At 42.8% G+C, this 288,358-nt stretch overlaps 2 protein-coding genes and 1 pseudogene across 3 annotated transcripts in view; 2 read left to right on the top strand and 1 right to left on the bottom strand.

The window, feature by feature from the left end:
* ATP6V1G3 (ATPase H+ transporting V1 subunit G3) overlaps positions 1 to 15,610 on the bottom strand; it is a 16,972-nt gene extending 1,362 nt beyond the window's left edge. Inside the window, exons 1-2 of the mRNA XM_077824724.1 lie at positions 15,529 to 15,610; positions 6,884 to 6,984 (exon numbers count right to left, since the gene is read on the bottom strand). Of these exons, the coding sequence (XP_077680850.1) occupies positions 6,884 to 6,984; positions 15,529 to 15,610 (183 nt within the window). The remainder of the gene's footprint in view (positions 1 to 6,883; positions 6,985 to 15,528) is intronic.
* Positions 15,611 to 47,351: 31,741 nt separating this feature from the next.
* On the top strand, positions 47,352 to 212,533 carry PTPRC (protein tyrosine phosphatase receptor type C). Of its 2 annotated transcripts, XM_077824697.1 has the most exons (33): positions 47,352 to 47,443; positions 47,528 to 47,645; positions 89,248 to 89,346; positions 113,804 to 113,830; positions 118,416 to 118,553; positions 120,787 to 120,912; positions 130,395 to 130,427; positions 131,555 to 131,776; positions 134,372 to 134,482; positions 136,184 to 136,327; positions 144,820 to 144,960; positions 155,374 to 155,529; positions 162,287 to 162,480; positions 172,194 to 172,254; positions 186,526 to 186,634; positions 187,814 to 187,848; positions 189,907 to 190,016; positions 190,849 to 190,939; positions 191,057 to 191,133; positions 191,405 to 191,441; positions 191,892 to 191,989; positions 193,206 to 193,331; positions 196,150 to 196,307; positions 196,735 to 196,870; positions 197,589 to 197,738; positions 198,907 to 198,997; positions 199,325 to 199,458; positions 200,648 to 200,782; positions 201,140 to 201,262; positions 208,945 to 209,123; positions 210,214 to 210,349; positions 211,211 to 211,535; positions 212,095 to 212,533. In XM_077824697.1, exons 2-32 carry the CDS (start codon positions 47,573 to 47,575, stop codon positions 211,490 to 211,492), a joined length of 3,732 nt encoding a protein of 1,243 aa, XP_077680823.1. In that variant the 5' UTR covers positions 47,352 to 47,443; positions 47,528 to 47,572; the 3' UTR covers positions 211,493 to 211,535; positions 212,095 to 212,533. The 2 variants fall into 2 exon arrangements, with proteins under 2 accessions (XP_077680823.1, XP_077680824.1); XM_077824698.1 differs by lacking the exons at positions 47,352 to 47,443; positions 47,528 to 47,645; positions 89,248 to 89,346; ... (1 more) ...; positions 118,416 to 118,553; positions 120,787 to 120,912 and adding an exon at positions 129,236 to 129,287 and having other exon boundaries at positions 211,211 to 212,533.
* On the top strand, positions 58,781 to 58,899 carry LOC144269653 (5S ribosomal RNA; annotated as a pseudogene).
* Positions 212,534 to 288,358: the final 75,825 nt, after the last annotated feature.

Consider the following 288,358-nt stretch of genomic DNA (forward strand, 5'->3'; position numbering starts at 1 on the left):
ATGTTGGCACACCCTCATCATGTATCATTGGAAAATTTATTTTGTGTGTGTTTAGATGAGGTCTGATGTAGAGCTATCAAGGGGTACTGTAAGCCTTAAGGCAAAGTGAAACAATGGTACCCAAAATGATTGTCATTTTTTTGCACAGTTCCACAAATACTGTTTACATTAATTTCAACACCTCAATGTGGTGTTTATTGGTCCAAGCTACCAAATGACAATGTATTAAAAAATATATATTAGTTTTGCATGGCCAAGTTTGTTTTTCTTTTCAGAAATGATGACGCTGTTTAGCATGTGATAAAAAGGGCAAATATCAACATATTGCAACATACTTACATGAAATGTTTTTGCATTGCATATTCTGAATTGTCAGGGTCTCACACGTGATTATAGTTTCCTATATTTTCAATTGAAATTTGCTGACCAGATCAGACTCTTGCTGAAGGTTGGGCACCAGTAGTAGCAGATTATGTGCCAATGGTTTATACTGCATAGTGGGTAGATTTAAATGCATGTGAATTCCTAATATAATGTGCCTCCATTTATAAGCTTTTGTACATACAATGTAGCAAATAGTTTGCCTGGTAGGAGGTTTTAATTTGTAATTGCCTATGCATGTAGTACAAGCCACTGAAATATTCTAGAATCTAGCTTTTAAATTTAATTTTGCACAGATCAGTATTCCTGTTAGAGATGACAATACACAGCTTCATGCTGGGCTTCAATCAAGTGCTCACTAAATGGAAATGGCAATTTTGATAGTACCATAGGTCTAAACTGTATCTAATTTAGCACAAATTTGTATATGTCTACAAAATGAAAAATGGTGGTGGTGGTTGTGATAATGCTCACAATATACCATGGGAATTTTACCTTCACAGGAAAATATATGAAGTTGTGGAGGATACAAGTCCCGTAAAGCTTACGTTAAAGAGAAAAAGATTCCCCACAAACATTGAAAAATGAGTTGTTTGTCAAAAAAATCAAAAGAACGCAAAACTGTCAGAAGCCACCAGAGCTGCACAGAATTCTGTGGTGCTGGCAGCCGAAGCCAGGAGAGATGAATTGTATTGGTGGCGACTGGATGAGTTATCTAGTTTAGGTGATGTGCCACCAATATTCTATCACCGGGGCTGCTTTTGGAAAAACACAAGCAAGTCAAATTTGGCACATGTCAGGGATGTATTGAACCCAGGAAAGAAAACAGACTCTGAATCTGAGCAGAGAGCATCATGTTCACATGCTTTCATAGTCACCAGAGCAAGCACATCCTCCAGTGTTTGATCCTGGTGCATTGTTTACTTGAGAGAAACACACAAGAAAAATAAGAAATGTTGTAAATTAGAAACATTTTAGAGAGCAACCAATGTAAGGGAGACAGCACTTGAAAGAGGAGATGATGACATGTTGCACAGACTATGTGTGGAAGACTTGATTGCTAAGGATGCACTGTATCACTCAACATGCCTTTCTTCGTATTTATGTAAAATAAATCTTAAAGCAAAACCATCTAGTTACACTTATGACACTTATGACACTGCATTTTATCAGCTGATTGAAGAGATAGACAATGATCTTATGTGAAACAAGAAGGCTCTTCTCCTGTCCAAGCTGCTAAAAAGCTATAAAGCTCTACTTCTCTCAGATGTAGAAGCTGCAAGCTATTCCAGTCCCAAATTACAGGCAAGATCAGAAACAACAATGAGGTTTTGCAAATTCATTCCATGCACAACATGGACAAGGCAAGTCTACCATCATTCTCTTCAGTGCAATGACATTAGCTGATGGTATCTAAGCTGCTAGTCATCTGAAGCAGGAACTTAACTCATCCAAATGTTTTATAGATGTTCTTCTGATGAGTGAGCCTGATGAACAGCTTTCAAATGAACAAGTGGTTTTGCATAATGCTACTTCAGTCTGAAATAGCCAAAATGAAAGCCTCCGCATATTATCCAATGCCAGGTGATTGCAGTTTACAGAGCTTAGCTGCTTTTGTACCCTAATTAGTGCAGGAGTTTGTCCTTTGGTTGCTAGATAAAGAGGCATATAACTCAGACAGCAATGAGTGTCATACCTCAGAAGACAGTCAGAGGAGTTGCTTCCCAGTTGTGCAGTGCATAGTATTTAACAGGTCCAAAATTATCACACTATTACACATAAGCTTTGCTACGCAGCTACACCTGAGTTTGGGTCATGCAATTTAATTGACATACAACATCATCAGGGATTCTGCATCAATTATGATGAGCTAAGGTGATTCATGACTAACGCGGCAACAGCCGAAGTAGAAAGACTCCAGTGAGGTGTGCTCATTCCAAACGGAATTGAACCACTTCATGCTGGTAGAAATCTCATTCATGATGGAGATGATAGTATAGACATCAACACAGAGACCACTGATGGAAAGAATACCTTCCATTCCGTGGCTAGTGTGCTATTTCAAGAACAAACTGCAGATAGTCCAGCATCATGAGAAATTCCCTGAACCATGGGAAAGAAAAGTCACTTAGTCTCCCCGAGTAATTAGAGTCTCTGATGCAGTATGCAGCATTTGAAAAACTAGAACACGTCCAGAACTGACTTGCCATGAAAAAGTACTTGAGAAAATAAACTTTGGTATCTTACCAATGAACTCTGTCCAAGATTTCTCCTGGTGTCTTTAAGACTATTACCTCGTGATGTCCTGCCAATACCAAATGATATTGATAGCTTGCAACAAAGTAAAGCACCTACACAGTAGTTGCATATGCACCTATTGTGGATACAAGACAGCTGCCAAGGCCAGAGTCTGTCCTACAGTGCTGAAATGTCAGCCGCTGTAGGACAGCATCATGTCCTTGACACCAAGAATCAGCAGCTGTATGCTGTTGCTCGGCAAGTGAAATGGACTGTCTCAAATGAACTTGGTACCAATATGAACAGCAAAATGATTAGGGGTCTGGAACACATGAGTTATGAGGAGAGGCTGAGAGAACTGGGATTGTTTAGTCTGCAGAAGAGAAGAATGAGGGGGGATTTGATAGCTGCTTTCAACTACCTGAGAGAGAGTTCCAGAGAGGATGGCTCTAGACTATTCTCAGTGGTAGAAGAGGACAGGACAAGGAGTAATGGTCTCAAGTTGCAGTGGGGGAGGTTTAGGTTGGATATTAGGAAAAACTTTTTCACTAGGAGGGTGGTGAAACACTGGAATGCGTTGCCTAGGGAGGTGGTGGAATCTCCTTCCTTAGAAGTTTTTAAGGTCAGGCTTGACAAAGCCCTGGCTGGGATGATTTAATTGGGGATTGGTCCTGCTTTGAGCAGGGGGTTGGACTAGATGACCTCCTGAGGTCCCTTCCAACCCTGATATTCTATGATTCTATGATTTGTACCTTGTGCTGTTTTATAGCATGTATTGGGAAATTCTGGGGAGATGCAGGATTGCTAGAGCTTCTTGTTGATTCTGATGTGTATGCAGCTTGTACTGCAAATCAAATGCTGCAGGTAAGCAATTCAGCTGTGTTCTACGTGGCTTGTGATTTTTTTGCATTTGAGGCCTTGAGTGCTCTTAACAAATTTATTATTACATTTTGTTTTACCCTTTAGATTGCTATTGTGATGATTTGAGGTCACAAAAAAATCCGATTTCATGTCTTGAAATAGTACAGAGAGTCATTAAACTACCAGAAACTAATGCAAATATTTCAAAGTAGTCATTTTAACGTGTTGATAGTGTCATTGTTTGTTCTCATTTCTGTGGTAACAGCTCCATTTGACAGGTCCACAGTATACTTCATCTTAAAGTAGACATAATAAGCTTTCCAAAGATGCATGTTATGTGTGTGTAGAGAGGGTACATGAAGGCGACCAAATCAGTGGTCTCTTGCTGCTCACCTAATATCACCAAATTCATTTTCCTTGTGACTTTAGCCCAATTTTTGCCTTCAAAGATGACAAAGTGAATGAATAAAGATTATCCTTTAGAAGGATTTCCATTGAAATGATATTCATTTTCTAAGTAGCATCGAGTAAACAATTGGTCTATAATATAGAATTAAAACTTTTGCTAGTTTGAGAGAAATAAAAGGAAACAAACAAAATTTTAAATGCTGGGAAGGGATTATCATTATCTGTAATAATTATTTTTCTGAGGATAATAATTAGCATTATATGTATCTTAACTTTGGGCCAAACCCTGAGGGCCTTTACTTGGGAAAGATCTGACTCCTTCCACATAGCGAGCCATCTCCATAGAGAGAACTTTATGCAGATTCAGGGTAGCTAGATGTTGTCTCCAAATCAACCCTATGGAAAATGCTCAAGAGTGTTACTACGCACTTGGGTGGAGCCTCCTCCACACCAGGGACCCTTCCCCCTTAATTCACACCATAGGAAAAACATACAGTATTGTAAGTTAATTAACGATTGAATTTCTGCCTGGATTTTTTCATGTTCTTGTTTTCTGCTACTGATTTCAAACCCTTCATATTATTGAACTTCATTTGATGTTGTATTTAAGTTATGATCTGTTTTGACTTTGAGGATTTTACCGCAGTGTCAGACCAATGACTTCCATAGTGTTGCTCCTAATCTTACATCTGGTATGAATGAGATCAGCATCAGGCCTTGTATCTCCATAGGTAGGTGCCATACCTTAAGGATGTTGTGTAACCCGTTCATTGTAGTTTAAATTAACCAGGTAAATTATGCACTTATTTACACTCCATTTCTTAGGCTTAATTCATTCATGTTTATCGAGCTCTTGGAGATCCTCATGTGGAAGGGCCATAGCGTTATTTCACTATGAGAGAGACTCTCAACATTCAGAAATGGATTTTATACACCCCAAAGTTAGAATCCTGGGGAGAGAGTTGATTTAGTCTGTTATAAAGATAGAGCCGTTTGGCAAATTTTGGATCCAGATCTGTGCTCAAATTTTGCACGCTGCTAAAGTGGATATTAGCAATTATCACTCTTATTCAACACCAATTGTTGTTTATTGTTATTGTGTATTATGGTCTGATACGTTGTGGTTGGGGTGTGAGTCCGCACAGAATTTAGTCCAACATGTCTCTAATGAGCCACAGTCAAGATGCTAAGTACAATGGGGAACTTTAAATGTGGCTGTAATAACTGTGGAATTATAAATGTTTTCATAGGAACACATGAGCCAGCACATGAACTAGTTAGGGACCACTGCTCTGGCACTGCCCTCCTTACTGCCCTCCAGGCTTGGGTTAATAATGTTGTCATTCTTCTGGGACAGACAAATGTCCGACATAAAGGGGTCAGGGAAAGTGAAGGAGGGTTGTAATGATCGTTTACAACATGCTGGCATTGGAAGAGCTGTATGTGCTCTTGTAGTCTTGTGTAAACTGCTTCAATCCACAATCTACAATATTAGCTCAGTGTGGTAATTGTGGGTGTAATGAGAAGATTGTGCTCAAAATAATGCACAGAGAAATTTCTTTCTCCTTTGCTCAAAGTAAGGCACAGAGAAATTTCTGTCTCCTTCGCTGTTTCAGACATCAGACGACAATTTCTCTCTTTCTGGCTTGAATGTAAAGGTGAACACATCTGAAAGATATTTTACCTTTTTTTCAATTGTCAGTAAAAATCTGAAATAGTATGTGCAGGACAAGTCTTCCTGCTTTACTGTGAGATTATCTCTTGGAGCTGACACTCTGGCTGAAGTGACAAGCTGATAAATTTGACTTCCTCTTCTCCTCCCCACCCCATTCAGCTGTTGTAGCTTTACACGGAATCAGACAAAAAGGAAGTCCAGTAAAGCAAAGAGAATAGTTTGTGATACCCCTTCATGAAAACAGCAAAGAAAATTGAAAAATGATGGAATATCTAAAATTTACTAAATTTCAGAAATTCAGGTGAAAAAATGCCAGCCAGATTACTGTTTTACTCTGAAAGATGTAATGGAAAAAAAAATCAGTTTTGAACAGATGTTGCTGTGTGCATAGTTGGAAGCTAAGATTAAATGATCAGAACTAGATAAATAATAGATTTTGCATTTCACGGACAGTTTAAAAAAATTGTTTGGCTTGGACCAAAAATGAATATTTTTCCACTTGTTGGTGAATCAAAAAGTTGAAAGAAAGATCATTTTGGATTTTTATGTATATAAACAAATTAAGGAAATTTTGCAGTGAAAAGTCATTTCAAACCAAAAATTTTCCAAAACAAAAAGTTCACATTTGATCAGAATTCTGTTTTTTGTTTTGGTTTTTTTGCAACCAAATTTTGATGACATAAACACAAACTTGTAAAACGTTGTGGTGTTGTTGAATCTGCATTTTTCACTGAAAAAACGTTTTGCCTGTAAAATTTTGTCCGACACTATAAATAAATAAACGCAATAGCTTTTCATAGGGCCTGACCCAAAGCCTTCTGAAGTCAGTGGAAAGATAACTGTTGACATCGATAAGCTTTGAGTCACTGCAGCTGAACTCTTTGTATATTAGTTAGCAACCAGAATTGTACCTTACTCCAGCTTCTGCTCTGATGTTAACAGAAAATCTGCCTGGCATTAAAAAAGAGAAACTGAAGGTACTTTTCAAAAAATATGTGCATTATATATATTTCCCAAGAGATGGGCCTGAATGATCCCCAGCATCTGAACAGTCCTGAATTTTAGTAAGGTTTGGATCCAAAGCCCCAGATCCAAAAGTCCCTGAAGTTTGTGAAAAGAGCTGAACTTTGAAGTCCAGCCCCATTGCTAATATTTTCAGTGAATAAGTAAATTCATTATGAATTGTTGGACAGCTGATAGTGTACCGTATATAAAGGATCTACAGTAAGGACTTAATACAAAGCTTATTGAATCATGTCCTCCCCTTCTCTATTGACTTCCATGGACATTGTGAAATATGTATGTAAGCTTCTTACTTACATTAGATTGTTTGTGCCTGAATTCCCTCTCCCTCTGTAACCTGTAGTGGTCTATCTCTGCTATGGCTTCTTCTTTGGCTTGCTTCAGTCTCTTTCCCTTTCCTGGACAGAGAGAGGAAACATAGGGTTACTTTGAAATTAGCATTGTGCCTGAAGAGATGGTTGTCTCCACACAGTACTTATTCTACACAGCATAGTATTCCATGTACTGAATCCCCAGTAAAGTACTTGAGAGTTTGATTGCTTGCAGATTACTAGTAAGATTTTCAGGAGTGCCTAAATGATTTAGGGAACACAGGTTCCACTGAAAGCCAATAGAACTTGTGGTCCTAAGTCACGAAAGCGCCCAACCTATGGTATCAGGCCCTTCTTGTCTACAAGTACACAACAATCATAAAAAATGGGTAGGGTTGTCAACAATAGAGCATACGGCATTTTCAACTGATTTTCTTTATCACAACATAAATGACCATTTCTTATCACTGCTTCATGTTCAAATAAAATGCTTATCTTTGCTTAATTGGCAACAGTAGCAATCAGAGAACAGGTTTGAGTTGTCACTGATTGGAAGAGACATTATTCTATAAGATTTGCTGTATTGATTCGCTGCCAGGAACCCTTCAGTCCACACCAACTGGATTCTATTTAATGCTGGCAAATTTCCAAGGCACTTTGAAGATACAGCTCAGCCACTAACAAGCTAAGTTGCAACATTTACATTTTATTGCCCGCCCCACTTTCATCCTAACACTTGTAAAATGCACAGGTGGGTGATTAAGACACAGAGGACATCAAAGCAGCTTTTGTTTTCTAATGTGTGGAAACATGAAAGTGATGGCAAAATCAATATTAATTTATTTATTTATTACAGAAAAATCTTTGTTATCCGGCATGTTAGGAATGGGGGGGGCGGGGGGCAGGGGCAGGAGTGTGCGGTTAGCTAAGAGTTATACTTACCAATGGAATACCAATTTTCAAAGAATTAGAATACAATAAAATGAATCAAGAATAAAATAGTATACAAGGACTCATCATTCCAGTACTGCACTGCAGAGTGGTTGATTTCTTGAAGCACTTACGTTTATACAGGTAAAGTTTTCTATACAGTAGGTTATCTTATGAAACTATATATCACTATGGGAAGCGCATGGCATACACCCAGATCACTAAAAATACACTTAACATTAAAACTATACTGAATATAATTTAATCTTTGATGATTCAGAAGACACTTCAGGATCTTGCAGTGCCTCAGGGTCATCATTATCAACATCAATTATCATTTGTAGATGTAGAAGGTGTAGGAGATTGGGCTGAATCTGTAATGACCCTATGACACAACCTGGAAGCTGCTGTTTTGAATAAATCCCTGACGTCAGCTTGCTTACTTGTCTTCTGCCTCTTTTGCATGAAAGTAGAGTGCAGAACGTACAATTGCATAACCTCCTGGGCAGTATACTAGTCCCAGTTACTAGATGGGAGATATCAGAAATGCCAGTTAATAGCGCTTTCTGGTTGATAAAGTGTCGGATAACCCAGCTTTTACTGTATTATGCTAAGTGACCCTTAGGCTGTAATAAAGACTAAGGCCCTGATTCTGAAATGACTTATGTACATGCTTAACTTTACACACTGTGAACAGTCACACTGATGTCAATGAGTACTCACAGCGTGTAAAATCAGTGCAGTGTTGGATATGATCTATGTAACTCCTGGATCTGACAGGATGCTCTGTGTAGGAGGAGAGAGAAAGAATTAATAGAAACATGTTGCTTATGGAATTGGAACATGAAACAAGTGGTGAATTTGTGATAACTGTTGGAATTTGATATCTATATGTGTATTTGTTTCATAGGATTTTGTCAAAATCCCCCTAATCCCTACAGGATCCTACAAATTCTCCACAAACTGCTGTCTGGGAAACCAGCACTTTTCAGCTGAGGGAACCATAGTTGCTGGAACTAGGGGTGCTGGTGGTGCTGCCATACCCCCTGGCTTGAAGTGGTTTCTATTTATACAAGGTTTACAGTTTGGTTCAATGGTTCTCAGCACCCCTACTATAAAAATTGTTCCAGCACTCCTGGAGGGAGCTATAAATGCTAGATTTAAAACTGATCCACAAGGGGGAAAAAGAAATGGGTTTGTCACTTTTGTGTTTTTTTGTTTTTATATTAGGTCTTGTCATGCCTGGAAGACTCTATGATGACATATAAATGAATGAAATGATGATATCACAAGCAGAGCATGATGACATTTTTCAGATGAAACTTTTTTTTTTTTTGGCCAAAAATTGTAGATTCTGGTCAACCAAAACATTTTGTGAATTTGCATAAAATTTGCTGGATTGTTTTGGTCAAAAAAAAATCCTAAAAATTTAAACATTTCATGCTGATGTTTTCAGAACAAAAGTTTAGATTTTTATTTGAAATTTTACTTCAGCTTTATTTAAAATAGGTAAAAGCCACTCAAATTAAGTATTTTGTTTCAGGCTGAGCAAAAATGATATTTTTTTACTTTTTCAGTTTGCCAGAAATATTTGTTTTGGGTTGACTTGAACCAATTTATTTTCAATTTTTGTTTCAGTCAGTGATCCCAAAAATCATTTGTTCACACACACCCAAGAACCATGAGAGTGAACGTTGGGCATTTAAGAAAGCAAGTCTTAGTCTATTTAAAAGAGCTTCTTTTTTGGTTAACACCTATTCACAACTTTACACTTATTAATGCTTTGGAGAAAAAGGCTCATCACATGCACCCCCCTTCATTTAAAGTGTGAGAGTTAAAAAAAAAAATCCTTTTCTGAAACCCCCAGATAAGTTCTTCAGCAAAAGCGGAGAGCTAAGAGTTGATGTTCCTTATATTTCTAAGATAAAACCAGCCAATCCCACAACCCCTCCCACACTATCCTTAAATATGCCAGGCCTTTATACATTATTAAGCATTTTGATCAGCTTTAATCTGCTCTTGCAGTGAAACTTGCCAAGAGATGTCACATTTTGAATCTATCCTACTAAAATTCCCCTGCATGTAGTCCTCAAATGCCATTTCTCAGAGTCTGCTAGACACTGAAGGCCTGATTCTGATGTCAGTTGCACCAGTGTAAATCAGGAGTAACTCTAGTGAAATCAGTGTTGTAAAACTGAAAAGGAGTACTTGTGGCACCTTAGAGACTAACCAATTTATTTGAGCATAAGCTTTCGTGAGCTACAGCTCAGTTCATCGGATGCATACTGTAGCTCACGAAAGCTTATGCTCAAATAAATTGGTTAGTCTCTAAGGTGCCACAAGTACTCCTTTTCTTTTTGCAAATACAGACTAACACGGCTGTTACTCTGAAACCTGTTGTAAAACTGGTGTAAGTAAGAACACTTTCAGGCCCTAACTATCCACTTTTGGTACATGATTTAGTTCAGACAGCAGCATCAGATTGAGGCAATTGTTCATTTCTTCTGTAGTACATCATGCTACTGTGGATTGGTTTCAGTTGTTTTGTACATATGAAGCCATATCAGATGTAACATACAGTAATGTAACTCTCCTAGGCATAGCTCAAAAATGAATCTGAAGTTTGCCAGAAAAAGTGCTTTTAATGGGTCTGTAACTCAAGAAAATTCTAAGTAAAAATGACTGATTCAGGGGTAAATTATCTGCTCAGTGAGCAGGCCAGTCCCAAGTCACTACCAGCATTTCAGTGAATAGATTTAGAAGCAGTAAATTCCTAAAAGCCTCGTATTGATTTATGGGCTACTTGACTCACTGAATGTGCTTATTGTGGGATTCAAGGAGGGATCAGGTATGATTATATAAAGCCCTTTATACAGAAGGAGTAATACACAGTGTAGAACCTGGTGGATTTACTGAACATCAGCTCATCTTGTGGAATGTTTTTATGTTTACTTAATTAGATTTGTCAGAGTCCACATGTCACTGGAGATCACTAAGAGTTGTAGAGAAGGGCAGAGGATGGACATTTTTTTACCCATTTAAGATTAAAGTATATTCTTTTTCTTCTATTTCTTGAATCAGACTTTGCTACATCAGGTTCTGTTACTGCTCCAAATATCTAGAAGCAGTAAGCATAGATTGAATGACTCATGTAAATACTTGAGATTGGCCTAAGCAACAGAATTTGGAGCTGGGGTTGGGTCTTTATTTTGAAATACAACCCCTCTAAATTTGAAGGTCTTCAGATCTGGGTTTCCAGTTAAAGCTTTATAGCGCTACCCCTTAATAATTAAATGAGGGTGTCAGATTCTCAGCACATGTAAACCCATGGAGCTCCAATTGACTTTGATGGGAGCTGTGCTGATGTACATCATCCACAATCTGGGTTTGGTTCTCGAGAACTAACTAAGCTACCCTTAAGTCTGGGGGAGTTTCAAATTTGGGATTCCAGCTGGGGCCCATCTCTAGTACATTTGTTACCCATTTGATCACGAACAATCCCTCCTGACCCCATATTAAATAAACTAAGACACATTACAAAATTGGATTTCTCTGGTTTTGGTAATTAATCTGATGAAGAAAAAAAACCAGAAATTTTTTTACTGTGTTCTAGTAAGTAAGATATACCATATCTGCTGCCACACACTGGTTGTCACTTAACAGTGGCAGCCATTTAGTTTCTCCATGATACCATTGGTCATGGCACACCAGTGACTTTGTTTTGGAAGAGCTACGGGTGAATTGCTGCTAGTGGACATTGCTGCCTATGTATGTAATAGGGCATAGACTGCTGCACCTGATTACATTAAGTATTAATATATCTAAACCTGCTGTTTTACTAGAGGCACGCCAAAATTAATGAATCAGTTTGTCTAACACTAACCTCTTGTCTGCTACCCTATCTGCACAAGTCTTGCTTTTCAAAGTTAGGCCTGTTGTTCAGGGATACAGATGACTTTATGGGTCAGATTCTCTGCCTGTGTAAATCAGTATAGCTCTGTTCAAGTCAGGGGATCTGGTACTGCATGTTTGGTGATGGCACAAAACCGAAATTCAGCCAAGGATATTGAGAAGTGTCTGCTAGAAATATCTGAAGGCAGGAAGGCCATTCTGATGACAAAGAGAGATTGCTATATTCATTTTGGGAGGGGCAAAAATAATCAATAAATAAATTTGAGATGGTGTGTGTGTGTGTAAATGTATAATTATGCTGACTTCGAGTTTTGACCAAAAACCATGGCCACCAACTTCAGCAACAATAATCAGATCTTCCACCAAGAGAATTTCATTGAAAAGGCACATTTATTGGGGAAGGGGAGCACAGGCAGCAGAACAGCACTGGCTCTGCCTGCTCCCCATCCCCTCTCCCCACCTGTATGGGAAAGGACATAGCAGTTCTGCTGAAGGTGCTTCGCCTTCTGTGATGCTCCGAACCCCTGCAAGGTGGTGCTGGGAGAGTGTGGGGAGGGCTCTCTTACCCCTCTACACTGCCATCATGCTGGCCAGGCTGCAGTTTCACCTTTTGTGATTCGGTAGCCCTTTATTAGTTGTCATCTCCTCTATTCAGCTGGAAAGTATTGTTAAATAGCGCCAGGAATAAAAATGACAGGTTTCAGAGTGACAGCCGTGTTAGTCTGTATTCGCAAAAAGAAAAGGAGTGCTTGTGGCACCTTAGAGACTAACCAATTTATTTGAGCATGAGCTTTTGTGAGCTACAGCTCACTTCATCGGATGAAAGCTTATGCTCAAATAAATTGGTTAGACTCTAAGGTGCCAGGAATAAAAATGTACTCTTGGAGCAGTAGTTCTTTAATAGTAATATACTAGACTTGATTAGTAAAGTATTGGTGAGATTTTAGGACTGCTGCAGGTTTGTAAAGTCATGCATAAAAACTAAATCATGGTAAATCGGTCATTTCTGCAAATGCCACATTTTACTTTAGTCAAAAAAAAAAATGTATGTATCACTTTCCGTTAAACTAAAGCTGCCTTGCTCAAATATGCTTTGGAATTTCAAATACATAATTGAGGATTCTCTGGTAAGTGTCTACATATGGATGACATGATGGTAATTTGCCAAGCACTAAAATGGCATTCTTAAAAAAGATTAGAACATTTTAGTTTCAAGACCACATTAAATTGTCTAAAGAAAAGGAGTACTTGTGGCACCTTAGAGACTAACCAATTTATTTGAGCATAAGCTTTCGTGAGCTACAGCTCACTTCATCGGATGAAGCTGTAGCTCACGAAAGCTTATGCTCAAATAAATTGGTTAGTCTCTAAGGTGCCACAAGTATTCCTTTTCTTTTTGCGAATACAGACTAACACGGCTATTACTCTGAAACCTGTCATTAAATTGTCTTATGTAGGTATTTGGAATACTCATTTTGAGGAGGATATGCCGCACTTTATACAAATTTAATATATGTTAGTGGATCGGTATATGCAGTTTTTATATTACATTATATACCAGATATTAACCAAGAAAAGGCCAGATACATCATTTGTTTTAAAAACATATTTCTATTAGTGTTTCTTTTCTCTCTTGTTTTGTCCAAAAGGAGCCTTGCTGGACTGACATCCCTGCTCTGACAATGCATGTTTATTTTTGAGAGCTGGGTAATTATTAATGAAAATAGGGGAGGCAAGGTGGCAGAATTTTAAAGGGAGATTTGGGTTCAAAGGTTGTTTCTGCAATGTATGAAATGAGTTGGTAGTCTCATTCTAGGCTCCAGAGGACATTTGTTTATCCCCTTTGCAAAATCCACTGGAGAAGTTGCACAACAGCTGTTTTTCAATGTAGGTCATATTTACAGTTAACATAAAAAGGGTTGCATTAGAACAGGTAGGACAAGTTCACTGTTTTGCTTTGCAACTGAGATTTGCTGATTGCCAACCTGTGAGCAGGATCTTCTGATGTTAACTGGTACAAATTGGCTCAAAGTTGGTGTTTTCTGAATTGAAACAGAATATGCTTGACTTGCTTTACAAATTACTATGTGCACAGGTTACCTGTTAAGTGATAATTATAACAGATACATTAGTATTTTTAAATGACTGTTTCAGATATATTTGGTTTTTTTTGTTTACATTCTATTTTATTTATTTCCAATCATGAGTCAAATTCTGCTGTCATTTACATAGGTCTAAATCCAGAGTGATTCTTTTGAAGTTGTTGAAATTATTCTGGATTTAAACTAGTATATCTGGTCTGTGTTAAATTACTGCTGTGAAACACGGACATTCAGACAGTGAATAAAAAACTATAATGCTTTAAATTATGGTTCATAGAAGAATTCTGAAAATACCATCGATAGACCACTGTTATACCAGCAAAAGCCCTAGTGTAGACGCAGCTATATTGGCATAAAAATCCAATTGCTGGTGTACCTTATTTTGTTTGAGGACCTGCTCTAAACTGTGTTGCCAAAAGCATATTTTTGCTGGTAAAAACTGTCTATACTAGGAAGTTTTTGTGGTATTGCTACACTCATAGAGCAACCTTTTCTACTGTAGACTATACCTACACTACTATAGCTATTCCTGTAAGGCAAGGAGAATACAATATGCCTGTTTTAAGCACCAGTCCCACTATAATTATCACAGTAAAAAAAGCATCCCCCTAACGAGAATGACCATACCGGTACACAAACTTTCTGTAAACTAGATCTTAGAAATCCCAAATGGGAATCTTGCTAAGGCCTGACCTTACTTGCACTTAAGTCATTTAGAGTTTTGTCATTTACACTAATAGGCACAGATTGCAATATTTAGCATACAGACAAAAATCTGTCCCAGTTCTTTAGATTGTGAGTGAATCTGGTACTTCAAATTTGTCCTTTTTAGAGAAAGGTCTTACCTTTTGCCCTGTTTCTGATACTAAATAATAAAATAGTTCATGACAGGGACAGGTTCTAGTTGTTTCCTCATCACCAATAATTCTTAAAGAGGAGACAAACATAATTTGCTTAAAAATAATATAGATGAAGCAGGTACTTGATCAATAAATATGTTTTGTAACTTTGACAAAACAATAGCTGGGTTTCTGTATTTCCGGACTCTAACTCTCATCCCCGTGCCTCAGCACTGCCAGAAGCACTTAGCATTCTGATGTCAGTTTCTGGCTCCAAGGGGTTTGGAAGGTGTTTTAAGCTAAAAAGGCTCTGCGAGTATCCCATGTGGTGTGGCAGTGGTTGAGGTGATGACAGTAGGAATGTATGTTCATGCACAGCAGAGTAAGTGCACCTGGCATCTCAGGTCCTGATTAAGTATGGGCACAGTTTAAGTACATGTATATAATTATGCTTATCAATTATCCAGATTTCTGATTTGGAAATATTCCTTTTGGCTGACTAATTTTTTTTTTTAAAGTTCCTCCAAATCAAAAGTAAGCAGCCACAAGCTTTAAGTTATCATAACTAAGGGCCTAACTTTGTATCCCTAACTCTTGCAAAACTCACTTTGACTTCATTTAGGGCTAGATAGTGGCGCTGTCAGGTACAGTACCCTGTCTGCTTCCCATTTGCTCTGGGGGATAGTAATTTGCATCTGAGCTAAACCAGCAGCAAATGGCAATACCTTCCAGGGCGGCTCAGTTGCACTGGCCAGGAAAAAGAACCCAACATTTAAAAATAAATACAGTGGTTTTTATCTAATGAGTATTCAGTGGGAAAATACAATAAACGCAGGCCAGATACTTACTCTTTTTGGCTTCTTCTAGTTTGTCTTTTGCACGTTTTTCTGCCTGTAAAAGTTGCTGGATTCCCTGAGACTGGCTGGTCATGCTGATTTTTGGGTCTGGTGTGCCTTTGTAATAACTGGGAGTGAAGGGGGAATTATATACCATCGTCTATCTCTTCATTGTGTGTTTTGTTGTGGCAACATTCAGTACAAGACCCATCCAATTTGCACCAGTCCAGCCTACTTTGGGCGGATTACTGTTGTGAAAGAACAACAAAGGGTACAATCTGGAAAACGACGCTGACTGGTTTTAGAGATTCTCTCCTTCTCTAGGTCACACAGTACCTACAATGACTTGATTAAAGCACTTTGAAAATAAGGGAATGACACTCCAAACTTACAGTTTTAGGATGCTTATTTTAAAATAAACCCCCTGCTGAAGGAGAATTTAGTTGTTAAACTCTTGTTGGTGGGATCAGGAACAAAAAAAGATTTTGATTTACTGAAGTTTTCTTTTAATAGCAGTTTCCATGGGTACTATGTCAGAATAATAGGGCCAACAAAGTAGACCTGGGCCAGTAAATAGAACTGTGCTCGTGCCTCTCTTTGTGTTTGCGTTCCCTGGAAATTTGAGTTTTACTGTCAGAAAATGAATTTCAAAGTTCCAGGCACAAGAATTGCAGACATTAAAGTTTAAGCAAGCATGTGTAACCCACTGTTCAGTGTATGCCTTGCTGCATCCCCGGTTGTGTCTGATGCATAGAAACTGAGTCTGCTGCAGTTACCACTGCGGCGATTCAGCCCTGTAGCTCGAGCTAGAGGCTTATGCTCATAACTTTGGGGGTCCTGGGTTTGACTCCATTTAACAAGCAAAATGGTAGTCACACCCGTGAGTGCCAGTACTTCATGCATGCTAATCTTCTTAGATCTTGTGCCATTGTTTCTGTTCCCTGTTTCATCAGTCACAAGCAAGTAACACAGCTCAAATTTGGAATATTTACAGTCAAGCACTGTAAAGTATTTGAAAAGATATTTGAATAACCAATCCTTCCGTGCTCCCTCCATTCACCTGTGTAAGGGCTAGGGATCATTCGACATTGTGATTCAGTTGGTTTATTTAGCTGAATTAATGTAGCTGGTTATTTCTGCTGTTAGCTCTTGCTCCAAGGCCCTTTCTTCTCTGGAGCTCCCTAGGGCAGCTGCTCTGTACTGCTTGCATGCTGCAAGGCTGTTTTCTGGCCCTTATGAAAAACTGCTTATTGTTGCTATGAAGCTCTCTTTTCCAAGTGGCTGCATGCTTGAGGGAAAATGGAAAGAGAGAAACCTCTTGTCCTATTTCTCTCTTCCACTGGGCTCCAAATGGCAGGAGCCTGGGGAGAGTGAAAAGGAGGTTGTTTCCTTTTGTCACTGCAATAGTGTAGAGTGGCTCTGCACACTGAATCTTACCCGGGGAAGTACATACTACCCATATTACTTCTCCCTCTCCCAGATACCACATGAGATGACAGCCCATCTCAGCTGTTGAAATCACAAACCTGTTATAGCTGTTCAAGACAACACTCATCAGACTATTTGTAGAAGATATAGCTGCATATTTTTAAAGTTGACTGTATCTTGTTCAGATAAAAAAACAAAGCGATGATCAACTTGACAAAGCGCATACACATTTGAGGTTCATACAGTACGCTGTTCCACTAGTCATGCCCCAAATGTTCTTACTGGACAGAAAAACAGAAGGTAAAAATGAGCAGTGTTAGTCTCTGTGGGTAAATGAAATTTGTTTTTAAAATTTGAAATAATTACTTTTTCAATTAAACAAGATGAGGGAGTGTTGTTAGGTTGCTCTCTTAAATCAAAGGTTAATCCTGGGCAATTTTTTTTGGGTGTACTTGTAAGAAATGTTACAGCGCTGCTACAAGGCTAAATTACCATATTGTGCCCTGGGCTCAAACAAAAATGTCAGTGATTCTCTCCCCCACCCTAGATTTTAAATACATTTCTCAGGGTTTTCTCTTACTTTTCATTGAATTTAAAAGTGATCTAACTGCATTAGCTCTTAGTGATGACTGAAAATTTCACAATAAATAATGTATTTGATAAATTTCATTGTTCCCATTTGAAAATCCATCCACAAACAAATTACAAAATTCTGCCATGTTGTTCATAATTGTTTCCAGATGTCTTCATTTGATGTGCAAATTTCAAATAGTTCAAGAAATTCAAGTTTTGGCTGACCCATAATTACAATTTATAATTTAAACTATAATGCATATAACTTACAATTAATACAGTGTGAATTTCTGAGCTTACAATTGTAATATATTCGCAATTCTTCTGCATAGATCCTCAGTCACATTTTGTAAAGCTCTGTGGGAAGACCAATAATGCCTGGCTTTACACTTCAGTTGAGGGTAAAGCCTACCAAACATGTGATCTCCAGAACTGCCTGCACTGAAAATTCCAAAGATTACCTGATGGTGATGACAAATTCAGATTATTTAGAGTGGGTGCTTCTGTGCACTCTATTTCACTGAAAATTCATTAAAATAAAGCATGTTTTAACAAGAACAACAAAAACTTAATGAGTAGATTCAATGAGAAACTTTTATGTGTAGCAGCCATGGTCACCCATTTCAACTCAGAGAGGGTTCCAGCCTCTGTCCTGTGAATGGAGCTGAGAAAGAGAAGCTGTTGTCAGGATTAAGAGGTTAATTTGTGGTCAGAGGGGGAGTTTACATTTAAAAAGAGACTCCTCTCTCCATGTAGCTGCCTGAGTCCTTTTCATCCATCTCTCTTGGCCTCCAGGACTTACTGCAGGTGTGCTTGGCTCTTCCTAGTGACAACGAAAGTAGCTGGATCCAATTCTAACACTTCCCCACCCTCAGACAGCCATTATGAAGAGTTAATGTGGAGGAATAAAAGATCTTGCAGCGAATGCCCCGCTGCTCATCTTCAGGTTAACCAGCAGCAACAGACACTGACTTAGACATTTCCAGTGTAGACACAGGCTGTACTGCTGATGTGTTCAGCGGTATCTGTCTGCACCCAGGAGGTCAGGGTGTATGTTACACTACAGATGGCTAACGACTATTTTATTTTCAAAAACAATTGGCTTGGCCTATAACTCATACTGAGCTTTTCAAACCTGAAAACGACAACCTTTTAGTACAGCTGCCCTTTAAACTCACTGAGCAGTAAAGGCAGGGCTGTAGCATCCTTTTATAGTGCTCTGGGCAGCTGACCCACTAAATGCCACTGGGCTCAGCGCTCCTGTTCCAGTCCAGGGGCTCCTTGTTTGCACCATTTAAGAGGGTGGGCTGCACATGGGGGGGTGGGGGTATGGGAGACATGGTGAGAAAGAGACCCAGAGCGGCAGAGCAGACTGGTTCAGTCAGGAGGAACAGGAGATGAGAGCTCCCAGAGGGAGAAAGTGGTTCCTGGGAGAGGGCTAAAGGCAAGAGAGCCGCAAGAGAGGTTTGTTGGCTGACATCTCCACGCCAGAGAGCCAGGACCGAAGGCAGCAGTGGCAGCGGCAGGAGATACGTTTTGGCAATAAACCAGCAAGGCAGAGCCCAGGGCCAGAGAGGGCTGATGGAAGGGTGAGCAGTGGAGCAGCTTATTTGCTGAGGTCTCCTTACCGAGAAGTGGGTCACAGAGGAATCATGAGAGGGCCCAGAACAGTGAGGGATGCTCCCCTGGCAAGGATGCTTTCAGCAGAGAGGCCGTGAGAGTTCCTGCTGGGACGAGCGGGGTTGTACCCCAGCAGGAAAGGCTGAGGTGGTTGTCCAGCAGTGAACACAGGACGACTGACAGAGCCCAGCTATGGTGAGTACAAAGCTGGGTTTTAAAGACTACACGTGCTGGGGGTGGGGGATAGGGACTGTGCTTTCAGGCTTTTGTCCTATGTTTTTGTTAACCAACTGTGATGGAGTGGAGGAGAAACTCATATAGAGCACATGCATCTTAAAAAAAAATCACCTTTTTATACACTGTGAAAAAGCTTATTTTTAAAAAAAACCCAGCTACCATGACTACCAAGTGGCACACTTTGTTCAGGCTCTGCTTCAAAGCACCAGCCTTGATACAATGATGAAGCGCTAAAATCAGCGGCGTGTCAAAGAGGACAGCTGGGATGAATTTGTGTGTGTGCGTGTGCACTTTTTGTTATGTTGTTTAAAAAGGTCTAAGCAAGGAAAAGTGCCGTGCACACCTGCATGCCTCGTTATACCACAACGAGGCCACCATGAATATTGTTCTAACAAAAAAAGAGCTACTTCAAATGGGTTAAGATCTATCATATTGAGTAAGGATGCTGCAAATTTCTGCTGCTTCTATCAGCAGTTAATGTCAGGGGGACCTTGTGCATAATTTTAAAACAGGCATTGGCAACCATGATGCTTTTAGCAAAAGCATGAATTTAATTTTCTCTCATAATAAAATGGGTTAACTAATGTTAATAGAGGAAAAGCCTGTGCTATGTCTGCAAGTTAGAGAGTATTAGTTAAAAAATCCTAAGGGTGAAATCCTGCCCCCACTGAAGTCGATGAGAGTTTTTCCATTGACATCAGTGGGGCCAGAATTTTACCCTTAGAGTTTACATGTTCAGAAATGAAGAGTTGAGAAGATAATACAATTTCTTAAATATACCCATGTAAAATTCTTACATATGCATGTGTAATATATTGCAAATTCCAAAAACACTTCTCTAACTGCCCACTAGTCACGTTTCCATAGTTTTTTACCTTCAAAAATTTTCAGGTGTAAATTGTACGTGCAACTAGATTTATGTCTGGAAACTGAGTAGTTTGATGGCTGACTGCATTATTTGCATGTGCATTATTTGCCGTTTGCCTGCACAAATCTGAGCTTTTATGCCTGCAAGAACTGGATCTGAAAAATTATGCTTGCAGGTTTAGCTGGGTTGCCGTCCTATTGAAAATGTGCATTTCAGATCATTTGTAGTGGACAGATTGCAGCAGGTTAGCCTTTTTATATATCTTCTGCATATCTAAAGAAAATTTTACATGACCTATTGATTTCATACAGTCCATGATATAATCGTATATACTGTAATTCTGGCTTTGTGTTATGTGAGCTTATACTGGCAAATAAAGACAATAGGGAGATTTTCAAAGACCTAAAGGATAGTTTGCTACCCAACTCCCAGGAAAAGTCAGTAGGAGTTGGATGCCTAATTCCTATTAGTGCCTTTGAAAATCTACCCTAACATCATCCACATTCCTCAACCGGACAGACAATGAAGAAAGCTCGCATTTTTTTCCATAGTCACAGGGTAAATCAGATTTGTGCAATCCTAGTTATTGAGAGTTTTGCAGTAGTCTTGAAATTTTCATTTTAAATTTTCCTTTGAATTACTTAGCAGCGAAGTATTTGTTTTTTAATGGCTTCCTATTCTTGAAGTTTCCTTTTGACTAATACTTCTTCTTTTCTAGCACAGTCCTTCTCTTCTGTCTTATTTCCTACCCTTTTCCACCTAGAACACCTCTTCTTTTTTCTCACTCCTACCACATCCTGTTTGACTCTGGGATTTTTTTTTCTTTTTTTTTTTTATTTCTTAATAGTCCTACGTTGCAATAAGGAAGGCTGTAACCTCATCACTAAATCTCACACTAACTGAAATTTTACTCAAGGGCAAGAAAACAATCAGAAAACATCCTTTAAACTCTGTAGGCCAACAACTAATTCACAGCCATGCAGTAAATTTACATTCATTTGAAGAAAATGTACATTAGATTTTGTTGGTTTCTACCTGTAAACTTGGGACTAATGTCAACTGCAATAGATTCTTTAGTGACCTTGGAACTGATCGTACAATTATTACACGTAGCCCTAAAGAACTCTTTTACTTTCTAATTGAACTGTTCCTCATCACTTAGGGCCTGATACAATTCCTATTTGAGTTAATAGAAAGACACCTATTGACTTAATCTGGCCCTTATTGCTGGGGTGGATCACATATTAATGGTGAGATTGACTTGTGGAACTTCTCTCCCCTTCTTTCTGTCAAGTGGACCCTTTCTCCCTCCTGTTCACATTCATATGACAGCCCTGTGGCAACTACAACAATTACCAGCATGGAAAATAATGTTCATAAATTATTTAATGTAATTAAGCATTTTTAAAAATTCAGTTGGACATGTGGAAACAAGGAGAAGGGCCAACAGCCTGTGACCCTTCTGTTCTCTACAGACTGACTGGAAGTGCTCTCTGGACAGTGAACCACAGCCTACTGTATGGGAAACTCTGTCGTATTGCGAAACAGTAACCTACACGTTGCGTGTTATGTATCTACAGTTTATGTCTCAGTTAGACCTCTAGAAGGTGGGAAGGGTAGGTGGAGACAGCGGGATCATGACGGACAGTGAAGGTTGGTCTTTACACACCCGTTCCCCATAAACAGCAAAATCCTTCCTTCAGGCGCACCTCCTAAGTGCCTGGCTTTGCTTCATTCCTCTGCCTAGAAAAAAAACTTTCTATTGTAAGGTTCATGCTGAATTGAAGATCACACTAAACTATGCTGACGATAAAACTTGTTTTTTCCATTTTCTGTTGCAAAATCCAAAGTACATGGGGAAATTGCAGTGCACGCTATAAATAGCTCTGCTGAGATCAACAATAGCACGGTAGAGAAAATAATCCAGCTTTGTGTTTGCAGCCCAGTTGAACTCTTACATACTGTTCTGTTCATGTGCTTCTTGCCAGGGGGCTCAAAAGACAGTGAATTAATTTCCCATCCTCTGACAAAAGCTTTGCTTGTGGTTCATGCATTTCATTTACATTTTGCAAATTTTGAGCAGCACCCACTTGTAAGACAACTGAAAATGGACAGTAGGTGATGAGACGTATCACCTTTCCATTCTTCCTAGTGTTCAAAGGAAAAGGGAGTGAAGCAGTGGGAGGAGAGGAGGGCATCCAATGCTGCTGCAGGGACGAAGGGAGGAATCGGCATAGTCTTCACAAAGCAAAAATATGTTGGAAGGCTGAGGGGGAAAAAAACCTGGGATGGGCAGTGATTGGGTTTTCGCTCTTCGGATTTTATTAGCGAGTACATATAAATGTGACCCTCCAGAGTCAGGCATGTGCTCTCATTGTGCAGCAGGATGATAAGGATCTTCCTGTGCAAGCTCCCTAAGAGCTGTTGAAGGCTTCGTTATTTCAGCTGAGCCAGCCTCCACTCTGAAACCTCAGTTAGAGTTTCCTGGGCTGTTAGTCTTTCCCCTTGTTAGCTCCTCAAATGCCATTCGCAGATCAATTGGTGAGCAGAAATGACCCAAAGGAAACTTTTAAGTCCTGAGGTTTAGCTGATGCTTGGTTTCCCAGTTTTTACAGAACTGCATTTTGGAAGATGTCCCCAAAACCAGAAACAGAGAGAATCTCTAGTTTTATAATGGCTGCCCACCTCTACCCTGTGCTAATTCCGTACCACCCAGTGCCCTGTTGGCTTCTCAATAAAACAAAGAAAAGAACTTAAAAACACTTCAGAACAAGTAAGCATGCTAGCTAATTTTAGTCTGTTCATCTCTTTACATCATATCCTCCGTATTTCTGTTCTGTTTCTTTTGGTTCACACGTGAAAGCAAGCACCTCTTTTCAAATTGGACAGTTCCTGTCTTGGGGTGATTACTTAATCCAGCTCATCAGGATTTACTGCAGCAAACACACATTGCACTATGTCCTTCAGGAACATTTAGAGGTTTGTTTTTGCTTCGTTTGTTTAGTTTCACTGATGAAAGTAAGCTACAGAGAACCTGTTTTTTTTTTTTTTTTTATGTTGCCTTTTTATACACCGGGCAAAAAGCCCAAATTCATCATCAGTTTCGCTTTTCTTGAAAATTGCTTCACTTAGCTCCAATTACAGGAAGTCATTGCAGAGCTTAGCTAAACTCTGCACAGCTACAGTACAGCAAACTGAACATGCAGTGACTTCTAGCGTCATGTTTTGAAACATAATATGGTAGGGTCCTTTTTCCCAAAAAAGCTAGGAATGTGAGAAATGCCAAAAAACAGGAAGTCTGTGCTTAATATCACTGCCGTGTTAGACTGGTACAGTGAAGAATTTTACTAATGGCACAAGGCATACGTGTTTACCAGGGACCCGCTGGATGGAGTGCCCTTGTGTTCTTATGCATACTGGCACAAAGCCCTATGATCTGATGCTTGTCTCAAATCTACCTCTGGCAAGTAGTACGTAGGGAACTTGCTAAAACAAGGGCATCGTTTTTCTTGAAGCACTACGTTAGAAGTAGCACTTTCCAGATGAAAAAAATATATCAGCCCCCACCCTGCAGTAGTACAGGAGCTGCAATTAGAAAGGCAGCATTAGCCCATGGTCACTGTACAGAGGTATCTGGGATTGCCACAATCTTCTCCTGTGTTTAGGCTGGAAATAAATGTGCTCCAAATAGTCCTCTTGTGATTCACCTTCAAAGGGTCCTTTCAGTGCATGTCCCACCCACCACATATAAAAAGCAGAAACCCCTCCTTCGACTGGACCCCCTGGAGGGGTTTTGGGTATGGGGATCCACATGGGGTAGGAAACTGAAGCAGGTAGCTCAAGAGAGAAGGGGTGGGTCAGAGATGGAGCCAAGGTGATGTGCATGGCTTCCCCTCTATGCTCGCAATGGAGAATTGCCCTCAATGTTTAATGCAGTCAGAGGTCCCCTTTGCTTTCCCCTCTGTGGTAGGGATCCCCCTTTTGAAAGGGGGTCTTGGGCAGCTGCAGTCAAGGATGTCTGAGACTGAATGGCTCCAACTGAGCTATGCTGTGGGGATCTGGGTCTGAAGTTGTGGAGGTACAGTGACATTGCACAGAGATTTGTGGCCCAGGCCTTGGCTTTTTTCTGCAGGGGCCAACCCCAAAAGATGAAGAGGAAAGTGCTCTGTGAGGGGACCTCATGGGATTTCCTTCTCCCTACATGTAGGCGTACAGTTTGGCTCTGCATGAACGATATAATTTCCATTGGCAATGTTGACTTTTTAATGGAGAACATTCTCATGATCAAATTTTAAGGCCGCAGCAAAGAGGTGGGCAAAACAGCCCTTGAATGTTAAACTGAACTCCATTAACATGGAGCAGTATGAAAAAGGATCTCAGGTTAACATAAACCCAAACCTAAGGTACCTTAAAGGAACTGAGAACAGTGACAAATTAATAGAACCATTCAGGCAGTTATGAAAGACTGCCTAATCAATCTTTGAAATATGATACCAAAAATTATTAGAAGGTTTTGGTGATGTGTGCGTGCAAATGCAGTTAGGTCTGGATAGTTACTATGCAACCAGGAAGCCATTCTCTGCACTGTAGCTCCTGTTTCTGAATAGCATGAATATTTGCATTGCTCTTTTTTGACACAATAGGCGGCAGCAGCAGCAGCATGGATTAAACCCTTTCTCACAGGGCATGGCATATGCTGTAATGGAAGCATTTCCAAAGGAAATTGGTTGCTTTGAAAAAACTCAAAAGATATATTAAAAGAAGAAGTTTTATGTTTATGATAACGTAACCCTTGATAAAAGGCTACACAGTTCTGGCTCTTGAAATCCTCTTGAAATGAAATTAAATCTATTGAAATACTTCCTCTGTACAAGGCTCTACAACCTATCCTGAAGGATGATCCATCACTCTCACAGATCTTGGGAGACAGGCCAGTCCTCACTTACAGACAGCCCTCCAACCTGAAGCAAATACTCACCAGCAACCACACAACAAAAACACTAACCCAGGAACCTATCCTTGCAACAAAGCCCATTGCCAACTGTGTCCACATATCTATTTAGGTGACACCATCATAGAGCCTAATCACATCAGCCACACCATCAGAGGCTCGTTCACCTACACATTTACCAATGTGATATATGCCGTCATGTGCCAGCAATGCCCCTCTGCCATGTACATTGGCCAAACTGGACAGTCTCTACGTAAAAGAATAAATGGACACAAATCAGACATCAAGAATTATAACATTCGAAAACCAGTCGGAGAACACTTCAATCTCTTTGGTCACTCAATTACAGATCTAAAAGTCGCAATTCTTCAACAAAAAAGAACTGTTCAAAAACAGACTCCAACAAAAGACTGCTGAATTGGAATTAATTTGCAAATTGGATACAATTAACTTAGGCTTGAATAAAGACTGGGAGTGGATGGGTCATTACACAAAGTAAAACTATTTTCCCATGTTTATTTTCTCCCCCCTCCCCACGGTTCCTCAGACGTTCTTGTCAACTGCTGGAAATGACCCACCTTGATTATCACTACAAAAGGTTCCCCCCAGCCCCCGCTCTCCTGCTGGTAATAGCTCACCTTACCTGCTCACTCTCGTGATCCGGTGATCTCGTGATCACTCTGATCCGATGAAGTGAGCTGTAGCTCACGAAAGCTCATGCTCTAATAAATTGGTTAGTCTCTAAGGTGCCACAAGTACTCCTTTTCTTTTTGCGAATACAGACTAACACGGCTGTTACTCTGAAACCTCTCGTTACAGTGTGTATGATAATGCCCATTGTTTCATGTTCTCTGTGTATATAAAATCTCCCCACTGTATTTTCCACTGCATGCATCCGATGAAGTGAGTTGTAGCTTACGAAAGCTTATGCTCAAATAAATTTGTTAGTCTCTAAAGTGCCACAAGTCCTCCTTTTCTTTTTGCGGATACAGACTAACACGATTGCTACTCTGAAACTTTTCACAAAGCGATCACTCTGTATGTGACCCATCAGTCCTCCACAAGGGAAACCTGCACAAGATTTTCAAAAGACGAGCCTGGAGCTTAAAGTCATAACTTTGCCAGACACTAAAAATCATGGTCTTAATAAAGACACTGGATTTATGGCTTATTACAACAATCTGCAACCTACTAACCCTCCTTTTTGTCCTATGAGAACAGGAGTGTTAATGGGCCACTTCACCTTGAATAGTCCCTTAGAATATGTGCTAACTACTTATGCTAAATTATCTGTTCAATCTTGTATGTAGCTATGACACTCTGAGTCTTTTCCAGTCCTGAGGAAGAGCTGCATGTAGCTTGAAAGCTTGTCTCTCTCACCAACAGAAGTTGGTCCTATAAAATATATTACCTCACCCACCTTGTCTCTCTAATATACTGTGACCAATACAGCTACAACAACACTGCATGCCAATCCATTGTCCCAGTCCTATTTTTATGAATCCATACGGCACAATTGGAATCCAATCCAAGACTAATGTGGAAGTCTAGATTCCTGGTGAAGTGTCCTTTGTGTGCATAGGTTTCAGAGTGGTAGCCGTGTTAGTCTGTATCAGCAAAAACAACGAGGACTCCTCGTGGCACCTTAGAGACTAACAAATTTATTTGGGCATAAGCTTTCGTGGGTTAAAACCCACTTCATCAGATGCATGGAGTGGAAAATACAGTAGGCAGGTATAAATACGCAGCCCATGAAAAGATGGGAGTTGCCGTACCAAGTAGGGGGTCAGTGCTAATGAGCCAGTTCAATTAAGGTGGAAGTGGCCTATTCTCAACAGTTGACAAGAAGGGGTGAATACCAAGGGAGGAAAAATCATTTTTGTAGTGCTAATGAGGCCAATGCAATCAAAGGGGCCCATTTCAAACAGTTGACAAGAAGGTGTGAGTATCAGTAGAGGGAAATTAGTTCTTGTAGTGACCCATCCACTCCCAGTCTTTATTCAGGCCTAATTTGATGGTGTATTGGCCTCATTAGCACTACAAAAGCTATATTTCATCAAGCTAGCTGGGATGGAAACAGGTTGGTATGCCTTTCCTGTATATAACCTCGATAGCCCCACAAAGTTCCAAGTACACCCATCCTTACATTTTGGGGGGATTCTGGAATCTGCCCACAAGCAGAGAGGGCACTGCCTCCCTTCTGTAGTGATGCCCTGTCACTCATTTCGCTGTAATGTCATCAAAGGACAGCATTTCCTCTGATGCTATCACAGTTCTATTCCATTCTGCTACAGCACATGAAACCCTGGTTCATCAGAGCTGTGATGTTATTGAGGAACTAACAAGAATCTGTGGTGTTGCTCTCCGGAATAACAGCACAGAAAACTGTGTTGGTAGGTATGTGAACGAAAGGGTGGGAGGGGAGCTGGCGGTAATAGATATAGAAGCCTAATACTTACAGTAATTCTGACTTCCTCTAGATGCATTTTGGCTGTTTTGAAGTGCCCCAGACGGTTTCTGAGAGCCTTGTGACCAACAATCAAAAGGCCCACCTGAAACTGACCTTAGACCTGTAGTGCAATAGATATTCTATGCCACTTTCAGACTTACAAATCTTAATAATTTCATGTAGGTTATTTGACGAGGAAGTGAGTTTGCCTTTTCAGTAGACTGACTCTTAAAATAATCAGCAGCTTACAACAGAACCTAGTCTACCTGTGTTCACAATATAACGCTGCCTGTTTTCTGGAGTTACTCTCACAAACCATCTACAAGAGCATGTTGGGAGTGCATCCCACTCCGTTCTTTACCTGTGTAATCTTTGTCTGCTAACAGTGCAGTTGTGCCTGTCTGGCGTAGTTTCATGTTGTAGGGGTGCTGGGCAGTGGGAACTCTGGGAGGCACTGCCCCATGATACCTCCTGGAGCTCCCTACTGCACAGGGGGAGCACACCCACTTCAGCACCCTTAAAAGGGTACTGTGCACAGACAGCCACCTCTGCTGGTCGGTTTGGAAGGGGTGGGGCTACAGCCCTGCCAACTCCCTCTCCTTCATTTTGGCCTTCAAATCGGCCAGCGGCTGTGGGGGCACAAGTCGGGAGCAAGCATTGTAGTCAGGTGAGTGGTGTGACTGCACTTATGGCTGGCCTCTGCCTGGAGGGCATAAAAGGGAGAGTTTCCTGTGCTCCTCCCATCCCACCCCTTTGCACGCCATGCAGAACTGTGGCCACAGTCTCTCGTTCAGATTGCAGATTCAACGTCCACGTAGAAGTATTAAAGCATGTGTTCCCCACTAATATATCAGCTAGAGCAGGGGCAGGCAAACTTTTTGGCCTGAGGGCCGCATTGGGTTTTGGAAATTGTATGGAGAGCCAGTTAGGGGAGGGGGCCATGGCCTGGCCCCCTGATGGCCTCCCCGGACTCCTGCCCCATCCAACCCCCACTGTTCCCTGATGGCCCCTCTGGGACCCCTACCCCATCCACCCCCACTTCTCCCTGTCCCCTGACTGCCCCCCGCTGCCCCATCCACCCCGCCCTCCTTCCTGACTACCCCCGGGACTCCAGCCCCATCCAACCACCCCTTCTCCCTGACTGCCCCTGGAATCCCTGCCCCTCATTGCCCCCCACCGCCCCATCCAACCCCCCCTCCTTCCTGACTGCCCCCCTGGGACCCCTGCCCCCATTCAACCACCCTGTTCCTCGCCCTCTGACCGCCCCGACCCCTATCCACACTCCCACCCCTTGACCACCACTCCGAACTCCCCTGCCCTCTATCCAACCCCCCCCCGCCCCTCGCTCCCTGCCCTTTTACCGCGCTGCCTGGAGCACCTGTGGCTGGTGGCGCTACAGCTGCACTGCCCGGCTGGAGCCAGCCACGCCCTGCGCAGCACCGAGCACCGGGTCAGGCCGGGCTCTGCAGCTGCGCTGCCCCAGGAGCTCGCAGCCCCGCTGCCCAGAGCATTGTGCTGGCTACGAGGGATGGGGAACAGCGGGGGAGGGGCCAGGGGTGAGCCTCTTGGGCCAGGAAATCAGGGGCCAGGCAGGAGGGTCCCGCGGGCTGGATGTGGCCCGCGGGCCATGGTTTGCCCACCTCTGAGCTAGAGGCTAATGGTTTCCCGTTCTATGGTGTGCTCATGATCTTATTAAATCACAGGCCCTGTACAGAAACACTCCAAATACAGTTTGCTTACTGAGCAGAGGGAAGGTTGAAGAAGATAGCATTAGGAGTAACATCTATTGGAAGACCTACATGCCCTAACAGTTCATTTTAATAGACACCTGGTACTTGTAGAGTATATTTAGGGCTTCTGTTTTTAGGTTTTAACCAATAAACACCAATAAAACACCCCTGATTTTTTTAAAAAGAGGTGTTTCTCCAATAAACACTGGAAATGGTTACTTGTATCTAAGGGCTTGTCTACGCAGAACAGTAACGTAGATGACGGAGGTGTGATTTCTAAAGCGCACTAATGTGTTGTGCATTAATTGGTCCTTGTGGACCTTGCTGGTGTGTGGTAACAGTTCCCTCGTGTGCTTTAAGTTCTGTTGTTTGAAACAGTAATCTGCTAACGTACACTAGTGAGCATTACAAAGGGATTACTCACTACAGTATGGAGAAAGAGTCAGCCCACACCCTTCCCCTGCCCCTTGGATTTTTGGACATTGCTAAACATTGCTGAAAAGGAATCCTGAAAAATGAAATTAATAAAACCTGGAAACCAGAAGCCCTAAGTATATTCTTAGTGTTCTTATCCTTAATTCACCCCTGCCATGATGTCTACAAAACATTCCACGATGACTAGGCACTTGAGGTGCTGGATTTTCTCCTTGGTGTGTTGTGGCTGTTTATAAGAAGGACCATGATCTTTTCACTGTAACCTTGTCCTCTCCTCTCCCTCTTGTTTGTTTATTGTGTCCAACTGTTGTCTTATGCTAAGACTGTAAATGGTGGGATGATAACTTTTTTGTTATCTGTGTATGGTGTGTAGCTCAGTGGGGCCCTGCCTGTGGCCTCTAGATGCTACCAAAAGACAAATATAATAATAGCAATACTGTAAGTGTGTGAACTTTGGAAACTAGTGCTGAATACACAGTACTTTAATTCCCAGATCAAAATATCATTAAGTTGCAGTTAAGGTTGTAAATATGTATCAGTAACTTTTGAGAAAGTCCAGTGCCGTTGTTCCAGAGCAGGTGCTCCCAGGACCAGGCAGCACGTAGGGTCTGTAAAGGGACAGGGAGAGGCCCAGGGAGAGGAAATCCCTGAAGGAAGCAAGGAAACAGGGTCCCAGTGAGTCAGAACAGACTGGTTCATTCAGGAAGGGCAGGTGAGAGCTGCCAGGGGACTGCAGAAGATCCCAGAAGGAAGCAGAAAGTGTTTCTTGGGAGAACGCTGAAGGAAGGACAGCAGCAAGATGATTTTGCTGGCTGATGTCCCCAAGTCAGAGAGCCGGGCTGTAGGGCTGGAGAGGGCTGAAGGCAGCAGCAGGAGCAGAAGGAATTGCCTGCTGAATCTAAGCGGGAAAGCTGGAGCCAAGGGCTGGAGAAGGCTGAAGGCGGGGAAGCAGAGGAGCAGTTTATCCATCGACATTTCTAGAGATGGAGAGCTGGATGCAGAAGAATTGTGAGAGGGTTGGGGGAGTGAGGAATGCTCCCAGCAGAAATGTTGTTGGGTTGCCACTGGGAAGAGTGGGGTTGTACTCCAGCTGGCAGGGCCTGGGTGGCTGTCCTGATATAATGACAGGAGAAGACTGTGCTGGAGAGCTGGGGTATTGGGAAGGGGTGCCGGGGCTGTGCTGGAGAGCTGGGGTATTTTTGAACTATGCTGGGGAATTCTGGACTATGGTTGTAGGACTCTTGTAATCATTTATGTGCATGGAGCTTTCTTTTGTAATAAATGAATCCCACAAGGGCTATTTGCACTAAGAATGACTGTTTGAATAATTTGTGGGGACCCTAAAGGAGAAAGTGAGGCATACATACTTGTGCTATGGCCTGCTGGAAGAGGGCATTCTGGAGTGGGCTGTTCTTGTTACATGTTGCTTTTTAAAAATATCTGAAAGGATGGAAGTGTAGAGTTAAGGTACCCCACACAATTGTAATGCCACATACAATTCTTTGCATATTTTGTGCTAAGTTTTCACTTACTGTTCTATATGAAAATCCCCTAGCTCTGGTTACTAGCTATAAACTGATTTCAGTAAGTGATTTCAGTAAGTGATTTGTTATCCCCAGAGCTCATCGTCCATGTGTCCACCATAAACAAGGTCATTTCAACTTCCCTTTACTTGAAGGTTCATGCTGTTTATTTGTTAAAAATCATATTAGAGAATCACTCTAAGCTTTTGGAATGGGAATGCCTAATGCCTTGCAAATAGAAAATATTCTTTGGTTTTCTGTGCAGGTGGCCAATTGTCTTAGATAGCTAAATATTTGCCAATAAAGAAACTTGGTATTTGCAGAAGTCAAGGTACTGGGCATAATTTTCAAAAATGGATGATTAACGTTTCGGCTCTTAAACCCTAACTTAGGTGCCTAAATAGGTAGCCTGGTTTTCAGAAGAATGGAGCACTTGGCAGCTTCCATTGACTTCAGTTGAAGCTGCCTTATGCTCAGTAATATTAATAAATTAGGCCACTTAATTTGGTGCCTAGAATAAGGATTTAGAAGCCTAATTTTAGGAGCCAATTTTTGAAAATCTTGAAGATTTCCTGTAGTAAGCTCTTTGGGGCAGGGACTGTCTTTGTGTTCTATGATTGTACAGTGCCTAGCACAGTAGGGTCCTAGTCCATGACTGGCGTTCCTAAGCGTCATGATGGTGCAAATTAATGATAATATTAAGGGTAGGGAACCTAAAGGAAATAAATACTAGACGTAGAGACGTAATCTTATCTAATTTGGTAGGCATAATTGGCATGTGTACTAGAGCAATGACAGATTGCAAAAAAAATTTTACTTAACAAAAAGTGTAAAATATTCCTGCATGTAGATCAAGCTTTTTGAGAAGGAAAATGAACAATACTTGTACTTACAGTAATGGCAAGAGACTTACTAGAGGAAAAACATGGAGAAACTGTAGCTATTATGTGGAAATATAATTCATTTGTTCTGACTTGTTTTTCAGCAAGATATTCTTTATTCAGTCCTGAATGGCAGTTACACATCAGGGAAGAGGCCCCAGCAGAAAAAGCGCAATTGTGCAGCATACTGTAGGGGTGTGTGTGTGCATGTTTCTGGCTGTTGGGCCTGCTGAAACTGTTCTAGGAGTCCCACTGAGTGCTGGAATAATAACTTCAAAAGTTTTTCTTTTTTATTTCCCCCCGCACCCCCCTAAAATGTCCTTGGGCTATGCCCATGGAAAACGAGAAACAGAAAATACTGGATGCAGAAGACAGGAGTATTTGTATATAAACAGCAAAAAATATGTTCTTAGTTGCTTTTATAAAAACAAAAGCTATAGTGATCTCTGTGAATGCTCTAATCAGAAACTGCTGTTCATCTACATCCTTTATCTCTTGCTTCTTTCTTTTTCTGAAGTACTGTTTTAAATGTGTTCAGAATGTCATTATAGAGCATGTGACAGTAAGAGACCACACAGAGCTAACTCAGAGAGCCATCAGCTAATGGTGCCAAAGGATGTGGTGGACTGAGGGAGCTACGATTAAAATCAAAAAGCTTGGGCTTTTTATTCTGGTTAGGTACACTTGAAAAATTGTCCTTTTTTAAAAAAAACAAAAAAACCAAAATCCTAGACTTCTGTGAAAGTCTGCAATAGCTGTGTAAGAAATTCAAAGGAGTCCAAATACAGTATGAAAGGTCTTTATTGTTCATTTGTCTCAAGTTTTGAGTATAATCTCCTTTCTATTTGGAGCTAACTGGTCTGTCTTGTAAACTCCTCTCAATGGGTATATGCTCCCCTATGCAGAGGTCCAGGCCTAGGTGGGACTTTAAGTCTCAGTGCATAGGAGTTGGGAAACCAGGGGAATTCTTCTGCATATGAATATCACCCAATAAACACACACCTGCTGTGTGGCATTTACCTGTAAGTGTGTAAGGTGGAGTTGGGTGGGAAATGGATGACGATACCACTTTAGTGGGAACACTAGGAAACCATTGCACCTCCCACCCATGCATTCACCACCACAGGGGAGTGCATTCACCACTACACACCTTCAGGAGATGCAGTGTTCACGCTCCTGTTCTGTCGGGCACCTCTGCTGACTTGCATGGGGGGGGGGCGCAGGGGCAAAGCTTTTAGTGCACTCTTCCTTGAACATCTGCAAAGGAGCCAGCCACAACCTGCCCATAATGGGCCTTATTCTATAGTCCTCTTGGGAAATGAATCTTTGGCTGAGTAAGGACTGCAGGACTGGGTCCTATGGTTTTAATTTATGTAAGAAGGAATATCACATTTGTTTGAAAAAAGGAGACAAAATTGGGATGTTATGTTCAGTACATCAGAGTTTGGGGTAATACCTCATAAAATGGAAAGACTTGTAAAATGTGTATAACTACTATAACTTCTCAAAAAGCCTTCACATCTCCTGGGTGGGGCCTTACAAAGGAGGAATTCTCTTGAAGAATCCCATGTCTCTTAAATACAGTGGGTTTTTTTTTCTTTTAAAGTATTATTTGTAGATTCCCTGTCACAAATCTCCCTTGTCAGGAATTCTATTGGAAGAGTCTCTTCTTCATGAGGGGATTCCAGTGAAAGGAGGTATGCTATAGAAGAATCGGGCTAAAGTGAATGAAATGAAATCTCATCAAAGAACAGCATGTATGATTAAACAGATGGGACAGGTGGAAAGACTAAATAAGAATTTCAAACAAGTAAGTTTAATACCTCAGGACAATTGTTTTGTGGTTAGTTAATGGTTCATAACATCATAGGAATTGCTATACTAAATCAGACCAACCCCATCCAGTACAGTGTCCTGGTTCTGAGAAACGTGTAAACCCCCTATCCAGGATGACTATGTAATAACACACCTATGTGTAAAGTAGCTAGATCATAACCTGGGGAAATGTACTGATTCCAAAACAGAAAAAATATTTCTTTCTAAGTATTGTGTCACTGGCAATGAACACTAATATCTAAGGCTTTAGTCCTGCACTGAGAACCATTCAGGGAGACCTCTGTTGCCTTCAACTGGTTCTGCGTAGGCATGGGGTCCATCTCCATGGATTTCATGAAGGGCTGGGCCCTAAATTGTTAACAAGTATTGAGCTACCGAAGTTCACTCTACTGATATTTAATGGTATTTTATTTGACATCCTCATACAAAATAATTCATATACCTTTTCCCACCTCAGCCTTGCCCCCTTCCCACTCGCATTCCACCCCCTTCCCCCAAGTCCCCGCCCCTGCCCTGCCTCTTCTCCACCTCCTCCCCTGAGCGCACCGTGTCCCGCGCCTCCCCCTCCCTCCCAGAAAGTCCTAAGCCAGTAGTTCTCAAACTTTTGTACTGGTGACCCCTTTCACATAGCAAGCCCCTGAGTGCGACCCCCCTAATAAATTAAAAATACTTTTTTAATATATTTAACACCATTATAAATGCTGGAGGCAAAGCGCGGCTTGGGGTGGAGGCTGACAGCTTGCGACCTCCCCATGTAATAACTTTGCGATCCCCTGAGGGGTCCCGACTCCCAGTTTGAGAACCCCTGTCCGAAGCGCCGCCAAACAGCTGTTAGGCAGCGGAGGGGGGGCGGGAAGCGCTGGGAGGGAGCGGGAGGAGCGGGGATGCGGCACGCTCGGCGGGAGAAGGAGGTGAGGATGGGGGAGCTTGGCTGCTGATGGGTGTGGAGCACCCACTTATTTTTCCCCGTGGGTGCTTCAGCCCCAGAGAACCCACGGAGCCAGTGCCTATGCCCCTTACTGCCCTGCTAACAAAGTCTACATCAGGATTACTGCAATCAGCTTTACCTAACAGGCTGTGACAGATGCTACAGAATGCAGCAGCCTGCCTCCCAAGCGGAGCTGACCATCATGAACACATCACACCAGTGCTCTGGACATTGCTCTGGCTGCAAATGAATTTTGAGACTATTTCAAGGTCCTTGCCTCTGAATGGAGTAGTTCTTTCTTACCTCAAAGTCTGTTTTCTTTCTCTGTTCCCCACCAGGCTTTCTATACTCACCTGGATCACTAGAGCGCACACAGTATAGGTTTCCTCTTAGGAAAGGTGCACAATTATGCACAAATGTCTGAAGGAAATTGGGCTAAGAAACAGGCATTGCTCCAGTCAACCATACCATAAGGACACCCATGGAAGAAAGAATCAACTACCAGCTCCTATCACTGTGTGACACCAGCTTAAGAGGAGAAGGGTAGAGGGGTCTACATACTAGAGGAAATGTGATATATCTTTCATATTGTGGGGTGCTCAGAAACTATGGTAACAAGTGCTGCAGAAATGCCTATAAATGAACAACTTATAGCACAACTTCTTAAAAGAGGAAAACTAAATTAACCCCTCATTACCTGTTAACTTGTTGCTTAGAGGGGTGGAGAGAGGGAGGAATGTGCAGTTGTGTCCTTTGGTGGATGGAGTGCCAATGATGCAAATGCACTGGGACCAAAACCCACCTCCTCAGTACTGAATGAATGGTTCCAAAGTCTTTCATATGCTCCCTCATGAAGGTTTTTCCCCTTTTAAAATGTTGCTCAACTGCTGTCTAATCAGTTGGGAGCCCTCAACATGCTGGAACAGCAGCCCAGGGCCAGATGGTCAGAGGGAGAGATGTGCTTGTAGCACTTTAACTGTACACAACTCCACACTTCTGCACATAGTTTCAGCCTCACCATTGCCCCAGAGCAGGTTTAGTTGGTACAGAAAACCCGAGGGTTAGTGCTATGCACCCTTCAATACAGTGCAAACCAAGAACTGGTCAGATGCATCTTAACAAGAGCTTCTAGAATCAATCTAGAAGAACCTGAGGCAAGTCACTGAAAAGGTTGTGCTGAGCCCATGTGTTGCACCCTGCTAAGATCAGAACCCATGAGATTTGGGTAGTCATTGGCTATTGCTGTCTTTCCCATTGGCAGTTACCCTTGTCCATCCCTCTGGCAACTTGTGCATTATGACATTCCACAAGGGGATATGGGAAATGCAGCCATTTGCATGCAGAGAGAGATACCAGTTATAATAATTGTAATATGTATTTGCTCCTGATACAGCAGTTTGAGCCACTTGGTTACCAGGTATGAGTCGGTTTGATGGCAACAAGTTTTGTGATTTGTAATTTAAGAAATTAGAGAAACTGGTCCATTAAGTCCTCCATTTCTCAAGACCACTGATTCCTCCATCAAACTACTCCAAAGGCATAGAGACATCTCCAGAGGACATGGGTCAGCTTCTGACTCCCAGGCTATACATCTGTTATCCTGAGAAAAATACAGAACAGCAATGTCATTAATTTCCAACACATGCCTAGCACCAGGAGATCAACAATTGTTTTGGTCCAAACCCCATACCTGTTCTGAGGAATGGGTGGAGGGCTACCTCCCCAAGGGAATGATCTGATGGAAACACTGCAAGTGAAACTGTAGCTCTATTGAAGTCAATGGCAAATCTGCATTGACTTCAACAGGGCCAGTATTTCACCCTGGAAGCACAAACTTAGAGATTCTCACCTGAAATGTGAGAAAAACAACATTGGGAAGGATATAACCAGGGCCTTAGTTTAGTCTTTTGCAAACCTATTACTGCATATTGTGCTAATTAATGTGTAGGAACCAGAAAGTGAAACTTACTTGAAATGGTATGACTAGCGTATTTTCACAGTGCACATTAAAGTAACATTTTGTAATATTCATTGAGTACCACAGGTAAAGAAATTTGGTTTTAAAATTTGTATTTTTAACCTGACAGGGTCTCTTTAAATAAACTGTGTACTCTGAGCCTTGCAAAATATACTGTCTGCCTTGTGTGAGTAGCAGCTAACTGGAAGGATGCGAAACATATCTCTAAATTAAATGAAACAAAATTCTCTTTTTATGTACAGGCTATTGTTGTCTGTAGTTTAAAAAAAGAGTGTTTACGGTATAGTAGTCTAGCAGGATGTATGTTCACTAGATGCATGTTAAATAGGGCTACCTAGCTGTTTTCTTTATATCTGTGATTTATTACCCGTTGATAACCAAACAATAGACATTTTTGAGATGTGGTATAAAAGATTTATAAAACAGGATTTGAACAGTCTGTCACAGAAATAATGTGATGATAGGCAAGATAAAATCTATTTTTGTTCTTTTAATAATTAGCTTCATTTTTAATGCATGTCTAAAACTCTAGAAGAAAGATATTGCTGGTGGCTGTGCTTCAAACAGCTCAGATATTCCATGTGTTTGGATGTTTATCCAAAGCATATTAACAATTTGAACCTCCTGGGGTTTGCAGCACTTGGCTTAGGCATCTTTTTGAAACAGGCCTTCTTGAAACACTTCTATTGCTTCCTGTTTCTATTCAGGCCAGACACACCACAGTCTACCTCGGGAAGCAGCAAAGAACAGCTTCTCTTGTCTTATTTCGGCACTTCTTTTTTCAGTCCCATCCCTTTCTCTTGCACATGCAAACAAAAGTGAACTGAACATTTTTGAACCTCAAAGAAAGTTTGATTTGGGTTCTATTTTACGAAGGTTTGTTATATGCTGCCATTATTATTTGAATATTTGTGTTGAAGTAGCACACCAAATGCAAGTGGTACTGTGCTCATCTATAAGGAAACACAATTCCTGCACCTAAGAGATTATGATTTGAGAAGACAATCTACAAAGGTTTCAGAGTGGTAGCTGTGTTAGTCTGTATCAGCAAAAAGAACGAGGAGTACTTGTGGCACCTTAGAGACTAACACATTTATTAGGGCATAAGCTTTCGTGGGCTAAAACCCACTTCATCAGATGCATGCAGTGGAAAATACAATAGGAAGATATATATATATATATATATATATACACACACACACAGAGAACATGAAAAGATGGGGGTTGACATACCAACTCTAATGAGACTCATTAGTTAAGGTGGGCTATTATCAGCAGGAGAAAAAAAAACTTTTGTAGTGATAATCAGGATGGCCCATTTCAAACAGTTGACAAGAAGGTGCGAGTAACAGTAGGGGGAAAAATTAGCATAGGGAAATAGTTTTACTTTGTGTAATGACCCACCTACTCCCAGTCTTTATTCAAGCCTAATTTAATGGTGTCCAGTTTGCAAATTAATTCCAATTCAGCAGTTTCTCATTGGAGTCTGTTTTTGAAGTTTTTTTGTTGAAGGATTGCGACTTTTAGGTCTGTAATTGAGTGTCCAGGGAGGTTGAAGTGGTCTCTGACTGGTTTTTGATTGTTATAATTCTTGATGTCTGATTTGTGTCCATTTATTCTTTTGTGTAGAGACTGTCCGGTTTGGCCAATGTACATGGCAGAGGGGCATTGCTGGCACATGATGGCATACATCACATTGGTAGATGTGCAGGTGAACGAGCCCCTGATGATGTGGCTGATGTGATTAGGTGCTATGATGGTGTCCCCTGAATAGATATGTGGACAGACTTGGCAACGGGGTTTGTTGTAAGGATAGGTTCCTGGGTTAGTGGTTCTGTTGTGTGGTTGCTGGTGAGTATTTGCTCCAGGTTGGGGGGCTGTCTGTAAGCGAGGACTGGCCTGTCTCCCAAGATCTGTGAGAGTGATGGGTTGTCCTTCAGGATAGGTTGTAGATCATTGATGATGCGCTGGAGAGGTTTTAGTTGGGGGCTGAAGATGGAATTAATTTGCAAACACTTATTGCAAGTTTTCTACCTTGTCAGTGTGGGCATACATTTCTTGCAGGCTCGAGTGGGATTTGAAATATGAGATGTTAGTGTCCTATCGGCCAGTTGAATGAAGAATCCAAGGATGGTATGGAAGAAAGAGCATATATGTACATGTGGGTATGTCTACATTGCAATAAACCACTCACAGCTGTCTGGGTTCAGCTGACTTGGGCTAGTGGGACTCAGACTGTTGGAATATAACATTGTAGTGTAGATGTTCCAGCTCAAGCCCAAGCCCGGGTTCTAGGATCCTGTGAGGCAGTGCGTTCCCAGAGCCTGGGCTCCAGCCTCCGCCCAAATGACTACACAGCAGTTTTATAGACCTGCAGCATGAGCCCCATGAGCCCAAGTCAGCTGACCTGAGTCAGCCACAAGTGTTTTATTGCAGTGTAAACATATCCTATGGGGTGATGTAGGTAATGGAGATGGATGTTCTTTTTATTCCAACAAGTTCATACATCCTTAAAACACATTCCCACTTTTGTGGGAAATAATATTGAAGAATAGATTTGTAGCTTTTTTTTACAGGATCGTATTTGTGAAACAATATTCTCTCCCGCTACTCCTGGCTTATGGAGTTCCAGCCCATGTGGTAAAATCTATTAAAACAAACCCACAGCCACTACCCTTCATTGCTCATTCCTGATTGGTGGAGAGTAATTTGGCTCCACAAAGTCTGGAGATCAAGCTAGGAACTAATTCTGTTACCTGTCTGACTTCACTGTATCTTTGCCTACGACAGGAAAAAACAATTTAATACCAGGCAGTTTACAGGCCTGATTACAGTGAACTGGTGAGACACAGCTTTGATTCATAGACTGGATAGACTCAGTCAACAGGTTGTGTGTGTCTCAAAAGTCAGTTTTTAATGACACATTTGTGATTGAATACAGAATTTCATAAATTATAATATAAAATTATTTGTGATGACTACGGGGGCGGAGCCTCTTGCTAAATAATCATTGCGTAGGGCTTCACCTTGTATAGTATTTTTCACTGACTAGGTAAAGCAGGAAGTGTTGTAAGAGGCTGAAAGAGGATATGCAAATATCACACTCTGATCTCTGGGGAGAGGGGGCATACATTACCTCAGACTTCTGCAAGTTGCAATTGGTTTGCCAGTTAGTTCAGTCTGGGCACGATCTCCTTGAGATAGGAAAGACTGTTTGTTTTTATTCTATTGCAAATGAAATTACTAAATTGTAATTGATTTTTTTAAACAAATAGAAAAGAAATTGACTAAACTCTAGCCAGATTCTCTCTTGGCAGAGACTAGATTTCCAGCATTATGCAAACTTCCTGTGTGTGTGTGTCTTACACGCAGTAAGGAAGTTCACTGCGTTGTACAATTTTAATAGCTCTTTATGGGCTTTATGAGACATTGTTCTGAGCATAGTACTATCTGAACAGTTTGTACATAATAGGTTTTAAGTTTTTTTATCCTTTTATTTTTTGTTGTCTTTTATTTTTCTATTCAGAAATTGTGTATGCTTGTAACAGCCGATGGTATGTGTTTCTTGAGTATTTTCTGACACAGCTAAAATGAAATCAACTAATTTGTGCCAGAGCTCTTTGAGCATTTATTACAGAATAAAAAATGAAACAGAAGCAAGACATAAAACAAAAACATCCATGAAGCAAACCCTTCCATTTCCAAGTGTTTCATTTCCCAGGTTCTGGTCTGTCTTTCTTCTTATACATCTCTTTAAATCACCTTTTAGTTTCTTGGCTCTCTGCCACAATCTACATTTCACACTGGCTTCTACTTTTTAACACTTTGCTCCTTGTACTTATTCTATTTTTAATCTAAAACTTCCGCTCTTTGATTAACAGAACAGAGAACTGTAATTATCCTTCTTTACTAGGAGCAATGGGAGAACCAGTTCAGATTAAGACCTGGTCTAAACTTAAACAATTGATTGACCTAGCTGCATTTCTCAGAGCTGTGAAGAATTTTGTGCCCTGGGCACTGTGTTTGGTTGACCTAACCCATGGTGTAGACACAGCTAGGTCAATTCTTCCATTGACCTAACTACTGCCTCCCAGAGAGGTGGATTAACCACATTGATGGAAAAACCCCTTCCATCAATGCAGGAAGCATCTATACTAGGGCAGCACAGCTACAGCACCATAGGTGTACCGCTATAGTGTAGACATACCCTCAGTAAGAAGTGACTTGAGCCATTACTCAGCACTTGAACCATATCTTTATCATAGTTTGAAGTGATTAGTTGACTCTCTTAACTATTTTTCATTTTTGCTTAGCTTTGCACTTCGCAGTTTGAACTGGGACTAAAGTTGGCTCTGTTCAAATATCACTGGAAAGACCTTTCTGGACACACCACTAATCTCAAGACAGTGCTTATTCTCACAGGATTTCTAACTTTAGTTTTATACTTGAGAAGCTTAGGCAAGGTCTGAATTAGCATCTGATTCAAATGGCTCTAAACCATCTCAATTTTGGCAGCCACTAATTGTAAAGGTCACCTTTTGCCAAGAATGTGCCTCTGTCTTCCCTTTTCTTTTATTTGAGAGGGAATTCCCTCAAATCCATAACTATATTTTCTCTAAATTTCCTTTGAATGTGTTTTAGAATCTCATACTGTTGCTGTCAAGTGACACATCTCCTTGATGTCTGCAACTTGTACCTCCGCTTTTCCCTTGTGGAAGTATTTGATGTCTCACAGCATTTGCATCGTCAAAATACAGCCCTCTTAAATGTTCCATAAACCTGGAAAACATGCAATGTGTAATAAACCTCAGTTATGGGAGGGAGAAATGGCGTGTTGGAAACCTTGGAGGAAGAGGGACAACAATCAAGCTACTACAAAGGTACCAGAGAAAAGCAGACGGTGTTAATAGCTTGTTGAGTCTACATTTAACTATTATTGCTGAGAATCAACTAACTTGAATATGGAGACTGATGAAGCACATCTAACAGGTACAGGAAATAACTGCTCCGCTGCTCGACTGCCTTGTATGTCATAGGCTGTTTCTTCCTCCCTCTTCTCCCCCATCCCCCATTCTTCAACTGCTACATACAAACTATTTTAGGATCATATATATTTAGAGCTGGAAGGGCCATCAAGTGGTCATCTAGTAAATAAACTAAGCCAGTCTGAGACAGCCAAAGAAGTAAATGTTTATGCAAAGTTGTAATTGGTATTACTGGTGAAACAAATAAGGAAGGAAGACACTCTAATCTGTAAATTGAACATGTATCAGTGGTGGCAGAGAAACCAATATTAATTACGTCTGAAACATATTTCATAGTATTTAGCTGATTAGGATTTTGATCATTAGAAGGAGCCTTTAATACTGGAGAAAACTTCAGATACAACAGACTCCATTTACATTTCCTGCCTTTTTTCATAATTTTGCTTCCACTATTTTCCTAACTATCCACTCTGGTTTTGGTTAAGTAAAGACTTCCTTCTTCACAGCCTGTATTTATTTATTTATTTGCGCCTACAGATCCCAGACAGGGATTTGGGCCCCAGTGTGCTAGGTACTGTACGAATACATGTGGACACATGTGCGTGCACACCTAACCACCAAGAAGACAGTCCCTGTATCTAGGAACTCTGAGCGTAAGCCAAGAGCACTATTCTCTGTCCCCTTTGCAGAGGAGTACAAAGTTACACTACACTGCTATGGTTAGTTCAGTAAGTAACAGTCACAGCACAGTAGCTGTCTACCCATCTTCACTCATTTGATCTTCCAATGAGGTAATAAACTAATATTTGACAGCACAGATGGATTAGTTTTAGGGATGATAATAATAATAAATATTTACAATTTTATAGCCTTCCGTCTGACAATGCATCCAGCTCTGGGTAGGTAGCAAGCAGGGGAGGAGACAGACCAAGGTGCTGGAGGTAAACAGTAATTAAATTAATAGATGTATGCAATATTTCCCAAAGTAGTATCAGAGAGGACAGTGAAATGACCAAAAAAAAAAAAAAATGAGGAGGGTGCAATAAAGGGACAGAAAATAAAACTGAGATTCAACCTAAGAATATACAAACTGTTACAGTGAAAGAAGATAGCCTGAAATGCAGATATTGAATGCGAAATACTTGGAAAGCAGTAATGGCATAAAAGGCAGAAGGCATAGTGTACAGTAAACAGGACACAGAGACCTACAATGTGACACAGCTGCAAACATTGCAGGCATTGCAGTTGTAAGCTACATGTACAAAGGAATCACAAAGTGAGATGACAGTCTCTTAATGCACATATTCTGCACTAGGACAGGTATCTTGCCCTTTGGCATGATTCACCTAAAGGATCAAATTTTTACAGTATCACCCACAATCCCTATTGTTTGCCTAAAGCACTGGTACCAAACTCAGTAAACCGATAAATCTTAAAGTACGGAGAAGAATGCTCTGGAAACAAGTGATAAAAGAACATTCAGTGAGCCCAATGAAATACAGGACTGTGTCACATTGAAACCAAGACAAAAATACTTTGGTAAAGATAATCTGTATATCCATTTTCTTTATTGCTTTTGACCATAGGTTGCTGCTCTTTGCTTAGCATTACTCCAGTTCATGACCCTTCTGGCCCACAGTAAATATGGTAGTGCTATGACCTCTATGTGGCAATGATAAGATGGCATCTACTGTGTATATGAGAATAGATGAACAACCAGACTGGGTCAGACCAATGGTCCATCTAGCCCAGTATCCTGTCTTCTGACAGTGGCCAATGCCAAGTGCTTCAGAGGGAATGAACAGAACAGATAATCATCAAGTGATCCAATCTGCGATCGCCCATTTCCAGCTTCTGGTAAACAGAGGCTAGGGACACTTCAGAACATGGTTTTGTAGAGCAGTATGATTTGAGTGTCTGCAAGCATTTGAAGGATGTATATGCTGCAGAGGGATAAGAATTGTTTATAACGATACTATTTGTTGTAACCAAAAAGAATGAAACTGAGCAAAAGAGAATTTTGGCTGAAAATCAGGAAAAATCTACTAGAGTTGAGATGTATTAGATTGTAGAGTAAACCCCCAAATGAAAAACTGGAAACCCAGCCATTTGAGTCTTTTAAAATCATATGGGACCAAGTGTTAGACAGATCATTGTAGAAAACAATCCTTACGTGGCATGGGGATGGCCAGTTTAATAAATCTTTCCTATCTTTAATTTTTACGACTTCATGATTTTACTCTGATTAGAGAGACAAGAGTTGCCTTATGTGTATCTAATCTTCTGTTACAATCTGGTACAAACATGTGCAAAGTCTTTTATTTGTCTTTGTTATGTAAAACTTATTACTGAGCAGCGGTAATTATTCCCCTTTGGCTGGTTCCTTTTTTTTTTCTTTTTTTTTTTGGAAAGTGTTCAATTTGTGTCCTGAATACAGATAATGGAAAAATATTTTATACAAAATTTGGAAAAATTCTAAGCCCTTTTATTCTCCAGATTTAGAAAAGGGATGATTTTTCATTCATTGGAAATTTTGTATGAAAATTTCGAAATAATTTTTGGGTTTTGAAATATTCTGGTTTTTGCTTTTCCATGCTTTTCTCTCTTTTCCTTTTCCTCTCTCTAAAAGGAGGCAAAGAAGGAAAATTAAGACTAAAAACAGAAAGTCTTTAATTGCCCCCCCAGTGTTTCTGTCTAAATTTTTCATTTTCCAAGTTAATTGAAAAAAACCCACCATAAAATGATGAAAAATCCGAATAGAAAAAATGATCACTTATCAAGTAAATAAAATTATTTAAAACATTTTGATCAGCTCTAGTCTTTAATTATATGTAAGGCTATGATTTAGTCATGGGTATTTTTAGTAAAAGTCATGGGCAGGTCACGGGCAATAAACAAAAATTCATGACCCATGACCTTTCCATGACTTTTACTACAAATACCCATGACTAAATCCTGGGGAGCCACTGCTGGGGGTGCAGGGGCCAGCAGCACCAGCTGCCGGGGACTGTCAGAGCACCAGCTGCTGGGGGACCGCTGCCAGGGCCCGTTGGAGCAGCCGCTGCTCAGGGCTGCCGGAGCAGCCGCTGCTCAGGGCTGCCGGAGCAGCAGCTGCTCCAGCCACCTGGGGACCGCTGCCGGGGGTTGCCGACAGCGGCTGCTCCGGCCAGCCCAGGGACTGTCTGAGCAGCGGACAGTGTGGCTGGCCCCAGGGACCGCCTGAGCAGTGGCTGGCTGCAGAGCTGCTCCACCATCGACTGGTGCCAACTGCTTGGGTGGCCCTTGGCTCATCCACACTAGCCAATGCAGAAGTCACAGAGCTTGCGGAAGGTCTCGGAATCTGTGACTTCCACGACTTCCATAACAAACACGGAGCCCTAATTATATGTGATTTAATTCCTCTTTAGTCTAGTTTACTCCTTTGTGGCCATGCCTGAAATGGAATTTTATTAATACATCACGTTCATTTGATATGCTCTTAATACACCAAGTATTCTTAATCTCTGCTTTAGCCAGATAACTCTCTTGATTGAGGAAGCAGAAAAATATAATTATTAACAATACTTTGCACTTCTATAGCACTTTCCAGCTGAAGATCTCAAAGCACTTTACAGCCATTAATTAATTTATTAAACTTCACAACATCCCTGTGGATTAGACAAGTGATAGTAGTCTTATTTCCATTTTGCATATGGGAAAATTGAGGCACAGAGCCCAAGATCTCCCAAGAAGTTTATGGCAGGGCTGGAAATAGAATTAAAATCAACCCCATCCTCCATCATCTTCATTGTTTTCATGTTAATCTCAGAATTCACTTCAAAACTGCCCTCCTGATTTTTTTTTCAAATTCACCACGGATCTAGTACACTTTCCCTTCACCGTGTTCCTTTATCCCTGTCCTGCTCTCTGTCTCTAACCTGCTAATATCCACAATTTCAGACCTTTGTCATCGATGGTGAATTCTCTCTCCCTTTCCTCTGCATCATTGAGTCCTTTGTCTCTTCAAAGCTCATCTTTAGACCTTCCTGTTCTCCTTAACTGATTCACTTTGGAGCATTTTGTGATTTTCCGTACTGGGGATGATGTACGCAAATTTACATGTATTACACTATGTTATGGAAAAAGAAAAGGAGTACTTGTGGCACCTTAGAGACTAACAAATTTATTTGAGCTTTCACTTCACATCCGATGAAGTGAGCTGTAGCTCACGAAAGCTTAATCCAATGAAGTGAGCTGTAGCTCGCGAAAGCTTATGCTCAGATAAATTTGTTAGTCTCTAAGGTGCCACAAGTCCTCCTTTTCTTTTTGCAAATATAGACTAACACGGCTGTTACTCTGAAAACTGTGTTATGGGTTACCTTGGTAACTGCTGGAACAAAAATCTGTCTAAATGACATCAGAGAGTGCACAAACTCCACATCTTCCATTCTTTTACATAAATGAATGAGGCTTTCTTCCCTTTTTTTAGCAATCTTCCGAACTCATGGTGCTGCTGGTAAATGTTGGCTATCTTAATGTTGACCACTAAACTGATGGTAGTTGGTTCAAACCCCCAAATGAAAGAGGCAACCTCAGCGTTTTCCCCCCTTTTAACCTCTCTTCTGCTCTTTACCATCCAACAGGACCGTAGTGAGCTATTGGGTTCCGTTGCAGTGACTGCAATGAGGGAAGACATCTGCAGTCCTTTACCTACTCAGCAGGAGAGACCAAAGTCCTCCAGGATTGTGCTGCCCCCTGGTAAATACTAGAAAGGGACTAAATATTCCATCATAGGGATGTCTCAACTTTTTGTGGAACTGACTATGCCAAAATTCAGATTCAGCACATTGTAGATAGTGGTATGAAAGCCTTAGAGAACTACAGCATGCTGACTTCCTAGGTACAGAACAGCACAAGAAACAGAATATAGGCCATCCATAGCTACTTGGTATTGAGTACTGTCATGTTAGGAATTGCATTTTTGCAGAGAGACTGTTAACAAAAGTACTTTTTAGATCAATGTTCAAATGTTATTCATTTAACCGATAATCACTTCAATAAGAACTAGGTATTTTTATTATGGCTGTATTGTCAATTTAATATGTGGATTCATTATGTCCTCAGAAGGATATTTTTTCTTGCCTGGTATAGCTTGAAAGCTATACCATGAATGACCAGGCACTGGAACAGAGCTAAGTTACAGAAAAGCTAATATTAGAAGTACTAAGGTCTTTACTTACTGTCCCATCTTTTGAAACATGAAATTCTTTTCAACTCTTCTTCAGTTCTTCTGCAGAAATGGTTAAAAATGATCTATTCGGTTGAATTAAGGAAGTTACACATTACTGCAGCAACTTAAGAAAAACCCTCTTGACTTCCTGGAAACTGAAAAGAAAAAAAAGTGGTGTTTTAAAGAAGTAGGTAAGATTGTCTCTGACATCACTTAGTTATATAGTGAGATCGCGAGTGGTTAGTCTTTGGGTGACAGAGGAAACTGCTCCCTGACTGATAAGCAGGCACTGCAATGTATGTGCACAGTTATTCTGCTTTTGATTCAAGTTTTGCCGAGAAATACTTTTATAGAAAGATAACAATTATTTTGCTTTCCAGAGAGAGACACATGCTGTTTCATAAGGATACGCCTGATTTCCAGTTATGACCATGTTTTTGTGGCTTGAACTCTTGGCATTTGGCTTTGCCCTTCTGGACAACAATGTTTTTGTCAAAGGTACGTACCAACTGATATTTCATTTTCTAAATATGGTACCATAAAGTTCTTTCAGCAAAACAGAATGTTGAAGCTCTGCAAAGAGGAGAACTGACAATGTTGTCCAGAAACTATAACATATTGGAGCCGCAGCCATAATGTGGCAAAGGCTCCACTAGAACAGGACGACGTGGCTTAGAATGTGCAAGAGAAAAAATGTTTCCTGTGTAGCCATCCGTGAACGTTGTATAAACTTTTTTAAAGAAAGCTTTGCATTTTATATTTTAATTGTCTTTTATTCAAATCGTTTGGAAAAAATAATTGATTTGGAGCTCTCATAAATATCAGTTCAGTAGAATCCCAGTTCATTGTTTGAGTCAACACTTTATTCCTTCACTGTTTAAAAACATTAAAAATCTCACTGAAGGAATCTTTAAACAATAAAGATCTCTTTGTATTTAAGTCACTCCCTGATGCAGATGGCATACAGTTCCTCAAATTTAGATTTGTATTGTAAAGAGTCTAGAAAGAAATCCAAAAACTGGCTGGAGTGATGGACAATTGTAAAATGTATGTAATTACCATTGACAGTTTTCAAGAAATAAAGTAATTTTGTTGGTACATCAGCTTTGTAGTTAGTGAAAATTAATTAGAGAGACAGAATTTAGAATGGTCTGCAGCTACTTTCCATTATAAGTGAAGTTAGATCAATCTTCACTGGTCGGTCTTGAAAAAGAATCGTACAGTCTAAGGGCCTGATCCTGCAACATTGACAGCTAGGTGTAGTGCTTGCTACTGAGAGTAGTCAATTAAGTCAATGGCAATACTCACAGAAGTAAGTATTATAAATGGCCATCAGCATCTGAAGAATCTGGATCCTATGATGATACAGTTTTCAATTAAAGAAGGCACAATGTTGCAGCATGGTTGCCCCCCACCCTCTACCACCGTTCCGGTTAGATAGTTTATATAATTGAGGATGTTAGCTACGACAGCTGTTTGATAAGCAATGTTCATCCTAAAATTGGGCATTAATTTACTTAATTCCAGATAGTAGCAAATGGCATGGTCTGATTCTCCCCTCATCTACAGCCGTTTTACACAGGTGTATTATTAATAATTTATTACTAATTGATTTAAATGGAGTTACTCCTGATTTACACTGGTGTAACTGATAGAAGAATCAGACCCTTAGTTGCTAACATGTTTTAGCTGGTTTAGAGTCTGGGTATTAGTTCTGTAATCCTTGAGAGCCTACAGAGAGTGGGCACTAAGTAGATCTGGTTAGTAGCTGTTGGATATTATATGGAAACAAGCGAATCTTGCACTATAAAGCAAAAGAAAAGATTTCTCTTTTTTTATCTGCTCTCCCATTTTTCATTTTTATAACTCACGCCTACAGTTGCTGCTCCCTTTTCTTCAGCAACAGCAGGTCAATGCCAGCCTCCGTTGCCATTCCTATTGTGAGTCGATGCAATGGCTAACAGAGGGGGCTGGATGAGGGGCAGAGAGTAGCACTACTTTTCCTCAAAACACAGATTTTATCTTCTTTTTTACTAGACTGGTAGACTGGTCTGGCTTCGGCCAGTTCCTCCCTATCAAGTTGCTAATACATTTGTTATAGGAGCCACAGCAGGCAGAAAAACAGAATAAAGTCAGTAAAAGTTCAAATACTGAAATGGCATTAAGGTATTGGAGAATTATGAGGGAGAAAATATTTGGCTTAAAACTTTGCTCGGTCTCCATTTCTTGGAGGGAATTCTTTCTTCTCACATCTTCCTCTTTGATTTTGGGCAAGTCACTTCACCCCTTTGTGTCTTTGTCTCTCCTTTTGTTAAATGGGGATAAAGCTATTTACCACCTTTGTAACCCATGTTGAAATCTACAGATGAAAAGCGCTGTACAAGAGCTAGTTGTTGTTGCTTGTGATTAGCCATACCATATTGATTTACTGAATCCCCTATATCAAATATCCAACAGTGTAAGCACTGTAGGTCCCTTTGGGACTAAAATCAAAGATGTATCTCAGAGGGAGCACAGAACACCAGGGCTCTCGGATCTGCACTGTCAGCCTGTTGGTTACCAGGTGGAATTTAAGGCGTTGCTTTTCCCTATATAATTTGGCACATGCTTATTTGAGAGATTCCTGTCCCCATGCCTTACTGACACAATTATGATCAGTCATTGTAACCTTCCTTCTCCCCCCACCCCCCATGTGTGAAATAGCTTACATTTGACTTTCAAGACACTTTCAATGCCTATCTATTTTTCTTGTTATAGAGTAGGGAAGAGTTTGATGGGGGTGGATCTTTCTGTTAGGACAGGTGTATTGGTGGATTTGATATTTTTTGTATTGGTTACCATTGGCTGGTAGGGATGGAGTAGGTGCTAGGTCTTATCTCGAGTGGTTTGTTGCCCGGGGTTATACTCGGAGGGTAGGAGAGGGTCTTTATTCTTGCTGCAGAAATAGTTTGCTGGTTATTGTTAGTCAATGGTGAGTTTGTTGCTGGGTTTGTCTTTACATTATGATTTGTGGCCAAGATTCAAATATGCCTAGTAAATTTTTTTTTGGGGGGGGGGGGGGGGCGCTCAATTTGTGGGGCCCAACCTGAAATGTTTTAAAACTGCCTGATTCTCTCAAAGTGCCAAGCACCCACCCTCTCCCAGTCAGACCCCTGTAAGGTGTCTTAGGTTGCGCATCCCAACATTGAGGCATTTAGAATCACTAGTCACATTTAAGAATCTTGACCTAAGTTTTTAAAGAATGTCAAAGATAGCTAGAGCCTGGGAAAGGTGACTTTTTATATATTGTTAGAAATTTCAAGAAATGAAATATATGTGGCCATCTGCAGTGTGTCAGTAATAAATATAGGAGTAATATTATTTGTAGCTGTTCCGTACCCATTTTCTAATGAACATTGAAAACTTCTATATTGATACTGAAGTAAAACATCTCCAAGTTACTGAGTGCACTGTCTTAGGCTCCATTCCTGCAACTCGGTCTGTACAGGGAGACATTTGCATCCATGAAAAATTCCATTTGGGTCACTTTTTCAATGCGGTGTCTGTCGCTCTCAAGTCCACTTGCACAGAACAGCTTGTAATATCAGGGCCTAATGCAGTCTGGCATATGCTATGGGGCTTTATAACGATCAGTGTCATAATATGCTCTTTCTTCTAACTTGGTTTTCTGATAAACGATCAAAATGTAAGTCTTGTATTTCTGGAGTCTATCTGTAGTGTACATTGAAGCATATCCTAATGAAATGCTACAATTGTTCTCAGATTTTTTTAAACACGTGCGGGCTGAACTTCCTCTCGTCCATGGCTTCAGGCCCTCCTTTCTCCCACTGAAGAGCTGGCACAGTGACAGTTTTCACAAGCCTTTTACCCAACGCTGAGCCACTTCCTTTTCACAAGAAACTCCAAGTTCCACTTAATAGTTTGGGTTTGACTTTATGATTATTTTATTTTATTAATTAAAAGGCTTCTGCAGCCTCAGGAAAATCACTGTCTAAACAACTTCCAACCTTAACAGCTAATGAGCTTGGTCTAAATGCCTTTTCTTCTTTGCTTTGCCACAACCTTTGGCAGAGCTCCCCTACGTCTTTGGCCTCCTCATGGCAGTTAGAGTCTGAAGGATTGTGCTGGAGTGCAACTCAGGCTACCCTTTTGGAAAGATCTAGTGGAGCCATGTTGTAGTTATAATTTATAACTGTGGAAAGCTATGGTAATGCTTGGAAGGTGGGGTGGTTAGAAAAAGCAGAATTGCAAAAACAAGAGAAAGATATTAGAGGAGGAAGAGGGGAAGAGAGAGTATTCTGAAATAACCTCTCTTCTGTGACACTTTTCACTTACAACAGCCACCTGTCTCTTGAAGATGTTGGGTATTTCACTATGTTGTTTTCCATATGCATGTAGACAGTAAGTTCTCTGAGGCAGGGACCTCGTTTTTGACAAATCACTCACTTTTCAGTGCTCTGCTCACTTCTGGTATTTCAAAATATGACAATAGATGGGAACCAGAGGCACAAAAAACAAGAGAGGGAGGAGTGGAGGGTAAGAGAGACAGAGAAAGGGAGGGAAGAGTGAAGTGCATGCGATGTGATAGGATTATTGTTGAAGTGTATGTGCTGTTATCTAAGGAATATTGGGAAAGGGATGTTGGTTCAAGGCCAACCAGTTTGCTTTACACTGTGCAAGGCAGACCTGTGATTCCAACCATATAATTCATTTAGATTTCTTCATTAATGCATTTATATTTACAAACTTTAATGCAGCAAACCACATTTAGAATCAGAGGGGCAGCCATGTTAGTCTGTATCCCCCAAAACAAGCATTCCTTATCAAGCATTCTTAAAACTACAAACCTACCTGGGGAAGTGAGGAAACAGACTGACAGAGCGAGATGGGTACCCAGAAGTCACTTACTATAGGAGAGGCCCAACAAGGAAAATAACAGAACACCACTGGCCATCACGTACAGCCCCCAGCTAAAACCTCTCCAGAACATCATCAACTATCTACAGCCTATCCTGGAAAAAGATCCCTCACTCTCACAGACCTTGGGAGGCCGGCTAGTCCTCGCTTACAGACAACCTGAAGCAAATACTCACCAGCAACCACACACCAGACCACAGAAACACTAACCCGGGAACCTATCCCTGTAACAAACTCTATTACCTACTCTGTCCCCATATCTACCCTAGCGACACCATCAGAGGACCCAACCACATCAGCCACACCATTAGGGGCTCATTCACTTGCATATCTACTAATGTGATATATGCCATCATGTGCTAGCAATGCCCCTCTGCCATGTATATTGGCCAAAGTGGACAGTCTCTACGGAAAAGAATAAATGGACACAAATCAGACATCAGGAATGGTAACATACAAAAGCCAGTAGGAGAACACTTCAATCTCCCTGGACATTCCATAACATATTTAAAAGTAGCCATCCTTCAACAAAAAACAACTTCAAAAACAGACTTCAAAGAGAAACTGCAGAGCTACACTTCATTTGCAAACTTAACACCATTAATTAATTTGGGCTTGAATAGGGACTGGGAGTGGCTGGCTCACTACAACAACAATTTTCCCTCTCTTGGCATTGACACCTCCTCATTAATTATTGGGAGTGGACCACATCCACCCTGACTGAATTGGCCTCATCAGCACTGGTTCTCCACTTGTAAGGTAACTCCCTTCTCCTCATGTGCCAGTATATTTATGCCTCTATCTGTAATTTTCATTCCATTCATCTGAAGAAGTAGGGGTTTTTTACCCACGAAAGCTTATGCCCAAATAAATCTGTTAGTCTTTAAGGTGCCACCGGACTCCTCACATTTAGAATGTACTACCAATATTCTCCTACAATCACAGAGCTGCCATGCAGAGATTGATTAGAAGGAAAGTCCTTTTTGGAACATGTCACACTGCAATCATTTCCTTTACCTCTGAATTTTTCTCCAATTATGTTTATATATTTGGGTCCCTAGACTACGTTGGGGCCTTTGGAATACAAAGTATTAAGAACTATACAAATACATAGTGAGACACACAGTCCCTGCCTTGGCAAGACAGACAAAGGGGAAGAGGGAAGGGGAAATGGGAAATGGAGGTGAAGTGACTTTCCAAAAGTATCATAAGAGGTCGAGGTTAGAATTAGGAACAGAACCCTGGTCTCCTGACTCCTTGTCCTGTGCCCTATCTATTAGACCCTGCTGCACCCCTGACATTACTTATGTGTATTGAATAACCTGTAGGTCTTCATACTCAATCACTAACACATTAAGTCACGGAAGGAGTATTTAATAGGTGTTTCTTCTCTTGAGGAGCTGCATGGAGGTACATTCTGTACCATGCTGAGAGTGAGATGCAGGGGAAGACTATAAAGTATTTAACTCCACGGTGTCCTCTCTTGGTATTCGTGGTCTAGTTAGATATTATTATATCTAATTGTCAATTTTCCTGAGTTCTGCCATGACTACCTCTCTTTGCCTAAATGGCTGTTGCCTCTTAAGTCTCCACTCACCCATGCCCAGAGCCTTAGTTACTTTCTCAGTGAAGCTGTTTAATGGGGATTGGATTGCCAGGCTCATCCAGGAAATGGCAGTACAGCCTAGAAATATGTCACCTCAGGTAGCTTATTGCCTTTTCCTTTACTTCAGAATGCCCACTCTCACACATTGCTGTTACACTCATGTCTGATTAACAGTCAAGAGGATGTTTGATTTCAGCTAGTTCATGTAATTTCAGTTGGGAAACCCACTCTGAGCTAGTATGCAGTTTTTGCACAGAATGTTTACTGTTTTTGAAGCTGAAGTCAGGCACTGAATGAGTCTGGAGTCAAATTGATGCAACATAATGGTGTAAAGCCCTGAAATGGTAAAACACTGATATCTTCCTATAAATATCAAGATTAAACAACAAAACAAACCTACAGTGCTTTGTTTTTCTCATTTGAAATGGAGATTGACTGCTGCATTGTGTGTCTACATATATTTCCAGGTTATCTGTGCACTTGCAGGCAGGTCATGTTCACTGGTGTTTCAATGATTGTTAAACCATTTTATCTATTTCAAGGTTTTTTTCTCTTTCTAATAAAAGCAGATTGGGGGCTCCAGGATCCGGGTTTTAAAAACTAACTTTGTGAGCATTTCAGTGTCAGCTTACATTATCCATAATGTTGTATAGCTACAGAATCTATTTCCTTTCTTTTCTTTTCTACTTCTTTTGCAGTACTGTACTCCTAGTTATTCCTTCTGTGTCAACGTATACTCAGCTGGTATGCTTTCTTGGGTTTCTGTTTTGCAAATTCAAAGACTTCTCTTACAACCCTGCTTCTCATTCACAATCTCACCGCTCTATAAAGAGTTGTCAGCTCTAACAGTATATTTCATTGTGCATGGAGGACTTTTTTTGTCACAAAAATGTGGACTCTGTGGAGCAATTTTTGAAATTGCCTTTGAAATAATCTTTTCCTGACATGAGATGAAACAGGACACACACACAAATCAGACTAATAGCGCTACAACATGGGGGGCGGGGAGGGAGAGGTCAAATCAAGGAATATTTCTGTATTACATATAGCAACTAACGGATCATTAAATATATTAGCTATCTCCTAGCACCTGCAAAGCTATATCATCAGGAAAATGTAAGGCAATACACAAGGATAGCAATAATCTCTGTCTCAGAAGGGTTGGTGTATAGGCATATGGTATTAAGACACTTTCAGATAATTAACTAGTTACTGCAAAGGCACTCGCCCCCTTGAAACTGTGAACAGGTTACTTTAAGCAGTAGTGCATTCCTGGACTGCTTCTGGATGGTGGGAGTTAAGAAGGAATGAAGTGGATAAGAGAAAAGGGGGAAGATAAATGATGGAGTATGGCCAAGTGGCTAGAGCACAGAACTGGGTGTCAGGTTCTGTGGATTCTATTCCAGGCTCTGTCACAGACATGTTGTATGCTGTGTAGTTGTAGCCGTGTTGGTTCAGGGCTATTAGAGAGACAAGGTGGGTGAGGTAATATCTCTTATTGGACTAATTTCTATTGGTGAGAGAGACAAGCTTTTGACTCTGAGTACCTCTCCCTGACCTGAAGAAGACTGGTGTGGCTCAAAAACTTCTCTCACCACTAGAAGCTGGTCCAATAAAATATATTACCTCACCCACCTTGTCCCAGAGACATGTTGTACGAACTAGGTTAAGTCATGTAAACGCTCTAAATCTCAGTTTCTCCCTTTCTGAACCGGGGATAATAATACCTACCTCATGGTGATATTTTAAGCCACAATTCATTAAAATTTAAAAAGGTGAAAGTTATTGACAACCCTTAAATTATCACAAAAGAGTTACTCTGAAGAAGCTGTGTGATCTCAGGAAACATTGTCTTATGACACAGAGCTATCCACAAGAAGTGCAGAAAATGTAAAACAAGTGACTGACTGAATATATGGCATAGGATTGATTTCTGCCCTCACACCTGAAGGATAGGGGCCGACAATATGAAGAGGATGTTTTTGCAGTGTAACAACTACCCAGGTAAAAAAAATAATTCTGTGCAGCCACACTCAAATCAGTGGGACTATTCTGAGCGTAAAGAGCTCCTCCACTTGAGTAAAAGTAGTAGAATCAGGCCTCAAATGATTAACCCTCTCTTGTCTCCTGTGAATTTCATATCTCCATTTTAACAAACGTGGAAACTGGGATACAGAGAGGTTAGGTGGAATGACCAAAGTCACACAATGAGTCACAGTCAGAGGCCGGACTGGAACGTTGGTGTCCTGGCTTCCAATCTACTTCATGAATCAGAAAACCATGTCCCTCGAGAAACCATAGATATAAAAGGCCTGATTTTGAAATGTTTTCCATTTTGTTGAAGTAAATGCTACCATAAGAATGTCAAACTGAGAAAGGGAATTTAGATGTTTAAATGGTAGCATTTGTGGGTACAAATTATTGCAGGAATCAACTGGTTGCACAAAAATGGAAACCAAGTCAAGGATCTCTTAGAAGTCAGACCTTCAAAAAAAAAAATGGTCAAAGAAAGTTTTCCCATTCTTACTTCTGAATTTTTCTCCATTGGTCAACAGTTGCTTTGGCTACTGCAGTTCCATTCTGTATCAGTCTCTTTTCTATATACTTCTAGATGATTTAAAAATGAATGTAAGGTAACATGCACAAATACTGGAGAAATCATTTTGTTTTACAGTGTTCTGGAGAGGATACACCAAAGAGATTTTATTCTCAAAATCAGTCCTTGTAAAATATATGTCCAATTAATGTTTTCTTTTTAAAATTATATATAATTTTAATAATTTTGTGTTTGGTACCTTGTTGCTATGATAGAATATCATCATATTTTTTTGGTAATCAATGGAGAGAACTGGAGAATATATACAGTAGAAAAATTGCAATAGTTGTGGCATTTTGATATATGGGATAGGCCTTAAAATAGATAAGCTATTGTAAGGCTTAGTCTTGTTTGCTGGGTTTTTGTTTAATGCTTCTGTGTTCAGTTGTGTTGGCTCGTCAGAATCAAAAGGCATTTCTGTATCCTCTGCACCTGCTTCACATTTCACATAAGAAGCATGGCATGTGGTTTAGGTTTCAGTGAAAGATGTGAAATGGCAATAAAGTTATGTAGCTGCTAGGATGTTCTGGGTTAGTGCTACTCCTCATCTAGTAGTGTGTGTTAGGGCATTTTGATTGCCTGAGGAGTGATTTAAAGGACTTAGAAATAAAACCTGCTAAGAGCCTCCCCAATAGATGCTCTTTCCCCTACAGAATATTCGGGTCTATTATAACTTAAGCCAAGGTGAACTCGGGTGCTGGAGAGGACACAAAGGCAGGCAAAAGAGAGTTCTGAGTTAAGAAGCCCTGGCAGGGATATAAGGTCTAAATATGGTTGTGACAAAGAGGGAAGACTGGCATGTGGAAAGACAAATTTTTCCTGGATACCAGTGAACTCAACATTTTGAGGGAGACAGAGGTAAAACTTTGATGAATTTCAGTGAAATACAGCTGTTGATCTCCTGAATTTGGCATGATATATTGTTAGGAATATTGGACTGTCTGACCACTAGAATAGAATCAATGAAAAGGTAAAGTGTTTTATATAAAGAAAGATAGTGGATTTTTAGGGAGTCACAATATGATATGAAAACCATGCCTGTAGACTCCTTTTGAGTGGAACATAGGACATGAAAACCATTGCAAGGTCACAGTACAGTTCAGGAAATAACTTCAAATCTTTATAGCAAAACCTACAAGAGTTCAGGAGTGCTTTGTTAGATGAACAAAGATCAAGATGCTCTAGCTGCATTTGCCTCCCTGCCATGATTAACATTTGTGATCAAGATCTACCAGGTTTAGTTGTAGTAGAAGACTATCCTGCATACACTACTATTTGGGATTTTAGTACATGTGGCAGTGTTGGGGGATGGGCATATATGGACATGATCCTGTGCCTGGAGGTCAATAGGAGTTTTGTCACTGATTTCAATGGCCGCAGGATTATGTCAAGGGAAGGACTGTCAGCAAACCAAAGCCTCTTAGAATGGCTTTCTACTGAACAGCAATGACAGTTTACCCATCACATTACCTCACACCATTGACAGCCATTCCCCCTCACATTAAATCTCTTGTTTTCTCTCCCCACTCAAAATGTTATTCACCTAAGCCTCACCTCTGCAGTGACGTCAATGGAAAGTCCACAAAGGCAGAAGCACGACACATTCAAACTTACAAGTATTATTTTGTCTCTGTGTTTTTTTCTTTTTTCTTTTTCTTTTTGCAGTAGTTTGTTGAATTTTCTTTAGCATTGTCTTATAATAGGAAAATAATGTCTATGCTGTTGGGTTATATTCACAATAAATAGTTTTTGGGTCCTCAAATGCTATAACTTTGCTTCATCATTTAATTGCCCGTACAAGGTATTTAGGGCCGGCACCCGCAAATGGAGCAGTATGTTCAAAAGAGCTTGGCGATCATTTAGACATCAGAATAAGTCTCCAGATTTTGATGAGTGGGTTTTGAGCTCTTTTGAAAGTCTGGCCTTTGTTTAGATGCTGAAGCGAGAGAGGAAAACTTGGCCCAATAGCGAGTACTGAGCACATGGAAAAGCAGGCCATTAGCTCTTTTGACATTGTAGCTGTTATTGCTGTGTATATTCTGCCGTGAATATTATATTATTGTTCTTTATTACTACAACTGAACCTAATGACTGCAATCGAGATCAGGGGGACTCCATTGTGCTTGGCACTGTACTAACACAGAATGAAGGCAATACTTGCCCCCAAAGAGCTCACAATCTAATTTAAGGCAAAATACAACAGTGGGTTTTTAAAAAAGGAAGGAACAAGGGAACGAGGATGAGGATGAGCAGTAGGAGCATATGTGCACAGCCATATTGTTTTTATAATCCCCTATGCAATTAATTTCTTCTGCTGAGGAACTGACCTGCTGTTATTTTATTCAGAGTACCACCATCTTTGAATAATGAATCATTCTCTGCACCCAAAATAACCTCTCACACATAGGCCCATGAACTATTATTCTCACACTGGTCACTGTGCCCTTGCAGTTTTTATATTGCAGCAGATGATACAGTACAGAACTTGGTAGTGTACATTTTAATATAAAACTCTGCTAAAACCATACTACCTTGAACATGCCTGATCTCATCTGATCTTGGAAGCTAAGCAGGGTTGGGCCTGGTTAGTACTTGGATAGGAGACCTCCTGGGAATACTGGGTGCTGTAGGCTTTTTTGTGGGGGAAGGATAGCTCAGTGGTTTGAGCATTGGCCTGCTAAACCCAGGGTTATGAGTTCAATCCTTAAGGGGGCCATTTAGGGATCTGGGGCAACTATGGGGTCCTGCTTTGGTCCTGAGTAGGGGGTTGGACTAGATGACCTCCTGAGGTCCCTTCCAACCCTGATATTCTATGATTTTATGATTCTATGATATTCTAAAAACAGGCTTTAGACACTCATGTAATTATTTTTATTCTCTCTTATATGAATGAAATATATAAGGACATATGCAAAAGCATTGCACTTGTTTACATTATTTATTTGGCCCCAGTGTTTAACCCATCCCTAACCCCACTGTGGTTTCACACTAGGTAGCAATCATGTAAATAAATTAATTTTAATATAGCTGTGTAGGTTGCTGTGTGTTATATATGTACTTTGTATATAATAAGATATGCCCATGTGTATATGATGCCAGAGAATATGAAAATCTAATATTTTTATGCTCCTGACATGCAATCCATATTACAGCTATTCCATCTGTTTGGAATGCAAGTATGTAATGGCACCCACATACCTAAGGGAAGGGACAATATTCTATTCTATTCAGAATCTTGTCCCACACTCATCACCAGTATCTGAGCACCCATAAAACCAAATATAATCATTATAATAAGTAATTAATTCTCACTCCAGACATGTCATTGCCCTAACAGATTTATCTACACAGAAAAGTATTGTACTATAACTCCCCACCCTTCACCAAAAAGAAAAATACACAAAATATATATATGAAGGGAAATACAGGATTTAACAGCTAGAGTGCAAGGGTTTGACATCACATTTCATGAAGTGCATGTTGCAGATAAAGTGGAGCCAAAGATTGCTTTGGAAATTGTCTTCAGTGAATGAAAGTAAGGTCCAGATCCACACTGCAACATTCAGTATTGGAAGGAGATATTTACTGAACTAAATAATTGGAATTGTGGTGCTTAGCACTTTTGAAAATCAGGTTGTATGCAGCTGTATGTGTGTTTTGGAAATGTTTTACTTTCAAATTGCAGAGGGATTTGAGTGGTTGAGTTTATCTGTAAGATATAAAATGTTCATTGAAAAGGGATTCTGACAAAGTCTTGAAATACTGAAGCAGATACATGGTACACAAAAAGAGCTGGGTGAAATCTTTTCAGCAAATAGTATTGTCACTGAAAAAATGCATTTTGGGGTCGGGGGGGTCTGAAACTATTTTCAAATTTGGGTCAAATTTGTTGAATAGTTTTGGCTGATTTATTTTGAAAGAGGACAAAAATAGATTTGACCATTTCTAAACATTTTGGTTCAACTTTTTGGTTTCAAAATGTTTCATTTTGAACATTTTAAGATGTTTCTTTTAGTTATTTTTGTTCCAGAATGTTGTCCCAGTTTGAATTTTGGCCACTTTTAAAAAAAAATCCACAAGAAAAAGGTGAAAAATGCCCCCCCAAATGACCACATTGAAAAAAAAAAGTCAAAAAATTCATTTTGGGTTGACTCAAAATGTTTTCGTCAGTTCCAAACAAAAAAAATTATTGCGTCCTTGCTTTGGTGAAAAATTTAAACATATAAATTTCAGTTTGATTCAAAGCAAATTTGGGGGAATTTTTTGGTTCGGCCCCAGAATAAAAAATATTTGCTCAGATTTATATAGAAATTCTTTAATGACAATAACCATTTGATCTCTCTGAAAATAATCTGTCACATTAGCTTGTCTTGCAATTGTCCCACAGCTTGACTTCAAGATAATTGGCATATTAGGAAATGGGCAGAGCCACAAAGTCTATTTTAAAGTCATTTAAAATCTTTATTGTAGACTTTAGGAGTCACCATGGTGATTGAAAGGGTGATACATCATCTAATTTACATCTGACACATTTTCACTCTTTTCTTAATGGTATTTTCAAAATGTTCCAAAAAATGTATCGTTATATTTTGATAAATATTTGTTCAGAAAATGGTTTAACTATAGAAGGACTACTTAAATGATTAAAACTATGCCTGTGCTTAAGTGGTTTGCTGAATCAGGGCATGTAGATTAAAGTAATCAAAAGGAAGAACAAAGTACAGCCCTTCTGATGTTTTCCTTTCCGTATGAGATGTTAGTAATGCTACCTGTTTATTACATTATAAAATAATAATCATATATTGAAAAAAGAGCAGGTAACTGTGATTTACTGGGTATAATTGTGTCACAGAGTTCTGATAATGATATAAACCAAAAGAACAAATCTCAGCAGCTTATGCTGTGACTTACTAGAACTTTGAGACTGAACTATAACCCCATAATTCAAAATTTGCCTGTTCTCTATTAAAATGTGAAATAACATAGGTTAGTACATTGATCTGATTCCAGACCTACTATTTTCCTGTTTCTTTTGAGGTGATATTCCCTGATTCAAAGTCATCTTTTGGCCCCTGCTCCTCTTCTATTGAGGCTACACTTCCTTCAGTACCTTATCCTAGCCTGAAGGGACTCTGCTAAACTACCTTAATCTGAAATGTCTGTGTGCTAGCCCGTGGCAGTAACTAACTCTGACAGGGGACAGATGTTTAGTACCCTTTGTGGGGTCTTGCTGTTAGTGGTTGTAATGTAAAGATTTTGTAGTAACTGTACTAACTATAAACCAGCCAGAATAAAATTAGTGTTCCTATGAATTTCTCTCTCTTTTGTGCATGCTTTTAATGATGTTTTGTGAGATATTTTGCTCTCAGAAAACAGAAACATTTCTCATATTTTAAAAATAGATCTAATGCAGTACTGTTATTTTTATTATAAATAAACTACTTTGCTAGGTTTAGACATTGCCAAAGAACATAGATTAGAATTTTGGTGTTTGAGTTTTGAATTGGATTAAGAACAATATAACACCAGTTTGATAGAGCTTTAAAATCAAATGGAAGGCCACTAAGTTTAAAAATTAGAATTTTATGATCAAATAATTCTCCTCACCTGATACATTTTTGATACAAAGCTCTTTGTTTTATAAAACCTTTTGCCCCAGCGCACCACCCTCACTTGAAAAGTATATACTGGGAGGACAATCAAATGTAAAACATTAGACTGGAAAATATTTAATCTGTTCTGGCGTAACAGCTACTAGAAAAAAAGGAAAATAAAGTGTTATGTCAACTATTCAGAATGTATAAAAGCTGTTCAGAAAATGTCTAGCATACTTCATGTTACCGCTTTTAATGGCATAAATGAGTATAAAATAGTTAAAATATATTTCAGTTACTTTGGATCAAGTTCTGATCTCAGCTGCACTGATGTACAATTGCCTTCAGTGGAATTATTCTGGATTTATGTCAGTAAAATTTACACCAGAATTGGGCCTTCTGTTCTTTGGATAGGCTTGCACTTCGGGTGCACTCCTTTAGGATGTTTACTAGGCACATAGGGTAAAATTTTCAAGAGAATCTACAGTGACTTGTGAACTTAAATCCCATTTTCAAAACTGAGATAGGCTATGTCTACACTGTACACGTCACATATAGCTACATGCTGCAGTGAAAAGTGACCTGGGTCCACATTGTGGTATGTAACTACACTTGCCAGTGAAAGGCTCTGGCAGCAGGGAGGCAGCAGGCAAAAGTCTCAGCAGCAGGAAGCTGCCGGAGCCTTTCCCTTCTGCTTCCCCCCGCAGGAGCCTTTCCCCACTGCTGGAGTCTTTCCCTGCAACAGGGAGCTGCCTTTCTCTGTACTGGGAAAAGGTTCCAGCAACTTCCTGAAGTAGCTTTCCCTGCTGCTGGAGTCTTTCCCTGCCGCTAGGACCAATCCCTGCCAGAGGGGATGGCTCCAGCAGTGGAGAGGCAGTGGGCCACCATGTGGATAAAAATAGCAGTGTAGACTGGGAGGCACTGCTTGTGTATGTAGAAAGCCCTGTAGGGTATATACCCAGGTACATAACCATAGGGATCAGGAGTCTCTCTACTCTCCTAAGCTGTGGCTCACTGACTACGCTGCTTTTTATACCCATGTTAGCGGTTATGTAGTGTATGTACTCTACAGGTTGTATGTGCAGTGTATACGTACCTTTAGGCACGAATGTCTGTCACTTTTGAAAATGGGACTAAGGTTCCAAAGTGATATTAGGTGCTTTTGAAATGAACTCTGATTATCATGGATTTCATTATGATAACTACAGTCCTTATGTAGAAATAAATACTTAGGGCTTGTTACTATAAGTCACTGGAACTTTTGCCTAATTCAGGTCTGAGTAAACATTGAGGACTTGATCACCCTTTCCTGAGAATAAACCTCTGAGAGATGTTCCCCTTGTGGAGTTTCTCCAGAATCATTCCACTAAAGATCAAATAGGGGGTTCTGTCCCTAAATCTCATAGACCCCCTTCAGATCTGTGAAGATCTTCCACTAGATCAGGAGGATGGGTCTTTGTTGAGGTTTTGTTCCTCCACAATGACTTTGAATGTGGTACCAATGCCAGGGTTTTCCTTATCAACAAATGCCCCTGGAATCCTTTCCCAGTGGATTTCCCATCGCATTAGGGGTGGGGGATGGTAGGGAAGAGTTAATCTAATCCAGGCAACATTGACGCTTTTGTTAGATGCATCACTGGTGGCCAGACAGGACATTGTATATCCCCTGATTCCATGCTCAGACCTCCCTGCCCCTTCCACCTTTCCACACATTCGTCCTGGGTCCTGTGGAGATCCCTTCATGGAATCCATGGAAAGGGGAGGATCTTGTAAAGATGTGGGACATTTGGCTCAAAGGGTTTTGATAGCTTCAGCACTCAGTTCCTGACAGGATAAGGTTCCAATTCTGAGCACAGGGCTGAGTAAACACAAACACCTCTGTGTTGATGTTGTCATGGAAATAACGGCCTTCATTTTCTCACTGATTACATCTGCTTCATGTCTGAGGCACAAACACTGAAAACCTGGAACAGTTTTACCAAAATAGGTAGCTTCTTTGTTTCTAAATGAGTATGGAAAATTACCTGACCTTTGATGGATGTTTTGATAATGGCAGACATACAGACCTATTATCTGTTTTCAGGAAGTGTAGGCAGAATGGTACCATTCCTGCATTATTAATAGTAGTAATAATAATAAGAAGAATGAACAGGTAATTCTTTTAGACACATCATGGAATCTCTCAATAGAGCAGTTCAGAGGCACCAGATATCTTGTTTCCAGCTACAGAGAATATAGTTCTGTTCTGCATTCATGAATAGCTGTGTTAAAGCCAAATAATCACCTTTTTTTTTATTTAGAAGCAGTGATATAACAAAGAAAATCATATTATTTCTCACTGGTACATTTTATTCATATCTTAATAGTGGTTTCCTCTGTAATGGTTAATAGTGGTTCTTGCTATAAGGCATTTATTCAGGAAAAAAAGCCCTCAATCCTGCAGGCCTTATGCTGGCAAACCTCCCTTTTATCTGAGTGGGAGGTTTGCCTAATACCTGGTCTATACTTAGCAGTTAGGTCTACATAACCACATCAGTCCAGGGTATGAAAAATGTACACCTCTGGCTGATGGAGCTATGCTGATCTGACCCTCAGGGTAGATGCAGCTATGTCAATGGATGAATGATTCTGTCAACATATTTACCATCATTCTGGGAGGTGGTGTTTCTACACTGATGGAAAATCCTTCCCATTGATATAGGCTGCAGCTACGCTTCAGGGATATGCTGGCATAGCTATGGTGAGGTAGCTATGCTGGTATAATCTCCGTAGCATAAACATACCCTAAGAAACGATGATAAGGCTGGTCTCCTAATCTTTTCCTAAAATATTAGAGAGTAGAGTTTATAGTGATTTACAATCTATGTTCCTGACCCCGCAAACATTTGTGCATATGTTTAACTTTAAACACTGACTTCAGTGGGACAATTTAAAGGAGTAAAGCTAAACATGTGCATGGCATTTGTAGATTCAGAACCTAAATATTTGGTAACAGGGTAAAAAAATACAAAACATATTAAAATTACAACTCAAAATATTTACTCTGTTACGTAACTACACATAGTAGTACATTTCAGGGTTACCATAAAGTTAATAGGATTAGCAGCATTCTCTCCAGATCCAAGTCTTACGTGCATAAGCACAAAGTATAGAAAACCTTTGTACAAGTTAGTGGGTTTTATCCTAGATAGATTTCTGCATTCAGGAAATAACCTGATCTCTAGTAGCACTCAGTACATACACTGCGGAGGATATAATCCCAATGGTAACACCATTTTAATCGTCTAGAGAACTAGCATAAGAAATTGAAGCAGTTTCCTCCCAAGAGAAACATGAACATGTTATATTACTATATTAACTTGAAGCATATTCATGTGGTTGGAGGTGACAGCATTTATTTACTGAATTTGGGCTTGCATATTTGTCGTAATAAATCATGTTAAAGACCAGGTTTTCAAAGAAATACAAAAAATAAATAGTTTGGGGGGCCCCTATTCATCATTATCAATTGTTATTTTTGTTACTTCTTGCATAGTGGGCGTAAAAATATTGCTGCTTAATAAATGTAATGTCACTGGACTTTAGGGCACCATAATAGTTATATCTAGCTGTTACAGAGCCCCTTTTCATCCATAGACCTCAAAGTGCTTTACCGAGAGAGTAGGTATCTTTATCCCACTTTTTAAAGATAGAAACAGGTACAGGGAGTCAAAGTGACACACTGGCAGTCACCAGCAGAGGAACAGAACCCAGGTCCCTTGAGTCTGAGTCAAGTACCCTTTTGTTTTGGCTACACTGCCTTTCTTAAAAAAAAAGTAGGAGGTGTGATCTACAGGAAGGAAATATTATTTTATTCTTGGGATTTATAGTTGTTTGAGACAATGTATGACTACTTCATAAATTAAATGGAGACACTGGTCTGCAAGCCCATAAATCCAAGCCAAAAAAAAAAAGTAACAGTGTAAAAAGATAGGGGCATATTGTACCATCAGCCAGTTCATTTGGTGCTTGTTGGTCACAAAGGAGTTCATCCCTTTACAGGGGGCCAACACAAGGCCTATGGGCCATTCAAGCATGACTTAAGTGGCTTTGCAGAAGTCCTGTGCTGTCTCTCTGAATAGGGATACATTTTATCCTAAAAGAAGGGTGGGTTCAAGAGCTTATGTTGTGGACCAGCAAAGACAAGGGTTGTTTTACTGGGGAAAGATGAAAAGGTATTAATATTTCTTGCTGGCTCAGTAAGTACATTTCCTGCTGAGAGAAGTTATTGGCTTCAAAAGAAGTTCTCTGCTTTTTTCCAAGTAAAGGTGGGATGTCAACTGGCTGTCTTGGAATAGTGAGTAAGATCAAAGGTCAAACCTGCTTCAGATGTCCAGGAGCACCAGCAAATGCAAAGAGTACATCATAAACTGGGAAATAGGAACAACACAAATAGTATCAGCCACTTCTATACTGTGACAGATACACCAGCTTTACTTCATTTTGTGGTTTGGAAATAAAGCATCTACTAGAGCATATGAAGAGCAAATGAGAACTAGCTTGAACTGGGCTACAAAGATAGGACCTGAGCATTTGCCCCTTACGGGGTATGTCTACACTGCAATTAAACACCTGTGGCTGGCCCGTGTCAGCTGACTAGCAGTTGTGGGGCTTAATAGCAGTGTAAACATATCCACTGAGGCCAAATTCCTATTAAAGGCAATAGAAATTTTGCATGTGCAAAATGTGAGGAAAGACCTGAAGATCTGTATAGTCTAAAATGTTTTATGAAACTCCATTAAATGTGACTGTCTAGGTAATTTAGTTGTCAGACTTCTGTTGAGTGTTGCTGCTGAAATATAGTCCTGTATCTTAAACGAAACCCATAAAATGACAGGGCGATCTTTGATTTCTAATGACATTGAGCTATCAAACCTAAGTGTGTAAAATAGTATTTCTATTTGATACTGAAGTTTAGCTAGTGTGTGTATGGACCCAGTATTCAGGCTGTCTTTCTACAAGCAATATTATCATTAGGGAAATGACCTGTCATGCAATTTGCTGTAGTGTCATATTTCAGAATAAAAAAATGCTCCAATGCTTTCAGCTTAAAAACAACCCTGCCCCCTCTCTCCCAAAAGACTTTTTCCCATACTGATACAGGAGATTTTACTTTTGTGATGAAGACTGTTGGGAATGAATGAAAGTAGGATGATTATTTGAAGTATTGCATCTTGATTTCCTGGTACATAAATTCTGTCGAGAAGTTTCATAGAGCAGTTGTTAAGGCTGATGCCAAATATGACTGGAAACAAATTATAGCTCGGTTTTGCTGAACACTGATATTCACTATGCTGCACACACATCTGGCAATTGTTGATGTAAAATCTGGAAAAAAGTTAGTTTGACCTCTTTAAATGTTTCTTTGCCAAAAATGATCAGATTCTGTATTCACTGCTAGCACCTCAGTGATTCTAATTTACAATCTTACTCATACTTTTTGATACTGTTTCTGGTGCATTATTTTGACCAGAAAAGCTGGGAACTACCATCTTAGCTGAAATTTATTTGAGCATAAGCTTTCACATCCGATGAAGTGAGCTGCAGCTCATAAAAGCTTATGCTCAACTAAATTTGTTAGTCTCTAAGGTGCCACAAGTACTCCTTTTCTTTTTGCGGATACAGACTAACACGGCTACTACTCTGAAACCCATTTTAGCCGATACTTTCCTGCAGATGAAGCTCTGGGGGGAGGAAAACTCACTGAAGTTCTCCTTGCAAAGTTTCCTCTGATTTTTTTTCCCCACTGGGATAGGAGTTTCCCACTCTCCACAGAAGAAGCAGGGAGTCCCAAAACTCTACAGATCCCCCAAATCCTGTGGATCTCGGGGATGTCTTAGAGGTACTTTTGTCCTGGGAGAACATGGCCCTTCTTCCTACTGTATTGACCAGCCATGCCACAAATTTACCATGGTCAAATCCAACTCCTACCACAGGGATCATGTCCTGAATGCATAGTATCAGCAGGCTTCAATATGAGTGAAATTGGGCTAAAGTATTTTAAAATCATTTTAATTCCAGAGAAGAATGTGGCCCTTAATGGTTATTTTATTTAAGGTCAGCTCAACAATGCAACCTTATTGAAACCAACAATTTCAGAATTAAATTGTCATAGTCTTTCTTATGAAAACAATATACACAAGCAACTTATACTTAAATAATATTCTGTGATGTTCTTAACTTTGCAAAATAGACTGGATAAAGTGTCCACTTCTGTAGTTTATTTTAAATTAATATGATCATTTTCATAAGTAAGAACCTTTTAAAGAAAGTAAATAAGGAAGTATTTACTCCTTCTTATAACACAAGAACTAGGGGTCATCAAATGAAATTAATAGGCAGCATATTTAAAACAAACAAAAGGAAGTATTTCTTCACACAACACAAAGTCAACCCGTGGAACTCTTTGGCAGAGGATGTTGTGAAGGCAAGACTATAACAGGGTTCAAAAAAGAACTAGATACATTCATGGAGGATCGGTCCATCAATGACTATTAGCCAGGATGGGCAGGGATGGTGTCCCTAGCCTCTGTTTGCCAGAAGCTAAGAATGGGCAACAGGGTACGGATCACTTGGTGATAATGTGTTCTGTTCATTCCCTCTGAAGCTTCTGGCATTGGCCACTGTCAGAAGACAGGATACTGGGCTAGATGAACCTTTGGTCTGTCCGAGTATGGCAGTTCTTATGTTCTTAAAAAGAAACTCTGTAGGATAATAATGCAAATGATTAAGAGGAGTGATAAAGTTTCTTGTTAAATCATGACATTCTGTCTACCTAAATATATGTACTGTACTTAGAAGCAATCTCAAGTGATAGCTACCATTATTCATAATTAGAGTTGCTTGTAAAAGTGCCAGAATGTTTGTTTTTCCCCATAATATTCTAGAACTGTTTGGTAGTTGGAAATGAAACTACATCAAAATGCCTATGTGTAAATGCCCTAATTTCCTGATTACTATACTTTGGTGCTGAGATTTTCAGTCATGTAAGGGATTTGGATGCTCAGTTCTCATTACTCTTAAGCAGCTTTGAAAATTTCACGCTAGATGTGTTGCATTGGAAAAAAAGCTACAACATGCTATACTGTGTCTTCACTTCTATTCTTGAACAGCAGTTCAATGGCCTTTTATACTCATCTGGAGTTCTCCATCCAGTTCCTATTGGAGGGTGTCCATATCACACACCTCCTCCACATGTTTGCAATATGTGGCAGTGTTATCTAAGAGGCCAAGAACTGAATGGGCATAAAGCCTGAATGAACCTGGAGGTGGCTTCTACAGGACAAGATTGAAGAACAATGGCAGGACTATGTGGGGAAACTGGTACTTCCACTGCTTGTACTGTACCACTAAATTTATGATAATTTTGTGCAAATATTCTTCATTCACTAAACTTTCTCTCTTTATTTAAAGTTAATTTAATGTACTTGAGAGATTAAATCACAAAAATATAAATTATTGTGCAATAAAATGCCTTACATACTAGATTGGAATCTTCTATGAGGCTTCTATCAACTCAAAAGCCAATTAAATATAGCTCTATAGCCATGAAAACATGTTAAAAAGGGAAGATGAGTCACTGGCTAGTCACGCTCTCTGGGGTTTTACTTTTGCAAAATTCTACATTTCAAACCGTGTAGGCTGAAGTGTTAATATTTTTGTACATTGCTGCAATTCACTTTACCTCAGTGAGGAAGTTTACTCACTTGTGGGTTTACTAGCAGCCCTGGCCATGGGAACCGGTAGGGTGCTTGCTATAGAGTGCAAGCGAAGTGCTAGCTGCTTGCTGAACTACGACCGAACACTCTGCAAAACGGAGATAAAATTAAGGCACCCACATCCGGTGACTCTAAATTGTTCTAGCATGCTGTCCCTTATCCGTAAATAAAAATGAAATCCATTAGTTCCAGCCACTGCTAAAGTACTCAAATATTAAAAAGTAATTATTGATTTCTTACATACGATGTACAGTTGAACCCGTACCTTGACCCAGATCCTCATTTGGTGAAAATTAAAATATCTTCATTATGTCAGTGGAGCTCTGCAAATTTGTGTCAGGTTGTCATCTGCCCTTATTAGTTTTGTTTTTGAACATTAACCTTCCTCTCATGTTCTGTTTTTAAAGTATCTATATTAATTATTGTTTGTTATTATTTGTTATTAGTTACTGTGTCTATTCTTATGAATGCTTATAAAGAAGCAAAATGTACAACTCCTAAATTGTTAAAGAACAACTGTGGGAGATAAATATTCTCTCTTTGAAATATACAAAAATTGCAGTTTTAGTTACATTGTGAGCAGTGGAGCAGCACTTCCCTTTCACTGTGGTTGGCAAGAACAAGTTTGCAAATGTGGTATGCTCTGAAGAGAGAGAATGCAGAGTGTGGGCAGTACTTTAGGAATCCATTTTTTCTTAGGAATTCTAACCGAGCATTTGTTTGTGATGGGTAGGGGTCTAGCAGAGCTGAAGGTCTGTAATTCTTCTCAGTAAACTGCAATTGAACTTAAATCTGGATCAAGAGGATATTTCTGAAATTCCTCTAGAGCTCAGGGGTGATTTTCTTCTTCAGGCTGCTTCTGTTTAGGCATCTTCTGTAAGGGAACCAAATTATTTTGACATCTTTTTTCCATTTGGACTCAAACAATAAAAATGTCCTAACTGAACTGATAGCTGGTTGGGGATTAAAATGAGCTGGGACCACATCACTTGTGTCATATGCTGTTGCATGTTGGAAATGTAAACTTCTGCCTTTATAACAAGCTGAACCAAAATCCTTGATCTGATCACCTCTGAATAATGAGGTTTCTGAAAATAGGATCTCAATCCAACTTCTGTAGCATTAGCATTTTTAATTAGATGGGGGCAGAAACAACCCATTTGGGAGATCCCAAATGGTCCAAGCATCCCAGACTGAGCAAACTGAGCTAATAGTTCTAAACAACTGTCATGCCCCTTACTACTCCTGCATAGAAAAGGGTCAGTGTTTGACTCTGCAGGACAGAGTCTCTGCCTTTTTCTACTGTAAGTGGCACAAAGAGAGTGGACATTGGACATATCCCTGTAGCAGGGGATTTCCCTGTGGGGAGTCACCAGTGAGCTCCTAGACAATCCTTCTGGCTGGTTGCTTTCGAGTAGAAAGTGATGGGGGTAGAAGGAGATGGAAAAGAGGCATGACCAGAATGTGCTATTCTCACCTGGCAGGACCGTTACCAGCTGGTGCAAATTAGAGCAACCCACTACTCTGCTCAAAACTGCTCCAGGGTAAGGGGCCCGGCAGAAATCCGGGAGCTGCAATCAGCTGAGAAAAAATCCAGAAAGTAACCTCTTAATACGTCCTTTGCAATATCATCCTAATGCTGTATAGAAATCTAGTATGAAATGTTCTAGGACTAAAAACTATCCAGACATAATTTTTTCAGTCTCTTATAAATCAGAAAAATAGAAATGCTGTCAATCTAAGTAGTAAAAGAAGTAGAAGCTATGAAGGTAAAGTACAGATGATTGAATATTATGTAGTGAATACATTGTTTGACAAATTTTGTCGTTAATTATGAAATGCATTTAACAGACAATTTAAATTTTTTTTTCAAGTACTCAGCCTCCTCTTAAGCAGGTTCTGGATTACACAGGTTTTATATATGACATCATAGCCCTGGTTACTGTCACCAAACCACAAAGATGGAGTGTGACTTCATGGCCAACCAATAGCCATACACCACTGCAACACATATGGCCCACAGGCAGAAACTGCACCAGAGAAAGGGAAGTGCTCCTATTGTTAGGCCTGTAGGATCTGTACTAAGGTTGACTTAGACGGAAGTTGCACTTTATTTATGTAACAGGCTAACTGTAATGATAGCCACAGTCTACATACAGAGACCGAGTGCAGCAACTAAATATAATGTACCTGTAGCATATAAAATAGATCCCATCATGACCAATCTTTCCAACAACACACATCTCCACTACTTCTGTTATAGGACAGCCTTTATGAGCTAACTATCACTAATAGAAAAATTAGCAGGCTTAGGCTGCTTAACGATTGCATCAGTGGTTGCCTCAGTAATGGAGTCTATAGTGTCTGCTACAATGCATTAATTCTGCAGCAGACACCACAGCAAGGCAGGACCTCATGTATTTTCCCAGACGTGTGGGAAGAAAGACAATATGCAAGGGATGTGATTTAGTTAGGCCTCAACTCTATTAACTTAATTCACCCGGAACCACCCAGCAATAACTGGTACAATGTAGCTCATGATTCCCTCCTTAATTGTTTCCACTTCTTGGAGGGCTACTTTCAGTCTTCACGCCTCCACAGCTAGTACCCAATCCATTGTTGGTACCCCAGAATTCTCCTCTTGTCTGAGCGTTAACGGGATGAGGCAAGGGGTTGTCTCCTCACTGTTACTATACGTTAGGCGCCCCAAAGCCATTCCCCAGATTCATTAGGAGATGCCTTCCCTAAGGCCACTTCCCATTCTGGTTTATCAGAAAACTGGACCCTATGGAACAAGTACTTGCACCTGCCACAGGTAGACACCAGCAATTAGCTTGGCTACCTCCCACTTATTTCCAGACAGGTTCCTAGATAGTTAACAGTTCCCTCCCTAACATCAGCCACAAATATATCCACTCCCTGGCTCATTGTCCCTGAATGACTCAGGTACCAGATACGATATTTTTGGTGGTCTATAGCCAATCTTCCCCATTCCTGATGATTCGTATGTCTTCTGGCCTTGTCAGCCTGTGAAGGCCTGGGGGCTCCCTGCCCTCCTTTTGTTGCAGAATTCCAGAGCACCCTAGGAAAAGGTCCTGGATCTTTCCTAACTCGCTGTGCCCTCATGACTAAGTCAGTTCCCTTATACGCTGCTTAAATATTGTACTGCATTTGTAATGGAGTCTGTAGTCTCTGTTACAATGCATTGATTCTGCAACAGGCACAAGGAGGGTCTCGTGTATACTGTGACTATGGAATTTCCCCCGGAATCCACCCTTTGAAGCAGAACCATGCTCTAGAATCTTGGGTTTCACTTTTTAAAAAGTGTTTCTAGCTCTTCTGGTTGTGTAGAAGACTTTGAAAACTTGACCTGAGTGTAAATGTGGTCAATCTGAGGCTACAGACATCCTGAAACAATAGCTTTCAGAGGTAGGAACTTTCTGATCCAGTATAAAATGTTGTTATCTTTGAAAACTACAGATGGCTTTTTAAATTTCAACATTTTAGCAGAAATGTTCAGTTGCTAATGTGCTTGTCCCATAATCCCATACTGCCTCCAGGGCTCTGCCTTCTACATGTTGCCTCTAAATGGGCATGCTATACAATTTGGCTTCCTCCGTTTTTAATTTCAATGAAGTTGCTTCAGAATTTCCAGTCTGCCACACCAAGGGGCTACAGACTCCAGGACCGTGACACAGAGTTCAGGTCTAGCTTGCTGCAGATTACACAGGATGTTGATCAGAGTCAACTTGATTCCAATTTTGGTCCCCCCACTACAGAAGGGATGTGGACAAATTGGAGAGACTCTAGCGGAGGGCAACAAAAATGATCAGGTGACTGGAACACATGACTTATGAGGAGAGGCTGAGGGAACTGGGATAGTTTAGTTTGCAGAAGAGAAGAGTGAGGGGGGATTTGATAGCAGCCTTCAACTGCCTGAAGGGGAGTTCCAAAGAGGATGGAGCTCGGCTGTTCTCAGTGGTGACAGATGACAGAACAAGGAGAAATGGTCTCAAGTTGCAGTGGAGGAGGTCTAGGTTGGATATTGGAAAAAACCATTTTACCAGGAGGGTGGTGAAGCACTGGAATGAGTTACCTAGGGAGGTGGTGGAATCTCCATCCTTCGAGGTTTTTAAGGCCTGCCTTGACAAAGCCCTTGCCAGGATGATTTAGTTGGGGTTGGTCCTGCTTTGAGCAGAGGGTTGGACTAGATGACCTCCTGAGGTCTCTTCCAACCCTAATCTTCTATGATTCTTCTATGATTCTACGTTCATGTCATCTAAGCTTGCCTGCAATTCTCACAATTGCTACCCGTTCCAAGCTCATCAGCTGAAGATCAGAGGTGGATACAGAGTGGCTTCACTATTAGTTGGATTTGTTGCTTTTTGGATCGTAATATTATCTTCTAAAACTCTTTGATGATGCATGTTTGGCAATTTTTTTTATCCAGCAGGTATCTGAATCATTAAAATCCCCCATGAGTATAGGATCATGCACGTTAGTACACTGTGAGAGCTGGTCTGTTGGTTGGTGGAGTTTTTTGTTTTTATTATTTGTATTGTATCTTTCTGGGCACCACAATTCTTGTTGCTTTGTTTCCTCTTATTTTTCTCCATCCAACCTTTCCCTAAGAATTCCTTTATTACACTCATCAGTAGCTATAGCTTCCTATTGTCGTAAGCACTTTGACATGCTGAACAGAGCCAGCCTTCCACCTCTTCCTTCCTTTCTACTTCTTCTACATTTATGCATCTATATATTCAGTTACGAGAGTCATTAAAAGTTCTGTTATGCCAAGTCTATCATTTAATATCACTGCCCATTCTTCCTGCTTGTTTCCCATGCTCCCTGCATTTATGTATAGGCATTTTAATATTTTACTTAACCTTCTTATCTTGCTTCAGAACAACTCAATTTTTCTTAATGTATATGCTAGAAGTACATGCCAGATCATAATAGCTGAGACCTTGTCTACATCTAGTTGGGAAGCAGCTATACCAGTATAAAGGAAATAAATTATATTGATATAAACACCTTTATACTGATATAACTGTGCCCGCATTAGGGTTGTACCAGTGTAATAATCACACCCTAACCAAAAAACTTATACTCCCACAAAATTGGTGTGTAGAACCCTTTCTCTGTGAAAGGACCCTTTTCATCCTTTTCTTTTCAAGTCCATCTGACATTGGAAGGTCCACTGTGAGTGCAGAAACAGCAAAACATTTTTTAAAAATGAGGGGGTCAGGGGAGGAATTAACTTATTCAATATACTGAAAAACAGGGTTGGGTTGACTTTTGGACAAAGATTCAGGCAGATTCTTATTTTTCACCTACATTTTAACAAAACTCTCGGCCTCAACTATGGATGTTACATTTCTACTGGCAAGTGCTTCTTCATGGGAGTTGTCCCTTCAAAGGGAATGGGATGATGGATGTAAGCGCTCGACAATGTGGAGATGGTTGTTTTGTAATAAAGCCCTTAGGTTATAAAGCCCGTGCAATGGCTACCCTTGCAGTAACATCCCAGAATGTCTTTACGGTGAAGTGAGGACTCAGGGGGAGGGTTCCAGTTCTCTGAATGAAGTGTACTGCTGAGGTTAGAAATGACACTGCTGAACTTGCTGGGGTCTTGTGCTAGGAGGGCAGTTAGTTTACTCTAGGTATTGAGTATCACTGTGTGTATGGAAAAATGGGAACTGAGTAGAGTCTAGAAAAATACGGTGAGTGGGGGATTAGAAAAAAAGGTTAAATCTGATTCGGTTTAAAATAAGATAATCAAGTATCCCTAACAAGATGAATTAACAGAATCAAAAATCCATTCGGGGTGTTTCTGTCAAATACTTCACATTGGGCCTGATCCAAGGCCCACTGAAGTCAATGCAAAGACTCCCGCTGATATCTGTGGGCTCTGAATCAGGCCCTTACATCTTGTCATGTATAAATCTTATCTTAATTTTGCACAACAAAAGATTGAAAAGTGAATTTTGATCTTGAGGATAGTTCTACCAAGAGCGAAATGCCTTCATAACTCTGTCCCTATAAACCAGCAGAAAGAAAACAACCAGTTTTCACATCTGATTCATTTTGTGGTAGCATTCATTTAGGAGTAGCGAGTAAAGTAAAAGCTGGTGGAACTCCCTGGACACTTTTCTTTGGTGTTTCATTTACCTTATCTTTTTTCAATTATTTTTCTATTATAAAAATTGGTCCCCTTTTATCTGACTCTAGACAACTTGTGATGCGGCATTTTTATACCTAATTTGCTGCACCATAAATCGTATGTTGATACTGTATGGAGCTGAGCTTAATCTGTATAAAGACCAGGTTCTGCCATCGCGTGCTGGAAGTAAGGGTGCTGGGGGTGGGACAGCACCCTCTGGCTTGAAGTGGTTTCCATTATATACGGGGTTTATAGTTTTGGTCGATGGCTTTCAGCACCCCACTATAAAAATTGGTTCAATACCACTGTTTGCCATCCTTACTCATGATCAGTAGTCCCAAACTTAAGATCCTTCCACCTTTGCTCACATGAAAAAGTATCATACTCTGTGACTTATCCCATTTTCTTCAACAGCACTACTTGTGGAGTAAGGTACTACCAGATACTACTAAGATGGCTCAGCATGACGAGAGAGCAAATTCTGGGCCAGAGGGTACTACCCACTGTAAGAGCGGCAGAACCAGATGCATAAGCAGCTGCAGTCTTTTGTGTTTCTCTCTGTACTTATATGGCCCCTATTATCTGAGCACCTCACAATCTTTAATGTATTTATCCTCATAGCACCCCTTTGAGGAAGGGTAGTACTATTATAACCATTTAGAAGATGGGGAAATGGAGGCACAGAGCAACTAAGTGACTTGCCCAAGTTCCCACAAAGTCAATGGTGAAGCAGAGAATTGAAACCAGGTCTCATGAGACCGTGGGGCGCACCCTGCCTCTGGATCTTCCTTCCTCTTTGTACATGAGTGAGAGGAGAATTTCAAATGAACGTAAGACCAGAGAATATACAAGAAGATTTTTGGGTTTTTTTAATAGTTGACAAGCCTTTCTTTTGCAAGAATAGTTGTACGTCTGCATTAGTTTATCTAATGAGCTACGGCTGGTAGGACACCAGAAAAAATATCTTTTGTAAAATATTCAAACACCCCCAAACATTAGTAAGGCTAATTGAATAATTTACTCATCAAATAATTTTTTGCATTATTTAACCACTCCTAAAGCTCACTGAATAATATTTGTCAAACAAATTATTTGATGAATAGCCACAAAAATTAATCCATGTTTAATTAATCCATGTTTAATTAATCCATGTTTAATTAATCCATGATTAATTGTATTCAGCCAATTTTATAATGGACCAGCCTACCAAATGGCATATGCAAGCATCAGGCATGAAGTTGAAATGATGTTAAGATTTTTCTGCCCAGCTGGATGGATTTCTTTTAAAGCTCCCTACCTTTTAGGAAACAGATACTGGATCTCTCAGCCAGTGCTGGTTTGCTCTTTTCTTACTGTTGGGAGGAATCTGGGTCATGGAAGATGAATGAGACTAGCAATGCAGTTTAGAGCACAGGTTTTTAGCGATGTGAGGGCTGGGACTCAGATTCGGAAAGCACAACAACTGCTGAAGGCTCCGTGAAGCTCGGAGCAAGAAGTTGTAGAATCACAAGTGACAGTTCACTGGAAAATAAAGTTCTTTTGGAGGGTTTGATGGAATTGTATCTTTATTCTGGTTCAGATACTTCCGTTGTTGTTAAGGATTCTTCAAAGCCCTCTGAGGGCTACAGCAGGCAGAGTAGCAGTATAATAAAAACAATACTGCACATTACAGATGTAGAGCAATGGCATACAGATTACTCCATTCTGAAACAAGATTGCTATATTTGGCCCCATTTTTTCAGCCCCAAGCTTGAAATGCACAGCCCTAGAGGAATTATACAGATCCACCTTATCATCTAAGTGGTCAGGTACAGTTTGATTCTTGCCTGATTCAGATAAAATTCAAGTTATCTTCTCTAAGGCCCTGATATTGTTCCCATTAAAGTCAATGGTAAAACTCCCATTGACTTCAGTGGGGCAGAATCAGGCCCTAATTTGAGGATTTCTCCATCAGTAGTAAAGTTAGAGTGACCAGATGTTCCCATATTAGGGACTTTGTCTTATATAGGCAACTATGCCCCCGCCCCCATCTTCAACCCCCAAAAAGAGTCCCAGTTTTTCACACTTGTCTGGTCACCCTACGTGAAGTATCATTGCAACTCTCAAATTATTACTCCAACTGAGGTACCTAGCATTTTCATCTCTATTAAGTGAGTCTCTTGTCTAAATATGTGGAGATATTTTGTGCTGATTTACACCATCCAGCCCCATTCACTTCAAAAGACCCCATGGAGTCAAATTTTGCACTGAAATCCTGTCCAATCTATTGAAGTCAATAAGGTGTAAGTCAGAAGCTGCAATTTTACAGTAGATACATTTAGGGCCAGATCCTTAGCTGGTTTAAATCAGTACACTGTAGTCCTTTGAAGTCAATGGAGCTTCGCTGAAATACTCCAGATCAGGATCTGGTCCATAGCAATAATCTCTATTGATTGAAAGCAGTTTTAAACCTCCACCTATAGTACACAGCACACACACATACGTTTACTTACACAATTTAATAAAAAGCACGTTGTGATGCACTGTGATTTTAGAAAAGACTCAGATTAAATTGTACTGTACTGCTGTAACTTTACCCATTATTTATTGGAAGATTTACAGCATCTATCTTTGTATCATTGCCTACTAATTTGCTCGTTAAATGTACTTAACAGTTTGTATAGATGTCTGGAGGAAGTGCTGCAATGTGGAAAGTTTAATATTTCAGACAAATACTAGGTTTATTTACACTCTCTCTATTATGGCTTCATTTAAAAAGCACACAAAAAATATACAGGCAACAACAAAAAGAATCCAGTACCCAGAAATTTTAGTATGAGCACTTTTAAGGATAACTGCAAGGAAGTTTATATCTTCATACAAAACAAAACAAAAAACATTCCCAAACAAATAGAAGAGGAAAGTAATTTATCCCTTAGGCTGTATCGTGCTGGTAGGGAAAGGATGAACTTGTGGTTAAGGTATTGGACTGGGACTCGGTAGATCTACATTCTGTGTCTACCACAGACTTCTTGTGTAGCCTTGGGCAAGTCATTTTCAAGCTTGTCTCTCTGTGCCTCAATTTCACAGCTATAAAATTGGGACAATACTTCCTTTCTCCAACCCTTTGTCCATCTTGTCTATTGAGACTGTAAGCTTTTTATGTTTGTACAGCACCTAGCACAAAGGGTCTTTCATCTCAGTTGGGGTTTTTAAGCACTACTGTAATAAAAACTAAGTAAACTTTGAAAAGAACACCATCTTCTTAAAAGTCACACTTGCATTTGAAACTTTTTACCTACTCTTGTTACAAATAGCACCTAATATTACAGTGAATGTGAGAGATTAGAGAAAACATTATTTTCTCTCCCTTTTTTCCTGCATGTTCTCTTTGTGCATTTTACTACACATGGGGCCTGATTTTAAGAAGAGATGAGTCTTCCCAACTTCAGCTGAAGTCAATGAGGGTTGTGGGTGTGAGCACATCTGAAAATCAGATCCTTTATCTTGTCTGTATCTCTCTCTCTACCTGACCTAATAGCACCAGTTTGTGAGTTTCCCCTTTTGTTTATTTGGGTCTTTCACATAGCAACAGGGGAGAATTTTTAAAAAAATAGGGTAATGTGAGTGTATTGATTCAATAATTGGAAGAGTAACTCAGGAGAAGTGTAATTCCTGAAATTGCTTTTAATTCATTTTTAAAATTGACTGGATTTTTAAGGGCCAGTTCCTGAAATCCTTACATTAACTTCAAGGATATATCCTAAAGGTAAAGGATGCTCTTTGAGTTCAGTAGGCTTTGGATCAGGTCCCAAGTAGCTAAAGTATTGTAACTGCTTTCACTATTAAATTGTTCATGGCTCAGCAGTAGACCTGGTTGAAAAAAACAATTTTGTGAAACATTTCAAAGGTGTTTCTGTTTTGCAGGAAAATAGACCCATTTTCTGTCTTTGGGAAAATTTCCTGCAATATTCGGTACACAAAAAAAGTTGATGACTGAAAACATTTTTGATAAAAAATTAAAAATATCACAGAAAAGTTTGGGGAAAGTGTTACATGTTTATGTTTATAATTTTTCCAAAAAGTTAAAAATAAAATAATTGGAAAATGGCCTTTTTTTAAAAAAGAAAAAGAAACATTTTGTGCAAAAAATGTACACCAGTTGTACCCAGCATTACTGGAATGTGGTTTCCAGGCAGAAATAGTTTCCCCCAATATTTTCCAGGTCACAGGCTGCACTAGAATTGTAATGGAACTCCGTGGAATATAGTTAGAAAAGAAATCTGAGACCCAAACACCCCACAATTCCTATGGGATGTTCTGACATGATGAGCACCACTTCTGACTCTAATTCCGATCCATTACAAGGCAGTGTTCGTTGCAGCCTCCCATCCCTTCCAACCTTCTTCAGGGCTGTGCTCTCTCCTTCACCTGTTCAATCCCCACCCCAATGGTGCTGGGAGAAGCAGCAGTGAAAATATTGTGCAGGAGGGTGGCCTAGTAATTATTTCCCCCCATTTTCTCCATTGGTCACAAGCAATAGGCATTTAGCAGTTTCAATCCAGTGTCTCTGGTGGTTCTGTCCACAAAACCATCATCTTGGTACAAATGCTAGTCTGCTCATAGTTGATTCTGGAAAGGAAGATCAAAAATATAGCAGTGCCAGAAGATTCATTGCTAAAGCTGGGTGGTGAGACTTGCAAAACAAATGTTTAACATTGTATCTACTTAAGTATAGCTCTCAGCTTCTCACTTTCATGAATACTGGAAATATTCAAAAGGAAAAAGCAAACAAAGATGTAGTCTTTCTTTTGACTCAACACAGAATTGCCAAGTAAACATCACAGTGTCAATAAATACCACTGTAATTGTTTCATACGGCAGCCTATACATATATGGTCTTGCAAGCTAAGTATTTTCATTCTTTTTTATTACATTCCTCACATACAGAGGATCTTTGACTGTGGACAAAACCCAGCATTTTGCAGTTGTAATAAATATGAAGCCAGAATTAGATCTGCTCTCCTCTTGCAGGCATATTTCATGTGTTCACAAATACTCCCTGAAAGGCACACTTCATTGTATTTCCAAAGATTACCAGTATCTTCATGTTGGAAACCCTGCTTTCTATCATATAAGTGGGCCTGTACAACTAAAAATAATTAGAAATGCAAATTTGGTGAAAAGAAGTTAATCAGGAAACTGCATGACTGCTCTAGAGAAGATGTGGTTTAGCACCAAGATAGGGCTGATTACTTGAGCATGCGGGTGCTATAGTAACCCAGTTTCACCATTTGGATGAGCTTAAGCTCTAAACCACAGTACACTGCACCCTCTTCCTTTTTAGTAGGGTTCTGAAGAAGAAAAAGAGAAGTAAACAGAATGAGAGAAACCACAGAGCAGCAAAGGCGTTGTTAGCTGTAGTTATACAAGCAGTCTATTATACTTGCTCTAAGCCTGTGAAGATGATGGCTGACATTAAGTTTAATGTGTAATACAATGGACAGACTTGTTTTTCCTGTATATCTGATAATAGGTGGGATTCTTAAGTAATTATGATTCTAGCAAAGCTTTGTTTTTAGTTTAGAATAATTATGTGTGTGGCAAAACTTAAATTTGGATTGCTGCATTTATTTTTTGTATTTTTTTAAGGGTTTGGGGGAAGATTCACAGGAGAGCTGATTGGGAATTTTCCAGTCGAATGGTTTTCTGTCAGAAAATGTAGTTTCTTCAAAATTGAAGTTTTCTCTTGAAAAATGTTGATTCTTGCCAGAAAATGTTGATTTTCCTTCTGGAAAATCTAAGTGAAATATTTCATTTTTGGTTGGCTCAAACAAATCAACCAAATCAGAACATTCATATTTTGAACTGACTTGAAAGGTTTCAATTTGGATCTATTCAACAGAACTTTAGTTTAACATTTCCTTTGTGTGATATTGCCAGATGAGACATGTAATTTGCGTCCTCATTATCTCCCACGGCCAGGCTCCCTGGAGGACTACATCTCCCATAGTGCAGTGTGGGTCCAAGCTGTGCAGTGCCTCATGTGAGTCATATGACATTGGGTGCATTAGGGGAGATGTAGTCCAGCTAAGTTGTGCTCAGACTGGAAGATCATACCTTTGGTTCACAGAGGTGAATGCCAGCATCAGGCTCCTGATATACAGCTCCCATAAGGTAATGCACCACTATGGGTAAATGCAGTTTAATATTGAACTGATTTTGGACAGTTAATAAACCAACATGAAACATGTCAATTTTGGAATGTCAAAATATTTTGCTTCAATCGAAAATGTCAAAATGAAACATTTTTCAGAATTTCCTTTCCAGGATTTTAAAAATTTCTGCTTTTTGTCCCAATTTGGGATGAAAACAAATACTGAAATGTCAGAATGTATGTCAGCTCTAATTCTCAGCTGGTGTAAACTGGCGTTGTTCCATTGACTTGAATGGATCTATACTGATTTCCATCAGCAATTGGCAACAGGTCTGGGCACAGAATGGCTTGGAACAAAATGGAAAATATTTCTCAAAACAGTTCATGTTAAAGAATAAAATCTGAACCCGCAAACGCTTTTTCACGCAAGTAATTTTACATACGTAATTAGTTTTATTGAGTTTGATGGGGTTTTTCACCATATAAAGTTACTCACATTTAACTGTTTACAGGATCAAGGCCAGTGTTTATACAGGCTTATTTGTAAAGTAGCACCAATCTCTTAACTTCCTTCACAAAGAAACCGTAAAGTCTCAGGGCCTCATTCTCACTTACACTAAGGCTCTTTACACCAGGCTGGCATTGTAAAGGGGCCTTAAAGTGGGTGTAAATTACATCTCATTCCACTTGACTTTTAAAAATAATTCAAAAGACGCTTGCTAGAAGCAGTTTCTAAGCCTTCTTGCCTTACTCACCCTCTCCCTCCCACCAGTTGTTCCTCTCTGAGTAGCAATTTGCTGTTGATGTGCAGCTGAGCTGACTAATGTCCAGATCTATTCTGTTTTCTAGAAGACCCACACAAAGAGCTTCACTCACTCTTTCAAGTAGGTCACATCCTGCTGCTGCCTCTGTGGATGTGGAAGGCTCTGACCCTGAAGAACTAATGCAGCCTATCTTCTGCACCCCGAACTCACTCCACAGCTCTTCTCAGTGGGGGCTCCTGGGTTACAATGTATTGGAGATTTGAGGGGTGCTTGGGAAGGGCAGAGGTGGGGATTTTCAACTATGCAGAATCACTGACCATTTTCCCCTGTGGAGGGGGAAGTCACACCATCGGCCAGTGCTACTGCAGCCTTTAGACTGAGGGGCTCCAAAGCCTGTAGGGAAGGATAACTTCCCCTTCCCTCTCCCCACACCCAAGAATCAGGGGCATAGCCCAATTACTTTGGCTTCACGACTCAAGGAACTGAATTAAAGCAATTAAAAGCCAAATATGCCATTGGTGTTAGGGGGCCCAACTTCACTGGCTCCTTGTGCTTGTGTGCAGCAGGGAATGCAAAGTTGTTGCAATTCAGCGTCAGTATGTACCGAGGGGATAATCCTGGGTGCCAGTAACCTTGAGCACTAGGCACAGTCCTTTGTATAGAGCCATAGTAAATCTCAATCCACTTGTGTGCCTGTAAAGTAAGAAAGGGGGTAGAGAATGCATATGTTTTATGAGACATGGACTTAAGTGCTCAGAGTAATCTGATCGCTAAGCGGCACTGGTTTCAGTTTTTGATGCAGAATTGCATCTCTGTCCTGCTTGTTAGATTTCTCTTGCACATACACATAATACACCACACTTGTGTTGGGCAAGATTAATCCCTAAACATGTTACTCTGAATCTTTTCAAGCTTTTTTGTCTGAAGTGTCCTCAAATGATGTGTTACAGCTATCAAATTAGTCTGACGCAAAGAATTTTTACCTTGGGTTTTCTGAATGGGCAGCAGGGGCAGGATTATAAGTGGGTTCTTTGAGTGACCATTGCACAGTATAGCAGGGCCATAGTTGTGGTTGCAAGAAAAAAGCTGCTGTTGCTGTTTCTGAATGCAGCCTAGTGTATCCTAAAGTTCCAGGGATTTCAAACCCTTGACTTTTTTTAGCCTAGTTTCTTCACAGCAGTGCTTGAATTTGCTCATCTTTCTTTTAACATTTAAATGGTCTCTTTAAAATATAGTAGTCCTGCTTTTCCCTCTCTGGGCCTGGGTGTCTAACAACTTCCAAAGGAAAGGATTGTCAGCTCAGGTGTTCTGGGTTTATAACTTTGGGAGTCTGCCTTCCCCATCTAAAGCCTTTTCCAAGGAGCAGATGTGTCCACCAACTAGTGGCCAGACGTTGGGGTGAACTAACGCAATGAGCAAAGTCTTCCATCCATTGGCTGGACTTGCTGTGAATGTGCTTTCTGAAAATTACCTGAATAAGGATATAATCTGGACCTTCATGGTTAATAGGCTGCCAGTGTATCAGGTGAGCCAAGGCAGGAAGGTCTATACATGTCTTAGTTAGAGGAAACTCTTCGCATACCTTACATTTTTCTCCCCTTCCAGGAGCTATATGTATGAGTCAATAACTTCCACATCGTCTCAAACATTATTTAAGGTTTGATTAAGTCTGAGATTTCAGTAAAGGTTTGGGATGCTCCCTATTTCATCCAGACTGGGTTGCCTATCCCTTAATGTCTCAGTGATTGTCAGACTTTCTTACAACATACTGTACCTTTTGTATTCAGAACAACTTACATGTAGAGCTTTGGAGATATCCTTGAGTTTCATTCCATCTACGAATTTTAGAAACATGCTCACTGATTGATATGACCGGGGCAGAAAGTTGTGACTTCGAGTCATTTTGCTAATACACTCTCTGAAATATTTTGAATTGTAGTGGGCCACATTGGGAAAAGTAAATTCATGGTAACAATACATGTATTGGTATTGGAGTAATGTGGTTTTTTGAAGATCAAGTGCCCTGTGATCTCCATTTTCATCTTTTTAAAAGGAGCTATTCTATTTGTCTGGTGTCTCACAACAGGATTATAATAGAAGATCCTTCTGCACAACGTTTGAGAGCTTTTTAGGGTTATGGTGCCACCTACTGAGTTAGTACTAACTGCATCTTATTCTGCTACTATAATAAATTACATTAAAAAAAATGAGGCATACAGAATGTTTGTCATAAAATTGCCACAAAAATCTGTTCAGAGAACAATACAAGAAAATGAAAGATAGCAGTTACCATCATCTGTAGTAAAGCTGTTTAATAATAATACTTAGCAGTAGTCATCATCAAAGAGATTTACAAACAATTAATGAATCCTTCAAACATCCCTGCATGGTAGTTAAGTTAGTACCATTTATTCCTCATTTTTCAGAGGCATAGAAAGGTTAAGGGATCTGCCCAAGTCACAAAAGAAGCCAGTGTCACAGCGAGGATTAGAACTCAGTCATTTTTGCTTCCATCTTGTGCTCAGACCAACAGATCATACTTCTCTTGAAGCACTACACCTTAGAGTGTCTGACCTTATCTTCATCATATTTACACTAGCGATGGATGAATAGAGAGAAGCAGCATTGTGAGCACTTCAGTACCTTCTAAATAAAATTTCACTTTGACCTGGTCTGCAATTCCTTATTTAGTTTCTGCAAACATGCATTCAAATGAAGTTTTACCTTTACTATGAAAGTTCAAAGAATGTGAATTTTGGGCTCAAGCCAAGACCAAATTAATGCATTGAAACAAAATTGGATTTGGGAGTAGTTTATGAAGTGTAAGTAATCTGGTTGAAAGCAAAAAAATACTATGAAACTTAGGTGACCAAATGACAGAGCTCAAATATTTAATTTAAAACATTTAAAGGCATATTCTAAGTGAAGGGTTCATGGCCAATCTGCAGGCCCAAATTTGCTGTCTTATCTCATAAGATTTCCAATTTTGTTTATGTATTTGCATGTGTACAAATGTTAATAAGGTAGGTGCCTATCCATACTCAGTAGGTATGCATGCTCAAGAGATTTGGATAGTTCAGATGAGCATACATACTTTTGGATACGTGTCTGTACCCAATCTCTGAGCTTGGTGAGGTTCAACCGTTACTGCCTTGATAGCAGTGAGAAGTGTAGGTGGTTTTGGAGTATCTATGGTGGTGCTGTATGGTGGATAACAGGAATGAACCCACTAGAAAACCCTACTCATACATGTTAGTACTAGGATGGCTGTTTCAGCATTATCTTTGTACCAGTTTTATTTTAGTTCTAGCTAATACATCTGCTCTAATACACTGAGTTATTGGCTTTTCACAAATGTTAGTAAAAAGAGACCTTGGGAGAAATCCTGGCCCCAGTGAAGTTGATGGGAGTTTTTATCATTGACTTGGCTGGAGTCAGGATTTCAACTCTGGTTTCTTTCTATCTCATTTCTTTAATGTAAGTGAGCCTTTTCAAAGTTCCATCAGGCTTTTGGTTACTCAGCAACTGAGCAATTTCCTGGGGTGCCGTATTTAAACTTGGTGGCTACATTTTGGGTTTTTTTTTAAACTGCCCAGATGGATTGTGGAACTTGTAGCTTCTTCTGAGCAGCTGAACTATTATGATGTTGTTTGTCAGGTCGATGAGGAGAAATCCTTTCGAGTCCCTGAAGGTCTGCCGATGGTGAGCTTCAGTGCTGGAGACTAGAGACCACTTTTGACCCTGGCATGTCAGCAGGTCGAAAGCATGTTATCCTTATGTTATCCCTTATGTTATCCTTGTCTTCTGTTTAAGTTGTGATGGTTGAGCTTCAAGCTTTGTTTTAAAGGGTTGAAGGAGTCTGTATTCAAAGAGGTACAGACACCATAGTTATGAAGCATCACCTGGAGAAGGTAAAGTAAAGAAGAGATAATAAGCAGTGCGGTGCTAGTGGAGAAACACAGAATGCAGCCAGCAAATTAACAGAGTGGTGATGTAATGAAGAAGTACTAGCTGAGAAAGGGAAAGAGCTGCCAGCAGAGAAATATTGAATATGTGGAGTCTTGCTGTTTGCCAAAAGTATGGCATCCTATAATAGAATCGGAGATGCTACAAGGCATCAGGGCTCTTTTAGGATGTGTCTCAGGACTTCTGTTGAGAGTGGGAGCTTCTTGAGTATCTCTTGGGACAGAACAATAATGAGTGAGAGGTGCAGTAATGAATACAATTCAGTGAGCCTGTGTGTGTAAGGGGAGATAATAAAGCCTTCAGATGTGAAGGACTGAGCCTTAAGTGACATTTTGGTTATTACTGTTCTTCTCCAAAGTGTGCTCGTGCTGCTGTTACCTGACTTGCTCAGACAGCCAGGGTCATTTATTTCTGTCTCCCTCCCTCATAATACTAATTTTACTGAATTCAAGGCTCTTAGGACATTTAAAGGCCTAAGGGCACCTATAGTCATCTGTATAAGGCACTGTATCCATTGATGAAACCTGTCCTACAATACTGGTTCCAGTTTTGGTGTCTGTGTTTTAAAAAGGATGTTGAAAAATTTGGAAAGGTGTATAAAAGAGACACATGAAAGATTTGAGGACTGGAAAAAAATGCCTTCCAGTGAGAGACTTAAAGAACTCAATCAGTTTCTCTTGTCAAAAAGAAGATTGGGAGGAGACTTGAGTACAGTGTAGAGATATCTTCACAGGGAGAAATTACTGGGTACTAAATGGCTCTTTAATCTAGCAGAGAAAGACATAAGACCCAATGGCTGGAAGCTGAAGCCAGACAAATTCAAATTAGAAAGCAAGCACAATTTCTTAACAGTGATGTGACTAGTCATTGGAACAAACTACCAAGGGAAGTGGTGGAGTCTCCATCTCTTGAGATCTTCAGAGCAAGACTGAATACCTTCTTGGAAGATATATATGTGAATTTAGGCATGTAAATTTAGGCATGTAAATATGGAACTTGACTTTCAGAGCTGCTGACGGACCACAGCTCCAGCGAAATCGGAAAACATTATGGGTGCTCAAGAGGTCATTTAGTCCAGCCCCCTGCACTGAGGCAGGTTCCCCCTCAGTCTTCTTTCCTCAAGATAAAACATGGCCAGGTTTTTAACCTTTCCTTATAGATCAGGTTTTCTAAACTTTTAACATTTTTTGTAGCTCTCTTCTGGACTCTCTCCAGTTTTCCACACCTTTTCTAGAGTGTGGCGCCACAAACTGGACATAGTGCTCCAATTGAGGACTCACCAGTGCTGAGTAGAGTGGGACAATTACCTCCTGTGTCTTACATGTTACACTCCTGTTAATACTCCCTAGAATATTAGTTATTTTTCCTGCATCACATTGTTGATTCATGTACAATTTGTTATCCACTATAGTCCCTAGAGCCTTCTCAGCAGTACTACTGCCTAGCCATTGTCTAGCTGTGTATTTGATTTTTCCTAAGTGTAGTACTTTGCACTTGTCTTTATTAAATCTCATCTTGTTGAATTCAGACCAATTCTCTAATTTTTCAAGGTCATTTCAAATTCTAATTCTGTCCTTCAAAGTACTTGCAACTCCCTCCAGCTTAGTGTCATCCACACATTTTATAAGCATACTCTCCATTCCGTTATCCAAGTCATTAATGAAAATGTTGAATAGTACTGAACACAGGAGAGACCCCTAGGGAACCCCATTAGATATGTCCCCCAGTTTGACAGTGAACCATTGATATTTACTCTTTGAGTACAGTCTTTCAACGAGTTGTGCGCCCATTTTAGAGTAATTTCACCTAGATCTCATTTCCCTAGTTTGCTTATGAGAATGTCATGGGACAGTGTCAAAAGCCTTACTAAAATCAAGATATATCCCCTCTACAGCTTCTACCCATGCACTAGTCCAGTAACCCTGTAAAAGCAGGAAATTAGGTTGGTTAGGCATAATTTGTTCTTGACAAACCCATGTTGTCTATTACCTATAATGCTATTATCTCTAGGTGCTCACAAATTGATTGTTCCAGTATCTTTCCAGGTATCAAAATTAGGCTGACTAGTCTATAATTCCCCAGGTCTTCTCTCCACACCCACTTTTTAAACATAGGTACTATGTTTGCCCTTCTCCAGTGTTCTGGGATGTCACCCATCCTCATGAATTCTCAAAGATAATCACTACCAATTTCAAGATTGCTTCAGCTGGTTCCTGAGGTACCCGAGGGAGAATTTCATCGGACCCTTGCTGAGTTGAATACATCTAACTTATCTCAATATTCTTTATCCTGTTCTTTCCCTATTTTGGTTTGCTTGCCATTTCTCTTGTTGTAAATATTAATTGTGTTAAGTATTTGGTCACAATTTGCCTTTTGTAGTGAAGACTGAAGCAAAATAGGCATTAAACACCTCCGCCTTCTTGTTGCGTATATATAATATGAGAGAGCATCGTGAAGTTATCCCACTGTAATCAATGCTGTAATAAGAAATATGGTCCTAGCTGGAAAACTAATGGCAGCTGACATTTTTTTTCTATTTAAATTGTACTTTTCTACTATGTACACTATTCAATTAATAATATTTTCCCCATCATGCAACAGGAAAAGGAAGAACAGAAACTGTAAATTCTCCAATGCCCACAAGCACATCACCTCTACCTGCACTCTCCACTTCACACTTACCTGCAGGCAACAATGAAGGTAAAAGTGAAACACAGAGCACAGTTTTGTTTTCAGATTGTTTTCTCTGAACTAACATCCAGCTCCACCACACAGATGTTACAACAATCCTTTACAGTTGTTCGCTTACCTCAAATGAATAGTACGTTAAATAATTAAATTAGGAAAATATTTCAAAATATTTGTATTTGTATATCCTTGGTATATTTAGAATCTGATTCTCATTTACATTAAGACCTCTTGATGCTGCCTGAGCAAAATACAAAGAGGCTTTAGGTAAATGAGAATCAGACTCTTAAAGCTTAAAACATAAGAACATAAGAATGGCCATACTGGGTCAGACCAAAGGTCCATCTAGCCCAATATCCTGTCTTCCGACAGTGGCCAATGGCAGGTGCTCCAGAAGGAACGAACAGAACAGGTAATCATCAAGTGATCCATCCTCAGTCACCCATTCCCAGCTTCTGGCAAACAGAGGCTAGGGACACTTCAGAGGATGGTTTTTCATCCCTGCCCATCCTGGCTAATAGCCAGTTTAATGTAATTTCTTTCTTAGAAACACAGGGCCACATTCTCAAATGCAGGCACCGATTACTAATTGTATCCACAGAATTTGTGCGTGCACGACAGGTAAGTGCATGCATAAGTATCCACTTTGCATGCATAAGAGCATGAGCATGTGCAGGTGCATGTGCAATTTAGGCAGCCATATTGTAAAATCTGACCCATAGTCCTGATGCTTCTAAAGCTACATTTCCTAACAGTGAACTGGGAATATTTAATTGTTGGCTGTTTACCAAAAATACCAATATGGGGGTGTGATATGGTGAAGGGAACCCACAGAGGTGCTGGAAGGGATTGGGCTCAGCATCATATATTTGAACTATATCTGAGGCCCACAGCTGAGGGAAGCCTTCTTTATATATATTGTGACAAAGTTCCTCCTCTACCTTGGTGGGTCTTGCGCTTATTGGCAGATTTGCTCACCTTGGAGCTTCACGGCAGACCTCAGTTTGGCCGTTTTGGTGAACCCACAGTCCAGGTTAACTCCTCCTGTGTCTGACCAGGAGTTGGGAGGTTTGGGGGGAACCCGGGCCCGCCTCTACTCCAGGTTCCAGCCCAGGGCCCTGTGGAATGCAGCTGTCTAGAGTGCCTCCTGGAACAGCTGTGCGACAGCTACAACTCCCTGGGCTACTTCCCCATGGCCTCCTCCCAACACCTTCTTTATCCTCACCGTAGGACCTTCCTCCTAGTGTCTGATAATGCTTGTACACCTCAGTCCTCCAACAGTACGCATTCTCACTCTCAGCCTCTTGCTCCCAGCTCCTCACATGCGCACCACAAACTGAAATGAGCTCCTTTTTAAACCCAGGTGCCCTGATTAGCCTGCCTTAATTGATTCCAGCAACTTCTTGATTGGGTGCAGGTGTTCTAATCAGCCTGTCTGTCTTAATTATCTCCAGAAGGTTCCTGATTGTTCTGGAACCTTCCCTGTTGGGAAACGGAACGTCTTTTGCTTGCTCCTCAGCTATCTGCTTTCTGTTCTTTCCTAAAGCCCCCTGGCCCGGATTCTTCTTACTTTTTGCACCTGCCTTAGTCCCCCCCCGACCGGGCCAGACGCTTTTTTTGTTTTCTTTTCATTTTTTGCGGTTTTTTTCCGTCTACGTCCTTTGCCAGCACCCGCCCCCCCACGCCTGCTTTCGGGCGCAGCTATTTGCCTCAGCTGAGCCCCCGGAGGAGGGGGGGGAAGATTGCCGATTTTGCTGTCCGGAGGGGGGAGTGGAAACCCCCAGACCCAGCCGTTTTGCCAGCAGCTCGGACTTTACAACATTTTTAACATGCCGGAAGCCTTGGAACACAGCCAACACAGCCGGAGAAGAAGATTTCAGCAGACAGAAGAAATAATATAAATCATCGTGAGGGGGCCGTAAGACTGAGTAATTTTCTGAATTATACTCTCGTGGGGGGGAGTTTGACTGTGATTACTTGCGTTTGTGGCGGCACAGGGGGTGTGGCGTGGAGACCCCCACCCCCGATCCATCGGTGCCCCTACCCCCCCCTCGTTTTTACAACTGTCACGGCCCCCCCGCCGTCTGTCCCTGCTGGCAATCTGCCATCTCCCTTCGGATCCAGCTGTTCGCTTTGAACTTTGCCTTCCGGACCGCATATAACAGCCGACCAACCGAGACTCCTTGGACAAACGTGTGTGGGTCTGCACCCCCCCCCCGGATTGCTTATCCCACAATTTGCCCCTCTTATCGGACCCCGATTTTGTTTTTTCCCCCCCTCCCCCAGTTTAATTCCCTCAGCATTCCCCCCCTCCCTGCCCGCAGCCTAATGGAAGGAGGGGCTACTTCGTTTCTCCCCTCCCCCCTCCTCCTTCCGGTGTCTCCCTGTCTCTCCCTGCTCACAATGGCGGGGAACGAGAGGGGCGAGACTGCTTCAATAAAATTAGTTGTCCCTTCCCCACCACCACCCCTGCCCGACCCCCAAGGTCCCCCCCCTACCACTATTGTTAAGATACTTGCCACCCCCCCTGCTGGGTCACCGGTAGCAGGAGGCACCAGGGTGATTGCTGCTGCTGCTGCACCCACCGCCCACCCAGATTCTAGGAAACTCCCCCCGGTTCGCCGGAAGGGCCAGGGCGGGTGGAAAGGAAAGGGCCCCACTAAAACCACTGAGCCCTCCATGGCAGGGGCTGCCCCCACCGCTGCGGCCTCGTCATCAACTGTGGCGCCCCTCCCTGCGTTTCCCTCCACCAGCTCTGCGATTGTCCCTCCCCCGGCCCCCAGGACGTATGCCCGGGCGGCAGCAGACTCCCCCCTGCCTGCCGCCTCGTTATCTCGCCCCCCCCCCCCGCCTCCGCCACCATCACCAGCGGCCGAGGCCCTTTCCCCGCCTTGACCAGGAAGCACGGCATCCGTTGCCTCCTGGTGCCCGCCTCGCCCCACGTGGAGACATACGTGCAGGCGTTGGCGAAGGTGGTAGGACCCACGGCTATTGTGGCGGCCTCCAAGATGTATGGGAAGGTCATTTTCTTCTTAGCCTCGGAGGATGCCGCCCAGGAGGCGGTAGAGAGGGGCCTGACGGTGTGGGGGGTGTTTGTCCCCCTAGAACCGTTAGAAGACCTGGGCGTTCGCCTCGTCCTTACCTCCGTTCCTCCCTTCTTACCCAATGCTGCCCTGTTACCCGCTCTTTCCACCCTGGGGAAACTTGTCTCTGTCATCAGCCCTCTCCCGTTGGGCTGCAAGGACCCCACCCTCCGTCACATTTTTTCGTTCCGCCGGCAAGTGCAGCTTCTACCACTGGCAGGGGCGCGTGACGAAGAGGCGCTTGAGGGGTCCTTTCTAGTCCCCTACCAGGGAGTCCGCTATCGGGTCTTTTATTCTACCGGAGAGGCCCGGTGTTACCTCTGCCGTTCAGCGGGGCATGTCCGCAGAGACTGCCCTTTGGCCCGGGGGGGAGGGGCACCCGAAACCCCTGGGACCCGGCAGGACATCGGCCCCGTCGCTGCCGACGCCCCTGGCTGCCCAGCACCTGAGACCAACCCTCCTCCTACTCGACCCATCGCTGCTCCCGTCCAGGCCCAAGAGATACCTTCCCTACAACGCCCAGGCGAGCAAGGGAGTTCCACCCTTGCTAGTATCAATTCAACAGAGCCTATGGAGGAGGGTGTGGCAAGGATATCATCGGGTATAGGAGAGGGCCCTCCCCAAGGAGAACCCCCCGCCCCTCATGTTGCCTCACCGCTACCTCCCCGAACCCCTAAACCATCGCCTCCGCCCCCCGACACGACCCCTGCTAACCAGCCCCCAGATGACGCTATGGAGGGCTGGACCTTAGTCCAGGGGAAGCGAGGCAAGCGGAAGGCTCGAGCTCCGCTGCATCCACCCGACGCGGAAGCCCCCCGGAAGACCAGGAAAGGAGGCACTGCTATCGAGCCTCCCGCCATGGCCACGAGTGAGATCCATCCGCTGGTGTCAGGAGGGGAAGACGGACTGGCATTGGAGGGCAGAATCCCCCCTCCACAGGAGACCCTCCCCTCCGAGACTTCTGAGGACGCCCCTTCTGCCTGGACACTACCCGAACCCCCCGCGGACCCCGAGGCGACCGTTGAGGCGGGCCCTAGAGGAGAGGCCCCCGGGGTGGCAGGAGTTGGCCTCTCCCCCGTGTACGCGGAGATTGAGGCCCTAGATTTGACCCCGGTCACCCAGGGAGGGGATGATTTGCTGCCGGCTGGCCTCGAGCTGGGCAGCCTTACCCCAGCCTCCCTCTCCCCATGCTCCCTCCCCCTAATTGCCTTCTCGGGTGAGCACCCTGCAGAGGGTGGTCCACCACCTGATGCCATGGCCGCTAAGACCACCATGGAGCCAGCACCTAGCATTATTGGGAGCCCCCTCCCTTACCCCTTAACCCTTGACTCTGCTCAGGAGGCACTTTCCTTTAGCTGCTTGCCTCCTGCACCCCAGAGCCTTATCCCTGCCCCTGCCCCCACCCCTGCCCAAGTTCCCTCCTCCTGCAATGTTAATGCCGCCCCTGGGGTTATTTCCTTTCCGCCTTTCGCAGATTCCCCCCAGGGAGCAGTCTTTGCACTTTCTAGCCGCGACCCATTAGGAGTGGCAATTTTTCCCCTGCCATCCCCCTCCACCCCAAGGCGCGGAATGAATTTAATAACCCCAGCCTGTCAGACGCCCCGTCGGTGGTCCGCACCCTGTCTACCTGCCTTAGCGGACCACGAGGCTGTATTAAGAGGCCCATCAGGGAACACCTCAGGAATTGTAACCCCACCCCCCCATGAGCTGCGGCATGCGCTACGGAAGTTCCTAGAGCACACCCGTGGCGCCCGCGATAGGGCACAGCTGGCTCTTCAGCTATGGGGGGACTTTGATCAAATCCTCCAGGCCACAAAGGCCCTTATAAAGGAGGGCAGGGGGCAAGGAAGGCGCGGTGCTGCGGCCTAAGAGCAAGCCCGCAGCTTCCGACGCGATTTACTCACCCACGGGATGGGTCACGGGTTGCTGTGCAACCCGCCAGGGGCCCTGAACACCCCCACCAATACGAGGCCCCCACCCCCCCAGCCCTCCGCATGACGCCTCTTATTATTGCGACCCTGAATACCAGGGGCTGTAGGATGGCTCTCCGCAGGTCCCAGGTGCTCTCTTACCTTCGGGAAGGGAGGTACTCTGTAGTTTTCCTGCAGGAGACCCATACGGACCCGGCCACCGAGGACAGGTGGCGGCTGGAGTGGGGGGACGGGGTATACTTTAGCCACTTCGCGACCTGGCAAGCTGGAGTGGCGACCCTGTTCTCCCCCAACCTACGGCCTGAGGTGCTAGGGGTCAACGAGGCCATGCCGGGCCACCTGTTGCACCTTCGAGTCCGTATGGAAGGGCTCGTGGTTAATCTTGTTAACATCTATGCCCCGCAAATCTGCTCCAGGCGGCCACAATTTTATCAACAGGTGTCCGCCTTTCTCGGCACCCTGGATTCGCACGAGTGCCTGGTCCTGGGAGGGGACTTTAACACCACCCTCGAGGAACGGGACCGCTCAGGGGCCGAACCGAGTCCGGCCGCTGTGAATATTCTCCAAGGGATAGTTGACCATCACTCCCTAGTGGACGTCTGGCGTGACCATCACCCAGATGACACCTCCACGTTCACCTTTGTCCGGGTGGAGGCCCATCGGTCACACCACTCTCGGTTGGACTGTATTTACTTCTCCCGTTTCCATCTTTCACAGGCCCACTCCTCCGCCATTCAGCCGGCCCCATTCTCCAATCATCATTTAGTCACCGTAACGGTCTCCCTCCGTGCAGAGAGACCGGGGCCGGCCTATTGGCACTTTAATAACAGCCTGTTGGAGGACGAGAGCTTTGTGATGTCCTTCCGGGAGTTTTGGCTGGCCTGGCAAGAGCAGTGGCGTGCCTTTCCCTCGGTGCGGCGATGGTGGGATCTCGGGAAGGTGCGCGCCAAGCTCTTCTGCCGTGACTACACCCGGGGTACCAGCCGACGGCGAAATGCGGCGATAGAGCAGTTGGAACGGGAGGTCTTAGAGATGGAGAGGCGCCGGGCCGCCGATCCCGAGGACCCGTCCCTCTGCGGAGCGTGCCGGGAGAAGCGGGAGGAGCTCTGGGCCCTTGAGGACCACCGGGCCCGAGGTGCCTTCGTTCGGTCCCTCATCCGCCTCCTTCGGGAGATGGACCGCGGCTCCCGCTTCTTCTATGCCCTGGAGAAAAGGAGGGGGGCCAAGAAACACGTCACCTGCCTTCCTGCGGAAGACGGCACCCCACTCACGGATCCGGAGGAGATGTGTGGGAGGGCCCGTGACTTCTACACAAGCCTTTTCTCCCCGGACCCGACCGATCCTGACGCTTGCGAGGTGCTCTGGGAGGAACTCCCCACGGTCAGTGTGGGCGACCGAGACCGACTAGAGCTGCCTCTCACCCTGGCCGAGTTCTCGGAAGCCCTCCGTCGCATGCCCACCAATAAATCTCCGGCCATGGACGGGCTGACCGTGGAGTTTTACCGCGCGTTCTGGGACATTCTGGGCCCAGACCTAGTCACCGTCTGGGCTGAGTCCTTGCAGAGCGGGGTCCTCCCTCTGTCGTGCAGGCGAGCGGTGCTCGCTTTGCTGCCGAAGAAGGGGGACCTCCGCGATCTACGAAACTGGCGTCCTGTCTCACTCCTTAGCACGGATTACAAAATCGTAGTGAAAGCAATTTCGCTGCGGCTAGGGTCCGTGATGGCGGACGTGATCCACCCAGACCAGACCTATACTGTCCCGGGTCGCAGCATTTTCGACAACCTCTTTCTAGTCCGAGACCTTTTGGAACTCGGGCGGAGAGATGGTCTATCGTTCGCTCTCCTGTCTCTTGATCAGGAGAAGGCGTTCGATAGAGTAGACCATGGGTACCTCCTGAGCACTCTGCAGGCGTTTGGATTTGGACCTCAGTTTGTGAGTTTTCTCCGGGTGCTGTATGCCTCCGCGGAGTGTTTGGTTAGGCTCAACTGGACCCTGACTGAACCGGTCAGCTTCGGGTGAGGAGTGCGGCAGGGGTGCCCCCTCTCGGGCCAGTTGTACGCTCTGGCGATCGAGCCTTTCCTCTGTCTCCTCCGCAGGAGGATGACAGGGTTGGTGCTGCGGGAGCCGGAGCTGCGGCTGGTCCTGTCGGCGTACGCCAATGACGTACTCCTCGTGGTCCAGGACCCGGGCGACTTGGCGCGAGTGGAGGCATGCCAAGCCATCTATTCGGCGGCCTCCTCCACCCGAGTCAACTGGGTCAAGAGCTCTGGCTTGACGGTGGGGGACTGGCGGCAGGTAAGCTCCCTCCCATCCGCACTTCAGACCATCCGGTGGAGTGCGGGTCCACTGCTCTATTTCGGCGTTTACCTTTCCGCCACGCATCCTTCCCCGCCGGAGAACTGGCAAAATTTAGAGGGCGGGGTGATAGAGCGGATCCGGAGATGGACGAGGCTACTCCGATGTCTCTCCCTCTGAGGGAGAGCACTGGTGCTTAACCAACTAGTCCTGTCCACGCTCTGGTACCGGCTCAACACCCTGGCCCTGGCCCCGGGTTTCCTGACCCACCTCCGGAGATTAATTCTAGAGTTCTTCTGGTCAGGAATGCACTGGGCCCCTGTTGGAGTTCTTCATCTACCCCTGAAGGAAGGAGGGCAGGGCCTGAAGTGTCTGTACACTCAGGTCCGCGTTTTCCGCCTCCAGGCCCTGCAGAGGCTCTTTTATAGTGCAAGTAGTTCGGCATGGAGCATACTGGCGCACGCCTTCCTGCGCCGTTTCCAAGGGCTTCGATACGACCGGCAGCTCTTTTATCTTTCTCCGAGGGGTTTTCCGCGAGACCTCTCCGGGCTTCCGGTCTTCTACCAGGACCTCCTCCGGACCTGGAAACTGTTTCTAACAACCAGGTCTGTGGCGGCCACCGTGGGAGCAGGTCTCCTCACGGAGCCTCTGCTACACAACCCCCAGCTCTGTGTGCAGGTGGTGGAGTCCCGCTCGGTGCACCAGAGGTTGGTCCTGGCGGAAGTCACGAGGGTCGGAGACCTCCTGGACTACGACCGGAGAGACTGGCTGGATCCTCTGACGCTCGCTCGGCGCATGGGGCTCTCCAGCCTCCGTACCCCCTGGCGCGTACTTCAGGAGGTGAAGGCCGCCTTGACCCCCGCTGCTCGGGCTTATGTTAGCCGAGCCTTGTGCGAGGGCGCACCCCGCCCATCCCTTACCCCAGGCCCGCCGGACCTTTCCATCGGGCCCCTACCCCGTAGATCCCAGCAAACCCCTCACCCTTTCACTGCAAGCCGGCTGCACGAACTGCAGCCGGTTAGCTTTCAAATTGCACCACGGAAATACTTATATACACTTACACTTCACACCCTTCACGCCCACACCCTGGTGTCCCGCCCCGATACAAAGTGGCGGGATCTCCTGCCACCTTTGGAGGGTGAGCAACCTCGGTGGGCCAGCCTGTATTCCACCTTGGTCCCAAGGCCCGTTGGGGACATCAGTTGGCGGCTCCTTCACGGAGCTGTGAGCACGGGCGTGTTTCTGACACGGTTTACCCCAATTCCGGATACTTGTCCTTTTTGTAATGTGAGGGAAACCCTGGCGCACGTGTATTTAGAGTGTGCCAGATTGCAGCCCCTTTTCCGGCTCCTCACAAATATTCTATTACGCTTCTGGCTTCATTTCTCCCCTCACCTTTTTATCTATACACTTCCCATCCGTGGCCCCACAAAGTCGCGGGATCTTCTGGTCAGCCTCCTCCTAGCTTTGGCTAAAACAGCCATTTATAAAACCAGAGAGAGGAGGTTGGCCCATGAAACGTCCTGCGATTGTGGGGCCGTTTTCCGATCCTCAGTACATTCACGTATCTGGGCGGAGTTCCTCTGGGCGGCGTCCACCGACTCCCTTGACGCCTTCGAGGAGCGGTGGGCGCTGTCTGGGGTTCTCTGCTCGGTGACCCCGTCCAGTTCCCTCCGTCTGACCCTTTGAGGGGAAGAGCGAGAGACGCCAGCCCCAGCCGTTGCCGCTGTGGATACCATCATTTCTGTCATCTAGGAGGGGTCCTATAATACATGGGTGTCTACCCCCCCCACCCCTAAACCGCCCACCCCGCAGCCGTGCCCATCTTACCGGGCATTCTCAGGAGAGGGAGGATCGGTGACACTGGGCGCGGCACTGGGTAACTCGAGGGGGTGGAAGACCACGAGTGTCGAGGAAGCCCCCCCGCTCTAGGCCACCAGGTAACTCAGGAGGGTGGAAGACCACGAGAGTCGAGGAAGCCCCCCCGCTCTGGGCCCAGGCTAGCCTGAACACTTCTCCCTCCTGAAAGCTGCTGTGTTATACCTTCTGATTGCGTTGTTTTGTTTTCTTTGGTAATTCTGTAAGCGTTACCAATAAACTTTCTTTCTGTTTCAAAAAAAAAAAAAAAAAAAAACAACCAAACACCTTCCCTGTTGGGAAACGGGACATCCCTCGCTTGCACCCCAGCTATCTGCTTTCTATTCTTTCCTAAAGCCCCCTGGCCTGGATTTTTCTTACTTTTTGAGCCTGCCTTAGTTCTCCCCCCCGACCAGGCCAGACGCTTTTTTGTTTCGTTTTGTCCGTTGAGTGCTGGTCAGCTGCCAATTTGCCGCCAGCACCCCCCCACCACACCTGCTCCCGGGCGCAGCTATTTGCCTCAGCTGAAACCCCCGGAGGAGGCGGGGAAGATTGACGGTTTTGCTATCCGGAGGGGGGAGTGGAAGCCCCCAGACCCAGCCATTTTGTTGTTAGCTCGGAATTCCTGTCTTATCTTTACAACATTCTCAGCCTGCCGAAAGCCTTGGCACACAGCCAACACAGTTGGAGAAGAAGATTTCAGAAGACAGGAGACATAACCCAGGGAAGCTACAAATCATCGGGAAGGGGGCCATAAGACTGAGTAATTTTTTGAATTATACTCGTGGGGGGGAGTTTTGACTGTGGTTTAATTGCGTTTGCGGCGGCACAGGGGGTGTGGCACGGAGCTGCCCCCCGATCCATCGGTGCCCACCCCCCCCACCATTACTACAACTGTCACGGCCCCCCCGCCATCCATCCCTGCTGGCAATCTGCCATCTACCTTCGGATCCAGCTGTTTGCTTTGAACTTTGCCTTCTGGACCGGACATAACAGCCGACCAAACGAGACTCTTTGGACAAACGTGCGTGGTCCACACCCCCCCACCCCCGGACTGCTTATCCCACAGCTTGCCCCTATCACCGGACCCCGATTTTTGTTATTCCCCCCTCCCAGTCCAACCCATTTGGTACCACCACCCCCCCCGCCTGCAGCCCAGCAGGGAGGAGCGGTTAATCTGCTTCCCCCTCCCCCCTCCTCCTTCCGGTTTCTCCCCGTCTCTCCATGCTCACAATGGCGGGGAATGAGAGGGGCGAGGCCCCTTTACCAATATCAGTTGTTCCTCACCCACCTCCCCGCCACCCAACCTCTGACCCCCCCCACCACCACCACTGTCAAAATACCTGCCACTGCCCCCGCTGGGGCACCGGCAGCAGGAGGCACCGAGGCGATTACTGCCACTGCTACATCCACTGCCCCCCCAGATTCTAGGAACCCCCCCCCCAGCTGGCCGAAAAGGCCAGGTCGGGAAGAAAGGAAAGGGCCCTGCTAAAACCACCAGGCCCTCCATGGCCCTCCCCCACCACTGTGGCCCCGTCATCGACTGCAGCGTCCCCCCCTGCTGGTCCCTCCACCAGCTCTGCGAACGTCCCTCCCCCGGCCCCCAGGACATATGCCCGGGCGATGGCAGGCTCCCCCCTGCCTGCCGCCTCATCATCTCTCCCACCCACTGCCCCTGCTACCATCACCAGCGACCAGGGCCCCTTCCCCACCTTGACCAGGAGGCACAGTGTCCGTTGCCTCCTGGTGCCCGCCTCGCCCCACGTGGAGACATACGTGCAGGCATTGGCGAAGGTGGTAGGATCCACGGCTATTGTGGCGGCCTCCAAAATGTATGGGAAGGTCTTTTTTTTCTTAGCTTCAGAGGCTGCTGCCCAGGAGGTGGTGGAGAGGGGCCTGGTGGTGGGGGGGGTGTTTGTCCCCCTAGAGCCGCTAGAAGACCTGGGCGTTCGCCTCGTCCTCACCTCCGTTCCTCCCTTTTTACCCAATGTTGCCCTGTTACCCGCTCTCTCCACCCTGGGGAAACTTGTCTCTGTCATCAGCCCTCTTCCGTTGGGCTGCAAGGACCCCACCCTCCGTCACGCCCTTTCATTCCGCCGGCAAGTGCAGCTTCTACCGCCGGCGGGGGCGCGTGACGGAGAGGCGCTCGAGGGGTCCTTCCTAGTCCCCTACCAGGGAGCCCGCTATCAGGTCTTTTACTCCACCGGAGAGGCCCGGTGCTACCTCTGCCGCTCAGCAGGGCATGTCCACAGAGACTGCCCTTTGGCCTTGGGGGTAGGGGCACCCAAGACCCCCGAGACCCGGCAGGACATCGGCTCCGTCGCTGCCGACGCCCTTGGCTGCCCAGCACCTGAAACCAACCCTCCTCCTACCCGACCCATCACTGCTCCCATCCGGGCCCAAGAGATACCTTCTCTACAATGCCCGGGCGAGCAAGAGAGTCCCACCCTTGCTATTACCAATCTGGTAAAGCCTATGGAGGAGGGTGTGGCAAAGATATTACCGGGTATAGGAGAGGGCCCGCCCCAAGGAGAACCCCCCGTCCCTCATGCTGCCTCACCGCTACCCCCCCCGAACCCCTGAATCATCGCCTCCGCCCCCCGACACGACCCCTGATAACCAACCCCCAGATGACGCTATGGTGGGCTGGACCCTAGTCCAGGGGAAGCGAGGCAAGCGGAAGGCTCGAGCTCCGCTGCATCCATCCGACGCAGAAGCCCCCCGGAAGACCAGGATGGGAGGCACTGATACTGAGCCTTCCACTACGGCCACGAGTGAGATCCATCCGCTGGTGTCGGGAGGGGAAGACAGACTGGCATTGGAGGGCAGAATCCCCCCTCCACGGGAGACCCTCCCCTCCGAGACCCCTGAGGATGCTCCTTCTGCCCGGATACCACCCGAACCCCCCGCGAACCCCGAGGCGACTGTTGAGGCGAGCCCTAGAGGAGAGGCCCCCGGGGTAGCAGGAGTTTGCCTCTCCTCCGTGTATGCGGAGATTGAGGCCCTAGACTTGACCCCGGTCACGCAGGGAGAAGATGATCTACTGCCGGTTGGCCTCGATCTGGGTAGCCTCACCCCAGCCCTCCTTTCCCCATGCTCCCTCCCGCTAATTGCCTTCCCGGGCGGGCGCACCGCAGAAGGTGGTCCACCACCTGATGCCGTGGCTGCCAAGACCACCACGGAGCCAGCGCCTAGCGTCACTGGGAGCCCCCTCCACTCCTCCTTAACCCTCGAATCTGTTCGGGAGGCACCACCTCTCAGCTGCTTGCCTCCCAAAGCCCAGAGCCTCGCCTCTGCCCACGCCCCCATCCCTCTCCCTGCCCAATCCACCTCCTCCTGCAATGCTATTGCTGCCCCTGGGGTTATTTCTTTCCCTTTTTTTGCGGATCTTCCCCAAGGAGCAGCCTTTGCATTTTCCTGCCGCGACCCATTAGGAGCTGCAATTTTTCCTCTGCCATCCCCTTCTACCCCAAGGCTTGAGACGGACCTAATAACTTTAGCCTGTCAGATCCCCGTCGGTGGTCCGCACCCTGCCTGCCCGCCTCAGCGGACCACGAGGCTGCACCAAGAGCCCCACCAGGGAATAACCGGGAAATCGCAACACTCCCCCCCCCTCATGAGCTGCGAAAAGCATTTCGGGAGTTTTTAGAAGACATCCGTGGCTCCCGCAACAGGGTACAGCTAGCTCTCCAGCTATGGGGGGACTTTGATCAAATCCTCCAGGCCACAAGGGCCCTTATAAAGGAGGGTAGAGGGAAAAGAAGACACGGTGCTGCGGTCTGTAGGCGGGCCCATGGCTTCCGTGATGATTTACTCACTTACGGGATGGGTGACGGATTGTTGCGCGACCCGCCAGGGGCCGCGAACACCCCCGCCAACAAGGAACCCCCACCCCCCCAGCCCTCCACATGACACCTCTCATTATCGCAACTTTGAACACCCGGGGCTGTAGGATGGCTCTCTGCAGGTCCCAGGTGCTCTCTTACCTTCGGGAAGGGGGGTACTCTGTGGTTTTCCTGCAGGAGACCCATACGGATCCGACCACCGAGGACAGCTGGAGGCTGGAGTGGGGGGACGAGGTCTACTTTAGCCACTTCACGATTCGGCAAGCTGGAGTGGCGACCCTGTTCTCCCCCAACCTACAGCCCGAGGTGCTAGGGGTCACTGAGGCCGTGCCGGGCCACCTGCTGCATCTCCGAGTCCGAATGGAGGGGCTCGTGGTCAACCTCGTTAACATCTATGCCCCGACAACAAGCCCGAAGTGGCTGCAATTCTATCAGCGGCTGTCCGACTTCCTTGGCACCCTAGATTCTCACGCGTGCCTAGTCCTGGGAGGGGACTTTAACACCACCGTCACGGAGCAGGACCGCTCAGGGGCCGAGCTGAGCCCGGCCGCCGCGAACATTCTCCTAGAAATAGTCGAACATCACTCCCTAGTGGACGTCTGGCATGACTACCACCCAGATGACACTTCTACGTTCACCTTTGTCTGGGTGGAGGCCCATCGGTCACACCACTCTCGGTTGGACCGTATTTATTTATCCCGTTTCCATCTTTCACGAGCCCACTCCTCCGCCATTCGGCCGGCCCCATTCTCTGACCATCATTTAGTCACCATAACGGTCTCCCTCCATGCAGAGAGACCGGGGCCGGCCTATTGGCACTTTAACAACAGCCTGTTGGAGGACGAGAGCTTAGTGACGTCCTTCCGGGAGTTCTGGCTGGCCTGGCGAGAGCAGTGGCATGCCTTTCCCTCGGTGCGGCGATGGTGGGATCTCGGGAAGGTGCGCGCCAAGCTCTTCTGCAGTGACTACACCCGGGGCACTAGCCGACGGAGAAATGCAGCGATAAAGCAGTTGGAACGGGAGGTCTTAGAGATGGAGAGGCATCTGGCCGCCAACCCCGAGGACCTGTCCCTCTGTGGAGCATGCCGGGAGAAGTGGGAGGAGCTCCGGGCCCTCAAGGACCACCGCCCCGAGGTGCCTTCGTTCGGTCCCGCATCCGCCTCCTTCGGGAGATGGACCGCGGCTCCCGCTTCTTCTGTGCCCTGGAGAAAACGAGGGGGGTCAAGAAACACGTCACCTGCCTTCTTGCAGAAGACGGCACCCCCCTCACGGATCCGGAGGAGATGTGTGGGAGGGCCCGTGACTTCTACACAAGCCTTTTCTCCCCGGATCCGACCGATCCTGGTGCTTGCAGGGTGCTCTGGGAGGAACTCCCCACGCTCAGCGTGGGCGACCAAGACTGACTAGAGCTGCCTCTCACCCTGGCCGAGTTCTCGGAAGCCCTCCGTCGCATGCCCACCAATAAATCTCCGGGCATGGACGGGCTGACCGTGGAGTTTTACCGCGCGTTCTGGGACATCCTTGGCCCAGACCTAGTCACCGTCTGGGCTGAGTCCTTGCAGAGCGGGGTCCTCCCTCTGTCGTGCAGGTGAGCGGTGCTCGCCTTGCTGCCGAAGAAGGGGGACCTCCGCGATTTACGAAACTGGCGTCCCGTCTCACTCCTTAGCATGGATTACAAAATCGTAGCGAAAGCAATCTCGCTGCAGCTAGGGTCCGCGATGGCGGACGTGATCCACCCAGACCAGACCTATACTGTCCCGGGTCGCAGCATTTTTGACAACCTCTTTCTAGTCCGAGACCTTTTGGAACTCGGGCGGAGAGACGGTCTGTCGTTCACCCTCCTGTCTCTTGATCAGGAGAAGGCGTTCGATAGAGTAGACCATGGGTACCTCCTGAGCACTGTGCAGGCGTTTGGATTCGGACCTCAGTTTGTGAGTTTTCTCCGGGTGCTGTATGCCTCCGCGGAGTGTTTGGTTAGGCTCAACTGGATCCTGACTGAACCGGTCAGCTTTGGGCGAGGAGTGCGGCAGGGGTGCCCCGTCTCGGGCCAGTTGTACGCTCTGGCGATCGAGCCTTTCCTCTGTCTCCTCCGCAGGAGGAAGACAGGGTTGGTGCTGCAGGAGCCGGAGCTGCGGCTGGTCCTGTTGGCATACGCCGATGACGTACTCCTCGTGGTCCAGGACCCGGGCGACTTGGTGCGAGTGGAGGCATGCCAGGCCATCTATTCGGCAGCCTCCTCCGCCCGAGTCAACTGGGTCAAGAGCTCTGGCTTGGCGGTGGGGGATTGGCAGCAGGTAAGCTCCCTCCCACCTGCGCTTCAGACCATCCGGTGGAGTGCGGGTCCACTGCTCTATCTCGGCGTTTACCTTTCTGCCACGCACCCTTCTCCGCCGGAGAACTGGCAAAATTTAGAAGGCGGGGTGATAGAGCGGATCCGGAAATGGACGAGGCTACTCCGATGTCTCTCCCTCCGAGGGAGAGCACTGGTGCTTAACCAACTAGTCCTGTCCACACTCTGGTACCGGCTCAACACCCTGGTCCCGGCCCCTGGTTTCCTGACCCACCTCCAGAGATTGATTCTAGAGTTCTTTTGGTCAGGAATGCACTGGGCCCCTGTTGGAGTTCTTCATTTACCCCTGAAGGAAGGAGGGCAGGGCCTGAAGTATCTGTACACTCAGGTCTGCCTTTTCCGCCTCCAGGCCCTGCAGAGGCTCTTTTATGTGCGAGTAGTTCGGCGTGGAGCATACTGGTGCACACCTTCCTGTGCCACTTCCAAGGGCTCCGATACGACCGGCAGCTCTTTTATCTTTGTCCGAGAGGTTTTCCGCGAGACCTCTCCGGGCTTCCGGTCTTCTACCAGGACCTCCTCCGGACCTGGAAACTGTTTCTAACTACCAGGTCTGTGGCGGCCACCGTGGGAGCAGATTTCCTCACGGAGCCCCTGCTACACAATCCCCAACTCCGTGTGCAGGTGGCGGAGTCCCGCTCGGTGCGCCAGAGGTTGGTCCTGGCGGAAGTCACGAGGGTCGGAGACCTCCTGGACTATGACCAGAGAGACTGGCTGGATCCCCTGACGCTCGCTCGGCGCATGGGGCTCTGCAGCCCTCGTACCTCCCGGCGCGTACTTCAGGAGGTGAAGGCCGCCTTGACCCCCGCTGCTTGGGCTTATGTCAACCGAGCCTTGCGCGAGGGCGCACCCCGCCCATCCTCTACCCCAGGCCCGCTGGACCTTTCAGTTGGGCCCCTACCCTGTAGATCCCAACAAACCCCTCACCCTTTCACTGCAAGCCGGCTGCACGAACTGCAGCCAGTCAGCTTCCAAATCGCGCCACGGAAACATCTATACACACTCACGCTTCACACCCTTCACGCCCACGCCCTGATGTCCCGCCCCAATACAAAGTGGCGGGACCTCCTGCCACCTTTGAAGGGTGAGCAACCTCGATGGGCCAGCCTGTATTCCACCATGGTCCCAAGGCCCGTCGGGGACATCAGTTGGCGGCTCATTCACGGAGCTGTGAGCATGCGCATGTTTTTGACGCGGTTCACCCCCATCCCGGATACTTGCCCTTTTTGTAATGTGAGGGAAACCCTGGCGCACGTATATTTAGAGTGTGCCAGGCTGCAGCCCCTTTTCCGGCTCCTCACGAATATTTTATTGCGCTTCTGGCTTCATTTCTCCCCTCACCTTTTTATCTATACACTTCCCATCCGTGGCCCCACAAAATCGCGGGATCTCCTAGTTTACCTCCTCCTAGCCCTAGCTAAAACAGCCATCTATAAAACCAGAGAGGGGAGGCTGGCCAATGAAATGTCCTGCGACTGTAGGGCCTTTTTCCGATCCTCAGTACATTCACGTATCCGGGCGAAGTTCCTCTGGACGGCGTCCACCGACTCCCTTGACGCCTTCGAGGAGCGGTGGGCGCTGTCCAAGGTTCTCTGCTCGGTGACCCCGTCCGGTTGCCTCCATCTGACCCTTTGATTGAGGGGAAGAGCGAGAGACCCCAGCCCCAGCCGTTGCCGCTGTGGATACCATCATTACTGTCACCTAGGAGGGGTCCTATCACGCGTGGGTGTACATCACCCCACCCCCAAACTGCCCATCCCGCAGCCGTGCCCATCTTGTCGGGCACTCTCAGGAGACGAATAATTGGTGACACTGGGTGTGGCACTAGGTAACTCGAGGGGGTGGAAGACCATGAGTGCCGAGGAAGCCCCCCCGCTCTAGACCACCAGGTAACTCAGGAGGGTGGAAGACCACGAGTGTCAAGGAAGCCCCCCCGCTCTGGGCCCAGGCTAGCCTGAACACTTCTCCCTCCTGAAGGCTGTTGTGTCATACCTTGCGTTTGCTTTTGTTTTGTTGCATAGTTTTGATTTATCCCTTTTGGTGATTCTTTGTAAGTGTTACACAAATAAAACTCTTTTCTGCTTCAAAAAAAAAAAAATTACTCTCCTGTAGCCCTCTGGCCTGGAGGGAGAAGGAGGGAGAGAGCTGCTGCTCCCGCTGCTGGGACTGCTGCTGCTAGGCCCTGGGCTCTCCCTGCTGCTGTTGCTGCTCCCCTGGCTGGGCCAGATACCACCCCCTCCTTCTCTGCTGCTACCTGGTTGCTGGCCAGCTGCTGGACCCCCCCACCCTTGGGTGCTGCTACTGCTCCAACTGCAGCCCCTTGAGGGGGGGCCTGCTAGCCCGCTCCCCAGAAGGGAGGAGTGAGGGACCCCAGCCGTTGCTGTTGTGGACACCACCACCACCTGAGAGGGGTCCTTTCTGCCTGCCTGGACCACCACCTAGAGTTCCTGGAGCTGCTGCTGCGGAGTCTGGTGCCTGGAGCTGCTGAAGCCCTGAGGAGGAGAAGAAGAGGACCATCTACCAGTGGGGGAGCACCTAGAAACTCTACAGACCACCGTGGAGGGGGCCTTAAGACTGAGTAACTTTTGAACTGTGCTCTTGTGCTGGGGGTCTTGACTGTGTTTGCAAGGACACAGGGGGTGTGGCGTGGAGCTGCCCCCCGATCCATCTGTGTGTCCCCCAACCCCCACCACTACCACCACCGCTGCCCCCTCCACTCCCCCCACTGGCTGTTTACCATCTGCCTCAGCTCCTGCCTCTGGACTTAGTTGCTTGCTTGGCTTGCCACGCCCTGATTCCACCATTTGGGCCAGAAGCAGCAGCCAGCCCAAATTGACTTTGTGCAAGTGCACGTGGGTGCACGTGCCCCCCCCCAGACTGCCCACCTCACGGCTTTGCCTCTTGTTACCTGCCCCATTTGCCCTTTGCAGCTTTTGCCCCCCCTTTTGCCCCAGCCCCCCCCTTACTAGCTTCAGTTTGTTTGCCTGCCTCACCCATTTCCCTCTACAGCCTTTGATTGTTTGCCCCACTCCAGCCTCTGAAGCTAGCCCCTTGGTTTCCCTGCCCTAACTCCAGCCCGCTTAGCCCCTTGCTCCGTGCGCCCATGCCCCCTCCCATGCGCTTGTGCGACTCCCCATTTTAGTTTCAACCCTCTTCACTGCACCCCCAATGCTGTTGTATCCCCCCCCAGTGCAGCTAGAGGAGCTGGAATTCCACCCCATGTTGGCGACTGACCCCCTAACCCCTGTTTTGTCCCCCTGTCCAGCTCACCCCCTTTGGCGCCCTCCTCCCCTGCCTGCAGCCTAGCGGGGAGGAGTGGTCGACCTGCTTCCCCTTTCCCCTCCTCCTTCTGGTGTCTCTCCTTCCCTCCCTGCTCACGATGGCGGAGGACGAGACAGGTGGGGCCCCTCCATCAGCCCCAGCTACCCCTCCACCGCCTGCCCCTCCATCACCCCCCCAAGCCTCTACCTCCATGCGCTGCGAGAGGAGTTGCGGGAGTTTTTAGAAGACGTCCATGGCTCCCGCAACAAGGTACAGCTTGCTTTCTAGTGATGGGGGGACTTTCATCAAATCCTCCGGGCTGCGAGGGCCCTCACTGGGGAGGGTAAAAGGACCAGGAAGCAGGCCGCCGCAGCCTACCAGCGGGTCCGCCTCTTCCGTGACTCCTTACTCACCTACAGGGTAGGTCACGGACTGTTGCGAGGCCCGTTGGGAGCCGTGAACATCCCTGCCGGCGAGGATCCCCCCCAGCCCTCCTCATGGCACCTCTTACCATCGCAACATTGAACACCCGGGGCTGTAGAATGGGTCTCTGCAGGTCCCAGGTGCTCTACTTCCTTTGGGAGGGAGGGTACTCTGTGGTTTTCCTGCAGGAGACCCATACGGATCCGACTGCCGAAGACAGCTGGCGGCTGGATTGCGGGGACAGGGTCTACTTTAGCCATCTCACAGTTCATTCGGCTGGAGTGGCGACCCTGTTCTCCCCCGACCTGCGGCCCGAGGTGCTGGGGTGGCTGAGGCTGTGCCGGGCCACCTGCTGCACTTCTGGGTCCGTATGGAGGGGCTCGTGGTCAATCTCGTTAATGTCTATGCCCCGACATCGAGCCCGGAGCAGCTGCAATTCTATCAGCAGGCGTCCGCTTTCCTCGGCACCTTGGATCCTTATGAGTGCCTGGTCCTGGGTGGGGACTTCAACAATGCCCTTGAGGAGTGGAACCGCTCGGGGACCGAGCAGTGCCTGGCCGCAGCGGACGTTCTCTGGGAGATAGTCGAACACCACTCCCTGGTGGACTTCTGGCGCAACCACCACCCGGATGACATTTCCACATTCACCTTTGTCCGGGTGGAGGCCCATCGGTCGCACCACTCCTGGTTGGACCGCATTTATTTATCACATTTCCACCTTTCACGAGCCCACTCCTCCAGCATCTGGGGGGTCCATTTTCTGACCATCATTTAGCCACTGTGACGGCCTCCCTCTGCGCGGAGAGGCCGGGGCCGGCCTCTTGGCATTTCAACAACAGCTTGTTGGAGGATGTGGGCTTCATGACGTCCTGCTAGGAGTTCTGGATGGCCTGGAGAGGGCAGCGGCATGCCTTTCCCTCGGTGCGGCGGTGGTGGGACCTGGGGAAGTGTGCGCCCAGCTCTTCTAACGTGACTACACCCGGGGCGCCAGCCGACGAAGGGATGCAGCGATAGAGCAGTTGGAACGGGAGGTCTTAGAGCTGGAGAGGCATCTGGTCGCCAGCCCCTAGGATCCGCCCCTCTGCAGAGCGTGCCAGGAGAAGCGAGAGGAGCTTCGGGCCCTCGAGGACCATCAGGGCCGGGGTGTCTTTGTTCGATCCTACATCCGTCTCCTTCGGGAAATGGATCATGGCTCCCACTTCTTCTACGCCCTGGAGAAAAGGAGGGGGGCCAAGAAACACGTCACCTGCCTTCTGGCAGAAGATGCACCCCCCCTCATGGAACCGGTGGAGATGTGCGGGAGGGCGAGAGCCTTCTATGCAAGCCTTTTCTCCCCGGATCCGACCAATCCTAATGCTTGCAGAGTGCTTTGGGAGGAGCTCCCTACGGTCAGCACGGGCGACCGAGACTGGCTAGAGCTGCCTCTCACTCTGGCCGAGTTCTTGGAAGCCCTCCGTCGCATGCCCCCCAATAAATCTCCAGGCATGGACGGGCTGACCGTGGAGTTCTACTGCGTGTTCTGGGACATCCTTGGCCCAGACCTAGTCACCGTCTGGGCCAAGTATGTGCGGAGTGGGGTCCTCCCTCTTTCGTGCAGGTGAGCCGTGCTCGCCTTATTGCCAAAGAAGGGGGACCTCCGCGATTTACGAAATTGGCATCCCGTCTCGCTCCTCAGCATGGATGACAAAGTTGTGGCAAAAGCAATCTCGGTGCGGCTAGGGTCCGTGCTGGTGGACGTGGTCCACCCAGACCAGACCTACACTGTCCTGGGCCGCAGCATCTTTGACAACCTATATCTGGTCTGGGACCTTTTGGAACTTGGGTGTAGGGATAGTCTGTCGTTCGCCCTCCTGTCCTTGGATCAGGAGAAGGCGTTCAACAGGGTGGATCATGGGTATCTCCTGAGCACTCTGCAAGCGTTTGGCTTCAGACCCCAGTTTGTGGGTTTTCTCCGGGAGCTGTACGCCTCCGCAGAGTGTCTGGTCAGGCTCAACTGGACCCTGACTGAACCGGTCAGCTTCGGGCGAGGAGTACGGGAGGGGTGCCCCCTCTCAGGCCAGCTGTATGCTCTGGCGATCAAGCCCTTCCTCTGTCTCCTCTGAAGGAGGTTGACAGGGTTGGTGCTGTGGGAGCCGGAGCTGCAGCTGGTCCTGTCAACGTACACTGAGGACGTGCTTCTCATGGTCCAGGACCCGGGCGACTTGGTGCGGGTGGAGGCTTGCCAGGCCATCTATTCGGCAGCCTCCTCCGCCTGGGTCAACTGGGTCAAGAGCTCTGGCCTGGTGGTCGGGGACGGCTGGCAGGCGAGCTCCCTCCCACCCGCGCTTCAGGCCATCCGGTGGAGTGTGGGTCCGCTGCTCTATCTCAGCGTTTACCTTTCTGGCACGCATCCCTCTCTGCCGGAGAACTGGCACAATTTAGAGGGTGGGGTATAGAGCGGCTCCGGAAATAGACAGGACTTCTCCAGTGCCTCTCCCTTATAGGGAGAGCACTGGTGCTTAATCAACTTGTCCTGTCCATGCTCTGGTACTGTCTCAACACCCTGGTCCCGACTCCGGGTTTCCTGGCCAACCTCCAGACATCGATTCTGGAGTTCTTTTGGTCAGGACTGCACTGGGTCCCTGCAGGGGTTCTCCATCTACCCCTGGAGGAGGGAGGGCAGGGCCTGAAATGTCTGCACACTCAGATCCATGTCTTCCGCCTCCAGGCCCTGCAGAGGCTCTTTTATGGTGCAAGTAGTCCGGCGTGGAGCATACTTGTGCACGCCTTCCTGCGCCGTTTCTGAGGGCTCCAATACAACCGGCAGCTCCTTTACCTTCATCCGAGAGGTCTTCTCCGGGCTGCTGGTCTTCTACCAGGACCTCCTCCGGACCTGGAAATTGTTTTCAACGACCAGGTCCGTGGTGGCCACTGAGGGGGCAGATCTCCTCACGGAGCCCCTGCTACACAACCCCTAGCTTCGTGTGCAGGTGGCGGAGTCCCCCTCTGTGTGCCAGAGGTTGGTCCTGGCGGAAGTCACAAGAGTCGGAGACCTCCTGGACTACGACCGGGGAGACTGGCTGGATCCCCTGATGCTTGCTCAGCGCATGGGGCTCTCCAGACCTCGTACTCCCCAGTGCGTACTTCAGGAGGTGAAGGCCGCTTTGCCGCCCACTGCTCAGGTTTACCTTAACCAGGTCCTGCACAAGGGCACGCCCCACCCACCCTCTACCCCAGGCTCGCCAGACCTTTTAATTGGGCCCCTGCCCCGTGGACCCAACCTACCCCCTAATCCCTTCACTGTGAGCCAGCTGCACGAGCTGCAGCCGGTTTGCTTCCAAACCGCGCCAAGGAAACATCTATACACGCTAGTGCTCCACACCATACACGCCCTCATCCTCGTATCCCGCCCCAATACAAAATGGCGGGACCTCCTGCCACCTTTGGAGGGTAAGGAGCCCCGGTGGACCAGCCTATATTCCACCTTGGTCCCGAGGCCCGCCGGGGATATCAGTTGGCGGCTCCTTCATGGAGCCGTGAGCACGGGCGTGTTCTTGGCACCGTTCACCTCTATCCCAGACACCTGCCCCTTTTGTGGCATGAGGGAAACCCTGGCACACATATATCTGGAGTGTGCCAGGCTGCAGCCCCTATTCCGGCTCCTCACCAATATTTTATTATGTTTTTGGTTGCACTTCTCCCCTCACTTTCTTATTTATGCACTCCCTATCCGTGGCCCCACAAAGTCATGGGATCTCCTGGTAAACCTCCTCCTGGCCCTAGCTAAAATGGCCATCTATAAAACCAGAGTGAGGAGGTTGGCTGATGGAGTCTCCTGTGACTGTGGGGCCTATTTCCAATCCTCGGTCCGTTCACGTATCCGGGAAGAGTTCCTCTGGGCAGTGTCCACTGACTTCCTTGACGCCTTTGAGGAGCAGTGGGCGCTGTCCGGGGTTCTCTGCTCGGTGTCCCCATCCGGTTCCCTTCATTTGACCCTTTGACCACACTCCTGTCCCTGTTATTTCATTAGTTGTCCCCCAGATTTATTTGGTGTCCAGGTCTTGTGGATCCCCCTCTTAGGCTGGGGGGGGGATCCTTTAGCAGTGGACGGGCTTCACCCGCCCACTTCCCGGATCCCAATAGGGCTGTTGCTGCTCCAGCTGCTCCCTAGCTGGGCCAGACACAACCCCGCCCCCTTCTCTGTTACCTGGTTGCTGGCTGGCTGCTGGACCCCGCACCCTCAGGTGCTGCTACTTCTCTGACTGCAGCCCCTTGTGGGGGGGCCTGCTGGCCCGCTCCCCAGAAGGGGGGAGCGAGGGACCCCAGCCCCAGCTGTTGCTGCTGTGGACACCACCAACACCACCACCACCTGAAAAAATAAAAGAATTACTCTCCTGTAGCCATCTGGCCCGACCCTCTCACAATATATATATATATATATATACTTAACAAAAATGGCCTTTAAGGCATAAGACATTGTTTGATTTCTTATTCTACCTTTGCCACCCAAATTCTTGAACTCCAACTCAGATGTGGAGGTTTCCTTAGCTCAGGTGTCACAGCATGTCACAGAGAATTAACGAATTAAACTAGTTCTAGTTTTAACTTGTTTCTGGTATACTACATGTTGTTCTATGGTAGACAGTGTACTGCATGACAGATAATTAAGCACCTGGATGAAAGAATGGAGCTCAGTGTCTCATGCCTTGAATTCATATTCTGGATTAAAGAAGGAACTGCAGCATAAAGACAATTACTATTTATACTGTACATTTCACAGTTAAGTTCCTGTCAGTTATGTATCACCGTGTGTTATAGGGTTATATAGACTGGTATTGAACCTCCATTTTTACATCCTCTACACCTGAGAGAACCATTTCACCTCTAGTTACAAACATCTTGGGGAATCTCCATCCCATGCCCATTCCAGCAGAATCCCAGACTACCCAACATCAAGCTACAAGATAACTCCCCAAATGAATCTTATTACAATGGGTTGAGTGACCTACAAGGTTAAAATCTTTTTAGATTACAGGGGAAGCCCAGGAGCAGTCAGCGTGAAGTTGGAAAGAAAAGAATGGTTCTCCTCTCCCCATGGAGAACTGAAAAGCACTCGTCGGTATAGCACCAGTTAGTCTCACTCAGTAGTATTGGGCCAGATCTTCAGGTGGTGTAAATCTAGCCATCTCCAATGACTTTTGTATGCTGCAACTTAATTCATGTTGTATGCTGCAACTTAATTGTCTTCTCCAGGACTGCTCATGTGCTTAAAGTCAGGCATGTGCTCACATACCTTGATGAGTCAGGGCTCTAAGCCCTTCTCCTGCATGGTGGCAAGGATCTGTTTGCATGAATCTGATTGCAGGATTGGGGCCTTAATGTATGGACACAAATGTGTATAACCTTCTCTTGACATACTGTATTTATTCCTGTTTTTATTCCTTTTAGGGCAAACACAGAACTCTATTGGAACTGGTAAGAGAACTATTTTTACTTTCCTTACGGAACTGCAACACTTCTCTATGAAATTTGCTTGAACTGTGGTTGTGTTTACTTCCAATAAGACACATGCTTTGTGTGTACAAGTATTATCTTCTAGAGTGTTTAATGCCTTTACATTTAGAATCGTCATTTAAAATAGTCAGTGTGAAGTTGGGAAGAAACAAATGGTTCTCCTCTCCCCATGGACAATTGAAAAGCACTCTTTGGTATAGCACCAGTTAGTCTCACTCAGTAGTATTGGGCCAGACCCTCAGGTGGTGTAAATCTAGCCAGCTCCAATGGCTTCAATGGAGATACATTGATTTACACCAGCTGAGGATCTGGCTCATGATATTACTTCATAATTTGTTAACATTCCAGAAACATTGTTTTGTTTTTATTGCTTAAATTAAAATCAAATATGATTAATGTTTCCAAATTTTAGTATAAACAAAAATACTGTATATAGAGATAAAGTTGCAAAGTGACAGGTAACATCATAAAACCAATATAATTATAGGTTTTTATCACTCTGCTTCACCGACCCCTTTCCTGATCTATGTGCTTCCAGTTCTCAGTTTTCAGTACTGTTTAACAGTGGCACACTTTTGACCTGTGTGCTGATCATGTGAGGCACATAGCCCTGGTCTACACTAGGACTTTAGGTCGAATTTAGCAGTGTTAAATCGATGTAAACCTGCACCCATCCACACAATGAAGCCCTTTATTTCGAATTAAAGGGCTCTTAAAATCGATTTCCTTACTCCACCCCTGACAAGTGGATTAGCGCTTAAATCGGCCTTGCCGGGTCAAATTTGGGGTACTGTGGACACAATTCGACGGTATTGGGCTCCGGGAGCTATCCCAGAGTGCTCCATTGTGACTGCTCTGGACAGCACTCTCAACTCAGATGCACAATTGTCTGCCGTTGCTCTGATGCAGGGAGGGGCGACTGACAACATGGCTTACAGGGTTGGCTTACAGGGAATTAAAATCAACAAAGGGGGTGGCTTTACATCAAGGAGTATTTCAGGCAGTACTTCACAGAGGGTTCCAATAAGAAATGGTGCACCTAAGTTATTGTTCTTATTGGAACAAGCAGGTTGGTCTGGCCTCTGATTGATACATGGCTAGATTTACCTCGCTGCACCTTCTCTGTGAGTGATTGCAGTTTGACCTAGAGGAATGAGTCCCCTAGACGGGGGGCAGCGGTGGGAGGGGGGTTGCAAATGAGTACAAAACAAATCTGGTCTATTTCTTGTTTTGATACACTCCATCTATCTTTTACATCTTTGGCTGGCAGCAGACGGTGCAGAAGGACTGCATGCCATCCACATCCCATGGCTGCTCGGCAGAAGATGGTACAAGAGGACTGCTAGCAATCCGTATTGCCTGCCTGCTCACCATAAGATGGTTCAATAGGACTGACTGCAGGACTAAAGAGAATGACCTGATCAAGTCACTCCAAATTTAGTCCCTGCGCCCATGTCTGCCCAGACGCTCCTGATAGACCTCACAGAGGTGACCAGGAGCACCTCGGACATGACAATGACGGCTACCAGTCCTACTGTACCGTCTGCTGCCATAAGGCAATGGGTTGCTGCTGCTGTGTAGCAATGCAGTACCACGTCTGCCAGCACGCAGGAGACATACTGTGACAGTGAGCTGAGCAGGCTCCATGCTTGCCGTGGTATGGCATCTGCACAGGTAACTCAGGAAAAAAGGCGCAAAACGATTGTCTGCCCTTGCTTTCACGGAGGAAGGGAGGGAAGGGGGGCCTGACGACATGTACCCAGACCCACCCATGACAATGTTTTAGCCCCATCAGGCATTGGGATCTCAACCGAGAATTCCAATGGGCAGCGGAGACTGCGGGAACTGTGGGATAGCTACCCACAGTGCAACACTCTGGAAGTCAACGCTTGCCTTGGTACTGTGGAAGCACTCCGCCGAGTTAATGCACTTAATGCACTTAGAGCATTTTCTGTGGGGACACACACATTCGAATATATAAAACCGATTTCTAAAAAACCGACTTCTATAAATTCGACCTAATTTCGTAGTGTAGACATACCCATAGAGGTCAGTGATTCAGGTGAATCAGCTCCCTTCCAAGTAAATGGCAGGAACTAAAGAGCCTAGAATGCATGTGCTTTTGTATGCTGCAACTTAATTCATTGTCTTCTCCAGGACTACTCGTGCTTAAAGTCAGGCATGTGCTCATATACCTTCATGAGTCAGGTCCCTCAGCCCTTCTCCTGCATGGGGCAAGGATCTGTTTGAATGAATCTGATTGCAGGATTGGGGCCTTAATGTACGGACACAAATATGTATAACCTTCTCTTGACATACCTTTACATTTAGAATAGTGAGATCACAGGTGAAATAATATAGACTGGTTTAAAAAGGAAGAACCAAATGAACCAATTTGCTTTTGTCTGAATTTGTGATTTACATGTATTTCACTGAACATATCTCATTCATTTAACATATTAATTTAGATTGTAAGTTCTTCAGAGCAGGGACTGTGTCTTTGTTATGTGTTGGTACAGTGCCTAGCAAAATGGAGCCTTGGCCTCCAGGCATGACTGTAATACAAATAATTAATAAAAATAGTAGAATATGGTAGGATTTGAATTGTGTGTGCTAGTTTAGACAGAAAATGTGTTCATAATTGTTTGGTTTTGTTACTTCCAGATAGTGTTTCCACATTTATCTGACCTAGCAGAGGAGTTAAACTTTTACAAAAATTACAGAAGACCCCCAATAGAATTAAAAGAACAATCCAAAGCCCACTGAAGTCAGCTGAAGTCTTTCCACTGAATTCACTGGCTTGGGACCAGATCTATACAGTAAAAAAACAGTAATATAAATATAGCACAAATAAGAGAATTCAGGTTTTTCATCCTATAATAGCACTTTACCACACACTTACAAAATCATATTATCTTTATCTGCAAACAAAGAGTTAAGAGGTCACAGCTCAGAATGAGAGAGAGGACAGTGAAACTGGGGCTGAAGGCAAAGAAACTCTATAGGGAGACTGAAATAGCAGTAGAATAGTACAGTGAGAGATACCAATGTGCTCTTTGGACATGCAGAACAGACATGCCAAACCAGCGGAAAAAACGCAGAAATACGGCTTGATTTTGGCTTAATTGGCTTGTGAGTTGGTTGTTGGCTAGTTTTTGGCTTGTAGCTTGTTTCGCATGTAGCTTGTTGCTTCTTTTTTTTGATCGGCTCCCGGCAAGCAGGGGCAAGATGGGCAAAGCGGGGGTGAGTAAGTGGTGCACAGCCGGCCCATCACAGTCCCAGACTGCACGCCGGGGGGATCTAGTCACACAGACTGTCGGGATTCTTAGGGATTGGCTTGTTTTGGCCTTGTTTTAAAATGGGATTAGCTTGATTTTTGGCTTATTGTGAAAGTCAGGGTGCTTATTTACCACATGAAAGTTGCCAACTGTGATGCAGAAGATGAAAAACAGACAACAGAATTGGACAAAAGTAGAACCAAGATGCCAAATCACTTGAAATTAAAAAAAAAATAGCAGTCAGCTTAGAAGTTATGGTTTATTGTTAGATACAACCTAGTTTATTTATTTTTTCTTTTGTGAAGCAATGATGACATCCAGTGGTCCTTTAGGTTATTTATAGATATATATGGTATATATTACATAGAGGTATTTCAAGAGATGAATTTTAGCTTCCATTTCCCTATTCAAAGAGTCAAAGTAATGAATACTGATTACATGACATTTTTGGACATACATTTATTCATAACTTCTTTCAAACCAGTCTAAAGAATATGAATCAACTGAGACTCCCGGGTAAGATTATATATCTCTGAGAGTGCTGTGTGGTGGTTAGATCAGGAGACTGAGAGTAAGGATTCCCAACTTCTGTTCCTTGGCTTTGCCACTGACTGGGATGTATGACCTTGTGCACAGTTGTACAATGTCTATATAAGTATTTACCAACAGAATCTGATCCTTACTGAGTTATTCAAGTGAATTGGGACAGTAGATTAGTTTTTACATTGGTTTTATTCATAAGAGAATATTAGAGGCTAATAGTGACACTTATATTATTGTTTTGGAATAGTTATTAAAATTACAAGGGTAAACCTCTCTCTCTCTTTCTGAATGACAATGATCATTTCATAAAACACAAAGCACCTGAATCTACAGGGGGCTGAGCAACCTCAGCTACCATCAAAAATCAACTAGCTTTATCCTGATCCTATGAAGCCAATGGAAGTCTCACCTTTGACTTTAGCTGCAGCAGCGTCAGGCCCAGTGAGAACCGAGGGCATTGAACACTTCAGGTTCTCAACTCATAGATGCTTTACAACTCTGTTGTCTTTTCTTATAGAATGCATGTTTCTACTTTTGCTTTTTGCCTTATATATAAGAAACAAAATGAAATTGCATAACTGCCTAAAATATATGGTCTCAGTTTTCCTTCTTTTAACATTATCTATTCAGAAATAGATACCTTGTTTACGTGTGACTTTGTTGTCATTGTCTGTGCATGATATATTAGGAAGCACTAACAGAACTATTGTACTTCCTTACTACAGGCACCATTCCACCAAGCAGCACAAACCTCAGCACTCATGCAGACTCAAACCCTTCCTTCGGATCCAGCAATCAGCCACACAGCAGCACTGCTGCCCTTACTTCACTCACTCCTGCTACCACCACATATAAACCATCAGGTTTGCTGTATTCCTTTAGATTTCCCAGGTTGGCAATAAGACAATTGCTTGAGCTGTACATGGAGAAAATTGTGTAGTCTGGCAGTTTATCACACTTACTGCTCAACAAACTGAAAATGTTCCTAAGCTTCACAACTGATGCAAGAGCACAAGGTGTTCCTGTGTTTTATTTCCAGAATATGACCTGAACTTACAGTCATTATTCAGGCAAAATTCTTTCTGCAGTCAATGAGAGTTTTGCCAAAGCAAGAGCTGCAGGAACTGGCCCAATACAGAACTGATAAAACAAACAGTGAGTGGTTTCTAAGCCCTGGTCTACACTAGGACTTTAGGTCGAATTTAGCAGCTTTAAGTCGATGTAAACCTGCACCCGTCCACACGATGAAGCCCTTTATTTCGAATTAAAGGGCTCTTAAAATCGATTTCCTTACTCCACCCCTGACAAGTGGATTAGCGCTTAAATCAGCCTTGCCGGGTCGAATCTAGGGTACTGTGGACACAATTCGACGGTATTGGCCTCCGGGAGCTATCCCAGAGTGCTCCATTGTGACTGCTCTGGACAGCACTCTCAACTCAGATGCACGATTGTCTGCCATTGCTCTGACGCAGGGAGGGGCGACTGATGACACGGCTTACAGGGTTGGCTTACAGGGAGTTAAAATCAACAAAGGGGGTGGCTTTACATCAAGGAGTATTTCAGGCAGGACTTCACGGAGGGTTCCAATAAGAAATGGTGCACCTAAGTTATTGTTCTTATTGGAACAAGCAGGTTGGTCTGGCCTCTGATTGATACATGGCTAGATTTACCTCGCTGCACCTTCTCTGTGAGTGACTGCAGTGTGACCTAGAGGAATGAGTCCCCTAGACGGGGGGCGAGGGGGTTGCAAATGAGTACAAAACAAATCTGGTCTATTTCTTGTTTTGATACACTCCATCTATCTTTTACATCTTTGGCTGGCAGCAGACGGTGCAGAAGGACTGCATACCATCCACATCTCATGGCTACTCGGCAGAAGATGGTACAATAGGACTGCTAGCCATCCTCATCTCTTGCCTGCCCAGCAGAAGATGGTACAAGAGGACTGCTAGCAATCCGTATCGCCTGCCTGCTCACCATAAGATGGTTCAATAGGACTGACTGCAGGACTAAAGAGAATGACCTGATCAAGTCACTCCAAATTTAGTCCCTGAGCCCATGTCTGCCCAGGCGCTCCTGATCGACCTCACACAGGCGACCAGGAGCACCTCGGACATGACAATGACGGTTACCAGTCCTACTGTACCGTCTGCTGCCATAAGGCAAGGGGTTGCTGCTGCTGTGTAGCAATGCAGTACCACATCTGCCAGCACCCAGGAGACATACAGTGACGGTTACCTGAGCAGGCTCCATGCTTGCCGTGGTATGGCATCTGCACAGGTAACTCAAGAAAAAAGGCGCAAAACGATTGTCTGCCCTTGCTTTCACGGAGGGAGGGAGGGAACGGGGGCCTGACGATATGTACCCAGAACCACCCACGACAATGTTTTAGCCCCATCAGGCATTGGGATCTCAACCCAGAATTCCAATGGGCAGCGGAGACTGTGGGATAGCTACCCACAGTGCAACACTCCAGAAGTCGACGCTTGCCTTGGTACTGTGGAAGCACTCCGCCGAGTTAATGCACTTAGAGCATTTTCTGTGGGGACACACACATTCGAATATATAAAACCGATTTCTAAAAAACCGACTTCTATAAATTCGACCTAATTTCATAGTGTAGACATACCCTAAGCAATGAAATAAATACCAAGGCACGGTAGGTAGCATACCTGACCTGGCAAACACATACTGCTGAGGGTAGTGTTTACACCATGAGGAGTATCTTGGGTGTAAGCACTATGCTTAGTAGCGTTTGTGGAATTGTGCCTAATGATAAGAACTATGGGCAAAACTATATTCGCACAATGGGATAAAACCTACAGCCCTTATTCAGGCAAAGCTTCTGTTGACTTCATTATGGCCCATATATTTGAGAACTGATTGACATATAAAAGAGTCCTGATATTGTGAATTCTAGTTAAAGATTCTTGTTTTGTTCTTTAATGGAAATACTAACACAACCTTACTTGCAGCTCTGTTCAATCTTTTGGTAAGATAATTACAAGAAGAAAGTACATAGTCCAAGACGTTTATGATATGATTACATGAAACAATGAACTCACTTTTTAATACTAATTTGTTCTGTCCTTGCAGATGCTTCCAATCAGCAACACTCCCACACCACCTCACCATCCGTGAACCATACTCCAACCAGCACTCAAGCAAGCATTTCTCAGCCTTCCTCAAACACCCCTTTGACTACTTCCACTCTCACAACAGGTGACAAACCTGCACACAGTTCTGGCAATCCTAACACTGCATGCATGGGAAATGTGTTAGAATGAGGGCACTGAAGTGACTTTGAGTATTTTTTTTAAACCTAACAAGTGATTTATTCTACAGATGCAACTGCAGAAAATTGCATTAAACTAAAATCTCTTAGGATGCTTACTACTCCTAATGTAATAGTTAACTGATGTAAAAGAGGCCAGATTTATTTCTTGTCAGCCAAGTTAAAAATTAACCTTATTTTCCAAGGAGTAATATAAATCAAGGCTAAACCCTGAACTCCTTATTCAGACAAATCTCCCATGGATATCCAGAGAAGTTTTGCCCAAGTAAAGAAGGAGTGCAGGATCTGTTCCCATAGATTTGTGGATTTGTTTCATGGTTTTAGATGGCTTACAGGTTGTTTCACTAAATAGCTAGTCTGCTGGGACTTATGCATGTAAGTAAGACTTATGCATGTAAGTAACTTCAGTCACATAAGTTTACAGACAATGACACTAATGTAAATTATTCATGCACTTGGATAAATTGCATCCAAGAATTTTAAAAGAGTTGGCTCAGGAGTTCTCCTCAACATCTATGTTAATTTTTAAGGCGCCTTGGAAATCTGGGGAAGTTCCAATAGACTAGAAGAAAACCAATATTATGCCAAAGGCAAATGGGATCACCCCAGGTTAAAGTAGGCTAGTTGACTTGATGTTAATCCCAGGCAATCTAATGGAATGGCTGATATGGAACTCAATCAATAGAAGTTCAAGTATAGAGATATAATTAATACCAATCAAGATGATTTTCATGGAAAGTAAGTCCTGTCAAGTTAACTTAATATTGTTATTTGCCAAGATTGCAAGTTAGGCTGATAACATAACTGTGCTGATAAAATATACTTGGATTTCTGTAAAGTGTTTGACTTAGTACTGTACAACATTCTGATTAAAAAAACTTATCACCGTATAAAATTAATAAAACATATGTTAAATGGGTTAAAAGATGGCTAACTCATAGATCTGCAAACATAATTGTTAATGGGGAATTTTCAACTAGGGAGGGTGTTTGTAACTGGGTCTTGCTAGGATCAGTTCTCTCTCCAATGACATTTAATATTTTTATCAATAATCTGGAAGAAAATATACAATCATTGCTGATAAAGTTTGAAGTTAACACAAAGATTTGTGGGGTGGTAAATAAGGACAAGACAGGTCACCAATGTAAGTAATTTAGATTGCTTGTGTCACGGGGCAAGGCCAGATGGCTATAGAAAAGTAGTGGGACATAGATATATTAGCTCCAGGCTAAACAAATCCCTGGTACCAGCTTAAGTGAAATGGAAGCTGCTCCAGGTCAATTAAGACACCAGGGGCCAATTAAGAACTTTCCAGAAGGCAGGGAGAATGCTAGGTTGATTAAGACACCTGAAGCCAATCAGGGGCTGGCTGAAACTAGTTAAAACCCTCCCAGTCAGTCAGGTGGGTGTGCATGTCAGGAGCTGTGGAAGGAAGTTGCACTGTTGGAGAGGCTGAGTAGTACACACCATATCAGGCACAAGGAAGGAGGCCCTGAGGTAAGGGTGAAGTGGAGCTTGAGGAAGTGAGGGCTGCTGTGGGGGAAGTAGCCCAGGGAATTGTACATGTCATGTTTCTAAAAGGTCAGCTACCATGGCTGATACTATTAGGGTCCCTGGGCTGGAGCCCGGAGTAGAGGGTGGGCCCGTGCTCCTCCCCCCGACCTTTGCCCCCGATTAATCACTGAGACTGCGAGACAACAGAGACTGTGCAAGGAAGGATAATTTCTCCTCACCTCCCTTGCTGGCTTATGATGAAAATGGCTCAGTAGACTGTGACCCTTGTCTCTAGAGAAAGAAGGGTTACGTGGAGGGTCACAATGAGCCTCTGAGGCTAGCGAAATCTGCCAGGAAACGCGGGACCCACGGAAACAAGGACAGAGCTTTGTCACAACTGGTGTCAGGAGTGGGACTTCGTTCACAGCGTGGTGGAAGAAAGAGGTTTTAAAAAAAAAAAGTGCACTGGGGTTTTGAATTTTTTTTTTTTGGTTTGTTTGCTTTGTACCACAATGGAGGAGGTGGTAAGAGCTCTGGTACAAGCCACGGCAGCCCAGCAGGAGGCCACCCGAGTTCAGGCAATTGTACAACAGGAGTCTATGTGGCTACAGCAGGAAACCAATCAATTATTGAGGAGCCAGGCGACCCAAGATTGTGCCCTCTTGAGAGAGGTGGTGGACCAGCTGAAGATCCTCACCACCCAGGCCCGGGGGTCCGACAGGACGCGAACCCTGAGGGCCACTGGTTGTCTGCCAAAGATGATGTCAGGAGATGACGTAGAGGCATATCTCCTCTCATTCGAAAGGACTGCTCAGCGTGATGCGTGGTCCCAGGAGCAGTGGGCCAGCATTCTCTCCCCTTTTTTGTGTGGAGAGGCCCAGAAGGCCTACTTTGACTTGCCTGCCACAGATGCCACTGACTATACGCGTCTGAAGGCAGAGATCCTAGCATGATCAGGGGTAATGGCAGCGGTAAGGGCCCAGAGGTTCCATGAATGGAAATACCAGGAGAACAAACCCCCAAGGTCCCAGCTATTCGACCTCATACACCTCGCACAGAAGTGGTTACAGCCTGAGGTGTGCAGGCCGGAGGAGATTTTGGAGACCCTGGTCGTCGACCATTACATGCGGGGACTGCTGCCAGATCTCCACAAATGGGTAGGCCAGAATGATCTGTCCACGTACGACAAGATGATCACACTGGTAGAAAGATGGATGACAGCCAGGGAACTGACCCGACTACCCAAGGAAGGCCCCTTTCGAAGCAAGCACCCGACCCTGACCCTGGAAGGTTGGGCAGCCAAACCCCTGGGGAGTCTTAAGTGAAAGAAGGGGGGCCAAAAACCAGCGGGGACCTCAGAAGGAAGGGATTAGCCTGAGTGGGGGGAACCCCGGGACTAAACCCCCTAATCCCCAGGATAGGGGAGTGATTAAAAGCAATTATAGATATTATGCATGTGGGGAGTGGGGACATATAGCAGCACAGTGTCCCAGCACCGAGGAGCCTATGCAATGTAACTTGGGGGATTGGGAGGTCCCATGCTCCCTTTACATTAGCCCTGCATAATTACACCAGGCCAGTGAGGATAAATGGAGCAGAGACTACAGCGCTTGTGGACTCTGGGAGTGCTATCACCCTCATATTGGGTAAGCTGGTAAAAATAGTCAGCTGCTACAAGCCAAACGCGTAGCAGTGACATGCGTGAATGGGGCCGTGAGCCATTACCCCACCATCTCAGTGGAGATAGAGGTTCAGGGAAACCCCATTGAGGTGACCGTGGGTGTAGTTCCTAAACTTCCATATCCTGTAGTCATTGGGAGGGACTATCCAGGGTTTGATAATTTACTCCCCGCAGAGAGGCTGGAGGGAGGTGGGGACCCTGAGGACAGTGACTCGTCACCGGGGGAATGTCAACCCCCAATGTTCGCTGAGATTTCTCAGGATCTGTTCTCAGCCCCCTGAAAGACCCGGAAGACAAAAAAAGAGAGGAAGGCTGCGAATGCCTTGGGAACCCGGAAGACCTCCCTAGTAGGCAGATGGACGCAAACAGCCAACAGAGAAACTTCTACCACAGAAGGTGAGGCAGAAGCTGCCCCCAGCCATGACGGCGGCGAGCCGTTGGAAGAAGCAGAAGCTGGCCTTTGGGAGCTTGGGCAGGTTAGTCCCGGGAGAGAGACTTTTGGGCGGGACCAGGCGGAGGACCCCAGATATTATAATGCCAGGAAGGAGGTGGCCGAGATTGATGGGATACCCGTGGATCGGAAGATCCGGGGTCCCGGACCTTACTTTATAGTGAAGAAAGATCTCCTGTACCACGTGGTGCAAATGCAGGAGCAAGAGATACAACAACTTCTGGTGCCACAAAAACATCAAAAAGCCATATTGAGTCTCGCCCACAGTCACCTGTTTGGAGGACACCTAGGGGTAGAGAAAACCCAGGCACGGATCCTGTGGAGGTTCTTCTGGCTAGGAGTACATGAAGATGTCCGGCGATACTGCACCTCTTGTCCAGAGTGTCAGTTACATAGCCCTCACCCACACTTACGGGCTCCTTTGATACCTCTTCCAATAATAGAGATTCCTTTTGAACGGATAGCCATGGATCTGGTAGGGCCCCTAGAGAAGAGAGCTCGGGGCCACCAACATGTGCTTGTTGTACTGGACTATGCAACCCGGTACCCGGAAGCTGTTCCCCTGCGCAACACAGCTTCCAAGACAATAGCTAAGGAGCTAGTACAGATCTTTGCCCGGGTTGGGCTACCCAAGGAGATATTGACTGATCAAGGGACACCTTTCATGTCCAAGTTGATGAAAGATCTCTGTTCATTGCTCCATGTACAAGCCCTACGGACCTCTGTATACCACCCGCAAACAGATGGCCTTGTGGAAAGGTTCAATAGGACCCTCAAGGCCATGATCAGGAAAGTGGTGAGCCGGGATGGGAAAGATTGGGATACCCTATTGCCTTAACTCATGTTCGCCATCCGGGAGGTTCCGCAAGCCTCCACAGGTTTCTCTCCGTTCAAACTACTATATGGACGCCACCCTCGGGGCATATTGGATATAGCCAGAGAAGCCTGGGAAGAGGAGCCAAATCCCGGAAGGAACATAGTTGAGCATATACTGCAGATGAGAGATCGGATAGCCCGAGTTACGCCCATTGCACGGGAGCACTAGGAGAGAGCACAGGAGACCCAACGAACCCATTATAACCACCAAGCGAAGCTTCTACGGTTCCAACCAGGGGATCGGGTGATGGTACTGGTGCCCACAGCAGAAAGTAAACTGTTGGCCCAGTGGCAGGGACCCTACCAAATAACCGAAGCCGTGGGAGAGGTAAACTATAAGGTGCGGCAGCCAGGCTGCTGGAAATTGGAGCAAATTTACCACATCAATCTTCTAAAACCTTGGAACGATTGGGAGGCATGCTTAGTTATGCAGGAGACCCTTCCCCAGGAGGATAACTTACACGAGCAAGTGAGGATATCATCCGACTTGACGCCGATCCAAAAGATCGAGGCAGCCGACATGATTAATAGCAACAGAGATGTGTTCTCTACAAAACCAGGGCAGAAGACTGAGACCTATCGCCATATCCGCACGATCCCCGGAGCCAAGGTAACATTGAGACCCTACCGAATCCCAGCAGCCAAAAGAGAAGAAATCAAGGCCGAAGTAAAGAAAATGTTAGAATTAGGGGTTATTGAAGCATCTTACAGTCAGTGGTCCAGTCCAATTGTTCTAGTGCTTAAACCTGATGGTACCATGAGATTCTGTAATGACTTTTGCCGACTGAGTGAAATATCCCAGTTTGATGCATACCCCATACCATGCATCGACGAATTGGTTGACCGACTGGGTAGTGCCCGATTCTTGACTACACTGGATCTGACAAAAGGGTACTGGCAGATTCCTCTGACCAAAGAAGCTAAAGAAAAGACAGCATTCTCCACCCCGGATGGGCTATTCCAGTACACTGTCCTCCCTTGTGGGCTACATGAGGCCCCAGCCATATTCCAGTGCCTCATAGATAAGCCGCTGCGCCCCCATACTAGTTATGCAGCTGCATACCTAGATGATGTCATCATCTATACGCCAGACTGGGGAACCCACTTGGAGAAAGTTGAGGCAGTACTGCACACCTTAAGGAGGGCTGGCCTCACTGCTTATCCCGCTAAATGCGCCATAGGGCTAGCAGAGGCTAGGTACCTGGGACATATTGTGGGAAGGGGCATAGTGAAGCCCCAAACGAATAAGCTAGAGGCAATTCAAAACTGGCCCCAGCCGACCCGAAAGAAGCAGGTCCTTGCGTTCCTAGGTGTGGTAGGCTACTACCGACAGTTTATTCCCCACTTCGCCACTAGAGCAAGTCCCCTAACGGACCTGGTGAAGGCCCGAGGTCCAGACATGGTAAAGTGGACCAACGCAGCAGAGGGGGCATGTACAGACCTTCGGACGGCCCTCTGTAATGACGCCGTCCTCATAGCCCCGGACTTTAACAGGGAATTTATTTTACAGACACTTCCGAGGTGGGGTTGGGAGCAGTTCTGTCGCAAACGGTGGGAGAAGAGGAACACCCGATCCTCTACCTAAGCAGAAAGCTTCTCCCAAGAGAACAGAAATATGCAGTAGTCGAGAGAGAATGCCTTGCTGTCAAATGGGCTATGGAGACACTGCGTTATTACCTCTTAGGCCGGCGATTTACTCTTGTGACGGACCATGCACCCCTCCAGTGAATGCAGCGGAATAAGAAAAAGAATGCAAGGGTCACCAGGTGGTTCTTATCCCTCCAACCATTCCAGTTCCGCATACGGCATAGGGCTGGATGCCACCATGGCAACGCTGATGGTCTGTCACGAGCATACTGCCTGGCGTCCCAAGTTGCCCAACTCTATGGTGTTGAGCAGAGGGGGCGGGGGGATATGTGACGGGGCAAGGCCAGATGGCTATAGAAAAGTAGTGGGAGATAGATATATTAGCTCCAGGCTAAACAAATCCCTGGTACCAGCTTAAGTGAAATGGAAGCTGCTCCAGGTCAATTAAGACACCTGGAGACAATTAAGAACTTTTCAGAAGGCAGGGAGAATGCTAGGTTGATTGGGACACCTGAAGCTAATCAGGGGCTGGCTGAAACTAGTTAAAAGCCTCCCAGTCAGTCAGGTGGGGGTGCATGTCAGGAGCTGTGGAAGGAAGTTGCGCTGTTGGAGAGGCTGAGTAGTACACACCATATCAGGCACAAGGAAGGAGGCCCTGAGGTAAGGGTGAAGTGGAGCTTGAGGAAGTGAGGGCTGCTGTGGGGGAAGTAGCCCAGGGAATTGTACATGTCATGTTTCTAAAAGGTCAGCTACCATGGCTGATACTATTAGGGTCCCTGGGCTGGAGCCCGGAGTAGAGGGTGGGCCTGGGCTCCTCCCCCCGACCTTTGCCCCCTTATTAATCACTGATACTGCAAGACAACAGAGACTGTGCAAGGAAGGATAACTTCTCCTCACCTCCCTTACTGGCTTGTGATGAAAATGGCTCAGTAGACTGTGACCCTTGTCTCTAGAGAAAGAAGGAGGGTCACAATGAGCCTCTGAGGCTAGCGAAATCTGCCAGGAAACGCGGGACCCACGGAGGCAAGGACAGAGCTTTGTCACACTTGGTAGACTCGGCTCAATCATTAACACACATTCTAATACAGCCAAATACAAGGTTCTAAACATCTAGGAATAAAAAATATATGCTGTAGTTATAAGAATGGGGGAATGTATCCTGGAAATCAGTGACTCAGAAAAAGACTTAGGAGTCATCGTAAACAACTGAGCATGTTGATTAGGGGTATGGTACAGCTTCTGTATGAGGAGAGATTAAAAAGACTGGGACTGTTCATCTTAGAAAAGAGAAGACTAAGGGGGGATATAACAGAGGTGTGGAGAAAGTGAATAAGGAAGTGTTATTTAGCCCTTCACATAACACAAGAACCACGGGACCACGCAGTGAAATTAATAGGCAGCAAGTTTAAAAGAAACATTAGGAAATACTGCATCACACAACACGATCAACCTGTGGAACTCACTGCCGGGGATGTTGTGAATGCCAACAGTATAACTGGGTTCAAAAAGAATGGAGGACAGGTCCGTCAACGGCAATTAGCCAAGATGCTCAGGGACGCAACTCCAAGCTCTGGGTGTCCCTAGACCTCTGAGTGCCAGAAGCTGGGACTGGACAACATGGGATGGATCACTCAATAAATCGCCCTGTTCTGTTTATTCCCTCTGAACCATCTGGCACTGGCCGCTGTCAGAAAACAGGATACTGGACTAGATGGACAATTGATCTGACCCAGTATGGCCATATTCATGTTCTAACATGAGCTTCCAGAACAATATTATGGCAAAAAAGGACTAAGACTATATTTGGATGTATCAAGAAAATATCAAGCGGGAGTAGAGAGGTGATACTGCCTCTGTATAGGGCACTGATGAGATCACTATACTGTGTCCAGTTCTGGGGTCTAAAATTTAAAAAAGATGTTGAAAAATTGGATAAGATAAAGTGAAGAGTTGAACGCCTTACAACAAGAGACTAAAGGATCTCAACCTATTTAGTTAATCAAACACAAGGTTTAGAGGTGACCTGATCACAGTCCGTAATCACGTAGAAAGAGAAGAGATATCTCATATTAGAGTGCTCTTTAATATAGAAGACAAAGGCATAACAATAATCAGTGGCTGGAAGTTGAAGTCAGCAATGTTCAAACTGGAAATAAGGCAAAACTTTTAACAGTGAGATAATCAAACGCAGGAAAAGATTACCAGAAAACATGGTAAATCTTCCATCCCTTGAGTTTTTAAATAGAGCTGGTTGAAATAATTTTTGACTAAACTTTTTTCTTTAAAAAATGTCGTTTTGTCAAATTCGTTTTGTGGAAGTATTGGTTTAAAAAATTGCCAGGAAGATATCTCAAGTGCAGGATGAAATTTTGGGGGGTCGGAGGGGAAGACTAGCTAGTAACTTGGTGGTTAGGGCACTCATATGGGCTGTGGGGAAGCCAGGTTCAAATCTCTGCCCCAAATCATGCTGAGCAGAGTTTCAAACCTGGCTCTCCCACATCCTAGGCAAGTATCCTAATCAGTGACCTAGAGAGTCAATATATCTCTTCCTCACTGAATATTTAATTATATAATACTTAGTCCTGCCTTGAGTGCAGGTGACTGGACTAGATGGCCTCTTGAGGTCCCTTCCAGTCTTATGATTCTATGATATAGAAAGTGAAACAGCTCCAACATCAATGATTGAGACTGTCTCTATAACACTGGCTATTCTGGGATGGGCAGGTTGCTGTCGTGTGTTTTTGTGAAAAATTTCAAAAGCTCTCATTTTGTTTTGCATCAGAATGAAAATAAATTTTGAAACTTCAAAAAAAATTTTGTGAAATGGAATTTTTATTTTCTGTACAGATCTATTTTTAAATCAAAATGGGATCTTTTTCTAAAAGATATAGTCTGGTTCAGTAGTTTTCAACCAGTGGTCCGCAGACCCCTGGGTGTCCTCAGAATATGTCTAAGGGGCCCATGAAAGATTGTCATTATCCTAGAGAAGTGGTTTTCAACCAGTGGTCTGCAGACCCCTGTTGTAGAAATAAAGTTAAGAATAATTTATAATGAGCAGTATGATCTGCAATTAACAATATCACTGGGTAATAATGAAATGCATAGTATCTAATAGAGGTGGTTAAAAATGGTGGGAATTATTGCATGAATTTCATTGAATATTTTTCCCTGTTTTTCAAATATTTTTGAAGATCTAAATACAAATATCTGCACTGAATGTACCAGAGCTTTGCACATTATCAGTCACTGTCCTCTACAACTGAATGTAGAAAGCTGCCTTGTGATATTAATTTGTTTTTCTCTTTTCTTTTCTTTTACAGAAACTTCTACAGTGACCACTAAAATACCTTGTAGTAAGTTATGCTTAATAAAAGTGAAATGAAACTTTTTAAACCAGAAAGAAACTTTTTCCACTTCACTCAGATCAGTTAAATGCTCAAATAAACCAAATCAGCTCCAATCTCAGGTTGTTTTTTAAACTTTCTTACTAATTTTAGAATGATTGTTTTAAACTTCCTCAAAGTTTCTGACTTTCTGCTCTCCATTTCCCACTCTGCTGACGCATCCTACCTGGCACTAGGCTGCTGATATTAATTACACATCGGTGTTGGAGCAGAGTCTGCCTAAAGGAGAAAAAGGTCTCGTTTTATTCAACACCAAGGGGCTCTCTACACTTCTTTTCTGCAATAATCTTATTTTACACCATGTGACAGAGGAAATGAATGCAAATTTTAGTGGCTGATTACTAATTTAAACTAGACAAGTCTCCCCAATTCATAGGCAGAGTCCAGATCTAATTATTTGGTAGACAGTTTGGAATATATAATGTTTTTGCAGTTATTAATTGGTACTGCATCAATATATTTTCAAAAGATCAGGTTTGTTTGTTTCTTCATATATCAGGGGATTAGAAAAATACATTTCCAAGTTTCATACACCAAAACAGATGTTTTCAGGAGTAATTCAAAAAATGAAAATTTCCTTTTGCAGGAAATGTCGACATTTTAAAACTACAATCCCTTCAGATTAGGAATGAAGTCAAAATATTGAAAATTTTCTCAGAATGAAAAACTATAAAAAGGTTTGAATCAGAAATGGTGAAATGAAAATTTCAATAGTTTTGATTCACACATTGAATTGATGTTTCAAAATAAAAAAATTCCTTTAGTTTCAAAATGTCAATTCAAAATGATTTTTTTATTTTATTTTTCCAACTGGAAAATTGAAAACAAATTCATTGAAATTGACATTTTCTCATGGAAATTTTCTATTTTGACAAAACTACGTTTTCTGACAGGAAAACTTTTTGGTCAAAAAAATTCAACCACCTCTAATATTTTCTCTTGGAGACATTAAAGCACAGAGTGTGCTGAAGAGCAGGATACAGTGTTGGACCAATAACTCTCTAGCTGAAGTATAAAAAAAAAAGTAAGAAAAATTGTTGTAAATTCATTTTTCACATTTTCTCCCCTTCTTTTAGAAACAATTAATATTAATCCGACGTATAACTACAGTGGTAGCACAGTCACTGCAAAGTTGAACATTTCTGGAATGAAGAGCAACTACTCTATTTTCTGCAACTCCACTTGTAAAGGGAAAGAAGACCAAACTATTGAAGGACTTAAGGAATGTGAGACATATGAAATTCTAATTGGATATAATGAATGCCCCAATATATCACATGTAATTCATATCCCACCTAGTAAGTACAGCTTTTTGTTCAATATGAGGTTTTATTTAGCAAATACTGTGTTATGTTCTTGGTGCAGAATTTCAGAAATCTGCTGCTTGATTGGGTGGATTCCAAGTGTTGTTTGGGGCTGGAAATTCCTCTCTCTCATACCCTTAGACTTCAGATTCTGAGTTTTGGTACTATTAATCTTTGATTAAAGCACAAATTTACACCTTTCTCCATGTCCATTCAATGAAAATGATATAATAGTGATGCAGTATACATGCTCAAAGAACAAATAGCGTATTATACATGGAGTCCTGAAAAATTGCCCCCCCAAATACCTTAAATATTATCTTAATTTGAAATGCACGTTTCTTGATTAGGCTTGTGTGTTTTCAAGCTCTGGGTGGCCACACACAAATATGTTTTAAATATTTCTTTGCACAAGGTGTATGGTTTAGAGACAGTTGATCAAGAAACTGGACTTTGTAATTTATGTTTTCAGGGACAAACATGTATTGAGCTTTTTCTTATTTAATTCTTTCCACCCTAATTATATTATCTGTAGTCAGGCTGGTGTTTTGCAGATTGAGTGGTGTGAGCAGCATGTAATATTTTTTTATTTAGTGTTCTACGTTCCATTATATAGCTTGCCAAATGATACCAATTCCTCTCGAGACTCATAGTGCAGGAAGACCAAAACATTCTTTAGTGACAGGATATGGTGGGGGAAATTCTATTTGATAAACTCTTCAGATTTACAGGACATAATAGGCATGAGTTTGAAAAGATGGCCTCCAGACTTGCACCTTCAAGCTATAAGACTCCTTTATATCAGGTCCAATTGTACAGAGTTATCTGCAGTGGAAGCAAGGAATGGAAGCTTTCCTCATCTGCTGCTGGCCTTCTCTTCCCCTCTAACCGTATTTTACATCCTCCCGCTTCTTCCCTCAGATCTCTGTATTAGTCAGAGATAGAGAATGACCACTACAGTTCAGTTTCCCAAAACAGTTTCCTTTATAGCCAACTCTATTTTTCACATGCTTATAACCAGTAGGGGATAGTTACTGTATAGCCAGGATATTGGCCTGGTGGGTCAGTCCTCTGCATGGGTCTCAGGACTGATGCAGAATGAGGAGATTTAATCTTGGGTAAAATTTTCTAAAGAATATAAGTGATTTAGGAATCTAGGTCTCATTGATTTTCAATGAGATTTAGGTTTCTAAGAGCCTAAGCCACTTTTGAAAATGAGATTTAGTCTCCTAAGTCACTTACGCCAGATCCTTAAAGGTATTTAGGCTTCTAATTTCCATTGAAATCATTTGATCCTTTGAGGATCTGGGCCTTTGATCCTTCTGAAATTTTTATCTTTGTTTTCATTTCTCATCCTGCTGAATTGTTAGGCAGAAAGGGAGCTGGTTTCATGTTTCAAAAGGGAAAAAGAAAGAAGGAACAAAACCATCATGGATATAAGCAATAGTACTAAACGCTATTCAATAGAAAAGTGAATAATAATGTTACAATTAAAGTGGGTTTTTTAATAATAATGGAGGAAATATGGAAAGATTTTTTTGTTTTTGGTGAAATTCAGCCTGTTTGTTGATAGTGCCGAATCATCCCTGCGATAATAGGATACATCCCTTTCATCTCTGGCTAATAATTTATTTCTGCCTGTGGAATGCATAACAGTGCAGAAAATTCCACATGTTGGAAAAACAAATCCCTGAAACACTGGAACTCTCTACAAAGGATTTATCACACCTCCAAATTTACTCAGGACTAATTCTTCACATTAAATACAGTCCATAATAAGGGGCAATATGGGTGGTGCTCTGTCCTGAAGCAGTGAGAGGAGGAATTTGTTCTCAACTCCCTGGTACTTCAAGGGAGTGCACTTGTTGTTACAACCTTCAAGCTGTACAGCTGATTGTTCCTTTTGTGCCAGTCACACTCCCATGTGTTGGGGTGGAGCTTCCTCTAGCAGAGCGTGTCTGGCCCTTACAGGAGACATGAAAAGCTTCTTGCAACTTCTTCTCCCATCTTTGCACCCACATAAAGTTGGCACTCAACAGAGTGTGAGCAACTATAAAGTTGTTCAGCTTTTCTGGGCCTCCTCGTCTGTCCCTGTCTATAATTTTCTGAAAAACCGGGATGGAATTTTCCATATCTGGTCTCTCTAGAAGAGATTTTATGTTTTTAAATTTTTGCAAAATATTTTCAGGCATTTCTGAGTTAAGATAGAACGTAAAAATAATTTTTTGCCATTGTAAAAAAAAAATCTAACCCATGCTATCTTTGAATATTGTATAACAGAAACTTTGAATTTGGAAACTTAGAATTTGTCACATCCCTTGTGTTCCATGAGGACTACTGGTTTAGAATTTCAAAGGCCAACATTAACGTCAATCAGTTACATGTATATTATTTTTTAATCCCTGGGTTTTTTGGGTTAATCCTTTAGTTCTTGGTTAAAGTTCTTAACATACTACTTGGTGTCATTTGTTTGTATATATTTTATATAAACAGTAGAGTCACCAAACAAGAAAATAATTAATTGGTGTGAAAAGAATTAATATTGCAGAAAATGTCACAGTAATATAAGACATGAATCCTTCTTCACAGATGGAGCTAACTACCAATTGCAAAACAATATACCAACCAGTACATCTGTACAACTCTCATGGACTATCGTAACTCATTGCAAATTGGCCTACAACTTTGCCTGTGAAACTGGTAGGAAACTTTTTGTACCTTTTAAAAGTTACCACTTTAAATTATTTTTGTTTTTATTTGATGGTGAATGGATAAATTTAAAGCAAGAAATATCATTTTTATCCTAAGTGTCAGCATAAACTGAGATACTAGACTAGACTGCATATTTATAAAAATATGGAAGTGTGAAAACATTCCCTTCTAAACAGAGTATGAGAAGAGGGACAAATGATGGACAGTAGATACTGTATGGGAACTAAAAATATATATACTATTCTATATACTATTGGACCTTACCTGAGAATGTTAACTAATGACCAGATGGTTGTTATGCACTTTGAACTTAAAGAAAATGCCACATAGAAAACCTGTCTTCTAAATTATCCCATCAGATATAATTAATTTCTAGAGCTAGTGGGAAACGAAATTTCAGTTAAATTTCAGAAAAAAAATTCACCCTCAGCTGGGACAAAAACCAGAACCTTGAAAATTTTGGTAGAACTGAAATCCCACAATTTTTCACTTTGGAAACAATGAAAATGTTGACAATTCTGAAATGAAATATGCTCCCCAGGATTCCTAGCTACCTGCCAGGTGGGCTGCAGCAGTGGAGAGGTCCTGACAACCTTGGTATCTGGTGCTTTAAATTGACATAATTCTTGTCAGTTTTGTGGCTGCACACCACTGAATGAAAGCCATGAAACTGACCAGACTCTTGTCAAGTTAACAAGAGTTTCACAACTGCTATTCAGTGATGGGCAGCCCTGGAGTCCCCAGCTCTGGGAACCTCCACAAAGAAGGGCTTCCCCAGAGCCAAGACTTTAGAAACTCGGGCTTCCCAGCAGCCCACCAGACAGTCAGGCTGACAGGAAACCAGGCAGGGCCAGTTGATATTAAACAATTTTTAAAGGAAATCTTTGTTGTATTGTTTTTTTTTATTTTAATGGAACACTATGGATATAATCCTAGTCCCATTTGAATTCAATGGCAAAACGACCATTGTCTTCAATAATGCCAGAATTTAACTCTTTAATTATATTTGTTGTTTTGGCTTGAGCCACATTTTTTGGACAACTTTGACAAAAACATAAATTTTCCTATATATACAATTTATATTACATTTTTATCACTTTAGTCAATTAATTCATAGTGTTGAGTGAATCAAAGAAACAAGAAACCACCTTGGAAGTCATATTTGAAAATAATTGGTTGTACTTGAAATCCAGATTCACATTCATAATGTCTAGACTGTCTTCACCAAGGAAGATGTGTACAAATGGTTGTGTATCGTGATCATCTTTGAGCAGGATACATTGAATACAACATGCCCCTCTAACCTCAGGGGAGATGTGTAGGGGGGGAAATGGTAAGTGCGTAACTCACCACAGCCAAAACAGAGCCTTTAATCTTAAATGAAGGAGGTACACTACAATAGGTGATGCAAGTAATGTATTTAGCTCCCTTTTTGAAAACCGATCACAGGTTTTTGATCCAATATCTATCAAGGTAAAAGGAATAGATTATGAATGTAAAACATTAAAATATTTAAAGGTGGGATTTTTCAAAAGCACATAGTATTAATGTAGCATTGCCCCTGCTGAAGTCAATCTTCAATATCAAATTAGGCCAATGTTGAGCTCTTTTGAAAATCCCACCTAAAATGATAACTAGAATTTTTGGGTTTATGAAAAAGTGTTAATGAAACTTTGCATTTTAACTTAGGGAAAGATAACCAAAACATTACAGAACATCAGGAAACACTGAAAAATTTATCAGCCAACAAGAATTACACATGCACTGGGACTATATACTATTTTGAGAACACAGTTGCGCGGCAAACCGTTAATATAGCAACGGATTATGGAAGTGAGTATAATTTTTTGTTTGTTTTTTAATGTTTCTGATACAGATCCATTTTTTATTCACAGCAGCTACAGGAAAAGGATGTGAGGAGAAGGGATAAAGGATATTACAAGTCTGGTACCCAGATTCTGTTATATTGGCATAGTATAAATCCCATAGATTCGAGGAGGGAGCATAGAGCATGGTGTTCAAAGAGGTTGGAAGAAGGAGCAAATGGTAGTGGAAGAGGATAGCATGTTTACAGGCAGCGGTTGGAGAACACAGAGATATTGATCTTGAAGAGGACAGATTTGAACATAAAATTATATATTTAGAAGTAATTGATAACTGGGTAGGAAAATGCTCTATTTATATTTAATTAATGTTAAAGATGTGCTAGATAAGGGAAATAGATCTCTGGGCATTTTTATATCCTTTCTTCAGGGCTTGTCTATTATCCACAAAATGCTCACAAAACAAACAAATAGAAAACAGTGGGCAGGAATCCCCAGAGCCTTTCCCTATTTCAACCAGCTAGGAGGAGGGAGAGTATACCCTTGCCCTTTGACCCCACTTCCCTTTCCTTTACAGGGGTCACTCTAACTAGAGGCAAACAAGGCAGCTGCCTAGGACAGGAGATATCTGGGAGAATGTCTGTCTGATAATGCATGGGGTTGCAGCACCACTCACTCAGATTTGGCCTTGCAGTCCTCCTTTCATGATGGAGGGGCGGTTGGACCAAATCTGAGTGAGTGGCGCTGCGACCTGATGCTTATCCCCCCGACTTCTACCACAACCACCAAACCACCAGAAGGCTTGCCATACCTCCCTCGAAAGTCCAAAGTGTTTTCCATATGCCCATCTCCTCCTTCCTGCCCTCCCCACAGTTGGGAATCTCTGATAACAGAAAGCATTGTTCTGGTGAGAATATTGAAAATGCAAAGGGCGGGGGGAGGGCACACTGAACTTTTGCCTAGGGTGGCAGAGCGGCCTCTGTTCTTTTTATACTCTGCCCTGAGTAACCATGTGACCAGCCAGGAACTGTTAATCCTTTACTGGCTGCAGCACCTTTACCTTTGAGAAAGTGGCCCAGAGAACACTCTTTGATCAGTAAGTTTCCCCCTAACTCCCAGAAAAAAGAATGCCATGTTTTCAAGGGTTGCGTCTGGTCTTATGGAGCATTGTGAAGGCATGGGGTTGTACAGTCAGATGACTATCATGTCAGCCAAGGTCTGGTCTTCTTCATTGTCTGCGGCCATTTCAACGAAGTATGGTGGATGACCAAAGTAAAAAGCACTTTACCACCCACTTTATAGCTCAGACTCCTTCTTAATCACCAAATAGTTTGTCTCTCTGGGTAACAGTTTCCTGCAGATGGCATAACATAAATGCCCTCCCTCTTCCAGCTCCTGGGAGAGAACAGTCTCAAGCCCCAGTTCAGAGGTATCCTTTGGCAGGATTCAGAGTAACAGCCGTGTTAGTCTGTATTCGCAAAAAGAAAAGGAGTACTTGTGGCACCTTAGAGACTAACCAATTTATTTGAGCATGAGCTTTCGTGAGCTACAGCTCACTTCATCAGATGCATGCTCATGCTCAAATAAATTGGTTAGTCTCTAAGGTGCCACAAGTACTCCTTTTCTTTTGGCAGGATTAACTCTTTTTGTGAAATCCTGACCATATAGCACAGGTTCACTGCAGCAGATACATGTGATTTCCACAAAAGCATCCTCACAAGCTGGGAAACCAGTGGACTTTCTGGGGCCAAGCAAAACATTGGCTTGGGGAGCTATTGTTGTGGAAAACTGGGGCACAGAGTGATGTTAGTATCCCGCCAACTCCATTATCTGCCATTTTGTGGAAGGAAATGGAGAGTCTAGTAGGGCCTTCACTTTACTACCTACTGCTTTTGACTTGTCCAATTCTTCTGGTGTAATCCTCATATTTAGTCTCCATGCAGCTAATAACAGCTGAGTTAGCTGTTAGTCCTTCCCTTGATCCCAAGAGATTGCAGCACCTCTCTTGTGATGTTCTGACCAAGGGGAGCACATTGTCCAAATAGGCTGCAGTTTAAGGCTGATGAACATGGAGCATCTTCTCTGTTAAATGCTGAAATGTAGCTGGAGCCCAAATGGAAGGGCCTGCATTTGGTACAGTCTGAAAGGCGTGACACATACTGTCTCCTCAGTCTCTGGGCCTATGGTATTTGCCAACATCCCTTGCTGAGGTTGAGGGTAGTTATAAATTTGCCCTTCTCTAGTTTGTCCAACATTTCAACCACCTTGGGCCTGAAATAGGCATCAAACTTAGAGGAGCAATTTGTTGGCTATTGCATGTGCCAACACAGACCATAAGCCCACAGCTTCAGGGTACTGAGTGGCATAATCAATGATTACTAAGATAAAGTGGCAGCTGCTAGCATAGGGCTGTAGGTGTCCTACCAGGTCCACCTCAATATGATCAAAACTGGTATTAAAGAGTAGGAGAGGAACCAAGGGACTTTGTGATTAGGCCTATGTGCTAGGCCTATTTTTAAGAAAGGTGAAAAACGTGATCCAGGAAACTACAGGACCTCTATAGTATGCAAGGTCTTGGAACAAATTTTGAAAGAGGGAGTAGTTAAGGACATATAGGTGAATGGTAATTGGGATAAATACAACATTATTTTACAAAAGGTAGATTGTGCCAGACCAACCTGATCTCCTTCTTTGAGAAGACAACTGATTTTTTAAACAAAGGACATGCAGTAGATCTAATCTACCTGGATTTCAGTAAAGTATTTGATACAATTCCACATGGGAAATTATTAAACTGGAGAAGATGGAGATTAATATGAGATTTGAAAGGTAGATAAGGAACTGGTTAAAGGGGAGACTACAACAGGTCAGACTGAAAGGTGAACTGTCAGGATGGAGGGAGGTTGTTAGTGGAGTTTATCAGGAAACAGTCTTGGGACCAATCTTATTTAACATTTTTATTACTGACCTTGGAACAAAAAGTGAGTGTGCGCTAATAAAATGTGCAGATGACACAAAGTTGGGAGGTATTGCCAATACAAAGGAGTACTGGGATATCATACAATAAGATCTGAATGACCTTGTAAACTGGAGTAATAGAAATGGGATGAAATTTAATAGTGCAAAGTGCACGGTCATGCAGTTTGGGACAAACGACAAGAATTTTTGATATAAGCTGGAGATTTATCAGTTGGAAGGGAAAGACAGAGAAGGAGAAAGACCTGGGGATATTGGTTGCTCAAAGGATGACTATGAAATGTCAATGTGACGTGGCCATGAAAAAGGCTAATGTAGTCCTAGGATGCATCAGGACAGATATTCCCAGTAGAGACAAGGAAGTGTTAGTACCGTTATACAAGGCACTGGTGAGACCTCATCTGGAAGTGTGTGCAATTTTGGTCTCCAACATTTAAGATAGATTAATTCAAACTGGAACAGGTGCAGAAAAGGGCTACAAGGATGATCTGAGGAATGGAAAACCTAACTTATAAGAGGAGACACAAAGAGCTTGGCTTGTTTAGCCGAGCCAAAAGAAGGCTGAGGGGAGATGTGACTGCTCTCTATAAATACATCAGAGGGATACATACCACAGAGGGGGAAGAGTTATTTAAGTTAAACACCAATGTGGACACAAGAACAAATGGATATAAACCGGCCATCAACAAGTTGAGGTTCAAAATGAGGCGAAGGTTTCTAAACATCAAAGGAATTAAGTTACGGAACTGCCTTCCAGGGGGTACAGTGGGGGCAAAAAAACTAACTGGCTTCAAGATTGAGCTTGATAAGTTTATGAAGGGGATGGTTTGATGGCATGTGGCCATCGGTGACTGCCAGTAACAAAACCCCCCACATGCTGGAGATGGGACACTAGATGGGAAGGGCTCTGAGTTACTACAGATAATTATTTCCCAGGTATCTGCCTAGTGGGTCTTGCCCACATTCTCAGGGTCTTACTGTCTGCCATATTTAGGGTCAGGAAGGAATTTCCCCCCCAGGTCAGACTGGCAGAGACCCTGGGGTGGGGAAGGTTGCCTTCCTCTGTAGCATGAAGCACGGGCCATTTGCAGGTTTAAACTAATGTAAATGATTGATTCACTGTAACTTGAAGTCTTTAAACCATGATTTGAAGACTTCAGTAACTCCGCCGGAGGTTAGGGATCTGTTTCAGGAGTGGTTGAGGTTCTGTGGCCTGCAATGTGCAGGAGGTCAGACTAGATGATCACAATGGTCCCTTCTGACCTTAAAGTCTATGAGTCTTTAATTTCTAGAATCATAGAAATATAGGGCTGAAAGAGTCCGTGAGAGGTCATTCAGTCCATCACTCTGCACTGAGGCAGGGACAAGGAGCTGACAGGTGTTTGTCCAACCTGTTCTTAAAAATCTTTCATGCTGAGGACACCATAACCTCCCTTAATAACCTATTCCAATACTTATCTATCCTTACAGCTGGAAAGCTTTTCCGAATATCTAACCTAAATTTCCCTTGCTACAGATAAGCCAGTTACTTGTTGCCCTACTATTGACAGGCATGAAATACAATTGATCACCATCATCTTGTAACAGCCCTAATATATTTGAAGACTTATCAGGTTCCCTCTCAGTTTTCTTTTCTAATCACTAAACACACTAAGTTTTTTTTAACATTTCCTCATAAATCATGTTTTCTAAACCTTTTATCATTTTTGTAGCTTTCCTCTGGACTCTCCCCAGTTTGTCCACATTTTTATTAAAGTGTTTCAGAGTAGCAGCCGTGTTAGTCTGTATCTGCAAAAAGAACAGGAGTACTTGTGGCACTTTAGAGACTAACAAATTTATTAGAGCATAAGCTTTCGTGGGCGACAGCCCACTTCATCGGATGCATAGAATGGAACATATAGTAAGATAGATATATATACATACAGATAAGTTGGAAGTTACCATACAAACTGAGAGAGGCTAATTAGTTAAGATGAGCTATTATCAGCAGGAGAAAAAAAAAACTTTTGTTGTGATAATCAAGATGGCCCATTTAGACAGTTGACAAGAAGATGTGAGGATACTTAACTGAAGGAAATAGATTCAATATGTGTAATGACCCAGCCACTCCCAGTCTCTATTCAAACCCAAGTTAATGGTGTCTAGTTTGCATATTAATTCAAGCTCAGCAGTTGATTAATTGTCTACAGACAAGCTCTAAGATACAACCGCATTTACTCCAATCCCTCAGACAGAGACAAACACCTAAAAGATCTCTATCAAGCATTCTTAAAACTACAATACCCACCTGCTGAAGTGAAAAAACAGATTGTCAGAGCCAGAAGAGTACCCAGAAGTCGCCTACTACAGGACAGGCCCAACAAAGAAAATAACAGAATGCCACTAGCTGTCACCTTCAGCCCCCAACTAAAACCTCTCCAGCGCATCATCAATGATCTACAACCTATCCTGAAGGATGACCCATCACTCTCACATATCTTGGGAGACAGGCCAGTCCTCGCTTACAGACAGCCCCCCAACCTGAAGCAAATACTCACCAGCAACCACACACCACACAACAAAAACACTAACCCAGGAACTATCCTTGCAACAAAGCCCGATGCCAACTCTGTCCACATATTTATTCAAGTGACACCATCATAGGACCTAATCACATTAGCCACGCCATCGGGGCTTGTTCACCTGCACATCTACCTATATGATATATGCCATCATGTGCCAGCAATGCCCCTCTGCCATGTACATTGGCCAAACCAGACAGTCTCTACACAAAAGAATAAATGGACACAAATCTGACATCAGGAATCATAACATTCAAAAACCGGTAGGAGAACACTTCAACCTCTCTGACCACTCAGTAAAAGGTTTAAGGGTGGCAATTTTGCAACAGAAAAGCTTCAAAAACAGACTCCAACAAGAAACTGCTGAGCTTGAATTAATATGCAAACTAGATACCATTAACTTGGGTTTGAATAGAGACTGGAAGTGGCTGGGTCATTACACATATTGAATCTATTTCCTTCAGTTAAGTATCCTCACACCTTCTTGTCAACTGTCTAAATGGGCCATCTTGATTATCACTACAAAAGATTTTTTCTCCTGCTGATAATAGCCCATCTTAACTAATTAGCCTCTCACAGTTTGTATGGTAACTTCCAGCTTATTTGTATGTATATATATCTATATCTATCTTACTATATGTTCCATTCTATGCATCCAATGAAGTGGGCTGTAGCCCATGAAAGCTTATGCTCTAATAAATTTGTTAGTCTCTAAGGTGCCACAAGTACTCCTTTTATTAAAGTGTGGCATCCAAAGCTGGACATGGTATTCCAGCTGAGGCCTCACCAGTGCCAAGAAAAGCGGGACAATTACCTCCTGCGTCTTACATGATATACTCCTGTTATTACACCCCAGAATATTAGCACAGATATTGGCAGTTGGCTCTGAGCCTATCCAAACTGCCTCCACCAAAGAGTGGCTATGGGACCCCAGTCCTAGCCCAGCACCGCCAGAATAAATGTCTAGTAATAGCTGTGTCCTGGTCTCCTATAGATAACCTAATTCGGATTGTGGGATAGGGCTGGAGGTCCCCATGGATACAGCCTATGTGCAGACACTTCCCCACCCGCCAAGTCTCAGGATGCATCCGCTGTTTCTGCACAAACATCTGGCTAGAGCCAAGAGCATCAGACCTAGGAACTCTGCTCCATTCACTGTGTCGTCATATAACCTTCTGGACTTATGGGACAGTTCTTGGCCTCTGAGGTACAGGTTCAGGCATAATCATATACAGTAAACGCTGTGTTATCCAGCATGTTGGGGGAATGGGGGTGCTGGTTAATCAAAAATTCTGGTTAACTAAGAGCTATACTTACCAATGGAATACCAATTTTCAAAGAATTAGAATACAATAAAATGAATCAAGTATAAAATAGTATACAGGAAATTACCAATCCAGTAGTAGTACTGCACCACAGAGTGGTTGGTTTCTTGAAGCATTTAGGTGTATACAGATAAAGTTTTCTATACAGTAGGTTATCTTATGACACTGTATATCACTATGGACAGCGCATGGTGTACACCCAGATCACTAAAAATACACAACACTAAAACTATACTAAACATAATTTAATCTTTCTTTGATGATTCAGAAGGCATTTAAGTATCTTGCAGTGCCTCAGGGTCATCATTATCAACATCAATTATCATTGTAGATGTAGAAGGTGTAGGAGATTGGACTGAATCTGTAATGACTCTATGACACACGCTGGAAGCTGCTTTTTTGAATAAATCCCCGCTATCAGCTTGCTTACTTGTCTTCTGCCTCTTTTGCATAAAAGTAGAGTGCAGAATGTGCAATTGCATAACCTCCTGGGCAGAATACTAGTCCCGGTGACTAGACTGAAGATTTGTATTGGAAGATATCAGAAATGCCAGTTAACAGAGCTTTCCGGTTGATAAAGTGCTGGATAACACAGTCTTTACTGTACCATGGTGAGGCAAAAATGGTACACATGGGCTTCCTGTCTACAGGAGAAAAATACTAAAGGATCAACAGCTCTCATAGCCGGGCCCTCCTTCCCTATAGTTAGGAAACCCTTTGCTCCAGGCCTCTCCTCTTTAGCACCAGACCCAACATGAGGACCTACCCCTGGATTCAGTTCTTCTACCTCCAGCTTTCTTGGGCACCGCAACTGAACCCTGCGGCCTAGAGGGTTCCTTTCTCGTTAGTGTCCCTGGGATCCTCTTCTGTCCCTCAGAAGTCTAGCAGCAACCTCACAGTCCAACTCTGCTTGCAAGACAAGTTGCCTCATCCAGGCAGGTTGCTTGGTGGCAGCAATCCCACTCCTTGTTTCTTGCTGGTACGATATGGTGCTGTGCCACCACTGATTTCCTCTGGGGTACGTATTGCAGGATTATCCAGCAAGTCTTTTCTCCAAAGCAAGGGGCAGTAAAGCTGGTCAAAGAAAAGGTCACCAGAATTTTTTAACATGGACAAAGTAACATGTTTTTCTATAGCCTCATTCTTAGAAATAGCTGAACTGTTTTGACCAAAATTAAAAAAAAAACAGCACGAGGCAGAAACCCATCATAGAAAATTTCACCCCAAAGGGTCAAAGTTTGACAAAGTTGTATAATGGGTCTTATAATGAGAAGTGTCAGGCACCCTCAGAATAGACAGTGCTACCAGTCCCCCACCATGATTATCCCTCAATGGTTGTGTGTTAAACTATTCAATTTCTACACTTTTTGGTTGCACTATATTAGTGTTTGTGTAAAGTGAGTTAGAGTTTAATTGACAGTATGTAGTAGTATTCTCAAGTTGCTCCTGACAGACTCTTATGTTATTGTCCAATGAAATCTTAATTCCATCAGATACTTTTGGAAAACCAAGAGTATACTAGGCTTTTTATTGCAAATGTTCTCCTTAATTAATGAGCTAGTTATCATTTGAAAAATAATGTTTTCTTCATTAAAATAGTGTTGTTATTCTCTCTCTCTCTTTCCCAATTTTCTAAACAGAACCAGAGAAACTTGAGAAACCTGAAAAGGAAAACAGTACCTACATGAGTATATCTTTTAGCTGGAAAGCACCCCAAAACACATCAAAAGGTCCTATCCATGGCTATCACGTTAAGTGTCCACTTGATGGTCCATTTGATGGTAAGTCTATTTTTCTTTAATATTAATCACTGAGGTGGATTGGTACATAATTATGTAGCCTCATTAGCACAATGGAGCCTTTATCCCATTGGGCCACTGGTGTTACTATAATACAAATAATCTATAAAATTCCAAGATTGTCTCTCTGTCTGTGTGTCACTCTGAAGCCTACATGTCTATTGAAATAATGTGACGAGATGGAAACATCTACAAGTATGGTTGAACACTCTTTTTTGTTTATCATATCATCACGTTCAGTCATCACTGGGATTCACAGTCTGTTACTGTCCAGTTTTCAAGTTCTCAGCCATTTTTTGCTTTACACTTCATGCTGTTGTATGGGTGCAGTTCATAGACTTTCACCTAGTAACATAATAGTTTACCGCCACAGTCATTTCCCTATTAAGATTTTTTTCCTCAAAACTTATTTCAGTTTAGTCATGTCGTTTATTTGGTTTAATATTACAGGACTTTTCATATTTTAACTCCCTAGGTTAGATTATCAGTCATCTCATATTTTAGACAAGTAATTTAGCAGTAAGTCACAAGACATCCATTAATAGGTGCACATCCTGGGTGGTCAGTTGTGAGCAGAGTGTCTTCCATCATCAGAAAATGCATTAAATAGCCAACTAATGCAGTCTCTTGAGTGACTTGTTCCTATTGGTGTTTGTCAGAATTTTAAATGTAATTGTGGAAGAGGAATCCTTCCCGTATGAAAAAATAGATTTTGGTAGAAGGCTAAGAGAGAATAGTAAGGAAACTGTTAGCAACTCTTCTTTGTTATTCTTTTAATTCTACACCCATAATATAACAGGTTTATGGAGGGTTGCATCTGACATCTGTAGAGCTTGCTGTGTTGATTGTTCTTTCCGAGGAACAGACTGTAGATGTTGACAGTTTCTGTTGAACTCTCCACTGCCAGTCTCAATCACATATGATCTGGGTGCTGAATTATTTTTCTTTATGATAGCTGGATTGTCCATCCCTTTTCTCCATCCAATTTGACATGAACAGACACCTGGTTCTAGACCTGGCAGTTCTCTAACTGACTGATATCTGTTGTAAAAGTGTTCATAAGCTTTTTTAGTGTGTTTATCTGATTTGACTGCTCTTTCATGTCTGCCCATTTTGGAGGTAGATACTTTTCCAAAGTTGGTTATGAGTTGTCTTCCCATCATGAGTTGTTCTGGATTGTAACTATTGGTGTTGATCTGTAACTCAGAAGAGCAAGGAAGAGCTGTAGGATTCTCTTGGCTGTTTGTGTAGCTCTCTTAGCCTCTCCATTCACTTGTAGGTAATGTTGGCTCCTAGTAATACGATCAAAATCATATTTCATTTGGAATGACTTAAATTCTGCTGCAGTGAATTGTAGTCTGTTATCTTTCAGAGTAGCAGCTGTGTTAGTTTGTATTCACAAAAAGAAAAGGAGTACTTGTGGCACCTTAGAGACTAACAAATTTATTTGAGCACTGAGTCTGTTATCTGTCACTAGTTGTTCTGGAATACCAAAGTGAGCAACAGCACACTTCAGTTTCTCAGTAACACTGTGACATGTTATGTCTTTCAGGTACATTATTTCTATATACTTATAAAAATAGCCTGTGATAACCAGGTAATGATGTCCTCCGAATTTGCATAATTCCACAGTTAGTCTTTTCCAAGGTGTTTCTGGTAGAGATGTTAATACGCTGTATGGTTCAGCATTGTCTCTTAAATTTATTTGTACTGAATCGCCTTTCAAAAGTCCAATATCTATCAAATCCTCCATCAAGTTCTTCCACATTACTCACTAGGCCTGGCTGCCATGCTGCAGCTGAGAAGGTTGGTCTTTGATCACATGCACGCTGAATACATAGCTTTTGTCTCTGTAAATTGTTTCTGTTGTGAACTGGTCCAAGCAGTTCAAAATAATACCTCCAGGGCTACTCAGAATTGTGTTAGGTGATTTCAGCTCTGGGAGGGGCTGGAGGTGATTGTAAGTCCCTTCTGAGATGACTGTGACACCAGCTCCTTTTAAATCAATTTTAAAATCAATAGTCTTGGGAGGAATATTCAATTTCATTCTCCAGACCAGCTCTATGTCATCACGAGTAATATATCCCAGAAACAATGGCTCTTGGTTGTCTGTAATATGAGTCAACTCCCTGACTGTTATGGTGCCACAAACAGCTGAAAAATGTCCGTATTTCATGCATGTATTACACCATGCACCTCTCGCTGGACATGCATAATCTCTTGGGATATGACTTTTTTCCATACCTTGTGCACGTAGGCTGGAATTTGTCCCTCCTAGGCTACGTCTACACTAGAAGCGCTGCTGTGGCACAGCTGCATCAATGCAGCTAGACCACTATAGTGCTTCTGGTGAAGGTGCTCTAAGCCAACAGGAGAGAGCTCTCCTGTCAACTTAATTACCCCACCTCCCACCGACATAACACTATCCACAGCGGCGCTTAGGTTGGTATAATTTACATTGCTCAGAGGTATGAATAATCCACACCCCTGAGCGATGTAGGTTATAACAAAGTAAGTGGTAGTGTAGACGAGCTCTTAGCCTGGGAGTTCTCTCTCCTTGCCTCAGGGGTTTAAGGCTAATGACTTTTAACACTCATGTGTCTGTTTATAGCTTCTAAGCTAGTTTCAGGTTTTTCAGGTTGCTCCTGCTTTTTGTGCTTTGCTATCTGTATAGCTGTGGCTGGGTTAAATCACTCTTCTATTGTAGCTATTGTGAAAGGCTTTTAGTTGATAACCCAGTAACCAGCCTGTCTCTGGTATTTTCATGTTTTGCATTCCCAAAATCACAGTTTTCAGCCAATAAATGCAGAGCTCTTATAAAACATTCAACATTTTCACCTGGTTCTAGGTGATCCTGGCAATTATAGGTCAGTAAGCCTGACTTCAGTACTGGGCAAACTGGTTGAAAATATAGTAAAGAATAGAATTGTCAGACACATAGATGAACATAATTTGTTGGGGAAGAGTCAACGTGGTTTTTGTAAAGGGAAATCATGCCTCAGCAATCTCTAGAATTCTTTGAGGTGGGTCAACAAGCATGAGGACAAAGGGGATCCAGTGGATATAGCGGACTTAGATTTCTCAGAAAGCCTTTGACAAGGTCCCTCACCAAAGGCTCTTAAGCAAAGTAGGCTGTCATGGGATAACAGGGAAGGCCCTCTCATGAATCAGTAACTGGTTGAAAGTTAGGAAAGAAAGGGTAGGAATAAATGGTCAGAATGGAGAGAGGTAAATAGTGGTGTACCTCAGGTGTCTGTACTGGGACCAATACTATTCAACGTATTCATAAATGATCTGGAAAAAGGGGTAAGCAGTGAGGTGGCAAAATTTGCAGACGATACAAAACTACTCAAGATAGTTAAGTCCAAAGGAGACTGTGAAGCGCTACAGAGGGATCTCACAAGATTGGGTGACTGGGCAACAAAATGGCAGATGACATTCAATGTTGATAAATGCAAAGTAATGCACATTGGAAAACATAATCCCAACTATACATATAAAATGATGGGGATAGATAATAAGATGTGGGGCAACCACATCTGCACGCAGAGTCAAGATATGGGCATACCATGGATTTATATAAAGGCAATATGATATTTTCTATCTGATTATCTACTGTGACACACACAGACTGGTTAGGTTCAGGAGTCTGAAAGAAGGAAAACACACTGGACACTGGATGAATAGTTTTCTGTTTCCTGAGTGACCAGGGCAGGGGTCAGAGCAGTCAGGAAGGTGCTAGAAGCAATTAAGTCAGGCAGACTCCAGAAGATACCTGGAACTAATTAAGAACTGATTAGAAGCAATCAAGGGAAACAGGCTAATCAGATCACCTGAAGCCCATTTAGAACCAGCCGGGACCAGTTGTGGGAAGACTGGGAAAAAGAAGGTGCTCACTAAAAGAGCTGGAAGAACAAGCATGGTCAGGTACCAAGGAGGGTGCTAAGAGGAGCCGTTTGGGGAAGTAGCCCAGGGAAGGGCTATAGCTCTGGTATTATAGGAAACTGCCTGTGCCGCTGCCAATTAAGGTCCCTGGGCTGGAACCTGGAGAAGAGGGTGAGCCCCCACCTCTACACAAACTCTCCCTGAGAAGGAAGACAGGGACTAAAGAGGGTTCTCACACCAAACCCATTGACTGGCCAATGATGAAAGTGGCTCAGTAAACTGTAATCCTTGCCTCTAGGAGGGGAGAGAGGCTACATTGAGGGTCACAGCAAACCTCTGAGGCAAACCCTAACTGCCTAGAAGCACAGGACGCCCCCGAGGCAAAGCCAGTGCTCTGCCACACTACCCCTTTCTTAATGATTCCCAACATTCTGTTAGCTTTTTTGACTGCCACTGCACATTGAAGGGATGTTTTCAGAGAATTATCCACAATGTCCCTAAGATCTTTCTTGAGCGGTAACAGCTAATTTAGACCCCATTATTTTATATTTATAGTTGGGAGTATGCTACGTGCAGATGTGATCGCCCCATCTCAGGAAAGATATATTGGAATTAGAAAAGTTTCAGAAAAGGCCAACAAAAATTATTAGGAGTATGAAACAGCTTCCATATGAGGAGGGATTAATAATACTGGGACTTTTCATCTTGGAAAAGAGACGACTAAGGGGGGATATGATAGAGGTCTATAAAATCATGACTGGTGGGGAGAAAGTAGATAAGAAAGTGTTATTTACTCCTTCTCATAACACAAGAACTAAGAGTTACCAAATGAAATTAATAGGCAGCAGGTTTAAAATAAAAAAGGGAGTATTTTTTCACACAATACAGTCAACCTGTGGAACTACTTGCCAGAGGATGTTGTGAAGGCCAAGACTACACAGGGTTCAAACAAGAACTAGATACATTCATGGAAGATAGGTCCATCAATGGCTATTAGCCAGGATGGGCAGGGTTGGTGTCTCTAGCCTCTGTTTGCCAGAAGTTGGGAATGGGCGTCAGGGGATGGATACTTCATGGTTACCTGTTCTGTTCATTCCCTCTGGGGCACTTGGCATTGGCCACTGTCAGAAGACAGGATATTAGGCTAGATGGATTTTTGGTCTGACCTAGTATGGCCATTCTTATGTTTTTTTAATTCTCTGATGAAAACGTAGACTTTCATAAACCATATTTCTCTGAGGTATAATGTGTGCATCTAGTACAGCCAGAACCCTTTCATAGTCATCTTTGTGACAGTCATCAGTAAAGCCAAAAGATTTAAAGATATGCTCTGTTTGCTTCCCTATAGCATTAATTAAAGGTGATATCTGTATATGTCCAGTTTCTTTGTGAAGCCTGGTAACAATGCAAAATCTTGCAAAATATTGTTTCTATTGCACTGTCCATTGTGGAGGCTTTTCAGAGTTGAAGTTCTCTGGGACATTAAAGAATGGAATGTTGATAAATCTTGCAACCTTTGTTGCTGTTCCTTCTGTCTGTAACCTTTGTTGCTTTGTTCCAGTTCTAAATTTATTCCTGGCACCACATCATGTTGTTCTGCACCAGATATGGAATGGCTACAGAGTTTGCTTATACACATCAGATGTGTTCAGCATAAGATCCTTCAATGCTCTGCCAGCAGAGATGACCTGTACCTGATGATAATGGAGGATGGGGAGGGGCATGTGACCAACTCATGCACTACCTCTGGGAGGAACCTTCCACCCCACCTCCCTGGGCCAGGGTAGCCAATCCCTCTGGCTCCTGGGAGGCTGGGGCCACAGGAACTGGGAGCATATACTTCTGGGATGGCCTGGGCCCAGCTGGGGGTGGGGAGTGGGGTGGGAGGGGCACAGGCAATGCCCCTAATTCGGGTTGAGCAGAGGGAACTTGTTCCCAGTGCCTTCCTAGCAACTCTGCTCCCAGCCCGGGACCACTGCTCTCTCCCCACCCCACCAGAGTTACCTGCTGGAGAAGAGGGAGGCTCTGTCCTTCTCACTCTGTGCCTCAGCATGTTTCTGGCTTACTCGGCTCCTCTATCCACAAGTCAGACCCAGATGGGGAGTGGAGGAGGCAGGACAGAGCTGCTTCTCCTCCCGGGTGAGGGTGGCTGCTCCGGGGCGCTGCCTCTGTACAGCAGGGCAGCTGCCTGCAAGAGCCCGGCTGGGGAGGTGGCAGCAGCTTGCCCCCTCCAGTCCCCGCCTGGGCCCAGCTGCCAGGGAGAGGGGCTGAGCGAGGGGAAAAGTGCTGTAGGGGAGGTGCAGTGTGAGAAGGACAGAGCCCTCCCCCTGGCAAGCTTAGCAGAGCAATTTCTGCAAGGGCAGTTCTGTGTTTACAGAAATCTGGGGGGACACGCAACCCCGCATTTCCCCGCCAACATCACCTCTGCAGGTATGGCTGAGGTTCATTGCATGCAGTGCCATCTTGTGGCTGAAAGTATAATACAGTTTAGTACTCCATTACTCTGCTACCGCAAGCACATGGGGCCTCCTTTCTCATGGAATATCTGCTTCTGGGCATCTGACTAGGCTGACTCCCCCTGCCCCCAACAATCTGACAGATTCTTGGGACTTTCTGCACCACCAAGCTCTTTCCAAAGTGAATATAATAGAAAGTGGCAGCAGCCCACATTGATTGGGAAGCTAGGAAGCCTGGTCCAACTCCCAGTTCTGAGAGAGCAAGAATGTTGGCAGTGGCAAGAAAGGACAATAAGGAATGGATTGTTGATTTTGGGATAAGAGGTGAGTGTAATATGGGGGTCTTTATCTGTTAGCAGCAGAATGGTGAGCCAGGCCAACCTGGCTCCATCCTCTCCTATGCTGTCACACCCCACTGTATTTGTCAAGCCCTTGTCAAGGACCAACCCCTCCTGGTTGGGTCCTCAGTAGACTCTATCTCATTTAGGATAATGGGGAAGCAGAATTTCTGTGGCTCCACGAGGTGCTAAACAGCCCTAGTTCTCCTCAGTTTAGGACCTTTTCTCTAACAGTTCCTGGCTGGTGTACGTAGAAGAACACAGCTCTGCCTATACCATTGAGTTCCAACTCAGGGCTCTTTTTTGAACAGCCAGAAACAGTCCTCTTCAGTCCCATGCTGTTCCCTGAGTTACTTCCTACCTCGGTGGTCTTCTCCAGCTTCTTCTCTTGCTTCTTGCTTCTTCCTCCTTGGTTGGTTGGTTGGTTTGTCAGGCAGCTTCTCACTGGTATGCTTGAGGGATCTTCTCTCTGCAGTCCCCACTCTCTCTTGCCTTGCAGCCCTTTTATCCCCACAGCTGCTGTGGGGCTGCCAGTGATCTCTGGCTGAGCAAGCAGGCAGTTGATTTGTTAACCCTGTAGTTGCTGAGCCAACATGGGGTATGTAGACCATATGATGGGGGAAGGGAGGATTGTTGAATTTGGGGGGAAAGGGCAAAAGGATAGGATGGATTATTTTGGATATGCATGCATATAAACACACACACACCCCTTTCAAATCTGTGTCATTGGGGCAGATTTCTGAGGGCTGCACACAGTCTATCTGGCCCAGCTTGCCTCCCTCGCCCACTTCTTCTCTCCCCAGCCCACTTCTGCTCTCAGTTCTTGAAAAGCTGAATTTGGAATCTTACCATTTTCCAGGTCATGAATTCTGGCTCCCAAGCTACCAGGCTCGTGGCTCCTTCACAGCCTAGGCTTCCAGGGTCTGTAGCTCCAGGTGGGCTACCTCAGAGTCAGAGCTGCTCCTAGGTCTTCCAGGGTCCCAGCTGCCATAATGCCATTATACAAACCAATAGTGCATGCTCACCTGGAATATTGTTCAGTTCTGATCACCCTGTCTCAAATAAGAAATAGAAGGACTTCCTAGATGAGTAATGAAAACAGAAGCATGGAAAGATTTCACCATGAAGAAAGAATGAAAGTGTTAGAACAAAAAGAGGAGACAATAAGAAAGGATATAATAGAGGTATATAAAAATGGATAGGAAAAAGAAGATAAATCAGGCACTCTTGTTCACCCTCTCAAAATACAAAGCAAAGTTGAAAGGTAAGTAATTTAAAACCACTACAAAGAGAGGGGTTTTTCCAGTTTTTGGTTTTATATTTTTTGCACAATGCACATTGATAATTTACTTATAAATTCAAATAAATTAAGTATTAAGATATGGAGTTTGTTGTCATAAAATACTGAGTCCATAGGCTAAGCAGGATTCAAAAAAGGATTAAATGTTTCATAGATTACATCCAAAAAAGCTACAATAAAAAAATGTTAAGGTGGCAAACTCAAGCATTCAAAAGTTAGGAAATGCCAAAAGTATGGCTGCCTGTTCAACTTTAATTCAGGCCCAGTGTGTATGCATTATGTTAGTCTTTAGTTACATAATCACGTGCTATTTTCCTACAAGACCCCTTCTTCATTCAGTGTGCAGGGTGGATGGTATTCAGCGAATAGTGCTCAATGTTTCTTTTTATCCTCATCATTCAGTGTGTGGCACCCTGCCATATTTTCTACACATCGTTCACACCTTGCACTGAATGAAGAATTATTTGTTTCCTCATCGGCTTTTCTGTGGTGCCATCACTGAAAACTTAAAAATTAAAACAATAAAAATTTCATCATGTGGAACCACAATGAGTCACCAAATTGGTCATAAGCAGAGCAGTCTGGAATTTTTTTTCTGAAGTCTCTGAATTTTTGGAAAAATATTTTGGCTGAAATCACAAACGTTTTGGCCAAAAACTTTAATTTCTATTGAAAATGTGCTGCTTGCTTCACACGAGATGTAGTTTGGGAGTCTTATACTCCTATGATGCACCTGCTTCCCTCACTAAGAAGGGAGAAAGTGGTGTATCATGGAAGATGTAGTCCAAAGAGGGAGCCCAGCCTATAGAGCAGATTGAGAGCATAAGGAACCTGAACTACAGACCCCATAAAACATTGTGGTGCCATTTTTAATCACAACTTTTTTTTTGTCTGAAATATTTCAATTTTTGACATTTTGATAAAATATTGAAATTTTCCATGGAAAACCAGACACTTTTTGCAAAAAATGTTTAGTCAAAAACCCAATTATTCTTCAAAAAACAATATTGAAGGAAAATTTTCAAACAGCCCTAGTCATAAATAGGTTTGGGTTATTTAGATCTATGGTACAGTTGTCTACCACTTGAGCTGACTGAGTAACTAGTAGCACTAGAAGGCTGCTATCTTAAAATGGACCAACACCTAGAGAGAGATGGAGACAGTGTGTTTTACAGCTATTTGTCCAGTGGGTTTTACAGCTATTTGCTAGACAGAAGAGAAATGTTAAGACTTTGTAATAATGGGTTCAATTCCAGGTTCTGGAGGGGAGAGTGCACAAGTGGTTACAGAATCTTCTGCCCCTGTCCCCTTCTGCTCTTATCGCTCCACCCCAGCTCCTGCCCATGAGTCCTCCTTACTGATACCCCCTTGGCTTCTGCTTGTCTGTCCCTGACCAACTCTTTCCCCATTCTCCCCACCAGTACTGACCCCTTGCCACTGCCCTGCCCAGCTCTTGCTCCCCTCCCTTTCTGCTCCTGTCCATGTTCTCCCACCTTCCCTGCTCCTCTTCCCTACTCCACAGCTCCTGCCCCCTCCCACCTTTTATTCCTCCCCCCTCACTTTTGTCCTCCTCTTTCCCCTTTCTAGGGTGACCAACTAGCAAGTGTGAAAAATCATGACAGAAGTGTGTGTGTGGAGTGGGGCATAATTGGCACCTATATAAGACAAAGCCCTGAATATTGGGACTGTCCCTATAAAATCGGGACATCCGGTCACCCTACCCCTTTCTGGCTCCTGCTCCTTAACTCATCCCCCAGTCTCCTATCCCATCTCTCTCTGGAGCTCCTGCCTCTGTCTCTGGTACCATGCATATATTGCCCCTCTCTCCCTTCTCCTCATCTTTCTGTACTGGAGTCAGGTAGCTTCCTCATTTCCTCCACTGTGCCTGGACCCCGCAGGGGGAGCATTAGGACAACAGGACAGACAGCCTCCCTGCCCTCAGTTACTGTGCTCAGCAGCCAGGAGCCGCAGTTTTTTAACCATTGAAGCCCTGGGCTGGAGCATGGTCAATCACTCTCTGGGGATGGCACATGCAGAGTATGGTCTACATGTAGGAGCTGTGAGAGGCTGTATCGTGCTCAGTGCAAATGAAATCTTAAGCAAATTTAGCTGCCAGATTCCAACAAAGCTGTCCCGAGCATGTGCAAACTGAGATTTTCAGAAGTTTATGACTTGGCCAAATTTGGGTGCAAACTTTGAATAACATTCATAGTTATATTACATAGAATAAAAACATATATAAGGCATGTAGACCAATGTTTCAGAGCAAAGGATGACAACTAATCTAGTATTGACCTTTGCTAGACAATAGGAAAATGAATGAAGAAGGATCTGTGGCCTGATCCAGTATAGCAATTCCTATATTACTATTATGAAGTCTTAACTTAAGCTTTCGATTTATTTATTTATTTTACAGTCAACGCGTCTGTCAATGGGACCATTTTTTCCTGCTCTAAGTTAAAGCCTTACAAACTATATAATGTGTCAATAGAGGCATACACAGTAAGCAAATATTCATCAAACAGATTTTATGGTGACGCTGTAACTGCAGAATTGAGCACAAAACCAGCACGTAAGTTTATGTATTTACTTACTTTTACTGAAAATTCAAAGAACTAATGTATGAGAAGAAAAATATATGTCACTTTTGTTTCACTATTTCTAACTTGTTACTTTATACAATTTACATACAAATTAAAAAGAAGAGATGCTAGAAGATATCCTTGGTGTACTCCCCTAGAAACAAGGAAAATTTTAGTACATTTTCCATTGCCTTTAGTTCTTACCCTAGCCATATTGCCCTGGTGTAGAGCCTCCAAAATATACAAAAGTCGTAGATCAATACCCATCCTTCTAAATTTTGCCCAAAGTTTGTCTTGGTTAATAGAATCAAATGCCATCTTTAGATCTATGAAGGCTGCATTTAATCTAGTACCCTTAACCACAATATATTTATAAATTATATAAAATAAAGCAATTATTAGTTGTGGCTCTACCTGCCCTAAAGCTGGACTGCTCTTTGTGTTATAAAGTAGCCTTTAAAACTCATATTTCAAGTTCAGCTAGTAAAAATCTGGAATAAATTTTCCCTGCCACATCTACCGGACTAATAGGTCTATATGAAGCAGGATTCTTTCCATCCCCTTTTTTAAAAATAGGAACTATGATACTGGACTTCCAGCTGGAGGGAACCCATTCAATATAATTAATGACAGGAAATAATTTAGCCAAGACTGGGGATCAGCAATCACCATTTTCCTACAAAATTTAAGCAGGAAGAAAATCTTCCCCTGGAGCTTTTTTCTGAGATTGGGCTAAAACAAATGACTGGACTTCACTGTCTGTTACTGAAGGCCAGAGTGGTATATCAAAGAGATTATTCCTTATTGCATCAACTATGGTAGAATTAGATTTAAAAAAAACTGGTTGGGGGGAATCATTAAATGGGCCAAAATGTGCTCTCTAATCTTCACCAGTTGGTTCCTCAACTGGAGTATATCTACCAAAGCCCAAGACTTCTTCAAAAAATGGAAGAATTTTTAGCTTTAGCTGCTACTTTCCACAAGGATCTTACATATTATTGTTTTTATGATATAGTAAAGTTTATGTCCCCTTCTGGCAGCTCCTAGATTTTGAAGTAAGTTGGGAGAGGGATTGCATCTTATCCTATTAGCTATATGTGCTAAAGCGCTTCACACAGACCGCATAAAACCAAGTGAGCTTATCTTTTAAAGCATTTTTGGGATAATTAAAACCAATTTATTTAGAGAAAGTGGTTGCAAGGACTTTACCAGCAACTCGTATGATTCACACATTTGAGATGAATCATGTTTCTTAATAATTTTGTCTCTAACATCAGAGACCTCCATCTTCTTGATAATTTATTACAAATGGCTGGGGTCCTTTTTAGTCTTTTACAACCATGTTATTCCGAAGGGGTTAAGGTATTCTGACCATCAGAATTATAACTCTCTCGAAAAGGGCACATCATTCATAATTATAGACAAAGAGGTTGGTGGTTGCTGTCTGGGCAAGAAAATATAAAGAAATCCCAGTGGAAGGACCAATTAATTATAGGGATAATATATGCCACCAGGAGATGAAACAACCACCAGAAGATGAAATATAGGTAAAATGTTCTTCTCTATCCCCTATACTTTGTCCTTGTACAGGTATTGGATTTGATTTATCTAATAAAACCTTTAATTTTGTCCAGACCTAACCACCTGATCTCTAGAGTTTTGAGGGGTTCAAAAATATCCTCAATGTTTTCTTCCCCTGATACTGAGTTTGTTGGAGGACCTATTTGAGCATTAAAATCTCCTAAAATTATTATATGAGCCATTTTTAATGGAAGACCTACCATATCAATTTGTGCATCCAGGCATTCCCACAATGACTCAGAATAAAATGGGGGAGATATTGGGCAAGAAAAACATTGACTATTAAAATTTGGAGATCAGGAGAAATTATTAAAAATATAGCCTGAATGAATGCCCTGACACTTTGGGTATGTCTACACTGCAATTAAAACCCCTCAACTGGCCCATGTCAGATGACTCAAGCTCAAGGGGCTTGGGCTAAAGAGCTGTTTAATTAACATTTAGGTTTGCAAATGTCTCAGCTGCAACCTGAGCCCAAATGTCTACACGGCAATTAAACAACCCGGCAGCCCGAGCCCCATGAACCCAAGTCAGTTGGCACAGGCCAGCAGAGGGTTTTTAATAGCAGTGTAGACATAACCTTTGATTCTAAAGGTAAAATCTGGGCTTTCAGGTGTAAGGAAACCACGATGGCAAGTCCTCCTAATACATAACCCCTTTTTGACAATTGACCTCATCCATGGAAATAGGGTTCAAAACCAGGAAAGACTGATGCCAGACTTAGCTAACCATGTTTCATGTGAAAAGAAAAAAATCAAATCAAAAGTTTTCAAAAACTTAAAAATCTCCATATAAATTAATCTTATTTTTATACCTGGACATATTCCAGGACAAAACTATGTGAATTATTGTGGTAAAGGCTCTCCCTAGTAGAAATTGGGAAGGAAAGAAATTGGACAGTCTTTGCCTTGAAGATTATGTGCACCCCGTAGCTCTCCAGATGTATCCTCCTCCACTGCAGTCTAAATTAACTGATTTCTTCTCCAAGAAGCAAACTCCCCTACTCACCACCAGGATTTGGAACACACCAGTTCTGATTCTCCTGACACTTTTGAAGTCTGGGGGGAGGATATCCAGGAAATATCTTTACTGACTAAGCACTTTATGGATAAGGATCTTACAGACTTATGAACAGCAGGAGCAATAACTACAAATCTATATCATCAGACTTGGTGGATCATGACCCTCCTTTTAATGATTCTCAATTCCCATTGGTTTTATCTTTGTTGAAATCTCTTATGGAAGAGCTAGCGAGTAGTAAGAACTCTCCCTTTGAATTTAATTTTTTTTTTGGGTGGATTATGGGGGGATTGGTCTAACTGGCAAGCTAGATGCATCCGCCATCCAAGTCTGATCTGGAGAAGGAACAACCTAAACTATAGATAATTCAACTCAGATCCTGGCGTGGCATTGGTGTGTGGCTGGAGGTGTCTCTTGGGCTAGCTTTCCCGTTCTCTCTACCCAGCCTCTCTGGTGTCAGTTCAAAACTGCTGGAGGCTCTCCTCACACACATAGCACAAGCATCTGGCTACTGCTCTGGGGGTCAATCAGAGTTGGTTCCCTGCCCTGTGAGGGCAGCAGGACCCAGACCTAGGCACTCGGTCTTGGTTTCAGTCCCCTCCCCCGCTAGGCGCTGGATGCCAAGCCCCATATGGTGGCAAGGTGTGTGCAGTGCTGGGAGGTCCCCTAGCGTTTTCAGTCTTCTGGCTTGTCTGTGCTGTCAATTAGGCAGCCCTCCCCACAGAGCATTCACAGCCCAGAATTTCATCCATAGTGAATGAAGATTTCTGCAACCTTTCATTAGCATAAATAAATAAATACATAAATAAAATTTTAAAAATAAAAACCCCTAAATGCACTTTTATGAAAAAAATAAAAAGTAGGATAAAAAAAACAGACACGACTTCCTGCCATGTTTTTCTAAATCAGTGGTTCTCAACCAGGCATATGAGTATCCCTGAGGGTCTTCCAGGGGGTATTGTCAACTCATCTAGATATTTGCCTAGTTTTACAACAGGCTACATAAAAAGGACTAGTGAAACCAGTACAAACTAAAATTTCATACAGACAATGACTTGTTTATGCTGCTCTATATCCTATACACTGAAATGTAAGTACAATATTTATAGTCCAATCCAATTTATTTTATAATTATATGGTAAAGATGAGAAAGTAAGCAATTTTTCAGTAATAATGTGCTGTGACACTTCTGTATTTTTATTTCTGAATTTGTAAGCAAGCAGTTTTCAAGTGAGGTGAAATATGGGGGTACACAAGACAAATCAGTCTCCTGAAAGGGGTACAGTAGTCTGGAAAGGTTGTGAACCACTGTTCTAAATCACTTTATCACAGAATATTTACTGAGAGTTTAAGTATTTTTTATAAATGGGCGTTATCAGACTCACTTGCACAGAATGTCTTTGCGAAAGAAGCTCTTGCTTATAACAGTATCCCAAATGGAGAATCATCGGAGGAGGAAATGATGCATTACTGTGCCATTTATCTTTATATGAAGGATCACAGGCAGAGCTCTCCTATCACACAGTCTCCTATCACATAAAATTTAACATCCCTGTGGCGGGGAAAACTCCACAGCGGCCCAACACTGTAGCATTTAGTTTCAGAAAGGGGAATACACAAAAATGAGGAGGTCAGTGAAACAGAAATTAAAAGGTACAGTAGCACAGTAAAATCCCTGCAAGCTGCATGGAAACTTTTTAAAGACACCACAATAGAGGCTCAACTTAAATGTATACCCCAATTTAAAAAAACATAGTAAGAGAACCAAAAAAGAGCCACTGCGGTTAAACAACAAAGTAAAAGAAGCAGTGAGAGGCAAAAAGGCATCCTTTAAAAAGTGGAAGATAAATCCTAATGAGGAAAATAGAAAAAAAGCATAAATTCTGGCAAATGAAGTGTAAAAATATAATTAGAAAGACAAAAAAAAGAATTTGAAGAACAGCTAGCCAAAGACTCCGAAGGAAATAGCAATTTTTTTTTAAATACATCAGAAGCAGAAAGCCTGCTAACCAACCAGTGGGGCCACTGGACGGTCGAGATGATAAAGGAGCACTCAAAGATGATAAGGCCATTGCGGAGGAACTAAATGAATTCTTTGCAACTGTCTTCACTGTTGAGGATGTGAGGGAGATTTCCAAACCTTAGCCATTCTTTCTGGGTGACAGATCTGAGGAACTGTCCCAAATTGAGGTGTCATTGGAGGAGGTTTGGGAGCAAATTGATAAACTAAACAGTAATAAAAGCCTCCAGGACCCGATGGTATTCACCAAGAGTTCTGAAGGAACTCAAATGTGAACTTGCAGGACTACTAAATGTCATCTGTAACCTATCATTTAAATCAGCTTCTGTACCAAATGACTGGAGGACAGCTAATGTGACACCAATTTTTAAAAAGGGCTCCAGAGGTGACCCTGGAAACTATAGGCCAGTAAGCCTCACTTCAGTACTGGGCAAATTGGTTGAAACTATCGTAAAGAACAAAATTGTCAGACACATAGGTGAACATAATTTGTTGGGAAATAGTCAACATTGTTTTTGTAAAGGGAAATCATGCCTCAGCAATCTAGTGAAATTCTTTGAGGGGGTCAACAAGCATGCGGACAAAGGAGATCCAATGGATATAGTGTATTTAGGTTTTCAGAAAGCCTTTGACAAGGTCCCTCACCAAAAGCTCTTAAGCAAAATAAGCAGTCATGGGATAAGAGGGAAGGTTCTCTCATGGATCGGTAACTGGTTAAAAGATAGGAAAGAAAGGGTAGGAATAAATGGTCAGTTTTCAGAATGGAGAGAGGTAAATAGTGGTGTCCCCCAGAGATCTGTACTGGGCCCAGTCTTATTTAACATATTCATAAATGATCTGGAAAAAGGGGTAAACAGTGAGGTGGCAAAATTTGCAGATGATACAAAACTACTCAAGATAGTTAAGTCCCAGGGAGACTGCAAAGAGCTACAAAAGGATCTCACAAAACTGGGAGACTGGGCAACAAAATAGCAGATGAAATTTAATGTTGATAAATGCAAAGTAATGCACATTGGAAAACATAATCCTAACTATACATATACAATGATGGGGTCTAAATTAACTGTTACCACTCAAGAAAGAGATCTTGGAGTCATTGTTGATAGTTCTCCGAAATCATCCACTCAATGTGCACCGGAAGTCAAAAAAGCAAACAGAATGTTGGGAACCATCAAGAAAGGGATAAATAATAAGACAGAAAATATCATACTGCCTCTGTACAAATCCATGGTATGCCCATACCTTGAATACTGTGTGCAGATGTGGTTGCCCTATCTCAAAAAAGATATATTGGAATTGGAAAAGGTTCAGAAAAGGGCAACAAAAATTATTAGGGGTACAGAATGGCTTCCGTGTAAGGAGAGATTAATAAGACTGGGACTTTTCAGCTTGGAAAAGAGGCGACTAAGGGAGGGATATGATTGAGGTCTATAAAGTCATGAGTGGTATAGAGAAAGTAAATAAGGAAGTGTTATTTACTCCTTCTCATAATATAAGAACAAGGGGCCACCAAATGAAATTAATAGGTAGCAGGTTTAAAACAAACACAAGAAAGTATTTTTTCATGCAACACACTGCCAAACTCTGGAATTCCTTGCCAGAGGGTGTTGTGAAGGCCAATACTATAACGGGGTTCAAAAGGGAACCAGATAGGTTCATGGAAGATAGGTCCATCAATGGCTATTAGCCAGGATGGACAGGAATGGTGTCCTTAGCCTTTGTTTGCCAGAAGCTGGGATTGGGTGACAGGGCATGGATCACTTGATAACCTGTCTGTTCCTTCCCTTTGGGGCACCTACCATTGGTCACTGTCAGAGGACAGGATACTGGGCTTGATGGACCTTTGGTCTGACCCAGTATGGCCATTCTTATGTTCTTATATCACAGTCTCACTCCAACTTATGGAGGTACCAGTTCAGCAAAGGACTTAAGAACATGCTTAACTTAAAGCATTATTGACTTTTCTGAATCAGGAGTGGAGTTGTTCTAGGTGGTGAACTATAACAAATATATCAATGGTACAGAGAGGTAGTGATTAGTGAAAAATATGGGTGAAACTATAATGGTTAAAATGTTTGGTTCCAAAATATTAAAATATAACATGGTATCATTTCTTCCATAAACAGAACCAGAAAAAGTGACTATTACCGAAGTAAAACTGATTTCCAATAATGCTGTCCGCATTAGGTGTAAGGAGCAGTCTGTAAATGGTGAACTTAAAAATTTCACACTGGTATGGGAGGGAAAGAATGAAACTAAAAAAGACGTATGTGAGTTTCATAAAGAAGATCTTTATTATCTGAAACAATACAACTTTGAGGTAAGATCTATGTTTAAAGAGACAGAAAAAGTTCATTGCACCACAAAATTATTGGTAGCTGCAATTTTTTTGTTGTATTATGTATTTATCAAAAATTTCTCTGCTGTGGTACATTCTTTTCTTAGTAGAATTAATATTTTACATTTTAAAATATTTTTAAATGTAATGATTACTGATGACAATTCACAACTGCACTTTATAGGTTATTTTACATTTCATACTGAGTAATATCAAACTTATGTAATTTTCATGATTATCAAAATGGTAGGAGACTGAAAGGTAGGTGTGTGAGTCAGAACATAGGCAGTGTTTGATTTGTAAAGAAAGAGGTGCTAGGGCTCAAGAAATAACAAGGGTGTCCTCCACACAGCGTGACCTTGCACACCCCTCATGTGCAAGGTTACGTCTTGCATGCCACTGACAAAAGAGGTGCTTATACTGCATCATAGCATGAAAAGAGGTACAAGAGTGGAGCCTCAGCAAGCCCCAGCACAAATTCAACTCTAAATTTAGGTTATGCGGGAATCCTTAGCAAACACATACTTTCAGATTCTTTACTAATTTTTCACTCTTGAGATACTCAAGGTCTATTCCTGAAATTTGTTACATTCTGTGGTTGATGAAGATGACTCAGCGATCAGATCCCACTCAAAATATCAGACCCCAGCCCCACCAGACTCTGAGACACTCTTCACACTTCTCCATTGAGCCCTCACCTTCCAGAGAAACATTCATCTTCCTGTTCAAACCATATCTTCCTTCTGAGCTCTCTCTCAGATAAAGTTTTCTTTCTCCTGACTGCCTCCCTCTAGTTCCCTCCACCATATTCCTGCCTTCCACTATAGGCATGGATGGATATCCCCTCCTGGCATTTTATCTTTGCAGCGTTTATCACTCTCCTTATAAAGCCTGTATACTATATCTGCCACTTCTCTGGAGCATTTCCAGGCCCTGGTAGCTGCTCCTATATGCTAAATGAACTAAGAAGGTACCTAGTAAGAGGCTCAGAGTTTAGTTTCTTTCAGGAACCAGGATCTGCCCATTTTTCTTCACCCCTCTCCTGCCTTCCTTTTGTCTTGCTAATGAAAGGCATCTTTAGACAGTGGATGCTAATCTCCTGTTTGAAAATTGTTCACTCATTTTATAATTTGAACTCAGAGACATTCTCTAAAATATAACAAGAGGCCCTGAAATTGTCCTAATGGTGAGAGCAGAGTTCAGGCCTCTTGCCAACTCCTCCTGCACTAATCCCCTTTGTTTACACAAGGACTCTGCTTTGCTCCGGAGGGGTTTCTGAATAAGGGCCCATGATTTAGCCCTTCAGCCTGATCCTCTCTGGGAAGTCAGAAGGGCCTCCTAGATAGCAACAACAGGATTCTGGCTCTGGGTCTACTCAAGAGTTAGAAGAACATAAGAATGGCTCTACTTGGTGTCAAGGCTAATTTCCCACTCTGGCACTTCGAGTGCAGAAGGTGGGGCCCGCAAGGATTCTAAAAATTAATACTGGCCATTCCAGGCTTCTATTAAACATCCAAGGTTACAGCTTTTCTCTGACCTTGGATTGGTAGATGCTGCTACCACCCAAGTGCAAAACCCCTTTGAGAGCCCAGGAAGGCGCACTTGGGAATTCCTTCCTGTGGGGTACCCTCAAGCCCTTTCACACACACCCCCCACCCCCCAGGGAAGAGCTAAGAAAGAAAGAGAGGGGGAAAAAAAGGAAATCAGCTGTTGCCACCAGCTAATTAAACAACCTCTTAAGACACAAAAATCCAATTATGTTCTTAAAAAAGGTAAATTTTATTAATAAAAAAAGAAAGAAAGAAGCTACATCTGGGAACTCAGGCTATTGCTAGATTTTAAAAGAGCAACTACAAGGATTAAGTACCAAGAATAGCTTTCTTGAGGTCTTAAAGATTACAAACAAAACAATAGCACCTGGTGTTAGCACAGAGGAATCCACAAGCCATAACGAATTAAAAGGGATAAACCTAATTGCGTCTTCTTAGAAATTTCCTGATCTACTTATATATCTGGGGTTTTAAATGAGTAGTTTATCGGTATGATACTGATGATTTTTTCATACCTGACCCAAGCTTCTAACAGCATAACTGCTATCCTGTCCGCCTCTGCCCGAGAGAACAGACAGACAAAAGGGGAGTCTTGGCTCTTTTGGCCAGGTGCCCACTTACTTCCTTCTACCTATGCATAGCATTGAGACTTTTTAACCCTTTACAGGTAGAGCAATTAGAGAACAGCTACTAAGAGGGATTTTAGAGCTACTGGCTGGCTGGGTGTCCATAAAAGGGAGCTACTTCCCCTTTCATTTATCATACGCCCCCCAAATCACAGACTGTGTTGGCCAGTCTGGTTCAGGTCGGGCCACACAGGCTGGGATTTCTTCCTGGAGGTTTAGGAAAACAGAGTTAATAAGATGCATGCACCTCTAATTTTACTACTAATTACATGAAGACTGTACAGTATTTTCTACATTTTAAGGACTATAATGACTTAGAATACAGGGACATTTTCACCTGGCTGATTCTGGGAAACCTTCCTGGGAGAGTGCATCAGCCACTTTGTTAGAGGTTCCTGAAATGTGTGTTATTTCAAAATCAAAGTCCTGAAGAGCTAAACTCCACTGAAGAAGTTTTTTGTTAGTCTCTTTGACTGTGTGAAGCCACTCCAGTTCAGCATGGTCAGCCTTCAGGTGGAAACGCCATTCCCAAATGTATGGGCATAGCTTCTCAAGAGCATACACAATGGAGTAACATTCTTTTTCTAAGACTGACCAGTGACTTTCCCTCTCAGAAAGTTTTTTGTTGAAAAACACAACAGGATGGAATTTTTGATCTAGTCCTTCCTGCTCCCACACCACACTCGGACGCATCTGTGATTATGACGAAAGGTTGGTCAAAGTTCGGGGCCCTTAGCACAGGGTCAGACTTAAGGGCCACCATAAGCTGGTTAAAGGCTTTCTGACACTCCTCAGTCCACTGAACTGCATTTGGCTGTTTTTTTCTGGTTAGTTCAGTCAGTGGGGTGGCAATTTGGCTGTAGTGTGGTACAGATAGTCTGTAATACGAGAAGGATTGGACCTGCTTCTTTGACTTAGGGACAGGGCAATTTTGGATATCATTTACTTTAGCCTGTAGGGGGTTGATAGTTCCTTGACCCACCTGGTGTCCAAGGTATGTTACCGTTTAGTCCTATTTGACATTTTTTTGGCCTTAATGGTTAATCCTGCCTCCCTTATGCGCTGGAAGACAGCTTGGGGGTGTTCCAGATGTTCTGCCCATGAATCTGAGAATATGGCCACATCGTTAAGGTAGGCAACTGCAAATTCCCCAAATCCAAAAAGAAGTTTATCCACCAGTCTCTGGAAGGTGGCGGGTGCATTTCTCAGTCCGAAAGGGAGCACATAAAATTCATGCAGCCCTACATGGGTGATGAAGGCTGACCTTTCCTTGGCTGGGTCATCTAGTGGCACTTGCCAGTACCCCCTAGGTAAGTCTAAGGTGGAGATGAATTGGGCACATCCCAGTTTCTCCAATAGCTCATCTGTGCATGGCATTGGATAGTTCTCTGGGCGAGTAACAGCGTTTAGCTTATGGTAATCCACGCAAAAGCGGATTTCCCCATCTGGTTTGGGAACCAGAACCACTGGAGAGGCCCATGCATTCTCAGAGGGGCGGATTACACCCATCTGTAACATGTCCTTGGTCTCCCTTTCTATTGCAGTTTTGGCTTGAGGAGCCATCCAATAGGGTTGGTCTCTAACTGGGCGAGCATCATCTGTGTCAATGGAGTGGTTCGCCCATTCTGTCCATCCTGGGGTGGCTGAAAACACTGGCGCGAAGCTGGCTCCTGGATTTGCTGTCACTCCTTATGCCCAAGGGCTATGGAAAGGCTCACCTCTTCTATGCCACCATTGCTTTTCCCTTCATAGTAGACTCCTTCAGGCACACTCAGCATTGTCTCTCTCCTGGGCTGTACTGGAGAACCTTGATTTCTTGGGAATAAAAGGGCTTTAGAGAATTAACATGGTATACTTTAGGTTTTAGGATAGGGTCTGTGAATGCTATGAGGTAATTAACAGCTCCGAGGCACTCTTGGACCATAAATGGCCCCTCCCACGATGCTTCCATCTGATTGGCCTGGAGCACTTTCAGGACCATGACTTAGTCACCAACTCTGAAGGAATGCTCTCTGGCATGTTTATCATACCAGACCGTTTGCTCTTGTTAAGCATCCTGTAGGTTTTCTCGAGCAAAAGCTAGAAAGTCTTTGAGGGTGTTTTGTAGGTTGGTTACAAAGTCCAAAATGTAAGTTCCTGGAGACGATGTAACCCCCTCCAATTGCTGCTTCACCAACTGTAATGGCCTCTTAACTTCGTGGCCATAAACGAGTTCAACGGGTGAAAACCCAAACTGGGATTGGTACAGCCCTGTAGGCAAAGAGCAACTGCTGCAACACTAGGTCCCAATCATTGGAGTGCTCCAATCAGTGGAGGTAAAGCAATTAGAGAACAGCTACTAAGAGGGATTTTATAGCTGCTTTCTGGCTGGGTGTCCATAAAAGGGAGCTCCCCACCCCTTTCATTTATCACACTTGGTCAGACCAGAGGTCCATGTAGCCCAGTGTCCTGTCTTCTGACAGTGGCCAGTACCAGGTACATCAGAGGAAATTAACAGAACAGGTAACCATCAAGTCACTGGAACTTATGTTTCCGGCAAACCCACAAAGAAGTTGGATAAAAATGTAAATACTCTTGCCCAAATGTTGCAACATAACACCACTTTATTTCTTATTCTTAAATTCAGAACGATAACTCACAAGAATCCGAAAAGAGAGAGAGAGAGAGACAAAGCAGGCAGCTCTCTAAAAGAGAGAGGCACAACTCACCCCCACCTTATTCTAGTCAGTCTGTCTCTGCTGATGCATGCTTCCCTATAGAACCCATTAGCAGGCAAGCAAGAACAGGGGCACCCTTCCTCCTGCAACTCTTAAAGTCATAGCTTGCAATTCCAGCGCAGTCCTTGATACATGACAGAAATGATTGTGGCTTTGTACATTCAGCATCTATCTGTGACATCCCTGACCCCCCTCAGAGTAGGATAAAAGGAGTAGTTTCTGTTTATCTGGCTTAACCAGATTTTCATTAGATCCAAAACAGAGCCTTTTGGGCTTCCTCTCTCCAATAAATTTCCCTACCTTGCTCTCACTGCTATTTCTGCTGCCACTCCTCAAATTTCCACTTACTATGTATATTCCCTGCCCAAAGTGTTATTTTCCCAGCTCCAAAACTGAGGAACTCTGGGTCTTTTATAGATCTTCCTTCTCTTAGTCCAGAGAGTGTACATGGACACAGAGGATGGAGATATTCAGTTGTATGGTGCAGAGGCAGAAATACCAGTCTCTTCAGGAAAGGTGGCTGCTGTGGAGGGAATGTCCTTATCAAATATATACATGTATTAAGGACTCTTAAAATCTCCTCCTCTACTTTTTTTCAGGTTTTGTGTTGGTGGGATGTGCCCTGATACAACCTTAGCTGTCACTAAACTAAGTTTTTGTGTGTTTTATCTCATGTGCAATCTCAAGGATGCTGGCTTATCACTCAGTGATCTTCACTGTTCCTCTAAAAGTCAGTGTTAGCCCTAATGAGACCTTGAATAACAGAACAGATTATGCTTTATGTATAAATTTGAGGTGACTAGGCCAATTGGGATCCTCCACTTATACCATTTCAAGCTGACCCAGTTTTTCTCATTCACTAAAGAACCCTTAAAGATCCTGAACAATACCATCATCATAACCAACGTAATAGGACTATGGCCCTTCATGACTGTTTAATGCTCAAAGCAAGTGAAAAATATACTATCACCGGTAGTAGCCCACTGGGCTATCTAATTGCAGCCTTGGCTCTCTAGTCTAGAGCATTTTCAGTTAGCATAGAGCCAGCCAGCTCAAGAGAAAGCCTGTCTAGCAGCGGTTAAGCTGAAGAATCTTAGAATGCAAGACTGGAAGGGACCTCATATAGTCCAGTCCCTTGCACTGAGGCAGGATTAAGTAATATCTAGACCATTCCTGATAGGTGTTTGTCCAACCTGTTCTTAAAAACCTCCATTGACAGAGAATCCACAACCTCCCTAGGCAATTTGTTCCAGTGCTTAACTACCCTCATAGTTAGGAAGTTTTTCCTAATGTCTAAATTAAATCTCTCTTGCTAAAATTTAAGCCCATTACTTCTTATCCTGTCCTCAGTGGTTAAGGACAGCAATTTATCGCCCTCCTCTTTATAACAACTTTTTACATATTTGAAGGCTATTATCATAGTCCCCTCAGTCTTCTGTTCTCCAGACTAAACAAACTCAGTTTTATCAGCCTTGCCTCATAAGCCATATTTTATAGATCTTTAATCAATTTTGTTGCTCTCCTCTGGACTTTGTCTAATTTGTCCACATCTTTCTTGAAGTGTGCCAGAACTGGACACAGAACTCCAGCTGAGGCCTTATCAGAGCTGAATAGGGTGGAAGAATTACTTTTCATCTCTTGCTTACAATACTCCTGCTAATACATACAAGGCATGCTAACACAAGAATTCAAAGTGCTTCTTCCTGAAGGAGGAAACATGCTCTTAAGCAGCACGGCATGAAGACAGAGAAGGGTTTGCATTCATGGTCAGCAGCCACCAGTGTCAGTTAGGACCTTATCCTTTGAAATTGTTGGCTCTGCCACAGACGTTGTGACTCCAGGCAAATTACTAAATCTCACTGTGACTCCCTTTCTCTATTTGTAAAATGGGAAAAATGCTTACTTAGGGCCTCATCCTGTAAAGTGCTGAGCACTCAACTCCCATTGAGATCAATAGTTTCTGAGGAAGTTAAGCACATTATAGGATCGAGTGCCTAATTCCTAGGGGTGGCGTGAGCCTAAATTAATGAATAATGTTTATAATGTGCTTTGAGATTCTCTGTTGGGAGATAATATAGTTTTAGTTAAAACCAATTATATTTTGCAAAACTAAAGGCTGCATTTAACAAATATTATACAGCATAAGAATGCTTTAAAATCAGAAAATTCATACACAAAAGGAAATGTAGAAAGATATAGTATTTGGAAATTAGATGCACATATTGCTTTTTAACTTGGTGTTTAAATATGAGAGAAATTGTGTGTATGCAGAAAAATTTGCACTGTGAATCCTGTATAGAAATTATACTTCTGGAATTTTATTTAAGAACTGAAGAGATGAAGAGATTCCAAATTGCTTTTGACATTGTGTACATGTAACCCTTCTGCCTGTCAGAGTTGGCAGCAACAAGGGCCGGGTTCAGTATCTAGGGGTTCCATTCCAATAACACATTGCAAAACTGGTTCGAGCCCCCACCCAGTGACAAATATATACCACCCCCGCTCGGTGCCTCCAAGAGGCAATACTTCCCCTCTCGCAAACACAGAGTCTGAGTGTAGCAAAAAGCCTTTTAATAACAGAGAGAAACAATGTGGCATTATGTTGGGGAAGCACCACCAACAGGATTCATAACACAACCCATGAGCAAAAAACCCACCCCAAGCAAATTGGGGCGTGTCCTTTCCCTTTGGTTCTTGAGTCCAGCAACCCAAAATCACCCAAAGTCCCAAAAGTCCAACAACCCAAAAGTCTCTGTCCCTGGTCAGGGCAGCCCCAGAGTTCGAAAGTTTATCTGCAGAGTTTTACCTCCCAACCTAGGTGGAGGGGGTTGTTAAGGGGCACCTTATGTGGTCCAAAGCTGATTGCCCCACCTCTCCATGGGGCTCCACTCTGACAGCCACCCCCATGAGCTGCTCCAGCCGTCCCGCAAACTGCTGTACTCCACCAGCCGCTCTGCTCTGCCAGCTGACCCGCAAACTGCTCCGCAATATATCTTCAGGCTCCCCCGCTACTTAACACAACATTCAGTGATTTCAGCTCTTAGTAAGTTTAGCTCTTTTGTGATTTCAGCTTGTAGTAGGGGAGCCTTAGTGCTGGTGCACCATTAGCTCAAAGTGAATTCAGCTCAGCAGCCTGTAACTAGACTCCTAATGGAATCAAAATTACCTCTGATATTCCACAGTGGAGAGAGGAGGAAGTGCAATTAGCATGTAAGGCCCTCACCAGGGGGCCCATACCACCAAGTGTTAATACCTGTTCCCAGCCTCTCTCCATTCACTGGGTTTTGGAACCCATGACCCTTGCCTAGCGAGTGCTGCTTAGTTGATGGTGAGTCCCTCCATCATAACAAAAGGCCAAGTACAGTTCCACTGTCCTTGATTCACATAATCAGGATAGGTTTCAGAGTAACACCCATGTTAGTCTGTATTCGCAAAAAGAAAAGGAGTACTTGTGGCACCTTAGAGACTAACCAATTTATTTGAGCATGAGCTTTCGTGAGCTACAGCTCACTTCATCAGATGCATACCGTGGAAACTGCAGCAGACTTTATATATACACAGAGAATATGAAACAATACCTCCTCCCACCCCACTGTCCTGCTGGTAATAGCTTATCTAAAGTAATCTTCAGGTTAGGCCATTTCCAGCACAAATCCAGGTTTTCTCACCCTCCACCCCCCCACACAAATTCACTCTCCTGCTGGTGATAGCCCATCCAAAGTGACAACTCTACACAATGTGCATGATAATCAAGTTAGGCCATTTCCTGCACAAATCCAGGTTCTCTCACTCCCTCACCCCCCTCCAAAAACCCACCCCCATACACACACAAACTCACTCTCCTGCTGGTAATAGCTCATCCAAACTGACCACTCTCCAAGTTTAAATCCAAGTTAAACCAGAACATCTGGGGGGGGGGAGTAGGAAAAAACAAGAGGAAATAGGCTACCTTGCATAATGACTTAGACACTCCCAGTCTCTATTTAAGCCTAAATTAATAGTATCCAATTTGCAAATGAATTCCAATTCAGCAGTTTCTCGCTGGAGTCTGGATTTGAAGTTTTTTTGTTTTAAGATAGCGACCTTCATGTCTGTGATTGCGTGACCAGAGAGATTGAAGTGTTCTCCGACTGGTTTATGAATGTTATAATTCTTGACATCTGATAATCAGGATAATAACAGTTTATTCCTGCCCCAATAACAGAGAAACTGGGTCTCCTACAGCAGCCAAAGGGACCATCTAGGCAGGGTGGGAGTGCCTATGCAAAGGAGATCAGCTCCGAAGTTCTTTTCCACAACCCACCATGACTCGCCACCAAATGTCAGGGTAGAGCTCATCCTGACTCTGCTTACATCCATTATAGATACAGAACTGCTATAAAATATTACACTATTTATTGGATGATGATCTATTTTATAAAATATACTTGTCATATTCACCGAACAACCAAACAAACTATAATGTTCTATTATATATTGCACATCTACTTTCATAATAAAAATATATCCATGCAAAATGCACCCTCATTATGATTAGTTATTTCTAACTGATTTTTTCCAAAGATTTTGTAGCCTAAATGCTATTGATATATCACCAAAAAGGTTATTTTTAATAGTTTGTATTGCAATGCACTGCTTCAATTTAGTAGCAGCCATATTTAAGAGCTGAAAAAGATTGGGGGACAGATCCTCAGCTAGTGTAAATCTGCATAGCTGCTTGGAAATCAATATTTTAATTTTCTGGATGCGCTTTTGCTTAGTATAAATTAACATGATGAATATCTTCATTTACTGCAATTCAGATTTTTCTGTTCAATGGAGAATTTAAAGGAGATCCTGTCAAAGACCAAATAACAACAAAATGTAAGTAAATATTTTCAATGGACTAGTCAACATTTTTATTTACAGAATTGTTTAAGTGTCATTGAGATGGCACACAATGTTAGTGTGCCTTTTAAATTCTGCTGTTGTCATAATTCCAATATTTACATGACTAGTCTTTAGTCAAATAAAAAGTTGCATTGACTAATCATGTGAATAAATATTTGCAAAACACTTAGTCTTAACTTAATATTGAATGCATGCAAGACTTAGCTTATTTCATCATGATGAAAAACATCAGTACAGTTGTTACACTAATAAAAATGATACCAACAGGATCTTGTAAAAGGGAGAAGGCAAATTGCCACGTTTATTGTAAATACAACAAAATATTCCTATATGCAATTTCTATATAGATCCATTCACACACACAGACATTCACACACAGGTTCTACATAAAGGTTGTTATAGTTACCAGCCTAGATGTTGCTCATGCCAAGTCACTGGCGAGGTGGCCTGGACACGAGAGTGGAGCCGAGTCGTTGTCAGATGTGCATCCGATGCTCCTGGAGGGTGGTCGTAGAACCAGACTCAAAGAACACAGTCCCTGAACCCAATTTTTATAGGTCTCTGGTTCAATACAAGTCTATGGAAGTTGCTTCATCACGCTGAATTTACAACTGAGATGACCATCAATCAGCTCAATCAGCGGGTGGTACATCCATGACGGCTCCATGATGGCTAGGTGTTATCTTCTTGTTCTTCCTTGATGCGTTTTGGGTGGATTCCGGTTCGCCCTCTGGGGGTCATCCGGTTATCTCCACTTTGCATATTCTTCAGCCCATCGATATCAAGGTTGAAATTCTTAGGATTAGGCTGGCACCATTTACTAACCAATTATTTCCCTGCTTCAGGCTCTCAATTCCATGCACTCATCATTCATTCTTTTTCTTAACAACACAATCTATGACTCTTGATTCATTTAACAAGTTTTATCCCACTATCTATTTTTCCATCTTTGGATACCAAGATTTACATAGGCATGACAAGGGGCCCCCGCAGGGGAAGAGCATCAGGGTGTTGTTTTAAAGAACAGCATTGTTTCCTCAAAGTTCTTATCACTTTCCAGCACAGACTCTTTGTCCTGTACCGGCCTGAAATAATTAGCACTTTGGCCTTGCATTTGTTACAGAGTGAAATTCAACAGCAAGGAACTGATGTTCATACCTTTTTACAATACCTGTATACTCTTTTGTCTATCTTTATTCCTACTACTACATAATTATAATTCTATCATACTTATATAACTTTGAGGGCAACCCAACACAGTAGAACTATTTCCCTAATTCCTGTTAAGTTTAATGAGTCAAGGGCCCTCAGCACCATACAAGAGGTACTCAACACACAACAGGATCAGATACTATAGTTTGTGATACAGCAGGGCCAGGGAGCAGTGGGAGAGTGGTAGAGGGGAGATATATAAGCCCTAGGCTAATTAAGGCGTGGTTCCCTCTAGACTAGGGAGGGTTGCTACAAGTTAATTGGAGCACCTATAGTCAATTAAGGCCCTGCCAGGAACCTAAAAAACCCGCCCTGCTTCAGGCAGACGGGGGTGCGAGGAAGGAAAGAGGACTGGAGTTTGAAGGTGTGTTGCTGACAATTGAAAGATGAGAGAACCGGAGGAAGGGAGGCCCTGCCCCAGCAAGGCAGGGAGACTCCCTCTCTCAGCATCAAGGACCAAGGTAACCCTACCCAAGGGGGAAGAGGGTAAGAAACCTGCAGGAGTTGAGAGGGGCTGGGGCTCAGAGTGAGGAGCAAACCCAGACTCTTTCCCCACTTCCCTCCTCTACCACCTCCCTGGGCCACTAGCGGGGCCCTCGGCGCCCCAAGAGCAGGGGCAAAGGGTGGCGTTCTAGCCCACCTTCCAAGAAAAGCACGGGACCCACCATACCAACATCAGCTATTTTGCCATAGGTCTTACAGCACAATGCAAATTATTTTTATATATGCATTATTTATTCTTTGCAGAGAAAACTAATTGAGTTAATGAAAAATGATTTATTGGCTTATATAGTTGGGATCACTGTGCCCACCTATTTGATGTAATGGAGAAGCTATCCTGTACCACCAGTATTACACTACCATTTTATTCAGAGACAGATTCAAGACACAAAATTCAGCTCTGGATACAAAATTCAGGTGTATTTGAATCTGGGGCTTTGTCTCAGATCCATCACCATTTTTATTAAGTAAGTAACTGAAGAATAGTTTACACAAATTGTGACGGAGAAAGGCCAGATGGCTATAGAAAAGTAGTGGGAGATAGATAAGATACATTAGCTCCAGGCTAAACAAATCCCTGGTACCAGCTTACGTGAAATGGAAGCTGCTCCAGGTCAATTAAGACACCTGGGGACAATTAAGAACTTTCCAGAAGGCAGGGAGAATGCTAGGTTGATTGGGACACCTGAAGCTAATCAGGGGCTGGCTGAAACTAGTTAAAAGCCTCCCAGTCAGTCAGATGGGTGTGCATGTCTGTGAGAGGAAGTTGCGCTGTTGGAGAGGCCAAGTAGTACACACCATATCAAGCACAAGGAAGGAGGCCCTGAGGTAAGGGTGAAGTGGAGCTTGAGGAATGAGGGCTGCTGTGGGGGAAGTAGCCCAGGGAATTGTACATGTCATGTTTCCAATAGGTCAGCTACCATGGCTGATACTATTAGGGTCCCTGAGCTGGAGCCCAGAGTAGAGGGTGGGCCCGGGCTCCTCCCCCCGACCTTTGCCCCCGATTAATCACTGAGACTGTGAGACAACAGAGACTGTGCAAGGAAGGATAACTTCTCCTCACCTCCCTTGTTGGCTTATGATGAAAATGGCTCAGTAGACTGTGACCCTTGTCTCTAGAGAAGGAAGGGTTATGTGGAGGGTCACAGTGAGCCTCTGAGGCTAGCGAAATCCACCAGGAAACGTGGGACCCACGGAGGCTAGGACAGAGCTTTGTCACAACTGGTGACAGGACTGGGACTTCGTTCACAGCGTGGCAGAAGAAAGAGGTTTAAAAAAAAAAGTGCACTGGGGTTTTGGATTTTTTTTTTGTTTTGGTTTGTTTGCTTTGTACCACAATGGAGGAGGTGGTAAGAGCTCTGGTACAAGCCACGGCAGCCCAGCAGGAGGCCACCCGGGTTCAGGCAATGGCACAACAGGAGTCTATGTGGCTACAGCAGGAACCCAATCAATTATTGATGAGCCAGGCGACCCACGATCGTGCCCTCTTGAGAGAGGTGGTGGACCAGCTGAAGATCCTCACCACCCAGGCCCGGGGGTCCGACGGGACGCGAACCCTGAGGGCCACTGGTTGTCACCAAAGATGATGTCAGGAGATGACGTAGAGGCATATCTCCTCTCATTCGAAAGGACTGCTCAGTGTGAGGCGTGGCCCCAGGAGCAGTAGGCCAGCATTCTCGCCCCTTTTTTGTGTGGAGAGGCCCAGAAGGCCTACTTTGACTTGCCTGCCACGGATGCCACTGACTATACCCATCTGAAGGCAGAGATCCTAGCACGATCAGGGGTAACGGCAGCAGTAAGGGCCCAGAGGTTCCATGAGTGGAAATACTAGGAGAACAAACCCCCGAGGTCCTAGCTATTCAACCTCATACACCTCGCACGAAAGTGGTTTCAGCCCAAGGCGTGCAGGCCGGAGTAGATTTTGGAGACCCTGGTCATCGACCATTACATGCGGGGACTGCCGCCAGATCTCCACAAATGGGTAGGCCAGAACGATCCGTCCACATACGACGAGATGATCACATTGGTAGAAAGACGGATGACAGCCAGGGAACTGACCCAACTACCCAAGGAAGGCCCCTTTCGAAGCAAGCACCTGACCCCGACCCTGGAAGGTTGGGCAGCCAAACCCCTGGGGAGTCCTAGGTGGAAGAAGGGGGGCCAAAAACCAGCGGGGATCCCCGAAGGAAGGGATTGGCCTGAGTGGGGGTAACCCCGGGACTAAACCCCTTAAAGCCCCAGGATAGGGGAGTGATTAAAAGCAATTATAGATGTTATGCATGTGGGGAGTGGGGACATATAGCAGCACAATGTCCCAGCACCGAGGAGCCTATGCAATGTAACTTGGGGGATTGGGAGGTCCCATGCTCCCTTATCCACCTCGCAGGGGTCACATTAGCCCTGTATAATTACACCAGGTCAGTGAGGATAAATGGAGCAGAGACTACAGCGCTTGTGGACTTTGGGAGTGCTATCACCCTCATATCGCGTAAGCTGGTAAAAAATAGTCAGCTGCTACAAGCCAAACGTGTAGCAGTGATGTGCGTGCATGGAGCCGTGAGCCATTACCCCACCATCTCAGTGGAGATAGAAGTTCAGGGAAACCCCATTGAGGTGACCGTGGGCGTAGTTCCTAAATTTCCTATCCTGTAGTCACTGGGAGGGACTATCCAGGGTTTGATCATTTACTCCCCGCAGAGAGGCTGGAGGGAGGTGGGGACCCTGGGGACAGTGACTCGTCACTGGGGGAATGTCAACCCCCAATGTTTGCTGAGATTTCTCAGGATCTGTTTTCAGCCCCCCGAAAGACCCGGAAGACAAAAAAAGAGAGGAAGGCTGCGAAGGCCTTGAGAACCCGGATCCTGACCCAGGGCCAGAAGACCTCCCTAGTAGGCAGATGGACGCGAGCAGCCAACAGAGAAACTTCTACCACAGAAGGTGAGCCAGAAGGTGCCCCCAGCCATGACGGCGGCGAGCCGTTGGAAGAAGCAGAAGCCGGCCCCTGGGAGCTTGGGCAGGTTAGTCCCGGGAGAGAGACTTTTGGGCGGAACCAGGCGGAGGACCCCAGATATGATAACGCCAGGAGAGAGGTGGCCGAGATCGATGGGATTCCCGTGGATGGGAAGGTCCGGGGTTCCAGACCTTACTTTATAGTGAAGAAAAATCTCCTGTACCGCGTGGTGCAAATGCAGGAGCAAGAGATACAACTTCTGGTGCCACAAAAACATCAAAAAGCCATATTGAGTCTCGCCCACAGTCACCTGTTTGGAAGACACCTAGGGGTAGAGAAAACCCAGGCACGGATCCTGTGGAGGTTCTTCTGGCCAGGAGTACATGAAGATATCCGTCGATACAGCAACTCTTGTCCAGAGTGTCAGTTACATAGCCCTCGCCCACACTTACGGGCTCCTTTGATACCTCTTCCAATAATAGAGGTTCCTTTCAAACGGATAGCCATGGATCTGGAAGGGCCCCTAGAGAAGACAGCTCGGGGCCATGTGCTTGTTGTACTGGACTATGCAACCCGGTACCCAGAAGCTGTTCCCCTGCGCAACACAGCTTCCAAGACAATAGCTAAGGAGCTAGTACAGATCTTTGCCCGGATTGGGCTACCCAAGGAGATATTGACTGATCAAGGGACACCTTTCATGTCCAAGTTGATGAAAGATCTCTGTTCATTGCTCCATGTACAAGCCCTACGGACCTCTGTATACCACCCGCAAACAGATGGCCTTGTGGAAAGGTTCAATAGGACCCTCAAGGCCATGATCAGGAAAGTGGTGATCCGGGATGGGAAAGATTGGGATACCCTATTGCCTTAACTCATGTTCGCCATCCGGGAGGTTCCGCAAGCCTCCACAGGTTTCTCTCCGTTCAAATTACTATATGGGCGCCACACTCAGGGCATATTGGATAAAGCCAGAGAAGCCTGGGAAGAGGAGCCAAATCCCGGAAGGAACATAGTTGAGCATGTACTGCAGATGAGAGATCGGATAGCCCGAGTTACGCCCATTGTACGGGAGCACTTGGAGAGAGCACAGGAGACCCAACTAACCCATTATAACCACCAAGCGAAGTTTCGATGGTTCCAACCAGGGGATCGGGTGATGGTACTGGTGCCCACAGCAGAAAGTAAACTGTTGGCCCAGTGGCAGGGACCCTACCAAATAACCGAAGCCGTGGGAGAGGTGAACTATAAGGTGCGGCAGCCAGGCCGCCGGAAATTGGAGCAAATTTACCACATCAATCTTCTAAAACCTTGGCACAATCGAGAGGCATGGTTAGTCATGCAGGAGACCCTTCCCCAGGAGGATAACTTACACGAGCAAGTGAGGATATCATCCGACTTGAAGCCAATCCAAAAGATCAAGGTAGCCAACATGATTAATCGCAACAGAGATGTGTTCTCTACAAAACCAGGGCGGACGAACGAGACCTATCACCAAATCCACACGATCCCTGGAGCCAAGGTAACAATGAGACTCTACCGAATCCCAGCAGCCAAAAGAGAAGAAATCAAGGCCGAAGTAAAGAAAATGTTAGAATTAGGGGTTACTGAAGAATCTTACAGACAGTGGTCCAGTCCAATTGTTCTAGTGGCTAAACCTGACGGTACCATGAGATTCTGTAATGACTTTCGCTGACTGAATGAAATATCCCAGTTTGATGCATACCCCATACCATGCATCGACGAACTGGTTGACCGACTGGGTAGTGCCCGATTCTTGACTACACTGGATCTGACGAAAGGGTACTGGCAGATTTCTCTGACCAAAGAAGCTAAAGAAAAGATAGCATTCTCCACTCCGGATGGGCTATTCCAGTACACCGTCCTCCCTTTTGGGCTACATGGGGCCCCAGCCACATTCCAGCGCCTCATGGATAAGCTGCTGCACCCCCATACTAGTTATGCAGCTGCATACCTAGATGATGTTATCATCCATATGCCAGACTGGGGAACCCACTTAGAGAAAGTTGAGGCAGTACTGTGCACCTTAAGGCGGGCTGGCCTCACTGCTTATCCCGCTAAATGCGCCATAGGGCTAGCAGAGGCTAGGTACCTGGGACATATTGTGGGAAGGGGCATAGTGAAGCCCCAAATGAATAAGCTAGAGGCAATTCAAAACTGGCCCCAGCCGACCCGAAAGAAGCAGGTCCTTGCGTTCCTAGGTGTGGTAGGCTACTACCGACGGTTTATTCCCCACTTCGCCACTAGGGCAAGTCCCCTAACGGACTCGGTGAAGGCCCGAGGTCCAGACATGGTAAAGTGGACCGACACAGCAGAGGGGGCATGTACAGACCTTCAGACGGCTCTCTGTAGTGACCCCGTACTCATAGCCCCAGACTTTAACAGGGAATTTATTTACAAACAGATACTTCCAAGGTGGGGTTGGGAGCAGTTCTTTCACAAATGGTGGGAGAAGAGGAACACCCGATCCTCTACCTAAGCAGAAAGCTTCTCCCAAGAGAACAGAAATACACAGTAGTCGAGAGAGAATGCCTTGCTGTCAAATGGGCTATGGAGACACTGCGTTATTACTTCTTAGGCCGGCGATTTACTCTTGTGACGGACCATGCACCCCTCCAGTGAATGCAGCGGAATAAGGAAAAGAATGCAAGGGTCAACAGGTGGTTCTTAAAAAGAAAAGGAGTACTTGTGGCACCTTAGAGACTAACCAATTTATTTGAGCATGAGCTTTCGTGAGCTACAGCTCACTTCATCGGATGCATACCGTGGAAACTGCAGCAGACTTTATATATACACAGAGAATATGAAACAATACCTCCTCCCATCCCACTGTCCTGCTGGTAATAGCTTATCTAAAGTGATCATCAGGTTGGGCCATTTCCAGCACAAATCCAGGTTTTCTCACCCTCCACCCCCCCACACAAATTCACTCTCCTGCTGGTGATAGCCCATCCAAAGTGACAACTCTTTACACAATGTGCATGATAATCAAGTTAGGCCATTTCCTGCACAAATCCAGGTTCTCTCACCCCCTCACCCCCCTCCCAAAAACCACACACACAAACTCACTATCCTGCTGGTAATAGCTCATCCAAAGTGACCATTCTCCCTACAATGTGCATGATAATCAAGGTGGGCCATTTCCAGCACAAATCCAGGTTTTCTCACATCCCCCCCACCCCCATACACACACAAACTCACTCTCCTGCTGGTAATAGCTCATCCAAACTGACCACTCTCCAAGTTTAAATCCAAGTTAAACCAGAACATCTGGGGGGGGGGGTAGGAAAAAACAAGAGGAAATAGGCTACCTTGCATAATGACTTAGCCACTCCCAGTCTCTATTTAAGCCTAAATTAATAGTATCCAATTTGCACATGAATTCCAATTCAGCAGTTTCTCGCTGGAGTCTGGATTTGAAGTTTTTTTGTTTTAAGATAGCGACCTTCATGTCTGTGATTGCGTGACCAGAGAGATTGAAGTGTTCTCCGACTGGTTTATGAATGTTATAATTCTTGACATCTGATTTGTGTCCATTTATTCTTTTACGTAGAGACTGTCCAGTTTGACCAATGTACATGGCAGAGGGGCATTGCTGGCACATGATGGCATATATCACATTGGTGGATGTGCAGGTGAACGAGCCTCTGATAGTGTGGCTGATGTTATTAGGCCCTGTGATGGTGTCCCCTGAATAGATATGTGGGCACAATTGGCAACGGGCTTTGTTGCAAGGATAAGTTCCTGGGTTAGTGGTTCTGTTGTGTGGTATGTGGTTGTTGGTGAGTATTTGCTTCAGGTTGCGGGGCTGTCTGTAGGCAAGGACTGGCCTGTCTCCCAAGATTTGTGAGAGTGTTGGGTCATCCTTTAGGATAGGTTGTAGATCCTTAATAATGCGTTGGAGGGATTTTAGTTGGGGGCTGAAGGTGACGGCTAGTGGCGTTCTGTTATTTTCTTTGTTAGGCCTGTCCTGTAGTAGGTAACTTCTGGGAACTCTTCTGGCTCTATCAATCTGTTTCTTTACTTCTGCAGGTGGGTATTGTAGTTGTAAGAAAGCTTGTCAGAGATCTTGTAGGTGTTTGTCTCTGTCTGAGGGGTTGGAGCAAATGCGGTTGTATCGCAGAGCTTGGCTGTAGACGATGGATCGTGTGGTGTGGTCAGGGTGAAAGCTGGAGGCATGCAGGTAGGAATAGCGGTCAGTAGGTTTCCGGTATAGGGTGGTGGTTATGTGACCATTGTTTATTAGCACTGTAGTGTCCAGGAAGTGGATCTCTTGTGTGGACTGGACCAGGCTGAGGTTGGTGGTAGGATGGAAATTGTTGAAATCATGGTGGAATTCCTCAAGGGCTTCTTTTCCATGGGTCCAGATGATGAAGATGTCATCAATATAGCGCAAGTAGAGTAGGGGCTTTAGGGGACGAGAGCTGAGGAAGCGTTGTTCTAAATCAGCCATAAAAATGTTGGCATACTGTGGGGCCATGCGGGTACCCATAGCAGTGCCGCTGATCTGAAGGTATACATTGTCCCCAAATGTGAAATAGTTATGGGTAAGGACAAAGTCACAAAGTTCAGCCACCAGGTTAGCCGTGACATTATCGGGGATAGTGTTCCTGACGGCTTGTAGTCCATCTTTGTGTGGAATGTGGTGTAGATGGACTACAAGCCGTCAGGAACACTATCCCCGATAATGTCACGGCTAACCTGGTGGCTGAACTTTGTGACTTTGTCCTTACCCATAACTATTTCACATTTGGGGACAATGTATACCTTCAGATCAGCGGCACTGCTATGGGTAACCCAGGAACTTATCCTTGCAACAAAGCCCGTTGCCAATTGTGCCCACATATCTATTCAGGGGACACCATCACAGGGCCTAATAACATCAGCCACACTATCAGAGGCTCGTTCACCTGCACATCCACCAATGTGATTTATGCCATCATGTGCCAGCAATGCCCCTCTGCCATGTACATTGGTCAAACTGGACAGTCTCTACGTAAAAGAATAAATGGACACAAATCAGATGTCAAGAATTATAACATTCATAAACCAGTCGGAGAACACTTCAATCTCTCTGGTCACGCAATCACAGACATGAAGGTCGCTATCTTAAAACAAAAAAACTTCAAATCCAGACTCCAGCGAGAAACTGCTGAATTGGAATTCATGTGCAAATTGGATACTATTAATTTAGGCTTAAATAGAGACTGGGAGTGGCTAAGTCATTATGCAAGGTAGCCTATTTCCTCTTGTTTTTTCCTACCCCCCCCCCCGATGTTCTGGTTTAACTTGGATTTAAACTTGGAGAGTGGTCAGTTTGGATGAGCTATTACCAGCAGGAGAGTGAGTTTGTGTGTGTATGGGGGTGGGGGGGATGTGAGAAAACCTGGATTTGTGCTGGAAATGGCCCACCTTGATTATCATGCACATTGTAGGGAGAATGGTCACTTTGGATGAGCTATTACCAGCAGGATAGTGAGTTTGTGTGTGTGGTTTTTGGGAGGGGGGTGAGGGGGTGAGAGAACCTGGATTTGTGCAGGAAATGGCCTAACTTGATTATCATGCACATTGTGTAAAGAGTTGTCACTTTGGATGGGCTATCACCAGCAGGAGAGTGAATTTGTGTGGGGGGGTGGAGGGTGAGAAAACCTGTATTTGTGCTGGAAATGGCCCAACCCGATGATCACTTTAGATAAGCTATTACCAGCAGGACAGTGGGATGGGAGGAGGTATTGTTTCATATTCTCTGTGTATATATAAAGTCTGCTGCAGTTTCCACGGTATGCATCCGATGAAGTGAGCTGTAGCTCACGAAAGCTCATGCTCAAATAAATTGGTTAGTCTCTAAGGTGCCACAAGTACTCCTTTTCTTTTTGCGAATACAGACTAACACGGCTGTTACTCTGAAACAGGTGGTTCTTTTCCCTCCAACCATTCCAATTCCGCATACGGCACAGGGCTGGATGCCACTGTGACAACGCTGATGGTCTGTCATGAGCATACTGCCTGGCACCCCAAGTTGCCCAACTCTATGGTGTTGAGCGGGGGGGGGGGGATATGTGACAGGGCAAGGCCAGATGGCTATAGAAAAGTAGTGGGAGATAGATAAGATATATTAGCTCCAGGCTAAACAAATCCCTGGTATCAGGTTAAGTGAAATGGAAGCTGCTCCAGGTCAATTAAGACACCTGGAGACAATTAAGAACTTTCCAGAAGGCAGGGAGAATGCTAGGTTGATTGGGACACCTGAAGCTAATCAGGGGCTGGCTGAAACTAGTTAAAAGCCTCCCAGTCAGTCAGATGGGTGTGCATGTCAGGAGCTGTGAGAGGAAGTTGCGCTGTTGGAGAGGCCGAGTAGTACACACCATATCAGGCACAGGGAAGGAGGCCCTGAGGTACGGGTGAAGTGGAGCTTGAGGAATGAGGGCTGCTGTGGGGGAAGTAGCCCAGGGAATTGTACATGTCATGTTTCTAAAAGGTCAGCTACCATGGCTGATACTATTAGGGTCCCTGAGCTGGAGCCCAGAGTGGAGGGTGGGGCCGGGCTCCTCCCCCCAACCTTTGCCCCCTGATTAATCACTGAGACTGCGAGACAACAGAGACTGTGCAAGGAAGGATAACTTCTCCTCACCTCCCTTGCTGGCTTATGATGAAAATGGCTCAGTAGACTGTGACCCTTGTCTCTAGAGAAGGAAGGGTTATGTGGAGGGTCACAGTGAGCCTCTGAGGCTAGCGAAATCCGCCAGGAAACGCGGGACCCACGGAGGCTAGGACAGAGCTTTGTCACACTTGGTAGACTCGGCTCAATCAATTAACACACATTCTAATGCAGCCAAATACAAGGTTCTAAACACCTAGGAATAAAAAATATATGCTGTAGTTATAAGAATGGGGGAATGTATCCTGGAAATCAGTGACTCAGAAAAAGACTTAGGAGTCATCGTAAACAACTGAGCATGTTGATTAGGGGTATGGTACAGCTTCTGTATGAGGAGAGATTAAAAAGACTGGGACTGTTCATCTTAGAAAAGAGATGACTAAGGGGGGATATAACAGAGGTATGTAAAATCAAGAATGGTGTGGAGAAAGTGAATAAGGAAGTGTTATTTAGCCCTTCACATAACACAAGAACCACGGGACCACCCAGTGAAATTAATAGGCAGCAAGTTTAAAAGAAACATTAGGAAATATTTCATCACACAACACGATCAACCTGTGGAACTCACTGCCGGGGATGTTGTGAATGCCAATAGTATAACTGGGTTCAAAAAGAATGGAGGACAGGTCCGTCAACGGCAATTAGCCAAGATGCTCAGGGACGCAATCCCAAGCTCTGGGTGTCCCTAGACCTCTGAGTGCCAGAAGCTGGGACTGGACAACATGGGATGGATCACTCAATAACTGTTCTGTTTATTCCCTCTGAACCATCTGGCACTGGCCACTGTCAGAAAACAGGATACTGGACTAGATGGACAATTGATCTGACCCAGTATGGCCATATTCATGTTCTAACATGAGCTTCCAGAACAATATTATGGCAAAAAAGGACTAAGACAATATTTGGATGTATCAAGAAAATATCAAGCGGGAGTAGAGAGGTGATACTGCCTCTGTATCGGGCACTGATGAGATCACTCTACTGTGTCCAGTTCTGGGGTCTAAAATTTAAAGAAGATGTTGAAAAATTGGATAAGATAAAGTGAAGAGTTGAACGCCTTATAACAAGAGACTAAAGGATCTCAACCTATTTAGTTAATCAAACACAAGGTTTAGAGGTGACCTGATCACAGTCCGTAATCACGTAGAGAGAGAAGAGATATCTCATATTAGAGTGCTCTTTAATATAGGAGACAAAGGCATAACAATAATCGGTGGCTGGAAGTTGAAGTCAGCAATGTTCAAACTGGAAATAAGGCAAAACTTTTAACAGTGAGATAATCAAACGCAGGAAAAGATTACCAGGAAACATGGTAAATCTTCCATCCCTTGAGTTTTTAAATAGAGCTGGTTGAAATAATTTTTGACTAAACTTTTTTCTTTAAAAAAATACCATTTTGTCAAATTCGTTTTGTGGAAGTATTGGTTTAAAAAGTTGCCAGGAAGATATCTCAAGTGCAGGATGAAATTTTGGGGGGTGGGAGGGGAAGACTAGCTAGTAACCTGGTGATTAGGGCACTCATATGGGCTGTGGGGAAGCCAGGTTCAAATCTCTGCCCCAAATCATGCTGAGCATGTTTCTAAAAGGTCAGCTACCATGGCTAATACTATAAGGGTCACTGAGCTGGAGCCCAGAGTAGAGGGTGGGCCCGGGCTCCTCCCCCCGATCTTTGCCCCCTGATTAATCACTGAGACTGCGAGACAACAGAGACTGTGCAAGGAAGGATAACTTCTCCTCACCTCCCTTGCTGGCTTATGATGAAAATGGCTCAGTAGACTGTGACCCTTGTCTCTAGAGAAGGAAGGGTTATGTGGAGGGTCACAGTGAGCCTCTGAGGCTAGCGAAATCCGCCAGGAAACGCGGGACCGACGGAGGCAAGGACAGAGCTTTGTCACAAAACGAAATTTTGGTGGGAATTTAGGTGGGTATAATGCCATTATTCAAGTGCACTGTGGGACAGTAGCAGGTGCCCTAGTTGAATCATTTCAACTAGTTTGCATCCACATTGAAATAAAATGGTTCAGGCTAAAAAAGTTCAGACTGGAGAAAAATCTCCACCAAATGGTATTTAGCACTCTTATTAACTGTCTTGGAGAACACATGGGCAAGAGATGACGGAAAAGGGACAGACAGGTATATAGGAATAAGGTGGTCAGTCAATAGAAATATTAAGTTGGATGCTATCCAAACAAAATGTCAAAGACTGACATTAGCAATGGGGAATTACAGAGTGGAGGCGGTGGAAGATTAGATGCATTTCAGTAATAAAAAGTGTGTATTTAAAGAGTGTGGGACTCATGCCAGGAAAGGAACAGTTGAGAGGAAATCATCATCATCATAAGAAAACGATAGAGGGCCAGACTCTTGGCTCTGTTAAGGCTCATTTGTGCTGTTCTGGGAATCCATAGCATCAAGCTGTCACAGGGAATATGTCCGGGGAAAGGGGGTGTGGCTTGAAAGACACAAACACTAGAGCTAGTCAATTTAAAAAAAATGAGTAGCATTTTTTCTCAATATAAAATAGCTGTTGGACAAAAATGAAGTTTTTAATGGAAATTTTTCATTTTGGTCAACATGTTTTGTTTTTAGGTGAAAATTACAAAACAAAATGAATATTTTCATTAAAAAAAAAGTATTTTGTTTTTCAGATTTTTTCCCTTTCCTCTCCCATTTCCCCTCCCCTCTTTCCAGTAGGAATTTTTTATTTAGAATTTTTTTCATAAAACAAAACAAAGGAAATTAAATTATATTTCACACAAATACATTTCAAATTCCAACCAGCCCTTCTAAATGCATGTAAACACACACACAAATAACATAAAATGACTAAAATTACTATGCTAATTCTAATTGTTTGTTCATAAATAACTTATTAATGTACTCAAACCATGATTTTTGTTGATAGACAATTCTCGAGCCCTGATTATATTCCTGGCGTTCTTGATTATTGTGACATCAATTGCCTTACTTATTGTTCTGTATAAAATCTATGATCTCCACAGAGAGAAATTAAGGTAAGTTTCTCCCTCCTCCATCTCCTTTTTTTAGAAGTAGGCAAATCATTTTGAAGGTTTTACAAAAGAAAGTGATGATGTTTGAAATATATGGGTTAGCTATTTCGTTTGATATTTGAAAAAGAAATGCCTCTGCCTTTAAAAAAAACAAAACAAGAAAAACTAAATCATGGATCTTTTTAGTGGCTTGTATGGTAGCAGGCACAGTATAAGAATCTAATATAAGAGAACAAAATATCTATGATTTAATGTTATTCAAGTTATCAAAGAGCTGGTCCGATAATTCACAAATAAATGTGCTCAAAGTCAGCCCCCGTTCTGCTGTTGGTACAGCTGGTACAAACAGCTTCATTCTCTCCCTGCATCAGGAAGGCAACTCATCGAGCCAGCACATTAACTCTGTTAGAATACCCTTGAATAAAAATGAATAATTCTGGATTCATCAAACATAAGTTACTGGGCTCACTATAGGAGTGTCTGGATTCAATTCTATGGCCCCTGTTATACAGGAGGTCAGACTAGATGATCTAATGATCCCTTCTGGCCTTAAATCTATGACTCTATAAAGGTTTTCTATAAGCAGAATTTTTGCCAAACCATGAGAAATAAATATGCAGTGTTTATATTTTGTTTTTATATGACCATTAGGTTGTATCTGGCTTTCTTTAGCATGCATAGTAATCAAGGTGCTATACAGACTTTTCTTCCAGATCTATGCTAAAACAGAAGAATTCAGAACAGTGTTAAGGGATCTGGGGTTTCATGCAGAAGTTTGGCCGCAGATACGTAATGGAAAATCAGAGGGCACTAGCCAGAGTTCGACATATGAAATGGCAGTAGTGTTCTAAAACTGAGGTCTCAGTCCTCAGCTGTGCCAAGCTCATGCTCAGCTTGGCTAAAGATGGGGGAGGCAATTGTAGTTATAATTTGCTCTTCCACCTCCTCTGATCCTGGGACCACTAGGGGACTCCCATATGATATAGGAATCCCTGGCTGCCTCTGTTGGGCAATGAAGTGCTATAAAGGGAATTTAACCTGGTTTGAAATCTCTTAGCACTCCTCCCCACTCCCCAAGTCCTATAAGACTCTATCTTTATTTAATTAATTGTATCCTTTAATTCGTTGTCATACATATATTGCATTAGTCAAAGCCTTAACAAACACTCATGCTTTTTACAGCAATTCAGGTGAAGATGTGATGCTTGTTAAGAGGGGTAAGTACATTTTCCATATAAGATATGTTTAGTAAGTGGAAATAAGATATTAACCAAATGTCTTATTCCCGCTCATAGCCATCTATATTTTAGATGGCTAAAGTCTAATTAATTTACACAAATTAGATATTAACACAATCAAACCTTGCCTAGGCCAAAGGTAGAGGTCAGTGAATAATCTATATATGTTATTTAAGTGAATGATTGTAACTTTATTAAATGCTGGGAAAATTTGGAAAATCTAATATTTATTATCTTGACAGTAAAACTATTTCTGTATCTCAAACAATGGCCATAACAGAATACAGAAAGGGGCTTCAGAATACCTCATGAGATTCATCTCTGAAGTGAACTCACCCAAGTAGACCTTTACATGATCCAAAATTGAGTATAAACAAGAGGTACCTCAAATCTGTGCTTAATTATAACGGACTTTCTGGATGCCCTATGCCTAGTACCTTGCATACCCTGAGTTTACTAGCAATTCCTTATCCCCCTGAAAAATGGGAAAGGAAGAGCCAGTGATTGGTTTGGCAGACAGTACCAACTAATCCCAAATTAATTCACTGGGAACAAATAGTTTTTATACCAGGGTCAAAGATATGTCAGGAGATTGCTCCATTTAGTATGGGAAACTGTTCTCATTAGATAGCAAAAAGTAGTTTGACTGTGTTGACTGGGGATTATCTATAATACATTTTGGGAAATTTCTTGCATGAACTAATGGTTTCAATTCCATTTTTTAATTTACAAAGGGTAACTTGACAAGGTTGCCCATTTTTGCACCCTCCTTGCTCTTCCTGTTTCCTTCAGATCTAGCACCCTGAGTAATTTCTCAGAGAGAAGCAATAATATGAAGAAATTACACCAGAGTTCCCACTGTACACCTTCTGCTGTTTTCTGTGCAGCTGGTATTATTTTATTATCGATTTAAAAGAAACCAGAATTCACTTTTCTATGGACATATTGAAATAATATAAACGTATTTCTGGTTATAAAATTAATTATACTAATTGGAAGATGGCACTTTCACAATTACATCCATTTATCCTGTTTCTGTATGCAATAGCAAAAACATTTAATTTAAAATGGAATCAAAATGCACAAGGACTTAACATTGTAATTAACAGTAATAACTCAGGGAAGACCTAGAATGATTTTCACATTAGTTTCTGACATTGTCCCTGTTTGGGTTGAAGTGTTTTGTACCAGGTTCAGATGTTGCTATGGCCTTACTGGCCACACTCACCACTTTCCCAAGTCACCTCTGTGCACTCAGCATTCTACTCCTCTGTACATAAGAGGTGCAGAATAACAGAAATGTAGGGCTGGGAGTGACCTCAGGAAATCATCAAGTTCAGCCCCCTGCACTGTGGCAGGACCAAGTAAAGCTAGACCATCCCTGACAGATGTTTGTCCAACCTGCTTTTAAAAACCTCCATTGATGGGGCTTCCAGAGACTCCCTTGGAAGCCTATTCCAGAGCTTAACTACTCTTATAGTTAGAAAGTTTTTCCTAGTATCTAACCTCAATATCCCTTGCTGCAGATTAAGCCAATTACTTCTTGTCCTACCTTCAGTGGACATGGAGAAAAATTGATCACAGTCCTCTTTATAACAGCCCTGAATATATTTGAAGACTATTATCAGGTCTCCCCTCCATCTTCTTATCTCAAGACTAAATCTACCCAGTTTTTTAACCTTTCCTCATAGATCAGATTGTCTAGATCTTTTATTATTTTTGTTGTTCTCCTCTGGACTCTCTTCAGTTTGTCCACATCTTTCCTAAAGTGCGGTGCTCAGAAATGGACACAGTCCCTGTGTGCAGTGTTTCTTTGACCTGTCCCCCGCTGGAGAAGTTCAGTTGCTTTGGGGGCTGTGTTTACTCACAGATGAAGGGGTGGGACTTGCTGCTATAAACATATATGGCTTAGTTTGATTGAATGTTTCTGTTCTCGTTAGCTAATCTTACTGCTTAATAAATGTATTTACTGAGATTTTATGTACATTTTAAAAACCAATACAAATAAATGTAAAATAGATGTCTCTATATTTAAAGATGATGAAAAGCAACTGATGAATGTAGAGCCAATTCCTGCAGAAATGTTGTTGGAAACCTACAAGAGAAAGATTGCTGATGAAGGAAGACTTTTCCTTGATGAATTTCAGGTTTGTGCCTAGTCAGAAATGTAACACAAATCCCAAACCAGATATTATAGAACATGCAATTAAAAATAATCTGTCACATTCAATAACCAACCCCTTTTGTTTTGTGTTACAAAACATCTAAGATTAAGTACCCCTCTCCCCCATCTGAGAATAGCCAACAGGCTGGTCGATAAGGCACTTATCTTAGAAACCTGGCTCTGAATCAGGCAGAGCCAATATATGCCTACCATCTCAGATGGGTATGTACTCAGGACATCTAGCTGCTTTTAGTCCCATGGCTACATTCTATTTTTAGTGCGCTAGCTTGATCAAAGCTAGCACTGGTATGTCTTCTCAAGTTCAGAATTACACCCCCAGCTCAAAGTGTAGACACAACCTTAAGCTGAGCCAAGGTGGTCACAACTGCTGTGGACTTTAGGGTTCCTCAGTTTCTAAAGATTTTACTTTTATGAGTTGAATTTAGAAGTGTGTTATTATTATTATTTGTTTTGTGGGAGTTTATAGGAGCCCCAGTCAAGGACTAGGGCCCCTTTATGCTGCATTTCAGAGCAGTTTTATTAATTTCTGTTCAGACTAGAATCCAACGTGGAGCTTCTTTATTAGTCTTTTGAAAGAGAGAGAAGCATCTATTGATTATATGGAAAATATATTAATCTTTATATAACTTAATATTTGTTCAAAAAGCTAATCAGTATCAATCATAATATTGTGAATAACAGAATGTTATCTTCCAACTGTCATTAAGAACTAATTAACAAGTATGTGAATTTTGTTGCTAGCTGAAGTTATCTAAAATTTGTTTTATGAATAAAAGAAGCATTATGTTTTACAGAGCATTCCCAGAGTTTTCTCTAAGTTCTCAATAAAGGAAGCACGCAAAAACTACAACCAAAACAAAAACCGTTACATTGACATTCTCCCTTGTAAGTACTGAATGCAAATTCCATACGTTGTGTAAATACTTCATTGTTTTCGCTTATGAGTATATTGAGGCAACTTGGTTAATTATTCCACTACTTTGTTTTAAATTATCTAAACAGATGATTATAACCGAGTTGAACTCTCAGAGATAAACGGAGACCCAGGATCAGACTATATAAATGCAAGCCATATTGACGTAAGTGACTTCTCTCAGTAAAATTTTTGATGCACAAACGAAAAATGGTTCATACGTGTCCCATTTCAGGCACCAAATGCATTTGATTGACTCTTCTAGAACTGATCGTTTCCACTTCTTTAGTTCTATCTTTACGCTGCATTTGGTACTCTTGGATTGGTGTCCATATTATTTGCATGTTAAATACGTAAATTTCTGAAGTGACAAATCTTTTCACAATCTTCATCTCCTATCTTTAAATGCTTAGTAATGATGTATTTTTTTAAAACAGGGTTTCAAAGAACCAAGGAAGTACATTGCTGCACAAGGTAAATTTTTACTTTATTTTTTATTTCATTCTTCACCCAATTATCCTGTAATCAAAGTGGTGGAGTCAAACAGTATTAATATATTTAAACAAAATGGGATTGCCAGCAAATGTGGAATTTAATAAATAAAGCAGTGCTAGACTGTTTGGGTTTGGGGAGTTATGACCAACCAAAGTAGGGAATTTGAGGAGTGCAAAATATTGGCTATAAGTATTTGCTTTATTTTCACACTGGAGAATTTTTGCCCTTCTCAGCCACACACTAATAAAGTTTTAAAATTATGTAGACTAAGATGGTGGAATCGTAATTAAGTCATTGAGTCTATGGCTAGTATTGCATGACCTTTGGATGGTTTCTGAGCCATAATAGGTATTGTAACTATGTTCTAGTCTTTTTCTGTTTTTCCTAATTTTTGGGAAGGGATCTCTTATCAAATACCTTATCTGCTAGGCCCCAAGGATGAGACCACTGATGATTTCTGGAGAATGATCTGGGAACAGAAGGCAACAATTATTGTTATGGTGACTCGCTGTGAAGAAAATAATAGGGTGAGGGTGACATATATAATATATATATATGTACAAATACACGCACGCACACACACATTAATCCTTTAGCTGCGGTATACAGGAGGTTGCTTTTCTGTGGTGAATTATGCTTTTCTTTTTTCCTTTAAATGTTTTCTCTGCATTCAAGTATTTCTTTTGAATCCTTGTTCATTCTTGTTTTTACTCTCTATTTGTATAGAATCTCAGAAATTGAATAACATTAACAAGCCTACATGGTTCTGCCTTTTAGACTATTTGATCAGCAGCATTCTCAATAATATCATCTGACGCACTGCCCTAAGGAATAGGGAACTACATTCCGCCTTCTTGCAGATAAACCCATAGGAGGGTATAACTTGCCCCGAAACTCCCTGAGTTAGAATTTGTTGAGCTGCACTAAAATCTCTCTCCCTCCCCCGCATCCTTGCAGACCTGTCACAACTCTCAGTGAAAGAGGGGATATTTTGTATTTGGGACTTTCCTCCTCTCCCCCCAGCATTCTGTCCTAATGTCTTGGCAATGCCTCCACAGTTCTCTGCCAGTTTGTCTTGTGTCCTCCCTTTCCTACTTCTGAAACCAAACTTGGAAGCAGCGATTAGGAGAGTGCTCACCACCTTGGTAGGGCCACATGTTTCAGATGCAGATGAGAGTATTGATATTCTGATTGTTTTAAGGAGAAGAGCTGGCTGGCAGTGGACATGTTTGCAGTATAGCCACACTGCTAACAGGAGTGGAGGGGAATTTGGGCATGAATTGTGAGGGGCTGGGACATGACTATTGCATCTGCAGCTATGTATATTCACTGACTAGAAATATAAGTAGGAGTCACAGAGTGAGCTGCAATCTTTACTGTAGCCTTCAGGCAGTGACAATGACTGTGCATGGACTGTGCAGCTGTTTTGTCCCTGCAGTTTGGTTGGAGGATAGGATTCCTTCCCATCTTGTTCTCTATGTAAATCCCATGGGCAGAACCTTCAGGCTTAGTGCATGAGACCAGAATCTGGATCTTTGGGTTTTTTTGAATGTTTAACTAAAGCAGTGGTAATCTCTTTAAGGGATTAACTACAGTATTTATTGGAAACTGAAATTGTACTGAAGTATTGGTTATGTATTTTATCTGGTGTTGATTTTATTTTATTTCAAGTTTTCTTCAGAACCTAATTTCACTGTCATATTGATATCATACTTCTAATGAGTTAATTTTGTATTTTCGTAGAACAAATGTGCCCAATACTGGCCGACCACAGAAAATAGCACTGCAACTTTTGGGGACACTGTTGTGAAGAGCAATGAAAGTAAAATATGTCCTGACTACATTATTCAGAAACTGCATATTACAAATGTGAGTTGGCTTTTTAATGTGAGAATAATTTGAATTGGTCTGTATAGTTGGTATAAAGAGACTGTTATCAGAGATTCTTCCAGAACAACAGTGACAGTTACCATTTCCCCATTTTTACCAAGCAACATAGAGCTTGAGAGAACACCTAGTAGATGGTGTGTAATTTCATAGGGCAAATATGAATTGGAAACTTATCTCATCACTAGGATTTACCTCATTACTGTGGGCACTGTACTCTCAACAGGAACACCAGTAACTTTCTGTTCTATAAGCCTACTGACAAGGCTGGATAAATTGTATGCAATATACTGTGGTTTTGTCAGATATTTTTTAAATTAAGAAAACTTGTTATTGGTTTATGAACATAGAATAATATGTGTTTAAATTAACACTGAGACCACCACATTCAATATTATTTTCCCCTAGTAAATTCACTCAGAAATGTGGCTCTTAGAACTGTATTGCCTATCCTTGTCTGAACTTTACTGCGGAACAATTACAGTTTACGGTAACCGTATTTATAAACTGTGTTGTAGAGCTATCCGTGGTCAATATGGGATTTTCAAGATTTGTAGGCCAATTACCAATCTCAGTTATACCAGTGAAACACAACTAGTTGCTAGACTCTAACTGAGTGCAGAATTTACCCTTTAGGGATAAATTTTGCCCCTTTATTCCTTGCAACTTTATTTCCATGGGATATGTGTTAGTCAGGGCACCATTTATTCTTTATTGTGTTAGATTTAAGGAAAAATGTGCTGGAGGTTCAGGTCATCTTGAAAAATAAATAGTATAGCACCCGCCCAGACCCATCTTGCTCCCATGTTTGCATCTTTAGGCCCCAGTTCTGCTACCTTTCCTCACATCGAGTAGAAGCTTACTCTGGGACTAGTCCCACTAAGCCTAAGATAGTTACCACTTACTGTGAGTAAGGTGGCCATACCCAGCCCCTTAAGATTTAAGTGTTGTTAAAATTCTGTGGCGTCATGTATAGGAGAGACTCCAAATTACAATAGTTAGAGTGTTGCAGGTCAGAAGTAATGTGATTTTTTTTTTTTTATGTATCAGTTTGTTTGGTGCTTGTTTGCTTGTCTGTAAGATCATATTAACAAAAAAATTAAAATTAAATACATTGTGACTGCTGTCACAGCTGATCATTCAAAGTATTGTAAAATATCAGTTGATTTTTATGTAGGCTAAGAATGGGGGGGAACCATCAACTCAGACACCCTTATGAAACTTCCAAACCCACATTACTAAAGCTCGTAATCTAGTAGGAGCAACTGTACAATAATTTTGCAAACTCTATGCTCTGATTGGCTACCTGGGGCTCTCAGTCAGTTGCCCTAGGGTTACCAGCCCTCCAGGATTGTCCTGGAATCTCCAGGAATTCAAGATTATGTCACGTCCAGGAATACAGCCAACCAAAAGTGGCAACCCTATTTGGAGATTCACCTGCTGAATAGTTATTGGGGAATAAGCAGATGGTCATTATCTAAATCAAACATCAGCTAGTCACAGTGCAGATTTCAGAGTAACAGCCGTGTTAGTCTGTATTCGCAAAAAGAAAAGGAGTCCTTGTGGCACCTTAGAGACTAACCAATTTATTTGAGCATGAGCTTTCGTGAGCTACAGCTCACTTCATCGGATGCATACCGTGGAGTGAGCTGTAGCTCACGAAAGCTCATGCTCAAATAAATTGGTTAGTCTCTAAGGTGCCACAAGGACTCCTTTTCTTTTCACAGTGCAGAGTATTGCTTGAGTGTAAGATTAGCATACAGTTATGAATCAGTGGTCTCATCCCAGCACTTTGCCTGGGTGAGATAATTCAATTTCAGTATATTACATCCTAAACACGCATGGCTTCAGATTAATATCTAACTAAGTGCAAGGTGAGAACATGTCCCGTGGTATATTCAGACTGCCACAATGATGGTATACTCTGCTGACTGCAGAATGCTTCTTGAGAGACAATCATACAGGTTTTATTGTTCTTCTGTTAGATCTCTATCCCCAACTCTCCATTCACAACAAGAGAATGGAAACAGTCAAGATGTATATTGTTGTTTAGGCCTTGTGATTCATCTCCATCATGTAGTCAATGGCCAAGTGCACCCCATTGTAATTTTTTTTCTTATTTGGATTCACAGTCATAGTTCCCAGCTGTCAAAATGTATTTTTCCTTCTCCCTGCCTGGTTCTGGCACCACCATAATAAAGCAGGGTGTGTGACCCTAAGGGACCTGGTATGCTTTAAGCATTGAATACAGTGACTTAGAAATAATGAGCCACCTCAGTGATTGTCACAGGTTTGACAGCCCCACTTCTATTCTGAGTTGCTGTTTTTACACTTCCTTCATTCCTCTGTGGGTCTGTGTGACCTTGGCAGGTAGTTAAAAGTACAGATAACCAAAATAACCAACAAATACACTTGGCAGCACACAGACCTGTATGGTGACTTCCTAAATGATTTACAAGTGCAGTGGAGAATACGTGGTACAATCCACATAATCACAAAACAGAGTATTCTTATGATGATAATATTGGACTTAACCTTAAAGTGGATTGTCATATTCTTTCTCCAAGTTATGGCATGTTCCACATGTACAGCTCTTATTTTAACAAATTTTTTTTGTTATTAAAATTGGAACATGTTCCAACTTTTGAAACCTTAGAAAGAACATGTGACTGTACAGTGTCTGGAATCGCTGTTGCAATACTAGATGCCTACTGTACCTATTTTTCTGCTTTATTCTATACTTTGTATATTTACATTTGATTTTGATGTGGTACTAATGAAACAATCCCACCCTGTCCAGAGAAAGGAGAAGACACCTGGGAGAGATGTGACTCACATTCAGTTCACTAGCTGGCCAGACCATGGAGTGCCTGAAGATCCTCATCTTCTCCTCAAATTACGCCGCAGAGTTAATGCTTTAAGCAACTTTTTTAGTGGCCCAGTAGTGATTCATTGCAGGTAAATATTACAGAAACTCTCTAATAGTAAACAAATGCCAGCCAGAGCTACCCAGAAAAACAAGTCAGGGAAGGTTAACAATAGTTGATTAGACCAAAATTTTCAAAGTTGGTTGCTTTAAAGTAAGGCATGCAATTCCATACTTACAGTCCTAAATAAGAGGCCTGATTTTCAAAGGTAATAAAAGCCTACGCTCCTTTTCAGATCAATGGGACCTGAGGATGCTTGCAACTTTTAAAAAGCAGACACTTATTTAGTTTGAAAATATTGTCCTTATTTATTTAAAAGATATTTAAAATGTAAGTTGACCAGACTTTTGAATTGTGGATTAATTTATTATAATCCACACTCTTTGCACTGCTTTGCGTCACCTTGCAGAACATGACTGGCATTCATCCTCCTCTCTCAATCACTTTGTCCTTGTCAGTGCTGGTGTTGGACGTACTGGAACCTATATTGCAATCGACGCTATGCTGGAGGGGTTAGAGGTAGAAGGCAGAGTGGATGTTTATGGCTATGTTGTAAAGCTCCGTCGACAGCGATGCCTCATGGTTCAAGTAGAGGTATGTTCTAGAGCTCGCTGCTTTGTTTCATTTATTAATCTCCCTCAGGAAAAGCTGGGCCCAGCTAGCTCAACCCTAGGTAAAAGGAAGATGGCCATGATTTTCCAGTGCAGCTGTCCAGGGAAATATAAAACTATGAAAGAACAGAGGGAGGAAAACCATCTATGAAGCAGAAATGGATGGTCAGCATTTTCCAAAGTTTTGACATTTCAACCATTTTTTTTAAATTTGGAATTGCAACCACAAAAAAGGGACAAAAATATATAGGAGCTGATTATCTTTTGGCACCCAAATATGAACATGTTGGGGAAGGGTTAACTACTCAGATTCACTTTTTTTTTTCTTTAGTGTGGGATTTTCAGAAGTGCTTAGGAGCACAAGTTCCATTGAAAATGACTGGTGAGACTTGAGCTCCTAACTTAGGCGGGTGTTCTGGAAAACACCACCCCAAATTCTTAGCTGTACAACCTAAGCTATGTTACATTTGATTTATATGGCATCTTTGATCAAAAGCACTAAATGTTGCACTAACACAGCCAACTGTGTTTAATTGACATAGTAATAGCTGAATCTATTGCCAGTTTAATATAGCAACAGTAATAAGAATACATAAATATTATATGTTTTAGATAGTAAGAACAATTTGAAAAATCTCTTCTTTCTAATTATTATTTTCAATTTTTGAAATCCACCTCATCCTTAAATTGGGGAACACTAGACACAGTACATCCTAATCCATCAAGCACTGGTGGAATACAATCAGTTTGGTGAAACAGAGGTCACTGTCTCTGAACTGCACACCTACCTTAATAATCTGAAGAAAAGAGATCCTCCCAGTGACCCCTCTCTGCTGGAAGCAGAATTCCAGGTAAATATAATACTGCATTCTGTTTGATTCGACTCTCTGTTCTGCTTTTAAACAAAAAAGTGACATGCAATCATTTAAATAAACCAATAATTCAGAGCCAAATTCTGCCAAGTAAATTGGTGATTTTAAATGAAATCAACAGACTAAGGAACTGCTCAAAGTGAGGGTGGCAGAATTAGATCCAGTATTTGGTTGCTGGGGAATAGGGATGGGGCCAGATACTCATCTGGTCTAAATGGGCATAGTGACATTGTCTTCAGCTGAGCTAAGCCATTTTACAAGAATCTGGCCCCATGGAATATTCAGACTGAGTTTTACCTGTTCCAGTTTTTCTGATTGTAAATTGATATTTTGTATTTTAAAATTATTTTTATCTTACTGAAAACATATAGTAATTCTTTTTCTTTTTTTCAGTTCTTCCTCTTAGGGTTCCATAACTTTATTTCTTTTCCCTTATGAGAAACTATAGACAAAATATAATGAACAAATATATAATTTCCTGTGGCTGAACCAGGAGTGTGTATAAAATTAAAGCTTTTCCATATGGATGCAGAACAAGCAACTGCCTGAGTAGAATAGCTTGTAGGATCAAGATCTTAGAGAGATGTAAAATGCTTTAAAATAATTGAACCTAGGGTTATCAATTTATTTGTAGCAATAATGTCTTTGTGGCAATGTGGATGTGAAGGTGCAAATTACCACTAGCGATCCATGTATTTGACAAAAAATCAGTTTACTTATGACGACCACAAAGAGTGGGTACCATAGTTGGTAGATCATTAAACAGATGTGTTTTCTGTGGCATATATACTCTGGCAGTACCATAATTAGCTTAATAAATTAACTTTACATTCCTGGAAAAACTTTTAAAGTGGTGAAATATCTTAAAGAAATAGCAATTTAATTCCCTTTTTGTTAACGTTATTCATAAAATACAGCAGCACAATCTTTTAAAATTGTTTCCACCTGCATGGTTTTTTGTGGTACTGCATGTGGTAGGTTCAAGGGTTCGTAAACTGTGGTCCAGACACTTCCATGGAATGAAATGAAGCAGTGAGGGACTGAGCTATTAAGAGAGGAGATGGGTCTCTGAGAGTATCACTATTTTATAAGGCTGGCAGAGCATTGTTTAGCACATGGTGTGACCTTGTATGTTTTCTTTCCTTAGAGGTTACCATCGTACAGAGGATGGCGGTCACAGAACACTGGCAATCGACAGGAAAATAAAAGTAAAAACCGGAATTCCAAAATGATTCCATGTAAGTGTTTGTGATGATGTCTGCAGTCAGTTTGTTCTAATTGTATGAAGGCTTTCGAATAAAACAGGACAGTAAATTACCGTATTGATATGTACTCCACCCTAGAAAATTTAGGAAGTGAATGATTTGTTACAATATAAACTGTGAGGAGTCCTTGATTTTTTTCCCAAACAACCATTGTGGCATGTCTGCTGCCTCTATCTCATTGCATAACTGCTGAATCACTGCACTTTTTCTACATTCCCTTTCCATTGTAACAAAACTAAGAAGGGAGATGGTTGCTTTCTTCCTGCCAATACAAACTATTGTTGTGACACTTTTTTCCAGATGACTTTAACAGAGTACCAATTAAACATGAGGAGGAGAAAAGCAAAGAGAGTGAACATGATTCAGAGGAATCATCTGATGAGGATAGTGATTGTGAGGACGCAAGCAGATACATAAATGCATCATTCATAACTGTATGTATTTAGAGGATAAAACTACTTGAGTCTAATATGCGTTCTGCTGATAGTCCCTGATAATAGCTATGTGCCAATTTCTGCTCATCTTACTCTCTCCAGTAGTCCTACTGACTTCATTAGCATGGTACTAATTATGTGAGTAAGACAATCAAGATCTGGCACTTTATTTGGATGTTCATTTATAGACTGAATCACAAAGATCTTGTAATATTGGCTGTCCCCTGGGAGAAAGACAGAGCTCTTACCTTATGCTGTCCTAATCTATGCAGCCTCAAAGAGTTAAATACTTCATTCATAATAGCCCTAAGTCTAGTAAATGTTGCAATAAACAGAGTGATGGTAAAATAATTATCTTTTATAGTTTCTTTTAAAACCTGACTTTCAGCTAGGCTTTTCAGGGCCACCCATATTTTTGCCAGCACATCTATGAGTAGACTCCACCTATGTGAATTCCAGGTACACGTAGGTAGTTATATATATTAATTTCCCTTACAGTCAGTTTTATACAGTTTTTTGTGGATACAAATTTGGCCTAGTGAAAACAGAGGCCAGCACTGAAAAGCAAGCTTTTAGTGTCACTGTCACATCTAAAAGATACTATCTTTGGAGGGCCATTGTTGGACACTAGCAGATATAACTGATTATAAGATTATGCAATGAATGGGATTTGTCTGAACTCTGTAGACAAAAATACAGTTAGCATATCTACTGATTGTAAATATCTGTTTACTAATAGATACGTCAGTCTGCATTAACTTGCTTAGCAACTCTGTGATGTTGCAAGAGACGTCACTCAATATCCAGTTTCTAATACCAACGGTGGAGTGCGAAACCTTCTTTTTAATCCCAAAATGCATTCTGCCTCAGATATTGGCAGTCTGAGCTTTCCCATGTGGCTGTATAAATGTGTCTCAACTTCGTCCTGGATAAAGGACTGCTAGTTATGGAGGGTCAGTCATGTGCCCACCAATTTTTGTCCTTTCTGGTGACACTATGAACTATTGCCAATTGTGATGATGGTTTTTTGAAATGGGTACTTGTCCTCTAGAAACTATACTGAGACCATTAACTCATTTCACGTAGGCTACCGAAGTCCCTTTAGATGGTAAATACTTCTTTACACATGAAAACTGCCTTTCAGATGAATTAGTAAAAATAAATCACATGTTCAAATGGTCTTTTTTAGGGCTACTGGGGTCCAAAAGAAATGATTGCAACGCAAGGGCCACTACCAGAAACAATCAATGACTTCTGGCAAATGATCTTTCAAAGAAAAGTCAAAGTAATTGTTATGTTGACAGAGCTGAACAAAGAAGATCAGGTTAGTTTGTCATCTTCGAAGTAAAGTATATGATACAATACTCTTTATAAGAGAAAAGAACAGAATTCCAATCTCTAAATTGCAATGAAATTCTAATTTCCAAACCAAAAATGTGACTGTCAGAAAGTGTCTCAACCTATCAACTATTTTGTTTTCTAATAGGATTTATTCATCCTTATTTTCTAAATTGTGCTGAAATGAATTTATGATTACACCGTAAAAGTTTATCAATGATGTATTTTATAATACAATGAAACTGAATATTTATAGAATATATGCATCCTTTAAATTGATTTGGAAAGAAAACCAAAAGCAATGATGAAAATAAGGACTGATTTATAATTTCTTCATTTCTAGCAACTCTGTGCACAATATTGGGAAGAAGGAAAACAAAGATACGAAGGCATAGAAGTTGAAATGAAAGATGTCAACCTGTCTTCTAGCTACACCATACGCGCATTTGATGTAACACATGTGAAGGTAAAAGATAAAAAATGACAGATGGGAATTTTACATTTGTTTTTCTATTTTAAACATAGTCTTTTGTAAAGGGCAAACAAAATAAGGAACAACCAAAAGACAAGAACAAACCTGTTTGTGTTTCGATAGCTGATGTTTTATTAGTTCCTTGCTTTAAATGTTTTAATAGTCATTAAAATGGGACTTACAGTCACCATTGAATTACAAAGTCAGACATAAGTAAAATGAGGGATAGAGACCCACCTTGCTCCTCTTTGTCTCCAGTAGACAGTAATTTATTGCTGGCCTGGTCCCACGGCAAATTATGACACACTGTGAGGTAATTCAGTCAAGTCTCCACCCAGGCCCAATCTACCTCCTAAATGGATGGTAGTGGGTGCATAAGGCCTGAGTACCCATGTCAAGGTTCCTCCCCCACTCTGAACTCTAGGGTACAGATGTGGGGACCTGCATGAAAAACCTCCTAAGCTTATCTTTACCAGCTTAAGTCAAAACTTCCCCAAGGTACAAAGTATTCCACCCGTGGTCCTTGGAATGGCCGCTACCACCACCAAACTAATACTGGTTACTGGGGAAGAGCTGTTTGGACGCGTCTTTCCCCCCAAAATACTTCCCAAAACCCTGCACCCCACTTCCTGGACAAGGTTTGGTAAAAAGCCTCACCAATTTGCCTAGGTGACTACAGACCCAGACCCTTGGATCTTAAGAACAATGAACAATCCTCCCAACACTTGCACCCCCCCTTTCCTGGGAAATGTTGGATAAAAAGCCTCACCAATTTGCATAGGTGACCACAGACCCAAACCCTTGGATCTGAGAACAATGAAAAAGCATTCAGTCTTTTACAAGAAGACTTTTAATAGAAAATAGAAGTAAATAGAAATGAAGAAATCCCCCCTGTAAAATCAGGATGGTAGATATCTTACAGGGTAATTAGATTAGAAAACATAGAGAACCCCTCTAGGCAAAACCTTAAGTTACAAAAAAGATACACAGACAGAAATAGTTATTCTATTCAGCACAATTCTTTTCTCAGCCATTTAAAGAAATCATAATCTAACACATACCTAGCTAGATTACTTACTAAAAGTTCTAAGGCTCCATTCCTGTTCTGTCCCTGGCAAAAGCAGCATACAGACAGACACAGACCCTTTGTTTCTCTCCCTCCTCCCAGCTTTTGAAAGTATCTTGTCTCCTCATTGGTCATTTTGGTCAGGTGCCAGCGAGGTTACCTTTAGCTTCTTAACCCTTTACAGGTGAGAGGAGCTTTCCCCTGGCCAGGAGGAATTTCAAAGGTGTTTACCCTTCCCCTTATATTTATGACACGCCCCCCAAATCTCAGCTAGGGTGAAACACTGGCTGGGATTTCTTCCTGGAGCTCTAGGAAAAACAGAGTTAATAAGACACATGCATCTCTAAATATACTACCAAGTACATAAAGACTAACAATATTTTCCACATCTTAAGGACGATTTTAACCAGTTGATTCTGGGAAACTTTCACGGGAGAGTGCATCAGCCACTTTGTTAGAAGCTCCTGAGATGTGTTGGATGTCGAAATCAAAATCTTGGAGAGCTAAACTCCACCGAAGAAGTTTTTTGTTAGTTTCTTTGACGGTGTGAAGCCACTTCAGTGCAGCATGGTCGGTTTGCAGGTGGAAACGCCGTCCCCAAACATATGGGCGTAGCTTTTCCAGAGCGTAGACAATGGCATAACATTCTTTTTCAGTGACTGACCAGTTGCTTTCCCTCTCAGACAGTTTTTTGCTGAGAAACACTACAGGGTGGAATTCTTGATCAGGTCCTTTCTGCATTAAAACTGCTCCCACACCACGCTCGGATGCATCTGTGGTTACTAGGAACGGTTTGTCAAAGTCTGGGGCCCTTAGTACAGGGTCAGACATGAGTGTCGCTTTAAGCTTGTTAAAGGCCTTCTGACACTTTCCGGTCCACTGAACAGCATTTGGCTGTTTCTTTTTGGTTAGGTCTGTCAGTGGGGCAGCGATTTGGCTGTAGTGCGGTACAAATCGTCTGTAATAACCAGCCAAGCCTAAGAAGGATTGAACCTGTTTCTTTGACTTTGGGACAGGCCACTTTTGGATAGCATCCACTTTGGCCTGTAGGGGGCTGATAGTTCCTTGACCCACCTGGTGTCCAAGGTAAGTCACTCTGTTTAGGCCTATTTGACACTTCTTAGCCTTAACAGTTAGTCCTGCCTCCCTTATGCGCTCAAGGACTTTTTGTAGATGTTCCAGGTGGTCTGCCCAGGAATCCGAAAATATGGCCACATCATCAAGGTAGGCGACTGCATATTCTCCTAATCCCGCTAGGAGACCATCTACAAGTCTTTGGAAAGTGGCGGGTGCATTTCGCAGCCCGAAAGGGAGTACATTAAATTCATACAGCCCGAGATGTGTGATGAAGGCTGACCTTTCCTTGGCAGATTCATCTAGCGGTACCTGCCAGTACCCCTTTGTTAAGTCCAAGGTAGAGATGAACTGGGCCCGTCCCAGTTTCTCTAACAGTTCATCTGTGCGTGGCATTGGATAGTTGTCTGGGCGAGTTACAGCATTTAGCTTACGGTAGTCCACGCAAAAACGTATTTCCCCATCTGGTTTGGGAACTAGAACCACTGGAGATGCCCATGCACTTTCAGAGGGGCGGATTACACCCATCTGTAACATATCCTGGATCTCCCGTTCTATAGCAGTTTTAGCTTGAGGAGACACCCGGTAAGGTTGGACCCTAATTGGGTGAGCATTACCTGTGTCAATGGAGTGGTATGCCCGTTCAGTCAGTCCTGGGGTGGCTGAGAACGTTGGCGCGTAGCTAGTGCACAGCTCCTGGATCTGCTGTCGCTGCATACGCCCAAGGGTCATGGAGAGGTTCACCTCTTCCACACCACCAGCACATTTCCCTTCGTAGTAGACACCTTCAGGCCACTCAGCATCATCTTCTCCCTGGGCTGTAAACTGACAAACCTTTAATTCTCTGGAATAAAAGGGCTTTAGAGAATTAATATGGTACACCTTAGGCTTTCGGTTGGAGGTGGGGAATGCTATGAGATAATTAACAGCTCCCAGGCGCTCCTGGACCGTGAATGGCCCTTCCCACGATGCTTCCATTTTATGGGCCTGGAGCGCCCTTAAGACCATGACCTGGTCTCCTACTTTGAAGGAACGCTCTCTGGCATGTTTATCATACCAGGCTTTTTGCTCTTTTTGAGCATCCTGTAAGTTTTCTTTAGCAAGGGCTAAAGAGGTTCGGAGGGTGTTTTGTAGGTTGGTTACAAAGTCCAGAATGTTAGTTCCTGGAGAAGGTGTAAATCCCTCCCATTGCTGCTTCACCAACTGCAATGGCCCCTTAACCTCACGGCCATATACAAGTTCAAATGGGGAAAACCCTAAACTGGGATGTGGTACAGCTCTGTAGGCAAAGAGCAACTGCTGCAACACTAGGTCCCAATCATTGGAGTGCTCATTTACGAATTTACGTATCATGGCCCCCAAAGTTCCATTAAACTTCTCCACCATGCCATTTGTTTGATGGTGGTAAGGAGTGGCAACCAAGTGATTTACCCCATGAGCTTCCCAAAGGTTTTTCATAGTTCCTGCCAGGAAATTAGTCCCTGCATCGGTGAGGATGTCGGAGGGCCAACCTACCCTGGCAAAAATGTCTGCTAGTGCCTGGCACACACTTTTAGCCCTGGTGTTGCTTAGAGCTACTGCTTCCGGCCATCGGGTGGCAAAATCCATGAAAGTCAGTATGTACTGCTTTCCTCTGGGTGTCTTTTTCGGAAAAGGACCCAGAATATCCACAGCTACTCGCTGAAATGGAACTTCAATGATGGGGAGTGGTTGTAGAGGGGCTTTGACCTGGTCTTGGGGTTTTCCCACTCTTTGGCACACCTCACAAGACTGGACATAGGTAGAAACATCCTTTCCCATTCCCTCCCAGTGGAATGACCCCCCCAAACGGTCTTTGGTCCTGTTCACCCCAGCATGGCCACTAGGGTGATCGTGGGCTAAGCTCAAGAGCTTGGCCCGGTATTTAGTTGGAACTACCAACTGTCTCTGAGGATGCCAGTCTTCCTGGTGTCCACCAGAAAGAGTTTCCTTGTATAAAAGTCCTCTTTCTACAACAAACCTGGATCGATTAGAAGAGCTGAGAGGCGGTGGGTTGCTCCGTGCCGCTGTCCAAGCTCTCTGGAGGCTTTCATCTGCTTCCTGTTCGGTCTGGAACTGTTCCCTTGATGCTGGAGACATCAGTCCCTCATTGGATTGTGGACCTAGGCTTGGTCCCTCTGGAAGCAATATAGGGGATGGAGCTGTTTCTGTTGACTGTGAACCGCTCTCCGCTGGTGCACTATGTTGGGATTCAGGCTCCGGCTGAGCCTCTTGTGTAGGGTTATCGGCTGCTGCCAGTTCAGGTTCAGTGGAGCCCTCTGGTGTTGAGGTTGCAAGTACTGGATTCAGTGCTGACACAGGGTCTGGTGTTGGTTGTTCGGCTGGTTCCGGTTCTGGGACTGGTTCCGTCTGGGTCTCTGGGACTGGATCCACTACTGCTGTTGCAGACATTGGCCTAAGGTCCAGGTCCATCACCTCTGACTGGGTCCTGATAGCAGTTTCCGGAACAGAGCTAGGCCTCACGGCTTGTTTAGCCTGGCTGCGGGTGACCGTTCCCACCCTCTTGGCCTGCTTCACATGATTGGCCAAGTCTTCCCCCAACAGCATGGGGATGGGATAATCATCATAGACTGCAAAAGTCCACATTCCTGACCAGCCCTTGTACTGGACAGGCAACTTGGCTGTAGGCAAATTGAAAGAGTTGGACTTGAAGGGTTGAATCGTCACTTGGATCTCTGGGTTGATCAAATTGGGGTCCACTAAGGAAGCATGGATAGCTGACACTTGTGCTCCGGTGTCCCTCCACGCGGTGACCTTCTTCCCGCCCACACTCACAGTTTCCCTCCGCTCTAAGGGTATCTGGGAAGTATCTGGGCCTGTGGACCTCTGGTGTGATTCCGGTGCAATGAACTGTAATCTGTTGGGGTTCTTGGGGCAGTTGGCCTTTACATGCCCCAGCTCGTTACATTTAAAACATCGTCCAGCTGACGGGTCACTGGGGCGAGGAGGGTTGCTGGAGAACGGGGTGGCAGGACGATAAGGGGTCTGGAGGGTTCTTTGGGAGGTAGGTGGGGCCTTGGGCGGCCCCCGGTAATAGGGTGTGGTCTGGGGTGGTCCCTTCTGGTCTCCGCTCCAACTGCGACCAGTTTTCTTCTTCTCTGCCACCTCCACCCATCTGGCTCCAATCTCTCCTGCCTCGATTACAGTTTTGGGTTTCCCATCTAGGATGTATCTTTCTATTTCCTCAGGAACACCCTCTAAGAACTGTTCCATTTGCATTAGGAAGGGCAAATTTACTGGAGATTCAACACTTGCTCCTGATATCCAGGCATCCCAATGTTTCACAATGTGGTAGGCATGTCGGGTAAATGACATGTCTGGTTTCCACCTTAGGGCTCTGAACCTCCGACGAGACTGCTCGGGTGTTATCCCCATTCTGACTCTCGCCTTGGATTTAAACAGTTCATACTTGTTCATGTGTTCTTTAGGCATTTCAGCTGCCACCTCAGCTAAGGGTCCACTGAGCTGCGGCCTCAGCTCTACCATGTACTGGTCAGTAGAGAGGTTGTATCCAAGGCAGGCCCTTTCGAAGTTTTCTAGGAAGGCCTCAGTATCATCGCCTGCCTTGTAGGTGGGGAACTTTCTGGGATGGGAAGTGGTACTTGGAGAAGGATTACTAGGGTTTGTTGGGATATTCTGCTGAGCCTTTATCTTCTCCATCTCCTCCACATACTTCCTCTCTTTTTCCTTCTCCTCCAGTTCTTTGTCCCTCGCTTCCATAGCTCTCCTGTGAGCAGCCGCTTGGTGTTGTTCTGCCTCCCTTTCTTGTTCCTTCTTCAGCCGCATGAGTTCTATCTGTCTTTCATGTTCCCTTTGTCTTTCCTCAGCCTGAAATTTGGCTAATTCCAGCTGTAGTCGAGCTGAGGATTTGGTCATTCTAACCTCTCTGTTTTTAACTAACTTTACACCCGAGGTTTAGAAATAAACAAACAAAACTTGGCTGTAAAATTTTGCTGTGCTGGAATAGAATACCTATTCTCTGATAGTGATTGTCAGCCTACAGAAAAAGACAATTCCCTTGTCTCTGTTCTGGGCCCAACTTAAAGCAAAAAACCTCCAAACTACTTGGAAACCTGCTTACCCAGCCCAAAGAAAAAGCAAATGGGTAGAACACACACCCCCTATTTACTTTTAGGAAGAAAAGAAAAAAAAAAAAACCTCTGGGTTGGAAGACTGTGAATTTCCCTGCAGGAGTTAAGTACCCTGCCTCCAGGCAAAGAAAACCTGCAATTCACAAGATAATCCCCTTTTGTCTCTGCTTGGCCACAAAGCAGGGAAAACCCAAGATGCTTTCAGTTTCAAAGCTGCTTCAAAGCCACAGGAAAAAAAAATTCCTTTTTAAAATCTGTATTTCTAGTTCAAAAAATCTCAACTGGATCTCAAAATGATTTCAGGTTAATCCCACCACTATGCCACCATGTCAAGGTTCCTCCCCCACTCTGAACTCTAGGGTACAGATGTGGGGACCTGCATGAAAAACCTCCTAAGCTTATCTTTACCAGCTTAAGTCAAAACTTCCCCAAGGTACAAAGTATTCCACCCGTGGTCCTTGGAATGGCCGCTACCACCACCAAACTAATACTGGTTACTGGGGAAGAGCTGTTTGGACGCGTCTTTCCCCCCAAAATACTTCCCAAAACCCTGCACCCCACTTCCTGGACAAGGTTTGGTAAAAAGCCTCACCAATTTGCCTAGGTGACTACAGACCCAGACCCTTGGATCTTAAGAACAATGAACAATCCTCCCAACACTTGCACCCCCCCTTTCCTGGGAAATGTTGGATAAAAAGCCTCACCAATTTGCATAGGTGACCACAGACCCAAACCCTTGGATCTGAGAACAATGAAAAAGCATTCAGTCTTTTACAAGAAGACTTTTAATAGAAAATAGAAGTAAATAGAAATGAAGAAATCCCCCCTGTAAAATCAGGATGGTAGATATCTTACAGGGTAATTAGATTAGAAAACATAGAGAACCCCTCTAGGCAAAACCTTAAGTTACAAAAAAGATACACAGACAGAAATAGTTATTCTATTCAGCACAATTCTTTTCTCAGCCATTTAAAGAAATCATAATCTAACACATACCTAGCTAGATTACTTACTAAAAGTTCTAAGGCTCCATTCCTGTTCTGTCCCTGGCAAAAGCAGCATACAGACAGACACAGACCCTTTGTTTCTCTCCCTCCTCCCAGCTTTTGAAAGTATCTTGTCTCCTCATTGGTCATTTTGGTCAGGTGCCAGCGAGGTTACCTTTAGCTTCTTAACCCTTTACAGGTGAGAGGAGCTTTCCCCTGGCCAGGAGGAATTTCAAAGGTGTTTACCCTTCCCCTTATATTTATGACAACCCACAATGTTATCACCCTGCAGAGGGGTAGTTCAAGTCAGTCTAGTCCTAAGTGATTATCAGGATTTTTTTTTAATTCACATGGAATAAATATAATGTGGATTATTATGTTATCCCTTGAATTTACTCTATGTTTATCTCTGTTTTGCAGAGGAAAGAAACTCGAAATGTGTATATGTACCAGTACCACAGGTGGAATGGCTTGGACCTTCCTGAAAACCCCAAAGATTTAGTCACCATGATTCTGAACCTCAAACAAAAACTTGCAGCTAAAAGCGTCACTGAGGACAGCAGATACAGCCGGAGCGTTCCAATTGTCATTCACTGCCGGTGGGTCTGGATGCTACAGATATTTTAGTGCATTTCTACGGTTTGGTTATACTTGGCAATAGCAGTTTCATAATTCTTACCTTTGATCCTAAGCTTTCCTAAAGCCTGGAGACTAAATTCACCCTACAGTGTATGCCAGCTTCTCCCAGCAGAGGGCTCCCATGGCAGAACATTCACCCTGTGTATCATGCAACATTGCAAAGTGGCCACAACCTCCCCTCCATTGAGACATGGGTCAGGGCAGAAGGCAAGAGCTATCTAAAAAGTAGATGTGCTGGCTGGTACAAAGCCATGGCTAGAGAAAGGTCAGCTCAGCACATTCTTCCAACATTTTGTTGGCAGGGGTCCTTGTGAAGCTCACAGTGGATTGTAAGGCTGCACCCACCAGCTGGAAAGGCCAGCCTTGTTCAGGGAGGTGTAAATTTCACCAAACCTAGCATAGGGAAGTACATATGGATCCGGTTCCTTTGCTGGCCATTATACCTCGCACATGGCTAGCTGTTAACATCAGTATGGTCCAAGTCTTATGTGGCCTGAGTTGGGAGTGACGTGAAGCACCAATACAGTGGCACAATGCCTCTTCAGGGCTCTGTGTTGCACCCGGGGGGCAGTTTACGCATCTTGTAAGACGAATAAGCAATTCTGGCCACTGAGAGCATATTGGGGGTGGGATGGGAAAGGAAGAGTTATGGCTACACTTACTCCTTACCCACTGGTAAACATCATGCACCACTGGGAGACCATCATGATAGTAGCCCTGTAGTCCCCAAGGGCAGGACCTAAATCTGGTTGATTCTTACCCAGCTACAAAAAGGGAGGAGAGGCTGCCTTCCCTCCACACACACCCCCACCCACGCCCCCGCCAATTGAATGGCTACATAAGGGCTAGGTATAATCTAGCCCAGTAAAAATTGGATGTCCTCTTTGCGTCCTAACGGTATTCTTGATTACTAGAATCTCATTTCAATGAGAAATATTTCAGAGATAGGAATCTTTGTGACTGTTGTCAGTACAATAATCTTTAAAATAAACCTAACTGCTAGTGAGAAATTGTACTGATTTTTGAATTCCAATAATGTGTATCTTCTAGTGATGGATCTGAACAAACTGGTGTGTTTTGCGCCTTGTTGACTCTCTTGGAAAGTGCAGAAACAGAAGATGTGATAGATGTCTTCCAAGTAGTGAAATCTCTTCGACGTGAGAGGCCAGGAATGGTCCCCACTTTTGTAAGTAAATCCTATGAGTTAACCAAACAATACAATAGATTTGTTTATCTTTAGTCATGAATGTTCTAATAACTCCTGGCATTGTTTCTGCATAGGAAACATGTATTATCATTATCTTATCCCTAATTATTCATCAGCAGTTGTGAATTAGCTATTGGTGATAAGAAGGAACTAGCCTGCAACCTATCCTCAGCTGTAATAATAAGTTTCTTGAAGCTGAAAAGGTCAACAGTACATGTTATCTGTAAACCATTAATTTTTTAGGCTGGAACTTTGGCAGCTGCCTAAGGGATTTAGGAGCACATCTTCCACTGAATTCCACGGGAGTTGGATGCCTAACTCCCTTAGGCAGGTTAGAAAATGCCCTCCTTGTTTTCTGAAGAGTGCACAGAAGGAGCTGCTTTCCTACTTGCATGCAATATGCATTCTTCCCTCTGACAATCCATCTAAATCATCTAGATTTGCTAACTCTGCTGTGGTTTATTATAGAACTGAACAGTAGTCACTACCTGCTTGATTCTCTTTTAAACACACTTTTGATAGTTTGCCATGTGAATCAAGAGGGATGGATTCTGCAACACTGCCTTGGGAATGAGGTGATTATAAGTAGTGACCTAGTACCTGATCTACCAGGAATTAGGGATGCCCTCAGTGCCGTGTCACCATAGACTCAGAATTGAGCATAGCAGGGAGGTGCTTCAACGTCCTGTGGGCCAGCAACCATGGAGACCACCTTACGCTGAATGTTTCAGTAAGATGGAAAGATTCACACTGTCAACACTTAAGACAAAAAAAAAATCAGCCATCCTGGCTCAATCACATGGCATTTCATCCACACTAATCCCTTCTTTTTTGAATTAGGAACAATACCAGTTCCTGTATGATACTGTTAGCAGCATCTACCCTGCACAGAATGGACAAATAAAGAAAAACAGCAAGCAGGAAGATACAGTTGAAATTGACAATGAAGTAGAAAAAACAGATCAGGAAGCTAATTTGATTACTATAGATATCACCTCACTGGAGTCAGAAGCCAATATGAATATGGAAGCGTGTGAAGATTCCAAATCTGCAGATGGCACTCAGGGAACAGAAAGCTCTTCAAATGGACCCAAGACTCCAGTTTTAACTGAGAGTGCATAGAAAAATATATGAAATTTGGATGTACAAAGGCATCTTAAACAGAGTAAGTAGTAGAGATTTAATCTTGAGTTAATTTTTCAGAGGTACGGTATGGAAAGAATACTTGAAATTTGTGGATAATGTAATGCACTGTGAAAATTTAATTTTTGTGTAGATTTGCATTTTATTCCTTTCACATTATTTGAATTATTTTTGATCTTTTTACAAATCTGTATATTGTAATGCTGATTTTCATTATGGTCTGGTATTCAGGAGTGGAAAGAAAAGTCATGCTACCTTTTTCCAATCTTATTTTTTGTTATAAGAAAGTAAGTAGCCAGGACTGGAATCTCTAATAATGTACAGTCATAAATATAGAGTTGGAAGTATGGCAAATATGAGTTTTCTTGTGACTAATTATTGTCTTACTATCTTTAATTGACTTAGAGGGTAAGGAATATGGCCTGAATTTCAGAAATTCAATTCCTATTGACTTTAGTTAGGGTTGTACTTGCTTTGCAGAACAGCAAAGCCATATCTGGGCCATATCTTACAGCTCCATTGAAGTCTATGGGGATTTACACCAACTAAGTAACTGTTTCCACACATCCTTACCTATCTAGGAGGACTGAAAGCTTTGCATTTTTCTAACTGGCCTCAAGATGTCCTCATTGCTCCACATAAATCCATCTGAGGCTTCAATATTTCAGACTGAAGAAGAAAGTCCAGAACTTGGAGTATTGACTGATTGGAGAAACTCTGATAGTTAATTGAATTGACATTTGGCAACTTGAGATCCCATGTGTTACCACAACTGCTTCTTGTGCTATTTTTTCTAATGTAAAGATGGCGCTTCTGCAAAAGTGTCATACCTCTTATGTATATTCAACATTACATAATACTATGCTACTAATAGTACATGCTACTAGCACATTGTTGATTTTATTTAGTAGTTTCATCATATGATGATTTGTATGTTACAGTTTGGATTATTTTACTATTGCCTTAGTGGATTTCAGCCTAATATTTTAAAGCCAAATAAAAAGGATAATTAATAAATTGCATAGTGGGAATTATTCTGAAATATGTAAAACTCTGTGTAAAGTTACTTATATGTAAAAGAATGAAGGGACTTGAAATGCACCTGCTCTCTGTAGACTGCAGATTGGTTGGTTTTTATTTACACTCAGCATATGGTTTTGTAGTTCCCCATATCTGCCGATTTCAGCGGAACCAATGGTAGTGCTTAATTCTTGTATTATTCGCTTCATCTGAAAAGATCAGACACTTTACAAAGGTAGGTAAGTATTAGCTTCCTTGTCTGTAACACGGGGATAAGGAATACAGACATAATATTGTAATGCCCACAGTCCACGGGCAGACGCCGGTCAGCGGGATCGAACTTTGGAACTCTGGAGCTTAGTGCATGAGTCTCTTACCGCATGAGCTAAAAGCCAGCTGGCTGTTAGCTAAGGCTGTAGAGCAGACTCATTTTATGTCTTTTTCTAAGTGGTCTCAGTGCCTCTAGATGGGAGAGAACACCACACCGAGAAGGTGTGTGGGTTACAATATGACTTATGCAAGGTCATGCAACGTGTGGCAGAGCTAGGACTCCTAACTTTCCATTCCAGTGTGCTATTATTTGGACCACACATTCATACCAGCTCCAAGGTAGAGAACCATGCCATAGGCTATGTGTATACTTGATTAAAAAACACTGAATCTGAAAGCTGCCCAAAAAAGTGATTGATCCCCTAAGAGCCAAAGAATGCAAGTGTAAAGGGGTTAACATAATTTTCCAGTTTTCCTAGGTCAGATGCTTCATTCATTCTCTGCCTACACAAGGAAACGTCTGCTCAGTAGTTCACTTGAAGAAACAGCAGCAAGAATGCACAAACGGTTGGGACCTCCCTTGCCTGCAAGTTGAACTTTCCTTCCTTTCCACCAAAGCCTTGCTGGTTTATGAATCCTTTCAGGAGACAAGAGCACCTATAGCCAGAGAGACTAAGGCAAACCTGGCCCAGATCAGCAAAAAAAAAAAACTTAGGACACCAAACCTGTTTGCATATTTTGAGAAGATCAATGTAGCCGAGTTGCAAATGTAGAGGGCAGCTTTGGGGATGAAGAGCTCCAACCTACTCCTGTATTTTCAGAGGCAAAGGCCACCAACAATTCGAAGAGTTTTCTGGAAAATGTGAATCCTCCATAAGTGAATGGGGTACAGATCAGGCTGATCCTGTGTTAACTGACCCCTTCCTATGGTGCAATCAGGGTGCTTGGCCTGAAACATGCAATACTCTTAGTTTGTCTCCCTCCTCCCCCACACTAAGATTAGGTCTTCAGCAAACCTCTAGTTGTTTCCCAAGGTGTCATCCACCTAAAAACACCAAGAGGGATATGCGGTTATATTGTATGTATGCACAAAACAGAGAATGTCAGAACTATGGGAAGAACTGCAAATATCTCCCCAGGCAGTAGACACCTAGGCCCAGATCCTCAAAAGGTATTTAAACACTTGAAATCAATGGAAGTTAGGCGCTTAAATACCTTTTGAGACTCTGGGCCCTAGAGCTAAAAGTTCTTCTGCTGTAAATCAGTGTAGCTCCATTAATTTGCAACATCTGAAAATCTGGACCCTAAGTTTCTTCAAATTCCTACAAGGCTGGGGACTGTAGAAATTCTGGAGGATACTTTTTGCTTGAATTGCTTTCTGCAGGTGATTTAGTGCTCTCCTGCCTTTTACGTATTTATTGCAAAAGTGCATGGCAGGCTGTGACCTGATTTGAATAGACACTTGCAAAAAGAGAACCACAGCTCTGGTAAATCTTGTCTAATTCACACCCGCATTGCTATCCTAACGAATGGGTAATGGAATGACATTTAAACATCTCAGGTGCCTAGTGTAAGCCACTTTTGGAGTAATGTTCTTTCTATTCACAGAAGGAAACTGAGCCCTTAGCTTTTAATTGGGGCTGTCGATTAATCGCTGTTAACTCATGCAATTAACTCAAAATTAATCAGGAGTAAAAAATTAATCATGATTAATCACAGTTTTAATCACACTGTTAAACAATAGAATACCAATTGAAATTTATTAAATATTTTTGGATGTTTTTCTACATTTTCAAATATATTGATTTCAATTACAACACAGAATACAAAGTGTACACTGCTCACTTTATATTATTATTTTTATTATAAATATTTGCACTGTAAAAATGGTAAACAAAAGGACTAGTATTCAGTTCACCTCTTACAAGTACAGTAGTGCAATCTCTTTATTGTGAAAATGCAATTTACAAACGTAGATTTTTTTTGTTATGTAACTTCACTCAAAAACAAAACAATGTAAAACTTTAGAGCCTACAATGCCATCCAGTCCTACTACTTGTTCAGCCAGTCACTAAGACAAACAAGTTTGTTTACATTTATGGGAGATAATGCTGCTGGCTTTTTATTTACAATGTCATCTGAAAGGGAGAACAGGCGTTCGCATGGCATTTTTGTAGCCGGCATTGCAAGGTATACATGCAGGTATGCTAACCATTCTTATGCCACTTCATGCTTCGGTCACCATTCCAGAGGAGATGCTTCCATGCTGATGACACACATTAAAAAAATAATATGTTCATTAAATTTGTGACTGAACTCCTTGGGGGAAGAATTGTATGTCTCCTGCTCTGTTTTACCCACATTCTGCCACATATTTCATGTTATTGCAGTCTCGGATGATGACCCAACACATGTTCGTTTTAAGAACACTTTCACTGCAGATTTGACAAAATGCAAAGAAGGTACCAATGTGAGATGTCTAAAGATAGCTACAGCACTGGACCCAAGGTTGAAGAATCTGAAGTGCCTTCCAAAATCTGAGAGGAATGAGGTGTGGAGCATGCTTTCAGAGAAGTCTTAAAAGAGCAACACTCCGATGTGGAAACTACAGAACCCAAACAACCAAAAAAGAAAATCTACCTTCTGCTGGTGGCATCTGATTCATGATAATAAAAATGAACATACGTTGGTCCACACTGCTTTGAATCGTTGTAGAGCAGAACCCTTCATTAGCATGGAAGCATGAAGGGCCATATGAATCTTTAACGCATCTGGCACATAAATATCTTGCAATGCCGGCTACAACAGTGCCTTGTGAACATCTGTTCACACTTTCAGGTAACATTGTAAACAAGAAGTGGGCAGCATTATCTCCTGCAAATGTAAACAAACTTGTTTGTCTGAGTGACTGACTGAACACGAAGTAGGATTGTGTGGACTTGTAGGCGCTAAAGTTTTATATTGTTTTATTTTTGAATGCAAATTTTTTTGTACATAATTCTACATTTGTAAGTTCAACTTTCATGATAAAGAGATGATATTACAGTACTTATATCAGGTGAATTGAAAAATACTATTTCTTTTGGTTTTTATAGTACAAATATGTTATAAAAATAAGTATGAAGTGAGCACTGTACATTTTGTGTTCTGTGTTGCAATTGAAATCAATATATTTGAAAATGTAGAAAACCTCCAAAAATATATAAATAAAAGGTGTTCTATTATTATTTAACTGTGCATGATTTTTTAACCGCACAATTAATTTTTTTAACTGCGCAACAGCCTTAGTTTTAATAAATATCAAACTAAATAATCATGAACATTAAATGCCAATATTATTAAAACTAAGTATTAATAGGAAACAATATCAAAACAGTATTAAGTTTGAAACATGAACCAGTAAAAGGCAGAGGATTGCTGAATTTTGGCTGCACAGCCAAGCTAAGGCTCAGAGAAACCTTGGAATTAGAGAGCAGTTGCTCAAGCGAGTCAGATCATTGGTCTGTATAGAAGGGTAATCAGCTATAGTGGTCAAGGTCTGTTGCTTGGAAGGAAAGTGAACCCCCATGTGAATGGGTGCCTGGATGGGCCGCACTGAGAATGATACAGTCAGAGCAGACTGCAAAGAATAGGGTGGACAATCCCCAAAACTGTGATTTATTCTATGATAGATTTATCAAGGCAGTAATAAAACAGCTTCTGTAATATCATACCAGTTATCAAGAAGCCAAATACAGTTCCCTTTAAACATTCCAGCCCTTGACTCCCATCTAGACAGCCAAGTCTGATATAGTGAGAGGTTACTGAAAACCCGATGCACCATTGTGAGGTCCTCCAACCCCCAGGGCCTGGACACTTATCCCCAGGTCAGTGTGAGTCTCAGATCTTACCCAATACTCATGCTGATGCCAATCCTTTAGTAACTAAAAACTAAAAGTTTAATTATAAAAGGAAAAAGAAAGAGGAGAGTTGAAAATAGTTAAAAGTTCTATGTACATACAAATGTATGTAAAGTCTGTAAGTCAGTTTCATAGTGGAGATGGTGAGACTGCTGATTTGTAAAATTCTTTCTGGAATCAATTTAAAGGGTTATAGTCCATTAGGCTATCCAGGTGTAGAGTCTGTTCAAGTCTTGCCATGCATTTTCCAGGTTATTCCAAATCATTATTTGGAAGAACTCCATCTTATGACTTATACTTTCTCTATTCAAAGTTTAAGCAGACTACAGATAAAAAGAATCAGGCCCAAAGCTTCTTTCATAATTCTCTAGCAGTCTGACAAGCCTCTTGTGACAGCAGAACCTCCCCCAAGGAAGAATAGGCAGTACAGATTGTTGCTTTGAAGCTAATCTTCTATTTCCTATGCATACACAGGTAAACTAGTTGCATTCATTCACGTAAGGCAATTCGCCGGTACTTCATTATAGCATAGATAGTTAAGTTGAAGACAGTATAGATAATATTTTTAGTTTCCCGCAATATCTTTGATCTTAAGGTTAATTGAACCATCTGCATGCATAATATAAGGCAATTAAGACAAGAAAGGGAATTAGCATCTACAAACTAATCTGGTTATATTGTTAAATGTCTAACAAGAGATAGGTAAACACACACAAATATACTTAGCATCTACCCTTGATTTCTATTATGAATAAATGGGTTAATGATTGCTGGTCTAGTGCATCTCTTTCAAATTCACATACTAGTAGATTGTCTTGATTACATTTTAATACCTTTTGTTACGTTGTTATGGGTCATACCCAAGATGGCCAGTCTGTCAGTGTCACACCCCATAATAAATCCCACCATATGTGCAAAGCTGTGAGAGGAGGCATGGTGAGGTGAGATGCTCTTTTGAACCTCAGAGGACCTTAAAACATGAGATTTGAATGACTTTTTATATATTTTCACAAAATGGCAAAACGGCCATTAAAATTATCCAGCCATAATTTTTAATTATTCATTTGTCCCACTGACCTGATGTAGCATTGTTCTTTATTTCAATAATAAATGTGACACCACACTTGTGTTGAATGTAGTAACTTTGGGAGTAAAATGCATGTCAGTCTTAAAATGAGGGACATTTAAGAGGTACAGGCCAACAGGTAAAAATTATTGGATTTGATCCGGGACTCCAAATCTGAATACTCTGATCTCAGAGATGCAGGCAGGAGGGACGGGAAGATTTGGAAAGATGAACTCAAACCCATATGGGAATTTTACAGCCCAAGTCCAGCTCAAAAATCATTGTTTTCTTAGGCCGAAACTTTGAGATACAAAGCACCAGAGCTGGATGGAAAATAAAATTTCCCTCCCATAGAAATTTAGATTTTTTGAGGGGGGAAAAAAATCCCAATTCAGGACAAAAATGGGGGAGAGGGGAGACACCTTTTAAAATTGTGGAAGGAAAATTCTGTTTGGGGAGAATAGAAATTGATTTTTTTGGCTCACATCTAGCTGCCTAATATCATGGGAAAGTGTTTAGTCACAGAATTTTTGACCATCCCTAGCAAAGAGCTCATTGCCAATTTCCTGGGACCCTGAGGGTGACACCCAATTTACATATTGATTAAAATTGCAAGCTGCAAACATTCATTTGAATGGGTTTCATTGCAAGTATATTGTTTGTCCACCAGGCTGCACTGAAACATTTCAAATACATTGGTTTTAAAACAGTATTGACAATTCTGCAATTATTGGTTTATTGTATTTACTTAATGTAGTACTCTTCAATGGTAATATGTATGTGACATTTGTTTTTACAGCATTGCATGTGTGTACCTGTAGGAATATTCTTTGCTTCAGTGTGTGTAGAAGCACTGATGTACATATCTAACCTAGTATTAATCTGTATATAATAGCCTTGATTGATCATGTGCCCTTGCTGCATCTCACAACCCCACCACTCAGTAATGGCTAGCAATGGGATCACTGGGTAGCTGCTCAGGAAAGCAGTACTGTTCATTAACATACATTTTGTCCATGGGTACTAGATAGTTAACACAATATTGCCTTACAGGGTGAATGATCTTTGCTGGCATTTTTCTTCAAAAGTGAATTTACCAGAGGCAAAGTTACAAGTGAGATGCTGTACATAAAACAACACACACATTGCTTAGATCTTCACTCCCCCTGCAATAAATCAAAAAGTTTGTTTTATTTCAAAAAGAAAATTTTCATTTTGAGTATAATTTTATTGCATTTCATGTAGACTTTAGTTTTAATATATTTATATTTAGTATTCTGTATTATAACATTTTACCTTACCAAAATGAAACATTTAAACATCAAAACATTTTGTAATTTCAATTTTTTCCAGCTGATTGGGAATGAAAAATTTTGAAACGTTGGAATTTCCCATGAAATGGAAATTCTGTTTTCTGACCATCTTCAACACAACCTAATTAATAAGAAACGTGCTCTCCTCTTAAATGAATTATGGGTTCCCATCATCACTGAATCATCTCAGCTTTCCCCTGTCTCGTGCCCCAGTATATGAATTCTTCTTTTTCACCATTGTATATTCACAGAGTCAAGGCTCTTACCTTTCTCTAAAATAATCAATTCTGGTCTCACCGCCACACCTCAATTAGTGAATTCTCAGCTTTTCCCCCATCTCTCTCCCATCCCACAATTAATAAATACTGGATTCTTTCCTTGTCCCTATCCCAATAAATTAATTCTGGACTCTACCCCATATTATTTGTTTCTCTGTTCCCCATAGATTAATGAATTCTGAGCTACATACCTCTGTATAGGGCTTCTGGGAAGTTGCCATTTTCCTGGACACACAGGATGCCCTCAGCTTTCCAGGTTCTGTTCTTCATGTTGGAAGTGGGTCTGCTCTCCACTCACTTGGACAATGTTTCATCTGTTCTTAAGTGACCGGGCTTCTCCAGCTACTGGCAATAAACTACCCAGCCAGGCACTTGCTGCTTCCACTGCAGATTCTCAAGGGTAATTAGTTCTCCTTCGGCCAGCCAGTTAAGAGAAAAGAGGAAGGGATGTTTGAGTGAGCTGAGCTCCTCAAAGCCCAGGAGATAGAGAAGAGACAGAACTTCCCCTTGCTGACAGCAGAGGAGGAGGGTTCTGCATTCACATAGACTACCCTGCATTTTAACTCCTATCAAACATCTCTAGCTTATTGGCCTGATGGTAATTCAATGGACTCTGAAATTATTTGCTCCACAGCACTATCATGTTGGCTTAATGTGAAGGCAAAGACTTCTCTGTGCTCTCTGGCTTATCACCTCTAGCTGGCTGTTCTAATGACAAGAGAGAGCTCTCTGCGGTCAGTAGTTGATTAACTTTATCTCCTGGATTGATGTCTGCTATAAGGCCTATTGCCTCAGCAGTTAAAGTTTGTGGAGCTGAGGCCATGGCTCAGGCCTTTATGAGGTGCCTAGCTCAACACTCTTTTTGTGTGGTTACTGACTCAGCAGCTCTAGTATGCTGGGACGATGTCTAAGCAGAGGCTTCTGTGAAGTCCCTTACTTAGGATTTTTAAATTGCTAGCCTGAAGGCAAGGCAAAAATCTTTGCAAGATTACTATTTTAACGCTGCTAATTTTCTGGTCTGTTGTCAAGATACAGGTGTCTGTCAGGTCTTTGGAGCAACACCTCTAGTTTATGGGGTTCAAGCCCCTGTGAGGTCTCTAGCTAAGTATCCTGAGCACAATAGGCTGTTATCTAGGATGTTTGGCTTTGTGATGATTAGTGGTTCAACATCTCTAACTTGGTGGTCTAATGTGAAGGCACTTGGGTCTCAGTAAGGTCACTAACCATCAGTTTTAGCTTGGTTTGCAGATATCAACCTCTCGCTTGTTGGATGAGTGTCAAGGCTCAGGCCTCTCCATCAGCACATCTAGAGTCCTGTCAAAGACCAAGACTTTGTGGGGTCACACCTGGCTCAATATCTCTAGATTTCTGGGTTGATGTGAGAGCCCAGGCTTTTGTGAGATGTTTGGCTCAGAAACTCCAATTTACACCACTTATCCTGAAGCAAAAATCCTGTCAGGTCTCTGCTTCAGAATCTCTAGTTTATGGGCCTGATGACAAGGCTCACTGGTCTCTGTGGTTACTGTTCAGCAGCTGTAGCTTGCTGAGTTGATGCCCAAGTACATAAGTCTGAGGTCCTTGTCTCAGCACCTTAAACTTGCTGGGGTGACCCCAAATCAAAGTTCTTGAGACATTAGGATGTTTGGCTGATAAGAAAGCAATGGCCTTTGTGAGATCAATAGCTCAGCACTTCTAGCTTGTAGGGCTGATTTTTGAGGTTTCTGGTTAAGCATCTCAAGCATGCTGGTCTAATGTCCTGGATTAGGTCCTTCTCTCTCACACTATTTATCAGCTTTATGTGGCTGGGCTGAAGTCCATGCACAAGTCTTTGTGAGGTTAGCACTTAGCACTTCTATTTTTCCTGGTCTCATATCAGAAAACAAGGCAGTCATAACACTGACTCATCTTTTGCTTGCTGGTTTGTTAGGTGAAGACCTTTCTGAGTTCACTGACTCTGCACTAGTTTACTAGCTTGAAGCAAAGGCATAGGCCTCTGTGAGTGTGATGAAATGGGGAATTTTCTGTAGTATTTGAGTCCTATGCATGCCTCAATTTCCCCTATATATTGCATCACTAACCAGTGGGAGTGAGGGGGGGAGAATTGTTTGTTCTCAGGGCAGACTGAGACGCAGCGTGTGTGTGTGTGTGTCCACCCTGTCTAGGTGGAACAAAGAGTCATTAAGGTCTGGTCTACAGTACGCTGTTATTTTGGAATTAGACGAGTTAATTCAAAATAAAACTGATTCCATCCACACGACCAAACTGTTTTTTTCGATTTAAAGGGCTCTTTAATCCGATTTCTGTACTCTACCTCGGCAAGTGGAGTAGCGCTAAAATTGAGATCTCAGTTCCGGGTTACAGGTACTGTGGATGCAATCTGACATTATTGGCCTCTGGGAGCTATCCCAGAATGCTCCCTTGTGACTGCTCTGGACAATACTCTCAACTCCGATGCACTAGCCAGGTAGGCAGTAAAAGCCCTGGGAACTTTTGAATTTCATTTCCTGTTTGGTCACCATCAGCACAAGTGACCATGAGCACAGTCCACCATCACATGCGATCATGCAGAGTCCACCATCACAAGAGACCCCGCAGTCCCGGATTTGCAGACGAGCTCCAGCATGGTCTGAATGGAAGGTACTGGATCTCATTGCATGTTGGGGAGACACATCTGTTATGGCAGAACTATGTTCCAAAAAAAGAAATGCTAAAGTCTCCAGGGCCATGATGGAAAGAGGCTACTCCAGGGACACAGAGCAGTGTCGTACAAAAATCAAGGAGCTCAGGCAAACATACCAAAAAGCCAGGGAAGTGAACAGGCACTCTGAGTCACAGCCCCAAACATGCCGCTTCTACCATGAGCTGCATGCAGTTATGGGGGGTGATGCCACAACTACCCCACCACTGTCCATGGACACCTGCAAGGGGGGAGTTGCACGGAGTGAGGAGGATGAGTTATTGGAGGACGAAGAGGAGGAGGAGGAGGACAGTGCACAAATGGCAAGTGGGGAATCCGTTTTCCCCTCTAGCGAGGAACTATTCTTAACGCTGGACCCAATAGCCTCCCCCTACTCCCAGTGCAGGCTCCTGGACCATGACCCTGGAGAAGGCACTTCTGGTGAGTGAGAGCCTGATCGGAGCCATGCGGTGGGGGATGGGGGAAAACCCAGCCCCGCTGGGCTGTTCGCATTTAGTTTAAAGGGCTCATCCCTGCTCAGACCCTCATCGGAGCCATGCAGTGGGTGCGGGGGAGTGGTGGTGTTGTGTGAAGCGATCATCCCAGAGACCCTGCAGGCCCTCCTTTTATATGGCAAACCCACCAGTCATTGCTTGCTATGGGAAAGGGGGCCTGGCAGTTTGAAAGCATTGACATGAATGCAGAAGAAGCAGAACCCCGCATGCGCCTAGGGCTTACCATTGCTGCCTGCAAGCTGAATTCTGTTGCCCAGCCGCGTGTGATGGCTTACTCACACCAAAGTGGCAGGCACTTCAGTATAAGAGGCAAAATGCGATCCTGTAGAGAAAGAACATGTGCTGTGTACTATGAATTGCCTGTTTCACTGAGAAAGTGTCCCCTTTGTTCTCTAAAATGTATCTTTTAAAATACTACCCTCCCTTTTTCTCCTCCCGCAGGAGGCAAACAATTGCAGAGTCAGGTTAAACGTTAAATGAACACGAAGAGAGGAGGGACGTGTGCGATGAGAGCAGGCAGGATGTTATGGTCAAGCTCATGGGGGAGCAAACTGACATGCTCCACTGTATGGTGGATCTAATGCAGGAAAGGCAGCAAGACCACAGACTGCCACTGCAGCCTCTGTATAACCACCCTCCCTCCTCCCCAAGTTCCATAGCCTCCTCACCCAGACAGCCAAGAACTCGGGGGGGGGAAGGGGGGAAGGCTACGGAGACCCACACACTCAACCCCAGAGAATTGCACAAGCAGCAGAAAGCTGGCATATCCAAAATTTTGGTTTCTGGACTTGTCCTTCCCTCCTCCTCCACCCTGCTCCAGTACCCTCCCCCCCCACCCCGCCACGGTCAACCTTCCGATTTCTCTCAATGTGTTGTGCAACAAATAATAAAGAACAGTTTTTAAATAATTGTGACTTTATTTCCTTTCATATATATAGGGGACGGGTAACTTCAAGAGAAACAAACACAACTGTCGCACCGTACCCTGGCCAGTCATGAAACTGGCTTTCAACGCTTCTCTGATGCGCAGCATGCCCTGCTGTGCTCTTCTAATTGCCCTGTTGTCTGGCTGTGCAAAATTGGCCACCAGGCAAGTTGCCTCAACCTCCCACCCCGCCATAAATGTCTCCCCTTACTCTCACAGATATTGTGGAGCACACAACAAGCAACAATTACAATTGGAATATTGGTTGTGCTGAGATCTAACCGAGTCAGTAAACTGCGCCAGCACACTTTCCAACATCCAAAAGCACATTCTACCACCATTCTGCACTATAGTTGAACTGCTCCTTACTACTGTCCAGGGTGCCTGTGTACGGGGTAGGCTGGGTCCCTGAGGATTACTATAGGCATTTCAACATCCCCAACGGTAATTGTCTTGTCTGGGAAGTAAGTCCCTTCCTGCAGCTGTTCAAACAGATCAGAGTTCCTGAAGATGCGAGCGTCATGCCCCTTTCCCGGCCAGCCCACCTTGATGTTAGTGAAACATCCCTTGTGATCCACTAGTGCTTGCAGCACCATGGAAAAGTACCCTTTGCGGTTTACGTACTGGCCGACCCGGTGTTCCAGGGCCAAGATAGGGATATGCGTTCCGTCTATCGCCTCGCCGCAGTTAGGGAACCCTAGAGCATTAAAGCCATCCACAATGGTCTGCACATTTCCCAAAGTCACTACCCTTGATAGTAGCTGGTCAATGATTGCGTTGGCTACTTGCATCACAGCAGCCCCCACAGTAGATTTGCCCACTCCAAACTGATTCCCGACTGACCAGTAGCTGTCGGGCGTTGCAAGCTTCCACAGGGCTATTGCCACTCACTTCTCAACTGTGAGGGCTGCTCTCATTTCAGTGTCTTTGCGCTTCAGGGCAGGGGACAGCAAGTCACAAAGTTCCATGAAAGTGGCCCTACGCATACGAAAGTTTCACAGCCACTGGAAATCATCCCAGACCTGCAACACTATGCGGTCCCACCAGTCTGCGCTTGTTTCCTGCGCCCAGAATCGGCATTCCATGGCATGAACCTGGCCACTATGATCTCCCAATCACCACATGCCATCCTTCTAGGAACATCTGTGTCCATGTCCTCCTCAACAATGTGATCGCACTGTCATCACTTCCTCACCCGGTTTTGCAGGGACTACACATACTGCTGGATAATGCACGAGGCATTTACAACGGTCAGAACTGCAGCAGAGATCTGAGCGGGCTCCATGCTTGCCGCGCTATAGCGCTTGCACGGGTAATCCTGGAAAAAGGGCGCAAAACATAGGAGAGCAGAGTGGCAGTGGAAGAGATGCGTTTGGTTCACTATAGCCAAAAAAAGGTGGGAAATGGTTGTCTTCTGTAGCTTTCACGGAGGCGGGAGCCCAGGACAGACAACGTGGAGAAGCTCGGTAGCGCAGCAGAGTTGGCGGCGGAAGCTCAGTTCACAATGGTCGAGCAGAGTTGGCAGCGGAAGCGGTCGATGAAGAAGAGAAAGAGTAGATACTTATAGAGATTACATAGAAAGACAAGAGGAAATGAGAGATGGATTCATAGTACCAGGAGAGAAGTGGTGCCGTCCGTCCGCGTGCCAAAAAGGCGCGAAACAATTGTACCCTAAGGAACTATTTGGAACCAGCCCAGAGCAACAAGGGGGACAGAGAGACCATGTAAGCTCCAATGACTTGTGGATTTCCCTGCCTCTGAGAAAGGAAGCTAAGCAGAAACCCCAAAATCAAAACAAAGGCCTGCAAGGTGTGAGGCGAGGGAATAAAAGGCTGGCTTCTGGAAGGCGCCTGTGCTTTCTCTCCTGGGAACTGACTAAGAAAGGAAGCCTGAGAGAGACAGAGAGTCTGAAAGTGGGATTCACTACAGCTTGACTGGTGCTCTGGGCTGATCAGAATGGATTATGCTTAACATTCTTATGTCAGCATAGAGAAATGGACTGCCAGTGCTGTGTTTAGTTGACTATTAAACCCTGCTATTTTCAAAGCACTCCTTGAATGTCACTGTAAATACTTGGTGAGGTGCATAAGTTTCTTCCAGGATCTATCTCAGTTGGACTCACTGAATAGAGATCATGGTGTGAAGAAGGAGTTCAGAAGCCTCATAGGTTCAATCTCAGAAGGTGGCCAGGCCGCATAGCTTACCCTGAAGGAACAGAAAGACCCCTTGTGGGTCTGGAACACCAAACAGGGTTCCTCCAAGACACTGTCCCAACCTGGGGGTATAGGACTGCTCCTGTGAATCTGTGACAGTGAGGTTACCAATTCAGCACCAATGGTTAAAGTACATCAAAATAGAGGGGAGATCACCAATTCCAGTGGTTATATATGTTTTATTGTGATATGTTATACTGAAGTCATGTTATGATGTGGCACTGCATTATCTTATTTGATGGGACATGGAAATAAATGTATTTAAAGGGTGTCCTTGTCCCCAAACAGGCATATAGCCAATCAAAAAATTGTATGTCTTTGTACAGATGCAGAATGTGGAACTGCATACCTTTGAGCCCTGCAACCATCTTCTCTATCCTCTGAACACCCCTCACACCCATCTATAGATAACCAGAAAGGGAGAAGGAACTTACAGGAGAAGCAGAATTTCCCTGCATTATAGATAGGGTTCAGAAAGCCAGTGGCAAGCCTCCCTTTCACCATGGAGAGGGGAGAACTGGAGACACCAGATTCTTCCTCTTTCCCTCTCTGCCTCCTACAACCAAGGGGGAAATACACATCTTTCTGTAAAAGACAGTCAGTCAGCAGCTTGTGAGCTTGGGCAATTCTTCTGCCATCACGTGGTGGTGAGCTGCTGCTGCTACACCCACTGGCAGAAAAAAACTTGGGGACCCACAAACTCCACAGACAGGAACCAGCCCTGTCACTGGCAATCCAAAATTGCCCACCTAATGAGTCTGCATTGCACAGCCAGTGAAGAACTAGAAAGAGAGGAATTGTGCGTGTGTGTGTATACATGCACATGTATGTGGTGGTGCGGTTTTTGTGTTGTTTTTTGAGAAGAGTGGGAGCTGAGAGATTCCCCATACTACTCCTTTATTCCCCATTTTCATGTAGACAAGGAACCAGAGATTCTCCTACCCCACTTGTTCAGGCAACACAGCTACTCCTCCTAGGGGTGTGTGCAAGTGGTATTTACATTCTGGTTATATATTTAAGTGTCTAGGATTTGGAGCCCTCAAAACCATAGCACCAGTTACAGTACAAACATGAGACTAGAGGAAAGGCACAAGTATCTGATTGCTCTTTGATGATCTATGTGAAATGAATTTGGTGGCATAAGTCCAGTTCATAATGGGGAAGTCTGTTACAGCAGTGATCATGAGACTGTGGTATATTCGTACAATTAAGCCAAGATGCCAGTAGATGGCACTCAAGTGTACATAACATAGTTCCTGGGATTTATAAGACCCATAATACTTGCTGTACAATACAAATCACTCCCTCTGTGCAGTTCTTTATGTACTTTGAGATCTCAACACTTCCCACAGCGCAGTTGTCATCCTTCTTGATGGAGGACTGAATGGGCATGTAGACAGAACGGTCTCTCCAGGACAAGATGGTTGTTGTGGGAGACATATGAGGATGGGGAGAAAGCTTATACTGGAACTGCCCCTGTTGTGTATATATATATATATATATATATATATATATATATATATACACACAGAGCTTCCCAGGATTTCCAGTGGCACCCTTCATGAGCCATTTCACGAGTATTTTTTTAGGAAATAAAATATCCAGTGTGCATATCCCCCTATAGCCATAGATTTTTTTTCTCTTGCTTTCGACCTCTTGTATGTTGCCAGTTTTTTAAATTGCACCTCAAATTTCAATTGCTAAACCTCAAGCTTTAACTTGTAGCTAAAAATATAAATAAATCAGGAGTTGTTTAGTTTAATTCCTGATGCTGAATTTTTCCTCCTTTCAACTGGCATGTTGAATTAGCCGCTTCTTTGCTCAAAAATCATCAAATACAAAAGGATCCAAAGTAAATAAGTGCAGTAAATCAAGTATGATAAATTAAATAGTTATAACTTCAAAATCTAAGATAAACAGAAAGGAGGGGAATAATATTTTTATAAAGTTTATTCGGGTTTCTTTGGCAAGAGTTTGAACTTTAATAGGCGTCCAGGCTGATACCTTTACCCTGCAGTCTGACACCTCTTGGCTCAGAGACATTACAAACAGACTGAGCAACCATGTGATGGCATCTGCTCCAAACAGCCTTAGTTTGCGCAGATGAGGCTCCTGTCAAGTGGTTTGGGGGCAAAGACCACATATGTAGGGCCGTCATACGGCAGCATGAGTAATACAGCACAGATGCAAGAACAGGATGTGTCTTCAGTTTAATGAAATGGGTTAACACAAGAAATGTGTACAGGTGTTCTGCTGCTGGACATGTCTATGGGAAATGGGTGGGCCAGATTAAACAACCAAGAGGTGTTGCAGCCATTTGTTTGTATAGCAGCTTTTTAGCAAAACTTTACATAAAAGTAGCGTGCATGAACCATCTTGAGTGCAAAACCAGTAGGAGGGTATGTGGGAAGGCATCTGCCCACTACTTTAGATCTTTAATATTTGTTTCAAACGTGCTGTCTTGCAGTGTGAAGGTGCATGCATTCTAGAAGGCTGTAGTCCATTTGATTCACAGTGGGCCAAGCAGGCATCCTAAGTGCCGGGGGCGGCTGCAAGTATTATGACTATTGTTGCTATGGCTGTGCAGGATCAGAAGACTCAAACAATGAAGAAGTGAGGAGGGTAAAGTTTGTCAGCAATGGAGGAATAAACATTTCCATTGGGATGAGGCCATTGAGGAGAAGGTCTCATCCAAGTATCCTCCAAAAGTGCTAGAGTGCGTGAGTGGAAGGGAGAGCTGGGTGCAAGCTGCATCATTCCCTCTCCCCCATTTTCAATGGGTGGTGGAAGGCAACCCCATGGGGATTTCACTGAGGAAGATCGTGCTGCTGTAATCATGATCTTTTGATGAATTCTCTCCATTACATGTAGCTAACTGCTCAAGGGTGGGTTCTCCTGGCAGCACAATATCTGAAAGAGCCATGCTGTGTGAGGGACGGAAGACTGAAGAGCTGCCCTCCTATGCTTCTAATAAACACCTGTATAGATTTCCCTTTGGCTCTTGCTATACCTTCGATGATGTCTCGAAACTAAACACATTCACATTCCAATGAGGTGGGGAACTGCCTCCTCCAGGGGCATAATGTGTATGCAACCCCCAGAGTTGACATTGGTTACGTTTGTGGCCTTACTCTCGGTTTTCCTTGTGTAGGGTTTTCATACATGGGGCATGTTTAAAACCTGAGGGATTAGGTTCCCTAACCAAACTGCTTGTGTGGGGTTTCTTAAAACTTTCTTGTGATGCCAGTTCTATCAATCCTCTCTAAGGACTCAGGACCTGCCCTGTGGCATTGAAGTCAATAGGAGCCTTTCCGTTGACTGGATGGTGCAGTAGATTGAGCCCTATCAGTGTGCAGCAATTATCAGTGAAGTACCTTCAATCACTTTTTGGTCTTAGAATACTACAAACATTTATGCTGGCAAATGACATTTCCAATCAGAGAGGAACTCTTGGTTGTTCCCCCCTCCCCCCGAGAGATTAACTTTGTAAAGAGAAGTTACCAGTACAAGATTTGCACTTGGCTCACTGCCAATGGAATAATTTAACCCTACTTCTATTTCACTATCAATATTGCACACTGCAGTACAGTATAAGATAGATTTGTGTGTAATTTAATGCATAACTATTCAGTTTGTCTAAAAACAAAACGAATAGTCCTTGTGAAATCTTACCTGAGTGTGCACGTCTTTATTATATTAGTCACCATTTGAGAGGTTGCCTGAAATAAGCTATTCTGCTAATGCATAGTTTAGTGACAGGATCCCTGACATCATGACTAGTATGGTGAACTATAAGCAGTTATCTTTGCATACCTCAGCTAGCAGGGAAAGGGTTACCGTAGCACATAGGAAGCTCCCACGCAGCTGGGAGTTGTGTTGCTTAGGAGCCTTGTATCCACTTGTCCCCTCAAATCCTGCCTCTCTTCACAAAGCAGAATTACATCCATTCCTCTGTAAGAAGGACCAAAGAAGGAGGGTGCAGGAATTGCCCCTTGAAGTAGTTTCCAGCATATGGAAATTGAATCCAGTTGACGAGAAATGACCATATGATGGATTGCATGATTTTAATTGTATGAGGTTTAATGTCTGCTGTCTCTTTGTTCGCTTTCCACTTGGCCAGTGTTGTGTGTCCCCTCCTTCTATACTCAGTGCCTGTGGCAGCCTCAGTGTTAAGCACAGGGGAAAGTAATTAAATGTGCCATTTTGGTGGTCTTAGTTACACGCACAAAACCATTGCGCATTTCAGCACACGTGGCACTCTCTGCGCGGGAGAGGTCCAGTACTGGGATAGCAGCCATGGATTGCTGCTACTCATGACTGAAGTGCATTGACAGAGATGTGTGTGGGAGTTTACACAGGGCCTGCCTGCACTGTGCCTTGCTCCAGCCAGGATGAATCTCTCAGTTTTGTGAGCACTGAAATTCACCAACATTCGCTCCCAAATTAAAAAATTAACACAATTATATTACTAAAGCAAACAGACCCTGTTTCTTCTGTGTAAATAAAACCAACCCACATTTAACCTTTGTTGCCTTGAATCTGGAGAGCTTGGTACTAACTGCTAGTGCATTCACTGGCTCCGGGGCTTAGCTGAAATTAACTCTTGGTGAGAAAAGTCTAGGATTAGGAGTCCCAAGTTTGTTTTGTTTTGTATTTTCAAATCTCCTTTCGAAGTAGAGTCAAGTTTTCAAAAGCACCAACCTGAGTTAGAAGCCTAAGTCCCAATGCCAAAAACTGGTTTTAAAATAGACAGATCCCAAGAATTTAAGTGCTTTAGAAAATTAATAGGAGCTGCACCATTAAGTTCAGTGGTACAAGATCAAGCTGTTAGAGTATGGTCAAAACCTACAGAGTTAGTTTCATTAACCCACAGCCTTACATATATGGCTATTTAAAAATTATGCTGCCCCAGCCCATTCAGTATTGCTCTGAGAGTAAGGCAGAGCCAGTGTCTGTTTGAAAGGCCTTTCCCTGTGAAGCCAGCAGGTGGGCTCCAAGTTGGTAGCGATTTAAAAAATCAAATAAAATAAAGAAGAGGATAAGTGGGAGCTAAAAGTGGGAGCCCACCTCATCTTTAATCACAAATATTAAAAAAATGTTCCCACTCATTTTCAATGTTGATCAAGAAGCAGCAAGGAAGAAATTTCTTCTTGGGGTAAGCTGTATGCTCCTCTCTATATTAATGGATTTTGGTTTTGTATAGCAAATTGTACACCCATATTTTGATTCTAGCACTTGAGTATCAAAGTAATACTCCAGCATATGAACTCCCATGCACCAATCTCCATGGCTTACCTCTTAGGGAGTTTGACGCTATAGGGACTGATCTGAAGTCTGCTAAGTCAACTGGAGCCTTTTCATTTATTTCAGCTCAGTGCACAGTGACTAAGGTAAGAGGAGAGGAAGCATGGTCCGATGGTCAGAGTGCTCATCTGGGATCCCAAAAATCTGTATTCAATTCCCCACTCTGCTGCAGACTTCTTGTGTGACCTTGGGCAAGCAATTTAAGGAACTGAGGCACAGAAAGACTCTCTGTCAAATGGGGATAATAGGACTTCCCTTCCTCACTGGGGCATTGTTGTGAAGATAAAAAATTTAATGATTGTGAGGGGCTCAGATACTAAATTAATGGGGGCCCTAAGTGTGTTAGATAGAGAGAACCATAATACTATTTGGATTTATTCTTTGTGACAGTTCATATGACGCTTGAATATGCTGAATGTAATATATTCACATTTGGTAGATCTGTGCCCCTCAAGTTCTGTCTGTAATAAACATGCAGAATCCCAAATGCTCTTATGATTGTGAACCTCTCTGTGGAGCCTTTTGGGTTCCTGCTGTTTTGTCCCCTCTGCCCACAATGGGGCATGTGTACACATGCAAGATGTCCAGCTGTGGTTCTGGCTGCTATCATGACTAGCTAGCTCTGCAGCTAGAGACTGTGGCCAGCTCCTGCCATTCTCTCCTTTCAAGCTGCATGGAAGTTTAGTGGTGGAAGCTTCTCTGTACTTGAGGGTTGACTAGCCTTAAGGTTGCTGCACTGCCCAGGTGACTCGCTCCTACCTTTGAACATATGCAGCTTTCTGGACTGGCCACTTTGTCTCTTTCTGTCTCACTCAGTCTTAAATCTCTGGCATGGGATGTGCAAGAAGGGAAGAAGGCCATTGTATTGAACATGGGTGGCAGCAGGACCCATGAGCAAGAAAGAGGGATTACTTTATCGATGCGTGTATACAGGGTGTATAACTAAAACCCATGGAACTAGTAAGAAGTATATCTAACGTCACTTAACATTTTGTTCGGGGCGTCCTACCCCTTCCCATATCTTCTGTAGCTGGTTTAAGCCCTGATCCTGCAGGGAGATCTGCACAAGTACACCTCTGCACCTGTGTGGTACTTGATGCAGGATCAGGACCTGTCAAGGTTCCTCCCCCACTCTGAACTCTAGGGTGCAGATGTGGGGACCTGCATGAAAAACCTCCTAAGCTTATCTTTACCAGCTTAGGTCAAAACTTCCCCAAGGTACAAAATATTCCACCCGTTGTCCTTGGATTGGCCGCTACCACCACCAAACTAATACTGGTTACTGGGGAAGAGCTGTTTGGACGCGTCTTTCCCCCCAAATACTTCCCAAAACCTTGCACCCCACTTCCTGGACAAGGTTTGGTAAAAAGCCTCACCAATTTGCCTAGGTGACTACAGACCCAGACCCTTGGATCTTAAGAACAATGAACAATCCTCCCAACACTTGCACCCCCCCTTTCCTGGGAAATGTTGGATAAAAAGCCTCACCAATTTGCATAGGTGACCACAGACCCAAACCCTTGGATCTGAGAACAATGAAAAAGCATTCAGTTTTCTTACAAGAAGACTTTTAATAAAAATAGAAGTAAATAGAAATAAAGAAATCCCCCCTGTAAAATCAGGATGGTAGATATCTTACAGGGCAATTAGATTCAAAAACATAGAGAACCCCTCTAGGCAAAACCTTAAGTTACAAAAAAGATACACAGACAGAAATAGTTATTCTATTCAGCACAATTCTTTTCTCAGCCATTTAAAGAAATCATAATCTAACACATACCTAGCTAGATTACTTACTAAAAGTTCTAAGACTCCATTCCTGGTCTATCCCCGGCAGAAAACCAGCATATAGACAGACACAGACCCTTTGTTTCTCTCCCTCCTCCCAGCTTTTGAAAGTATCTTGTCTCCTCATTGATCATTTTGGTCAGGTGCCAGCGAGGTTACCTTTAGCTTCTTAACCCTTTACAGGTGAGAGGAGCTTTCCCCTGGCCAGGAGGGATTTCAAAGGGGTTTACCCTTCCCTTTATATTTATGACAGGACCTTAGACTGTAAACTCTTCACGACAGGGACTGTCTTCCTTTCTGTTCAGTGCCTAGCACACGTTGGGCACTGCTGTAATATAAATTCAGAAGAGTCCTGCTAATGTATGTCATGATTTTACTAAATGTGTGTGGGCAGTTTTTTGGCCAGTACAGATTTAGGGTGATGTGTATAGTGCTTTTCAAGCAATACAATACACAGCAATGCTAGACGCACTAGGGGAAGGGGTTGGGGTTTGCTCTAGTTATGCTACTGGATAAGAGGCCACAAGGAAGCACTGCTATGGCCAGGATCACTACAATTCATTGTACTAGAGCCCCTTCCAGTGTACTGGTGTGGGGGTGGGGCACATTACTCTGACGGTGTGGGAGAAGGGTAGGGAAGGAGCAGTTTTTATAAGGGTTGGCTATGCCAGTACTTTGCCAGCTGAAGGTTCTGGTGCTACCTTTTTAAAGCAGCTTTTAAGTCAGTGGTACAAAGGGGATATAGGAGGGGTTGAGGGTCTGTTCTAGAACTTGCACATAAAATGATGACTCGATAGTCTAATCTCTCCCTAGGTAGCAGCGTAGGGATCCAGTGTGCCAGAAAACCCAACAATATTTTATAGTTTAAACTCTATTTGCTTCTTCTTTAAATGAGTGCCGTAATTATATTAAAAAAGAACCCTCAATCTATGCTGCCAGGTTGATATATGTTACGCTGGAAACTGGGTGAACCCACGTTTACAGACAGACAAGACCCAAAAGTTAACTTTCTGAGATAAACGGACATCAAAAGCACTATGACAACTGTGGTTTGCAAGAGAATGAGGTTTGTAGTGTGTTGGATGGCATGTATATTGGCCTTGCAGTAATGAGCGTGTCATTCAGGTTGTGTCCGAATTTTTTGTTTTACAGGGTCTGTACCTCCGTGTTTCACCAGCACCGTTGTGACAAAGTCAGGCATTCCCTTCCAACACTTTATTTGCATACTGGGGGGGAGTCACTAGTGTCCTACTTGTCATGGCACTGGTTGCCTTTGATGACTGGTTTACCTCAGCTGATGATATTAAAAGAAGGGGCACAAGAGTTGTTGTAATGAAAGCAGACTGGGTTTGGATAAGCTGCTTAGTTCCTTTGGGTTTGTATGTGGGTAACTTACCTTAGAAAAAGAGAGTGGAATTATTGCTTTCCTCAGAAAGGGTTACATGAAATTAAGACACAATTCCAGCTCATTTTCCTGTATACTGTTTATAGGCCTTGCAAAGCTTTTCAGAATATTTCATTGGTTTAAAAAAAAAGGGGGGAGGTGGGTGGTGGGAAATTATAGCTCTGAGTCCTGACTCAGATTTCTGTTACACAACTAGAAAAGTGTCATTTAAAAGCTGCATTACTCAAACAACTTTATTTTAAAAGAATGTAATTACTTTCACTATATTGATCAACATGGCACTGAGAGGTGAAATATGGAGCTTCACAAAGATAGTAATGGCAATAATACACATAGAAGCTAACAAATGTGTAAGTGCTTTAATATTTAAATGGCACACAAGAGATCTTTAGGAAATTGCCAACAACAAAAACTTTTGTCTAACATTTCTGTAATCAAAAAACTAAACCATGAAAAGTTAAGGATTAAAAGGTTGCAAAGTCCAGTACTTTCAAGTTGAGAAATGCCACAATGAACATTTCCCATGCAACTTTAATTGTGGCCTCTTCTGTGTATGCTTTATGATACCATCTCTAATTACATAATTAAATACTACTTCTTCCACAAGACCCTTGCCTCTTTCCATGCACAGATCTGCTCAGGGGATGAATTGAAGTTGTGTAGTGGAGTCTGTCTGTTAGACCCTTGCCTCATTTGTTGCAGAAGTTGCAAGATCTGTAGTGAATGAGTCCGGAGGATTTCAGGAAGAGAAGGGATGGAATCATAGTTAGGTCAGTTGAATACCACTGTGGAAACTTGGATTTTGTCTCTGTCTCTGCTACCCAACTCTTACGCTGGACAAGTCCCTTACATCAAATAATTCACAGCTGGTTATGTCTGTATGTAATTAAAGGCTGCATCATAATACGTAATACAGGGAGTTTGCCTGGGAGGTCGCCTGGGGAGAGCCCACTGAGGCTTACATCTTCCCAGCTTCTCTGAGTAGTTTCTACAACTCCTGAGGAAGCTCATAGAAGGAAGGTAATATGGATGGGGAGCGTTCAGCTGTTTTAACCTGCACTGGATGTGCCATGTTTGTCTTTCTTCCACAGGACAGAAGTGACTTTGTCTGTCCAAAGTGCAAGCTGGTCTCCATATTGGAAGAGAAGGTTCAAAGTCTGGAGAAACAAGTATCGACCCTGCGTTGCGTAAGAGAAACTAAAGATTTCCTGGACAGACTTTAGGATATGCTTCTACGGGCACAATGTTCTGAAGATTCAGAGCAGGCTGTGCAGCAGAGACAGGAGGACGGTGAAGAAATTTGGCAGCATGTGACCTCCAGAAGAAGAAAGGGGAGCGTCCATGTACCACCAGTGCAGATACATGTAAGCAACCGTTTTCATGTTCTCTCCAAAGGTACTAATGCGGAGAGTGGACTAGATGATACATCTGAGGGAAGGGAACAGAAGGAGACTCTGCCGATTGGAAGGCATGAGATGCACTGTCCTAGGGATGGGGGTTCCACAACCACCACTCCCAAGAGGAGGAGGCGGGTGGGTGGTGGTCGGGGACTCTCTCCTCAGGGGGACTGAATCATCTATCTGCTGCCCCGACCGGGAAAACCAAGAAGTCTGCTGCTTGCCAGGAGTTAGGATTCACGATGTGACGGACAGACTGCTGAGACTCATCAAGCCCTCGGATCGCTACCTCTTCCTGCTCCTCCACGTGGGCACCAGTGATACTGCCAAGAATGACCTCGAGCAGATCACCGCGGACTATGTGGCTCTGGGAAGAAGGATAAAGGAGTTTGAGGTGCAAGTGGTGTTTTCGTCCATCCTCCCCGTTGAAGGAAAAGGCCTGGGTAGAGACCGTCGAATCATGGAAGTCAACGAATGGCTACGCAGGTGGTGTCGGAGAGAAGGCTTTGGATTCTTTGACCATGGGATGGTGTTCCAAGAAGGAGGAGTGCTTGGCAGAGACAGGCTCCACCTAATAAAGAGAGGGAAGAGCATCTTCGGAAGCAGGCAGGCTAACCTAGTGAAGAGGGCTTTAAACTAGGTTCACCGGGGGAAGGAGACCAAAGCCATGAGGTAAGTGGGGACGTGGGATACCGGGAGGAAGCAAGAAAGCAGGACAAACAGCAAGTTATCTCAAGTGCCTATACACAAATGCAAGAAGCCTGGGAAACAAGCAGGGAGAACTGGAAGTCCTGGCACAGTCAAGGAATTATGAAGTGATTGGAATAACAGAGACTTGGTGGAATAACTCACATGACTGGAGTACTGTCATGGATGGATATAAACTGTTCAGGAAGGACAGGCAGGGCAGAAAAGGTGGAGGAGTTGCATTGTAGGTAAGAGAGCAGGATGACTGCTCAGAGCTCTGGTATGAAACTGCAGAAAAACCTGAGTGTCTCTGGATTAAGTTTAGAAGTGTGAGCAATAAGGGTGATGTCATGGTGGGAGTCTGCTATAGACCACCGGATCAGGGGGATGAGGTGGATGAAGCTTTCTTCTGGCAACTAATGGAAGTTACTAGATAGCAGGCTCTGGTTCTTATGGGAGACTTCAATCGCCCTGATATCTGCTGGGAGAGCAATACAGCATTAAACAGACAATCCAGGAAGTTTTTGGAAAGTGTAGGGGACAATTTCCTGGTGCAAGTGCTGGAGGAATCAACTAGGGGCAGAGCTCTTCTTGACCTGCTGCTCACAAACCGGGAAGAATTAGTAGGGGAAGCAAAAGTGGATGGGAACCTCTGAGGCAGTGACCATGAGATGGTCGAGTTCAGGATCCTGACACAGGGAAGAAAGGAGAGCAGCAGAATACGGACCCTGGACTTCAGAAAAGCAGACTTTGACAACCTCAGGGAACTGATGGGCAGGATCCCTTGGGAGAATAACATGAGGGGGAAAGGAGTCCAGGAGAGCTGGCTGTATTTTAAAGAATCCTTATTGAGGTTACAGGGACAAACCATCCCGATGTGTAGAAAGAATAGTAAATATGGCAGGCAACCAGCTTGGTTTAACAGAGAAATCCTTCCTGATCTTAAACACAAAAGAAAAGCTTACAAGAAGTGGAAGATTGGACAAATGACCAGGGGAAGAGTATAAAAATATTGCTTAGGCAAGCAGGAGTGAAATCAGAAAGGCCAAATCACACCTGGAGTTGCAGCTAGCAAGAGATGTTAAGAGTAACAAGAAGGGTTTCTTCAGGTATGTTAGCAACAAGAAGAAAGTCAAGAAAAGTGTGGGACCCTTACTGAATGAGGGAGGCAACCTAGTGACAGAGGATGTGGAAAAAGCTAATGTACTCAATGCTTTTTTTGCCTCTGTCTTCACGAACAAGGTCAGCTCCCTCACTGCTGCACTGGGCAGCACAGCATGGGGAGGAGGTGACTAGCCCTCTGTGAAGAAAGAAGTGGTTCGGGACTATTTAGAAAATCTGTGCGAGCACAAGTCCATGGGGCTGGATGCGCTGCATCCAAGAGTGCTAAAGGAGTTGGTGGATGTGATTGCAGAGCCATTGGCCATTATCTTTGAAAACTCATGGCGATCGGGGGAGGTCCTGGATGACTGGAAAAAGGCTAATGTAGTGCCCATCTTTAAAAAAGGGAAGGAGGAGGATCCTGGGAACGACAGGCCAGTCAGCCTCACCTCAGTCCCTGGAAAAATCTTGGAGCAGGTCCTCAAGGAATCAATTCTGAAGCACTTAGAGGAGAGGAAAGTGATCAGAAACAGTCAGCATGGATTCACCAAGGGCAAGTCATGCCTGACTAATCGAATTGCCTTCTATGATGAGATAACTGGCTCTGTGCATGAGGGGAAAGCAGTGCACATGTTGTTCCTTGACTTTAGCAAAGCTTTTGACATGGTCTCCCACAGTATTCTTGCCAGTAAGTTAAAGAAGTATGGGCTGGATGAATGGACGCTAAGGTGGATGGAAAGCTGGCTAGATTGTCGGGCTCAGTGGGTAGTGATCAATGGCTCCATGTCTAGTTGGCAGCCGGTATCAAGTGGAGTGCCCCAAGGGTCGGTCCTCGGGCCGCTTTTGTTCAATATCTTCATTAATGATCTGGAGGATGGTGTGGATTGCAACCTCAGCAAGTTTGCAGATGACACTAAACTGGGAGGAGAGGTAGATACTGGAGGGTAGAGATAGGATACCGAGGGCCCTAGACAGATTAGGGGATTGGGCCAAAAGAAATCTGATGAGGTTTAACAAGGACAAGTGCAGAGTCCTGCACTTACGACAGAAGAATCCCATGCCCCACTACAGACTAGGGACCGAATGGCTAGGCAGCAGTTCTGCAGAAAAGGACATAGGGGTTACAGTGGACAAGAAGCTGGATATGAGTGAACAGTGTGCCCTTTTTGCCAAGAAGGCCAATGGCATTTTGGGATGTATAAGTAGGGGCATTGCCAGCAGATCGAGGGATGTGATCGTTCCCCTCTATTCGACATTGGTGAGGCCTCATCTGGAGTACTGTGTCCAGTTTTGGGCCCCACACTACAAGAAGGATGTGGAAAAATTGGAAAGAGTCCAGCGGAGGGCAACAAAAATGATTAGGGGACTGGAACACATGACTTACGAGGAGAGGCTGAGGGAACTGGGATTGTTTTGTCTGTGGAAGAGAAGAAAGAGGGGGGATTTGATAGCTGCTTTCAACTACCTGAAAGGGGGTTCCAAAGAGGATGGATCTAGACTGTTCTCAGTGGTGGCAGATGACAGTACAAGGAGTAATGGTCTCAAGTTGCAGTGGGGGGAGGTTTAGGTTGGATATTAGGAAAAACTTTTTCACTAGGAGAGTGGTGAAACACTAGAATGCATTACCTAGGGAGGTGATGGAATCTCCTTCCTTAGAAGTTTTTAAGGTCAGGCTTGACAAAGCCCTGGCTGGGATGATTTAGTTGGGGATTGGTTCTGCTTTGAGCAGGGGGTTGGACTAGATGACCTCCTGAGGTCCCTTCCAGCCCTGATATTCTATGATTCTATGATTCTAATATGTATGACAAGGGGCCCCAATTAAAGTTGCACTGGCAACATTCATTCATTCATTCGGACATTTCCTAACTTCAGTGCTTGACTTTACAACTTTTTACTCAACTTTGTATTTCCTAATTTTTTTAATAGTTTGTTGATAAGAAGAACCTGAACTAATGTTACACTAGACCCACAAACAAAACAATGTATCATGAGCATCCAAATTTGTCCTGGTTTGATAATGGGCCATGTCCAAATATGGAAAATAACTTGCTTCAAAATGGCATCTGAATGACAGTTAGTTTCTAATAATTATTTCTTTGGTTTACTTAGAGTAGGTGGAAGAGTCTGAACTTGGGTTCCTTTATAATATGTTTATTATAAAAGCATACAGAAGTTAAGGGGCAAAAACGAAAGGAATATATGAGTGCACGCTCCTCTTACTCCTTGTTATTTTTCTCTCTGATATTGTTTCTATTTACATCAATGTTCAGTCTTCCAATGTAATGAAAACAATAGGGTTGACATGCTTTTTGCCTTCCCAGATGCTATACAGCTCACCCTGCAAAAAATTGCTTGCTTTTCCACTAGTACTAATTTGTCCTTAAGCTATCTTGCAGGTACATAGTAAGATGTGAAAGAATTTTCCTCATTTCATCTCCACTACTCTGCTCCTCTTGGGATAATGACCAAAGATCTGCCAGAGTAGAAAGCATAGACACAGGAGAGCATGGATACTAGAGGCTTGTTGTAGCAAAATACTTGAAATACATTTATTTACAGTGGATTATTTCTCACTTCCTCAGCTGGGAGATGTGTGGGACCTTTAACTTCCAGATTGGGTGGGAGCATGTGGAGATTTTAAGCCAAAATCTCTGGACAGAGATAAATCTCTATTTAATTAATAAGAATGACCATACTGGGTCAGCTCAGTGGTCCATCTAACCCATAATCCTGTCTTCCAACAGTGGGTGATGCCAAATGCTTCAGAGGGAATCAACACAACAGGGCAATTATCAAGTGATCCATCCATTGTCATCAAAAGGAACTAAGCCAAGGAGCTTTACAATAGTCTGTGAAACTGTGCTGCAGATACTGTATGCCAGTAGGATATCCATTTTTCAGTAAAAAGGATTGTACAATAGTGCCGGTTGTGTAGTCACAACCACAGCAGCCTCTTCTGGCAGGGTGCAGTGCTATAAGGGGTCCTTGTCTCCAATACTTCCTTCGGCCATCTGACTCACTAGGTCTGTGACTCAGCCCTCCAGCCGTATCGTAAAGTTCAGTCCCCTTCCAGGGTAACAAAAAAGATACAATTTGAAAGTTCACAAAACATATTAACACAGGAGAGCTTTCAGCAGGAGTGGCACTGGGAGGGGGATTTGTGGGGGCTATAGCCCCCCCGGAATTTGCCATAGCCACACCTCCCAGAGCTGGGTACCCAGCCAGCAGCTGCTGCTCTCTGGCCACCCAGCTCCCACTACCGCAGTCTCCCCTTCTTTGGGAAGCTGATCCATGGCTGGTAGGGGGCTGGTGAGGGAGCTTGCCCGATGTTAGAGGTGGCCACGCCAAAGTGAGTCTGCTGAGCTGGTGTGGGGGGACAGGGAGCCTGTCTGTACCGGTGCCTCTGGCTCAGGAGTGGGAACGGCGGTTGCTGCTGTACTGAACAAGGGTTTAGGCTCCTAAGTGCTTGGCTTAAAGAGACAGTGCACTGACACACTCACTCAGGCATGCACACAGTCTCTCTCACACTCCCCCCAGTACACACACCCACACACCCCCACACTTATGTTGTTATTACTACTTGGTACTTCCTGTCAAAATGCGCAACACACATATATTCTCTGTAATTTTATTCTTTCAAAGTTCGTTGAAGATTACAGTACTGTTATTACTTTTTTGACTGGTCTGTGTATTGCATCATTTTATTTCTCTTATGCTTAAGTTTAATTTTTTGAGTAATGAGTTCTAAATGCCTAACCTGTCCAGGCTAGAGTAATTATCATTATTACTTTTATTACCCTATTGTGCTTTGTCCTTCATTATTTAAAGTGGTACAATCAAATAATAGTATCCTTCTAGAATGTAAATTTAGCTTGTACTAACCTTAGCAGTGCCAGGTTAAAGAACAAAAACATTAGCTGAACTCATAACTTTAGACAGTGTGCAGAGGAAGGTCACTTATTCTCAAATTGTATTTTAAATTATATCTGTAAAATAACTAAATATTTGCATGAAAATAAATGTGGTTCCAAGTCTGAAACTAATAGTAATGATGGAGTCAAATGTTAGTGAGTCACGTGCATGATTGTAATTGGTAAACATAAGTGACAAAATAATTAGAAAATTAAATTCCTGTTCTTAATAAAAGAGGAAAAAACTTAACGTATGAGATTAAAATTAAGTAAATCTGTTTTTAGTGGCTTGAAAGAACAATTGACTAAAATAGAGTAGTGATGGCAGTGATACAGAGTGTGTTTGTTAGAGAAAGCAAGCAGATACATCTATGAGTTCAGCTAATGTTTTTGTTTTTTAACCTGGCACTGCTAAGGGGAGTACAAGCTGAATTTACATTCCAGAAGGATACTATTATTTGATTGTACCACTTTAAATAATGAATGACAAAGCACAATACGGTAATAAAAGTAATGATAATTACTCCAGCCAGGAAAGGTAGGCATTTAGAACTTATTACTCAAAAAATTAAACTTAAGCATAAGAGAAATAAAATGATGAAATACACAGACCAGTCAAAAAAGTAATAAGTGTATATATATAGATAGATATAGATATAGTATTTATCTCTACTGAAGATAGCGTACAAAGTATCAAACTTGTGTTTCTGATATCTGTGTTAAGGCTCCAAAACAGATACCACTAGGTTTGGGATTAGGAATATCTTGCTTGTTCTAAATTTACATATAAATTTAAAATATTGCTTTAATTGGTGTCTATGTGTATATGTATATATATAGGAATTAGAAATTAGCTGACAGGAGCATTGTATCTAAGTTATTATCTGCAAAAAACCCTAGAGTTTTCAGATGCTTAAGTAGCCCCTGGAATCATGGTTAAAGTCTCCCCCCACCCTCAAAAATATCTGAAATAACGCTCCCGCTTCCTTCCCACCTGGTTCACATTCCCAGGGAGCTACTGCCACTGCACATGCTCCGGCCCAGGCTGAGGATGCTTAGGTTTGCAAACTGGCTGGGAGCTGCATAGACCCAGCATCCATCACCCTTCCCACCCACTGCCTCCTCCAGCTGTGGCTAAGGATGGAGGACAGAGCAGAAGGTGTCCGGGTAAGGCCTCCTCCAGCCCCTGTGCTCAGTTAACCCTCTCTGTCATCGATGACCCCTGCTCTGGATTAACTGCAGTGTGAGTTGCTGTATCCCACTTTGCTGTATGAAAATGGCTAATTTTAAAATATAATTCAGTACATACAGTAATTTCTCCCCAGAAGTTTGCATTTGTTTGTTATGTTTGTTTATTTGTTGGCTTAGCTTTTTTTCTATTGATTTTCTGTGAATAAATGTGCCACCAATGAGCTGCCGTAGATGACGTTTAAGCCTGATCTCTCTCTATATATTCTCCCTTTGAGGGTAACATAGATAAAACACACTTAAGAGGGTATTATCAAAATAAGTATCTGTGCCAACAAGATTTATAGCTCAGGCCCCTATGCTGGGAAGAGGCTGGAGATGCCCTTGGCTTTCAGACCTCTTCTTGAACTATTCCTTTGCCCATCTTTTAGAGTCATTCTTCAGCCCCATCTTGGGGTCAGTATTCCTTTCACTAGGCTGGCATGCCTCTTCCTCAGGACTGGTTGGGGAAACCCAGGCCCAACTTCTATGCTGGGTACCAGCCCAGGGACCCTGTATTAAGCAGTTGGGTCAGCTTCATCAGGTGTGTTGCCATTTCCCTGGGTTCCTTCCCTACAGCTGGGGCTTAGCATAGCCTCCCTTTAGTTCTCAGGCATCTAGCTCCTCCTACACTCTCCTTTCTCTGCTGAGCTAACCATTTTTCCATTCCTCTTAAGCTGACCTGCTCTCTGTGGGATTCTCTCCACAGAAGCAGCCTCTTCCCTCAGGTTCCTTCTAAGGCCCAGGTGCCTAATGATTCTTACCTAGCTCTGCCCCAAACTAGGATGTAATCAGAGATTCACTAATTGGCCCTTAACCCCTTGTCTAACAGATTATGGGAGTAGCTCCATTACAAATATACTACCCCCCACCATCTTATGTTCTTATGAAAGGCAAGTGACAGAGTTGTCATGTTGATATGTCAAAGAAAATGACATTTTCTTAAAAAGAATAAGGAGCAATCATATATAGGTCCAAGTTCAGTTTTCAGTTACGCAAGTGTAAATCTGGAATGACTAACTTCAGTGGGGTTCCTCCAGATTTATATCAATGAAACTGAGAGCTGCATTTGGCTCTTATTGAGCACCCACAATTTTTTGTTTTTTTTTTAGATTAAGGGATAAATTCATCCATCAACAAGAATTTATAACTCCCATTACTGGAGCTTATGAGTACTGAGGAGATAATATATCTCTGTTAGCCAACAGCTCTGTTCTTTGCAATTTGTTGTAGTTAGTGATATGTATCCTATATATTTGACACGAAACCATGCCCATATGCAGCATTTTACTATATCACATTGAACATATCACTCTGAATACTTTTGTGAGTGTGTGCGTGCTGTGTTCATGTATTCCATGCATATGGGATGGTTTATGCTTTTTATAACAAAGTACTTTATACATGAGAAATTTTTACAATACTTAATAAAGTGTTGTCTCCCTAAAATTGGAATTTGGAATTCCTAAGTAAGGGATTCTATGCAATAACTTTCCATCATCTGTTCCAACATTCTTTTTCTCTTTTGAAAATCATGGGTGATTAAAAGTCTAATGCAACAGCTGTTTATGATCATATGATTGATATATTTCTAAGCAGATGCTGAGTATTAAAAGCAGAACCCTTTAGAATTCTTTTCAGTGCTTGGAAACTTTAAATTGACTTTTTAAAAAAATTGTAGGACACAACTTCCAGGCAAAACAAATCATTTATATTTTTAATAGTTAACTTTGATTTCTTTCTGTGTAAGTTAGAAGGAGCTGATGCTTCTCAAAATCACACTTTTGTAATGTTACATGATCACAGGGTATAACTGTATAAATTCAGACCTGATGTTAGCAGGTGCAACTTTGCTGACTTCATAGATCCTAAAGCTCTTTAAAAATGTTTATCAACTCATTGTACAAACAAATCACTTTGATAATAAGTTGGTTTGAGAATGAAACATAGCAGCACTGCACAACAGTTAGGAATAATAAGTGAAGAGTGATATAACCAGCTGAAATTGCATTTAGTCAAGTTGGAATTTAGCAAGGACACTGGGTTTACACCTGCTTCTACAAAAGGTACCACGAGGGCTTTAATGAGTAAGAGCAATCAAAATGTCTATTTACATATCTGCTGGAAAGCTAGCAAGTGCAGAGTGCCATTCACAACCTTAAATTAACCTTCTTATACTTAAGTACCAAGACCAACATTTTCAAAAGGTTCCATGGGCAAGAAACTTGTTCTTTTGCCCACTCCAGGAATTTTCAGAAAGGGCCTCTTCAAGCATGGGTCATGTAGATGTGAGCAAAAGCTGGAGCACTAACGCTGGATTTTTCAGGAGATCACAAAGGATGCTCACATGCCTAACCAGCTGCCGCTACTTCAGTCATGTCAAGGCACAACCAACTCATCGTGTGCAGTTAACGATTCAACACACTTGTTTATCAGAAGGTCATTTTGTTGAGCCAGATGCTACATGCCTGGGGAACACGCCCCTAAACCTGAATTAATGCTCCTTAAACACGTGTTCCATTCTGAGGGTTTCTATTTGGCTAATATGTGTCATGACGATCGGAGCTATGCAGTCAGTGGTTGCCCTGTCCTAACCTGGCAGAGTATGGCCCAAATAATGTTTTAACAAATGTTCAGGAGTTGATCTCTCTCTCAGGAGAGAAGACACAGCACTTCTGTTAACTGCATGTAAAAACTCAGCCCTGCCTGAATCTGCCCAGGCTCACAGAGACTGCTCAGAAACTCAGTAAGTGCCTGAGTATCATTGCTCCCATGCAAACAGTGACTCATTCTGTAGCCACTCGCACATTTGTAACTTTTTGCCTATCCTTAGGACACCAAATTTAATTTGTTATTGTTTCTTCTAGCAAGAGATGGGAAAAGCTGCTGTAATGTATCAAGTCAGAGGATAGATTAAGAGTTTGAGTAGTTATATTGCTGCTAGACATTTGCAGTAGCAACCTACGGGAGTATCTGTAGAGGGGGAGGGGAAATCACAATTTTTTAAACCTATGGTTAGGTGTATATTTTACTATGTATTGCTCTGGTTCAGTTTTAGTTGGGGAATTTACACAAATTCAGTTATTTTTGAACAAACCCCACATCTCTAGCTCAGTACTAAAGGACTCTTTTACCAAGCCTCCCTACACACCTCAGGGATGGTACCATAGGTACATTAGAAAAATAGTGACCAAACATACTTGTTTTGACTTCAGTATAACAGTTTAATGTTTTTGTTTTATTTACACTTACTGAGGTTGGTTATGATAGAGTTTATAAGCCCTTTGGGAGAACTTCCTTGGGAGAACTCTCCCCAGGAAATAAACAAGTAGCTATAGAAGAGATCCTGAACACTGACCATGGTCATGAAACTGCAGCTGCTCTCCTCACTTCCTAACTTGTTTGGGTGGAGGGAAGGCAGCTGTGTTTTTGACCCACTCAGTTGGAACAGGAGGGTCTCATTACCCTCATCAGAAGATATATAAGGTTGGTCTTCGTTCAAGAAAGAAAGTAATGCAGGCAAAGCTATGTGGGGGAAAAGCCTTATAAAAACCTTCTGAGTTCAGGTAGGCATGGGCTTAAGCTTTCTGTTGAAATCAGTTTATTGTTTTTGGAGCGTTTGTTGTATATATGCTAAATGTAGAAGGAAAATATCTGGCTAGTGTCCTTAGACAATCTTTGCTTGGCCATTTAAAAAGACTGACTAGTGTCTTAAGGCAATCCTTGCTCTGAGTCATCTAGAAAGATTAAAATAAATATGAACCTTAACTAGGATTTTCTCATTTTTATAAAAGAAACCTGGTTGTGTGACTTGCTTGTTTTGTTGGTCCTAGCTCTAGATCTTCCATGTTCTCCACTTAAATTGTCAGAGCTTATTTCTGCATTATGTGAACAATAAAAAAAAATTCACATTAGTGTAAATGGGAGATCTGGAAGTGCAAGCAATACTCTATCAAGCTGTTACGATAAGTTTTTGTGAAGTATTGTCTTAATGGCAATATGATAAGATGCCTAAAATGTGTAATAGGGAACTTTTAAGTCTGCCCCCATATCATTGTTCTCAATCTATATCCTATTCTTACTGAGGCTAGAAGCTCGGATCAAGCAGGGGTCCTGCAATATCAGCAGTGCTTCTGAAATAGAATGTATGGTTTTAACGAGGGATCCATTGGATTCTTCAGTGGGAGAGCTCTTTCTAGAGGAGAAGCAGAGACAAGGTTGATACTCTGAGAAGGAATCATTCAATTATCTAAGTAATTTCTTTCTGCTAATGGCATGTATGTCTTGATAAACTCTTCCTCAGTGGGCCTGTGAGTGCTCCAAGACCCAAAGGGCAAAGGATATCCAATGGTTTTGCAAAATTCTTACCATCTGATTCCACATCACATAGTGTAGAAATAAGTGTCTCCTTTCACAGCAATATCAGTGCTGTTCCTTAAATCAGCCATCAGCAGTCACTTTTGATACAGAGTCGTTTCATCCCCCACCAACTGAAAGTACCACCTATGTTTTGACCTTATCTTATGCCTCAAATATTAAGGGTGGAGGGGTTGAGAATGGGGTCTTAGCCCTGTGCTAGTGTAGCCCATTGCTGTTTTACTTCTCACTGTTTTCTGAGCAAGTACAGTACCTAGTGATAGAGGTATTTGGCACAAAATATGTTTGTATAACAGATTTATAGAGGGGGAAAAACAATGTGTGAGGCATCAAAGCCTGGAGAAGAACCTTGATCATGGGACTCTTCCTCAGCTGCAGGCTTCTGCATTGTCTGCCAACAAATTCTAGGTGCATTCTGCAAGAGCAAATAGTACTCAGTGGGATATTTTAAAATCTCTTATTTTAGGATGCTTCAGACCCAAACAGCTCTTGTTTATCTGTATTTATACTCAGGGGTGTGGTTGTGTGGTTTTTTTGTTTGTTCAACTGGGGGAGCTTGAGGTATTTTTCAGCTGGTGATAATCTACTAGGTATGGTCAACTTGAAACACACTTTGAAACATTGTGGGTTAAGTCTAACTTGAATGCAAAAATAACTAGGTTCACTTTCTACTTGGGAGAAGCTAGAGAAAGGTATAGACAGCAGCACAGTAGAAAAAGTAAATAAGACTATGAAAAAAGGAGGGGAGAGAGTCTAATGGAAAATGTATTTATGTAACATGAGATACCCACATGCAGCAGCCTAGCTTTGGAGACTGGGAAAGAGTGGTGTCTTAAGTCTAATATACAACACAAGCTTCCCTTGAACTAGAAAACCACGTTTTAAATAGTACTGTGCACTTGCTTGCAAAAAATTTATAGGTACATCAGTATTCATTCAATCTTCCTTGAAGTGGAAGAGGTCTATATCAGACAAGGGATAACATTGCCAGGAGGTGATATGGCAGATCCTGATGTCCCTTCCAGCGTGTGGCAGGATCTTATCTACCTCTTGCTGTAATACTCAGGGTGGTATCCTGGGAGTGTATAGCACTAGTGTCTGGTATTAGCAACTGACACTTGAAGTAACATGAAGAAATAGAAATTGTGTTATATAAATTCATTTGTTTTTTGACACCGTTGCATGTTCACCACAAGCTTCATTGTTTGTACTTGTGGTGAAATGTATAAATGGAATGATATCCCCTTCTTAAAAAGGGGATCCTATATGATCACAAAGATAAATAAGCAAAAGTCCATGAATTTCCAAATAAACATAAGCGGGTAGGCCCCTAAAGATAAAAAAAGTAGAGCTAATTCCTATCTTTTTCTCATGCTATGGAAGAAATATTGCATAGGCCCTTAGCCTGGAAACACTTAAGCATATGCTTAAGTACTTTAATGGGAATATTCATGGTGTATAAATTTAAGCAAAAGAAAAAGTTTTTGCAGTACTGGGGCCTTAAGAAATATCCTTTTTATGACCCTTCTTCAATGTTCTCTCTTCCTTATCTGAAGATATGAAACAAAAGGCAATAAGAAATATTAAAGGAAAACCTCTAACAAGGTGTCACTGTGTGGTAGGACAAACTGTATATCCCACTCTTTTAAAAAAAAAAAAAAAAAAAAAAAGAAAAAAGAAAACAAGCCTCCAAATAGTGAGAAGTGGAGTAGTGACCTGCCAGTAATGAGTCTCTCTGTGTAAAGGTGTGTCCTGGATTCAGTGAAGCATCTGGTGGAGATATGTCTAATAAAATGACCATCTAAAGATTCTTATATTTTATTTAAACCTTTGGCTGTGAAAATTCATGTCTTCACTGAAGTCCAGTGTAGTTAACCAGTTCAAATGCAAAGAGAATTGGGTCCACAGAGAATTTGCTTTCTTGGTATGAGGAAACCTATTTGAGAGAGGGCTGAATTCTTTAATGTTGCTCTTATGAAATAGCAGGGCCATAGCAGCACTCTAGAGCTTGCTGTTTTCCGCTCTGTTCCATCAGTGCTCCTCATTTTATGCACTGATTCAAATGGAATAAATCACTGATCAAAATTTATTCTTCCTAAACATTTTGTAGTGTCTTTGTAACTTCACAAAGTTGTGTAAAGTGTATTGTGGATAGATAGAATTCTGTGTTTACTTTTCATTTAAAGTATCCATTTAATTTTAAATTTCTTGGAACACAAGCGCTGCTGATTAGTTTGTGTAGTCTTCTTTTAAATGATTATTAATATAATCAACATCGGAGGAAACGGGTGATGCCTCTCTTAAATGCCATCTGCAAGAAATAGAAAGCAGCACTGAATGTCGAGCCTATGTGGATCTCCAGTCTCTACCTATGGCTGCCCACTAGCATTTCCCTACAGCTTGTCCAAGCCAACAGCACAAGTGAAATGGCCTCTGCTTGTGGCAGCATAGCCTGTAAAGATGCCACCCATATCTTTTGCTCTATAGTAGAAACAGATAAGGAATGAATGGCCCTGTTGCTGAAAGTTCACAACTCCCACTGACTTTAACTGAGTTTGGAACAATTAACAGAAGGTCCTCCAGGGTTCTGTTGTCAGTCGTTAAGATGTGTTAAGCCCAAGGAAAAGCAAAGGTGGCTTTTGCATAAGGAGAGCTGCTCAGAACTTGTTTCTGCTTGAATAGAAGCTTGTGATACGGAAAGAGATAAAGATGGACAGTTTAACTAGCTGTAGCAAATCAAGAGTATTCCTCCTAGAAGTGAGAAGTATAATGAAGTAAAACTAAATGGTTTCATAGGGTATCTGAACCTAGAAGTGCAGTTACAGTAGCTAGTCTTTATTCCAGTCCAGGCTTTATACATGTATTCTGGCAATAGAGGTGGAGTCATAACGCTGCCACATACTTGTTTTCTTACGTAACTGTGTTTTCTGATGGAAGTGTAACACTATGTTGATAAAGGTAACTTTGCAGTGAAGCTAAATCTAGTAATTTTAGGCATATGTTTGTTAGTGACATTCTTCTTATTTATACTACATGCATCTAGAAAGACTAACAAGACAATTTTTGATTTGGAATCTGGAATGCATGTCTGTAATGTCTCTTTCTGCGCCAAATATTCATAATGATACATGGATTGGTGAGTAACTTAGCTATTCTGAGATAAAACTGGTGAAATCAGGCAAGACTGCTTGTTTTTGTTTGTTTTTTTTACGTAATCCGACTGTCTGAAAAATCTCACGGTTTAAGAGTAGTTTCAGGAAGAAAGGAAGGCAACACTGTGGGAACTGACTATGTTCATGTATTAGCATGGAAGTAATGAGCAATGCGTGAGAGAAGTTTGAGGGTTCCAGTTTTGTAATACGAAATAACACTTGCTGTATCCAGGGACAGCTCCAGGCACTAGCGTTCCAAGCAGGTGCTTGGGGCGGCAGTCAGAAAGGGGCAGCAATTTGGCAGCAGCTTCTCTCTCTCCTGCCGTCCGCAGCAGCAATTCAGCAGCGACAGGTTTTTTCACTGCTTGGGGCGGCAAAAATGGTAGAGCCAGCCCTGACTGTGTCTGTAACTTATTGAGAAGTCTGACTTGGAAATGGGACTCAGTCTTTGCTTAAAAATCCCAAGAGAAAGTTCGTTCTTTCAACAAAATAATTCAAGTCGTAATGTCTCTTGTGCATTCCAATTATCTGGTGCTTTCTTAATTATCATATTTCACATGCATTTTGAATGAGGAGGAAGCTGTGAGCTTTTGAATAAAAATTTTAGAGGAATGATGCAAAAATAAATCTGGCTGTTAAATCAGTTTGTCATGAAATGTTAGTAGTAGTATTTGAACTACATTAATGCTTTACCCATATTAGGGCTGGCTGACATCGCTAGTGTGTATAAAAAAATAAAAAAAAAAAATCTATATCCTCCCATCCTGTCTAGTATTTTATGAATCTATATAATTCTAAGTGTCTGGTATCCAAAACCATATTCTGTGTCCTGGTGGAGTAATTTTCTAAACTGTTTTAGCAGTCAGGGAAACTCCTAAGCACATAGACCAACTATGGTAATCTAATTTTAGGAGGAAGCATGGTGTAGTGATTATCTGAGTCTGGTAGTCTCCAATACTGGACTTTATTTCCTAAACTCTAGTGATTTTCTTTTTCTTTTCTTTTTTTTTTTTGAGCAAATTATTTTCAACAGACATTGTCAACTTACATCAGATTTCTGCTGAATTTTGTTTACTTTCTAGTGCTAGTGACTTTAGTTGTTACTTGTAACTGGCAGATTGAAGACACGTTCCCTGTTTTTAGCAGCTTTTTTCCTTTGTCAGCCCTCGGTGTAAAGTTCACTTAATTGGGCCTTTCATACAGCAGAGGCAGGTGTAGTAACTGCAACTACTCAGCTTTTGAAATGGACTGACTAAATTTTGACTAAAAGAAAAGGAGTACTTGTGGCACCTTAGAGACTAACCAATTTATTTGAGCATGAGCTTTCGTGAGCTACAGCTCACTTAGCTCACGAAAGCTCATGCTCAAATAAATTGGTTAGTCTCTAAGGTGCCACAAGTACTCCTTTTCTTTTTGCGAATACAGACTAACACGGCTGTTACTCTGAAACCTAAATTTTGACTGTACAGTGTTCCTTTTCAAACTTCTCTGTGCTTCAGTTTCACTGTATGTATGAAGGCTTGCCTGTTTCAGGGGTGTTGTGGACTTGTGTTTAGAAAGAGCTTTAGATTCTCTACAGAAATGCCAAATACTGGCATAATATTCGGTTGTAGTTTATGAGCTGTGTCTCCAACTGAATTCTGTGCAAGTAGGAGTAATATTACTGACTCACATTACTGGAGTTCTTTATTGCAATGTGCATGCACCACTTCTTCCCCCCCCCACCCCCCCCGGTCCTATCTAGGAGCTGTGATGTGTAATAAAGGACGCCACTTTGTGGCAACATGCTATATATGTTGAGCTATGCTTTTCTATGGTCACCCTTCACAGAGGTACATAAGTGATGCATGGCGTCTTTTCTTGCAAGTTAATAGGATGCTTAAGTTGGAGCGAGAGAGGGGGCCCCATCTGCAAATGGCAAGAGTGTTTACCCTCTGGCTCACAGCAATCTCTAGTTTAAGGGTCAGATTCCCAGATGGTGTAAATTGATATAGCTCAATTGAAATCAATGTAGACATTCTCACTTATACTAAAAGCTGGTCCTAAATCTTTGGAACAAAGGAAAACAACTGAGGTTTTTTTTTTTTTTTTGGCAGCTAAAAACTTGTTCTATGTAAGTTTGTGTAGTTTTGGAGAACTCATGAGATGCTACATGAGTAACATGCAAAAGAAGTGCACACAACAAAGATGCACTGAAATCCCTCATCCCAAAGGGGTTTTAAATGTCACTACTGTCAGTTGCTGTGCACCTGGCTTTCAGCTAATGTGAAAAGTAATACTACTTCTGTTTTAGTCCTTGTAGACTGACATTATACATACATGGGCGCTCTCCCCACCCCACTTGGCAATACCATAATATGTTCAGTCTTTCCTCAGGTAAGGGAAACTTATCACAGGTGATAGTTGTGCTCCAGGTTTCAGTATCCAGTTGGTCATGCAAATGGACCTACCAATCAGGTTTATTTGCTCAATTTTCTTACAGGTCATACATTTTGGGTTTTTTACATATTAAGAAAAATATTTCCAAGGAACACTGTGTTGGATTCTGATGCGTGAAATCCATCATTTCCCACAAGTAGCAGGGAAAGAATGCCTACTAACCTTATTTCAGTTTCCACTCTTGAGTGAGGGTAACAGCTCTGGAATAAATTCAGAGAGAGTATATTTTCTCTTTTTAACTAAATGCAAGGATTTGCATAAATCCTCAGCTGGCGTAACACAGGCCCATCAAGTATTGTACAAGACCTAATCTGTTGCCAAGTTTCAAATACCTCAGTAATGCCTCTGATGGAAGGAAAGCAAATAGTTGGGGCTCTGGATTGATGTGATGGCACAATGTTTATGAAAGGAGAGTATTGTGAAAATTCGAGAGTTACTCCAGTGCAAATGCAGTCATTGATGAATTAAGATTGGGACTTTAGGCACCCCGTTCCCATCCTAAATTGAATCCTAGCTTAAAATAACCCATTGAACTAAATGTTGTTTATCTCCCAGGACCGTGCAAACACAGGAGCTGGCCCTGAGCTGCTGGGCTTTTTACAATCTGGAGGGTTCCCCACCGCCCTCCTCCCTCACCCACCCCCCCCAAAATGAGAAAAATGGATCAGCCCAATCTGATCTCTCTGACCTCTCTTTGCTGCAGGACAACAATGGGCAGCTCCATACCCTTTCCTTCTTCCCTAGAGGGCGTGGGGAAGAGGATTACCAGCCTAGAGGTGCTCCAGCAGCAGCTAGGACCTTCTTATGGCAACAACAATAGAGCCCTGCAGAGGTGTGTATGAAGGGTGGCAATGGGCATCTGAATTTATCTGTGCTAGGGCTGGAGGCAGACAGTGTGGCCTGCATTTATTGTATGGGGGGTATTTTAGGAAGTGACTAATCCCCTCTTGCCAAATTATTCTCTCATTGCTGCCCTGAGAAACCCAGTCAATTACCTCAACATACCTTGAAAATCTTAATAGGAGAGCTCAGATACACGTCCCCCCACCATGTTAAAACTGGCATAATTGAATTTTCACTTAAAATGCATTTTTCATAAGAACAAAGGTGTTTGCACCATTCAGATCTACAAAAATAGTCCCTGTATTTCCAATTCTAGGAAGTCTTTGGGTGACCAAATAAAGTCAATATTCACATTCTGCAGTTAAAGGAATGTCTCTGATTCCACATTCAGAAAAAAGCCCCACAGAACTGATGCTATATATTACTGCATAATAGTGAAAGATGATGTGCATAGGTGGTTGAGAGGGCTGGTGGTGTGGTTAGTGTACCAAATTTTGAAAATGATTGCAAATGGTGGTGAAAAAGAGCTACTCAGATTTTGTTTCAGTGGTGAGCACTGTGGATTTGGCTGAGCATATTTGTACCTTTCTAGGTGAGAGGAGAACACAAATTTGCTGGAAGCCAAAAATCTTTCTATGAACTCTATCAGCCTGCAAAAATACTTTTCCCTTTGAGCCAAAAAAAGAAAAATGAGATCAGAAAAGAATTAACTCTCTTGGGAAATTTTTTGCACTGATTGTGAGAATATTGTCTTAGCTTTTCCTGCGTTCCCACATTCTCTTAATTTTTTTACCAGAAAGAAACCACAGTTAGAGACTTTAAAGTACTTGTGGTATCACAGGAAACAATCATTTCGAAATGGTATTTCAAGATGTGGAAAGGACTTGGTAAATTACTGCTGTGACTTTTGTGTTCTGAAGCCAATAGGATTTCACAGGGTACATTTCTTGGCTGAATCCAGCTCTTTTGTATATAAATAAATCGCGAAGGAAAGAGCAGTTATAGGAGAAGCCTTTTATCTGTACAACTCTTTACTATTATTCCATTTGTAAATCCAAAACACAGATCCTGTTTGTCTTAAAAAAATAAGTCAAATGAGAGAATACCAATAAACTGCAATGAAGATGGTAACAAAATAACGGGGGACTTTATCCTGCAACTTCAAGTGTCTGTGTGGATTGCTTATCCATGAAGAGTCCTGCTGAGTCAGGAGCTCTGTATGGGTCCATTTGTCCACTTGCACTCATGGGATCAATGCACAAAGTTTTAAATATCCACTGGGAAAACAATACACTAAATAAGAGCCCTCAAATTATTTAAGGGCTTGATCCTGACCTTGGACACAGAGGAGTGGCTGCCTGTCTATTTTCTAGGATCAGAACAGTGCTCCTGGGGTACTAATTCTCCCCCTGACCCAGGTAACTCCCCGAGCTCCAGAGAGAACAGAGCCTTTAGGTGAGCAAGACTTGAATAAAGTAGGTGTTTTTCATCCCCCCTTCCCCGCCCCACTACTTACTATACTGTGATTAGTCATCCACCAAAGAGATTCTCTGTGCACTGTACTCCCAAACTATTTCTCGTATGTAAATGACACTATCTGAGTGACAGTCTGTGTTGGATGAACATATGTCCTAGAAGATGAGTGAGTTAGTAGACCTACCTTGCTCTCCCATCTCATCGGTTAGATTTGGTTCCCACAGAGACAGCTGAGCCAGTCTGGCAGGTTTTCACCTAGAGAGAACCCCCAGGGTGGGGACCCAGAGAAGCTGGTGTCTAGTCCTCTTAGCTGCATGCAGCGTCATGGTCCTGATGGTGGTGAGAAGTCAGGATGTCCATGTTAACTTATCCTTCCACTGAGTCAACCTTTTAGCAATTGAAGTGGCCCTGTTAAGCTCTGGGCAGGTGGATGAGTTGGCAGGGAGACCAGGCTTCTGCTTGGAAGAAGGGAAAACATTTCTCATCTGTCCTTCCCACGTAGAGGTCACCTACCATTCACCAGATTCCTCTCCACCCATCTCCATATCTATGATGAGCAACTAAAGAGATCTTCAAAAATCAATCTACTACCTTGTTCCTTTGTGAGGTCCAGTGCCCTATTTACATCCCATCTCCCCCTTTAGCCTTCCAACTTAGCTTCCTCACTTTTATCTTTGGAACTTAATCTCTGCATTGGCTTTCCGGCTTCCCAAAACTACTATTCATTTGAAATATCTTCACTAAACACTACCTCCTTCCTGATCTTTTAGCCTGAGTTCCCTCTCTCTGATCACCCTATTGCCATCACATTCATCCTTTCCCCCCTTCTAATCTCTTCCTACTCTCATCCAACTCTTTCATGACTTACAATCCTACATTGTCTATGATCAGCCACTCATCCCTTTCCTCATTCTCTCCACTCCAGGCTCTCGCTCAACCCACCCATCATACATTTCCTCCAATCCCATTGGCAAGCTTCTGTGTGCAAAGTCCCCTGGTCACACAAGTTTCCTCTACTACAAAAATTCATAGTCTCCCTCCCCAGTTCTGCCATCTTCCTGTTCAAGCAGCATTCCTTCTCCATGTCATGCACTCTGATGCCCTGTCACCTATTCACCCATTTTGGTTCTCTCTTGAAACCTTCCTCCATTTTTCGAGTAGAAACTTTTTACAAAATTTGCAGTGACCTTCCCCTTCCCCTTGTGAGACTGACATGATAGGATCTGATTGGGCTGGACTTCGAAAACAATTTTATACGTCTTTGAATTTTTTCCAAGTATATAGAAAGCATTTATTTGGGGGAGACTGCATACAGTAGACAATTGGATACTATAATAAGCATTGTGTATGAAGGTGTGTCTACACAGATGTCATGTAATTGACTATTTAGGAAAGGATGTTAGTTTGGAGATAGGATGTTCACTTAGGCCCTGATCTTGAAAACATATGGGCTTGACACATGCGTGGTCCTTCTGAATGAGACTACTTGTTTAAGGCACTCATCCAGCAAATAAGTGTTGCTTTAAAAAAAGAATCACATAGTTAAGAATAAAAACAGCTGTATTCATTATACCTACATTATAAAATAGACAATGCACCAACCTCTTCTTTTCCCCCACTGTCCTCCTTAACAATGCTATCTTCTGTTTATTTTAGATGTTTTTCTATTGCTTACATGACAGTAATCCCAGATCATGTCCAAGCATTACTGAACCCCTGTGAGTCAGGGATGTATTATGATTTCCATGTTATAGATGGTGACCTGATGGTCGGAGATTGTGACCATTGTTTAAGGTCTCACGGGTGTCTGTGACACAACAGGAACAGAATCCAGATCTCCCAGTCCACATCTTACCCACATGACTATCTTGACTTTTTAATGGTGCCTTGAAGTTGACATCTGTGTGGTTGTGAAAGGAGATTGTAATCTTATAATTTCTCCCTCTCCCCAACCCCCAACCAAAAAAGAAAGCTGCAAGGTCTGTATATTTTAGTAGAGACAGACTCAACCCAAAACTGAAGGTATCAACACCCCAAAACTTTGGAGTGGGGGCAGGGGAAGGAAATGCAGACAGTGTTATGGCTACTCATGTCTATAATGAATCAAACCTTAAACACCATTACACTTTAGAATGAATGTAAGAAACGTGTCTCTGGATTCTCCAGTTTAGGCCAATCTCTAGTATTGATTTTAAAAAACAAACCTGGTATTGTTTACTTTCCTGTAATATAACTTTCACAGTTGTATTTTAGTTTAATGTACAAGTCAGAATGACCATAATCCTATACTGGCCTCTGAAATTGCAAGAGATTTAATTATTCTACATTAATATCAAATTAATATTAAATGGTAGTTTAGGTTGTCTCAAAAGGAAACTTGCTTTGTAATAAAGCAAAGCAGCAGTTGATTACTGGTGCTTTTCTCAACAGGGCTGCATTTCACATCTATTATATGATGTGTCGTGCCATCGGGGACAAATCCAATAACTATAGGTACATAGTAATACCTTTAGTTAGATGAACTGAATAAATATTGTATGCAAGCTTTTGGGATCTCATAAAAGATTTTCTTCTAATGGAGAGGAAATTGGTGCAACTGGAGACTAACTCCAGGAGGAACTGTAAATTGGGAAAACCAATATCTACTAAATCCTCCAGTGCACTGATATTTGAAGCACTTGTGTATAAACTTCTGATTACTCTCACCTATAAGGGAAGTCTTTATGAGAACCTGGAAGCTTGTGTAAAACTTGCTTGTTAGTCAAATGACTGTCTGTTCCTACTACACCTGCGCCTTTACACCTACTACATGTTTTTTTAAAAAAAAGTCTCTCAAATTTTCCCTTGTTATACTTACTTACAAAGACCAGATTATTGGGACCAAAAATATCTCTGCCTGGCCAAACTTTTCCTCCCTTCTGGTCTGCACAGCCTTAGGAACATAGCTGGGGTCAGGCTGTGAAGACTTTTAGACTAAGCGGTATAACAGTCTCTCTGTTTTCTCCTGTTTTTCCTGTCATAATGAGTATGTGAGGTGACTGGAGTGGGGAAGTTTAGTGAATAGAGCCTTTAGACTGACACATGCAGCAACACCTGCTGGCAGCTGAGAGCAACACTGCTGCAAACCTGCCACCCTCTGGCACAGAAAGGGAGACCGTAAAGCTTTAAGCCTAACTTTTTACAATAGCAACAAATCTACTTGTTCTGTGCTGCTTGTTTTCCTGGGGCCAGACTCCATCTGTGTGGTGTTTCATCTCAAGAAAAGGCTTTGAAAATTAAACTCTACCCACTAGCCTGGTACTTTGCAATCAATCACACACAAATAAAAAATCAATTTATTTTTCTACTGCTGGGGCTGACTCAGAACTAGGTACTGTGTGCTAGCATGTATCTATTCCTTACCGCTGAAATAGATTTTATGGGCCAGGTTCTCTAAAGACCTGTCAGGTGGTGTAAAGGGGCCACAATTTGACTGCAAATGTGTAGTAGAGTATTACCATGTGCTAGGAGGATTTCCTGATGTACAACTGTGCTAGCTTCAGGTCTATGCCTCAGATGTGTTGGGGAGGGATAAGTTAAATTGAGGCTGCAGAGGCAACATGGAGGAACTCTGCTATGCTATGTCTGTGCTCCACTAACATATAGACACCACATCAGTGGCAGAATTTAGAGCATCCTGTCAACAGCTCTTAGTTGTGTCAAACCAGAGTTGGAGCTGGAACCAAGAATCTTGAAGATCTTGACCTACCTATTTTTTCTGCTTTGTGATATGACTGACTATGGTAAAAGTAATTGGCAATAGGAATATGCAGCCTTTAAAAAATACTTGCCTGGAGACCTAATCTTTGTATATCTGCCATAAATTTTGTATTCAGAGAGGGAAAATAGTTTTCAAATCTGCTTTTGATACTGAAATTGTGATCCTAAACCATGCTAATAGCTATTAGAATGAATCATGAGTCCATAACCCCTTGCTCACTGAGTTTCCATGTTATGTGGTTAAATTAATAATCTTGTGACCTTTCCTAATGAGAACCAGTATTTTGCTAATCATATCAATGCATATAGAACAGATATTTGCTCCTTTTTTAGCTTGGATTTACAGTCTCAGAAATTTTGAATTTGGAAAAGAAATGGCTTATAAGTAGGTCAAATTGTCTGACTCATGGGTATTTGGTTTAAAAATATTTTTTTCTCTGCAATTATTTGCTGATCTATCAAGTCTTTATACTATAACACTTTAATTTTTATAATCCTCAATATCTTTAACAAATATAATTTTCCCACCCAGTGTCAGTAGCATCATAGATGCAGCGGGTCATGGGTTTTTTTAATGGATGTCTGTTTCAGAATTTGGTTATTTAAAAAAATGTATGTAATTTAATTATCAAAATAGCAAATACACTGTAGACAAGTCACTGACCTAAAATGTTGCCTTTAAGCTTCCTAGCATAGCTGAGATAATGGAATGATGTAAAATGACATGAAGGATGAAAACATAATTGCTCATTGTGGGTCTTTTTTTCAAATAGCTAACATTTATTCTAAAGATGAAAAGTGACAGTTATATATTTTTGGAATCACTTTCTGTAGGAAAGGAACATGCAATCTATTTATTTTTCTACTGCTGGGGCTGACTCAGAACTATATTTATAAAAGTTTATTTATTGACATTGTGGACCAAATTTTCAAAGCAGCCTCTAACCAAGAACTAATTTTGGACTTGGTACTCGATACTTCTGTGCAAAAATGAGCAGTTAGAGGTCTACCCAGTTTACATGCACAAAATCACAAGTTTATTTCTAGGAGCAAATGCCATGTTCTTGGACACCTTAAATCAAAGGTTCTTCAAGATGAGTGTTCAAAATTCAGAGGCAGTGGCTGAAAATGCAGCCCTATAAGACTACATAACGTTGCCAAATGGCAATGATCCATGTTCTACCTTAATTCCCTGAATGCTAGTAATATTTTAATTCTGTAATGGACACATCAAAGGTTCCATTTTAATCAAACACAACCAAACTGTGGTGACATTAACTTTTCAGAGGAGGCTTTACCAACAGTTCAGTTAAAAATATGATGGAAAACTTGAGTTACAATGAAAATTCAGGAAGACTTTTTTTTCCCCATTTGCCTGTGAAATTTGTGGTGGGGCATGAATGAAACAATGCACATGCAAAGGCATGGAAAACCAGATTAGTGAGCAACTTTATTTAAAAGTTGGTAACACTTTGTAACCAGCAGAATCTTAATTCAAGTGAAGAGAGACCCTTATAGTGAGTAAAAGTGTTGAGGAAATGTCATCGGATGACGATGAAGGTTTTTAAAAACAAACAAACCCCAAACTAGAGAAACTGAAGTCCAATTCAGGAAACCAGAGATCTGCACTGAAATTCCCATAGGACCTCTCCTGATCCTTTATAGACCCCTTTGATTCAACGAGGCCGTGTGGAGGAAAGAAATGTGTTGTACCCCACTATCTATAACAATGATCTACATATTTCTTTTAACTCTAATTGGCAGGATTCCCCCCAAAATGGTGTCCCTCATAGACACCTAATTATACTAGCCCTTACTCTGTTCAGCAGAGGTTAGTATTTCCTCCTGCTAATTAATGTTATGGTCATGGAGAGATTAAACAAATCTGACTATACTCTTATGTTAGAAAAAAATATCAAGGTAATTAATGGTTCAAATAATCTTCTTAGAATTGAGTATTACCATTGGTTATGCACAATCCTTGCCTGGAACCAAGAACCCATATGGAAGTGGGGTGAGTTCAGGTTCTTGTTGGGATACACAAGTTTGACAGACCTGGACGATTCTTGCTGAGGTTCCCAAGAAAGTAATAGCCAGCTTCTAGAAAACATCAGCAAGTTCACTAGCTTCTGCGCCAAGCACTAGGGGGGTGTCTGACCCTGCTGCTTAGTCCGTCACCTGCTCCTTTATGGGGGAGGCACCCACTGCAAAGACCTTCATGGAAGTAAGGGGGTAGTGGCTGTACAAGGTAGCCTTAAGAAGATAGAAAATGGTGAAGGAGGAGGGTGAGTAATCACCCTTATAGACTCAAGGAATGGATCATGGTAAAGTTTGGACTCGGTGGTAACCTCCTTTGTGTAAATTAACTCTGAAGGGTCCAGTTTGTGACACCCATATGGACCAGACGCTGCATTTTGGTTCACTTTTAGCTATTATGCTGCTTGTAGTATTGTATCTGATTCCAGAAATGGCTTTACACAATGCTTATACCTGATCACCAATAAATGCAGCAATCTGTAGTGTCTGAAATATAATGATACATTATTTAAATGAAACCTTTGTTTCTAGGTTCCTGAGCCAAAGCTCTTTGAAGTCATTGGAAGGGCTCCTAATGACTCCAATGGGGTATGAAACTAGGGTATTGAGGAGATGATTGAGCAGGGGCTCTGAACCAGGAAGGTACACAGATGGCACAGTGATGAGTGACCTGATGAAAATCTTAGATGACTTTTATTCTTCCTGATAGTTCAAGTGCAACAAATGAAGCTATTTTTACCAGTTCTCTGCTTTATATCCTAATTAGGGAAAGTAGAGCATAAAGTACAGTGTGTGTGCAGTGAAAGGGGAAGCAAGCCACCGTCAAGTGTGCTGATGCTGCCACTGTCAAATGTAACTATGCTGTGAACTTTCTCTCCCCACCCACATACCTCAGCATGAACAAAGCTGAAGAGAATGCCTTGTGGCAGGTAAGGCCAGATTATCATAATGTGGGTGTAAAGGGTGTATCTGCAAAATGTACATTATGTCCTAAAGCCTCTTGCATGTAGCTGCAAAAGTCCTTTGCATATGCAAACTGGGTAACTGGGCATCCACGTGTTATATGCCCAATTGCCAAGGAACACCCACAACTCTTTTCCTGGTAGAAATGTATGTGTCTGTAGGAGAGAACACTATTTTCAGATGCAGTGTTTAAAGACAGCCCATGTACCCTACAGCTGAAAAACCTTGTGTTTAGTGTAATAAACTGCAGAACATGCAGGGGCTGTGTTTCTCATGTAAATGGTGTTGCAGTTTGTTTGTAGATCTTCAGTTAGTATAAACTGGTATAACTCTGCTGAAGTCAGTAGATGTATGCTGACTCAAACAAGATGAGGATCTGACCCCGTTTGTGAATTAGCTAGCAGATCAGCAGCAGCTAAAACTTCTGGAATGATCTCATGCAATTATTTTGGGGGAATACAAAGATTGTTCTCGGGATAATGCTAATAAGTTTTCCTCAATAATATTCTCAGGGTTACAGCTGCTGCTTACTGTTACTGAGTCCTCTCTCTTCCCTCCTTCCCCCGCCCCCCACCTTTCTGTATCTCCAAACATCTTACCTGAAATTCTTCAGTTCCTGTTAGCTCTGTAGCAGTTCTTGGCCTTTTAACAGGATCCAGAGTCTGTGGGAGGGAAAGGGCAGTGGGCTTGGTAGCCTCATCATCTCTGTCTTCCTGATAACGAGCAGCATATTGACACTATGGAAATGCCATCCAAAAGCAGTTTAATGTAGATGCACCAGCATGAGTTTGACTTGCCATGGCTCATTATTTTGTTTCAAATACAGCAATTAGCACTGGGTGTACTTGATGATATTTAGGAATGTTTTACACATCAGATGGTGATGCTGACTTTTGAGAGCAACCACCTGGGCCCAACTCAATTTAGCCAAAATATTTCTGTATCTTTTTCTGATTTCAGTGGTACAAAATGCTTATGAGAAATTGTTTTAAAATGGTTTCTTTCACCACTGAATTGTTGACTCAAGTATCTTGTGCATCTTGCTATTCAAATAAATTGGGGGTAACTTGCTATTTCCCATAGGCATTCTGACAGTTTAGATATCTCATTCTTTAGTGGGGTTGCCAGGTGGCCAGTTTCTGATCGGAAAGTCCAGTCGAAAGGGGACCTGTGCAGTCTCTGGTCAGCACTGCTGTCTGGACACCGCAGTTACTGTGGTAACTGGACTTTTGATCTGCCTCTGCCACCAGGAAGGCTGGAAGAGCAGCTCTTTCTGGAGGAGGAGGGATCCTGACCGTGCACAGCACCTGAGGAGGTGGGCCAGCAGCTGGGCTTGCTACCCATCCTGCCTTCTCACCCTCCCATTGCCCTGGTTCTCTCCATCCCCTTGCTCCAGGGATAGACACTCCCTCCACCCCTCTGTACCCCAATTGGGCAGGCAGGCTCCATATCAGCTCCTCCCACCCCAGCTCTGTGGGCAGCAAGTGAGTCCTTTGGGAGGGGAGAGTAAGTGACAGGGTGGCCTGTAGTATTTGGGTTTGAAAAAATGGAAAGTTGGCCACCCGAGGGTGTGTCTAATACAGAATGAAGTCATAACTATGACAATGTTCATCTGAACGTTGCTTTGCAGCTTTGTCTCCTGTGCCTGAAATCTCTGAATTTTGGCATCTTAGAAGCATACAGTTTGGCTCAATTTCAGACTTGCGCCCCATCATCAGAGCCTAATGGGAAACTTTGAGGCTTCAGAATGAAGAGCAGTACTGAGAAATGAATGGCAGCAAACTTGTTATCTTGAGGAGGTTTTTGTCATTGGAATTACAGTTTTAATCAGGAGCCATTATTTAAAGTAACTTAGGTGCAAGCTTTTGTTTGCTATCACAAATGCATCATCCACAACGCTTAATGTTCCTATTCATGTAATTGTGTGTACATGAAACAACATAGGAGGAAACTGGGATATGTATCATCAGTACATCCTATTATTTACTGAATGAAGAGTCCAATCCTTCACTTCTTTTGAAGTGCATGGCAAAATTCCAATTGACTTCACTATTGGAAGGATAGGCCCTTGGTTAGCTCACCAAGCTGTGGGGGGGGGGAGGAGTTTTTATTTTTTTTATTTTATTTTTTTTTAAAACAGTTATCACTGAAAAAGATACCATTCTCTTGTGGCTTTCTCCACCAAGCAATAAGAGAAATTCTCCTTTGACAGTATATTGGGTTCTGTATCATTCTCTACTAATGAGAAAAAAAACCAGAACTTCAAAGCTGAACCCCTCTCACTTGCAGTGGGCATCAATTTAGAATCCCTAGATCTGAATCTGTCTCTTTGGTTTTGTCCCTTGTTCAGATATGAGCCTAGAAAGGGGCACTTGCTTTCAGTACCAGTCAGGCTGAAATTTCATAACACAAGATCTTCTGAGACATCCACTATTGCTGTCCAAATCTTCTGAAAACAGTTCAGTATTTCGAGGCTGTCCAATGCAAACACTGGCCTTGATTCCATCAAACCAAAAACTCTAATCCCAGCCTTAAACCTCATCTAAAATTAGAAGCTGAAGGTCTCCTAACAGAAATTGCTATGTGGCTGTGCCAGGTATGTCTGCATTTGCAGGCCTCAGGGAAATGCTCACTAGTTGTGACAAAGTGAAATACAGGAGGAAACTAGTATCTCAATATACAATGCTGAGCTAGTGAACATGCCTGTTTCTCTTTCATCACTTGATCTCTCTAGAACAGAGTAGAAAATTTCTGTCTAAAAGTGATCTTGTTCGCATCTGGTTTTCCCCATTTTTTTGAGGGAACAAACAGCAAGTCCACTTTATGGGCAGAAAGACGATGCAACGGGTCCTCCCCACCTTCCATTTTAGTGTAAATTGGAGTTTATAATGAGTGCCATTTTAAGATGTGTTGGATGGTTGTTCACTTTTACAATAGAATTTCAGGAATCCTCATTATTTAAATTGGGTTTACCACAATATCTGCAGTGCTTCCTGATTGCATAGCTTGTGGTAAATTTCCAGGTTTTAATGGCTCCCTTGGTATATGCGCGCACACTCTGAAGACAACTCTTATTTCTGTTTGAGATGGAACCTATTCTTCTTTAGCGCCTGTGGAAATGTTCTGGTTTGTTTTGGGGGGTAGAGGGTCCTCTGAGCCCCTCCCTGCACTTGGGGGGAGGGGCTTTTTAAGGGCTGGTGGTAAAGTGTTCTGGTAAATAAATTGTTTTCAATAGCCATGTTGTAAGAGACTGCTGTTTATGTTGTTGCCTGCTAATGCATGCTGCCCACTTTCTTTAAGTTTTAAAGTTTTAGAGAAATGTCTGTTGTTCTGGAGGGAAATTATGTTCTGGAGAAATTGCTCTCCAGTTCAGCAAATGCTAAGTCCTGCATTGCAGTGAGATGAAATACACTGATACAAAGTGGACTTGGCTACCTGGGACTCGGCAAGGAATGATAGTCGATAAATGTAAATGTTGGCATTTGTAATGGCACTGCATCATTATGCTTGGCTGAAAGGCATGGGAGTTAAAAGCTCATTTTAGGGAGCCTTGACTTGTCTGCATTTGGAATATTGTGTGAATTTCTGGTACCTGTAGTTTGAGGAGGATATAAAACAATGCAAAGAAAGGCAAAAAAGATATAGAATTTGATTGAGGGTGAATGAGGAAGTTACAGTTGAACATGCCTATCTGTTTGCTCTTTAATTGTATATGGCCCACTACTACTCTGTACAGCAGAAAGAATTCAAAGTGGTTGGGCACATATAAACATAAATCTGATTATGGTTTTTAGGTATCGTTTGAAGCGTAACCATATAAAGGCAGAAAAGAGAATAAAGTACAGTAGTTGCAAATACAGAAGGACAAAGAGCAGTGCTGCAATGTATAACAAAAAATGTGGGTTTCATCATTGGATGTTCTTGTGGTTAAGGGATTTTTCCTTTCTTCCCAGTAACACATGTGCTTGGGACTTGGCAGACCTGGGAACGGAACCCAGGTCTTCCACAGACTTCCTGTGTAATTTTGGGCATGTCATTTAATCTCTACATACTTTGCTTCACCCTCCTGTAAAATAGGGATAAGATTTCCCTCCTTCTTAGTAGTATTGTAGACCAGTCCTCTGTCTACACAGCCCCTCAGTTTGGACTACAGGAGTTGCATAGGGCATTAGTGTACTGCACTTTGACTGCCCAATGTGGATGCTGCTGGCATGAACTAAAAGGTACTTAGTTTGTCTTTTATCAACAGGATTACATTAATCCAAACTAGGTACCTTTTTAGTTCATGCTAGCAGTGACCATGTGAGGCAATTAGAGCATAACAACTGGGTGCTCTTCAGTTCCTAGTGTAGATAAAGCATAAGTAATGACTTTGAAGTGTTCTTCCTTCTGTGGTAGTGAACATCAGATTCTTCATCCCTTGCAGTCTTTAAGTCAAAACTGGATCTTTCTAAATGAGGCACAGTGGCCTGCAATGTGCAGGAGGTCAGACTAGATGATCACAGTGGTCCTTCTGGCCTTAAAGTCTGCATCTATGAGCTCAAACATAAATCCAGGGCTTGATCCAAAAATTTTTGGGTGAAGTTCTCTGGCTTGTGTTATCCAGGATGTCGTGCTAACTGCAGGAACACTCAGAGGAAATTTTAAAAATCTGATCTTTAATTTAATGTAATTCCAGTCATGCTGTTGTGACCACTGATGAGGGAACAGCAAGTGGTTTATCAAAATAGAGAACTGTATTTTACCCCCTTAATCTTTCTATAAGGAAGATAAATCATAAACTAGCATTCCTATTAACAGTCAGGATCCATTGCATTCCCTGTAGCTTTGATATGCTTGACCTCATAGTATATATTACTGTGAGTGAATTACTACCAATGGCATTGTTCATGGCCATTTTTGCAGAAGACCTCTGGTCCATGGGGATTTATAACGTTATATATAATATCAACAAACCATAAAAATGAGACCTTTCCATGGGACTTCAGAATAGTCATTACTAACAGGGTCATCCCCTGGCCTAATACTTTGTTTTATGCATTTTTTATAACGATAGTATTGTATGCAAGTAAGTGGTCTGTAAACTAGCTGGTCAGGAGGAATACTATGCAATATGTTGGCTATAATGAGGTATCATAGAATCATAGAATATCAGGGTTGGAAGGGACCTCAGGAGGTCATCTAGTCCAACCCCCTGCTCAAAAGCAGGACCCATACCCAATTAAATCATCCCAGCCAGGGCTTTGTCAAGCCTGACCTTAAAAACGTCTAAGGAAGGAGATTCCACCACCTCCCTAGGCAACGCATTCCAGGTATCTTGTGTCTAAACAGAGTTAAGTTTCTTCTTCCTTTGATACACAAGGATGATGCCCATTAATAGAAGTTACAGTTGGTACCATTGAAACATAGCTGGTTATTAAACCATACTATTTACTTTTGTCTTGTAATTTCTAGCATTCCTGATAATTTCAGTGGGAAATACCACAAGTATTTCAGTAAACCCAATAGTAGGTGTGTCAAGGTTCCTTCCCCACTCTGAACTCTAGGGTACAGATGTGGGGACCAGCATGAAGGACCCCCTAAGCTTATTCTTACCAGCTTAGGTTAAAAACTTCCCCAAGGTACAAACTTTGCCTTGTCCTTGAACCGTATGCTGCTGCCACCAGCAAGCGTTTTAAACAAAGAACAGGGAAAGAGCCCACTTGGAGATGTATTCCCCAAAAATATCCCCCCAAGCCCTACACCCCCTTTCCTGGGGAAGGCTTGATAAGAATCCTCACCAATCTGTATAGGTGAACACAGACCCAAATCCTTGGATCTTAAGAACAATGAAAAAATCAATCAGGTTCTTAAAAGAGAAATTTTAATTAAAGAAAAAGTAAAAGAATCACCTCTGTAAAATCAGGATGGTAAATACCTTACAGGGTAATAGGATTCAAAACATAGAGAATCCCTCTAGGCAAAACCTTAAGTTACAAAAAGACACACAAACAGGAATATACATTCCATCCAGCACAGCTTATTTTACCAGCCATTAAACAAAAGGAAATCTAACACATTTCTAGCTAGATTACTTAACAGGAGTTGTAAGGCTGCATTCCTGATCTGTTCCCGGCAAAAGTATCACACACACAGAACCCTTTGTTCCCCCCACCCTCCAGATTTGAAAGTATCTTGTCCCCTCTTGGTCATTTTGGGTCAGGTGCCAGAGAGGTTACTTCAGTTTCTTAACCCTTTACAGGTGAAAGGGTTTTGCTTCTGGCCAGGAGGGATTTTATAGCACTGTGTATACAGAAAGGTGGTTACCCTTCCCTTTATTTTTATGACACACCCCCCAAATCACAGATAGGGTGAAACACTGGCTGTGATTTCTTCCTGGAGCTCTAGGAGAAAACAGAGTTGTTAAGACACATGCACCTCTAAATATACTACTAACTGTTTAAAGACTAAGAATATTTTCCACATCTCAAGGACGATTTTAACCAGTTGATTCTGGGAAACTTTCATGGGAGAGTGCATCAACCACTTTGTTAGACGCTTCTGAAATGTGTTGTATGTCGAAATCAAAATCTTGGAGAGCTAAACTCCACTGAATACGTTTTTTGTTATTTCTCATGTTGGTATGAAGCCACTGTAGCACAGCATGGTCGGTTTGCAGGTGGAAATGCCGTCCCCAAACGTATGGGCGTAGCTTTTCCAGAGCGTAGACAATGGCGTAACATTCCTTTTCACTGATTGACCAGTGGCTTTCCCTCTCAGACAGCTTCTTGCTGAGAAACACGACAGGATGGAACTCTTGATTCAGTCCTTCCTGCATTAAGACTACTCCCACACCACGCTCGGACACATCTGTGGTTACTAGGAACAGTTTGTCAAAGTCTGGGGCCCTTAGCACAGGGTCAGACAGGTCTAAGCTGGTTAAAGGCCTTCTGACACTCTTCGGTCCACTGAACAGCATTTGGCTGTTTCTTTTTGGTTAGGTCTGTCAGTGGGGCAGCGATTTGGCTGTGTTGTGGTACAAATCGCTTGTAATATCCAGCCAAGCCTAAGAAGGATTGGACCTGTTTCTTTGACTTTGGGACAGGCCACTTTTGAATAGCATCCACTTTGGCCTGTAGGGGGTTGATAGTTCCTTGACCCACCTGGTGTCCAAGGTAAGTCATTCTGTTTAGGGCTATTTGACACTTCTTAGTCTTAACTGTTAGTCCTGCCTCCCTTATGCGCTCAAGGACTTTTTGTAGATGTTCCAGGTGGTCTGCCCAGGAATCCGAAAATATGGCCACATCGTAAAGGTAGGCGACTGCATATTCTCCCAATCCCGCTAGGAGACCATCTACAAGTTTTTGGAAGGTGGCAGGTGCCTTCTGCAGCCCGAAAGGGAGCACATTAAATTCATACAGCGCGATGTGTGTGATGAAGGCTGACCTTTCCTTGGCGGATTCATCTAGCGGTACCTGCCAGTACCCCTTGGTTAAGTCTAAGGTAGAGATGAACTGGGTCCATCCCAGTTTCTCCAATAGTTCGTCTGTGCGTGGCATTGGCTGGTTGTCTGGGCGAGTTACAGCATTTAGCTTAAGATAGTCCACACAAAAATGTATTTCCCCATCTAGTTTGGGAACTAGAACCACTGGAGATGCCCATGCACTGCCAGAGGGGTGGATTACACCCATCTGTAACATATCCTGGATCTCCCATTCTGTAGCAGTTTTAGCTTGAGGAGACACCTGGTAAGGTTGGGCTCTAATTGGGTGAGCATTACCTGTGACAATGGAGGGGTATGCCCGTTCAGTCAGTCCTGGGGTGGCTGAGAACGTTGGCGCGTAGCTAGTGCACAGCTCCTTGATCTGCTGTCGCTGCATATGCCCAAGAGTCATGGAGAGGTTCACCTCTTCCACGCCACCATCACTTTTCCCTTCATAGTAGACACCTTCAGGCCACTCAGCATCATCTCCTCCCTGGGCTGTAAACTGACAAACCTTTAATTCTCTGGAATAAAAGGGATTTAGAGAATTAATATGGTACACCTTAGGCTTTTGGTTGGAGGTGTGGAATGCTATGAGACAATTAACAGCTCCCAGGCACTCTTGGACCGTGAATGGCCCTTCCCACAACGCTTCCATTTTATGGGCTTGGAGCGCCTTTAAGACCATGACCTGGTCCCCTACTTTGAAGGAACGCTCTCTGGCATGTTTATCATACCAGGCTTTTTGCTCTTTTTGAGCATTCTGTAGGTTTTCTTTAGCAAGGGCTAAAGACGTTTGGAGGGTGTTTTGTAGTTGGTTACAAAGTCCAGAATGTTAGTTCCTGGAGAAGGTGTAAACCCCTCCCATTGCTGTTTCACCAACTGTAATGGCCCCTTAATCTCGCGGCCATATACACGTTCAAATGGTGAAAACCGTAAACTGGGATGTGGTACAGCTCTGTAGGCAAAGAGCAACTGCTGCAACACTAGGTCCCAATCATTGGAGTGCTCATTTACGAATTTACATATCATGGCCCCCAAAGTTGCATTAAACTTCTCCACCAGGCCATTTGTTTGATGGTGGCAACCAAGTGGTTCACCCCATGAGCTTCCCAAAGGCTTTCTATAGTTCCTGCCAGGAAATTAGTTCCTGCATCTGTAAGGATGTTGGAGGGCCAACCTACCCTGGCAAAAATGTCTGTTAGTGCCTGGCACACACTTTTAGCCCTGGTGTTGCTTAGAGCTACTGCTTCAGGCCATCGGGTGGCAAAATCCATGAAAGTCAGTATGTACTGCTTTCCTCTGGGTGTCTTTTTTGGAAAAGGACCCAGAATATCCACAGCTACTCACTGAAATGGAACCTCAATGATGGGGAGTGGCTGGAGATGGGCTTTGACCTGGTCTTGGGGTTTTCCCACTTTTTGACACACCTCACAAGACCAGATATAGGTAGAAACATCCTTGCCCATTCCCTCCCAGTGGAACGACTTTCCCAAATGGTCTTTGGTTCTGTTCACCCCAGCATGGCCACTAGGATGATCGTGGGCTATGCTTAAGAGCTTTACCCGGTACTTAGTTGGAACTACCAACTGTCTCTGAGGATGCCAGTCTTCCTGGTTTCCAGCAGAAAGAGTTTCCTTTGTATAAAAGTCCTCTTTCTACAACAAACCTGGATTGATTAGAAGAGCTGAGAGGTGGTGGGTTGCTCCTGCCGCTGTTCAAGCTCTCTGGAGGCTTTCATCTGCTTTCTGTTTGGTCTGGAACTGTTCCATTGGTGCTGGAGATATTGGTTCCTCATTGGATTGTGGACCTGGGCTTGGTCCCTCTGGAAGTGATGCAGGTGATGGGGCTGTTTCCATTGACTGTGAACCGCTCTCCACTGGTGCACTATATTGGGGTTCAGGCTCTGGCTGAGCCTCTTGTGTAGGGTTATCTGCTGCTGCCGGTGCAGGTTCGGTGGGGCCCTCTGGTGTTAGGGTTGCAAGCACTGGATTCAGTGCTGGCAATGGTTCTGGTGCTGGTGGTTCCACTGGTTCTGGTTCTGAGACTTGCTCTGTCTGGGTCTCAGGGACTGGATCCACTACTGCTGTTGCAGACGTTGGCATGGGGTCCGGTTCCATCACCCCAGACCGGGTCCTGGTTTCCAGAACAGAGCTCGGTACGACAGCTTGCCTAGCCTGGCTGCGGATGACCATTCCCACCCTCTTGGCTAGCTTCACATGATTGGCTAAGTCTTCCCGCAACAGCATGGGGATGGGATAATCATCATAGACTGCAAAAGTCCACGTTCCTGACCAGCCCTTGTACTGGACAGGCAACTTGGCTGTAGGCAAGTCAAAAGAGTTTGACTTGAAGGGTTGATTCATCACTTGGATCTCTGGATTGATTAAATTGGGTCCACTAAGGAAGCATAGATAGCTGACACTTGTGCTATGGTGTTCCTCCATGCGGTGACCTTCTTCCCGCCCACACTCACAGTTTCCCTTCTCTCTGAGGGTATCTGGGAAGCATCTGGGCCTGAGGATCTCTGGTGTGATTCCGGTGCAATGAACTGTAATCTGTTGGGGTTCTTGGGGCAGTTGGCCTTTACATGCCCCGGCTCATTATATTTAAAACATCGTCCAGCTGATGGGTCACTGGGGCGAAGTGGGTTTCTGGAGAACGGTGTGGCGGGACGATAAGGTGTCTGAAGTGTTCCTTGGTGTGTAGTTGGGGCCTTGGGCTGCCCCTGGTAGTAGGGTGTGGTCTGAGGGTGACCCTTCTGGTATCCACTCCAACTGCGACCAGGGTTGTTCCTCTCTCCTCCCTCCATCCATTTTGTTCCGGCATGCCCCGCCTCTCTGATGGTCTGGGATTGCTTGTATTGTTCAGCATAAGAAGCAAGACATTTGAGTCCATTTTCTTATCCCATAAACACTGTTTTATATCCTCCTTAGACATATTCAGGAATTGTTCCCGAGTCATCAAATCACACACTCCTTCAAAGCTAGTTACATCCCTTCCTTTGACCCACTTATCTAACAGATCCTTCATCTGGTTTACTTAAGACACATTACTTAGTCCTAGGCCCTCTCTTAAGGGCTCTAAATTTTACTCTGTAAGTTTCAGGTGTAACTTGAAATTGCTTTAAAACCAAATTCTTAAATTTACCATAGTCAGAAGCCTCCTCAATAGGCATCTTATTGAATATGTCCAGAGCTCTTCCAGTCAATTTTACAACCAAGGTGGTCATCTTGTGAGCTTCAGGAATTTGATGGAGTGTGCACAGTCTCTCAAAGGTGAGAAAATATTCAGCAATATCACTGGATTCATCATACTGTGGACATAGTCGCTCCCATTTGTGGATTGTTGGGGAAGGATTGTTAGGGTTATCTGGTATATTCTGCTGAGCCTTTGCCTTCTCTATCTCCAGTGCATGCTTCCTCTCCTTTTCCTTTTCCTCCTCAGTATCCTCCCTTTCTTTTTCTTTTGACTCCATTTCTCTCCTGTGGGCAGCCTCCCTTTCTTTTTCGTTGGCTGCCATTTCTTTTTCTTTTGCCTCCATTTCCATCTGTCTGAGTTCTACCCATCTTTCATGTTCCTTTTGTTTTTCCTCAGCCTCAAATCTGGCTAATTCCAGCTTCCGTTGAACAGTGCAGTCTGTCATCCTAACCTCTCTGTTTTTAACTAATTTTACACCCGAGAGTTAGAAAGAAAATAAAACAAAAACTGGCTTGTAAAATTTTGCTGTGCTGTAACCTGGTACCTTTTTCTCTCACAGCTGTTCTCAGACTACAGAAAAATCCTTTTGTTATGTCTGCTGCTCTGTCCCCCAGGCAGAGAGACAGAATCTACAGCTGCAATCACCTTTTACAAAACCTTTTAAAATCCTGCTGTGCTTCTGGTTCAAAATGATCTCTGGTTCAAAATGATTCCACCACTCTGCCACCATGTCAAGGTTCCTTCCCCACTCTGAACTCTAGGGTACAGATGTGGGGACCTGCGTGAAGGACCTCCTAAGGTTATTCTTACCAGCTTAGGTTAAAAACTTCTGCAAGGTACAAACTTTGCCTTGTCCTTGACCATATGCTGCCACCAGCAAGCATTTTAAACAAAGAACAGGGAAAGAGCCCACTTGGAGATGTCTTCCCTCAAAATATCTCCCCAAGCCCTACACTCCCTTTCCTGGGGAAGGCTTGATAAGAATCCTCACCAATTTGTATAGGTGAACACAGACCCAAATCCTTGGATCTTAAGAACAATGAAAAAAATCAATCAGGTTCTTAAAAGAGGAATTTTAATTAAAGAAAAGGTAAAAGAATCACCTCTGTAAAATCAGGATGGTAAATACCTTACAGGGTAATAGGATTCAAAACATAGAGAATCCCTCTGGGCAAAACCTTAAGTTACAAAAAGACACACAAACAGGAATATACATTCCATCCAGCACAGCTTATTTTACCAGCCATTAAACAAAAGGAAATCTAACACATTTCTAGCTACATTACTTAACAGGAGTTGTAAGGCTGCATTCCTGGTCGAGTTTAGGATCCTGACACAGGGAAGAAAGGAGAGCAGCAGAATATGGACCCTGGACTTCAGAAAAGCAGACTTTGACAACCTCAGAGAACTGATGGGCAGGATCCCTTGGGAGAATAACATGAGGGGAAACGGAGTCCAGGAGAGCTGGCTGTATCTTAAAGAATCCTTATTGAAGTTACAGGGACAAACCATCCCAATGTGTAGAAAGAATAATAAATATGGCAGTCGACCAGCTTGGCTTAACAGTGAAATCCTTGCTGATCTTAAACACAAAAGAGAAGCTTACAAGAAGTGGAAGATTGGACAAATGACCAGCGAAGAGTATAAAAATATTGCTCGGGCATGCAGGAGTGAAATCAGGAAGGCCAAATCACACCTGGAGTTGCAGCTAGCAAGAGATGTTAAGAGTAACAAGAAGGGTTTCTTCAGGTATGTTAGCAACAAGAAGAAAGTCAAGGAAAGTGGTGGGCTCCTTACTGAATAAGGGAGGTAACGTAGTGACAGAGGATGTGGAAAAAACTAATGTACTCAATGCTTCTTTTGCCTCTGTCTTCACGAAGAAGGTCAGCTCCCAGACTGCTGCACTGGGCAGCACAGCATGGTGAGGAGGTGACCAGCCCTCTGTGAAGAAAGAAGTGGTTCGGGACTATTTAGAAAATCTGTGCGAGCACAAGTCCATGGGGCTGGATGCGCTGCATCCGAGAGTGCTAAAGGAATTGGTGGATGTGATTGCAGAGCCATTGGCCATTATCTTTGAAAACTCATGGCGATCGGGGGAGGTCCCGGATGACTGGAAAAAGGCTAATGTAGTGCCCATCTTTAAAAAAGGGAAGGAGGAGGATCCTGGGAACGACAGGCCAGTCAGCCTCACCTCAGTCCCTGGAAAAATCATGGAGCAGGAATCAATTTTGAAGCACTTAGAGGAGAGGAAAGTGATCAGGAACAGTCAGCATGGATTCACCAAGGGCAAGTCATGCCTGACTAATCGAATTGCCTTCTATGATGAGATAACTGGCTCTGTGCATGAGGGGAAAGCAGTGAACGTGTTGTTCCTTGACTTTAGCAAAGCTTTTGACACAGTCTCCCACAGTATTCTTGCCAGTAAGTTAATGAAGTATGGGCTGGATGATTGGACGATAAGGTGGATAGAAAGCTGGCTAGATTGTCGGGCTCAACAGATAGTGATCAATGGCTCTGTCATAAATATAAAGGGAAGGGTAAACCCCTTTGAAATCCCTCCTGGCCAGGGGAAAGCTCCTCTCACCTGTAAAGGGTTAAGAAGCTAAAGGTAACCTCGCTGGCACCTGACCAAAATGACCAATGAGGAGACAAGATACTTTCAAAAGCTGGGAGGAGGGAGAGAAACAAAGGGTCTGTGTCTGTCTGTCTGTAGTCGTCTTGGCCGGGGATAGACCAGGAATGGAGTCTTAGAACTTTTAGTAAGTAATCTAGCTAGGTATATGTTAGATTATGATTTCTTTAAATGGCTGAGAAAAGAATTGTGCTGAATAGAATAACTATTTCTGTCTGTGTATCTTTTTTGTAACTTAAGGTTTTGCCTAGAGGGGTTCTCTATGTTTTTGAATCTAATTACCCTGTAAGATATCTACCATCCTGATTTTACAAGGGGGATTTCTTTATTTCTATTTACTTCTATTTTTATTAAAAGTCTTCTTGTAAGAAAACTGAATGCTTTTTCATTGTTCTTAAGATCCAAGGGTCTGGGTCTGTAGTCACCTAGGCAAATTGGTGAGGCTTTTTTACCAAACCTTGTCCAGGAAGTGGGGTGCAAGGTTTTGGGAAGTATTTTGGGGGGAAGGACGCGTCCAAACAGCTCTTCCCCAGTAACCAGTATTAGTTTGGTGGTGGTAGCGGCCAGTCTAAGGACAACGGGGGGAATATTTTGTACCTTGGGGAAGTTTTTGACCTAAGCTGGTAAAGATAAGCTTAGGAGGTTTTTCATGCAGGTCCCCACATCTGTACCCTAGAGTTCAGAGTGGGGGAGGAACCTTGACAGGCTCCATGTCTAGTTGGCAGCTGGTATCAAGTGGAGTGCCCCAAGGGTCGGTCCTCGGGCCAGTTTTGTTCAATATCTTCATAAATGATCTCGAGGATGGTGTGGATTGCAACCTCAGCAAGTTTGCAGATGACACTAAACTGGGAGGAGAGGTAGATACGCTGGAGGGTAGGGATAGGATGCAGAGGGACCTAGACAAATTAGGGGATTGGGCCAAAAGAAATCTGATGAGGTTCAACAAGGACAAGTGCAGAGTCCTGCACTTAGGACGGAAGAATCCCATGCACTGCTACAGACTAGGGACCGAATGGCTAGGCAGCACTTCTGCAGAAAAGGACAAAGGGCTTACAGTGGACGAGAAGCTGGATGTGAGTGAACAGTGTGCCCTTGTTGCCAAGAAGGCCAATGGCATTTTGGGATGTATAAGTTGGGGCATTGCCAGCAGATTGAGGGATGTGATCGTTCCCCTCTATTCGACATTGGTGAGGTCTCATCTGGAGTACTGCGTCCAGTTTTGGGCCCCACACTACAAGAAGGATGTGGAAAAATTGGAAAATGTCCAGTAGAGGGCAACAAAAATGATTTATGAGGAGAGGCTGAGGCAACTGGGATTGTTTAGTCTGAGGAAGAGAAGAATGAGGGGGGATTTGATAACTACTTTCATCTATCTGAAAGAGGATCGGTCTAGACTGATCTCAGTGGTAGCAGATGACCAAACGAGGAGTAATGGTTTCAAGTTGCAGTGGGGGAGGTTTAGATTGGATATTAGGAAAAACTTTTTCACTAGGATGGTGGTGAAACACTGGAATGCGTTACCTAGGGAGGTGGTGGAATCTCCTTCCTTAGAAGTTTTTAAGGTCAAGCTTGACAAAGCCCTGGCTGGGATGATTTATTTTGGGATTGGTCCTGCTTTGAGCAGAGGGTTGGACTAGATGACCTCCTGAGGTCCCTTCCAACCCTGATATTCGATGATTCCTGATCTGTTCCCAGCAAAAGCATCATCTCTCTCTCTCACACACACACACACACCCCTTTGTTCTCTCCCCCCCTCCAGATTTGAAAGTATCTTGTCCGCTCATTGGTCATTTTGGGTCAGGTGCCAGCGAGGTTTCCTTAGCTTCTTAACCCTTTACAGGTGAAAGAGTTTTGCCTCTGGCCAGGAGGGATTTTATAGCACTATATACAGAAAGGTTGTTACCCTTCCCTTTGTTTTTATGACAGGGTGGTTAATATATAGTCCTTGATGGCTCACACCATATACACATGCCAAACTCAGTCCCTCCTAATTTCTGTATATGAGATGGAACTTGTTCTTAAGAACTTGTAGAAATTCTTGGCTTTTTTGTTTTCTGTTTCTCCTTTATCTGTCCAAATGTTCTTACATCCATGTATCTGGGATATCTGTCTTGAAATTCACATAGGGTCAGTCTACACATCATGCTTAATTTCATAACCTACCGCTGCTTTGAGTATAACCTGGTCCAGGTGAAAATGTTTATATGCACGCACGTGTGCGCACACACACACAGATACACTCTTTATGAAAACCATTTAAATTATAAGTTTTTCTCTGTGATAAGGCTGGTCTCCTCAGAAGTGTCTGTATAGTGCCTAGCCTAATCCTGATGGAGGCCTCTCTGCACTACTGTAATATAAATGTTAAGTAACATTGAATCAGTGCAGGAAACAAAATAAGGTAGAGCTCCTCTGACACAGGAAGGTAATCAGGTATTATAAAGAAAGATCCCTTATACAAAACAATATATTCAAAATCAGCTTCCTTCTATGTAGAGCTGAAGTTCATATCTTCACACCAATTCTAGTATGCAATTTTGCTAACCGAAGAGCATGAATGATTCCCATTACTTCTCTGTGTTAGGATGATTCCATACCAGGTTATTGTTCTCCCTGTGTTGCCAAATTCCAGGTTCTTCTATTCAGATAAATACCATGTCTATTCATAAACTCATAGCACACTATAGCTATCTATCTAATATTTAAGAGGCTCCCTGAGGACAACAGGATATAGCATATTATAAATCGTGTTTAAATAAATCTGAATTCACACTGATGCCAGGAGATATTAGCTGCACCTTGATCTGAAAGTTACTACTTTCAGTTATAAGATGTAGCTTTTGTGATCTCCAGAGAAAATGCTCCCTTTTTTTAATATACTTTTGGGGTACTTAGAGTAAGAACTTCTATAGTCATCTGGGGCACCATGCCAGAAAAGAAGAGGGAACACAGAGAGAGGATGTGGGTGGGTACCACTTAAAATACCCTGGGCTGGGAGGAAAAGAACCTTAGGAAAAGTGATGGGACAAAGGACCCAATGAATGCAGTCTAGAACCTTGCAGTGTCTCCAACAACAGTTCACCTGGAGCTATCCCCTCTTTATTGCAGTAACTAGAACAAAGCAAAATGTATCTTCATACTAAGGGTACCACACAGCACCAAAGTTAACTAAAAATCCATACGTTTCTAGGAGGACACGGCCTTAGAATTTCAGGTATTTGTTTAGAGAACTGGTGCTCTATGCATTCTATGTGCATTGATCTCTCATTGGATGCATGTCAGATCTCTGTTGTAAAGAATAATTAAAACAAAAAAGTTAGATTCAATCACCCCATCATGATCAAGTTACAGAAGAAAATGCCATTTCATTAGCATGGTACTGTATAATACACTACTTTTATATGAGCAGGATGAGGGCCAGATACCCTAATATTTACCTGTTTGAGCTAAGAAGGAAATCTTAGGTGAAATGTGTTTGAAGCTTCTATTTATATGCATAATAAAAAGCAGACATTGTCAGTGGGAATGCATGTCACAAGGGAGAGACAAAAGAAATGATTTGTCATTCTTCTCCTTTTGGGAGTAATGGCTATGCAAAAACTCACCAACATACTAGAAACTGAAGCTCATGGATGAAATTGGCTTAGAGAATTGCATGATATTTCAGTACCCATTCAGCTGGTGTTAGAAATTTAGGTTGGTGCCTGAGATTTGTAGGTGAAGCATCAGTGGGGATGGGGAAGTGGTGGTGTGCTTCAATTTTCCCTTTTTACTTTTTTTTCCACTTACACCCAGCAGCAGGGAATGCAGCATGACCACTCACCACTCTATCCCACAATTGAAACAATGAGCAAAACTTCGTTACCAGCCACACAAGTAATTTCTTTCCAGCTTATCTCAAAACAGTACAAAGAGGCAAGTCCAATAAGGTTTGTATTTTAATGTTTATTAGGTGTTTAAATAAACTTCACATAACAATGAATTGTATTACACCAAAATAAGGAATATTATCGCTGTTCTTTAACTAAGGCTCCCATTTGCAAGAAATTTTGGGGTGGGTTTGTCTTGTTTTGCCAAGGACACACACAGCTGTCATCTCCTTTGCATGTGCAATGTTGCAGTACATAAATTTGATGATGATTATTATTATTTATTATTTTAGAAGTGTTTTCAAACATCTTTCCTGTGCTCAGTGTCCTCAGGCATGCATACAGGGAAGCTTTTTCTATACCAGAGTTTTTGTTCATATCTGTAGTAAGTAAGAGATATTAATGGCCGAATGATCTCCCTTTATGTTGTAATCAACTCCAGGGAGGAGTGATTGTTGTCTCAACCATCTGAGTCAAACCAGCTTAAAACAAAAAATCCTGAAGATATTCGTCTTTTGATCAGAAAAGTTTCATATCTGAAAGACTTTCAATGCTGCTTTCAGAGCTGATATTCCTCTTGACTGTGATCGCAAAAAGTGGGGCCACAGTTGCATTCATTGTTCAGTGAGCTTGTCCACATAGTTAAACCCACCGACAGCAATGAATGTTGATTGTGACCTTTTTAGTAAAGCTTTGCAAAGAGGATGGGGTGGGGGTAAGAGATACCTTGTTTGCTGGTTTGGCGGCTGTCTTCAGTGAAAGGCCTGAAAGCATGAAGCAAGGAGGATGATGGTTAGCTGGAGGGTACAATCAACGGTCGATGGTTTTCACTTTAATTCCAAACTCACCGACAGCGTTGAATGTTCACTGAAGCAACCACTAAAAACAGAACTCCACGGACTTGACAGCATCCTTAAAAACTGAAAGGGGAGGGGGAATCATAACTGACACAGTGGTTTTAATCATACAGATTATGCAGTTTGTCATTGTTCCCTTAGCACCATCACCCACCCTCCTTGGCCCATTCTATTACAGTCCTACAGCAAGGAACTGGCAACACTCTAGGCTTTGATCCTATGAAAAGAAAAGGTCTGTTTCATTTATTTAAAAGCTTTATTTATCTAGTTTGGAAATCTAGACTGAAATATCTAGTGTTGTTTAGCTCCATGGTTTGACTCACGTTAATCAGAGTGTGCAGTCCCATACCTCTACACAACTGGGTAAAAGCAAAATGAACCAGCAACGTCACTAATAGATTGCCCAGTCCCAGTAAAGTCTCTTCTGCTGGGTAAATTCAATCAAACCTGAATCTGTTTAAGGTTGTTGGGTATTGACTGTTTTAAGCAGCTTTTGTTTCTCAATAAGTTTCTAGGGGAAGATGGGGAGGTAGAACTACTTCATTTTCTTTGTAAATTACCATATATGCCAGTAGCACTATATTAAATAATTGTCTGTTCTAAAAGGAGCATCCTGTTTCTTCAAATGCTTCTATACAACCCATACAATTAATCTAATTTAGAAAGCCCTTCTACATACATATCCACCACACACATCTGCCTAACCTAAGAAGTCAACTGAAATCCCATTATAGTAGTTTAGAGGTAATCAGATTGCAATCTGATGCAGTGTTAGACTTTCTTTAAATGTAAATTTCAGTTCGCTCCCCCTGTTATGAAAGTAAGAGGTGAACTTATCTGGGTCATTCTAACCTAGAGATTCCTTCTTGGAGTGCAATGGGATGTGTGTGTGATAGGCTTTTTTTGTTTTTGTTTGTTTGAAGTGTCTTGTCCATATCAAGGATTTGATTATCACACTTCGTGAAGTGCTCATTCTGATAAGGCTCCAGCAATAATGGAAGTTGTTTGCCTTTCTTCTAAACTTTGCCAGTTCATTTAGACTTTCTCTTCCATCAAAACTGGCTTTTAGAGAAAAGGAAGTGTACGTAGTATTGCAATTCATGTGTAACGCAACAAAGATTTGTCGACTTTGGCCATTAATGGGAAGGGTTGGGAAGTGGAAAGACAAGTCTCGCTTTGTCCTCTGATTCATAGTCATCTACCTTGCTTACTATCTGCACTGGCAAGCAGAATTGGTCTGCAGAAGAGAAATCCCTTGAAAGGTTCAAGCTCAACTAGAGAGTTTTTATCTTACTGTGCAGCAGAACTAGTTATCATGAAACTGATGATTTGTTGGTTTTCATTAAGTGCTGCATCTGAAATCTTGTTTCCAAGTGGGGTTGGTGTGGTATATTTGGCATATCAATGCATAACCTATTTTCACTTCAAGCATCTCTTGTTCAACTTGCTAATATTCACATAAATGGAACCCCAAAGCTAAAAGACACCACATATCATGACTCTGTGCTATTTCCTTTAGTATGGTAAATAAGGCTCAGTGACAAGGACTTTAAGTCATAGCTATTTCTTTTAACTGATTTGTCCTGCTGCCATAAATATAAAGGGAAGGGGTTAAGAAGCTCTGATACAGTACTATAAAATCCTCTTACCTGTAAAGGGTTAAGAAGCTCGGGTAACCTGGCTGGAACCTACCATGAAATGACCAATGGGGGGACAAGATACTTTCAAATCTGGGGGCCGGGGGAAGGCTTTGTCTGTCTGTGTGATACTTTTGTTATGCGGCTGCTCTGTCTCCAGGCAAAGGGACAGAACCTTCAGCTCTAATCAGCTTTAAAAAACTCTCCCTGTTTTTCAAGCAGAGAGAAAAAATTGTCCTTTTAAAAATCCTGCTGTGCTTTTGGTTCAAAAATGATCCCACTGCTAGCACCATGTCAGGTTCCCTCCCCACTCTGAACTCTAGGGTACAGATGTGGGGACCCACATGAAAGATCCCCTGAGTTTATTTTTACCAGCTTAGTTTAAAAACTTTTTCCCAAGGCACAAATTCTGCCTTGTCCTTGAACAGTATGCTGCCACCACCAAGTGATTTAGACACAGAACAGGGAAAGGACCAGTTGGAGTCCTATTCTCCCAAAATATTCCCCCAAGCCCTACATCCCCTTTCCTGGGGAAGGCTTGATAATATCCTCACCAATTTGTATAGGTGAACACAGACCCAAACCCTTGGATCTTAAGAACAATGAAAAAGCAATCAGGTTCTTAAAAGAAGAATTTTATTTAAAGAAAAGGTAAAAGAATCACCTCTGTAAAATCAGGATGGTAAATACTTTACAGGGTAATCCAATTCAAAACATAGAGAATCCCTCTAAGCAAAACCTTAAGTTACAAAAAAACCCCACAAAAACAGAACTACACATGCCCTCCAGCACAGTGAATTTCACAAGCCAAAAACAAAAGAAAAATCTAATGCATTTTCTAGCTAGATTACTTACTAACTTTACAGGAGTTGGAGGGCTTGCATCCTTGATCTGTTCCCGGCAAAGGTATCCCCCAGACACACAGCCTCCCCCTCCCCCCCCCCGATTTAAAAGTATCTTGTCCCCACATTGGTCATTTCTTGGTCAGGTGCCAGCCAGTTTACCCGAGCTTCTTAACCCTTTACAGGTAAGAGGATTTTATAGTACTGTATCAGAGCTTCTTAACCCCCTTCCCTTTATATTTATGACACCTGCATATACTGGAATTGATTGCCCCACTTTTTAAACATGTAACAGTAAACTAAGATAAATGATTTGCTGTCCTTTATCGAACAGAAAATCGTACTGGTGCGCATCAGCATGACTGTAGTAGCATAAACTGGAGTCCTCTTTCTTCTGTGGGCTACAGTGTGTGTTGTAGACAGGAGGCTCCTTTTACTTTTCTTTTCTTTTTTTTTTTTGGCCTGGGAAATGAATCACTTGCAATTGTGAAAGCTTCAGAATTCAAAGTAAATGCAGAGTAAACTTGTTTTGCCAATACAGCTAAGAACTTGTGATGTATCCACATATAGCAGACCACAGTCTTGCGGCTTGATTATCTGCTCACTCACACTGGTTTTATTCCACTGCAACTCCATTGGCTTCAGTGAGGTTACTCCTGATTTACATCATCATGAGTGAGTGGAGAATCAGGCTCTTGGATTCGACAGGCCTTTGTTCCGATCTGCGTGTGGTCAATGTTGTCCCAGCTAAATGAGCAGTTTAGGGTCACTCACATTTTAGCATAGAAGAGGGAGGATGTTTGCTTTTTATTCTCCATTTCTTTTAGTTCTACTTCTCCTTTTCTGTCACTCCCCCCCCCACTCTCTCTCTCTCTCTCTCTCTCACTCACTCACTCACTCACTCACTCTATCTTGCCTGGCTGATAACCAACCTCTCTATTTCCAAGGTTAGGTTCTGTGGCTGGGTTAAATTCTATGTCAAAAACTACAGCTGGCTTTTCATTCTAGTCTTCTAGACTGGAGATAGATGTAAAACCACAGTGTTGCTTTATTTAACTCTATGCTGATGGAAGCAGAGGCTCATGAGAAATCCAGGCACTCATGAGCTGCAGTCCCGATGCCCCAAACCTGCAGTTTATGTAGGGTAATAATACTTTCCTCTTGTCATCTGGTTTTCATTTAAAAAAAAAATTCCCAACTGGGCAAATATAGCTTAGCTGGCTGTGCTACAAATGCCAGATTTATTTTAAGTTTCATTTCAAATCTCCAGGCTTATGAGAACATTCAGATTACTTGTATGCTTTTTTTTAATTTAAGGTTAGTAGGTCATAAATAAACCAAAGCACTTTCCTTGCCATGAGCAATAGGGTCATAATGTACATGAAATATCACTTTTAAAAAAGTAGGAACCTAACGTGAATTGACAGAGGTACATGAGGAAGTAGTTCATTGTGTCGCTGTAAAGGCCATAGGGATTTGGGCTGTTGAGGTTGTCTGTTTCATGAATAGATTATATATCTTGTCTGATGACCTGCACTTAATTTAAGTGACTGCCTTTGCCAGTCCTTCCAGAGGGCAACTGTGTGAAATAGAGCATCTCATCTTCAGTCTCCAGTCCTTTTTTCCTCTTCTTGATGGCTGACCTAAATTGAAGATATGGGGTGTGTGTTGCACAAACAATTACTTTGCTGCTGAGGAAGCTGCATCTCAACTCCTAATTAACAGGAGTCCACATCTTGACTTTTTTATCTGGTATCAAAGAAGAATGTTTAACTGCATAATATTGGCTAATATCGGCAACTAGATTTTACTGTTCACTACCACTCATGTTTAACAGTTTCCCTATATGGTATAGTTATTTAGGCTTCCTTTCCCTATTTGGAAATAGTGACTGCAGCTTTAATTTGAAACTCTTCCCTGCCCTCTTCTTTTTCCCTCACCTTCCTTTTTCCTCCTCCACATACCCACCCACCGATTGCGGAATACATGATAGATGCCAAATAAGTCTGGATCCATGTTGACTGCATTGAACATCCTTTTGAATCTATCTTGCTACCTTTACATGCAGTGAGATTGTTAAGACAAGCACCTGGTTATACAAATAGTCTGGAATTGGGGATTTCTTGAAAGTACATACAAGTTCTAAGTATTGCACTCCTAGCATCGCTTTTTAGGGATACATTTAAAAAAAAATTCTGTGCAGCTTCTGCACTGATTGAAAGATTATGTTAATGTAGCTCAGTGGTAAAGGCTTTGAGTGGCTTACAGCATCTTTAACTTGCACTGACAACGTTTAACAGTTAATAGCATCCCCTTGATGTTCTTAAATTGTTACTAGAGGGAAAATTATGCCTTGCATATAAATATTCATTTGTCTAGAAGCAAGGGGCAAAACCACATTGTTCTGCACGTGTCACAAACAATCACTTGTGCACAGTTTTTGGCTACTTTCATTAATCTCCCACAGTCAGCAAGCCTTCAGTTATACACTTGGAGACAGGAAGAAAGAGAGTGCATTTTCAAACTCTTTTTCAATTTTGACACGAAAGTGTGAATTCCAGTGGCAGTATCTAAAAATGGTATTAAGACAGATCCTCAGCTAGTATAAATTGGCATAGCTCTATTGGTATCAATAGAGCTAGGCCAGTTCACACCATATGAGGTCCTGAGCATGATTTGCAAGTAGAGTGAGGCATAATTATTGGCTCCTTTTTATTCCCTTTTAAAACCAGTTTACCTGTTCTTCTGTTCCATTTTTCATGTTGTTTCTCCATTTAAAAAAAAAATATATATATATATATATATAACCCTCTCAAATGCCACATCTTCATATTGTATTGACACTGGACCTGAAATAAAGTAACACACACAAAGAATGAGTTAAATCCACTTGACCATTGTCAACAGAAGCTTTATTTTATTTCTTGGCTGGCTGTCCAACGCAAGTAACTTATTGAAATGAAACTTAGTGTTAAAAGTATGTTAAAATTTATGGACACTGCAAGAAAGGAAGTCCTTCTGTAGCAGAAAGGGGGGTGGGGAAGAAGCATTCACTTCTGCAGCACATGGGTAAAAGACAACAACAGAACCTAAACTGTGAAGCAGTATTATCTGATCTCACAATATTTTTACAAACCCTAACTGAAGTGCATAGAAGTTTGGGGTGTGTTGGGAGTGCAGAATCAATTCCTAAATATGGACTCAATGTGGGAGTTACTGGGTGGCATTAGATGGCTGGTGTACGCAGGAGATCAGATTAGATCGTCATAATGGTCTCATCTGGCCTTAAAGTTTATGAAAATATTTTAATATCCTTGTGTAGTACTGGAGCAAAAGGATGTTCTAGGGAATCCTTTCACCCACCATGAAATGCAGCCACCTCTGGGGAAAAGAGTAGCAGCTGTGTAACATGTCAGAGCAATACCACTTACCAGTCTAACACAGAAAGGGAAAATGTTATATTCAATACGAATCATAATAGATTGCTTTGTGTAAATTCTGCCACTTATGGAGCCATTTTTTTCTAGTGATATGGTGTGTATATATGTATGTATATATAATGTGTGTATAAACGGAAACTATACTGTGTACCAAATGTATTCCTGGTGTAATGCAACTGCCCATGAAATTTAAAGAATAAATGTTGGCATGTTAGAAAACCTGCTTTGAAATAAAATAGCAGCTATAGAAATCTTTTAAAAACTTTGTGACCTACATGGCAAATTGCTGAATAAATACATAGCTTCTCTCAGTCCAGAAGATTTCACTGATGGCTACTGAAGATGGTTTTTGAGTAAACTTGCTGTCCAAAAATTAACTGTGCTGTTAAAATTAAACACATCAGCTAATATTACATGTCTGCAACACAATCTTTCTGAGAAATGGGATGCTGTTTAACCATAATAGTTTAGGACCAGTGCAAGTGTGAGCAGTGGTGATGACCTATTTGCTTAATCAAATATTTGATTACTCTTACAGAAATTATTCAGAGAACTAGAAGCTTTCAGTGAATACTTAGCCATAAAATTTTTAGCTTTGGAAATTTGCTAATATTCTGATAATGACTAAAATACAAACTAGGTCATATTAATGTAATGTTTCCAAAGTGCATTTACTGTATATTGAACGTCATTATTTATTGGTTTAATTACATTTAATTATCTTAAACAGACATCTGTATTATCTGGTCTGATTATGCCATACTTACATGAATAGTCCTATTTTGAAATCAGAGGAACCACTCAAATGTGAAGGGATTACAGGATTGGATTTATAGTCTATTTTTCATGTAAAACCAAGAATTAATGGACAATTTCAAATACTGCCTGCAGTTGCCCAGCCCTCTTGGGCTAGAATTCTCTATTCAGTTTGTTACTGGAACATATTGCTATTTATGGAAGATGAACACATTTGTGTTCATAAATCACATACAAACATCTGTTCTTTAGATCACTCAAAGTAGTATGGCAACTGCTTTTTATACCAATATCCGTGAAACAAAGCTCACCTACTGACTTCACACTTAACCTCTATTTATTCTAGCAAATATTTCAGCAATCTAACTTTCTAGGCAAGGCAAAACACTCGGAATTGCAAACAGTCTGGCATAGAGATCTGTGTGGCCCAGGCCTAAAACGTGTCAAGTGGAAGCTAAATCAAAGATGAGGTGAAAATTAGAAGCAACATGATAGGCTCAAGCTAAAGCATAAGCAGTTCAGCTAGCAACTCTCTGTACTCACTATCACCTTTTGAAGACCATTTCTTACCATCTCTCCTGTTTTGATTGCCTCAGACAGACATACTTTCCTTATCTGACATAGAACATAGTCTAGTGGTTAAAGACCAAAATGATGAATTTGGAGATCTGTGCTCTCTAGTCCCAACTCTGCCACATTATTTAATTTTTTGCATACAAGTCACTGAAGCCAATAATTTTAAAGCTGCACTCATAAAATATCTGGTGCACCTGCCAGCTATAGTTGTTCACAAGCAAATGTTTAAGTACATGTGAGGCAATGTTGCCCAATAAATAGGGTACTGGGCTGGGAGTTAGGAGATCAGAGCTCTTTCTATTGCTGGTTCTGCTCTCTTCAGGGCTTTGTCTCCTTGTCCCCATCTGTTAAACAGAGATTAAAATACTTGTCTGCTTTTGTTAATCATGTTAAGATCCGTGGATGAAAGGCACTATAGAAGTAATTGTTGTTGAAGTCTGAAAGTGCATAAGTGCATTCAGTGTCTTAGGTGCTAAGAGCTGTTTTGTTTTTGAGTGCACTCATCTGTAAAATGGGAATATAATATTTCCCCTCCTGACAGGAATGGTATTGTGAGGTTCCCTTCATAAATGTTTGCAAAGCAACCTTTATGGTAGTTAGTGCAAAGTATGGATAATTTTATATGAACAATAAGGTATTAACTTTGAAGTCTCTGTAGTAATTGAATTTTAGACTGCAAACCCAATCCTCCATCTATACAGTACCTAGTGCAGGATTGGGGCTTTATATAAAGCTCAACTAGACATTTGTTTCCTTGGATCAAGAGGGAGCAGGATAATTGCCTGCATTCTCCAGCATGAACAGATTTTAGAAGAGAGGATGACTTTCTGGTCTAGGTATTGGATTGGGAGATGTGTATTCAATTCCTGCTTCTAACAGATTTTCCATGTCCTCTTGAGCTTAATCTCTGTACCTCGGTTCCCTAGCTGTAAAGTGGACATATTACTTTGTTTCTACGGCCCTTGATCTGCCTTGTTTTCAAAATCTCTTTACAAGAAACTGTCCCTGCTTAAATGGGTTTGTACAGCGCCTAACATAATAGAACCCTGAAATTGGGTTTGTCATCTAGGAGCTATTTTAATCCATTTTGCACATTACGTGTGTTTTTTGCTGATGGCAGCGCTGCGTGACTATAATGGCTGTATTTCAGGTTATTCATTGTGTAAGATCAAAATGAATTGCTAATTAGAGAGAGAAGGATGTTTTTAGCGTTTCCTCTAGAGATCCTATTTTAAAGCAAAGATGACATTTAACGGTTCAGATGTATATGCGTGCTCCCATCACCCTTCAGAGTCTGGTGGAGTAACAATACGATTTAAACTTGTTCCCCCTTTCTTTCTGATTCACTGTAGAATTGAACCCTTGGAACTACAAAATTCTAATAATCCTAACTCTGCCACTCAGTTACTTTCAACCAAGGTGAGTGTTTTCACCCTCACAGTGTCTATTTCCCTTGTCTAAAAGATGGATAAGAGTTACCTGCCTCACAAAGATGAATTTGTTCAAAGCACTATACAGACATTAAAATACT

The sequence above is a fragment of the Eretmochelys imbricata genome, chromosome 8 (genome assembly GCF_965152235.1).
Source record: "Eretmochelys imbricata isolate rEreImb1 chromosome 8, rEreImb1.hap1, whole genome shotgun sequence".
NCBI classification, from domain to species: domain Eukaryota; kingdom Metazoa; phylum Chordata; order Testudines; family Cheloniidae; genus Eretmochelys; species Eretmochelys imbricata.

Bases quoted from the DNA above. Each gene is read 5' to 3' on its own strand.
- PTPRC (XM_077824697.1), top strand. From the start codon at position 47,573: ATGACCATGTTTTTGTGGCTTGAACTCTTGGCATTTGGCTTTGCCCTT. The intron at 120,913-130,394 runs GTGACAAACCTG...TTTCTTTTACAG, and splicing joins TACTTCCACTCTCACAACAG to AAACTTCTACAGTGACCACT. The intron at 134,483-136,183 runs GTAGGAAACTTT...ATTTTAACTTAG, and splicing joins CAACTTTGCCTGTGAAACTG to GGAAAGATAACCAAAACATT.